The sequence below is a fragment of the Pristis pectinata genome, chromosome 5 (assembly GCF_009764475.1).
Source record: "Pristis pectinata isolate sPriPec2 chromosome 5, sPriPec2.1.pri, whole genome shotgun sequence".
In the NCBI taxonomy this organism is placed as follows: Eukaryota; Metazoa; Chordata; class Chondrichthyes; order Rhinopristiformes; family Pristidae; genus Pristis; species Pristis pectinata.
In genome coordinates, this window is record NC_067409.1 from 9,066,008 (window position 1) to 9,354,365 (window position 288,358).

Sequence of the window (288,358 nt, forward strand, 5' to 3'; positions counted from 1 at the left end):
CAAATTAACCTACCCGTACGTCTTTGGAATGTGGGAGGAAACTGGAGCACCCGGAGGAAACCCACGCAGACACGGGAGAATGTACAAACTCCTTACAGACAGCGATGGGAATCAAACCCCGATCGCTGGCGCTGTAATAGCGTCGCGCTAAACATTGTTGTTGCTGTTGAGTGGAAGTTGCCTCTGCATAGTTTCCTTTAACGTGGGATAGCCAGCGCCCATGCAAACCATATACCAAGGTAGGGGGGTAAATTGCAGTTTAAAGGGCCACTTACAACTTCTGCAGTCTGCTGCTGAAAAACTCACAAGGCCACAGCTTGAGCTTAGGAATCCATGCAATCGTTTCTGCCACTATACAACATCTCCATGTCTTCACGTCACTCACGTACGGCAGTTTGGATGTCTTTGCCCTTTATTCAAGCCAATCCCATTTCTTTTCAATTGCCTCTAACAGGATTGCCATGTCTCTTTTTAAGAAGCTGAAGCACACTCCTAAATCTTGATACCCTCTGTGTTTTCTTGTAAAATACACGCAATGTTCAGATGTTTGCTGATGTTGGAGCATCTGCTATAAGGACCATAACACAAGCTTCTTTGGCTGCTCAGAAAATAGATGTCATGTCTTTAATATTGAAATGGTCTTGCTGTTTCATTGCACTTTTTGCCATACAAGGCAGTATTTGCCATTTCAAACAGATCAACATGACTTTTAAATGCTCGCAATTAAATATAATATTGGAAATGGGACCTCCATTATTGACACATGCTGAATACACTGATATTTTAACATTGTTTTCTCAGCTATATCCAATACCAAGGCACAGAATCCTACACATGCAACTGCAACCAAACAGGTCTATGCCACTGACTGCTTTTCACTTCAGACATTAAAACAAGGCAAAGATTGCATGCCACCACTCATGGCAATCCTGCCAAATATTTATTCTTTAACCAACTTCTCTAAAAGATAGCTGATTTGATAATTTTACCCCTCTGTTTGTTTCTGTCCCTCCATCTATGCATTTGTGGATTTGTCATTATGAAGATCTTATTTCCTTAGTACCCTCAGTGGCAGGTGCTTTGAAAACAGCTGGCTGTTGCTTTCTGTCGGCACCATTTGTGGTTCTCACTGCGGTCCAGTGGAAGTTCCTCTGGGATCTGCCAAAGAGTATAGAACAGTTCATTCTAATAACACCAAATTGCAGTGTGAAGATTTCCTCCTTGCCACTCCTGTGGCTAATTTCCTTCAATCTGTTCTTTTGATGACTAACTATCTGCCAAAGGAAAGAATTTCTCCTTAGCTGCTCAATGAGAGCCCATCATAGATAGGTGCTCAAGAGGATTTGCTAAAATGTTAGAAATGAATGATTTTACCTGCCTGGAACAGTGAAATAACTGAGGTCCTTTTCTCTCAAAAAGAAATGGTTGTTGGAAGACCTGATAGACAAAATGATGAAAGGGTGGGCAAAATGTAGGCAAAGAGAAGTATTTTCACTTCTTAGAAATCCAAAACCTGGAGTCATAATTCTAAGATAGTCATTAATAAATCCAACAAGAAAGTCAGAAAAAAAACCTTATGCATGGTTACGAAGTGAAAGTTTCTGCTTCTCGGAATGGCTGAGGCTAAAAGTATTCGTACATTTAACGAGAAGCGAATATTGGAGAATGGAATAGAAGGATGGTTGATGAGGCAAGATGATATAAATGTTGTGGACCATAAACATTGGCATCGACCTGATGAGCCGTATGGTCTGTTTCTGTGCTGTAAATTTAAGGTTCTATAACATGTAGGGAAATCTTATTTTGGCAAGGCCACTATCTTTATCTTTGCACTGGAGCATGGTCCAAGAAATGATAATGAGTGCATGCATTCATGTGTTGTGATGCCTCATGGCATGCCATTGGTCAGTATTCCTTGGTGCTCACTGATACCAAATGAAGGATCCTGCTCTCTGCTTTATCATTTTTACACCGGAATTACCACAGCTGTCTGCGCAAAACCCAAGTTATTACCTGCTGACATCCTTCCACTGTTCCTCAAAAATGAACACCTCCCCTTTAAGCCACTGTGAGCCTGCTTCCCCCATCCTAATTGATGAGCTCTCCATGAAAGAAATGTGCCAACATAAGCCACTGGCCTCACTCGTGCAGGCTGGGGATCATACATAAAACTGGATCTATTTTCCCCAACTGATTATCCCAAGGCAATTGTCAAATTAAAATCTTGCAGTGCATGCAGTGGCAGTAGAGCACCATTGGGTGGCAGATAATCACCATCTTATCCTCAAAGCCATGATCATCTTTTATCTTTCAAAATTAAATGACTACCTGTCATAACTGAAAACCTGAAAACACATTGAGACATGTTCTTCTTTAACAATATCACTTACTCATGTCACAGTCTCAACTATGCTGTCAAGCAAAACCAAGCAGTAGAATTCTCGCTTTTGGGTCAGAAGATTGCAGGTCCAAGTCCCACTCCAGTGATTTGAATAAATAATTGAAGGTGTCACTCCAAGTACAATACAAATGAGGTGCTGCACAGTCAGAGATTATCCTGTGCATGAGATGGCAAACTGCAACCCTGTATGCCCATTCAAACCAAATATCCCTTGGCACCATTTGGATGTAAAACAAGCAGTTCTGATAAAAAAGGTAATTGACCTGAAATGGCTAGAGAATATTAGCAGCTCCATGCTGAATAAGTTGCATTGAACCCCATAAGGGTCAGGAAGTTCATGGCTCCTATGTGGTTCAAAATGGTTCAAAAGATCTCACCATTTTCTATAAGAGTAGAAATGTCTTGGTTCAATCATATAAGGCCCTGGCAAGACCACATCTGGAATATTATGTACAAGTTTAGTCTCCATACCTAAGAAAGGACATATATGCCATCGAAACAGTGCAGCAAAGGTTCACCAGATTCATTATTGAGATGGTAGGTCTGTTGTATGAGGGGAGATTAAACAAACTAAGTCTATACTTTCTTGTATTTAGAAAAATGAAAGCAGATCTTATTTCATTCCAGTGGCACAGCTAGTAAAGATGCTGCCTCACATCTCCAATGACCTGATTTCAATCCTGACTTCTTGTGCTGTCTGTGTTGAGTTTGCATGTTCTGCCTGTGACCATGAGGGTTTCCTCCAGATGCTCCACTTTTCTCTCATGTTTCAATGGGTTGGTAGGTTAATTGGCTCCTGTAAATTTTCCCTGCTGTAGGTGTGTGGAAAAATTGATTGGAATGACAGGAAAAGAGGCTGCAGGAAAAAAATTTATGGGGGAAATGGGATTGCTCTCTGAATCAGTATAGACTCAATGGACTGAATGGCCTCTTTCATACTGTAAGCAAATATGGAAATGGGACTTGACAGGATAGCTAGCAAGTTAATGTCTTCTCTGGATAGATTGTCTAGAACCAGAGAACACAGTCTTCAATTAAGGTGTTGTCCATTCAGGAATGAGATGAGAAGTAACTTCTGCACCCAGAGGATGGCGAATCTTTGGAATTCTTCACCAAGAGGGCAGGGGCTAAGACTATTCAAGACAGAGATCAATTGATTTTTGGATATTAAAGCATCAAAGGATATTGATTAATGTAGGAAAGCAGCGCTGAGGTAAAATATCAGCCACACATTCAATGGCGGAATGGGCACAAGGGATGAATGGCTCACTCCTGCTTCTATCTATTACATTATTATGGAAATAAAATTATTATGGCAAAGAAGAAGACAATTCAATTCATACCAGCTAACTGTAAGGCAATTCATTCAGGTCCATTCTCCTGGTCTTCCCTGAGAGCCTTGTTAGTTACTTTCTTTCAGCTTACCTCTCCAATTCCTTTTGAAAGCCCCATTTGACTCTTGATGAATCATGTCCATTCTCTGTAAAAAAAATTTCCTCTCACATTCCTTACCTTTCGTCTATCACTTTGAATTTGTGTCCCTTTGTCCTTGAACCATCCACTAATGGGAACAGTTTTTTCCCCATTTCAAGTCGAGTCTTAGAGTCATAGAGTCGTACAGCATGGAAACAGGCGCTTCGGCCCAACTTGTCCATGCCGACTGTGTTGCCCAGCAAGCTTGTCCCATCTGCCTGCATTTGGCCTATAGCACTCTAAACCTCTCCTATCCATGTACTTATCTGGATAGCTTTAAACATTGCTAATGTGCCCACCTTAAAACTATTTCAGGCAGCTCATTCCAAATACACACCACACTTTGCGTGAAGAAGTTGCCCCGATGTCTCTTTTAAATCTTTCGCCTCTGATCTTAAACCTATGCCCACTTGTTTTTAGCACGCCTTCCCTGGGAAAAAGACTATGTGCTTTCACCCTGTCTACACCCCTCATGATTTTATATACCTCTATCAGGTCACCTCTCAATCTCCTACATTGCAGGGAATAAAGTCCTAGACTACACAACCTCTCCTTCCAACTCAGGCCCCCAAGTCCAGGCAAATTCCTGGTAAATCTTTTCTGCACTTTTTTGTTTAATAACATCTTTCCTATAACGGGGTGACCAAAACTGTACACAATGCTCCAAGTATGGTCTCACAAACGTCTCATATAACTGCAATGTAACTTCCCAACTCCTATACTCAATGCCCTGACTGATGAAGGGCAGCATGCCAAATGCCTTCTTGACTACTCTATCTACCTGTGACGCCAATTTCAGCAAATTATGCACTTGCACTCCTAGGTCCCTCTGTTCTACAACACTCCCCAAGTCAAGTTGAGCATATTGTCATGTGAGGTACAGGTACAATGAAAAACTTGCTTGCAGCAGCATCACAGACACATAGGTTCAGGCAACACAGAACACATAAATTATACACCCAGGGGACGATTTATCCGCCCAGACAGCATCCAATGCACCTTTACCCACAGTCACCATTGCAGACATCAGATCAGTCTTCCAGAGAGTGAACCCAAGGAAAGCATCTGGCCCAGATGGAGTCCCTGCTGTGTCCTTAGATCCTGCACAGATCAGCTAGCAGGGATATTTGCAGACATTTTTAACCCATCCCCAAATGGGTTCGCACCTGCTTTAAGAAGACCACTATCATCCCAGCAACAAAGAAAAATAAGGTAACATGCCTTAATGACCATCGCCCGGTGGCTCTGACATCCACCATCATGAAGTTCTTTACGAGGCTGGTCATGGCACACATCAATTCCAGCCTCCCAGGCAACCTTGACCCGCTGCAATTCACCTAATGACAAAACAGGTCTATGGCAGATGCCATCTCCCTGGCTCTAGACTCATCTCTGAAGCATCTAGATAATAAAGACACCCACGTCAGACTACTATATATTGACTACACAACTCCACCTTTAATAACATAATTCCAAACAAACTCATTTGCAAACTCCTAGACCTGGGACTCAACACACCTCCCTTTGCAACTGGATCCTTGACTTCCTAACCAACAGACCTCAATCAGTAAGGAGAGGCAGCAATATCTCTGCCACGATTATATTCAACACTGGTGCCCCACAAGGTTGCGTCCACCCCCTATTTTACTCCCTATACTGTGGCTAGATTCTGCTCTAACTCCATCTACAAGTTTGCGTCCACCCCCTATTTTACTCCCTATACTGTGGCTAGATTCTGCTCTAACTCCATCTACAAGTTTGCTGATGACACCACTGTAGTGGGCTGAATCTCAAATAACAATGAGTCAGAGTACAGGAAGGAGACAGAGAACCTAGTGGTGTGGTGTCATGACAACAACCTTTCCCTCAATGTTAGGAAAACAAAAGAGCTGGTCATCAATGGTGCTAAGGTAGAGTTGGTTGAGAACTTCAACTTCCTAGGTGCATCAATAACCTGTCCTGGTCCAAACACGTAAATGCCATGACCAAGAAAGCACACCAGTGGCTCTACTTCCTCAGGAGGTTAAAGAAATTTGGCATGTCCCCTTTGACCCTCACTAATTTTTTTATAGATGTACCATAGAAAATATCTGGTTGAATCATGGCTTGGTATGGCAACTGCTCAGCCCAAGACCACAAGAAACCTCAGAGTTATGGATGTAGTTCAGCACATCATGAAAAATAGCTCCCCACCCCCCTCCCCCCGCCACCCCATGGACTCCGTCTACACCTTGATGCCTCAGTAAAGCAGCCAACATAATCAAAGACCCTTCCTGCTCCAGACATTCTCTCTTTTCATCCCTCCCATCGGGCAGAAGATACAAAAGCCTGAAAGCACGTACCACCAGGCTCAAGGACAGCTTCTATCCCGCTGTTATAAGACTGTTGAACAATCCCCTAGTACAATAAGATGGACTCTTGACCTCACAATCTTCCTCATCATGGCCTTGCACCTTATTGTCTGCCTGCACTGCATTTTTTCTGTAACTGTAATTGCATTCTGATATTGCTTTTCCCTTTACTAGCTCAATGCACTGATGTAATGTAATGATCTGTGTGGATGGTATTGGTATTGGTTTATTATTGTCACTTGTACCGAGGTACAGTGAAAAACTTGTCTTGCATAATGATCGTACACGTCAATTCATTACACAGTGCAGATACATCGAGTTGGTACAGAGTGCATTGAGGTAGTACAGGTAAAAACAATAACAGTACAGAATAAAGTCTCACAGCTACGCAGAAAGTGCAGTACAATAAGGTGCAAGGTCACAACAAGGTAGATCATCAGGTTAGAGTCCATTTCATCATATAAGGGAACCATTCAATAGTCTTGTCACAGCGGGATAGAAGCTGTCTTTAAGCCTGGTGGTATGTGCCCTCAGGCTCCTGGATCTTCTACCTGATGGAAGAGGAGAGAAGAGAGAATGACTCAGGTGGGTGGAGTCTTTGATTATGCTGGCCGCTTCACCAAAGCAGCGAGAGGTATAGACAGAGTCCAAGGAGGGGAGGCTGGTTTCCGTGATGCGCTGGGCTGTGTCCACAACTCCCTACAGTTTCTTGCGGTCCTAGTCAGAGCAGTTGCCATACCAAGCTGTGATGCATCCAGATAGGATGCTTTCTATGGTGCATCGATAAAAGTTGGTGAGTGTCAAAGGGGACATACTGAATTTCTTTAGCCTCCTGAGGAAGTAGAGGCGCTGGTGAGCTTTCTTGGCCGTGGCATCCACATGATTTGACCAGGACAGGCTATTGGTGATGTTGACTCCTAGGAACTTGAAGCTCTCAACCCTATTGACCTCAGCACCATTGATGTAGACAGTGTGAAAATTTTCACTGTACCTCAGTACATGTGACAATAAAACATAGAACAATTACAGCATAATTCAGGCCCTTCGGCCCACAAAGCTGTGCTGAACATGTCCCTACCCTAGAAATTACTAGGCTTACCCATAGCCTTCTATTTTACTCAGCTCCATATACCAATCTAACAGTCTCTTGAAAGACCCTATCGTATCAGCCTCCACCACCATTTCCGGCAGCCCATTCCATGCACTCACCACTCTCTGAGTAAAAAACTTACCCCTGACATCTCCTTTATACCTGCTCCCCAGCACCTTAAACCTATGTCCTCTTGTGGCTGCCAATTCAGCCCTGGGGAAAAGCCTCTGACTATCTACCCTATCAGTATCTCTCATCATCTTATACACCTCTATCAGGTCCCCCCTCATCCTCCATCTCTCCAAGGAGAAAAGGCCGAGCTCCCTCAACCTGCTTTCATAAGGCATGCTCCGCATCCCAGGCAGCATCCTTGTAAATCTCCTCTGCACCCTCTCTATGGCTTCCACACCTTTCCTGTAGTGAGGCGACCAGAACTGAGCACAGTACTCCAAGCGGGGTCTGACCAGGGAAAATAATATACCAATTTACAAATTTATCCTACTTAAGCCAGTCATGATCTTGTACATCTCTATCTAATCTTCCCCTAACCTTCTTTGACCTAGGGTGAAATCCCTAGATACTCTGGTCTAACGTTGTAACCGAAATCCCTTATCCATGAGACTATTCCAGCAAATCTTGCTCTCTGACCCATCCACTGGATGCAGTGCTCCACTTATGTTCTAACCAGTGTTCAGCATAACCTCCCTACTTTTTTACTTTATGCCACTGTTCATGTAGCACAGAATCCCATACACTTTACCAGCCATTCTCTCATCATTTTCTGCCATTTTCTAAGACTTAGGTAGCTTGCTTTCTCTGTCTGTGTCAGAACTGATTTTTTTTAATATAAGTCACCCATCTGAGATATTGGCTCAGATTTTTTTCTCTCCATCAGTATAGCCTGATCTCTTGTACATGTCCTGCATCTCTGTATTTTGCAACGTTTATGTCCATCTTTTTTTATTCTCACTCTGTAACTGCCCAATTAATCTAATGACTGGATGATCTCTACAACTTATCCACAGCAACTCTGACCTCACAGATATTCCCTTTGCCCAAGCCATTACTTCTTTACCTTCTTTGCAAATTAAAAATACAGGCAATCCCTCATTACGAGGGGGCAGGTTGATTGCATTCCCATAAAATAGCCTATATTGCAATTTTCCACAATGTGAAGCTGCATCATCTGTGCATGTGTCATTACACAAGTTGAAAAAATTAACTTTGTTTTGATTTATTTACTTTTTTACCCACATAAATTCTGAGAGAGTGAATTTTATTCTCTATCTCAACTTATTGGTTAGTGATTTGTGAATTCTGTAAAGGTGAATTTCTGTGACCTGCACAGCCACAACGGTGGTTGGGGGGGGGGGGGGGTCATTTGTAAATTGTTTTCTCTCATTCCCAATTCCGATAGTCTTTGACCTGGAATGTTAATTCTGTTTCTCTTTCTTAGTGATTTGCCAATTGTGCTCTGATATTGAATTCTATACAGAATCCAGCAGCAGAACATAAATGTACAATAATTTCACTGCAGTTTCACTGAGGAATCTGCCCTCTGTACCTTACGCAGGAACAGTGAGCCATTTATCTGCTCATTATCAGTCCAATTGCAGACTTTATCAGCAAGTGTGTAGAGGACTGCGTACCAAAGAGGTCAATCCAGGTGTTCCCAAACCGGAAACCATGGATGAACCAGGAGATCCACTCCCTACTGAAGTCCAGGAGTGCTGCATTCAAATCAGGTAACCCTGTCCTGTACAAGAAATTGAGATATGACCTATGTAAAGCTATCAGGGAGGCCAAGAGGCAATACCAGTCCAAAATCAAGTACCAGACCAGCCAACAGTTGTGGCAGGGCTTACATGCTATAACTGGCTACAAAATGAAGACAGGCAGCATTGCTGACAACAGCGCATCCATTCCTGATGAGTTCAATGCATTCTATGCACATTTTGAACAGAAGGGAAATGGAATGTCACCACCTACCTCTACAGCATACAATGCACCTGAACCCATATCACCATTGCAGACGTCAGATCAGTCTTCTGGAGAGTGAACCAGCAGAAAGCATCTAGCCTGGATGGAGTCCCAGGTCATGTCCTCAGAGCCTGTGCAGACATTTTTAAGCTCTCCCTACTTCATTCTGGGGCTCCCAATTGCTTTAAGAAAACCATAACAAGCTGGTCTGGGGGACTGGATCACATGGCATCCAGGGAGGGTTAGCTAATTGGATTCATAATTAACCCTAAAGCTGAGAGTGATGATTGAAGGTTGTTTCTCAGACTGGAAGTCTGTGACTAGTGGTGTGCCATGGGGGTCGGTGCTGGGACCTTTGTTTGTTATTTATATGAACGATTTGGATGTGAATGTAAAAGGGGAACTAAAACTAGAGAGCATAGGTTTAAGGTGATAGGTGAATGATTTAAAAGGGACCTGAGAGGCAACTTCTTAATGCAGAGGGTGATGCGTAAATGGAACAAGCTGCTAGAGAAAGTGGTTGAGGCAGGTACAATAACAACATTTAAAAGACATTTAGATAAGTACATGGATAGGAGGAGTTTAGAGGGCTATGGGCTAAATGCAGGCAAATGAGACTAGTTTGGTGGGCACCATGGTCGTCATGGATGAGTTAGGCCTAAGGGCCTGTTTCCATTACTTTGCTCCTCATACACTCATAAATGCATAGCCAGATTCTTCTCTAACTTCATCTACAAGTTTGCAGGTGACACCACCGTAGTGGGCTGAATCACAAATAATGATGAGTTGGAGTGCAAGCAGGAGACGAAGAGCCTAGTGGCATGGTGTCATGACAACAACCTTTGCCTCAACGTCAGCAAAACAAAAGAGTTGGTTCATTGACTTCAGGAAGGAGGGTGGTGCACATGCTCCTGTTCACATCAATGGTGATGAGGTTGAGAAGGTTGAAAGCTTCAAGTTCCTAGGAGTGAACATCACTAATAGCCTGTCCTAGTTTGACCACATAGACACCATGGCCAAGGAGGCACACCAACATCTCTACTTCCTCAGGAGGCTAAAGAAATTTGGCATGTCCCCATCAACCCTCACCAATTTTTGTGGAAGCACCATAGAAAGCATCCTATCTGCATGCATCACAGTTCGGTATGGCATCTGCCCTGGCCAAGACCACAAGAAACTGCAGAGAGTTGTGGATACAGCTCAGCACATCATGGAAACCAGCCTCCCCTCCATGGACTCTGCCTACACTTCTCGCTGCCTTGGGAAAGCAGCCTACATAATCAAAGATCCCACCCATCCCCGGACATACTCTCTTCTGCCCCCTCCCATCGGGCAGAAGATACAAAAGCCTGAAAGCACGTACCACCAGGCTCAAGGTCAGCTTCTATCCTGCTTTTATAAGACTACTGAACAATCCCCTAGTACAATAAGATGGACTCTTGACCTCACAATTTACCTCGTTATGGTGTTGCACCTTATTATCCGCCTGTACTGCACTTTTTCTGTAACTGTAATATGTTATTCTGCATTCTGTTATTTTTTTTCCATTGTACTATCTCAATGCACTGTTGTAATGAAATAATTTGTATGGATGACATGCAAAACAAAGTTTTCACTGTACCTCAATACATGTGACAATAATAATCCAATTTATCAATTTCCCTTTGACAAGGGGACAAGATAAATATAGGGTAATGAATATTATTTTCCCTTAACTATATTTGGTTCAATTCTGTCAATTGCTTAAAAGTGATTTTAAGTTACTTAATTTTTCTAGCTTAATACATTTCTAACAATTAAAAAAATGTTTAATTTATTAATAATTGGTTCGGAATGTCAGTAATGTCCTGAGACTTTAGAGGTGCTTGACACCTTTGATCACTGGCTAATCCTAAACATGTGTTTCACGGTGTTGCCTATTCTATTCAGCTCCCCCCGCCCTTCACCCCTAATCTCTGTATTGTGCACTTATTTTGAAACTGTGACCGAGACCATCCTATTCCCCTTCTCCCCTCAGTTTCAGGTACCCCAGCAAGAAAGCATCACTCCCCATCGAGACTGTTAAGTCCCATAAGAATTCCACACACGTATCAGTGAGTGTTTCTTGGCATCCCCATTTCCTTTCCCCATCGGTGAGTTGGGGTTATTGCAATGAAGCAGACACACATTGTGCCCGCTCCACCTCATTTGATACTGGATAATTAGTGTCAGTGTTATGAAAGTACTCCTAATGAACATTTTGCTCACTGCCAATCATTAGTACCATATATGATAATTCAGAAAACATCTTCAGACTTGCCTCAACCAGTCCTCTCCCTAGAAGTGAACTTCATGTCTGTGGGTGGAGAAAGGTGAAAATTACTAAGTATCCCATTTTAGGAGATTCAATAGATAATGTAACAAAGAAGCATTAGTATTAAGCGGTAATACTAACACTGGAAGTGTGATTACACCAAAATTATGGGCATTACAACTGGTAGATATTGGTAGCTGACAAGAACAGTTGAGATAGCTATTTTCAGTGGACTGAATTAAAATGGCTGATGGAAAAACAATTTATTATTACGGCTTTCTATATTATAAATGGCCAAATTAAATAAACCTGTACATCTGAGAAACAGGGAAAGGAATAAAGAAAAGATGACGAATTCTCTAAACATTTATGTGCTACAAAGAAATGTTTGTATAAAATGTAAACATGTCCCTTAGATTAAATGATGCCGATCTGATAATCAATTAAGTAAAACAATATGGAACTGGAAGCAGAACAGAACAAAGAAGCAACCTACCAAATGTTTATGGCCTAATGAACTAAGAATTAATGCAGTGAAAGAAAGCATTTAAGACATTTAAATCATGTGCCAAATACCTTCTAATGCAGGGCAAAAATATATAAACCAAAAACGAAAGAAACAGCTGGAAGTTTTAAATAAAGCATTTTTTAAGAACAATGAAATGGGAAGGAGGGTTAATGTTACAAATTCCTCAAAATTAAAAAGGAAAAGGTGAGCCCTACAAGACTATCAAAAATCATGTCCAATATATCAAATACCAGAGAAGAAAAACTATTTATCATTTTAAGGAACAGAGAATATAATTATTTGCTTTATAAGTGTGCATCACAGAATGAAATCTGGTTGAAGTTAAAAGACTCTCAGTGCAAGACCTCACTGTCATAAATATGTTTATGAACCTCAACCTTTGTGTATATTATATTAGTGGGATTGGTTAATAAAATACACAATAGAGATGGGTCCCAAGGGTTGTTATAAAGTGGGCAGAATACATATAGATTTGCTGACCTCAGGAAGAGTGTGAGAAAACCTCTCTTCTACCATATCCCTTTGAAATCACATCTGTCATAAAATCCAATTCAGCACTGTCGCCAAGTGTATCATAAATCACATGGACAGCGTCAGCCAATATACTTGAAGTCTGGAATAAAATCTGGATCTTTCACATCAAATGTGTTAATGTTTGAATAATTGAATATCTCTATATTGTAATTGCTTTTCACTTGTGTCAAATAACAAAGAAAGGAAGCCATTGTTCAGTTGTTACATTCAGGAGGCAGTACTGTTCCCTCCAAGCCTAAGTGGGGTGAAGCTAGGCATTGCTGTATGATGGTGGGTTGTGAGACAGAGAGGGAAATTTGTAGGACATTCAATAGCTAAAACAGAAAAATGATGAAAAATTTTATCAAAGGGATCCCTTGTGAATTCTGGGTAAATCACACAAGAAATCACAGTTTCTACACAACTCGTGCACCCACAATTTTAATCATTGGCCGTCCCTTCAATGGCTAAGATTCAGACCTGAAATTCCCCTTTGACACTCACTAATTTTTATCAATGCGCCATAGAAAGCATCCTATCTGGATGATTCACGGCTTGGTATGGCAACTGTTCTGCCCAGGACCGCAAGAAACTGCAGAGAGTTCTGGACACAGCCCAGCGCATCACGGAAACCAGCCTCCCCTCCATGGACTCTGTCCATACCTCTCACTGCTTTGGTGAAGTGGCCAGCATAATCAAAGACCACACCCACCTGGGTCATTCTCTCTTCTCTCCTCTCCCATCAGGCAGAAGAGACAGGAGCCTGAGGGCACATACCACCAGGCTCAAGGACAGCTTCCATCCCACGGTGATAAGACTATTGAACAGTTCCCTTATACAATGAGATGGACTCTTGACCTCGCAATCTACCTTGTTTGACCTTGCACCTTATTGTCTACCTGCGATGCACTTCCCTGTAGCTGTGACACTTTACTCTGTATTCTGTTACTGTTTTTACCCTGTACTACCTCAATGTACTCTGTACTACCTCAATGCACTGGGTAATGAATTGATCTGTACGAATGGTATGCAAGACAAGTTTTTTACTGTACCTCAGTAGAAGTGACAATAATAAACCAATACCTAAACCTCTCTAAGTGTCGACTTTTAAGATGCTATTTTGAAATCTTCTTCTTGACCATATTTTTGACCTTATTTTAATAACCCACCAGTCTTGGTGTCAAATTTTATTGCCTGTGCTCCTGTGAAACACCTTGAGACGTTTTAGAACACTAAAGGTACTATATAAATGCAAACAGCGTTTGTTGTGGATCAGAAACAGAATCATAATATTTTACAGTCCAGATGAGAGAAGTTGGTTCATTTCTATACACAGACCTTTTGGCCTTTAAGATTTCTCCACATCCTGCTGTTGATTCTGGATGAACTGAAATTATCCTAATACTAATCATTTTTATATGGCAGGTTGTCATATGGTGGTTGTCAGGGAAAAAGTGCTAGGCAGGTAAATGGTGTTGAGTTAGAGGTCAGCCATGAATGTTAGAAAAGATGAATGGCCTCTTCCCGTTCCTATATCCCTTAGGATCAAAGACCAAACACTTAAATTATAAATGAAATTAATTGTGTGCATGTGGTATCCCTGATTGTGTGCTGTGGGATTGGCCTTGGTGTGATGGGTGTTGTAAGTTACATCCTCTGTTCCATTCCTAAATTTCATCTTTGTTTTGGTTGGATTGAGGCCTATTAGCAGGATAATGCTGGGAAAGCTATAAGTTCCACTAGCCCTGGAACTCCATCCTATCATTGATAACTTTATTCCCCTCTCACCCCTCATATCTCATCTCACTTTCTCCTCCACCTACACCTTCATGGAAATTTCTTCCCTCATTTACTTAAAGTGCTGAAATCTTTTGGCAATATTTATGACTGCTTTGGACAAGTAGTCTAATGACATGAAGCAGAGAAGTACATAAGCATTGAGGATAATAATACCAGACTTTTTGTTAGACTGCTGAAAAGGAAAGATGCATTACAGATGAAATTTCACTGAGAGAAATGTGAAGTGTGAATTTGAACAGTGTGAAGTGTGAGAATGAGAAGAAGCAAACATAAACTGTATGGTATAATTTTAAAAGGATGCCGGAAAAGAGTGATATGAGAATAAACATACATGTAGCATATGTAGAATCATAGATTCATGAATAGAATTATAGAATTGTACGGCACAGAAACAGGTCTTTTTGGCCCAGCTTGTCCATAGAGTCATACAGTCATAGTGTTATACAGCATGGAAACAGGCCCTTGGGCTAAACTTGTTCATGCCGACCAAGTGTGGTCCCACCAACAACCCATACGGCTGCATGCATGCATGCATGCATCAATCCACGCTTTATCCTCTCTGAAGGTACTAAACCACTTCGTTCATCTGTAGCTCAAAATCAAATTTATCCCCTCTGAAATCCTTAATTAGGTTAACTACACTACCAACATTGTACAAATGTAAGTTTATATTGCCGTGATTTGGAACTACGATTTGTTTACTGACATGTTAAATATTAAATATTAACAAAAAATCAATTCATTTACATTTGCAAGACATTATTTGTGGACCCAATGTCACAATTCTTGTTAAACATATCGAGTCATACAGTCATAGAATTATACAGCATGGAAACAGTTCCTTATAACTATGCTGATCACGATGCCTATCTATGCTAATTGCATTTGGCTAGTCTCCCTCCATGCCTTTCTAAATACCTTTCAAACATTGTTATTTTATCCCCCTCTACCATCTCCTCTAGCAGCTTGTTCCAGATAACACCCACCCTCTACGTGTGAAAAATTTACCCCTCAGATCTCCTTTAAATTTCTTTCCTCTTACCTTATACACATCTGGTTCTAGATTCCCCCGCCCTGCAGAAAAAGACTGATTATCTGTCCTATCGATGCCCCTCATAATTTTACGAACTTCTGTATTCTAGTGAGAATAAACCCAGTCTATCCAATCACTCCTTATAACTACAGCCCTCCATTCCAGGCAACATCCTGTGAATCTCTTCTGCACTTTCTCTATTACTACCACATCCTTCCTGTAGTGTGGAGATCAGAAATGTACACAATAGTCTCTGTGTATCTAACCAATGTTGTGTACAGCTGTAAGATGATGTCCCAACTCTTATATTCAATGCCTTGGTCAATGAAGGCAAGCATAACCAACACCTTCTTCACTACCCCATCTACCTGTGTCACTACTTTATATGCACTTGCACACTAAAGTCCCTCTCTACATCAATGCTCCTAAGGTCCCTGCCATGTGTTTCTGCAATATTGGTATCTCTAAAAGATTGTAACATGTGACCAAGTGCTCTCTGTATGTTGCTTCAAATGTTTCAGTGTAGAACTGGGGAGAACAAGTCTGCCTGCTTGGTGCTAAGCAGGCAGTAGATATATGCTTATCTCCCTATTAGCACTTTTGTTTAATAAAGCATTTTTATTAATTTTTAAGATATCTTTATTAGTCACATGTATATCGAAACATAGTGAAATGTATCTTTTGTGTAGTGTTCTGCGGGCAGCCCACAAGTGTTGTCACAACTTCCTAACCCGTACGTCTTTGGAATGTGGGAGGAATCCGGAGCACCCAGAGGAAACCCATGCAGACACGGTGAGAATGTACAAACTCCTTACAGACAGTGGCAGGAATTGAACCCGGGTTGCTGGAGCTGTAAAGTTGGTTATTCTCCACTGGCTTCTGAATGAATGAAGTAAAGGTACAGAGAAGTGCATAATACTTTGAGGGAGATAGAACAAGTTTTGAAGATTTGAAGAAGAGACATAGGTTCCTTGGCTTTGAAAACAGAGGCACAAATATAAATGCAAAGATACAAAACTTTATGCAAAAAAGCAAACTCCCAGAAGAACTCAGAGGGTCAAGCAGCATCAGTGGAGGCAAAGGGATAGTCAGCATTTCAGGTGGAGACCCTGCATTAGGATTGATTCTGCTTGATCCTCTGAGTTCTTTCAGCAATTTGTTTTTTGCTCCAGATTCAAGCACCTGCAGTTTCTTGTATCTCTATATAGAATGTAATAAATTCTGGATAAATTTGGCTGAAGTGTTGTAACCAATATAGAAGAATAACATGACCATGTAGATGATTGCTGAGGGGATTTACTATAATTTTACCTTTCTATGAGGAAATTCAACACATTGAGAAGCTGGCGTTGTTCTTCAGAGCAATAGATGGAAACCGATGCACTGGCCATCAGCGGGCAAGCAGCAGCCACAACCTAAGAACAAATTAAAAACAAGTTTATTGTGTGAAGCATCCCAAGTGGAAAACCATGGGATCTCACAGCAGAGTGGGAATCCATTTAACCTATTTGCATTTGTGCAGGTATTTGGAATAGCTATATAATTAGGTCTTTATCTATATAGTTTCATTTTCTTCTTTTTCAAATATATAATCTGATTCTGCTTAGTAATTTGTGACTGAATCTACTTTTAGGCATTGTATACCAGGTCAGATCAGCTCTGTGCATTAAATAGTCTCTCCTCATCTCTCTCTGAATTCTTTTCCCAATTTAGTATGAGCTTCACTCCTTTCCTTTTCATAAGAGTCACAGGACAACTCTAACATTAAAATCAAGTGAGACGGCACAGATCAGGCATTCAACCTTGGACCCTCCCAGTTTCAATGACTCATCTCCATACTGGTAACATGCTTCCCCTCAGAGTCATCAGTTAAATTGAGACCTTCTTATCCAAAATGCACGTACTGGAAGTGATTTTTAAAGATTAATGCAAGAGAGTTCAGAGACAATCCAAGTCTTTTGTTTACTCAGCATTGTGCATCCAACCATTCACAAAAGTAGTTCAGTATTAGGCTTGGAGCAAACATACAATCGTGGTCATATTTAACAAGTACAATGGACACCACTGACTTCTGACTGCACAACATAAAAAATTGTATTAGTGGCAAATGTTTGCATACAAAGAAATCAAACAAAGCTGGATTGAACCCAACTATACAGCTGAACGGAATGAATAGTTTATAGTGGGAGCATGTTGACAGTCTCCAGTCAGTCAGTTTGATGTCTTCTGACCTTCATTGTGCTAGAATGAAATCACATTTGTGCCTCCAAGTAACTGGAACCACCAAAGCTCCCTCTTTCCATCCTCATAACATACCTGACTTGCCACTGCCTCGGCTCATCAGCTACTGAAACTCTCATCCATACCTTTGTTCATTTTACACAAATATTCCAATGAACTTTAGCTGGCTTCCAATCTTCTGTAACTTAAGGTCTTTCACCCAAGTCCTAACTGCACTACCCCATTCTCCCATCACCCCTTTTGCTTGCTATCCTACATAGGATCCTGGATATTCAATGCCACAATATGTTCTTCCTATGGGGAGGGGAGTTTAGTTAGGGTTCACCAGATTGATTCCTCGGATAGCAAGACTGATATGAGAAGGAAGTTTGGGTCAATTAGGCTTGTGCATTATTCACCACAGAACATAGAATATGGAACAGTACAGCACAGGACAGGCTCTTCAGCCCACAATGTTGTGCCAAACTAATTAAACCAATAACTCCTAATCTAATCCTCCAGCCCCACACATTGACCATATCTCTCCCTACGCTGCATATTCATGTGCCCATCTAAGAGCATCTTAAATTCTCCTGTGCTATCTGTCTCTATTATCACTCCTGTCAGTGCATTCCAGACCCACCACTCTCTGTGTAAAATACTTACCTTGTACATCTCCTTTTGTACTTTCCCCCTCTCACCTTAAATACATGCCCTCTAGTACCAGACATTTCAACCCTGGGAAAAAGATACTGTCTGTCTATCTATGGCTCGCATAATTTTATAAACCATCAACTCTCCCCTCAGCCTCCACTGGTCCAGAGAAAGCCCCAGCTTCTCCAACCTCTCCTCATAACACACGTCCTCCAAACCAGGCAGCATCTTCTGCATCCTCTCTAAAGCCTTCCTGCAATAAGGCGACCAGAATTGAACACAATACTCTAAATGTGGCCTAACCAGAGTTTTATAAAGCTGTGACATAACTTCCTGGCTGTTGAACTTAACGCCTCAACTAATGAAGGCAAGTTTGCCATATGCCATCTTTACCATCCTATCAGAATCAGAATCAGAAGCAGGTTTATTATCACTGACATATGTCGTGAAATTTGTTGTTTTGCAGCAGCAGTATGGTACAAGGCAAAGACACAAAAATTACTATAAGTTACAAAAATAAATAAGTAGTGCAAAAGAGGAATAACGAGGTAGTATTTATGGGTTCATGGACCATTCAGAAATCTGATGGCAGAGGGGAAGAAGCTGTTCCTGAAACACTGAATGTGGGTCTTCAGGCTCCTGTACCTCCTCCCTGATGGTAGTAACATGAAGAGGGCACGTCCTGGATGGTGAGGGTCCTTAATGATGGATGCCACCTTCTTGAGGCACTGCCTCTTTTAGGGAGCCATGTACTTCGACCAAGCTCCCTCTGTTCATCAGCACTGTTAAGGATCCTGCTATTAACTGTGTACTCTCCCTTTATTTGGATCTCACACTTGCCCAGATTAAACTCTATCTGCCACTTCTCCGCCTATATCTGCAATTGATCTATATCCCAATGTACCCTTTGGCAGTCTTCTATGCAATCCACAATGCCACCATTCTTTGTATTGTCTGCAAACTTACTCCTCACCCTACTACATTTTCATCCAAATCATCTATCTATCTATATAAAGAGGTCCCAGTACAGATCCCTGCAGAACACCACTAGTCACAGACCTCCATCCAGAATAAGACCCATCTACCACCACCTTCTGTCTTCTATGGGCGTCAAATTTGGATCAAATCAGCCAACACATAGTGGAACCCATACATCCTAATTTTCTGGATGAGCCTACCATGCAAGACCTTGTTGAATGCCTTACTAAAATCCATGTATACAACATCCACTGTTCTACCTTCATCAACCACCTACATCACCTCCTTGAAAAACTCAATCAAATTAGTCAAACATGACCTGCCCCGCAGAAAGCCATGCTGACGGTCCTTAATTAGACCACGCTTCACCAAATGCTCTTAAATCCTATCTCTAAGATTCCTCTCCATTGGTTTCCCTACCACTGACGTGAGACTCACCAGTCTATAATTTCCAGGATTATCCCTTGGACAAAGGAACATTATAGGAGTCAATAAGTTATGATGCATCTCTATAGAACTATGGTCAGGCTGCATGTAGAGTATTGCATGCAATTCTGGTCACCTCACTATAGGAAGGATGTCGAGTCTTTAGAGAGGGTGCAAAGGATGTTTAGTAGGATGCTGCCTGGATTAGAGGGCATGTGCTATCAGGAGAGGCTGGACAAACTTGGGGTATTTTCTCTGGAGCAGCGGAGGCTGAGGGGTGATCTGTTGGAAGTGTATAAAATTATGACGAGCATAGATAGGGTGGACAAGTAATATCTTTTTCCTATTACTGAGTGATCCAATACCAGAGGGCATGCACTTAAGGTGCAAGGGGGTAGGTTCAGAACAGACATGAGGGATACGTTTTTTTACTGAGAGAGTGGTGGATGCCTGGAATGCGTTGCCTGATAGGGTGGTGGAGGCAAATTCACTGGGGGCTTTTAAGAGGGGCTTGGATGCGCATATGAATGACAGGAAAATAGAGGGATATGGGCATTCTGTAGGTAGAAGGGAATAGCTATGTCAACACAACATTGTGGGCCAAAGGGGCTGTTCTGTGCTGTACTGTTCTATTAGTTACCAGAGAAACAAAGGACTGCAAATGCTGGAATCTACATGAAAAACACAATAATGCTGGAGGAACTCAGCAGGCCAGGCAGCATCCATAGTGAAAAGCAGGCAGTCAACGTTTTGGGTCAGGACCCTTCTTCAGGACTGAAGATAGGAAAAGGGGAAGCCCAATATATAGGAGGGAAAAGCAGAGCAGTGTGTGGAACTAAGTCTGAGTGAGCACATGGTAAAGAAGCCAGAGAGCAGAGGAGATCACAGAGGTGGAGCAGTGAGAGAGGGACTCATGAAACTCCCAGTCCTCCAGCACCACTCCTGTGGCTAGTGAAGATACAAAGACCTTGGTCAAGGCCCCGGCAATCTCATATCTTGCCTCTCTTGTTAACCTGGGGTATATCCCATCAGGCCCTGAGGACTATCCACCAGAGTTTAGAAGAATGATAGGGGAATCACATAGAAATCTACAAAATTCAAAAAGGGCAAGTCATTTAAGACTGAGAGGAATTAATTGTTTTCTTCTAGAGTTGCAAACCTGTGCAATTTTCTACCACAGAAAGCCACTGAAGCCAAATTATATTCAAGAAGGAGTTAGATATACAGTGAATGGTTGGGCCCTGGGGAGAGTTGTGGAAGAGGGAGACCTAGGAGTTTGCTGAAAGTGGTGTCACAGGTAGACAGGGTGGTGAAGAAGGCATTTGGTATGCTGGCCTTCATCAGTCAAGACACTGAGTATAGGAGTTGGGATGTGATGTTCCAGTTATACAAGATATTGGTGAGACTAGGAGTATTGTGTACAGTTTCGGTCGCCTTGTTATAGGAAAGATATCATTAAAATGGAAATAGTGCGGAGAAGATTTACAAGGATGCTGCCAAGACTCAAAGGTCTGAGTTATACAGAGGGGTTGGGCAGACTGGAACTTTATTCTTTTTAGTGTAGGAGACTGAGGGGTGATCTTATGTATAAAATTATGAGGGGCATAGATAGGGTGAGTGCGCATTGTCTTTTTCCCAGGGAAGAGGAACTAAAAACTAAAGGGCATTGGTTTAAGGTAAGATGTGAATTATTTAAAAGGGACCTGAGGGGCAACTTCTTCATGCAGAGTGTGGTGCATATATGGAATGAGCTACCAGAGAAAGTGGTTAAGGCAGGTACAATAACAACATTCAAAAGACATTTGGATGAGTATATAGATAGGAAAGGTTTAGAGCGATATGGGCCAAACGTGGGCAAATGGGACTAGTTTGGTGGGCACCATGCTCAACATGGATGAATTAGGCCAAAGGACCTGTTTCCATACTGTATTACGTTATGACTCTATGACTCTTTATCTTGTTCTTGGGGCTGGAGGGATCAGAGTACTGAATTTGGATGATCAGCTATAATCACATTGAATAGCAAAGTGGCTCTATGTTTTCCACGTACCTATGTTTTTATTACAATTCTCAAACTTGTTTTCAAACCTCTCTATGACCTCACCCCTCCCCTATCTCTACAAGTTCCTCCTGTCCTATAAGCCTCCAAGATATAAATAGTTCTATAATTCTGGCTCTTTTGATCATTCCCAAAGTTAATCATTTACACTTTGGCATCCAAGCCATCAAGTCCCTAAACTCTGGAATTCCAACACTTGATCTCTCTTCCTCTATCCCATAACACCCACCTCTTTCACTAAACTTTGGACCACTACAATAATTTTTCCTTATATGGCTTAGCTTCAATACTTTGCTTGACAATACTCCTGCAAAATTCTTTGGGACTTTTTTGCAGTGTTAAGGTGGCTATCAAAGTGGAGGTTGTTAAAACTCTAATCTAGTAAGGAAAAACAGTCTAACTTTCTCATGGAATTATTTCCAGGACACAGGATGTCATTTGTCAGGTTGTCTGATTTTCCCTGAGCTCTCTTCAGCTAGTTAGGTGCAATTTGTATTAAACATTGAAATGCCATCTTGATTCATCTTTTGTCACATTTTGATGTCACAAGTGTCATTTTTTTTCTAACTATGGTTCAGTTGGTAGCTGTTGTATCTTTGATTTCAAAAGCTGTTGTTTCAGTCCAATACTAGAGACTTGGGTCCAAAAATGTTAAGTGACGCTCCAGGATTGCACTATTGCAGATGCTGCCATTGAGGTGAGATGTTAGCTGAAGCCCTGTCTGGCCTGTCACGTCGACATAAAAGATACCATGGCAACACGTTGAAGAAGAAGCAGAGAAGCTATCCCTGGTGTCCTAGTCAATATGTATTCATGAATCAACACCGCAAACATACCTGTATATAGAATTTCCTTCTTGGTTTGTAACTTTAACCATGATCTACAATCACATCACTCTGGCTGCAAAATTCATTCTTTTGATGTCAAGGAACTGAATTTTGTAAGCAGATCATAAGGTGCACAGCATTGCCAATTGCCAGGTCATTATGACACTTCTGGATGCTTGCCGTGCACAGATTGGATACTACATTTCTTAGATTAGAAAAGTGACCATTGGTGATGGCACAGTGGTGCAAATAGTTAGAGCTGCTGTTTCACAACTCCAGTGACCTGGGTTCAGTCTTGACCTCTAGTGCTGTCTGTGTGGAGTCTGTACATTTTCACTGTGAACGTACATGTTTTCTCTGGGTGCTCCAGTTTCCTCTCACATCTCGAAGATGGTAGGTTGGTAGGTTAATTGGCCACTGTAAATTACCTGTAGTGTGAAGGCCAGTGATAGAATCTGAAGGGAGTCGATGGGAATGTGTGGAGAATAAAATGAAATTAGTACAGAACTAGTAAGTGTGTAATTGATGGTTGGCACGGACATGTTGGGCTGAAGGCCTGTTTCTGTACTTTCTGTTTCTGTATAACCCTATGACCCAAGATGGAGACTTCAAATTTTTAATTGACATAAAGAACTTTGGGACAACGCATTTCTCCCTTCTGAACTGTCCACAAATCCTTTTGGGTAGTGTGATGCAAGGCATTTGGACTAGGTAACCGATTCACCTTACCTCTACTGTGATAGAGGTAAGGTGAATTGGTAAGGAGAAGGTGGCATTTGGCACGCTGGCCTTCATCAGTCAGGGCAATGAGTAGAGGAGCTGGGAAGTTATGTTGCAGTTCTATAAGACATTGGTGAGGCCACACTTGGAGTACTGTGTACAGTTTTGGTCACCCTGTTATAGCAAAGATGTTATTAAACTAGAAAGAGTGCAGAAAAGACTTACCAGGATGTTGCCTGGACTTGGGGGCCTGAGTTACAAGGAGAAGTTGCGTAGACTAGGATTTATTCCCTGGAACATTGGAGATTGGGGGGTGACCTGATGGAGGTATATAAAATCATGAGGGGCATAGACAGGGTGAAAGCACATAGTCTTTTTCCCCACGAGGGGTGCTAAAAATAAGAGGGCGTAAGTTTAAAATCAGAGGTGAAAGATTTAAAAGGGACATCAGAGGCAGCTTCTTCATGTAAAGGGTGGTGCGTATTTGGAATGAACTGCTGGAAATAGTGGTTAAGGTGGGCACATTAAAAGCCACCTAAATGAATACATGGATAAGAGAGGTTTGAGGGCTATGGACCAAATGTGGGCAGATGGGACTAACTCACTGGGCAACACAGTCGCATGGACAAGTTGGGGCAAAGGGCCTGTTTCCATGCTGTATGACTTTCTAACTCTACTGTGACTGTCATTAGCCTGTCATATTTGTTCTCCTAAAGAACTGTCCAGAATCTCATGCCACATCCAAGTTCCTCAATCTATCGACAAAGTTGGAAATAATTGAGCTATCTGATGTTCTGAGTAAATGATCCAGGTATTGTGTGCATACTGTAAGGCTTGCAAGTAACCAGTGATTCCCTTTCATAGAGATTATTATTATGGTGTTTATTACTCTGGTACATAGAAGGGTGCTGCCCTATGATTACACTGAATTTATAAATGAATTCATTATTGGTGATCACTAATGTGATTTTTGGCAGGATCCAACCTATTATTATAATGATTGAGTTTATATTAATGTTCAGTGATGCAATATTTTGAGGTACCATTATTAATAATAGTAATAATTAATCTTTGTCTGTGGTCTGACCTACTATTATAATAATTATAATTCTTAATGTGATTTTTTTAAAGGATTTAACCTGGTACAGAGCTTATAATTGATGTGATTTTTGTAAGGATCAAGACCTGTTGTCTTACATATTAAAATGATTAAAATGACTGTCCATGTGTTGCTTGAGAGGATCTGCCTCTGGTGCAGTGGTTGTTATTAATGTGATATATTTTTGGCAGGATGCCTGTGTACGCTGAAGAGTGTGAGTGCATACGTGTCTTGGGGGGTGGCATATGGAGGGAGGGAGGGATTGAGGATGTGGGAAGAGGATATAAATATTGGGGAGAGTGAGGCAGAATGGGGAAGCATTAATTGTAAAGGTGTGTGGTGTGTGAGGCAGAATTGGTGTTCTCTGGGGACAAGGTTGAAAGGGCCATGAATGAGGGATCAGTGTACAATGTGAGGAGAAGCAGAAACAAGAAAGCCAGCAGCAATATTCGGGAGGGGCAAGAGGAGGGTCGGACAGGGAGATTGCAAGGGTGGGGCAGGAAATGGCAGAGGTAGATGAGAGGCAGATATGGGGGGATGTCAGAGGCAAGTGGTCATAAAGTCATTGAGTTATACAGCACAGGAACAGGTCCTCTGGCCCAGCTTGTCCATGCTGACCACGTTGCCTACCTAAGCTATTCTCATTTACCTCATTACCTGCCTCTACCACTTCCTCTGATAGCTCCTTCCATATACCCACTGCTCTGTTTGAAAAACTTGCCCCTCAGGTCCCCTTTAATTTTTTTTCCCTCTCTCCTTAAATCTATGCCCTCTAGTTTTGGACTCCCCTACTCTGGGAAAAATGATTGTGACCATTCACCTTATTGATGCCCCTTATGATTTCATATACCTTGAAAAGGTTATCCCTCAACCTCTCTGCTCCAGGGAAAATAGTCCCAGCCTATCCAGTCTCTCCTTATAACTCAAGCCCTGCAGTCCCAGTAACATCCTCATGAACTTTTCCTGCACCCTTTCCAGCTTAATGACATCCTTCCTATAGCTAGGTGAACAGAACTGCTCACAAAACTCCAAATGCAGTCTCACCAACATCTTGTACAATTGTAACACAACATCCCAACTCTTGTACTCAATGTCCTTAGCGACAAAGGTATTTTATTCACCACCCTGTCTGCCTGTGTCACCACTTTCAGGGAACTATGTACCTGTACCCCTATGTCTCTCTGCTCTACAACACTCCAAGAGCCCTCCCGTTTACTGTGTATATCCTGCCCTGGTTTAACTTACCAAAATGCAACACTTCTTACTTGTCCGAGTTAAATTCCATCTGCCATTCCTTGGTCCAATTTTCCAGTTGGTCAAGCTCCTGTTGTAATCTTAGATAACTTCCTTCACTGACCACTAGTGAGGAGGGATAATGGAGGAGGGCAGCTAAAGATGGGGAGTAGAAGTAGAACAGAAGATACGTAATAAGATTCAGGAGGTGGGGAATGGACTGGCAGGTATTCGTGGTGAGTGGGGGTGGGGCAGGAGATCTGGAACTGGCAGGAGGTGGAGAAGGATGGCAGGTTTAAGCAAAGGAGGGGTAGGAATGGTTAGGTGGTAGAGGAGGGACAGGAAGTCCTATTAGAGGAGGTAGGAAGTGGGGGAGGAGCAGGACGATTTAATGAGGTATACCAAACCTATAGAAAATCTGGAATGAGGAAGATGGGGGGGGGGGTTCTGATTGGTGAGCTGTTGGGACAGGATTAGGTGGTGGGGGAATGTGGGAAGGCGAGGCAGGGCTGGCAAAGGTCACGGTAAAGGCATCAAGTGAGGAGGTTTAGGATGACAGGAGAGGGGTGGGTGGGCTCCAGGGTGGAAGGATAGGGCTGGGGCAGGACTGTTGCTGGAAGGCAGGAGATAGGACCGGAGTAAGTGAGTTGGAGGGAAGAGCAGCGGACGGGGCGGTTTAAACGGGCGGGGCAGCAGTGCGCGTGGCAGGCAGGCGGCAACGGACGGGGCACGTGCAGCGGCGGTTTTTGTCGCGAGGGAGGCAGCGCGGGCAGGCGGGATGGAACGGGCGGTGGCTTGGCGGGGCAGCAGTGGGCGGGGCCGATGGAGGGGGCGGGTCCTCGTCACGCTGTCGTCCCTGGCGCGAAAGCCGGGGCGCGAAGCGGGCGCCCACTCAACAACAAAATGGCAGAGGAAGCGCAGCGGCTGAGCGCTCGGCTGGCCGAGTCTGGTACCTCAACATTCTGGCGGCATTTCTGTCATAAATCCGCTGGGAACTAACTTATAGCTTTAGCTTTATTTTTTTTGTGTGTTTACATCGGAAACTAAGTGCAAAAGTATTTGTTTTCAGATCTCTGATTGTAGAGGTTTGAGTATGTTTATTTTTTGTTGAGCGAATGAAATCGGCGACCGTGGGCAGATTAATGGATGTGGAGCCGGTGGACGAAGACGGTGCAGGTGTCGGAAAAGAACAATAACTAAAGAACCAGAGGGAAGAAAGAAAGTGAGTGAAGTGCACACGGGAAAGAGGATGACAGCGAATTTATTTAAACATTAGATCTCTGCTGAGGTGGTCAGCGAGCCGTAGTTCCAACGCGTTGAAGCAATGAATTGGATGCTGGCACATTTTTAGAAGGGCGCCTTTGTGGTTACCTTTAAAGTAACTTAGAATAGACAGGGAGTTAGTTCTTTAAAGACGTTGATCTTCATGGCAAAATTAATCCTAAAACGTAAACGCTGAGTGGTTTGCTGGGCCATTTCAGAGGCCAATCAAGAGTCAGCCATGTGGGTGAGTCTAGAGTCACATATTAGCCTGACTAGGGGAAAATGGGTGGTTTCTTTCCCTGTAGGGCATCTGTGTTGTTTTCTAATACATTCTTTTGGGGGGGGGGGGGGTTGAGGTCATCATTACAGATATATTTTTATTTCCAAATTTATTTAATTACATTTCTCAAGCTGCAGTGCAGGAATTTGAACTTGTCTTCCAATCAAAAGATCAAGCCTCGATATATACCAGTCCAGTAATTTTACCATTCTACTACTGTAAGACTTATTTATAAAGTTGTGATGCATTTTCTTGATAACATGGAACAATTTCCTTTCATCAATAACAGATGATGCAAATATTGAACAACCTCTCCAGCTCCATGTTTTTGTAGAACATCGAACAGTACAGCACAGGTGCAGACCTTTAGGCTCATGGTGTCTGTGCTGACCATGATAAAACAATGGTAACTGCCCCCCATCCCATAAAGGCAGAACATTTTAAACTTGTAAGAGATTGAGAAATAGTGGTATTATATTTGAATATTATGGCTTAATCCACTTCAGCACCAGGTCCGAATCGAGTTTGCACAGAAGGTCACCGAGTGGAGAAGCAACTTTGGAGTAAGGAGGGAGAACACTCACTCCTGGCACACTTCTCATGAATAATGCTCCTTATAGCAAGTTCAGAAGAACCTCAATTTGTCGTAAAACTCTGTTCTAAACAGATACAACACTTTCAAGAAAGAAATCAGAAAACTGGATAAAATCAGCTAGGATTGTGACAGTGATAAGACTGTTGCAGATGTCAGTACAAGCACAACAATTAAACTGCACTGTAGGGCTTCAAGTAAGGACAGCGAAAGATGGGGATGTTGCAGATGAAGCTGAGACCTCTGAGGACTGATTGTTTGGGATCAAAGGGGGGGAAGATCAGAAGAGATGGTGAAATCATGGCAGGGACTGGAATGAGGGGGAGAGATGGAGAGCATGAAAGGTTAGGAGGGGTAATGGAATCCAAGAGCTGTTGAAGTTTGTGATCTCTGACATAAAAAAGGAAGAAAAAAGTTGTCTGTTGCAACACCAAATGCAGCAGAAAATAAAATGGAACTATGGACCACAACAGCTCTGAAACTCAGTTCTGATAAAGAGTCCTGGAACTGATGCCTTAACTGTTTCCCTTTCCACAAATGCTGTCTGACCTACTGAGTTTTCTGGCATTTTCTGTTTTTATTTTAGGGCTTTAAGTAGCTTTGGGTATTTAAACACGTATGATTTAATAATAGGAGCTCCCAAATTCAAACCTCAGTTTGGATGAACGGACACTGCCTTGAAACTTTGAAAGATAAGCTGGATAATAAGGCTAGGTATTCAGCTGCCAGCCACGCACCAGCAATCTTCTTATCATCTGATAACCACATACACATTTCCTCACAAAAGTTACTGTACAATGAGGTGTGGAATCAACTGATTTTCCACTATCCCAGGGACACTGAGGCTTATAACAATATCTTGGCTGGTAATAACTAGAACTAGTCAACTCAGTATGGATTAGGGATCAAATTATGGTCCATTCTTGTTACATAAACCTACTGGCTGATCTGTTTATCTCTTGAATTACTTTTAGCTATTAATTATTGTATTAATATCATTTCCTTCAGATCAACATCCAAACTGATGATAGTTTGTTCAGAATTGTAATTCTGCAATTAGGATATGTACAATATTCCCTGTTTTCCAGAATAATATGGTCTGTTGCATAGCTAGGACAAGCACCAGCTGAATAGGTGCATATTAAAATGATATGTTGGATAACTTTGGTGACATCTGGACTGGCTGGGCGTATTACTACATGATATCCAAGCACATGACATAAATTTGCAATGTGTTCATTGATTGCATCTGGCCACCTACTTAGTTCGACAATTATTTTCATTTGTTCAATATGCGATACACCTTCAGTGACCCATAAAAATTTGATCAAGCTCTGTCTAATGCACACATTGCAGACAGAAATCCAAAAGCTTGATAGTGAAATCTTTGACCAATTTTTTCTTGGACATTGATGTTGCAGACCATATCTTGCCCACTCTGCTCACAGCATCCTAAATGTTTGATGGAAGTTTGAGCATCACCTGATTTTCTTCCTTGATTTCTTAGTGAGTGGGCAGTATCTTCTGATTGGCTACTGTGATGGTGTAGTGGGTAAGCTACAGGACTAGTAATCAAATGGCCTGAAATAACAATCCAAAGATGTGAGTTCAAATCATTGCAGTATGGAATTTAAATGAGATTAATAATCTAGAATTAAGAAAAAGTCAACTAGTTTTATTAATGATGACAATGAAATTACCCAGTGGTCCTAAATATCCATTTGATTCACTAGTGTACTCCTTCAGGGAAGGTAATTAGATAAGATAAGATAGATAATATATCTTTAAGTCACACGCATGTCAAAACACACAGTGAAATGCATCTTTACGTAGAGTGTTCTGGGGTCTGCCTGCGAATGTTGCCACGCTTCCAGCGCCAACATAGCATGCCCACAACTTCCTAACCCATACGTCTTTGGAATGTGAGAGGAAACCCACGCAGACACGGAGAACGTACAAACTTCTTACAGATAGTGGCTCTACCCTTACTTAGTCATAAAACATGAAAACAGGCTATTTGGCCCACTATGTCCATGCCAACCAGTGGGCACACATTCGTATTAGTCCCATTTTCCAGCACTGGGCCCATTGCCTTCTATGGCTTGGAAATCCAAGTGCTCATCGTGACAAATGTTGTCAGCGATTCTGCTTCCATCACTCTCTGACAGTGCATTCCAGCTACTTGCCCTCAGATCCCCTCTAAATCTCTTATCCCTCATCCTAGGCTGGCGACTATGTAATTCCAGATCTACAGCAATGTGGTTGACTCTGAAGTGACCCACCAGACTATTCACAATGGCAAAGTTGTAACAGAAGAAGAATAAACCAGATGGGCCACCTGGTACTGACTTAGGGACAGAACTTGAACATGACAAAGTAACTTCCAGGCCTAAAAATGAGGAAGGGTCTTGACCTGAAACATCAACCACCTGCTTTACTCCACGGATGCTGCCTGGCCCCACTGAGTTCCTCCAGCATCATAGTGTTTTTCATCTAGATTCCAGCATCTGTAGTCCTTTGTTTCTCTAAAAATTCTGGGGACTGGTGTCTAAATTGGAAGCACAGTCACACAGTCTGATGTCATATTCGTAGAATTTCACCTTATGGACAACATGCCAGACTCCTCCTTCAGGGTAAGTCCTGACACCACCCCTGTCTCCACATCCCCCCAAGCAGAATAGATTCCCAGAGGTAGTAATATATAAGAAGAAAGGAGTGGCTCTGGGAATGCTCAGCATTGAGCCCAGGACCTATGAATACACATTGCATCATATCAAACATAGGTAACGAAGCCGCTTTCTGCCCTTCTTAATGTGGAACTGAAACCAGGATCAGATCAACCGTGGTCTTAAACAATGGAAAGTCAAGGGGCTACATTGCTGGCTCCAGCTCCTATTTCTTATGTTCATATGAATTAGGGTCATACAGCATGGAAACAGGCCCTTCAGCCTAACTGGTCCATGCCAACCAAGATTCCCAACTAAGCTGATCCCATTTGCCCACGTTTGGCCCATGTCCATCTAAACCTTTCCTATTCACATACCTGTACCTTTGAAATATTGTTAATGTACCTGCCTCAACCACTTCCTCTGGCAGCTCATTCCATATACTGACCACCCTCTGGGTGAAAAAGCTGCCCCTCAGGTTCCTATCAAATCTTTCCCCACTCACCTTAAACCTGCGTCCTCTAGTTCTTGATTCCTGAATCTTGGGAAAAAGACTGTGCACATTCACCCTATCTATGCTCCTCATAATTTTATACACCTCCATAAGATTACCCCTCATTTTCCTACACGCCAATCAAAAATGTCCCAACCTGCTCAACCTCTCTCCATAACTCAGTCCTTCAAGTCCTGGCAACATCCTCATAAATCTCTGCATTCTTTCCAGCTTAGTGGTATCTTTCCTATAGCAGAATTAGTGCTTCAACAATGGTTGGAAGAAACACTAAATATAGAAGGGAACAGAATAAAATATGGATGGGGATTTCAGTGTCCAAAAATGGTTTGGTATCTTTACTACTGATCAAGCTAGCTGACATAGCTGTCAGTCTGGGTCCACAATAGATAATAAGGAAGTTAATATGAGAGATAAACTACTTGCGTTTCTTCATCTGTTGCAGGTATATCTGTCCATAACAGCGTTGGTAGAAGTAACCACCAGAAAATTCTCAAGGAGACAAAGTCTCTTATTCACATCAAGGTATCTTCCATTGTATTGTGTGGCACTCGGTTTATTCTAAGTCGGATAGATGTAGAAATACATATGGCTTAAAACTGGGCATCCACTAGTTGCTGTGAACAATCCACTGTAGCAAAAGTAAATGCCATCACAATTCGTGACTTCATGGCTTGGTAAATCCCTCAGTTTGTTGTTTCAGTTAAGTCCTGGGTCAATATGGAAGACCATGTTGGGAGCAGCATCAGGTATATCTAAAAATATAGAACCAGACTTTTGGCCCACAATGTTTGCCAAAAGGCCTGGTGCAGCTGTAACTTAGAACTACATGCATGCTAAACAGCATAGATTAGATGAATCAGATGAAAACTGTGGTTTTGTTTCTAGCTGTGAATGATTGTAGTTAATTATGCAAAGAAGGCTCTAAAAACATCCTCGACGATGGCAAGGTGCAGCACACGTGTGCTAAAGGTCAAGCCGAAGCATTCAAAACCACATTTGTTGAGAAGTTCCTCCTGAAGTCTCTCAACATCGAGAAACCATTATAACCAATTCAATTTACCCCACAGAATTCTGAAAAATGACTGACAGCCCTGGGTATAGCAATGGTTATGGGAACAGCTTGCATCCGTGTTTTACAGAAGGCTTTCCTCCAGAACTACACATGGCTCTGGGCAAGCTGTTCCTGTACATGCACCTTGATGGCATCTACCCAATAATGTGGAAAATTGCCCATAGAAACCAGGGTAAATCGAAAGCTAATTACTACTCATCAGTCCACAGCAAAGTGATGTAAGACACACACAGGCTATCAAGAAACACTCACCAATAATCCCCCTTCTGATGCCCAGTTTAGGTTTTGCTACCACCCTCTGGCTCTTGACCTCATGGTAGTCTTATTCTAAACATAAACTAAAGAGCTGGATTTCAGAAATGAAGTGACACAATTTCAGAAGTGACCACCCATTTGCTGTGTATGGCATCAAGGAGTCCTAGCAAAACTAAATTGATGGGTGTACCTACTTATTATGACACTGAAGGAGGCTATTCAGTCCGTCATGTCATGCCAGTCCCCAGCAGAGCAACCCCATCATTCCATCCCCCTTCTTATCTCCCTTACCCCTGCAACCTATTCTCTTTCACATACCCATGAACTCCCCTTGATTTCTCTTACCACCCACCAAGACAAGGGGGTAATTTATAGTAGCTGATTAACATAGTGGCATGTCATTGGGATGTGGGACAAAACTATTTGTACCCAGGGAAAACACAGGGAGAACATGTAAATTCCACATACAGTGCCCACGGTCAGGATCAAACCCAGGTCCTTGGACCTGTGACACAGCAGTGCTAACTACTGTGCCACCATGCTGCAAATGGAAAATCAAGTGGAAATAACTTAAATGGTTGGAGTAATATGTTGCACAAAGGAACATGATGTGGTTGTTGGTCAATGAATCCAGCCTGAGAACATCACTGCAGGAGTTTCTCAGGGCTGGGTCCTGCAATCAACCATGTTCATCTGCTTCATCAGTGAGCTTCCTTCCAACATAAGGTCAAAAATGAGAAATTTACTGATGATTAAACTATATTTAATTCTATTCACAACTCCTCAACAAATAACGACGTCCATGCATGCATAGAGCAAGACCTAGACATTAAAGTGTTGGATGATTTGTGGCAAATAACATACATGCCACTAAAGTGCCAGGCAATGATGATCTGCAAAAATGAAGACTCTAACCACCTACCTTTAATATTAAGTGGCATTATCATCACTGAGTTCCCCACCTTCAGCATCAGGAGAGTCACAATTGATCAGATATTCAGCTGGACCAGCCAGTATGATAACTACAAAAGCAGGTCAGACGCTGGGAATTCTGCAGTGAGTGACTTACCTCAGCATTTTAATTGTCAGCAATACAGAAGTCAGGAGCATGATGGAATACCTAACCCAATTCCAACAACACTTAAGAGGCTGAACAGTACATAGAGCAAAGCAGCATGCTCGATTGACATTTAAATATTCATTCCAGAGGTTTCTGGCTTTAAGGTGATTCAGACAAGTTGAATAGTGGGCAAGTATATAGAAAGGTGGAAAATGTGATGTTATACATTTTGGGAGGAAAAACAGGCAGAATATTTAAAGGGTGAGAGATTAGAAGATGTTGATGCACATCATGGAAATGATTTGGATGAAAATGTAAGTGGGCTGATTAGTAAGTTTGCCGCTGACACAAAAATTGGCAGAGTTGTCGCTAGGAAGTTTGTAACAGGATATAAATCAGATCGAAATATGGGCAGAGAAATGGCTGATGGAATTTACTCTGGACAAGTGTGAGATGTGGAACTTTGGGAGGTCAAATGTAAGAGGAAAGTAAATGGCAGGGCCCTTAAGAGCATTGATGTACAGAGGGATCTTGAGGTGTAAGTCCACAGCACCCTGAAAGTGGCAACACAAATGGACAGGGTGGTAAAGAAGGCATATGGCATACTTTCTTTCATTGGTTGGGCATTGAGTATAAAAGTCAGGAAGTAATGTTGCAGCTATATGATACTTTGATTTGGCCACATTTGGAATGTGTGGTTCTGGCTGTTGCATTACAAGAAGGATGTGGAAGGGGTTTGGAGAGGGTGCAGAAGAGGTTCACCAGGATGTTGCCTGGACTAGAGTATTAGGTATAAGGATAGGTTGGATCCTATTTGAATTGTTTTCTCTGGAGAATCAGAGGCTGAGGGGATACCTGATAGAAGTATGTCAAATTATGAGAGACATAGATGGGATATATAGTCAGAGTCTTTTTTCCATTTTGGAAATGTCAAATACTAGAGGGTATAGCTTTAAGGTGAGAAAGGGAAAATTTAAAGGAGATTTTCAAGGCAAGATTTTTACACAGAATGTGGTAAGTGTCTCGAATGTGCTGACAGGGAAGGTGGTGGAAACAGATATGATAGCAACGTTTAAGTGGCACTTAAACAGACCACGGATAGGGAGGTAACAGAGGGATTTAGACTATGTGCAGGCTGATGGGGTTAGTTTAAACTGGCAACATGGCCAGCACCAAAGATCCTTTTCCTTTGCTGTACTGTTCTATGTTCAGGAGGACCTGGCACGAGGACCTGGCACAGCAGTCACTGAAAGCAAACCTGCAGCTGCTGCAAGCAGTTAAGAAGGCAAATGGTATGTTGGGCGCAATTACAATAGGTTTTAAACATAGGAGCAAGAAAGTCTTGCTACAATTGTACAGAGCCTTGGCCAGACCCTACTTGGAGTTCTGTGTGTAGATTTGATCCTACTTACCACAGAGAGTGCAGCGAAGGTTCACCTGACTTAATTCCTGGGATGGCAGGACTGCTGTGTGAGGAGAATTGGGTAAAGTAGGCCCGTATGCACTAGAGTTTAAAAGAATGAGAGGAGATCTCACTTGAATGTACAATATTCTGCCAGGGCAAGACTGGATGTGGGGAGGATGTTTCCCTTAGCTCAGGTATCGAGAAAGAAGGTCACAATCTCAGGATATGTAGTAAGGCATTTAGAACTGAGATGCAGAAGTAGGTGAACCTGTGGAATTTACTACAGAAAGTCCATGGAGACCAAATTAATTGAATATATTTAAGAAGGAGACAGGTAGTGTTCTACCATTTACAAAGTGCACCGTAGTTTCTTTCTGGGTTATTCTGACGGCACCCCCCAAACCCACAACCATGAAAGACAAAGCAGCAGGTGCACAGGAAGTTCAGCACTTGCAGATTCCTCTACAAGTCGCACACAGTCTCGACTTGGAAGTATACTGCTGTTCCTTCAACATTACTGTGTCTATTTCCAGGAACTCTCTACCCAACACATTGGAGGACCAGTCTGATTAAACCTGCAGTAGAGTTTGTTTTATATAAGCTTCACAAAATATATTTGGAACTATCGACCTCAAAAGCATTGGAAGCAGAGTCTCTGAATATTTTAAAGGCAGAAGTAGATAGATTCTTGACAAGCAAGCAGGTGCAAAGTTATCATGGGTAGGTGGGAATGTGGAGTTGAGGTTACTTCAGCTATGATCTAATTAAGTGGTGGAGCAGGCTCGAGGGGCTGAGTGAACTGTTCTTGCTCCTAAGTTGTATGTTACACAAGACTGAATAGATCTGGATTTGGTCCCTGACTGTCCCCACTCATCTGGGCTACAATGTGGACGTCCAATGAAATTGATGCTCTGCAGCTGGAAGGTGTTAAGTGAGGTGTAACAATTCCACTGTGGTGACTAGGCCTTGATGACATATTGTTGAGGACGTGCACGATAATGGCCTGGCAATTTTTGACAAGCAGCAATAACTGGGGGTGGAGCTTTGCCTCCTGCCAATTTTGGAGGCTTTTATTTTTACCATTTGATATTCAGAGACATTCAACAATGATTTTATTTGTAAAACAAAATAATAAGTTAAAACTATTTTTTTTTTACCTTGTAATTTTTGGCTAAGACATTCTCATTATAATGAATGGGATTTCTGCTCGTGCTCTAGGTCCAAGCAAAGCTTGGAATTTATGTCAAGTGGAATAACCGATATCAAATTACCTGCTGAGCATACAGAAAGCATAGTAGTACCTTTGCATTTCAGTAGGCTCTTGGATGTATCAAAACTGATGCTGATTTTAAAAATGAAAATCAATAATGTTGGACGATTATCTCAGATAATCTCAGAAGATCAGACAGCATCTATGGACGAAGAACCAGAGTTAACATATCAGATTGATGACCTTTCATCATCTAATTTTACAAAAACTTTATTTGAGAAGAATAATGAAGTTGAGCATGTCTATAGCATTGCTGTGAGGGAGAATTTCTGAGTTTTTTCTTCACCTGATGCCATCTTGATTTTAATTTTAAAACCTGCTCAAGTAAATAATTTATTGAAATAAATTCAAATTATATGCAATTTTAAAACAACTGTAGGTTTATTTTCTGGCTTCTTGTCCTGAACATATTTCATGTGCTGTTCTGACATTGTCAGCACTTATTTTACTCTTCTCCAGCCTCTCCTGTCCAATATGCTGTAGCTTTCTTTTATAGTTTTCCGTATTTCCTCTGACTTCCAGTATTTGTTGAAATTTTTGCTTCCACTGTTCCTGTTCTGTAATGATTTAGTTGTTCAAAGAATATTTGTTTAAAATTATTCCCATGAGAGGAATGATTGAGAATTGTATTCATGTGTAAAATAAATTTGTTTTAATGAAACAAAAGTCTACTAATTACTGTGGAAGTGTATTTAAAATGTGTTTTCTCTGACAGTATATTAAATTTTTTATGCATTAAAGGTAATTTTTCTCAGACTGGCCTTGGCCAAACTGTTGGAAAATTTACTGCTCACCCTTGTTAAGTTTTGGAAATTTCAAATTAACCCTTATTATGATTAATCCTTATTGTGGATGAGCACTTTAATTGCCAGAACACTGTTGGCTCTCAGACCAAGTGCTGGTAAATGGGATTAATATACTGTACATAGCTATTTGATTGTCAGCATGGACATGGTGGACCGAAGGGCCTGTTTCTGTGCTCTATGCTTTGAACTTCTTGTCATGGGGAACTGGCAAAGAAGAGGAGGTGAGGCATGATCATATCGAACACACACCAGGGTTCATTGAGGGGTCAGCAGTGGAAAGGGTGTTCCTGGGTGTCAACATCTCAGAGGATCTAGGGCCCAACACATTGATGCAATCATGATAAAGGCACGCCAGCAGCTCTACTTCATTAGGAGTTTGAGGAGATTTGGTGTGTCACTGAAGACTCTTGCAAATTTCTATAGATGTACAATGGAAAGCATTCTGAGTGGTTGCATCACCGCCTGGTATGGAGGCTCCAATGTGCAGGATTGAAAGAGGCTGCAGAGGGTTGTAGACTCAGCCAGCTTCATCACGGGCACAACCCTCCCCACCATTAAGGACATCTTCAAGAGGCGATGCCTCAAGAAGGTGGCATCTGTCATTAAGGACTCTCACCATTGGGCAGGAAGTACAGGAGCTTGAAGACCCACACTCAGTGTTTCAGAATAGCTTCCCATCCACCATCTGATTTCTGAACAGTCCATGAACACAATCTCATTATTCCTCTTTTACACTATTTATTTATTTTAGTAACTTATAGTAATTTTTATGTTTGCACTGTACTGCTGCCACAAAGCAACAAATTTCACAACATAGGTCAGTGATAATAAACTTGATTCTGATTCTGAATGGTGGAGCAGGTAGTAGGGGCTAAGTGGCCTAATCCTGCTCCTATTTTCTTATGCTCTTATGTATGTTCGTGTACACAAAACAGATAACTAGCTCCTAAAAAAACGTCTGTAATCATAAGTAACAACATAGCGAGAAAATCCATTTTCTTCTGGAGAAAAATGTGACCACCTTAATTTGTAATTTTGGGTGGAAAAATTCAATGTACCCACCAAACTTGGACAATGCTTGGTATATCAAATCTATTTTGAGATTGGCAAAATAAAAAAAAGGATTGGAGCTGGATTCAGAACCATAACTTGAGTTCTGAAGATTGCTATGCTGCTACAGAAACAAAAAGAAAACCTAAATAGTTCAATCTCCATGTCAAAAGATTCAGGTAAGTGGGGAAAATGCTTTACTGAACAGTTTTGATTTAAAATATCATTTGATTTATGAAATATCAGAAGTGTCCACCCATTAAACCACACCATAGTGGGGTTAAAAAGATATTCTGTGTTAATTTTTGGGAGAAGGTACTCACCAAAGTAAGTAACTCAGAGTCTGAAACTGGAGAAATTAACTCCTAAACTTGAAAACTTTTTTAAATTCCATGTTAACACATTAGCCAGCTTGCTACATCCCCACAAGGGAGTGAGAATCAACATTTTTGTTCCTGTTTTCACATTAAGGTCACATATATTCAGGATTTTTTTCTCTGTGGGTGAGTCTCAGTAGCTGTAGCCCACAGCTGCTGAGCTGTTGAACAAAGTGCTGATCAAATTGACCTTTATAAAAATGTTTTTCAGTACCTCATGGAAGTACTGTGATCTTAACAAAGAAATATTGTTAATTTATATTCTTCCCTACACGTCCTTAATAATTGCAAAACACTTCAAAGCCAATTAGTCACTCTTTTAATGGTAGTCACTGCTTTATTATTCTTTGTAATAGCCAGTTTATGTACAGCAAAGTCCCATTTATGGCCATAAAACTAATCAACAGTTGATCAGTTAAGTAGTTTTGATTGAAGGAGAGGCATTGGCAATGATACCAGGGAATTTTTTTGTGAATAGCCTCAGGAACTTTTATGAACAATCAGACTTGGTTAAATGGGTCTCTTTGGAAAGATGGGAGAAATTGGAGTGAAAACTAGGTAAAAGCCCATAGCCTGTTCATAATGTTAACTTTTATGCAAGCCACATGTCCATTATCCTATTAATATCATACAACAGCCTGTTGTATATAGTGTCTAAAGACTTAACTTTGAAGTTATCCTAAATGCAGTATATAGTAACCCATGCATTAGTCTACATGTCACACTGTACATGAAACCATGTTTGTGTTTTTCTGAGTTATTGTTTAAAGCTTTCATAACATGGCAGTTTCAATTCAACATTGTCTTTAATTTGTGAAGAGTTTTCTTTGCTTTGAATTCTAATTTTTTCATTAATGTAAACCACTCCTTGGAAAAAAAAATTGTTTCACATTTGAATTTTAATGTGGCTTACACCCAGTTCTGTGCTGTACTCATGTGCGATTGGACAATCTGACTTTTTTTTCAATGGATTCGAACAGAACCTTCAATTCAGAAAAGTGGTCAGTTACAGATTCCTCAGTAGAACAATGCAACCATTACAAAGATGCAGATTTCTAATATATTGCGCCTGGTGGTGAGTGGATGTCTTGGCAGTGTTCAATAATGTAGAATTGTTTCTATTTGTTTAAGGTCCAGTGCATTCTAGAAAGTTCAATAGCTAGTGAAGTGGTTCGAAAGAAAGATCTGCAACTCAGCAGTATTATTTCTTCACTTTTAATGTGTGGTGGTAAGTTATACATTTTTCTGTCTGTTAACATCTGGATAAGGTGTAAAATATACTATAATGCAATGTTGTGAATAAATGAGATTTGTAAGTGTGGCATTTGGTAGGAATGTTATGTTTAAAAGTACTCAGTTAATTTTTAATGGTAATGTGAGTAAGTAAGCTTGAAATACTGTCAATTATTAGCATCCTTAATAATTTATTTGATCTTTCTATCTAAATGGAATGTTATTAAATCCTATCTTCTGCATGTCCATTCCAAGCTCACTCTATTATTTGATGCATCTTCTGCTTCCTCAGCACTATTTCCACTACACTGCAAACTAGCCAGTTCCTTTCCTGACTCCAGTATTAGCTTATACTGTTAAAGGTTCTCTCTTTTTGCCTCTTGTCTTTCTCTATATCCAATCTATCACTCTTATTCTCCCTTTCTTTAAAGAAAAAACTTTTGACCCACTCCATCACCTTGTCCCCCAAATCAATGTCTCTCTAACTGCATTTCACAGTTGCTACTATGTCAAAACTGCTCATGCAAAGTCACAAATGATATACTTTATGACTGTCCATCAGTCCCAGTCTGTCTGCTACCTTTGACACAACCAACCATATCATCCTCCATTGCTGTCCAGCTCACCTGGTATTTATCAAGTCTTAAGTCAAAGAATCACCAGCAATGATTTCCTGCTCCAGCACAGCTGCCCCTGATATCTCTCAAAGAACTATCCTTACCAGGAAGATATTTAATTGGGGAAGGGCAAATTATGAGGCTATAAGGCTAGAACTTGCGAGTGTGAATTGGGATGACATTTTTTTTAAGGGAAATGTACTATCGAGATGTGGTCGTTGTTCAGGGATCTCTTGCAAGATGTTAGGGATAAACTTGTCCCGGTGAGGCAGAGAAGGAATGGCAGGTTGAAGGAACCATGGGTGACAAGAGGTGGAATAACTAGTTAGGAAGAAGAAGGCAGCATACATAAGGTTTAGGAAGCAAGGATCAGATAGGTCTCTTGAGGAATATAGGGTAGCAAGGAAGGAACTTAAGAAGGGGCTGAGGAGAGCAAGAAGGGGAAATGAAAAGGCCTTGGCGAGTAGGGTTAAGGAAAATCCCAAGGTTTTTTTCACTTATGTGAAGAGCAGAAGGATGACGAGAGTGAAGGTAGGACTGATTAGAGACAAAGGTGGGGAGGTGTGCCTGGAAGCTGTGGAAGTGGGTGAGGTCCTCAATGAATACTTCTCTTCATTATTCACCAAGGAGAGTGGCCTTGATGATGCTGAGGACACTGTTGGTAAGGTTAATGTTCTGGAGCATGTAGGCATCAAAAGGGAGGATGTGTTGGAGCTGTTAGGAAATATTATGAGAGATAAGTCCCCGGAGCCTGACGGAATATTCCCCAGGCTGCTCTGCGAGGTGAGAGAGGAGGTTGCTGAACTGTTGGCTAGGATCTTTGAGTCCTCGTTATCCCCGGGAATGGTACCGGAGGATTGGAGGGTGGCAAATGTTGTTCCCTTATTCAAAAAAGGTAGTAGGGATAGTCCAGGGAATAATAGACCAGTGAGACTTATGTCTGTCATTGGCAAGCTGTTGGAAAAGATTCTTAGAGATAGGATCTATGGGCATTTATAGAATCATGGTCTAATCAGGGACAGCCAGCATGGCTTTGTGAAGGGCAGATCATGTCTCACAAGCCTGATAGGGTTCTTTGAGGAGGTGACCAGGCAGATTGATGAGGGTAATGCAGTAGGTGTGGTCTACATGGATTTTAGTAAGGTATTTGACAAGGTTCCACATGGTAGGCTTCTTCAGAAGGTCAGAGGGCATGGAATCCAGGGAGGCTTGGCCGTGTGGATTCAGAATTGGCTTGCCTATGGAAAGCAGAGGGTTGTGGTGGAGGGAGTGCATTCAGATTGGAGGGCTGTGACTAGCGGTGTCCCACAAGGATCAGTTCTGGGACCTCTACTTTTCATGATTTTTATTAATGACTTGGATGAGGGGGTAGAAGGTGGGTTAGCAAGTTTGCAGTTGACACAAAGGTTGGTGGTGTTGTGAATAGTGTGGAGGACTGTTGAAGATTGCAGAGGGACATTGATAGGATGCAGAGCTGGGCTGAGAGGTGGCAGATGGAGTTCAATCCGGAGAAGTGTGAGGTGGTACACTTTGGAAGGATAAACTCCAAGGCAGAGTACAAAGTTAATGGCAGGATTCTGGGTAGCGTGGAGGAGCAGAAGGAGCTAGGGGTTCATATCCACAGATCCCTGAAAGTTGTCTCACAGGTGGATAGGGTGGTTAATAAAGCTTATGAGATGTTAGCATTCATAAGTCGTGGGATCGAGTTTAAGAGCCGTGAGGTAATGATGCAGCTCTACAAAACTCTGGTTAGACCACACTTAGAGTACTGTGTCCAGTTCTGGTTACCTCATTATAGGAAGGATGTGGAAGCGTTGGAAAGGGGGAAGAGGAGATTTACCAGGATCTGCCTGGTTCAGACAGTATGCATTATGAGGAGAGACTAAGGGAGCTAGGGCTTTACTCTTTGGAGAGAGGGGGGATGAGAGGAGACATGATAGAGTTATACAAAATATTAAGAGGAATAGATGGAGTAGACAGCCAGCGCCTCTTTACCAGGGCAACAATGCTCAATACAAGAGGGCATGGCTTTAAAGTAATGGGTGGGAAGTTCAAGAGAGATATCAGAGGGAGGTTTTTTACCCAGAGAGTGGTTGGTGCATGGAGTGCGCTGCCTGGGGCAGTGGTGGAGGCAAGTACATTGGTTAAATTCAAGTGATTGCTAGATAAACATATGGAGGAATTTAAAATTGAGGCATATATGGGGGGAAGGAGTTAGATAGTCTTAGGCGAGGTTTAAAGGTCGGCACAACATTGTGGGCCAAAAGGCCTGTATTTTGCGGTACTGTTCTATGATTCTATGATTTCTCATCCACATACTGCTCATCAGTAAGATTATCTGAAAGTGGTATGAATTTCAACATGTAAACAGATGTCACCCAGCTCTCTTGACCTTTTGCTGTCTCTAAATTGCCTTTCTTCTTGCTTGAGATCTAGTAATGGATGAACAAAAATGACTTCAATTGTCATTGTTCTTTGTACCTGCTGTTGTAAAAACTCTAATTTAATCTACGATTAACTCCGAGTTTTGTTCCAAGGCTTTATTTTACATGGTACCATGGAGAGTAGGCAGTAATCTCCACTGTCACCCAGACTAACATACAGAAGGTTACAAGCTTATTTTATATGTAAAAACAACAGCTATATCACGTGACTATTCCAGTTACGGTTGTTACACACTTAAGAACTTAATCAATGTATCACATAGATCAAGATAAGACAAAGAACAACACCAATCAGTTCCCCTTATCAGTGCACTCAAGGCTGACCTCTCAAGGCTGACCTTGCACCCTGTTTATTTCAAAGTCTGGTTTCAGCAGTCTTCTGCAGACCTTCTGGCTCCAAGCCAAGATTTACTGTTGACTGCAAACATAGTTCTCTTATACAAAGTCAAATATCGCATCAGCCTCAGTACAGTCAAAAGACACCATTTATCCTTCTACACCTGCCAAAGGTTACCCAGCCAATGACTTCCTAGAAACTATCTGAAATAGTTGAGTCACTGCTCATGTGTCACTTCGATTTGACATGAGTTTCAAACTGAATATTTGCACCACTTAGATAATCTGCTCCTATCTCAGTAACATTTGAGTTCCTTTTACTTAATCTTGTGGTTTCATTATTCCAGTGTACTCTTGACTGGGCAGCACAGTGGCGTGAGAAATAGAGCTGCTGTTATCCTAAGGGCACTGGTATCGATATTGGTTTATTATTGTCACTTGTACTGAGGTATGGTGAAAAACTTGTAAACTATTCCTACAGATCAATTCATTACACAGTGCAATGAGGTAGTACAGGGTAAAAACAATAACAGAATGCAGAGTAAAGTGTCACAGCTACAGAGGAAGTGCAGTGCAGGTAGCCAATAAGGTGCAAGGTCATAACAAGTTAGATTTGAGGTCAAGAGTCCAACTCATAAGGGAACCATTCAATAGTCTTATACCAGCGGGATAGAAGTTGTCCTTGAGCCTGGTGGTATGTGTCCTCAGGTTCCTGTATCTTCTGCCTGGTGGGAGAGAGAATGACCCAGGTGGGCGGGGTCTTTGATTATGTTGGCTGCTTCACCAAGGCAGCGAGAGGTATAGGTACAGAGTCCATGGAGCGGAGGCTGGTTTCCATGATGTGCACGGCTGTGTCTACAGCCCTCCGCAGTTTCTTGTGGTCCTGGGCAGAGCAGTTGCTATACCAAGTCGTGATGCTGTCAAAGTCGACCTGCGCTTCTTGAAAGAATCAGACAACAGCAGAACCAAAGAACTTACGATAAATGCTTTATTAGCTTTCGCTAGTGGGAGTGGGAAAATACAGAGACAGAGTAAACTATGTAACATTAACTCTATACCGAAACCCACTCAAAAGCTCGGCTACAGCATATTTTTATACCCTTTTTCGTGGGAAAGCTAGGTGAGAAACTACTCTTACACAGGCAATTGTTTACATAAAGTTTCGAACATAACAAGATATAGGTAAAAAAAACACTTCTTCCCACTTGCACCTGCTATTAAAACTAGACATAACTAAATCAAACCATAATGGATCGTTCTTTACCTTGAGAACCCTTTCACAGTGAGAACCATACTAACAAGCATACTATTAACCCTTACACTGCCAGTCGTTAACCCTTGCGTTCCCAGCTATCTTTCACAATATATCCAGATAGGATGCTTTCTATGGTGCATCAATAAAAGTTGGTGAGTGTCAAAGGGGACATGCCAAATTTCTTTAGCCTCCTGAGGAAGTAGAGGCGCTGGTGAGCTTTCTTGGCCATGGCATCTACGTGGTTGGACCAGGATAGGCTATTGATGATGTTCACTCCTAGGAACTTGAAGCTCTCAACCCTGTCAACCTCAGCACCATTGAAGTACACTGCCCCCTTTCCTGAAGTCAATGACCAGCTCTTTGTTTTGCTGACATTGAGGGAAAGATTGTTGTCATGGCCCCATGTCATGTCACTAAGGTCTCTATGTCCTTCCTGTACTCCGACTCATTGTTATTTGAGATGCGGCCAACTATGGTGGTATCATCTGCAAACTTGTAGATAGATTTAGAGCAGAATCTGGCCACACAGTCATGAGTATATAGGGAGTAGAGTAGAGGGCTGAGGACGCAGCCTATGGGGCACCAGTGCTGAGAATAATCATGCTGGAGGTGTTGCTGCCTGTCTTCACTGATTGCAGTCTGTTGGTCAGAAAGTTAAGGATCCATTTGTAGAGGGAGGTGTACTGATAAGTAGGTTAATTGTCTACTGTAAGTTATCCAACGTGTAGATTGGTGGTAGGAGAATCAGGCTAGGGTTAATGAGATTATGAGACAGGTTACAATAAAATAAATGGGGAAATGGGATTGATGAGTTTTCTGAAAGAGTCAGAATAGACTCACTGGACCAAACGTTCTTATTCTATGTCATCAGAAAGTACATACATATTCCTGGCCTCCCCTTTTTAACCTCCTAGAAATGAGTTATCCAAAGTTTTGCTGCTATCCCATTCCCCACCTCCCCTCTGTTCCCCAAACTACTTTGGCTCCCAGTTAAGTGATGCCTTGATTTAAAAAAAAATCATCCTTGGTTTCAAATTCCTTCATGATCTTGGCAATTCGTACATTAATGCTGTCCTCCAGTTTTGCAACATGCCAAAATATCTGCACCTCTCCAACTTTGGCCACTTGAGCATCCCCTGACCATGTGTCCTCGGACATTGTGGGAACCTAGGGATGAAATTGCTTAGGCCCTAGCAGAGATATTTGTATCATTGTTTTCTACGGATGAGGTACCAGAAGACTGGAGGGTGGCTAGTGTTGAGCCTTTAGTTAAGAAGGGCTTCAAAGTGAGGCAGGTGAGCCAAACATCAGTGGTGGGAAAGTTACTTTAGGAGATTCTGAGAGATAGGATCTGCCTGCATTTGGAAAAGCAAGAACAGATTAGGGATAGTCAACATGTCTTTATGTGTGGGAAATAGTGTCTCACGAATTTGATTGAGTTTTATGAGGAAGTGACTGAGAGATTGACAAGGGCAGATCAGTAGACATTGTCCACATGGACTTCATCAAGGTCTTTGACAAAGTAGGCTGGTCTGGGAGGTTAGATCACATGGGGTCCAGGATGAGTTAGCCAATTGGATACAAAATTGGCTTGGTGGTAGGAGTCAGGGGGGTGGTAGTGGAGGATTGTTTCACAGATTAGAGGCCTGTGACCACAGGGACTGGTGCTGAGTCCACTGTTGTTTGTCCTTAGTCATTTTAATATTTTGCAGTAATAATTTAAATACATGATAATATTGACGGTGGTTATCAATTTTAGTCATTAGCACATGGAAGCAATAGTTTGCAAGCAGTCTGTCAGTACCAAGTGAGCATCTTGTGTCTCTGCCTACCTTTGTACAGTACTAACAGGTTTGTGTTAAGAATTTGCACCAAAGAGAAAATTCCAGTATTGCAAAATGAGTTACAGCTATCAAATGTGGATGAAGTTTGCTCTTGGGAACTAGGATGTGCTGATAAGACAGTATTTATTTGGTTTACTCCTAGCATGGAGTTTGAATTGGATGAGATGCAACTGGCAGGCCATGCATCCCTGAAAAATAGCAGTGAATTGGTAGGTTTTTATAACATTCTGGTAGCATTCATAATCCTGCTTCTGATTCTAATTACAAGATGTATTGAAGTAACTTTTATAAATCGCTGTTGTGTGATTTCAACAAAACCTCTGGGTTGCTAGTTCAGTTCCATAATGATAAAGCAACTGTACTTTATTATTCAGTAGAGAAACTGATGCACATCAAAGCAGGTTTTCAAAGTGTTACTTAGTACAATCTTTTCACAGATTAATGAGAACAGTAAGCGACTCTAAGCCCTTCAATCCCAGCAACATCTTTGTTTATCTTTTCTGCACACTCTCTAGCTCAATCAAGTCCTTCCTGTAGTATGGCAACCAGAACTGCACACAGTACTTCGTGTGTGATCTTACCAACATCTTGTACAGTTGTTACATGACTTCCTAATTCTTGTACTCAGGGCCCCAACCAATGAAGGCAAGCCATACTAGGTTTCTCTGATCTACAACACTCTCCAGGGCCCTGCTATTCACTATGTGTGTCCTGCCCTGGTTGAACTCCCCAAAAGGCATCACTTTGCACTTGTCTGCCCATATCTGCGACTGATCTATATCCCGCTGTATCCTTTGGTAATCTTCTACACTACAATGCCACCAACCTTTGTATCATCTGTGAACTTACTAGTCCACCCATCCACATCTTCATCCAGGTATTACAAACAGCAGAGGTCCCAGTATAGATCCCTGCAGAACACAACTTCTCACAGACCTCCACCCTGATTAAGTCTCATTGACCACTACTCTCTTGTCTTCTATGGGCAAGCCAATTCTGAATCCAAATGGCCAAGTCACCGTAGATCCCATACATCTTAATCTTCTGGATGAGCCTACCCAGAGGGACCTTGTCAAACACCTCACTAAAATCTATGTAGACAACATCCATAGCTCTACCTTCATCATCTCCTCGAAAAAATCAAGTTGGTAAGACATGACTTGCCCCACACAAAACCATATTGATTGTCCCTAATTAGGCCATGTTTTTCCAAATGCTCATAAATCCTATCCCTAACAATTCTCTCCAATAGCTTCCCTATCACTAATGTGAGACTCACTGGTCTATAGTTTCCAGGATTATCCATATTTCCATTCTTGAATAATGGAACAACATTAGCTACTTGCCAGCCCTCTGGGACCTCGCCTGTGGCTAGAGAGGTCAAGGCCCCAGCAATCTCATCTCTTGCCTATCTCACAACCTGGGGTATATCCTATCTGGCCCTAGAGACTTATCCACCATAATGTTCTTTAAGGGACCTAATAATGCCTCTTTCTTTATTTCAAAAATGACCGAGCATATTAGCGCACTCCACACAGATCTCACGATCCTCCATGTCCTTCTCCTTGGTAAATATCGATGCAAAGTATTCATTTAGGACTTCGACCACATCCTCCACCTCCAAGCACATGTTCCCTCTTTTATCCTTGAGTGGTTTTACCCTCTCCCTAGTTATCATCTTGCTATTGATATATGTGTAGAATGCTTTGGGATTCTCTTTAATCCTACTTGCCAAGGACTTTTCATGACCTCTCTTGGCTCTCCTAATTCCCTTCTTGAGCTCTTTTCTGGTTTCTTAATAATCCTCAAGGGCTCAGTTTGATTTTAGCTTCCTAAACCTTACATACACTTCCTTTTTCTTCTTGACTAAATTTGCCCCTCTCTCGACATCCAAAGTTTCCTTACCTTGCCATCCTTGTCCTTCCTTCTTGCTGGAACATACCTGTCCTGTATTCTGTGCAGTTGGTCTTTAAGCACCCTAATTTAAAGATCATTTCACAAAAGTGGTTAAAGTTTTGAACGGATGGGACAGAGTAAACAGGAACTGTTTCCAGCTGTCTTGAAACCTTTTAGAATTTACAAACCTGAGCTTCCTTGAGGTAGAAACTGCAGATCTGGGTATGAATCAAATATTTGTACTATCAAAGAAATTCTGATATTTAGAACTTAGAACATAGAACAGAACAGCACAGGAACAGGCTCTTTGGCCCACAATGTTTGTGACAACCATGATGCCAAATTAAGCTAAAACTATCTGCCTCTACATGATCCTTATCCCTCCTTACCCTGAATGTTTTTGTGCCTGTGTAACTGCCTCTCAAATGCGACTATCGCACCTGATTCCACTACCATTCCTGGCAGCGCATTGAAGGCACTTAACACTTTCTGTAATAAGAAACATTCCGCACATCTCCTTTAAACATTCCCCCTCTCACCTTCAAGCTCTGTCCTCTTCTATTTGACATTTCTACCATGGGAAAAAAGACTCTGACTATCTACCCTATCTATGCCTCTCATAATTTTATAAACCTCTATCAGGTCTAGCCTCCCTGCGGTACTCCAGAGAAAACAGTCCAAGTTTGTCCAACCTCTTCTAATAGTAATTACTCTCAGGCAGCATCCTGGTGAACCTCTTCTGCACCTTTTCCAAAGCCTCCACATTCTTCCTATAATGCAGTGACTAGAACTGTACAAAATGCTGTAAATATGGTCTAACCAACGTTTTATACAGCTGCACCATGACTTCCTGACTCTTATACTCAATGCCCCAGCTGATGAAGGCAAACATTCCATATGCCTTCTTTACCACTGTATCTACTTGTGTTATCGCTTCGGAGAGCCATAGACTTGGATCTCAAGATCTCTCTGTTTATCAGTTGATATTGCATTCCTATCCCCTTCCCTTTAAAGCTGAAAACAATATGAGGTAAATTGTTCCACAGGCACTATATACTCTCACCTGAAGTGCCCATTATTTTTGTGTAAGTACATACAGTGAGATTCCAGTTATGTCTCTATGGGATCGTCACAGCCGTACCTAATTTAATTATCACCTGAAATATACAAATGGTTGTAGACTATGGATTGTAACCAGAAAGACAAAGAAAGACTTGCTTTATAAATTTTACCATGTCTTTTCAAACACTCAAAAGTAATCTGTATGGATGGATTACTGTGAATATCTACTATAGACAGTTTATACTGGTTTCATAAACAACATCCTAGCTGACTAGTGAAAGAGGGCACTAGTAGGTCTACTGTAAATGGCAGTCTGACCATTTATGGTAGGTGTACTGCTGGCACTGCTAAGAGCAGCTAGTTTAGTACTGCAGCCTTCAATAACGTTTGAATTATTTTCTTCACAACAAACATGTTTATCATTCTACTGGTACTAATTGTCACGTAAAAGAGATAATTTATAATGAGCAATTAAAATTTTGAAAAAAAGAGTTAAATATTTCTATTTTTCATGTCATTGATTCAGTAAACATTATCTCTTTTAAAAATCAAAAATCTCATCACTGTGTTTATCTAGCAGACTAAGAATCCAAAAAAACAGCTGAGGGACTTTGCTCCCCATAACTTTAGTGGCTGACTATAAATGATAATTATATAAAATTATTCCAACCTTCAGTGAATGAGTTCAATACATCAGTTCAGTTTTGGAACTGGGAATACACTTAGAAATTGTGCAAGGTTTTTCTTTAAATGGGCATCTTGTCTGTCTCATTAGCTTAATTTCTGGTATCTGTTATTTTCAAACAATGGTAACATTGCAAAAAAAAGTTACTTTCTCTTGGGTATAATTCACATAGCTCTATTGCCTTAATCTGCCCTCTGAGCATTTGAACAGGGAGTCAAATGGTTGAAAATATGTTTGCTATTTTAAAATTATGATATCCCAAATGCAATGCTCCCATAGTATAAAAGAGTTTTTAATTCTTGTCTTAACAACAGCTATCTGTAAGCTAGGCAGCTATTGATGCGTGTCATTTCATTTTCTTGGGCAAATTATTTGTGAAACAAATGCCTATTATTAGAATATTATCCCATGGTTCAGCAGTGATCATTCTCATGTATGCTTTACACAAAGGTGGAATACTTACAGCAGTGAGATTCCATTTCCATTGTATCTGTTTCCTTAAAAGTATATAAAACATGTTTGCTATAATGATAATTATTACAATTTATATCTCATTTGTTCAACTTTATTAGCATAAACAGTTTGTAGTAAACTATTCAGTGTGTGATGTAACTACGTAAGTTGGAAATTTTTATGAAGTTGTGAAATTTTTTATCCTTTTGGCCTGAAATATTGTGATTTTTTTCAAAAGCAATTGTGATTTTAAAAAAATATAAAACATTGAATGATCCTTTGTATGCTTTGTATGCCATTAAGGGGCCATACGGCTTCTATGACAAGGTTCCACATTGTAGGCTTCTTCAGAAGGTCAGAGGCCAAGGGATCCAGGGAGGCTTGGCCATGTGGATTCAGAATTTACTTGCCTGTAGAAAGCAGAGGGTTGTGGTGGAGGGAGTGCATTCGGATTGGAGGGCTGTGACTAGTTGTGTCCCACAAGGATCGGTTCTGGGACCTCTACTTTTTGTGCTATTTATTAATGACTTAGATGAGGGGGTGGAAGGGTGGGTTAGCAAGTTTGCAGATGACACAAAGATCGGTGGTGTTGTGGATAGTGTGGAGGGCTGTCGAAGCTTACAGAAGGATATTGATAGGATGCAGAGCTGGGCTGAGGTGTGGCAGATGGAGTTCAATCCAGAGCAGTGTGAAGTGGTACACTTTGGAAGGACAAACTCCAAGGCGGAATACAAGGTAAATGGCAGGATTCTGGCCAGTGTAGAGGAACAGAGGGATCTGGGGGTTCATATCCACAGATCCCTGAAAGTTGCCACACAGGTGGATAGGGTAGTTAAGAAAGCTTATGGGATGTTAGCTCTCATAAATCGTGGGATCGAGTTTAAGAGCCGCGAAGTAATGATTCAGCTTTACAAAATTCTGGTTAGACCACACTTAGAGTACTGTGTCCAGTTCTGGTCGCCTCATTATAGGAAGGATGTAGAGGTGTTGGAGAGGGTGCAGAGGAGATTTACCAGGATACTGCCTGGATTAGAGAGTATGGATTATGAGGAGAGACTAAAGGAGCTAGGGCTTTACTCATTGGAGAGAAGGAGGATGAGGGGAGACATGATAGAGGGATACAAAATATTAAGAGGAATAGATAGAATGGACAGCCAGTGCCTCTTCCCAGGGTACCAATGCTCAATACAAGAGGGCATGGCTATAAGGTAATGGGGGGGACGTTCAAGGGAGACGTCAGAGGGAGGTTTTTCACCCAGAGAGTGGTTGGTGCATGGAATGCGCTGCCTGGGGTAGTGGTGGAGGCTGATACGTGGTGGAGGCAAATTCAAGAGATTGTTAGATAAGCATATGGAGGAATTTAAGATAGAGGGATATGTGGGAGGAAGGGGTTAGATAGTCTTAGGAGTGGTTTGAAGGTCGGCACAACATGTTGGGCTGAAGGGCCTGCATTGTGCTGTATTGTTCTATGGTTCTATGATTATTCAGGACAGATGTGAAAGACTGATTTATTCCTGTCCTGCTGTGCTAGCAAGCAGGATAATTTGTTTCATGTTTTCATCCATGAGATTTTGGGGGAAATGAGATTAGGTTAAAAAATTAATTCCTTTATTGGATGAAAAGGCTGCTTGATGTACTGAACACACAAGCCAAGCAATTTTCAAATTTGATTGTCTGTGGTAATCTAAGTGATATCAAATAAAGGAGTAACTGAGGCACCATTGTATTGGTGTCTTCCCCTAATCATATGTCATGTAGTTTTCCTAGAAAATACAGATGTGAAAGTAATATAGCATGGAAACAGGCCCTTCAGCCCAACTCGTCCAAGCCAACCATGATGCCCATGAAGCTAGTCCCATTTGCCCACGTTTGGCCCATATCCCTCAAAACCCCTCCTATCCATGTACATATCCAAATGTCTTTTCAAGTTAGATGAAGCTCCAGTTCAGAATGATGGCCTCCTCCCATATTTTAACAAGCTGCTAGCCCTTGGTGTCAAGGTTCATGCAAGAAGGAATGCCCCTGGGGATTGTTTAAGCCATCTGAAGATCTGTGACCCTGCTATGGTTGCTGTCAAGCAGGGAGTAAGTTGAAGATGTATGCACAATTTTTTGTACAAAAACAAATTACACTTAGATTTACCAGAGTCTCTCATATTATTCATAATGTACTTATGGCCTCCTAATCACAAGTCATAGAGTTATACAGCACAGAAACAGGCCCTTCGGTCCAACTCGTCAAATACTAGAGGACATGCATTTAAGGTGACAGGGGGAAAGCTTTAGGGAGATGTGCGGGACAAGTTTTTTTACACAGAGAGTGGTCCATGCCTGTAATGGGCTGCCATGGAGTTAGCGGAAGCAAATACTACAGTGGCTTTTCAAAGGCTTTTAGGTAGACACGTGAATATGCAGGGAATGGGGGGATATGGACCATGTGCAGGCAGTAGAGATTTAGTTTAATTTGGCATTGTGTTTGACACAGACTTCGTGGGCCGAAGGGTCTGTTCCTGTGCTGGACTGTTCTATGTTCATCTGTGATGACCAAATTGTCTACCTGACTTCATCTCATTTGCCTGTGTTTGGCTCATATGCCTCTAGATAAACCTTTCCTGTCCATGTATCTGTCTAAATCTATTTTAAAAGTTGTAATTGTACCCGACTGTACCACTTTTATAACTTTCCTCTCTTACCTTAAATCTCTACCCTCTAGTTTTAGGCTCCCCTACTCTGGGAAAAGTGGATAAAAGTTCCCAATTTCATAATGGGTTTTATGCACCTTCTAAAAAATGTTGTTTGTTCCTGGATCATAGAGTCATACAGCACAGATAGAGGTTCTTTGTTGCACTGAGCCTATGCCAATAAATGAAGTACCTATCTACCTTAATCTTATACTAATCCTATTTTATTCTTCCCATATTCTTATCAACTCTCCAAGATTCTACAATTCAGCTACTCACTAGGGACAATTTATTGTGGTCAATTAACCTATCAACCTCCTTGGAGTATGGGAGGTAACTGGAGGAAATCCACATGGTCACAGGGTAAATGTGTAAATTCCACATTAAATTGGTAAATTTAAATTGGTTTATTATTGTCACATGTACCAAACTTTTATATAGAATCAGAACAGTACAGCACAATACAGGCCCTTCGGCCCACAATGTTGTGCCAACCTTTAAAACTCACCTAAGACTATCTAACTCCTTCCTCCCACATATCCCTCTATTTTAAATTCCTCCATATGCTTATCTAGCAATCTCTTGAATTTGACCAATGTACCTGCCTCCACCACCACCCCAGGCAGCGCATTCCGTGCCCCAACCACTCTCTGGGTTAAAAACCTTCCTCTGATATCTCCCTTGAACTTCCTACCCATCACTTTAAAGCCATGCCCTCTTGTATTGAGCATTGTTGCCCTGGTAAAGAGGCACTGGCTGTCTACTCCATCTATTCCTCTTAATATTTTGTATACCTCTATCATGTCTCCTCTCATCCCCCTTCTCTCCAATGAGTAAAGCCCTAGCTCCCTTAGTCTCTCCTCATAATGCATACTCTCTAAACCAGGCAGCATCCTGGTAAATTTCCTCTGCACCATTTCCAATGCTTCCACATCCTTCCTATAATGAGGCGACCAGAACTGGACACAGTACTCTAAGTGTGGTCTAACCAGAGTTTTGTAGAGCTGCATCATTACCTCGCGGCTCTTAAACTCGATCCCACAACTTTTGAATGCTAACATTCCCATAAGCTTTATTAACTACCCTATCCACCTGTGAGGTAACTTTCAGTGATCTGTGGATATGAACCCCCAGAACCCTCTGCTCCTCCACGCTACCCAGAATCCTGCCATTAACTTTGTACTCTGCCCAGGAGTTTGTCTTTCAAAGTGTACCACCTCACACTTCTCCAGATTGAACTCCATCTGCCACTTCTTAGCCCAGCTCTGCATCCTATCAATGTCCCTCTGCAATCTTCAACAGTCCTCCACACTATCCACAACACCACCAACCTTTGTGCACACTTGCTAACCCACCCTTCTACCTCCTCATCCAAGTCATTAATAAAAATCACGAAAAGCAAAGGTTCCAGAACCGATCCTTGTGGGACACTGCTAGTCATAGCCCTCCAATCTGAATGCACTCCCTCCACCACAACCCTCTGCTTTCTACAGGCAAGCCAATCCAATTCTGAATCCACACAGCCAAGCCTCCCTGGATCCCATGCCCTCTGACATTCTGAAGAAGCCTACCATGTGGAACCTTGTCAAATATTGGTATTGGTATTGGTTTATTATTGTACTGAGGTACAGTGAAAAGCTTGTCTTACAAACTGATCGTCCGGGTCAATTCATTACACAGTGCAGATACATTGAGTTAGTACAGAGTGCATTGATGTAGTACAGGTAAAAACAATAACAGCAGAGTAAAGTGTCACAGCTACAGAGAAAGTGCAGTGCAATAAGGTGCAAGGTCACAACAAGATAGGTCGTGAGGTCATAGTCCATTTCATTGTATAAGGGCCTTACTAAAATCCATGTAGATCACATCTACTGCACTACCCTCATTAATCTGCCTGGTCACCTCCTCAAAGAACTCTATCAGGCTTGCGAGACGTGATCTGCCCTTCACAAAGCCATGCTGGCTGTCCCTGATCAGACCATGATTCTATAAATGCCCACAGATCCTACTCTAAGAATCTTTTCCAACAGCTTGCCCACCACAGACGTAAGTCTCACTGGTCTATAATTCCCTGGACTATCCCTACTACCTTTTTTGAATAAGGGGACAACATTTGTCACCCTCCATTCCTCCAGTACCATTCCCATGGACAACGAGGACTCAAAGATCCTAGCAAATGGTCCAGCAATCTCCTCCCTCACCTCGCGGAGCAGCCTGGGGAATATTCCGTCAGGCTCCGGGGACTTATCTGTCCTAATATTTTCTAACAGCTCCAACACATACTCCCTCTTGATATCTACATGCTTCAGAACATTAACCTTACCAACAGTGTCCTCAGCGTCATCAAGGCCCCCTCCTTGGTGAATACTGAAGAGAAGTATTCATTGAGGACCTCATCCACTTCCACAGCTTCCAGGCACATCTTCCCACCTTTGTCTCTAATTGGTCCTACCTTCACTCTCATCATCCTTCTGCTCTTCACATTAGTGAAAAAAGCCTTGGGATTTTCCTTAACCCTACTCGCCAAGGCCTTTTCATGTCCCCTTCTTGTTCTCCTCAGCCCCTTCTTAAGTTCCTTTCTTGCTACCCTATATTCCTCAAGAGACCTATCTGATCCTTGCTTCCTAAACCTTATGTATGCTGCCTTCTTCCTCCTAACTAGTTGTTCCACCTCTCTTGTCACCCATGGTTCCTTCACCCTGCCATTCCTTCTCTGTCTCACCGGGACAAATTTATCCCTAACATCCTGCAAGAGATCCCTGAACAATGACCACACCTCCATAGTACATTTCCCTTCAAAAATGTCATCCCAATTTACTCTCGCAGGTTCTAGCCTTATAGCCTCATAATTTGCCCTTCCCCAATTAAATACCTTCCTGTCCTCTTTGCTCCTGTCCTTGTCCATGACAATGAGAAAGGTTAGGGAGCGGTAGTCACTGTCCCCCAAATGCTCACCCACTGAGAGATCTGTCACCTGACCCGGTTCATTACCTAATACTTGATCTAGTGGCATTCCCTCTAGTCAGTTTGTCAACATACTGTGACAGGAATCCGTTCTGGACACACTTAACAAACTCTGCCCCTTCTAAACCTTTGATACTAAGCAGGTGCCAATTAATATTTGGGAAGTTGAAGTCTCCCATGATAACAACCCTGTTATTCTTGCACCTTTCCAAAATGTGCCTCCCAATCTGCTCCTCAGTATCCTTGCTGCTAGCGGGGGGGGGGGGGGGGGGGGGGGGGGGGGGGGGGGGGGGGGGGGGGGGGGGGGGGGGGGGGGGGGGGGGGGGGGGGGGGGGGCTATAGAGTACTCCCAGTAGAGTAACTGCTCCTTTCTTGTTCCTAACTTCCACCCATACTGACTCTAGAGAGGATCCTTCTACATTATCCACTCTTTCTGCAGCTGTAATAGTATCCCTTACCAGTAACACCACCCCTCCTCCTCTTCTCCCGCCCCCCCCCCCCCAATCCCTTTTAAAACACTGAAATCCAGAAATATTCAGTTTCCATTCCTGCCCTGGTGACAGCCAAGTCTCTGCAAGAACCACAATATCATAGTTCCACATATTTATCCAAGCTCCCAGTTCATCATCCTTATTCCTGATACTTCTTGCGTTTAAGTAAATGCACTTTAGCCCATCCACCTTTCTACCTTTAAACCCGATACTCTGCTTCTCCTTCCTCAAAACCTCTCTCTATGTTAGAACTGATTTTACTCCATGCATTTCTTCCACTGACCTACCCCTCCAGTTCCCATCCCCCTCGCAAACTAGTTTAAACCCTTCCGCACCACACTAGTAAACTTGCCTGCAAGGATATTGGTCCCCCTCGAGTTCAGGTGTAACCCGTCCATTCTGTACAGGTCCCACCTTCCCCAGAAGAGATCCCAATGATCTTCTGCCCACTGAGAAGGTGGGAGAAGATAGAATGTCCAGGGTGGGTGGGGTCTTTGATTACGTTGGCTGCTTTACTGAGGGCAGTGAGAAGTGTAGACAGAGTCTGTGGAGGGGAGGCTGGTTTCCATGATGTACTGAGCTATGTCCACAGCTCTCTGCAGTTTCTTGTGCTCTTGGGCAGGGCTGTTGCCACATCAAGCTGTGATGCATCCGGATAGGATGGTGCATCTATAAAAATTGGTGAGGGTCAAAGGGTACGTGCCAAATTTCTTAAGCCTCTTGAGGAAGTAAAGGTGCTGGTGTGCTTCCTTGGCCATGGCGCCTGCATGGTTGGAACAGGACAGGCTATTGGTGATGTTCACTCCAAGGAACTTGAAGCTGTCAACCTTCTCGACCTCAGTGCCATTGATGTAAACAGGAGCATGTGCACAGGCCCCCCTTCCTGAAGTCAATAACTAACTCTTTTGTTTCGCTGACATTGAGGGAAAGGTGGGTGTCATGGCACTATGCCACTAAGCTCTTTATCTCCTTCCTAAACTCCACCTCATTGTTAATTGAGATTTGGCCCACTATCGTGGTGTCATCTGCAAACTTGTAGATAGAGCAGAATCTGGCCTCGTTGTTGTGAGTCATAGACAACACCTGAGGTCAGAATTGAATCCAGGTCATTTGTTGCACCACTGTGTTACCCTGTGGGAAACAGCAACAACAATTTGTACAAATAAAGTAATTCCCATCTAAAAGGAAATATCCGAGTCTTCAGCAAAGGGGTAAGATAGTTTGGTCACAATGGCCCAAAATCAAAATATTGTAGATGCTAGAAATCTGAAGTAAAATGCTGAAGTACTCAGCTGGTCAGGCAACATTTGTGGGGAGAGAAATAGAGTTAATGGCTTTTCATCAGAACTGCAAAGAATTAGAAATAAACTAAGTTGTAGAGAATGAGGTAGTGGAAGAATGAAGGGAACAAAAGGAAAGCTCTGTGATACTGGGAGACTAGGAAAGATTAATTAATATAAAGAATGGTGCTTATGACTTTCATCAATTATGATAATTTCATCAATAGTGACCATAAACTACCAAATGTTTGTTAAAATCCACCAGGTTCACTGAATCCTTTTGGGGAGGGAAATCTGCCATATTTCTTCGGTCTGGCCAATATCATAGAATCCTGTAAAATTTAAGACACAGAAGGATAGCATTATATTTGTGCCAGTTGATAAAAAAAGATCCCCAGCCTAATTCCTCTCAAGCATTTAAAGTAATGTGCCTTAATGTCTACTGCCCGGTGACTCTGACATCCATCATCATGAAGTGATTCAAGAGGCTGGGTCATGGCACACATAAACTCCAGCCTCCCAGAAACCTCGACGCACTGCAATTCACCTACCGCCAAAACAGGTCCTCAGTGGATGCTATCTCCCTGGCCCTACAGTCATCTCTGGAACACCTGGATAACAAAGACACCTATGTCAGACTCCTATTTATTGACTCTAGCTCTGCCTTCAATGCCATAATTCCAAATAAACTCATTTCCAAACTCCTAGACCGATAACGCAACAAGTCCCTCTGCAACTGGATCCTTGACTTCCTGACCAACAGACCACAATCTGTAAGGAAAGGTAGCAACACTTCTGCCATGATTATCCTCAACACTGATGCACCGCAAGGTTGTTTACTTAGCCCCTTAATTTACTCCCTATACACTCACGACTGTGTGGCCACATTCTGCTCTAACTTCATCCATGTTCGCAGATGACACCACCATAGTATGCCGGATCTCAAGCAATGACGAGCCGGAGTACAGGAAGGAGACAGAGGGCCTAGTGGCATGGTGTCAAGACAACAACATTTCCCTCAATTTCAGCAAAACAAAAGAGCTGGTCATAGACTTCAGGAAACAGGTGGAGCACATGCCCCTGTACGTATAGTGGCATGCAAAAGTTTGAGCACCCCTGGTCAAAATTTCTGTTACTGTGAATAGTTAAGTGAGTAGAAGATGAACTGATCTCCAAAAGTCAAAAAGTTAAAGATGAAACATTCTTTTCAACATTTTAAGCAAGATGAGTGTATTATTTTTGTTTTGTACAATTTTAGAGTGAAAAAAGGAAAGGAGCACCATGCAAAAGTTTGGGCACCCCAAGAGATTTGAGTTCTCAGATAACTTTTACCAAGGTCTCAGACCTTCATTAGCTTGTTCACAGTCATCGTTAGGAAAGGCCAGGTGATGCAAATTTCAAAGCTTTATAGATACCCTGACTCCTCAAACCTTGTCCCAACAATCAGCAGCCATGGGCTCCTCTAAGCAACTGCCTAGCACTCTGAAAATTAAAATAAGTGATGCCCACCAAGCAGGAGAAGGCTATAAGAAGATAACAAAGCGTTTTCAGGTAGCCCTTTCCTCAGTTCGTAATGTAACTAAGAACTGGCAGTTAACAGGATCAGTGGAGGTCAAGTTGAGGTCTGGAAGACCAAGAAAACCTTCCGAGAGAATTGCTCGTAGGATTGCTAGAAGGCAAATCAAAACCCCCATTTGACTGCAGAAGACCTTCAGGAAGATTTAGCAGACTCTGGAGTGATGGTGCACTGTTCTACTGTGCAGCGACACCTGCACAAATATGACCTTCATGGAAGAGTCTTCAGAAGAAAACCTTTCCTGTGTGCTCACCACAAAATTCAGCGTCAGAAGTTTGCAAAGGAACATCTTTCTTTTTCAATCTTTTTATTAGTTTAGTTTTCAAATTAATACAGATTAATATCTAACATCAATGTTTGTACATGTAATACAAACAGATCGGGAGAACAATCATGGCATGGATAATCATAAAAAACAATAAAGTATATAAAAATATCTGTAGACCCAATGATCTCTTAGTGAATGAATATAGTATAAAAGAAAGGAAAGAAAAAGATTTATTATAAAATATAAAAGAAAGAAAAAAAATCCCCAAAACAATAAGAAATTTCTAACAGTATATCAAACCAAACTAAGCTAAGGAAAAAAAATTTAAAAAAAAACAAACAGAAAAAAAAACTGGACTAAAATTTCTCAGTAGAAACAGAGCAATATTATGTCATCAACTCCATTCCTCTAAGTTGAAAGGTTATTACAAGGGGATCTATATCATGTGAAAATATTAAATAAATGGACTCCAAACTTCCTCAAATTTAAGCGAAGGATCAAGGCAAAGTACCACTCCTAATTTTTTCCAAGTTTAAACATGATTCAGTTTGAGAGAACCATTGAAAAGTAGTAGGGGGTATTGGATCCTTCCATTTAAGCAGCAAAGGAACATCTAAACAAGCCTGATGCATTTTGGAAACAAGTCCTGTGGACTGATGAAGTTAAAATAGAAGTTTTTGGTCGCAATGAGCAAAGGTACGTTGGGAGAAAAAAGGGTGCAGAATTTCATGAAAAGAACACCTCTCCAACTGTTAAGCACGGGGGTGGATCAATCATGCTTTGGGCTTGTGTTGCAGCCAGTGGCACGGAGAACATTTCACTGGTAGAGGGAAGAATGAATTAAATACCAGCAAATTCTGGAAGCAAACAACACACCATCTGTAAAAAAGCTGAAGATGAAAAGAGGATGGCTTCTACAACAGGATAATGATCCTAAACACACCTCAAAATCCACAATGGACTACCTCAAGAGGCACAAGCTGAAGGTTTTGCCATGGCCCTCACAGTGCCCCGACATAAACATCATCGAAAATCTGTGGATAGACTGCAAAAGAGCAGTGCATGCAAGACAGCCCAAGAACCTCACAGAACTAGAAGCCTTTTGCAAGGAAGAATGGGCGAAAATCCCCCAAACAAGAATTGAAAGACCCTTAGCTGGCTACAGAGAGCATTTACAAGCTGTGCTACTTGCCAAAGGGGATGTTACTAAGTACTGACCATGAAGGGTGCTCAAATTTTTGCTTCAGGCCCTTTTCCTTTTTTGTTATTTTGAAACTGTAACAGATGAAAATAAAAAAGTAATCTTGCTTAAAATATTAAAGAAATGTGTCATCTTTAACTTTATGCCTTTTGGAAATCAGGTAATCTTTTACTCGCTTAGCTTTTCACAGTAACAGAAATTTTGACCAGGGTGCCCAAACTTTTGCATGCCACTGTATGTATCACTGGTGCTGAGGTGGAGATGGTTGAGAGTTTCAAGTTCCTAGGTATAAATATCACCAATAGCTTGTCCACATAGACGCTATGGCCAAGAAAGCACACCAGGGCCTCTACTTCCTCAGAAGGCTAAGGAAATTTGGCATGTCCCCAATGAACCCCCCACCAATTTTCATAGATGCATCATAGAGAGCATTCTAGCCAGATGCATCACAGCTGGGTATGGCAACTGCTCTGCCCTAGACCGGAAAATATTGCAGAGAATTGTGAACACAGCCCAGTCTATAACAAAAACCAGCCTCCCCTCTATTCACTCTTACGCTGTGTAGGGAAAGCAGCCAACATAATCAAAGGCTGCTCTCACACTGGTCATTCTCTCTTTCCCCCCCTTCCATTGAGCAGAAGATATAAATGCTTGAAAATACACACCACCAGGATCAAGGACAGCTTCTATTGCACTGTTATAAGACTCTTGAATGGAGCTCTTGTACAATAAAGATGGACTCTTAATCTCTTAATCTATATCATCATGGCCCTTGTACCTTATTTGTCTACCCGCACTGCACTTCCTCTATAACTGTAACACTATATTCTGCATTCTGTTATTGCTTTTCCCTTTGTACTACCTCGATGTACTTATGTTTGGAATGATCTGTCTGGATGGTATGCAAAACATAGTTTTTCACTGTATCTCAGTATATGTGACAATAATAAAGCAATTACCTATTACCAATCACTTGGTGCATTGTCTTACAGGTCAGGGCTCTTCAAGTACAATCCAAGTACTGTTTAAGTGTAATGAGAGTTCTAAGGAAAACAACCCCAGCCCATCTAATCTGTCTTCATAGCTAAAATGTTCCAGTCCTGGCAATATCCTCGTAAATCTCTGGACCTCTCCAGTGCAATCACGTCTTGAGAATATTTCTCTGATGGCAGAATTGAGGCATAGTGCAGTTGGTCTCAGGGCTTGGATATCATCAGGTACCATGATTCAACCATTTAGGAGCATCAAGTTTTAGACCAAAGATCTGATGTCACAATTATTCTAGCAGCAGCATCAGGTTATAAAGAGTTAATGAAGTGATAAGGTAATTGATTCTCTAGTCAAAAGCAATGATACTGAAGGTGAAGTCTGTTGAACTATGGTGCCAATATTATCCGGATCACCACTAGATTTAAGTTCTCTGATTTGTTGGAAGAGTACTTTGAGTGTTTTCCATGGGGAAGCCTGGAAGAGGTGATATCTGTCTTGCTGAAAATATATTCACCTGTGTTGAACATATATTAGAATTCTCACACTCGTGTTGTGAAACATGAATGAGCCAAATTCCAGGAAGAGTTTGGTCATGAAGACAAGGGGATCTACATTTTTTGATGGTGTTGGACTGTATATTACAAATGAGCACTTGCTTTTATGTAGCAAGCTTTTATATATGGGAATGAATAACTGTTCTGCATTTAGTGTGGTGGCAGGGTGAAATGGAAAGCAGAGATGAAGAGGCCAAGTCTGTGTATTTAAATATGCTTCTGTTGATTTTTTGAGGGAGGGAAACTCTTTTCTGCTTTGTCAAAAATAGCTGTGAACTTTCTTTCACTTGTTGGTTCAGTTGTGTTATTGCTCAATCTGCATAATGGAGATCTTCAGGATAAATGACAACTGCTCTATTTAATATATATTAATGACTTGGACTAGGGTGTACAGGGCACAGCTTCCAAATCTGATTACTTGAAGAGTTAATGATCTGTGAGGAGCTTAGTGATAAACTTCACTCGTAGGATAGGCAGATAGGTGACGGATGAAGTTTCATAATGAAAAATGTGAAGTTGTATTTTGGTCAGAAGAATGAGAGGGGGCAGTATAAAGGAGAAGGCCTAATTCTAAAAGGGTAAAAGATTAGAGAGATTTGAGTTCATCGAAAACTGCAGATAGGTTGAGAAAGTGGTCAACAAAGTATATCTAACCTTGGGTTTTATTAATAGAGGCAAGAGCAAGGAAGCCACCGTGAGCTTTCATAAAAGAATAGACTATTGTTCCAGTTCTGGGCACCACACTTTAGAAAAGACTTAGAGGCTTTAGAGAGGGGACAAAAGAGATATACTAAAGTGATTCTGGGCTGAAGGATCTTAGTACATGAATAGACTGAAAAAGCTGGGAGCTAAATAAGTACTTGAAACAATTTTCAGGACAATTGGGAGAAGGCAGGGGAGTGAAATTAGATGTATTCCTCTTTATGTAGCTGGTGCCACTCATAGGGTCATAAAGCTGTACAGCACAGAAATGGGCCCTTGGGCCCAACTTGTCCATGCTGACCTTGATGTCTATCTATGCTAATCCCAGGCTGAAAATCTTCCTTCCTTGCTGTAACCATTTTGTGACTCAGATTCTATTCCTCTGATTAACGATGGGGATACTTGAGGTCATCTCATCATTTACTCTGAGTGACATATTTTGAGGAGTTTAAGGGAATCTGCATTGTGCTAACAGCTATAGTAAGGGAGGAATAATTAACATCAGATGATATTTCCTGCCTGGTCACTGATGAACAACTGTTTCACGGCTAATAATTAGTTATAGCACAGCTTCCTGATGGGAACAATACAAAAGTAAAAGTTCTTACGAAGGGTCTTTGACCTGATATGTTAACTCTGTTTCTCTTCCCACAGATGTGGCCTGATCTGTTGAGTATTTCCAGTATTTTCTGTTTTTATTTTAGATTGACAGGAAATCTCACTGATGTGATTTACTTATATACTCAGGATAACCTTGCCTTATCATTCTCGTCGTCTGCCTTCTTTGCAGCTTCCTGAGGTGCTGCACTTGCACTGCAGGAAATTGCTACTTTACATCTTGTCAGAGTTTCAGGTACCACTTATGAGCAGCTTCAAAGAACTAACAAATGTTGGTCATTTGTGCATGAACCAATGTCACCTGTGTGCAAGTTTATAAAAAATTTGAATTCTGAAAATAACATTAAGTAGAATAATTGTGAGATATCTTAAGTGAATTAACTCTCAGTTTGTAGGAAAGGAAAAGAAGATTGAAGACTGTTTCCTGGAACAAATTCCAATTGGAAATTGCACAGAGACAGAATGGTCCATGGGGACCATGTACAAAGAAAAAAACAATTTCAGGAAAATATTCATTAAATTCAAATATTCCTTAAAAGCAATACATATAATACTTACAAGAGGGAATTTTTTGAATGAAAGTAAGCAAAGATTAAAATTTTTTGCACTACTTCTCTGTAAGCATCTTATAGGCTAAATAATTTCAGTTACCTCTCTCAGGTCCTTACAAAGATGTTTGTAAAATTAATAATGTTTGGAGACTTTTAAATAGTATAGTCCAGCATTGTTTAACTTTCCTGTGTCAGGACCCAGCAAACCCTCTCTCTTCTCAAGATCTGTCTTACATTTGTCTATGACAAGTTTTCATTATTCTGTTCCTGGCAGTTTCAGTGACTGAATTTGGTTCGATGGTGACACAATTAATTATAAGGCTAGTAATTCGGCAGCTTGGACTAAAGATCTAAAAACCCACATTCAAATCCCATCACAGTAACTGTGGAATTTAAATGTAGTTAAGTATCTGGATTTTTAAAATAAAATAGTGGTTAATGATAATGACCACAGTATTACTGGCTTGTGAAAACATATCCTTTAGGGAAGGGAATCTCCCATCCCTACCTTGCCTGGCCCTGCATTTGACTCCAGCCATGGTTGACTTGTTACTGCTCTGTGCAATTACTATTTTAACCTTAAAGTAACATAAAAAGATAAGAAATATGTTTTTCAATTTTCAATAGTTGCCATGTTCTTGGGGATCATCATTGCAGAAATTTACAAAATCTGCATTTACAGTGTTGTCCCATGGTTGGTTGTTTCACCGCCTCCAAGTGAGTGGAGTGAGTGGGTGGTTTGGTAAGCTATGGGGTTCAAGGGCAGTAAGGAATGGTTCTTAACAAATATAAAGGAAGCAAGAAAGACCTTAAACAAGAAATTAGAATGGGGCTAAATGGGGCTATGTTATGTCCAGGGCAATTAGGATTTAGGAGAATTCCAAGGCATTTTATATGTATATTAGTAGCAAAAGGGTAGCTAGGGAAAGGGTAGGTCCACTCAAGTTCAAAGGAGGGAATTTATGCATGGAGCCAGAGAAAGTGGGTGAGGTCCTTAATGATACTTCGCGTCAAAAAAAGGAATGGATGATGATGTGGTTAAGGAGGGATATGTTGATCTTCTAGGGCAAATATTAAGGTTGATATATAATATCTAGGTCGATATTAAGAAGGGTCTTTCTCCATAACTATTTTAAAACTAATAGAATTGTTGTCACTGGTCACAAAGTGTTCCCGCACTGACACTTCAGTCACATACCCTACTTCATTCCCAAAGAGGTATGGCAAGCGGGAGGCTTTTAAGACTTTGATATCAAGAGTTCAGGGACAGCATATTCCTGCTAGGGTGATGGGCAAGGCTGACAAGTTAAGGGAACCTTGGTTGCTTGACCTTTGTTGGTAAATTGGATCCAAAATTGGCTTGGTCATAGAAGACAGAGGATAGTGGTAGCGGGGTGCTTTTGTGATGGAGGTTTGTGATCAGTGGTGTTTCAGAAGTATCAGTGCTGGGGCCTTTGTACTTTGTACTATATATTAATAATTTGGATGAAAATGTAGGTGGGTTGATTACTAAGTTTGCAGTTGACACGCAAACTGGAGTTGTGGATAGCAAGGAAGGTTGTATAAGGCTATAGCAGGATATAAATTAGTTGGAAATTTAGGTGGAGAAATGGCAGAAGGAGTTTAATCTGGGCAATAGTGAGGGCTTGCACTTTAAAATGAAAGTATACAGTAAATGGCAATATCTTTAGGAGCATTGACATACAGAGAGATCTTGAGGTGCAAGTCTGTGGTACCTGAAAGTGACAACACAAGTACATCGAGTGGTAAAGAAGGCATCTGGAATGCTTGCCTTTGTCAGCCGGGGCATTGAGTATAAAAGTTGGGAAGTCGTCTTGCAGTCGTGAGTCCTGATGCAGGGTCTCAAACCAAAATGATGACTATTCCTCTTCCTCCACATATGCTGCTTGACCTGCTGAGTTCTTCAAACAGTTTTTTTTGCTCCAGATTCCAGCATCTGCATTCTCTTGCGTCTCCATTGCAGCTGTATACAAGTTTGCTTAGGCCACATTTGGAGTATTGTGTGCGTTTTGGTCGCCACATTGTAGGAGGTATGTGGAGGCTGTGGTGAGGGTACGGAAGAGGTTCACCAGGATGTTGTCTGGATTGGAGTGTACTAACTTTAAGAAGTGGTTGAACAAACTTTGATTGTTTTCTCTGGAGCATCAGAGGCTAGGTGTGACCTGAGAGAAGTATATAAAATTATGGAAGGCATAGATAGGGTGTTTTTCCTGGGGCAGAAAATGTCAAATACAATTTGACATAGGTTTAAGGTGAAAGGAGGAAAGTTTAAAGGAAATTTGCAAGGCAAGTTTTTTTACACAGAGAGTGGTAGGTGCCTGGAATGCACTGCCAGGGGAGGTGGTGGAATCAGATACAATGGCAATGTCTAAGAGGAATTTAGATAGACACATGAACAGGCAGTGAATAGAGGAATATGGACCACATGCATGCAGATAGGATTAGTTTAGAATGGCATCAAGGTCAGCACAGAATTGGTGAGCCAAAAGGCCTGTTCCTGTGCCTTACTGCTGTTTGTTCTAATAAATGTTAGCCTTGCCAGCAATTCCCAGATTCTGGTAAACGAACAAAAAAACATTAATTGCCCTAATAATGTAATTAATTATTGAACGTTTTAGCTGCTTTGAGTACTCTTGTCTATAGTTCAGTTTAGTATATGAAAACACAATCAAATTGAAAGGTACAGATGTAGTGGGTCAATGATGTTGGTTTATAAAAGTAAAAATACAGAAAAATTGTAGATCATGAAATCTTTCCTATCAAGGCAGCTGTGTGTGTGTTCCTGCGCACAGATGTATGCTGATCCCACACTAATGGGTGTGCATGTGCCAGTGCATAAACACACACACACACACACACACACACACAGATAGACACACAAGCACGCAAACATACTGTTACCCTCATTCCCAACCTTCTCACCCCCTTCTTCCCTCCCTCAGTTCCCCCCCCCCCCCCCAACTCATCCATCCCTCTACCACTGGCTGCCCATTCTGTCCTGGGATGTGGCAACCCACTCCCTCCAACATTTAACATTGAGGGCAAGCATTACTCACAGGATGACTCCACTCCCATTCTCCAGCAAAGCCCATGACCCATCATAAAGGTGTTCGCAGCAAACATTGGAGTGCAGTTTTAAAATTGCTGATATTGGCAAAAAAATTGAAAACATTTTATCAAATATGGCACTGTTCAGCTACTTCACCCGTAGTGTTTGAATTGGAGTGTAGCGGTTAGCGTAATGCTATAACAGTGCCTGCGAGACCCGGGTTTAATTCCGGCCACTGTCTGTAAGGAGTTTCTACGTTTTCCCTGTGTCTGCGTGGGTTTCCTCTGGGTGCTCCAGTTTCCTCCCACATTCCAAAGATATATGGGTTAGGAAGTTGTGGGCATGCTGTGTGGGCATGTGGGAAGTTGGCGCCAGAAGCGTGGTGACCCTTGTGTGGTGCCCCCAGAACACTCTACGCAAAGATGTATTTCATTGTGTGTTTTGATGTACATGCTACTAATAAAGATATCTTATATATCTTATCATTTGGAATGTTACAACAAAGTATATAAAAGTATAAGTGGCATAGATAGGGATGATCAGAGTCTTTTTCCCAGGATGGAAATGTCAAGTACTAGAGGGCATAGGTTTAAGGGTGAGAGGGTAAAGCCCAAAGGAGATTTCTGAGGCAAGTTTTTTTACACAGAGGGTGGTCGGTGCCTAAGCACACTGCCAGGGGAAGTGGTAGAAGCAGATATGATAGTAATGTTTAAGAATCTGTTGGACATATACATGAATATGGACCTTGTACACACAGATAAGATTAGTCTAGAGTGGCACAATGGATAGCGCTGACATCATGGACTGAAGGGCCTGTTCCTGTCCTGTACTGCTCTGTGTTCTGTTCTATGTTTTAACTGTGGTGAAGTCAAGAACAAGGGGTCATAGAATAAAATCGTTTGGCAAAAGAACCAAAAGTGAAATGAGGAAAATGTTTTACACACAGCAAATATCTTGGTGTGAAATGCACTGCTGGGGACAGTTGATGAAGACGGATTTAATTGAAAGATGCAAAGAGGAACTAGATAAGCAGCTGAAAAGAAAGAATTTTCAGGGCTCTGGGGAGAAAGCAGGGGAGTGGGACTAGCTAGATTGCTTTGATATGGACTCAGTGGGCCAAATGGCCTCCTTGGTATACAACCATTCTGTGAAGACAAAACATGCAAAACTCGTGTACAGGTTTACAGTACATAAAGTGCCCTATTAAGTACATCAAATGTCTTCCTTTAAATGGTAAGAAATTGTACTATTTTCTTCAATGATCAAACAATCATCCACATTCTTTCCCCAATTTTTGTCAAGCTCTAAACAGAAAGCATAAGAGACATAAAGCATATTTTAACATAGGAACTTATGGAATTCCTGAGTTTTGAACTTGTAGAAGTTGGACTACTTTGACTTGCTTAAGGAGCTGGAGTGCTGATGTTTTTATTGCCTGTCTCGAACCAGTAGACAGATGATTAAAAGTTTGGCATTTACAATGGAATGCAGATTTTGGAAAAACACTTCAGGGAACTTTCATTATCAGAACAAACTAAGGAGGAATAGCCTCTTATACAAACAAATACCGGTAAATTTTGGCCTTTGGAAAAAAGTAGAAAAATCAGCCAGCCTTCCTGTGTCTGATTGCTGCTAGTAATCCCCAGCTGGAAACTGGATATGTTGGCTTGATCAGGCTTGGTTGCGCTAATTCTGATAGTTGATTGAGTTGGGAACATTCACAGTCCATGCTCATGTGATGTGCTCACTCGGGTGCAGGACCGGATGACTGCCATCACCAGTGGAGACCCACCCCAGCAAGAATGGCTTTAGGATAGGAAGAGGAGAAACTGGGAAAGGCTGCTGTAGTTTACTTTTAGGGGCGGAAGGAACCGTTAAATATTTTATCTAATTTAGTTTTACTGGTTAATTACTCCTTACAACAATGAACAACTCCTTGCACTATTTTGTGTGTGTGTATGTGTTTGTAATACAGCACATTTCAAGTTTTCAGCAAAATAAGTCATTTCTGTGCTGTATGAAATACATGCTTTCCTGCTTGAGGACATCATAAGAACGAATCAGTTTGAATAATCTGCTGATGTGACAGGTTTATTTCTTCTGAAGTCAAGTTGCATGCAGTGTTTTAGTTTTGTTTCATAGCTGGAAACATTTTTCAGTAGTTGCGTGAGATTCCAGGAGTGTCCAGACATTGCACATGAGCAGATGTTTCTGAACTATTCAGATCTGTGAGTCAGCTTCCCACAAGTTGAGCTCATTGTAGAGCATGCCCTGAGATGGTGATTCTGTATTTTTTTTCAAATCATTTCAAATTTGGAGCAATTCAGTGCTTGAAAGGGGAAGTTAAAGGAGAATGCTGCTGTTTTCAAAATAAGTTGGACTGAAAAAGCACTCCTTTTTGGAAAGAATACTTATTTGCTTGAAAGTACAGTTGATATTAATCCAAAGAAGAAAAAGAGGAAGTTCTGATGGAATCTGTGGGCTGTTTCTCATCTATAGATGGAAAGATTTCAGCCAGTATAGAACTGGAAGAATGTGGAAAGCATGACTCCATAAAACCTTAAGTATAGTTAAGACAAAAAATGTTGTAGCAACTTTTTAAATGCTAGAGTGCATATACTTGAGTTTGTATGTACATATTTCAATTTTATTTTTCTAATTTTAGCAGATGTGGAATATATAATTTTTTAAAGACTTTATAGTTTGGGCCATGGTACTTGTAATGACCTTGATAAATTTCACATGCAAAGTTTTTTAGCCAAAGTCATAAAACTCCAGAAAATATTAAAATGTACAATATTGCCATCATACTTAAACCTTTGATTGCAATGCTGACAGCATTTTGGCTCAGTGTAAATAGGAAGCAGTACTTGAACTGACTGCTCACATCAATGGAGCAGCTGAGCTTTGGTTCTGTGCACCCACAGACAACTACAGAGTATTGCTTGTTGGCATTTCTGGTATGGGGGCTGGTTGGTAATGTTGTATTGGGGAAATGGCTCCATTTTAAAGCAGGAAAGCCAAGATAAAACAATTGCAGCAAACCTTTTCCTAATATGAGGTTAAATTAATTGAAACAATTTATTGCAGGTGATACAGATGTGCCTGTGTCAGTCTACACTAGTGACTTCACACTTGGTCTTTGCCAGTGATGGACTAATAAACATCAGTGACGAAAGTGCAAAATAAAGGCAGTGAAATAGCTGAAGGGTAAAATGGGAACTAATCAAGAACCTTCATGTCATTGTTATGTACATATGGTGTGATAATGCTTGGGGCACAAGACTAAAGAAAAGCAAAATGAAATAAACAAAAATGTTACATAGAATTTTGCACAATGAAAATGTAATACAAATAATAAAATAACTATATGAAGATATGTATTAAGAATATTCAGTTAGACAACCAGGATGCTATATAAAGAGGATTCCTGAAAATGAATGTTATTACTATATGTGTCATCTTACTGGTATTTTTTGTTCAGCTTTTCAATTTTTACTGTATATTTATTTAATTGGAATACTAACACGAGAGTTTGATTTCTGTTAAAATAAATTAGAAAATGTATGCACAAAAATATGAATAATTACAAGTATAATTGTCTTATAGTGTCACGAACCAGCAACAAAAGAAACACACTGAGCATGATTCAGTGTTAAAAATTATTTTATTAATCACTACTTATGATAATACGTAAAATAAAAGTAAAAATGTTAGTATGTTAGAATTCAAAAATGTTAAACCTCGAACGTTAACCCCAAAACTAAACTTGTCGTGTGTGTGTGTGACAAAGTCCAAAACTCCCAGTTCCGGAATGGTTCTTAAAGTTCAGTTCCGCAAGCCATAAGGTGAAACATGAGCAAGGGCTTCTTCAACAACCACCGTTGTCTGAAGATAAGATGTAGATGTAGAAAAACATAGAGAGAGTACATACGAAATCCAAATGTTCCACGATGGAACCCAAACGACACTTCAGTGTTTACTTGGTAGTGACTTCCTCACCCCGAAAGCATCCGAATCGTGGTCGTCCACACACAAGTACCTGTTTCCTTCTACAGGTCAGCAACAAAGTGAACTCCACCGGATTACTTCCAACTTCCATACATGGATTTCAGTGGCAAACACAGTTATTGTTTCTCATCCATCGATAGAGAAAACAAGCAGGCTGGTGTCTCTCTCCCTTCTCTCTCTCTCTCCTTCTTCTTCTTCTAACTTCTTCAACCACGTCATTACGTCCTTTATCTTCTATTGACGTAAGCACGCCCCACACACACATACACACACACTCTCTATCTTAAAGGGACTTTCACTGAGTCCGTAACACCTCCCACCTAAAAAAAAATTTTCCCAAGAAAATTTTAACCGCGCATACAGTTAGTAATGTTAATAATTATCATGCTACACAACTACAGACTATCAGATTAGTACAGATACATGTTTCCCATTTAACATCGGGAAAGACAATCAGCAATCACATTATCTTTGCCTTTAATGTGAGTTATCCTGAGATCAAACTCTTGCAAAATTAAACTCCAGTTTAACAGCCTTCTGTTCTTGTTTTGACTCGGCTCAGAAACACCAGTGGGTTATGATCTGTATATACAGTCAATGGTTTCTGAGCGGTGCAAACATATACACTGAAATGTTGCAAGGCTAAAACAAGCAACAGTAATTCTTTCTCTATGGTGGAATAATTCTTTTGATGCTCATTAAATTCCTTTGAAAAGTAAGCTACAGGATGGTCAATATCATCAAGGTCACCCTTCTGCAACAACACAGCTCCTGCAGCTTCATCACTGGCATCTTCTGCTAATGAAAATGGCTTTTCAAAGTCAGGTGTTTTGAGCACAGGATGGTAGCATAAAATGGCTTTCAGCTTCTCAAATGCTTCTTGACAAGAATCTGTCCAAACAAACTTTACTCCCTTCTTCAGAAGATTAGTTAGGGGAAGAGCAATATCAGCAAAATTTTTACAAAATTTTTGATAATATCCAACCATTCCCAAAAATCTTCTAACAGTCCTCGTACCTGTGGTAATAGGGAACTCAGATATTGCTTGAACTTTTGCCTGAACAGGAGCTTGCTTGCCTTGACCTACAACATAACCAAGATACGTCACAGTGGCATGGCCAAATTCACTTTTAGCCAAGTTAACTGTAAGGTTAGCCTTGGAAAGTCTTTCAAACAACCTTTCTATCGCAGAGATGTGATCCTCCCATGTATCATTCCCAGTCACTAAGTCGTCAATGTAGGCATCTGTATGTTTTAACCCATGAATCACTGAATTAATCATTCTTTGAAATGTTGCCGGAGCATTTTTTATTCCAAATGGTAAAACATTGTATTCATACAATCCAGAAGGGGTTACAAAGGCTGAAATCTCCCTTCCTCTATCTGTTAATGGAACACACCAGTACCCTTTTAATAGGTCAATCTTTGTAAGAAATTTTGCCTTTCCCACTCTGTCTATGCAATCATTCACCCTAGGAATAGGGTAAGCATCTGACTTTGTTACAGCATTCATTTTCCTGTAATCTGTGCAAAATCTAACAGTTCCATCAGGTTTAGGTACAATAACACAGGGCGAACTCCAATTTGAAGTAGAATGTCTAATAATATCATTTTCCAACATGTATTTTATCTCCTGATCAACAAGTTTACTTTTTTCTACATTCATTCGATATGGGTGTTGTTTGATTGGTTTTGCATCAACATCATGGGTAATTATCGATGTTCTGTTTGGAACATCTGGGAACAGATTTTTAAATTTAAAATTAATTCTCTCATCTGTTGTTTTTGTGAAACTTGTAAATGGTCCAACTTCGTTTCAAGGTTCTCCAGGATATTTTGGTTTTTTAGTTTCGATGGAACAATATTTGGTCTAAATTGGCCTTCCTCAACATCAACATCAGGCATTCTAGAAACAACCTTTACATCATCCACCAAGGCCACAACTGAATCCCTCTCATAATAAGGTTTTAGCATGTTTACATGACAGAGTTGTGTTTTCTTGCGTCTATCTGGTGTTTTGATTATATATGTTAAATCAGTCACTCGAGATTCAATAACATAGGGTGCAGAAAAACGAGATTGCAAGGGATTATTTTGGCTAGGGAAAAATACCAACACCTTTTGCCCCACTGCGAATGTCCTAGGCCGAGCACGTCTATCAAAATATGTCTTCATTCTTATCTGGCTTGTTTTCAAATTCTCTCTCGCTAGCTGGCAGACTATCTCCAACCGAGTTTTAAATTTTTGGACATAGTCCAACAGACTCAAGTGAACTTCCTCATTAACCCATTGCTCTCTTAACAACTCCAAAGGTCCTCTCACCCTATGTCCAAATACAAGCTCAAACGGACTAAATCCTATTGACTCCTGGATTGATTCTCTAACGGCAAACAAAAGTAAATGGATACCTTCATCCCAATCCTTGGTGTTTTCAAAGCAATAAGTCTTCTGCATATTTTTGAGAGTAGAATGAAATCTCTCCAGAGCTCCTTGAGATTCTGGGTGATATGCAGATGATACAATCTGCTTTGCTCCCAGCTCATAGACTATTTGTTGAAAAATTTTTGACATAAAATTACTACCTTGATCAGATTGGATTTCTTTTGGCAAACCAAACAAGGTAAAAAATTTTACAAGAGCCTTTGACACCGTCTTGACCTTAATATTTCTAAGGGGTATTGCCTCTGGAAATCTAGAAGTGGCACACATGATGGTTAACAAATACTGATTTCCAGTCTTAGACTTTGGTAATGGGCCAACACAGTCCACAATCACCTTCGAAAAGGGTTCACCAAAAGCAGGAATTGGCTTCAACGGAGCCACAGGGGGTTTTTGATTTGGTTTACCTACCATCTGACATGTGTGGCAGGTTCGACAAAACATCACCACATCTTTTCTCAAACCAGGCCAATAGAATTGTTTCAAGATCTTCCCTACAGTTTTATTCACACCAAAATGACCACCCAAAGGCATACTGTGGGCCAGGTTTAAAATCTCATCCCTATAAACTTTTGGAACAACAACCTGATGAATAACTTCCCATTCCTCAGTAACAGGAACATGAGGAGGTCTCCATTTCCTCATTAACACTCCATTTTTGACATAGTATCCAATTGGCACTTTTTCAATCTCCTCACATGAGAGTGCTTTTTTCTTTCAATTCTGTCAACTCAGGGTCCTTTGTCTGTTCCACCATAAAATCCTTCCTCGACAAAGACAAATCTTTAAATTCAGGCTCCCTACAAGGATGTTGATCCTCCAGTGAAGACAGAAAAGTCTCAGATAAGGCATCATAATTTTCTTCCTATTTAGGACTGTCAGAAGGAACCACATCAGACTGCACCGGACTGTCTGTCTTGGCTAATTCTCTAGCTCTAGCTCGAGTCACCGCACATGATGGGTAAACATCTGGATCATTCTCAGACTCATCAATCCTTGGTTTGGTCGTTAACCGTACTACAGGAACAATTTCTCCATCTGCAAGGTCATTTCCCAATAACAAAGAAACTCCTTCCACTGGCAAACTAGGTCTTATCCCTATCTCGACTGGTCCTTCTACGAACTTTGACTTTAAAATCACCCTGTGAAAAGGGACAGACATGGTCTCACCTGTAACGCCTCGTACTAGATTTACTTCAACAGTGTCACTTTCTTCACCAAAATTTAAAACACTGTCCAGCAAGAGAGATTGACTAGCCCCAGTATCTCTAAGAATTTTCACTGGCACCTGGGGTGACTCATCATTCAGTGAAACAAAACCCTCTGATACATACGAACGGAATTCTTTTCTCACCTCCTCCAACTTTTCCGCTTTTCCCTCTTGCAAGGACTGATCTTTAACAGCATCTCCTAAACCTTTTTGATTTTTAATTGCCTGAAAGCAAGCATTGGGCCCAGCTTCCTTCTTTTTCTTCAAAAGGGCACAATTAGATATCACATGGCCAGGTTTCCTACAGTAATAACAAGTACGCTCAACAGGTTTCTCCAGCCCTGGCTTCTTTTCATCTTTTCCTTTTTGATTACCTCCCAATTTAATCTCCGGTTTACCTGGATTGTCTTTGTAACTCTTTTGAAAGGTTTTAGGTTGTCCCCATTTGGATTTATGGGTTAAAGCATAATCATCTGCCAACCTAGCAGTTTCTTGTAAAGTTTTCACTGCCTTTTCATTTAAATATGTTGTTAATTCAGCTGGAACACATCTTTTAAAGTCTTCCACTAGTATCAATTCTTTCAATTTATCAAAATCCCCATCTACATTTTTAGCCATGTACCATCGTTCAAAACATATTCTCTTTCCATTGGCAAATTCCATATAAGTCTGATCTGCAGATTTCCTCAAGTCTCTAAATTTTTGTCTATAAGCCTCAGGGACCAATTCATAGGCCTTCAATATAGCTTGTTTTACCTTGGTATAATCAGCTGCATCCTCAGCAGACAAAGCAGAATAAGCTTTTTGAGCTTTACCTTTAATCACACTCTGTACCATAAGAGCCCATCCTTTCCTTGGCCAGTTTGAACTCACAGCAACCTTTTCAAAATGTTGGAAATACTGATCAACCTGATCTTCTTCAAAAGGAGGGACTAATCGAACCTCCCTGCTGGCTGAAAAACCATCATCAGAATCAGATTCCAAACTCCTACGCTTCAGTTGTAACTCATGCTGCCTCTGTTTTTCCTTCTCCTCACTATCCAGCTCCATCCTCTTCAATTCCATCTGCTTCATTGCTAGATCAGCCTCTATCTTCATCTGAGTTATCTTTTGTTCAGTCTCTAATTTCTTTTGTTCGGCCTCTAATCTCTTTTCCTCTCGTTCAGCCTCTATCTTTAACTGGGTTTGCTCTCATTCAGCCTCTATCTTTGCCAGCTGCACCTGTGCCTCAGAAATTGCTATTTCACTGCCAGGAAACTGTTTTAACACTTCCTTCTCAAACACCTTCTTTTCCACATAATGGCCAGCTATCAGTCTCTGAATATCTGCCTTTCTCATAGACTGCTTTACTTCTGTAAGGTTTAACCTTGTAGCAATCTTTATCAGATCATCCTTTTTCGCCACCTCCAATCCCTTTTGTGTTGGTGACTCCAAGAATGCCTTAATATCCATAGCTGCTGGTTTCCACACACACAAGCCAATTAAAAAGAATTTATCAGACCTCCCTCAAAAATCTTTGGATTGGATCCCGGACGAATCTCGTTAACCTTGGGAACTATCCCGGACGAACCCCCAATTTTGTCACGAACCAGCAACAAAAGAAACAAAATGATTCAGTGTTAAAAACTATTTTATTAATCACTACTTATGATAATACGTAAAATAAAAGTAAAAATGTTAGTATGTTAGAATTCAAAAATGTTAAACCTCGAACGTTAACCCCAAAACTAAACTCGTCGTGTGTGTGTGTGACAAAGTCCAAAACTCCCAGTTCCGGAATGGTTCTTAAAGTTCAGTTCCGCAAGCCATAAGGTGAAACATGAGCAAGGGCTTCTTCAACAACCACCATTGTCTGAAGATAAGATGTAGATGTAGAAAAACATAGAGAGAGTACATACGAAATCCAAATGTTCCACGGTGGAACCCAAACGACACTTCAGTGTTTACTCGGTAGTGACTTCCTCACCCCGAAAGCATCCGAACCGTGGTCGTCCACACACAAGTACCTGTTTCCTTCTACAGGTCAGCAACAAAGTGAACTCCACCGGATTACTTCCAACTTCCATACATGGATTTCAGTGGCAAACACAGTTATTGTTTCTCAACCATCGATAGAGAAAACAAGCAGGCTGGTGTCTCTCTCCCTTCTCTCTCTCTCTCCTTCTTCTTCTAACTTCTTCAACCACGTCATTACGTCCTTTATCTTCTATTGACGTAAGCACGCCCCACACACACATACACACACACTCTCTATCTTAAAGGGACTTTCACTGAGTCCGTAACAATAGACAATAGGAGCAGAAGTAGACCATTCGGCCCTTCGAGTCTGCACCGCCATTTTGAGATCATGGCTGATCCTTAAGAATCAATATCCTGTTCCTGCCTTGTTCCCATATCCCTTGATTCCCCTATCTATAAGAAACCTATCTAGCTCCTTCTTGAAAGTGCCCAGAGAACTGGCCTCCACTGCCCTCTGAGGCAGTGCATTCCACAAATTCACAACCCTCTGGGAGAAGAAGTTTTTCCTCACCTCTGTCCTAAATGGCCCAGCCCTTATTCTTAAATCATGCCCCCTGGTCCTGGACTTCCCCAACATCTGGAACATATTTCCTGTCTCTATCTTGTCCAATCCCTTAATAATCCTGTATGTTTCAATCAGAACCCCTCTCAATCTTCTCAATTCCAGCGTGTACAATCCCAGTCTCTCCGACCTCTCAGCATAAGTCAGTCCCGACATCCCTGGAATTAACCTCGTAAACCTACGCTGCACGCCCTCTATAGCCAGGATATCCTTCCTTAACCCTGGAGACCAAAACTGTACACAGTACTCCAGGAGTGGTCTCACCAGGGCCCTGTACAAATGCAAAAGAATCTCTTTGCTTTTGTACTCAATTCCCCTTGTAATACAGGCCAACATTCCATTAGCCTTCATCGCTGCCTGCTGCACTTGCTCATTCACTTTCAGTGACTGATGAACAAGGACTCCTAGATCCCTTTGTATTTCCCTCTTACCTAACTCCACACCATTCAGGTAATAATCCGCCTACCTGTTCCTGCTCCCAAAGTGGATAACCTCACACTTATCCACATTAAACTTCATCTGCCAAGTATCTGCCCACTTACCCAACCTATCCAAATCACCTTGAATTCTCCTAACTTCCTCTACACATGTCGCACTGCCACCCAACTTTGTATCATCAGCAAACTTGCTAATGTTATTCACAATGCCTTCATCTAAATCATCAACATAGATCGTAAACAGCTGCGGTCCCAGCACCGAGCCCTGTGGCACCCCACTAGTCATGGCCTACCATTCTGAGAAACATCCATTCACCCCTACCCTTTGTTTCCTATCCGCCAACCAGTTTTCTATCTATGTTAATACCCGCCCCCCAATTCCATGAGCCCTAATTTTACCCACCAATCTCCTGTGCGGCACTTTATGAAATGCCTTCTGAAAGTCGAGGTATACAACATCCACTGAATCTCCCTCGTCTATTTTCCTGGTTACATCCTCAAAAAACTCCAGTAGATTAGTCAAGCATGATTTGCCCTTGGTAAATCCATGTTGACTCGACCCAATCCTATCATTGCTATCCAAATATGCCGCTATTTCATCCTTAATATTGGACTCTAGCATCTTCCCCACCACAGATGTTAGGCTAACTGGACGATAGTTCCCCATTTTCTCCCTCCCTCCTTTCTTAAAAAGTGGGATAACATTAGCCATTCTCCAATCCTCAGGAACTGACCCCGAATCTAAGGAACATCGGAAAATGATCACCAATGCATGCACAATTTCTAGAGCCACCTCCTTTAGTACCCTGGGATGCAGACCATCTGGAACTGGGGATTTGTCAGTCTTCAGCCCCATTAGTCTACCCATCACCATTTCTTTCCTAATGTCAATCCACTTCAGTTCCTCCGTCACCCTCTGCCTTTTGTCCATCCTTACTTCTGGGAGATTTCTTATGTCTTCCCCCGTGAAGACAGATCCAAAGTACTTATTAAATTTGACTGCCATCTCCCTGTTTCCCGTAATAATTTCACCCGATTCGGTCTTCAAGGGCCCAACATTGTTCCTAACTAACTTCTTTCTCTTCACATACCTAAAGAAGCTTTTGCTATCCTCCTTAATATTCCTGGCTAGCTTGCCTTCGTACCTCATTTTTTCTTCCCGAATTACCTTTTTAGTTAAATTCTGCTGCACCTTAAAAATTTCCCAATCTTCTAGCTTCCCACTCAGCTTGGCTCTGCCATACTTCTTCCTTTTTAACACAATGCTATCTCTGTCTTCCTTTGTCAGCCACGGTGGCCCCTTTCCCCTTTTTGAGTCTTTCCTTCTCTGGGGAATAAACTGATCCTGCACCTTGTGCATTATTCCGAAGAATACCTGCCATTGCTGTTCCACTGACAATTGTGCTAGGATGCCCGCCCAGTCAACTTTAGCCAGCTCCTCCCTCATGGCTCCATAGTCTCCTTTGTTCAACTGCAAAAATGAACCCTTTTGATTTGCCCTTTTCCCTCTCCAATTGCAGATAAAAACTTATCATGTTATGGTCACTACCTCCCAATGGCTCCTTTACTTTGAGTTCTCTTATCAAATCCTGCTCATTACACAGCACTAAATCCAGAATAGCCCTCTCCCTGGTCGGCTCTCGTACCAGCTGCTCCAAGAATGCATCCCGGAGGCACTCTATAAACTCCCTTTCCTGGGGTCCAGTACCAGCCTGATTTTCCCAGTCCACTTGCATATTGAAATCCCCCATAACTACTGTGACATTACCCTTGCCACATGCCAACATTAACTCACTATTCAGCTTGCACCCAATATCCATGCCACTGTTCGGAGGCCTGTAGATAACACCCATTAGGGTCTTTTTGCCCTTACAGTTCCTCAGTTCTATCCACACTGACTCTACTTCTCCTGATTCAATGTCCCCTCTTGCAAGCCCAATGTCCCCTCCTCACCAAACAGGGCCACCCCACCCCCTCTGCCCACCTTCCTGTTCTTACGATAGCATGTATACCCTTGAAAACTCATTTCCCAGGTCTGATCTCCCTGCAGCCATGTGTCCGTTATCCCAACAACATCATACTTACCCACTCGTATCTGAGCTTCAAGCTCGCCTATCTTATTCCTGACACTCCGTGCATTCAGATATAGGATTTTTAACCCATTTCTCCTCTCTCCATTCGTATTAATGTTCCGAAATTGTGTAGTTCCTACCTGTCCTCTACCCTCCATCTCGATATCCTCTCTCTCATTCTGGATCCCCTCCCCCTGCAAATTTAGTTTAAACCCCCCCGAGCAGCATTAGCAAACCTTCCTGCAAGGATGTCAGTACCCCTCCAGTTCAGGTGTAAACCGTCCCGTTGGAACAGATCCCATCTTCCCTGGAACAAATCCCAATTATCCATAAACCTGAAGCCCTCCCTCTCGTACCATCCCCTCAGCCACGTATTAATCTGCCTAATCTTCCTATTCCTCTCCCCACTCGCATGTGGCACAGGTAGCAATCCTGAGATTGTTACCCTGGATGTCCTGCCCCTGAACTTAGCACCTAACTCCCTGAACTCCTTATGTAGGACCTCCTCTCTTTTCCTGCCCACATCGTTAGTCCCTACATGGATCACAACATCTGGGTTCACGCCCTCCCTCCTGAGAATAACCTGAACCCGATCTGAGATATCCCGGACCCTGGCACCAGGGAGGCAACAGACCATCCGGAATTCCTGATCATCCCCACAGAATATCCCATCTATCCCCCTGACTATAGAATCCCCTATCACTACCGCTCTCCTCTCTTCCTTCTTCCCCTTCTGAGTTGAGGGTCCACTCTCAGTGCCAGAGACCAGACCTCCGCAACTAGTTCCTGGTAGGTCATCCCCACCAACAGTATCCAAAGCGGTATACCTATTATTGATGGGGACAGCCACCGGGGTGCTCTGCTCTCTCTGCCTGCTCCCCTTCCCTCTCCTGTCTTAATAGCTGTCACCCCCTCCATCTTTGCAATATTGGTGTTGCATTTGATTTTGAGACAAAATTCTGTGTAAATATGTGCCATCATTAAGATAGTACTTCTATCTCCATTAAATTGCCTATTTGCCTCAACTTATTCTCAAGAGGTCCCTTGGATTAAAGATGACTTGTTTCCACTCTAGCTTTGTGGGTTCTAAAGTAGCTCATGAGGCCAATATGGAACTGCAGACTTTTCCATAGATGGGGCAAAAGGTACCTGAGGGGGTGGGTGGTTGTGTGGTTTGTGAAGTGGTGCACGTCTTTTGTGGCTTACGCAGGACTTTGGTGTGCTTGCAATGTATGTACTTGAGGTTCTCAATACCATCCCAAATGCTCATTCTCCACTTTGAGTTGTCATGGGCCAGAGATTTCCAGGAGTCATTAGGGATGTTGCATTTCTTTAAGGAGGCTTTGAGAACATCCTTGAATCTTTTCCTCTGTCCCTTCCCATGACAGAGCTTGGAATAGAATGACGTTTTTTTGCAAGTCTCGTGTTGGGCATGCAAATGATGTGACCTGCCCAAATATAGCCAATAGAGTGTAACTTAGGCAATGCTGGAAATGGTTACCTGGAAAAGGATCGCACCATTTGTTTGCTTATTCTCCCAGTGAATTCGGAGGATTTTGCAGAGTTAGCATTAGTGATATTTTTCCAGTGCCTTAAGGTGCCTGCTTTAGGGAAGCTTACAGGAGGGAAGGGATTGCTACTGATTGGTAGACCATGAGTTTCGTGCTGGGTCTGATTTTTAAATATGTTTTTCCTCAATTGACCAAAAGCTGGCTGGTACTGGTTTTGAAGGCTCTGGTGAATTTCCCTCATCCATGTTTTTTTACCTCTGGATTTAACTATTTGCTCACTCTTTCAACCTTTTTGCCTTTTTATCTCTTTCTTACTTTATGGTGCTACTTAAAATCTAATTCTTGTTGTCAGCTATGTGTTCTTGGTATAAAAATATGTAAGATAGTGTTCATATAAATAAGGACCTTCTGATAATTCACTACATTAAAGGGAATATAAAAAGGAATTTGTTGCTGTGTGGTTTCACAGAGACAAGTTTAATGGGATACACTTTAAGAACTGTATCTGCATTCCAAAATGTAGTATCTATTTAATGTTGCTTGATTTCTAAACTGTTATTGATTGATAAGTTGGCATTTGTTGTCCATCCAAAATTTCGCAGAGGAGGTAGTAGTGCACTTTTTTTACTTGTAGTGGCCCACATAGCAATAGCCCACAGGGGCGGCACGGTAGCGTAGCGGTTAGCATGATGCTATTACAGCGCCAGCGATCGGGGTTCAATTCCCATTGCTGTCTGTAAGGAGTTTGTACGTTCTCCCGTGTCTGCGTGGGTTTCCTCCAGGTGCTCCGGTTTTCTCCCACATTGCAAAGACATACGGGAGGTTAATTTGGGTTTAAAATGGGTGGCGCGGACTCGTTGGGCCGGAAGGGCCTGTTACCACGCTGTAAATAAAATTTAAAAATTTAAAAATTTTTTAAAAATGCTCCCAAGCGGCGGTTCACTCTTTAGGTTAAGTACTTTAATTTAGACAGCATTCAAGGACAGGCAGATGTTATTATGTGAAGCAAAAGGTTGTTTGGAGGAACTCAGGCCCCTACGCTTGTCTGACAAGTACAAGCAGCCTGAGAGCAATGGCTGCAAGAGAGCATGAGAGGCAAGGGGCCAATCAAGGGGGATGAATTAAAAGCAATAAGTTAGTGATAGGAGGTAATATAATCAGGAGGATTCTTATTGCTGACTGCAGCAACAAGCCCTGAAGGCTACGATTCCTGCCCAGTGCTGGTTCAAGGACATCTTCTTGTGGTAGGAGTAAAACATGGTGTTGTGGGGAAGGAAGATCCAGTTGTTGTCTACATAGAAGCCAGCAATATCGGAGAACTTTTTTTGGTCCTAGTTAAAGAATGAAGTGCTCAGTTGCAGCAGCCAGAGCAGCAGAGGGGAGGGGCTAGCAATGCTTAAAAAGTTGTTTTTTCAGTTGAGCGCTTGTTTTCTCCAGTTGCAGCAGCCAGAGCAACAGAGGGGAGGAGCTAGCAGCTTGTTTTTTAACAAAGTTGTCTGATTGGTTGAGTCTGTGGCAACTCAGCCTATAAAAGGAAGGTAGGGTAAAGTGGAGTTGCCATTGTGTGCGTGTACCAGTGGAAATCTGAGGCTTTGGCTCAAGAGGCTGTGGTGAGGAGGCACAGGTGAGTAGCAGGTAAGGTTTTTATAGTAGTCAAATTAAAGGACACCAAATTACAACTAATTAAATAAAGTAGGGATGCAGGATCAGGTGATGTGTTGTAGTTGGTGGACCTCATTGTGGTTTCTGATGACCACATCTGCAGTAAGTGTTGGTTGCTTGAGGAACTCCGGCTCAAAGTTGATGACCTAGAATCTGAGCTTCAAACACTGTGATGAATGAGGGAGAGTTATCCGGATTCTGTGTTTCAAGAGGCAGTCGTACCTATTAGATTAACTACTTCAAATTTGGTCTGTGGTCAGGGACAAGAGGGTGTGACTGCGAGTGAGCCAGGCAGGGGGATTCAAGATGTAGTGCTGGAGGAGCCTCAGCCCTTGAACTTATCCAACAGGTCTGAAATTCTTTCTCCCTGTGTGGATAAGAGTGGGCCAGTAGGAAGGATCAGCAACCAGACTGTGGCACTGTGGTTCAGGGAGCCATTCAAGAGAGGGGAGAGAAGAGAAATGTAGTGGTAATTGGGGATAGTATAGTCAGGGGAATACACACAATTCTCTGTCACAAGGATTGAGAGTACTGAAGGCAGAGTTGTCTGCCTGTGTTTGTGACATCTCATTGGACCTGCAGAGGAATTTGGAATGGGAGGGGAAAGATCCAGTTGTGGTAGTCCATGTGGGTACCAATGATGTAGGTAGAACAAGGAAAGAGGTTCTGCTGAGGGAATTTAAGCAGCTAGGGACTAAATTATAAAGCAGAACCAAAAAGATAATCATCTCTGGATTGCTACCTGAGTCATGTGCAAATTGGCACAGGGTCAATGAGATCAGAGTTAAATGTGTAGCTCAAAAATTGGTGTGGGAGAAGTGGGTTTGAATTTGTGGGACATCAGCACCGGTATTGGGGAAGGAGGGAGCTGTTCTGATGGGATGGGCTCCACCTACGCCAAGCTGGGATCAGGATCCTGGCGAATTGCATAACTAGGGCTGTGGATAGGGCTTTAAACTAAATAGTAGGGGGGTGGGTTCAACAGATTGGAAAAGTATGGATAAAGTAAAAGGGAAGGAGAGTGCAGGAGAGGTTTTTGAAGTCTCCAGAATAAAACATAAGACAAAGTTTAGAAAGGGATAAGAATTTAACTTCAGGCAACATGGAGACAAATTTGAGAAGGGTGGTGAATACAGGACTGAAGTATTATATTTAAATGCATGCAGTATACAAAATAAGGTAGATGAGCTTGTGCAGTTAGAAATTGGTAGGTATGATGTTGTGCGCATCAGAGTCGTGGCTGAAAGAAGATCACAGCTGGGAGATAAACATCCTCTTGAAAAGACAGGCAGGTGGGCAGAGGGGGTGGGTTGGCTCTGTTGGTTTAAAAAAAATGAAATCAAATCCTAAGCAAGAAGTGACATAGAATCAGAAGATGTAGAATCCTTGTGGGTAGAGTTAAGAAACTGTAAGGGTAAAAAGACCCTGATGGGAGTTATATACAGGCCTTTGAATAGTAGCCAGGATGTGGGGTGCAAATCACAACAGGAGATAGAAAAGGTGTGTAAGAAGGGCAATGTTATGGTGGACATGGGGCATTTCGATATGCGGCTAGACTGAGAAGATCAGGTTGGTACTGGATCCCAAGAGAGAATTTGTAGAATGCCTACTAGATGGCTTTTTAGAGTAGCTTGTAGTCAAGCCTACTAGGGAAAAGGCAATTCTGGATTTGTTGTGCAATGAACCAGATTTGATTAGGGAGCTTAAGGTAAAGAAACCCTTAGGAGGTAGTGATCATAATATGATGGAATTTACCCTGCAGTTTGAGGGAGAAGCTAAAATTGGATGCATCATTATTACAGTTGAGTAAAGCTAACTACAGAGGCATGAGAGAGGAGTTGGCCAAAATTGATTGGAAGGGGACCCAAACAGGGATGACGACAGACCAGCAATGGCAGGAGTTTCTGGGAATAATTCAGAAGATGCAGGATCATTTCATCCCAAAGAAGAAGCATTCTAAAGGAAGAATGAGGCAACTGTGGCTGAAAAGGGAAGTCAAAGACAGCATAAAAGCAAAAGAGGGCATACAATATTGTAAAAATTAGCAGGATGCTAGAGGATTGGGAAGCTTTTAAAAACCAACAGAATGCAATTAAAAAAGCAATAAGGGGAGAAAAGATGAAACACGAAGGTAAGCTAGCCAAAAATACAAAAGAGGATACCAAAGGTTTTTTCAGATCTATGAAGAGTAAGAGGCAAGAGTTGACATCGGACTGCCTGAAAATGAAGCTGGAGAAGGAGTAATGGGGAACAAAGAAATGGTGGACGAACTGAATAAATATTTTGCATCATTCTTCACTGTGGAAGACACCAGCAACGTGCTAGAAATTCATGAGAGTCGGGGCAGAAGTGAGTGTAGTCACTATTACTAAGGATAAGGTGCTTGGGAAGCTGAGAGGTCTGAAGGTAGATAAGTCACCTAGACCGGATGGACTACACCCCAGGGTCTGAAAGAGTTAGCCGAAGAGATTGTAGAGGCATTAGTAGCGATCTTTCAAGAATCACTAGATTCAGGAATGGTTCTGGAAGACTGGAAAATTGCAAAAGTCACTCCACTCTTTAAGGAGGGAGGCAGAATACAGGAAATCATAGGCCAGTTGGCCTGACTTCAGAGGTTGGTAAGATGTTAAGAGTCCATTATTAGGGATGAGGTTTTGGGGTACTTGGAAGCTCATGATGAAATGAGCTGAAGTCAGCATGGTTTCCTTGAGGAAATCTTGCATGACAAATCTGTTAGAATTCTTTGAGGAAGTAACAGGCAGGACAGATAAAGAACAGTCAGTGGCTGTTGTTTACTTGATTTTCAGAAGGCCTTTGACAAGGTGTCACACATGAGGCTGCTAAACAAGATAGGAGCTCATGGTATTACAGGAAAGGTACCAGCATGGATGGAAGATTGGTTGACTGGCAGAAGGCAAAGTGTGAGAATAAAGGGGGCCTTTTCTGTTTGGCTGCCAGTGACTACTGGTGTTCCACAAGGGCCAGTGTTGGGTCCACCACTTTTCACATTGTATGTTAGTGATCTGGATGATGGAATTGAAGGAATAAAGGCATAGACTATTTCCTAAATGGGGAGGAAATTCAGAAATTGAAGCTGCAAAGGGACTTGGGAGTCCTAGTGCAGGATTCCCTAAAGGTTAACTTGCAGGTTGAGCCGGTAGTGAGGAAGGCAAATGCAGTGTTAGCATTCACTTTGAGAGGACTAGAATATAAAAGCAAGGATGTAACGCTGAGGCCTTATAGGCTGTTGGTCAGATCATGTTTGGAGTATTGTGAACAGGTTTGGGCCCCATATCTAAGGAAGGATTAGCTGGTGTTGGAGAGGATCCAGAGGAGGTTTATGAGAATGATCCCAGGAATAAAAGGGTTAACATGAGGAGCTTTTGATGGCTCTGGGCCTGTACTTGCTGGAGTTCAGAAGGATAAGGGGGGATCTCATTGAAACCTACCAAATATCGAAAGGGCTGGATAGAGTGAACATGGAAGAGCTGTTTCCAGTAGTGGGAGAGTCTAGAACAAGAGGGCACAGTCTCAGAGTAGAAGGAAATTCCTTTAGAACAGATGAGGAATTTCTTTAGCCAGAGGGTGGTGAATCTGTGGAATTCATCGCCAAGTCGGGTATATTTAAAGTGTAGGTTGATAGGTTCTTGATAAGTAAGGATGTTGAAGGTTACGGGGAGAAGGCAGGAGAGTGGGTTTGAGAGGGAGAAATGGATCAGCCCTGGTCAAATGGCAGAGCAGTCTCCAATGGCCAAATGGCTTAATTCTGTTCCTGCACCTTATGGGTTACGATTAGCAATCAATCACAAGGCTAGATACCCAAGCCATGTGTAAATTGCAATATCATCAAACAGGATGAGAATTGAATATGTGACTGACAGATAGAGGAAAAAGGGGTATCAATTCATTGAGCATTGGCATAGGGGAAAAAGGTACAGTTCTGCTGGGATGGGCTTCACCTGAGTTGAATTGGGACCAGTGTAGAATAACTTGTGCTCTAAAAGTACCACTAAGCAATACAGTTTGAGGGGGAGGAGAAGGGGTCAGGGAGGGAAAATTTAGGAAGTTTGAAGAGAAAAGGCAATAATAAGCAGAGTATGACAGGAGGGAATGGAACACATAATGGTAAGAGTGCAGCAACAAATATACTCAAGGTAGAGAAAAATAGTAAATACTGTGTGACCAAATTTTGCTCTAACTTCATCTACAAGTTTGCAAATGACACCACCATAGTGGGCCAAATCTCAAATAACAATGAGTCAGAGTACGAGAAAGAAATAGAGAGCCTAGTGGCAAGGTGTTGTGACAACCTTTCCCTCAATGTCAGCAAAACAAAAGAGCTGGTCATTGACTTTAGGAAGTGGGGCGGTGCACATGCTCGTGTTTACATCAATGGTGCTGAGGTGGAGATGGTTGAGAGCTTCAAGTTCCTAGAAGTAAACATCACCAATAGCCTGTCCTGGTTCAACCACATGGGTGCCATGGCCAAGAAAGCTTACCAGTGCTTTACTTCCTCAGGAGGCTAAAGAAATTTGGCATGTCCCCATTGACCTTCACTAATTTTTACAGATGCAACATGGAAAGCATCCTATCCAGATGCATCACGGCTTGTTATGGCAACTGCTCAGCACATCATGAGAACCAGCCTCTTCTCCATGGACTCTTGTCTATATTTCTCCCTGTCTTGGTAAAGCAGCTAACATAATCAAAGATCTCTCCCACCCAGACATCCTCTCTTCTCCCCCCTCTCATTGGGCAGAAGATACAAACGCCTGAAAGCATATTCCACCAGGCTCAAGGATAGCTTTTATACTGCTGTTATAAGACTATTGAACTGATCTCTTGTACAATAAGATGGACTCTTGACCTTGCAATCTACCTCATCCAGGCCTTGTACCTTATTGTCTGCCTGCACTGCACTTTCTCTAACTGTAACACTGTATTCTACATTCTGTTATTGTTTTTCCCTTGTACTACATTGATGTACTGATGTGATAAAATGATCTGAATGGATGGTGTGCAAAGCAAAAGATTTTCACTCTACCTTGGTACATATGACAATAATAAACCAATTTACCAAATGAAAAAATAAGATGCTGGAGGAACTTGGGTCAGGCAGCATCTGTGGAGAAAAGCAGACAGTCAATGTTTCAGGTCAGGACCCTTCTTCAAGATGATAGGAAAAGTGGAAGCCCAATATACAGGGAGAAAAACAGCAGTGATAGGTGGACAAAAAGGGGAAGTAGGGTGGGCAAAAGCTGGTGATGGGTAGATGCAGGTAAGAGATAGTGATAGGCAGATGTGGGGGAAGAGTGGAGAGCAGATCCATCAGGGGATGGGGCAAAGGTATGGAGGCAGGCAGCATGGGGGGAGGAGAAGAAAAGGAGAGAGAAAAAATGGTGAGGAGAAAAGGGAGAGAGGCTAGGAAAGGGAAGAAAAGAAGTGGGGTGGTGGTGTGGGGCGGGGATGTGCTTGGTGGGAGAATTGAATGTTCATGCCATTAGGCTCTGAGGTCCCAAGATGGAAAATGAGGTGTTGTTCCTCCAGTTTGCATTTGGACTTCTCCCAGCAGTGGAAGTACTTGGATGGGTACATGGAGGGGCAGGGCTTAGAGGGAATATAGGCTGAATATAGGAAATTGGGACTAGCTGGGTGGGCACTGTGATGGCATGGACTTGTTGGGCCAAAGGGCCTGTATCCATGCTGTATAGCTCTATGACTCTACAACAGGGATAACCTGAAGCATATCAACATTATGAAGAAGGAGATGCTGGAGGTCTTGAAATGTAAATGAAAGTCAGAGTCCTGACCTTGTGTATCCTAGGATGTTATGGGAAGAAAGTGAAGAGATTTCTGGAGCCCTGGCAGAGATTTTTGTATCTTTGTTAGGCACAGATGAGGTACTAGAAAACCGTAGGATAGCAAATATTGTGTTCTTAAATAAGAAGGGAAGCAGCAATAAGTCAGGGTACTGTAGGCTGGCGAGCCCTACATTAGTGGTGGGAAAGTTATTGGAAGGGATCCTGAAAGAGAGGATTTATTTCTATTTGGGAAGACAAGCACTGATTGGGGACAATCAGTATAGCTTTGTGCTTGTGAAATCATGTCTCATGAACTTGATTGGGTTTTTTTGAAGAGGTGACCAGGAGGATTGAGGAGGGAAGGGTGGTAGACGTTGTCCACATGGAAAATATTTAGTAAGGTCTTTGAAAAGGTCCTGCATTGTAGGCTGGTCCAGAAGGTTAGAACACATGAGGTTCAGGGTGAGCTAGTCAGTTTTATACAAAATAAGCTCGGTAGTAGGAGGTAGTGGAAGGTTGTTTTAGATTGGAGGCTAGTGATAGGGGTGTGCTGCAGGGATTGGCACTGAGTTCTTTGTTGTTTGTCATATATATTAGTGATTTGGATGAGAATGCAGGTGGCATGATTAGTAAGTCTGTGGATGATACCAAAATTGGTGTTGTCTAATTATCTAGGTCATCTAAGGTTACGACAGGATCCAGATCAACTGGGAAAGTAGGCAAGGGAATGGTATATGGAATTTAACTCAGACATATGCAAAGTGATGCATTTTGGGAAGTTAAACCAGGGCAAGATTTGCACAACAGTGTAACTTCCCTGGAGCTGTTATAGAACAGAGACCTAGGAGTACAAATACAATAGTTACCTGAAAGTGGTGACGCAGGTAGACATGGTGGTGAAGGCATGTGGCACACTTGCCTCTCTCGGCCAAAACATTGAGTACATGTGTTGGGATGTCACGTTATAGTTTGTACAAAATGTTGGTCAGGGTGCACTTGGAGTATTATACAGGTCCTCCCCAGGCAACAGCAGGGCATTCCAGTGAACTGTTCAAAACCCAGGCAATTTGCAAGTCGGAAATGTGTCCGTGAACCGAATTCCCACACACTGAAGATGCCTGCAGTCCCACAGCAGTTAACAAATTCATCTTGCCAGTCTCCCAAACGCTTGTTCCTATGCACTGGCTGTACATAAGTCTAGTGTTCGTAAGATGGGGAGGACCTACATGCATTCTGAAAGATGTGATTAAGCCAGAGAGGGTGCAGGAAAGATTCACAAGGATTGGAGGGCTTGAGTTATCAGGAAAGATTAGATAGGCTGGGTTTGTTTTTCCCGGAGCAAAGCTGACTGGGAGGTGGCATGACAGAGATATTCAAAATTATCTGAGAAATAGGTAGAGTAGATGGGCAGAGTTGTTTCCTGTGGTAGGGGTATCTAAAACTAGGGGTCATAAGTTTAAGGTAAAAGGAGAAAGACTTAAAGGGGATCTGAGGGGTACATTTTTCACACAAGGAGTAGTTGGTCTCTGGAATGAGCTGTTAGAAGAGGTGGTGGAGGCAGGAACAGTAACAACATTTAAGAGGTACCTGGACAGGTACTTGAATGAGCAAGGCAGAGGGAGATGGAATTAATGCAGGCGTGGAATTAGTACAGGTAGACATGATGGTCAGCATAGACCAAAGGGCCTGTTTCTATGCTGTACAACTCTATGACTCCAATCTAACTCTAAATATTTGCAGCATTGATAAAAAATAAATGAATTGATGTGAATAAATATCATCCAATTGTCATTTCAGATAAGATGTCCAAGTCTGGGAACTGAATCTCTATGAATGGAAAAGGGGTATGAATCTTACACTGATTATAATGGATGGCATAAGGACAGTAAAGGAGATTAAAGATCAGCTTTAATGACATGAGGGACCAAATTATCTAGTCCTATTCTATTTCATAGAATATAGAACATTATAGCACAGTACAGGCCCTTCGGCCCATGATGTTGTGCCGACATTTTATCTTGCTCTGATATCTATCTAACCCCTCTCACATAGAAAAATGGAGGGCTATCTAAGAGCCTCTTAAATGTCCCTAATGTATCTGCCCCCACAACCTCTGCTGGTAGTGCGTTCCACGCACCCACCACTCTGTGTAAAGAAAAAAAACTTACCTCTGACATCCCCCTTAACTTCCTCCAATCACCTTAAAATTATACCCCCTCATGTTAGCCACATTTCTTACTTTTGCTTTAGAGTTGAGGTGATTCATTGAAACATAATTTTGACAGGGGCTTTATATGGAAGATGCCATGAGGATGTTTTATTTTTCTGGCTGGGTAGTCTGAAACATGGGTACATAGTTTTAGGATAAGAGGTCAACTACTAAAAATTGAGAAGAGAAAGAAATTCTACGCCAAGGGTTGTGAAGCTCAATGATGCTAAGTCATTAAATCTATTTCAAAGCTCAAGTAGATTCTTAAACAACAGGAAAATCAATGGTGAGGTGAATTGCACAGGAAAACAAAGGCCAAAGATCAGATATTTTGAACAGTGGATTAGGGTTTGAAACCCCTATGACTTTTTTCTTATGCTCTTATTTGTTCTTCATATTCCATGTTTTGCTCTCCTGGAACTGTGGCTTCCCTTCTACCATTGCCAACAGAGCCCTTGACCACATCTCATCCTGTGCCTCTGCTGTCATCTCTCCTCCAGACAGAACAAAGATAGTGGAGATACAAGAGACTGCAGATGCTGGAATCTGGAGCAACAAGCAATCTGCTGGAGGAACTCAGCAGGTTAAGCAGCATCTGTGTGTGGGGCAGGAAGGAATTGTCAACATTTCTGGTTGAGACCCTGCATCAGGCCTAAGGGAGATGGAATCATACAGCAGGGAAACAGGCGCTTCAGCCCATCTGGCCCATACAGACCATTATTATAAGATATCTTTATTAGTCACATGTACATCAAAACACACAGTGAAATATATCTTTTGCGTAGAGACTTCTGAGTGCAGCCCGCAAGTGTCGCTAATCTTCCGGCACCAACATAGCATGCCCATAACTTCCTAACCCGTACGTTTGGAATGTGGGAGGAAACTGGAGCACCCAGAGGAAATCCACGCAGACATGGGGAGAACATACAAATTCCTTATGGACAGTGGCTGGAATTGAACCCAGGTTGCAGGCGCTGTAATAGCGTTATGCTAACCACTACAGATTCCCATCTAAGCTGGTCCTATTTGCCCATGTTTGGCCCATGTCCCTCTAAACCTTTCCTATCTATGTAACTGACTAAGAACCTTTTAGATGTTGTTAATGTACCTGCCTCAACTACTTCCTCTGGTGCTCATTCCATACATTGACCACTCTCTGGGTGAAAAAGTTGCCCCTCAGGTTCCTATTAAATCTCTCCCCCCTCACCTTAAACATGTGCCTTCTAGTTCTTGATTCCCCAGTCCTGGGAAATAGACTCGCACATTCACCCTATCTATGCCCCTCATAATTTTATATCTCTTTAAGATCACCCCTCATTCTCTTATGCTCCAATGAAAAAAGTCCCAACCTGCTCAACCTCTCTCCATAAGTCAGTCACTCAGTCCCGGCAACATTCTTGTAAATCTCCTCTGCATTCTTCCAGCTGAATGGCATCTTTCCTATAGCAGGGTGACCAAAATTGAATACAATATTCCAGATATGGCCTCACCAATGTCTTGTACAAATGCAACATAACATCCCAACTTCTATACTCAATGCCCTGACTGATAAAGGCTGGTGTGCCAAAAAGCTTTCTTCACCATGCTGTCTGCATGCAACACCACTTTCAGGGATCCATATAGTTTTACTCCTCAGTCCCTCTGTTCTACAACATTTCCCAGAGCCATACCATTCGCTGTGAAGGTCCTACCCTCATTTTTCTTCCCAAAATGTAACACCTCACACTTATCCAAATTAAACTCTATTTGCCATTCCTTGGCCCACTTAACCAGCTAATCAAGATCCCTCTGTAAATCCAGACAACCATCTTCACTGTCAATAACAGCACTTATTTTAGTGTCATATGCATACTTACTAACCATGCCTTGTACTTTTAAATCCAAATCATTGATATAGACAAAAATTGTAATGGGCCTAGCACCAAGCCCTGGGGAGCACCACTAGTCACAGGCCTCTAGTCCAAGAAAAAACCTTCCATTATCAGTCTCTGCTTCCTTCCATCAAGCCAATTGTGTATCCAATCAGCTAGCTCTCCATGGATCCCATGCGATCTAACTTTCCATAGCAGCCTACTATGTGGAAACTTATCAAAGGCTTTACTGAAGTCCATATAGACTATGTCCGCTACCCCGCCCTCATCGACATTCTTGGTTACTTCTCAAATAAACTCAATCAAATTTGTGAGATGTGATCTCACACGCACAAAGTCGTGCTGGCTATCCTCAGTCAACCCCCTATCTTTCCAAATGCTTGTATATCTTATCACTCAGAATCCCCTCTACTTAACTTACCTACCACAGATATTAGGCTTACTGGTCTATATTTCCTAGGTTTTTCTTTGCAGCCTTTCTTAAATAAAGATTAGCCACCCTCCAGTCTTCAGGTACTTCACCTGTCGTTAACAAAGATGCATATATCTCAACCACAGCTCCCTCAATTTCTTCTCTAGATACCCGTTTAGGCCCTGGAGATTTATCTACATACATATGTTTTACCATATCTACCTTAAATACCTCTTCTGCTGTAGTGTGGACTATCTCTGACATGCCCATTAACTATCAAGTTCCAAGGTCTTCATGTCCTTCTCCACGGTAAAAACAGAAGAGAAATATTCATTGAGGACCTTGCCCATCTCCTGTGGCTCCACAAAGTGCTGTACACTTTGGTCTTTGAGGGGCCATATTCTCACTCTAGTTACTCTTTTTCCCTTAATATGCTTATAAAATATCTTTGGATTCTCTTTGATTTTCTCTGCCAAAGCTATCACATGCCCCCTTTTTGCCCTTCAGATTTCTTTGTGTATACTCTTGCATCCTTTATACTCCTCTTGGGATTCACTTGATCCCTGCTGCCTGTACCTGACCCATGCCTCTTTCTTTTTCCTTACCAGAGCCTCAATATCCCTCGTCATTCAGGTTTCCCTACACCTGCCAGCCTCACCCTTCATGTTCCAATAGGAACATGCAGATCTTGAACTCTCGATATCTCACTTTTTAAAGCCTCCCACTAGCCAGACGGCCCTTTGCCCGTAAACAACCTACCCTAATCAACTTTTGCATGTTACTATCTAATACCATCAAAATTTCCCTTGCCCCAATATAGAACTTTAACTTGTGGACCAGATCTGTCCCTTTCCATAACTAATTTAAAACCAATAGAACTATGGTCATTGGTCCCAATGTGCTCCCCCACTGACAGGTTGGAGAAGGTGCATGTGAATCTCTGCCTCACTTGGAAGGGCTCTTTAGGTCCCTGGATGGAGGTGAGGAAGGAGGTGTAGGAACAGGTATTACACCTCCAATGATTGCAGGGGTAGGTGCCCGGGGAGGGACTGGGTGAGTGGGAAGGGATGAGTGAACCAGGGAATCACAAAGAGAGTGGTCCCTGTGGAATTCTGAAAGGTAGGGGGGGAAGGAATGTGTCTGGTGGTGGGATCAAGAAGTAGATGGCAGAAATGGCAGAGAATGATCTGCCAGATGTGGAGGCTGATGGGGTGGAAAGTAAGGACTAGGGGGACCCTATCACTGTTTTGTCTGGGGGGAGTTGGGGTGAGAGCAGAAGTGCGGGAAATAGAAGAAGCATGGTTAAGGGCTCGTTTAACCATGGTTCCTAAAGAAAGAGGACATGAGGACATCTCAGATGCTCTGGAGTGAAAGGTCTCATGAGAGCAGATGCAACAAAGACAGAGAAACTGGGAGAATGGAATGGAATCTTTGCAAGAGAGGGAATGGGAGGAGGTGTAATCCAGATAACTGCGGTAGATGTCAGTGGAAATTGAGATAGAGAGGTTGGGGGCCATGGAGGGGAGTTCTCCTGAGGTGATGAGGTCTGTGATGGTGCGAGAGATGGTGGTTTGATGATCATTGGTGTCGTGGTCCAGGGTAGATAAGAGGATGCCATCTGGCCTCTGCATAGTAGAGGTCAGTTTGCCAGATAACAATGGCACCACCCTTGTCTGCTAGTTTATTGATCAGGTTGGGGTTGGTCCAAGTGAATGGAGTCTTTCGTCTATGTTCTTTTGTTTATATTCTCACTCTCTACTTGCTTCAATTCACTCATTGATCCAATAACCTTGTTTATAGATTATCCCCATGGTCACCCCTGTTTTACCCCCGTCCCCACCTTCCTTGCAGCTTAATAAGCTTCTTTTGCCTTCTTCCCAGTTCTGATGATGGGTCTTCGACCTAAAACGTCACGTGTTTTTCTACCCACAGATGTGGCATGACCTACTGTGTATTTCCAGCATTTTCTGTTTTTATATTATTTTTGTTCCACTATTTTGAACTGGCAACAATGAAGTAGTGGCCAAATCACAGACATTTGATTTGGGATAGCATTCTGGTGTGTTGCTGCTAGAGCATCCTATAGGTAATACACGTTTTGCACTGGAGGTAGAGCAGTGGTGATTGCAAAGTTGATTATAGCAATTCAGGAAAACTAGATTTTTTTTTCAACAAAAGATAGGGATAGCCAATATCCTCCATTGCTGACAATGCCCAGAGTGATTTTTATTTAAGCTTGAAGCTTCCAATCTCAATCATATTATATAGTTAATCCTGGATAAGGCTGAAAAATGAGAATCATAAATGTCAAAGTTGTACTGAAAAACTTAAGGGAGAAAATGGAAAGCCTTTGTTAATTTGAAAGTTTATAAAAGAAATTAGATATTTAGACTACACACAAATCTCAAAAATATCATGGATCTGGTCATTTGAAAATCAAACATTTGTGTAGCCATTCATAAGAATTCTGATAAGTCATCGACCTTTGTTTTCATTCACAGACGCTGCCTGATATTTTGAGTACTTCCAGCATTTTGTGTTATTTCTGTTTTCCAGCATTTCCAGTATTTTGCTTTGGTTTTACTTTGTGTCTGTCAACTTTCAGCTTGCTTATTAATCTGTATTGCCTGCAAACTTATCCTTGAATGGTAGTCCTAAGTAGGCTATATGTAGTAGGTCTGCACGTTGTACTTTGTTTTTGAAATTCATTCTATTTACTTTCAGAGTGAATTTCAGAGGCAGAATACAGTAAATGCACAGATACTACAATATATTGTGTGTTCAGCAAAACCGACGCAATTAATTTCTAGGTATGCCTCTGAACATTTGTAGTTTGTTTCAGGTCCTCCTTTACCTCATGAACAAACTACTGCATTGTACGAGAGAACATCATATTGATGAGAAAGAATTTGGTAATTTTTTTCTTATCTGTTTACAAATGTTCAATGTGATAATCTATGTCAGGTCTAGATTGTTGTAACATTACTGGAGCGAGAGTAAATTTAGAAGGATAGTTATCTCAAACGCTTGCATAACTATCTTCCTGTGGAGAAAGGAGCTCATCAAGTTCATGGACTGTCAGAATTATAGTTACAACACAGAACAAAGCCATTTGGCGTAGCAAGTCAAATCCAGCTGGTTCCGTTCCCCCAACTGCTTCACAGTGCATTACAATTTTCTTTCCCCTTTTGAGTACTTTTCAATCCTCTTTTGAACATCATGATTCAGTCTATCCCCATTATGCACCAGCAGTGCATTCTAGATCATCATCACTTTCAGTGGGCACTATCACAAGGGCAGGAATGGCTGCTGGATATTCTAGGGTTTAGATGTTTTAAAGGGGACAGGGACAGAGGTAAAAACGGTGGGGGAATGGCTTTGCTGATCAGGGACAGTATCACAGCTGTAGAAAGGGAGGACGTCTTGGAGGGATCTTCTACTGATCAGTGTGGGTGGAAGTCAGAAACAGGAAGGGAGCAATGACTCTGTTGGGAGTATTCTACAGACCCCCCCCCCCCCCCAATTGCAGCAGAGTCCTTAATGAATACTTTGCTTCAGTATTCACCAGTGAGAGAGACCTTGATATTTGTGAGGATGGCATACAACAGGCTGATACGTGCCAGATGATTGGAGTGTGGCAAATGTTGCTCCTTTAAGAAAGGGAGTGGGCATACCCCTGGGAATTACAGACCAGTGAGCCTTACTTCAGTGGTGGGCAAATTACTAGAGAAGAATCTTAGTAACAGGATTTATGGGCATTTGGAGAAGCATAGGCTGATTAGGGACTGTCAGCATGGCTTTGTGAGGGGCAGGTCGTGCCTCATGAGCCTGATTGAATTCTTTGAGGATGTGACAAAACACATTGATGAAGATAGAGCAGTGGATGTGGTGTACATGAATTTTAGTAAGGAGTTTGATAAGGTTCCTCATGGAAGGTCCATTCAGAAAGTCAGGAGGCATGGGATCCATGGAAACTTGGCTGTGTGGATTCAGAATTGGCTCGCCCGTAGAAGAGGGTGGTGGTAGATGGAGTGTTTTCTGCCTGGAGGTTGGTGACCAGTGGTGTTCTGCAGGGATCTGTTCTGGGACCCCTGGTCTTTGTGTTTTTTTTTATAAATGACTTGGATGAAGATGTGGAAGGGTGGGTTAGTAAGTTTGCTGAAGACACAAAGGTAGGTGGTGTTGTGGATAGTGTAGAAGGTTGCTGTAGATTACAACAGGATATTGATAGGATGCAGATCAGGGCTGAGAAGTGGCAGATGGAGTTCAACCCCAGAAAAGTGTGAAGTGATACACTTTGGAAGATTGAATTTGAAGGCAGGATACAAGGTTAATGGCAGGACTCTTAGCAGTGTGGAGAAACAAAAGGTCCACGTCCATAGATCCCTCAAGGTTGCCATGCAGGTTGATAGGGTTGTTAGGAAGGTGTATGGTGTGTTGGCCTTCATTAGTCGAGGTATTGAGTGCAAGAACCGCGAGGTAATGTTGCAGCTCTGTAGAACTCTGGTTTGACCACACTTGGAGTATTGTGTTCAGTTCTGGTCACCTCATTATAGAAGGATGTGGAAGCTTAAGAGAGGCTGCAGAGGAGATTTACCAGGATGCCGCCTGGATTGGAGAGGATGTGTTATGAGGATAGGTTGAGTGAGCTAGGGCTTTTCTCTTTGGAGCAAAGGAGGATGAGAGGTGACTTGATAGAGGTGTACAAGATGATAAGAGGCATAGATCGAGTGGACAGTCAGAGACTTTTTCCCAGGGTGAAAATGGCTAACACGAGGGGGCATAATTTTAAAGTGATTGGAGGAAGGTATAAGGGGATGTCAGAGGTAAGTTTTTTTTACACAGAGAGTGGTGGGTGCGTGGAACGCACTGCCGACAGAGGTTGTGGGGACAGATACATTCAGGACATTTAAGAGAGTCTCGGATAGGCACATGAATGACAGAAAAATGGACGGCTATGTGGGAGGGAAGGGTTAGATAGATCTTGGAGCAGGATTAAAATGTCAGCACAACATCATGGGCGAAGGGCCTGTACTGTGCTATAATGTTCTATATTCTATGTACTACCCTTGAGGTCCTGCTTTTCAGCTTCCTACCTCGCTCCCTATATTCCCTCTTCAGGACCTCATCTCTCCTCCTACCTATGTCTTGGTACCAATATGTACCATGACTTCTGGCTGTTCGCATTCTCTCTTCAGAATGCTGTGGATCCGATCCGAGACGTCCCAGACCCCGGCACCCAGGATGCAACATACCATCCAGGAGTCTCTTTCACGTCCACAGAATCTCGTGTCTGTCCCCCCTACTGTTGAATCCCTTAATACTACCACTCTCCTCTTCTCCCCCCTTCCCTTCTGCGTCACACAAACAGGCTCAATGCCAGAGACCTGGTCACTGCAGTTTTCCCCTGGTAGGTCATTTCCCCCAACAGTATCCAAAGCGGGTATACCTGTTATTGAGGGGAATGGCCACAGGGGTACTCTGCACTACCTGCCTATCCTCCTTCCTTCTCCTGACAGTCACCCAGCTACCTGCCTCCTGCAGCTTTGGAGTGACTGCCTCTTATCCATGAGCTCTTTCTCCCGTAGAAGCTGAAGGTCGTCCAGCTGCAGCTCCAGTTCCTTAACACGGTCTGTAAGGAGCTGCAGCTGGATTTACGTCCTGAAGATGTAGCTATCAGGGAGACTTAAGTAAAAAAGTTACAACAAGCTATATACCTCATCATCCTTATTAGTAACTGGGTTGATCTATAAAGTAAGGTTTTCCATTGATTCAATATTACAATAATGACTATACTTCAAAAATATTTTGAATGTAATGTGCTTTAAGGTATCCTAAACTTGTGAAAGATACTATAAACTTGTGAAAGGTACTATAAAAATGTTTATAATAAATGTAGCACCCTGGTCACCAAACCACTGTTGTTTGAAGAAGTTCTCTTTTCCCCTTACTTCCCACTTCCATCCACTATTCTTCTGTCCACGTTATGTATAAATTGATTATTTTTGTTATGCCTCCTATGTAGTCCCATTACAGAAAAAATATAAACTATTTCACTATATTTCATTATTTACCCTCTTGGAATTATAAAGAATTATGGAATGAGCTGCTAGAGTAAGTGGTAGAGGTGGGTACAGTTAAGACATCTAAAAGACATTTGTTCGGATACATGCATAATTGTCATTGGGTTATTATTGTCAAATGTGCAGAGACACAGCGAAAAGTTTTTGTTTGCACGTCATCCAGACAGATCATTCCATACGTAAGTACAATGAGGCACAAAAAGGGAAAAAAACAGAATACGAGTATACTGTTATAGTTACAGAGAAGACTGAGGAAATCAGAAAGGCTAAAAAGGATATGGGCCAAATGCAGGCAAATCGGTCGAGCTCACTTAGGCAACTTAGTCGGCATGGAAGAGTTGGGCTGAAGGCTGACTATGTTTTCTTTGGCTCCACTGTAAAACTTAGAAATTATAACAGTTGACTTTTAAATGCTGCCTTTACTGAAAGTGTGTAAGACTGTCAGGCTGAGATAAGGTGAATAGGGGGAAACTGTGTCTATTGGGGTTGCATGTTGATGCAGCAGTTTGGTGTTGCTGCCTCATAGGGATCTTGGGTGCTGTCTGTGTGGAGTTTGCACATTTCCTTCTGTAATCTTTCAGCGCCCTCTATTGTTCTCATGAGAGCCAACAGATATGTATTGTGCAATGGCCTGTATTGCACTCCCTTTCAACTGGTGTTTTATAGAGAACAGTTGGATAACGGTATTGTGCGAGCCTGCATGTTCCTGACTCTGGCAGCTGCACATTGTAATGCAGAAGTCGGAAAGGTGGTGAAGGTCAGATGCTGGGCAATTGGCCTTTTCCACTGCTAATGGACTCAGAACTGAATCTAGGGCAGAACTCAGTGGTGCTGAGCTAAAGAGCTAGACATACTTCATATTTGACCTCTCAGCTTGTTGTGTGACCCAAACTATTTAAATGAGTTTCCAGCTGAATTGAAAGGTAAGTGGTTCTTTACTTAATTCAAATTAATGTTGTTAATTAATTCATATCAATTACATGTATCTTTAAATTTTATTGTCTTTTACCTCTTATAATTTTTAAATGTCACTGATCATTAAAGGGATTTAAATATAGTTAAAAAGGCTTTTGGCAGCAGTGAGCTGTAAAAACACCAATAGGGCTGCGTCCTCAGAATCCACCATCCGTGGCCTGCTCATGAGCTGTTCCACTTTACAGGACAGCCACAGCAATGATGTGTGGAGTTCAATTTGTCCTTGAGTCACAAAGGGACAAATTGCATGAGATGCTAGAGCACAATATGACCTAGTCTGTTCAATCACTATTGGTACTGGTTTCAAATCGACAGCTGGATATTAATTTATCAAGTTGAAACAGAAAATGTTGGAAATATTCAGCAGGTTAGACAGCATTCATGGAGAGAGAAACTTGGTTAATGTTTCAGTTGATGACTTTTCTAGAGAACAGAATAGTTAGAAAATAGATTTTAAGTCTTGGGAATGGAAGAATGGAAGGAGAGAACAACAGGGAAAGTCTATGTTAGAATGGAGGGCAGGAGAGATTAAGTGACGAAAGGAGTGATCATGCTTGGTTAAAAACAGTGGTATCAGGAAGCAAGTAAGAGTCAGGTGGAGGTGTAAGTGCAGAATAATTATCTAAAATTACTAGAGGAGCGTAGAGTGACTGCTGGAAATCTGAAATAATAAATGTAGAAATTTTATTATTTCATATTTCCTGAAACTGTTGGATTCTGTGTTGAGTCCCTTGGCTGTAATGTGCCTAATTGAAAGCCAAACTGCTTTTCTTAAGCTTATGTTCAGCTTCATGAGAATAGTATCAAAGACCAGGGATAGAGGTTAGAAGGATAGTGAGACAGAAAATTAAATTGACATGTGACTGAAAGGTCAGTCACACTCTTGTGTTTAGTCTCTCAATGTACAGGAGAACACATTGTAAACAACAAATAGAATACGCTTAGCTGAAAACATACAATTGCAGTTACACATGAAAGAGTGTTTGGAGCCCAGGACAATAGGGAGGTAGAAAGTGAAAGGATGGGTATTGCATCTTCTGCAGTTGCATGGAAATGTCCTATGAGAGGGAGGGATTGGTACTGGAGGATGGAAGAGTGAATCAGAGCATCATATAGGGTCTGTTATTTTTTAGATTGCTGAAAGGGAAGGGAAGAGAAAGTTACCCAGGCATTACATTCAAGGTGTTGACCAGTTAAATGTGAAGGCTATTGGACTGGAAGGTGAGACAAGAAAAATCCTGATCTAATATGGGAATGGGGAGATGGCATGAGAGCAATGGGTCACAAGCGGGGGTCCATATCTGCAAAAGAATGTCACCACATCTGGTATATATTATATATTAGTGTGACTAGTAGGTTCTTTAAGATTGATGAGGTTTTGTGTTTCCTTAAGACACTGTATCACATGGTTCACTTTTGGGTCCATCGAGGGCATTGCAGGGATACATTCTTGCCAGTGTTCATGTCCAATACATGGAGAAGTTTTATATAAAGGCTATGGTTCAGGATTTCATGTTTTGACTGAAGCTCTAATGACTAAGCTGAATGCTCTGGTCAATATATGCTTAGTGTGTCAGCACTGCAAGGCACAGCCACCTACACAAAAGTGGAGATAGCTGGCTTAGCCATTCTAAAGGGTATACACTGATATTTTTCAGCAAGATGAATTAATTATTTTCTCACCTTTAATGGATACCCACTGGAAATGGTTTGAGGTGTTGTCAAAAGGACCCTTCACCATTAGGTTTGTAGTACAAGAAGAGCTGGTTCTGATAAAATTCACTGTTCTGCTTAGCACTGCTTATAGCTTTTATGTGCACAAGTGGAATTCGGCACAGTTTGATCTCTCCCAATTACCTGGGTTCAGTGGTCAAGTTGAATGATCAGTCCAAACAGTGAAGTACATATTGAAACAATTGTTGGACCAATCACCTATTGAGCAGGATTGCATTTTTCCTTGTTATCTTGGTATTGGTATTGGTTTATTATTATCACTTGTACCGAGGTACAGTGAAAAGCTTGTCTTACAAACTGATCATACAGGTCAATTCATTACACAATGTAGTTACATTGAGTTAGTACAAAGTGCATTGATGTAATACAGGTAAAAAGAGTAACAGTACAGAGTAAAGTGTCACAGCTACAGAGAAAGTGCAGTGCACTAAGGTGCAAGGTCACAACAAGGTCATAGTCCATCTCATTGTATAAAGGAACCATTCAATAATCTTATCACGTTGGGTAGAAGCTGTCCTTATGTCTGGTGGTACATGCCCTCAGGCACCTGTATCTTCTACCCGATGGAAGAGGAGAGAAGAGAGGATGTCCCGGGTGGGTGGGGTCTTTGATTATGCTGGCTGCTTCACCAAGACAACAAAAGGTAAAGACCAAGGAAAGAGGCTGTTGTCCGTGATGCGCTGGGCTGTGCTTTTCCACTCAATTTAGTGTCATCAGCAAACTTAGATACGCTACACACAGTCCCCTCTTCCAAATCATTAATATATATTGTGAACAGTTGTGGGCCCAGCACCAACCCTGCAGCACCCGCTCACCACTGATGGCCAATCAGAGCAACACCCACTTATCCCAACTCTCTGCCTTCCATTGGTTAACCAATCCTCTATCCATGCTAACACATTACCCCCAACTCTATACATCCTTATCTTATGGATAAGTCTTTTATGCGGCACCTTATCGAACGCCTTCTGGAAATCCAAGTATACAACCTGTTCCCTTCTATCCACTGCGCTCATTATATCCTCAAAGAATTCTAGTAAGTTTGTCAAACAGGACCTGCCCTTCCTGAATCCATGCTGTGTCTGCCTATGTCGCTATTTCTTCCCTATGATAGCTTCAAGCATTTTCCCAACTGCAGGCGTTAAGCTAACTGGCCTACAGTTACCTGCCAACCCAAAACATTGATTGGCCATTTCCCTCCATAAATCCTGCCTGACCTGCTGAGTTCCTCCAGATTTCAGCATCTGCAGTCTCTTGTGTCTCCAAGACAAGGGAAGGATGGGGTCAGCAAAAGGAAAATTACAGGCCTGTTAGTCTGACATCAGTGGTTGGAAAGTTATTGGGGTCGATCCTCAAGGATGAGGTTATGGAATACCTAGAGGTGCATGACAGGATAGGTCCAAGCCAGCATGGTTTCATTGAAGGGAAGATCCTGCCTGACCAACCTATTGGAATTTTTTGAGGTAATCTCAAATAGGATGGACAAAGGAGAAGCTGTGGATGTTGTGTATTTAGATTTTCAAAAGGCCTTCAACAAGGTGCCGCATAAGAGGCTGCGTAATAAGATGAGAGACCATGGAATTACAGGAAAGATAGAATGGGTGGAGCATTGGCTGGTAGGCAGAAAGCAAAGGGATCCTGTTCTGGTTGGTTGCTGGTTACTAGTGGTGTTCCGCAGGGGTTGGTGTTGGGAGCCACTTCTTTTTACATTACATATTGATGATTTAGATTATGGATTAAATGGTCTTGTGGCTAAGTTTGCAGATGACACCAAGATAGGGAGGAGCAGGAAGTGTTGAAGAAGCAGGAAGGTTGTAGAGAGACTTGAACAGTGTAGGAGAATGGGCAAAGAAATGGCAGATGAAATACAATGTTGAGAAATGTGCGGTTGTATGTTTTGGAAGAAGAAGTAAAAGGGCAGATTATTATCTACACGGAGAGAAAATTCAAAATTCAGAATTGCAAAGGGACTTGGGGGTCCTCGTGCAGGATACCCGAAAGGTTAACCACCAGGTTGGATCGGCAGTAAGGAAAGTGAATGCTATGTTGGCATTCATTTCAAAAGGAATAGCCTATAAAAGTAAGGAGGTATTGATGAGGATCTATGGGGCACTGGTGAGACCTCATTTGGAATGCTGTGTGCAGTTTTGGGCCCCTTAGAAAGGATGTACTGATGTTGGAGAGGGTTCAGAGAAGATTTACGAGGATGATTCCCGGAATGCAAGGGCTTACATATGAGGAGCGTTTGTCAGCTCTTGGACTGTATTCATTGGAGTATAGAAGAATGAGAGGGGATCTCATAGAAATATTTCGAATGTTGAAAGGATTGGACAGAGTAGATGTGGCTAAGTTGTATCCCTTGGTGGGTGAGTACGGGACAATAGGGCACAGTCTTAGAATTAGAGAGTACCCATTTAAAACAGAGATGAGGAGAAATTTCTTTAGCCAGAGGGTCGTCAATTTATGGAATTTGTTGCCACACATACAGCTGTGGAGGCTCGAGCATTGGGGGTGTTTAAGGAGGAGATTGATAGGTATCTAATTAGTCAGGGTATCAAGGGATATGGGGAAAAGTCCAGGAATTGGGGCTAGATAGGAGAATAATTTAGCTCATGGTGAAGTGGCGGAGCAGACTCGAAGGGCCGAATGGCCTACTTCTGCTCCTTTGTCTTGTGATCTTGTGAGATTGTCAGCATGGCTTTGTGAGGGGAAGATCATATCTTAAAAACTTGATTCTTTGGAATTCGCTATCCCAGAGAGCTATGGAAGTGGAGACCCTGAATTTTATAAGGGTGAAGTGGAGATTGACAGACATTTGAACTACAAGGAAGTCAAGGGGTATGGGGAGAGAGGGGGAAAGTGGTGGAAAGCTCAGGTTTGGATCAACCCTGTTCTTATGGTGGAGCAGGGCTGAGGGCCAATGGTTTATTCCTGTTCCTTTTCCTTATGTTTCTATGTTCTTATATTTAATTGTCCACCATCAACACTCAAAATGTCTGGATTTGAGATGGGAAAAACTGAAGTATATTACCAATGATGGGGCAAGGAACCTAATGAGGAAAAGTGCCAGGTTGATGGATGGAATTAATGCCATGTAGAATCAATGTGCATATCAAAGTCATTGGAATACACTATATTATCCATCAGTAACTAGCTAATTGGATACACAGTTGGCTTCATGATAGGAAGCAGAGATTGTGAAAGGTTGTTTCTCGGACTGGAAGCCTATGACTAGTGGTGTGCCCTGGGGGTCATTGCTTGGCCTATTGCTAATTGTCAACTATATAAATGATTTGGATGAAAATGTACAAGGCATGGTTAGTAAGTTTGCAGATGACACTAAAATAGGTGGTGATGTAGACAGTGAAGATGGTTATCAGGAATTACAGAGGGATTTTGATCAGCTGGGAAAATGGGTTGAGGAATGGCAAATGGTGTGAGGTATTGCATTTTGGGAAGACAAATCAGAATAGGATTTGGTAGGGCCTTGGGGAGTGTTGTAGAACATAGGGACCTAGGAGTACAAGTACATGGATCCCTGAAAGAAGCATCACAGGTAGACAGGGTAATGAAGGAGGCGTTTGGCTGACCTTCATCAGTTAGGGCATTGAGTATATAAGTTGGGACATTATGTTGCAGTTGTACAAGACTTTGGTGAGTCCTCATTTGGAATAATGTGTTCAGTTTAGGCCACTCTGCTATTGGAAAGATGCCATTAAGCTGGAAAGAGTGCAGATTTACGACGATTTTGCTAGTACTTGAGGGTCTAAGTTTTGGAGAAGAGGTTGAGCAGGCTGGGACTTTATTCATTGGAACATAGGAGAATGAGGGATAATCTTATAGGTGTATAAACTCATGAGGGGCATAGATAGGGTGAATGGTAACAATACTTTTCCCAGGTTTGGGGAATCAAGAACTAGAGGGCATAGGTTTAAGGTGAGAGGGGAGGTATTTAATAGGAACCTGAGGGCCATCTTTTTCACCCAGAGAGTGGTCAGAATATGGAATGACCTTCCAGAGGAAGTGGTTGAGGCTGGTACATTAACAACATTTAAAAGACACTTAGACAGGTACATGAATAGGAAAAGTTTAGAGGATATGGGCCAATCATGGGCAAATCTAGCTTAGATGGGAATCTTAGTTAGCATAGACCAGTTGGGCCAAAAAGCCTGTTTCTGTGCTGTATGACTCTATGGACAAAATTGATATAAGATTTATAAACAGGGAACTACAGGCCAGTCAGCCTGACATCAGTGGTGGGGAAGTTACTGGAGGGACTTCTGAGGGACAGGATCTATCAGCATTTGGCTAGACAACAATAGGTTAGGAGGAGTCAGCATGGCTTTGTGCGTAGAAAGTCACGCTTGACGAATCTTTTAGAGCTTTTTGAAGAGGTGACCAAAAGGATAGATGACAGTTCGGCAGTGGTTGTTGTCTATTTGGGCTTTAGCGAGGCCTTCAACAAGGTCCTACATGGTTGGTTGGTCTGGAAGATAAAGATGCATGGGATCCAGGGTGAATTGCAACTTTGAATTCAGAACTGGCTTGCCCATAGAAGACAGAGAATAGAGGTGGAAGGCCATTATTCTAGCTGGAGGTCCATGACCAGTGGTGTTCCGCAAGGATCGGTGCTGGGACCTCTGTTGTTTATGATATTTATCAATGATTTGGATGAAAATGTAGGTGGGTGGATGAGCAAGTTCATCAACATTCAAGAAGCTTGACACCATACAGGACATAGCAGCCTGCTTAATAGGCATCCCATCCACAACCATTCACTCACTCCACCACCTATGCATAGTAGCAGCAGTTTGTGCCATCTACAGGATTGCTCTGCAGCAACTCCCCTTAGACAGCACCTTCCAAACCCATAACCTCTACCAGCAGGATGGACAAGGTAGCAAAAACATGGGAATACACACACCTGGAACTTGCTCCCAAGCCGCATACCATTCTGACTTGGAAATATATCACCATTCTTTCACCATTGCTGGGTTAGAATCCTGGAACTCTCTCCCTGACAGAGTTATACCTACACCTGAGGACTGTAGTGGTTCAAGAAGGCAGCTCACCACCTCTTCTTAAGGCAACTGGGTTTAGGCAATTAAATGCTGGCTCAGCCCACAAAGCCCACATCCCTTGAATGAATATATAAAAATAGTCGTGTGAACTGGTATACATCTGAGGAACTCACCTGAGGTTCAGTTAAATTGCCTTTTACAATTCCCCTGCATCTTAACGGTTCCTAAGAAGAATAAGATTGGCTATTATCAACATTCTTTGTCTTTCAAACAATTTGCAAGCTCTCTCAAATATTACAATGTTAAAAACAAAATAACTCAAATAAAAGAGGAATAACTTATCCTATCAATAAAACAAATTGGGAGAAAAACTGACAAAAATGCAATTATCCACATCACAAAACTGAACCAGCAAAGCTCAGCCTTGAGAGAAGTGAAATTACAGTAAGACCTTTTGACTGTTTTGGTGTCGATAATTCTGCCTGTATAATTTGAGAATCAAAAGAAGTCATAGGCTCAGTAAATTGCCTGTTTAGCTGAACAATTGTTTTCAGTGCATAAATGAGCATTTGATGCAGTATCTCCAAAAAAAGCATAGCCAGCCATAAAAAGAACCTGCATATTTCCAGTAAGTACTAATATGCAGCCTATAACTTCAGCACTAGGTAAGGTTTACATACACCCATTGCAAAATTACCCTTAATATTTATAGAACTAGTTAAAAACATGCTGATAAAGCTGAAAATAATATACCAGCAAATATTCTCCAGTCTGCAACAACTTAGGTCAGCTGTTCTTTCTTTCTGTGAGAACTGTTCACCCTACTCCAAGTTGCATGATTCAGCTTGTTCTTTCAACTACATGTTGGAATTTTAAAACAAAATTGCACCTTCAGCTCTACGTAATTGGCAACTTCTCATTAGTTGCACTGAATGTGCTTTTTAGAGGAAACATGGTATTAAACTTATTTGACTGTAGTAGTAACTCTGGAAGAAAATCACAATAAGATTATAATTTCTCCCAGGTGCTATTATTTAGCATTGCTGAAATTGAAAATTTGGATAGCTTAAAGGTAAGAAAATTGGCACCTGGATGTGATTACTGTGCAGTAAGGTCAGGTAATGTCAAAAACTGGGAGAAGAAATTTACAACTTTTTTCTTAATTCCTGCAGTGAATAAAGAAATGCTATATTCTTGACAAATAAAACATTGGTCTGCCTTTCTGGAGACATAGAGTCATACAACAAAGAAACAAGCCTTTGTCCCACTATGTCCATGCTGACCATCTAGTATATGTCTAAACTGATTCCATTTTGCAGCACCTGACTCATATGCATAGCTTTTTAAGAGCTCAACTAAATACTTTTTTCAAATGTTGTGAGATTACCTGCCTCCACCATCATCTCAGGCAGTGCATTCCAGATTTCAACCACCCCTCTGGTTGAAAAAATTCTTTTTCTTGCCCTTCAAATCTCCTGCCCTGTGTCTTAAACTTATGTCCTCTGGTTATAGATACTTCTGCCACTCATAATTTAGTATACCTCATCAGCTTCTTGCTCAGGCTTCTCTGCTCCAAGGAAAACAAATCCAGCCTATCAAGTCTCTTTTCATAGCTGAGACACTTTATTCCAGGCAACATGCTGGTGAAACACTTTGGCACCCTTTGCAGTGCAATCACATCCTTCCGATAGAGAGGCACCCAGAACTGCACTCAGTACTTCAGTTGTGTAAAAACAGAAAATGCTGAAAATACTCAGCAGATCAGGCCTCAAATCTGTGGAAAGAGACAGGAAGCATTTCAGGTTGAAGACCCTGCATCAGAACTGGGAGACAAAAGTAGCTTGTTAAGTCTCAGGGAGAGTGGGGAGGCGGGGATGGGTACCATAACCTTCTTGTCTTTATATTCTATGCCCTGGCTAATGAAGGCAAGTTCCCTTATGACTTTTTAACCACCTTATCTACCTATGCTGCTGCCTTCAGGGATCCTTGAACATGTACACCAAGGTCCCTCTGCTTCCTTAAACCATGACAGTTTTGGATCCAATTAGCCAAATTGACCAGGATCCAATGACACCTTACTTCCGAGGCTCCTTCCATTCATTGTATATAAGTTTAACCAAAATCCATCACCTCACATTTTTCAGGATTAAATACCATCTGCTATTTTTTGCCCATCTTACCAACTTATCTATATCATTCTGTAACCAAAGATTATGATCCTCATTATCAACAATACCACAGAATTTTTGTATCATCTACGGGCTTATTAATTATACCTCCAGTATTTACATCCAGATCATAAATGCACATTACAAAGAGCTGGGATCCCAGTACCAAGTTCTGCAGTACACTACTGGTCACATGCTTCAATCACAAAAACAACCCTTGACCATCACCCTCTGCTTCCCATCAGTAAACCAATTTCAAATGCAATTAGCCCAATTGCCCAGGATCTCATGGGCTCTTACCTTTTGGACTAGTCTTCCATGTGGGGCCTTGTGAAAGCCCTTGCTGAAGTTTATGTCAACTACATAAAGCTCATTACCCTCCTCAATACATTTACTTATCTCAAAAAATTCAATCAAATTGGTCAGACAGATCTGCCTTTAACTAAGCAATACTCATTATTTTTTCCTCCCCAAGTGTAGATTAATCATGTCCCTAAGAACTTTTTCCAGTAATTTCACTACCATTGATGTTAGACTCACCAGCCTGTAAATACCTGGCTAATTCCTACTTGAATTAAAAGTACCACATTTGCCATCCTCTTGTCATTTAGCACCTCTTTAGTGGCCAGAAAAGGTTTCTATTAGAGCCCCAGAAATCTCTTCCCTCGATTCCAGAGTAGTCTGGGATACATTTCATCAGTGTCCAGGGATTTATCCATCTCTAAGCTCACAAAGACATCTAATACATCTTTTCTCAATGGTAATGTGTTCTAGAATTCCACTAATCCCCTCCTTTCTACCTACAATTCCCTTTTCCATACTGAATACAGATGAGAAGTATTTATTTAAAACCTCACCTACATTCTCTGGCTCCACTCTCAGACTGCAACTTTGCTTGCTCATGGACCCTGCTCTTTCTCTGGCTTATCCTCTTGCTTTTAATATACTTAGAAACTGCTTTGGGATTTTCCTTAACATTGCCTGCCTGTGCTATTTTGTACTCCCTCTTCACCTCCTAATTCCTTTTTAAGTACCTCCCTACACTTTTTGTTCTTCTAAGGCTGCCATAAGCTACCTACTTTTCTCCTTATCCAACTGTCAATGTTCCTTAACATCCAGGGTTCCTCCGATTTGGTAAATTGGTTTATTATTGTCACATGTACCAAGGTACAGTGAAAAACATGCCATCCATATTGATCATTCATTACAACAGTGCATTGAGGTTAGTACAAGGGACAACAATAACAGAATGCAGAATAAAGTGTTACAGTTACAGAGAAAGTGCAGGTTCAGGCAGACAATAAGGTACAAGGCCATAACAAGGGTAGATTGTGAGGTCAGGAGTCCATCTTATCGTACTAGGGAACCGTTCAATAGTCTTATAACTGCAGGATAGACCTTGAGCTTGGTGGTACGTGCTTTGAGGCCTTTTGTATCTTGCCTGATGGAAGAGGGGAGAAGAGAGAATGTCCAGGATGGGTGGTGTCTTTGATTATGTTGGCTGTTTTACTGAGCAGTGAGAAGTGTAGATGGAGTCCATAGAGGGGAGACTGGTTTCCGTGATGTGCTGAGCTATTTCCAGAACTCTCTGCTGTTTCTTCTTGCGGTCATGGGCAGAGCAGTTGCCATACCAAGCCGTGACACATCAGGATAGGATGCTTTCTATAGTGCATCAACAAAAATTGGTGAGGGTCAAGGGGGAGATGCCAAATTTCTTTAGCCTCCTGAGGAAGTATAGGTGCTGGTGAACTTTCTTAGTCATGGCATCTCCGTGGTTGGACTAGGACAGGCTATTGATGATTTTCACTCCTAGGAACTTGAAGCGTTCAACCCTCTCAACCTCAGCACCGTTGATGTAAACAGGAGTGTGTGCACTGCCTCCCTTCCTGAAGTCAATGACCAGCTCTTTTGCTGACATTGAGGAAAGGTTGTTGTCCTGACACCATGCCACTAGGCTCCCTATCTCGTTCCTGGACTCTGACTCATCATTATTTGAGATTCGGCCCACTACAATGATGTCATCTGCAAATTTTTAGATGGAGTCAGAGCAGAATCTGACCATACAGTCGTGAGTATCTAGGGAGTAGAGTAGGAGGCTGGGAGTAGAGTAGGTGGCTGGCCTTACTTTTCACCATTACAGGAACATGTTGGCCCAAACTCTTATTATTTCGATTTTGAATGATTTGCACTGGCCACCTTACCTGCAAGTAGCTACTCTCAGCCGTATCATTGTGATATTAACATAGCCCTAATTCAGGACCTTAATTTCTGGTCTGTTCATGTTCTTGCTCCGAACAACTTTAAAAGTTAAGAGTTATTTTGAGATCAAGAAAGAGGTGGTGTTTGGTATCTTGAAAAACATTAGAGTCCCCCAGGGCCTAATGCAATATACCTGAGGTGATTGAGAGAGGCAAGTGATGAGTTGGCTGGGGCCTTGGCCAAGATTTTTGTGTCCTCTCTAGCACAGGTGAAGTCTGGAGGACTGGCAAGTAGCTAATGTTGTTCCTTTGTTCAAGAAGGGAAATAGGGTCCTGGAAATTGTGGTCCAGTGAGTGTCACATCAGTGGTAGGGAAGCTATTGGAGAGGATTCTTAGGGTTAGATTTATGAACATTTGGAAAAGCATGGCCTAATTAGGACAATCAGCATGGCTTTGTACAGGACAGGTCATGTCTTATTAACTTGATTGAGTTTTTTGAGTAGGTGACCAAGGTGATCAACAAAGGTAGAACAGTGGATATTGTCTACAATGGACTTTAGTAAGACATTGACATACATTAAGGTGCGTCGGATCCACAGTGAGTTGGGCCGTTTGGATTCAGAATTGTCTTGCCTATAGAAGACAGAGGGTGGTGGTCGATGGGTCTTATCCTAGCTGGAGGTCCTTGACTGGTGGTGTTGCACAGGGATCTGTACTGGGACCTCTGCTGTTGTGATACATATAAATGACTCAATGAAAACGTAGATGGATGGGTGAGCAAGTTGCAGATGTCACAAAGGTTTGGTGGCATTGTAGATAATGTAGAAGTTTACCAAAGGACACACCAGGAGATAGATCAGTTGCAGATATGAACAGATGGAGTTTAATCTGGGCGAGTGTGAAGTGTTGCACTTTGAAAGATCAAATGTAAAGGGAAGGTACACAGTTAATGGCAGGACCCTTAACAGCGTTGATGTACAGAGGGATTTTGGGATGCAAGTTAATAGTTCCCTGTAAATGGCCGCACAAGTTGGTCGGATGGTAAAGAAGGTATATGGCATGCTTGACTTTATTAGTCGAGACATTGAGTTCAAGAGTTAGGAAGTTATGTTGCAGCTTTATAAAGCTCTTGTTGGGCCACATCTGGAATATTGCATGGTTTACTAGGATGCTGCCTGGATTAGAGGGTATGTGCTATGAGGAGAGGTTGGACAGACTAGGGTTGTTTTCCCTGGAGCGGCGGAGGCTGAGGAGAGACATGATTGAAGTTTATAAAATTATGAGAGGCATAGATAGGGTAGACTGTCAGAGTCTTTTTCCCAGGGTCGAGATGTCTTATACTAGAGGGCATGCATTTAAGGTGAGAGGGGGAAAGTTCAAAGGAGATATGCGGGGGAAGTTTTTTTACACAGAGAGTAGTGGGTGCCTGGAATATGCACCCAGGGGTGATGGTGGAGGCAGATACAATAGAGGTGTTTAAGAGGTTCTTAGACAGGCACATGAAAATGCAGAGAATGGAGGGCTATGGACCATGTGCAGGCAAAAGGAATTAGGTATCATTAGCTTAATTAGTTCAGCACAACATCATGGACCAAAGGGCCTTTTCCTATGCTGTACTGTTCTTGTTCTAGTTACGATCACCAGCTCAGAAAGGCTGTACCATTGACACTCCTTCCACTTGCTGGGCTACATTCCCAAATATTAAATCCAGTATTACCCCTCCTCTGGTAGGACTATCAATGTACTGGATCAAAAAGCTGTCCTGGATGCACCTCAGAAATTCTGCTTCCTCTAAGTTTTTCCACACTGACAGTCTCAGTTAATATTGTGGTTATTGAAATCTCCTGCTACTATTGCCCTATTATTTTTGCACTTACATAGAACATAGAACAGTACAGCACAGGAACAGGTCCTTCAGCCCACAATGTCTGTGCCAAATACAATGCCAAATTAAACTAAATCTCTTCTGCCCATACATGGTCTATATTCCTCCATTCCTGCATATTCATGTACCTAACTAACAGCCTATTAAATGGCACTATTGTCACTTCTCTGTGCTTTGTCTGCATTCCTCTACCTCCTGCTGGCTATGTAGAAGTCAGTAGGACATCTCACCCGCTGCTCCCCCACCCACATCCCAGCAAAGTGTTTGGCCACTTTTTATTTCTAAGCTTTAGCCGTACGGCCACATTGAAGAATTTTTCTGATGATTGGGTGGTAATTAGCCAGATTGGATTTAGTTTGCCTTTTTATGAAAGGATATACATGGTAATTTTTCCATGTTGTCGGGTATCTGTGCCGAATAGCTGGGCTAAGAAGCAGTTGGTTCTGGATCACAGGTCTTCAGTACTTCAGCTAGAATATTGTCTGGTTTCATGGCCTTTGCTGTTCTGCAGCACTTAGCTGCTTCTGGATATCTTGTGGAGTGAATCAAACTGGGTGAATATTGGCTTCTGTTATGGAGGAAACTTAAGGGGAAGCTGAGATGGATCATCTATTCCCTCCCCACTTTTGGCTGAATGAGGTTGTGAAAGCTTCAGTCTTGTCACTATAGCACTCACATGCTGAGCTCAGCTCTCTTTGAGGACAGAAATGTTTTTGGAGATCCTCCATCTGTTAGCTGTTAAATTGTTTATCACAAATCACAATTAAATGCAGTAGGATTGCAAAATTTTGATCTGATTTGACAGTTTGTGAAATTGCTCAGTTCTATTGTGTCCTGGGTTGCAACATTTTTAGATACAGTATGCCGGTGCTGCTCCTGGCAAAAATTTATGCTCACCTCATTGTACTGGAGTTGATCTCATGGCTAGATTGTAATGTTAGAGTAAGGGATATGATGGTCCATTAGGTTATAAATTGTGGTGTACATTTCAGCTGTTACTGATGGTCCACAGTGCTTCGTGGATACCCAGTTATAAGCTCTCAGATGTGTTCTGAGTCTATCCCATTTAGCACAATTTCGTGCCCACCCAATATGGATTGCATCCTCTGCGTGAAGATTGTCTCCACAAGGACTGTGCAGTGGTTACTTCAATCAATGCTATCATGGACAGATGCATCTACCACAGGCAGATGGGTGAGGATGAGGTCATGTAAGAGTACTTTCACACTTTATGCACCAAGTGTTTTACATGATATCTTATTGGAATGGAACCAGAGGACAGAGCTGTTCTGCAACAGTTTTACTCTTGAACATGCAAAAATAATACTATGGTGGGGGTGGGGGGGGAGTGGAAGTTGAGGAGGAGGAGAAGGATGATGTGATGATGAACACAGTGCATGATTGTACATGACATCCTAGGCACCATCTCAGAGACTGGTACTGCAAGGGATAAGCAAAATTGTTTATGACCTGTGTCACAGAGATAACTTCTAGGCACTCACAGGCTGCTGGTTGGCACATGGCTTAGGTGTGGAGGCTCACCAGAGGGTGGGCCCATACATCTGTGCGCCCCAGAAGACCATGATGGGATGTTTTCATTACCATAATGATACAAATCCTTTATAAGATGGTTTGTATATTGTCAGATCTGAATGACGAAACACCAGAGATGACAAGGAACGTGGAGGAATCCTCAACCTGTCCATGCTTCCACAGGTGGCAATGCAAGTCATGACCATTTTGAAGGTGATGTTTACTACGTTGCAAGAGCTCAGCAACAGTTCAGTCACTTAGTGCTTATCAGTTCAGATGACAGCTGTTGTGAAGGCACAGACAGAGGCAACAGTACCTTTCTGCTTCCATGCATTCTCATTTGATTCAGACTAAGGTTTGACCTCTGCAACATAGGAACAGCTTAAAGCTCCTAGGAATAGTGATAACATCATCAGGGCATAGCTTGATCTCTTCATTGAGCGGAGAAATGCCACTTAAGTAGGTCATTGAACTCACTGACAAGCGAGAGTGCATTCCTGAGCAGTATGCTGCTTTCACTGGACCACAGAAATGTCATTCAAGAACTCTTCATAGCTCTCCAGGATTAAAGGAATGCTGCACATTAGATGTTAGTTTTTCTAAATTGGTAAATTTAAATTGGTTTATTAATGTCACATGTACTGAGGTACAGTGAAAATCTTTGTTTTGCATGCCATCATACAGATCATTTCATCACATCAGTGATGAATTATACTACAGTGAGGAGGTATAAGAGAAAAGCAACAACAGAATGCAGAATAAATTGTTGCAGTTACAGAGAAAGTGCAGTGCAGGTAGACAATAAGGTGCAAGGCCACAGCGAGATAGATTATGAATTCAAGAATCCATCTTATCGTACAAAAGGTCTGTTAAGTATAACAACAGGATAGAAGTTGTCCTTGAGCTTGGTGGTACATGCTTTCAGGCTTTTGCTCTACCAAGCTATGATGCATCGGGATAGGATGCTTTCTATGGTTCATCTATAAAAATTGGTGAGGGTGATTGGTTATGGACAAGTAGCGCTTCTCCATAAACAGAGAAGTGCTACTTGTGAGCAGAATGCTATCCTACGTCAGCAGCATGATACCCTGCATCAGCAGATCACCATCCTACTCAAGCAGAGATTTGACACTCATGAACTCTTCTCTCTTCTGCAGTGGCAGAGATGTGGGTTGCTCACGCAGATAGTTCCTCATTGTGAGTAGAAAGCTGACCCATGAGAGGAGAGAGAACAGTAGGGTCCAGACAGCTGTGATTTGGGTTAGTCAACTGGCTCAGCCTTGGATCTAACAATTGAAACAATAGTGGTCTGACTGGGTGTCAGCACATCATTTCACTGTTTTCTACTCCATTCCCTGAGAGATTATCTGAATTTCCTCCTCATGGGGTCAGCAATTCACTTTCCAGAGTGGTTTTCAAGCAAGATGCTCTTTAGGCCCCAGGGACAGCCTTCCCAGATTATTCCATCAATTGACCAGGGCCTGCTGTCTGAAACTGGCTCAATCAGGACAAGGGCTTCTTGTAGGTCTGCAACAACAATGTAGCAATGACATCATTTCCCCTCTGACCATTATTGTTATTATTTTCTTTTTATGTATGATTTGATTTAATTTTGTTATGAATAACTTTCAAGACACCAGCAGTATAAAAATGTGTTCTCATTTAGGATACATCTTTTCAGTATAAATTACCTTAATGAAGGTATACAGTAACAATGTACATTGACCAGCAGAGAAGCAAATGACATCTTGGGCACCGGGATTTGCTAGTGTTGCTGGCTTTTTACAAGTGCAGGCAACAATCTAGTGCACTCACTTTTCCACTTGAAAGAATCCAATCTCTTCATTGCAGAAAGGCTTAATGCTCACTAAATGTTGTGGACCATTTTATGATTGTCTTCACCATGTTTCCTGGCAGCGTCCATGACTATGCTGCATAAAGACCTGTAATTTGTGGTCACCAGTAAGAGCAAGGTGCTTTGCAGTCAAGCAGTTGGCAACTTCACACAGGCTTTTCATGGACTTTTGAGCAGGAACTTCTGGTCCCTGGAAAATATTTTCAACTGGTTACTCTGATGAGCAGGTTGAATGAAAGTGAATTCACCTGACAAACTTTAAACTTTATTTATACTGCACAGTAACAGGCCCTTCCGGTCCAACAAGCCCACACCGCCCAATTACACCCATGTTAACTTACTAACCCGTACACCTTTGGAGTGTGGGAGGAAACCAGAGCACCTGGAGGAAACCCACGCAGATACGGGGAGAATGTACAGACTCCTTACAGACAGTGGCGGGAATTGAACCCCAATTGCTGGTGCTGTAATAGAGTTACGCTAACTGCTATGCTACCGTGCCACCCAAGAAGTAAGTATTTGACTAGTTGTGGCACCTAGGTGCCTGGCAAATCTGAAGTGAGTAGGATCAAGCATAAAACTCTACACTAGCTGGATTCATATCATGAACAAAGGGAGGTAAGTGTGGTTGTTAGAGTTTGGTCAACTTAGCTCTAGGACATTGCTGTGGGAGTTCCACAGGGTGGTATTCTAGACTAAATTATTTTCAACTCCTTTGTCATTGACCTTTGTTTCATCATATAGTCAGAAATAGGAACGCTATGGACTTGGACCCCAAGATCCCTCTGTACGTCAATGCTGTCAAGGGTCTCGCCATTAACTGTATACTTTCCCCTTACGTTTGACCTCCCAAAGTGCAACACCTCAGTTTTGCCCAGATTAAATCCCATGTGCCATTTCTCCACCCACATCTGTAACTAATCTATATCTTGCTATATCCTTTGACGGCCTTCTTCACATTATTTGATTCCATTCACTTTCTCCAAATTAAAGGTGTAGCTATGGGAACTCACATTGGCCCTAGTTATGCCTGTTTTTTGTTTGGAACATTCCTTGTACCAGGCTTATTTGGGACTACACCTCCAACTCTTTCTTTGATACATTGATGATTCCATTTGTGCCACATCCTGTACCCATAGAGAACTGAAACATTTTATCACTTTTGCTGCAAATTTCTACTCTACTCTCACATTTATGCTGTCCATCTCTGACACTTCCTTTCCCTTTCTGGATTTCTGTCCACAGAGGTCCATCTCAGGAGGTAGATCAGACATTAAGCATCTTTTACAAGCCCACAGACTCATAGCTGCCTTGAATTGGTAAATTGGATCCAAACTTGGCTTGCTCATAGAAGACAGAGGATAGTGGTTCTGTGACCAGTGGTGTTTTAGAACTGGGACCTCTTTTGTTTGTAATATATATTAACAATTTGGATAAAAATGTTGGTGGTGTGATTAGTAAGTTTGCAGATGAAATGAAAATTGGTGGAGTTGTGGATAATGAGGAAGGGATATAGATCAGTTTGAAGGTTGAGCGGAGAAATGGCAGATGGAGTTTAATCCAGAGTTGTTGCATTTTGGGAGGGTCAAATGCAAGCGGAAAGTGTACAGTAAATGACAAGACCCTTAGGAGCATTGATATACAGAGGGATCTTGGTGTGCAAGTCCATTGCTCCCTGAAAGAGACAACGTAAAGTAGTAAAGAAGATATACAGCATGCTTGCTTTCATCGTTTGAGACATTGAGTATAAAAGTCAGGAAGTCATGCAGCTGTATAAAACTTTGGTTAGGCCATATTTGGAGTGTTGTGTACCATTCTGGTAATTGGATTATTATTGTCACATGTACCAAGATACAGTGAAAAGCTTTTGTTTGCATGCCCTGCCAACAGATCGTTCCATACATAAGTACTTCAAGGTAGTACAAAAGGAAAACAATAACAGAATGCAGAATATGGTGTTAGATAACAGAATTCAGAATCTAGTATTAGTTCTGGTTATAGTATAGTACTGTACAGTATATAGTTCTGGTCGCCATACATTAGGAAGGATGTGGAGGCTTTGGAAAGGATGCAGAAGAACAGCATAAAAACAGACCCTGTGGTCCACCTTATTAATGCCAATCATCATAACCTATCCTTACTAATACCATTACCAGCACTTGGTCCTTACTCTTCTATGCCTTGATGGTACAAGTGCTTGACTAGATACTTCCTAAATGTTGTGAGACTACAAGCCTCAACCACCCAATCAGGGCAATGTTTTCCAGATCCCAATCACCCTCTGGGTGAAAAAGATCTTCCTCAGATTCCCTCTAAATTTTGTACTCCTTACCCTAAACCTATGCCCTCTGGTTTTAGACACCAATGCTATGGGGAAAACTTTCCTAATACCTAATGAATCCATGCCCCAAATTATATTTTAAAAAATTAAGAAAAAACAAAATTTTTGCTTCAGTACAACGTACTGTAGACTTTGTGTTGACATGTAACATCTCATCAGTTCACAGAATTTGTAAATGTCTGGGAAAGTACAAAGATCTCCAATTAAATCAGCTGTTGCAGGATTTGTGGAATTGTCTGCCACTATGTTTATGGCTGTGAGATTGTAGCTTAACAGATGATCATGGGCATTGTACTGAGAGGAATTGCTGAACAGTTTGAATTTCAGTTCTTTGTTTTTATGGCTCCATGTTGGTGGGTTATAATTAAATCAGATCATACTATAAAATTAAATATTTTCATTAGGAATACACATTTTAAGAATACATGTTAGCACCTGCTGGAGTGGAATAAGAAAGCACACTTTTATTACTAATGTCTCATAAATTCAATGCCCATTCAATAATACCTGAGGTAGATCCAGGACTATCTAGTAGTTCTAGGCCGATGTGCCTCAGCAATAATTCTTAAACATTATTGCATTAAGAGGCATGTTATTCACAGGATTAAAGAGCTAAGTTAAGTTATGAGTTTGAAGTATGGAAGAGCCATTCCATTCAACGTCCGTGCTAGCTCTCTACAAGAACAATCCATCCAGTAAGTTTGCAGATGACACCAAAATTGGAGAGTGAAGAAGGTTATCTAAGATTACGACGCAATCTTGATCAGCTGGGAAAATGGGCCAAAGAATGGCGGATGAAATTTAACTCGGACCAGTGTGTGGTGTTGCACGTTGGTAAGTTAAACCAGGGCAGGACTTACAGTAAATGGTTGGGCCCTGACGAGTGTTGTAGAACAGAGAGACTTAGTGGTACAAGTACATAGTTCCCTGAAAATAGAGACACAAGAGTGGGGAAGAAGGCACTTGACATGCTTGCCGTCATCATTCACGGCACTGAGAACAGGAGTTGGAATGTCATGTTACTACTGTATAAGTCATTGTTGAGACCACACTTGGAATACCTGTGTAGCTCTGATTGCCCAGCTACAGGAAGCATGTAATTAAGATAGAAAAGGTGCAGAAAAGATCCGTGAGGATGTTACCAGGACTGGAGGTTATAAGTAGAGGCTTAATAGATTGGGACTTTTTCCCTTTGAGAGTAGGAGGCTGACGGGTGAACATAGAGGTATATAAAATCTTGAGGGGCATAGATAGGTTAATAGTCACAGTCTTTTTCCCAGGGTAGGGGAGTCTAAACCTAGAGGGCCTAGTTTTAAGGTAAGAGGGGAAAGATTTAAAAGGGGCCAGAGGAAGTTGTAGAGGTGGGTACCATTACAACATTTAAAAGACATTTTGATAGTTACATGGATAGGAAAGGTTTAGAAGGATATCAACCAAACACAGGCAAATGGTCGGCATGGATGAATTGGGACAAAGGGCCTGTTTCCATGCTGTATGACTTTGAGTTACAGTATGGAAGGAGGCCATTCCATTCAATGTCTGTGCTAACCCTCTACAAGGACAATCCATCTAGTCCTATTCTTCTACCTTCTTCCCAGACACCAGAAAATTATTTCTGTTATAGAACATAATCAGTGCAGCACAGGAACAGGCCCTTCGGCCTACAATATCTGTGCCGAACATGATGTCAATTTAAACTAACCACATCTGCCTGCATATGGTCCATATTCCTCCATGTACTGCTTGTTCATGTGCTTGAATAAATACCTCTTAAATAAGATAAGATCTTTATTAGTCACATGTACATCGAAACACAGAGCGAAATACATCTTTTGCGTAGTGATTTTGGGGGGCAGCCTGCAAGTGTCACCACACTTCTGGTGCCAACATAGCATGCCCATAACTTCCTAACCTGTATGTCTTCGGAATGTGGGAAGAAACCGGAGCACCCGGAGGAAACCCAGACAGACACGGGGAGGACGTACAAACTCCTTACAGACAGTGGCCGGATTTGAACCCGGGTCACTGGCGCTGTAAAGCATTGTGCTAACCACTGGTGGAGAATAGATGGGCAGATCATGAGGGCAGGGGAGTGGAAAGAGAAGGAGTGAGTGGGTCATAGGAATAAGGGAAAACAAAGGGGGGGGGAAGGGGAGGGGTTACCGGAAGTTAGAAAAATCGATATTGAGGCCATTAGGTTGGAGACTACAATAGCGGGATATGAGGTATTTTTCCTCCAACCTGCGTCTGGCCTCAGCTTGGCAATAGAGGAGACCATGGATAGACATGTCAGTACGGGAGTGGTATGTGGAATTGAAGTGGCTGGCCACTGGGAGATCCTTGCTTTTGTGGCGAACGTAGAGGTGGAAGGGTGTTTTTCTGGCTGGAGCTTCATGACCAGTGGTGTTCCGCAGCGACTGGTGCTGGGGCCTCTTTTGTTTGTGATATATATATAAATGACTTGAATGAAAATGTAGATGGTTGGGTTAGTACATTTGCAGATAACAGAGAGGTTAGTGGATTTGTGGACAGTGTAGAGGCCTGTCAAAGGGTACAGCAGAATATAGCTCAGTTACAGATATTGGCGGAGAAATAGCAGATGGAATTTAATCTGAGCAAGTCTGAGGTGTTGCACTTTGGGAGGTCAAATGTAAAGGGGAAAGTATACAGTTAATGGCAGGACCCTTAACAGTATTGATGTACAGAGGAATCTTGGGGTCCAAGCTGCCTGAAAGTGGCCCTGCAAGTAGAAGGCGTGTGGTATGTTTGCCTTCATTGGTTGGGGCATTGAGTATAAGAGTAAGGAAGTCAGGTTGAGCTATATAAAACTTTAGTCAGGCTGCACTTGGAGATTGTATGCAATTCTGGTCACCCCATTATGGGAAGGATGTGGAGGCTTTGGAGAGGGTGCAGAAGAGATTTTCCAGGATGCTGCCTGGATTATAAGGTATGAGCTATAAGGAGAGGTTGGACAAACTTGGGCTGTTTTCTCTGGAGCATTAAAGACTGAGGGGAGACCTGATAGGAGTTTATACGATTATGAGAGGCATAGATAGGATAAACAGTCAGAACTTTTTTCCCAGGGTAGAAGTGTCAAATACTAGAGGACATATATTTAAGGTGACAGAGAGAAAGTTTAAGGGAGATGTGCAGAGCAAGTTTTTTACACAGAGAGTGGTAGGGTGCTGAAACAGGCTGCCAGAGGTAGTGGTGGAAGCAGATATGATAGTGGTGTTTAAGAGGCTGTTAGATAGTACATTAATATGGAGAGTATTGGATCATGTACAGGCAGAAGAGATTTAGTTTAATTCGGCATTATGTTTGGCACAGACATCATGGGCTGAAGGGCCTGTTTCAATGCTGTACTGTTCTATGTTCCATTACAACACCTTAGACTTGTCCTGATTAACCTCCATCTGCCATTTCTATGCACCTATTTTTAACTGATCTATATCCTGCTGTATCTTTTGACAACCTCCTCACTATCCACACAACTCCACCAATTTTTGTCTCATCTACAAACTTACTTATTGCCCATCTATATATTTTCTGTCCAACTAGAACAGAGGTCCTATCACTGATCCCTGTAGAACACCACTGGTTACAAACCTCCAGTCAGAATAACACCCCTCCACCAGTACCCTCTGTTTTCAGTGTGGCCAAGGCAATTTTGAATCCAATCTACCAAGTCTCTGTGAATCCCATGTGCCTTAATATTCTGGATCAGCCCATTATGGACCTTGTTGAATGCTTTACTAAAGTCCATAAAGGCAACATTCACTACCCTACCCTCATTAGTCAGCTTTGTCACCTCAAAAAACTCACATGATCTCCCCCGTACTAAGCATGCTGACAATCCCTAATAAATCCATGCTTTTCCAGATGTGTGTAAATCCTATGCCTAAGAATCTTCTCCAGTAATTTCCCTACCAATGATGTAAAGCTCACTGGCCTATAATTTCCTGGTTGTCCCTATTCCCGTCTTAAACAAAAGAACAACGTTGGCTGTTCTCCAGTCCTCTGGGACCTTGCCTGTGGCTAAAGAGGATACAAAAATCTCTGTCAAGGCTCCAACAATCTCCTGTTTTGATTCTTTCAATAACATTTTCAAATACTTAACTGTTCTAATTTGAATGCCACCAGTTAAGTTTGTCTCCATTGCTTCTTTGATAGTGTGTTCCAGATTCGAAGCACACATTGTATAATGAAGACTTAAGAGACTGCAGATGCTGGAATCTGGAGCAACAAAAAATCTGCTGGAGGAACTCAGCAGGGTTTTGACCCAACACATTGACAATTCCTTTCCCCCCAAAAATGCTGCTTGACTCACTGAGTTCTTCCAGAAGATTGTTTGTTGTGTTGTACAATTAAGTTATTTTTCTCATCATGGATTCTTTTGCCAGTCACTATTATTTTCTGTCTTCTGTTTCTTGACCCTTTTGCCAGTGGGAACAGTTTCTATCTGCCGGGGTTGGGGAATCAAGAACTAGAGGGCATAGGTTTAAAGTAAGAGGGGAGAGATTTAATAGGAACCTGAGGGGTAACTTTTTCCACCCACAAAGTGGTCAGTATATGGAATAACCTTTCTGGGGAAGTGGTTGAGGCAGGTACATTAACAACACTTAAAAGGTACTTGGAGCGATACATGGGAAATGAGACTAGCTTAGATGGGAATCTTAGTCAGCATGGACCAGTTGGGCCAAAGGACCTATTTCCATGCCGTATAACTCAATGAATCTATGCTCTGTCTAGGCTACTCATGATTTTTAATACCTCTACCAGATCTCTTTTCAATCTCTCTGTTCTAAGAAGAACTACCTCAGCTTTTCCAGTGTATCCATGTAATTAAGTTTATTATTCTGGAATCATTCTAATAAATCTCTCCTGCACCCCCAATGAGACTTTCACATTTTTCCTAAAGAATTGTACCCCAAAACTGACCATAGTACTCCAGTTGCAGCCATGCAATGATTTATGTTCATCATGACTTCCTTGCTCTTGTTCTCTTTTACTCTTTTTAAAAAGCTCCTGATCTAGTGAGCTGCTTGACTGCATCTTTTAGTCTGCCACGTAACTTCCAATGATTTATCCACATATACTCCCAGTTCACTCTTTCCTGTACTCCTTTTGTTTGTTGTGCTCTCTATATTGTTTCTACTCATTTTCACTATTAAAATGTAACACCACATTGTTCATGTTAATTTTTGTCTGTCACATCTTTCCACTCCACCAGTCTGGTTATGTCCCCCCTATAATCTACTAATATCCTCTATGTTTTTACACTTTATATCATCTGATGATTTGGAAATATGCCTTGTTCACTCAAGTCCAAGTCACTATTATATATTAAGTCCTACTTCTGATTCTTGGGAAACATCACTTTACATTTTCCTCTGGTCTGGAAACAACTAACTCTCGATATTCATTAAAAAAAAATCAACTTAGTTAAACCCAATTTTCCTTTACCATATCCATTCTGGCTTTCCCTGATCAATCACACTTATTCAAGTGACTGCTAGATCTGTCTCTCTAAAAATGTCTTCACTACTAAGGTTGAACTGGCCTGAAATTGCTGGCTTTATCCTTATACTCTTTTTTGAACAACAGTGTAATATTTGCATTTGTCCCACCCTTGGGTATGCCCCCCCCCCCAAAATCTATTGATGTTTGGAAGATTGTGGCCAATACCTCCACAATTTCCACTGATACTTACCTCAGTAACCTAAGATACACCCCATCTGGACTGGGTGATTTACTACTTTCAGCACAGCTAACCTTTCTCATGCTTTTGTTTTGTCAACTTTTAATCACTATCTCAATTACGTCTTTAATTGCTGAAACTCCTGCAGCATCTTCTTTCTTGATATAGACCAGTGTGAAGAATTCATTTAATACCTCAGCTGTGCCCTTTGCCTCCAGAAGTAGATCTTTCCGGTCCCTGATCAACTCTACCTTCTCTCTTACGACTCGCTTACTGTTTGCATGCCTATGGATGATTTTTTGATTCCCCTTTATGTTTGTCACTAATTTTTCTCTTTCTCTCTTTCTTTCTCTCTGCTTCTCTTATTTCATTTAATTCCCCAATGATCTTTCTACAATCAGCCTGATTCTTACTTGTGTTATCAATCTGATTGATGTTATATGTTCTTTTCTTTTGTTTTATTTTACTGTCTATTTCTTTGGTCATGTGATGAGCTCTTTCTTTAATTATTCTACCTTTATCCCTTGTGGCACTGTACCTAAACTGTACCTGAACCCTTCTCCTTAAAGGCCATGTTGTTCAATTTTGCCTGCCAAGCTTTGATTCCAGTTTACCTGGACCAAACTTGTTCTCATCCTGTTCTAATTGGCTTTTCTTCAGTTCACTGTTTTTACTTAAGAATGGTCCATGTCCTTTTCCTTGTGATTCTATGATTGGTTTTCTCTAAATGAAATGCCGTGAACATTTGCTCCAAATAGCCCCCCACACTCTTCTTCATTCTATGGTGAATGGCCTACTCCTGCTTCTATTTCTTACGTTTTTATTTCCTTATATATACCAAAAGAGGGAAATAATTAATGACATATCCAGATACATCAGTCCATTTCTCACACTAATTGTTTTTTTCTGCTTTTTGTTTTAACTTCCAGTTCTCATTGAAAAGGAAAGTACTGGGGATTCTAAAAATCTAAATAAAAAAACAAAATTGCATCTGTGGAATAGATATGGTACTTTTAAGATTATGAACTTCCATTAGGACTGGAACATATTAGAGGACTCTTATCCTACTAACAAGTTCCTTAGATTTAACAAAACCAATAGCGGAAACAATTAACCTGGAAGTAACCACTGGTGAGCTAAGCAGGTGAAGTCATACAGCAACAGAGACAGGTCTTTCAGCCCACCATGTCCATGCCAGACTTTGTCCTATCTATAGTGATAGCATTTACCAGCACTTGGTCCATAGCCAACTATGTCCTGGCAATTCAAGTGTTTGTCCAGATGCTTCTTAGGTGTTGTGGGAGTATCCGCTTTCACAACCTTCCAGATTGAAACGGCCTACTAGATGAAAAAATTCTGCCTCTGATCCCCTGAAAACCTCTGATTCTTCACCTTAAATCAATGCCCTTTGGTCTTCGACATCACTGCCATGGGGAAAAGCTTCTTACTATCTACTCTATGTATGCCATAACAACCGCGTACTGTAATTTATTGGAAAGTTATCTGTCAAAATAATGAGGGAAAACTTAATTCTCCAATATTGCCAAAAATAATTATCATGTCATTTTATTCTGAACTAAAAATGCAAAGAAGCTACAATCACCTAACTATAGGAAGGATATCAGTAAGATTGAAAGAGTGCAGAAGAGATTTACTAGAATGTTGCCGGGTCTTCAGGAGTTGAGTTACAGGGAAAGATTGAACAGGTTAGGACTTTATTCCTTGAACTGTAGAAGGATGAGGGGAAATTTGATAGAGGTTTACAAAATTATGAGGGGCATAGACAGAGTTAATGCGAGTAGGCTCTTTCCACCTAGATTAGGAGAGATAAGTACAAGAGGACATGGCTTTAGGGTGAAAGGGGAAAGGTTTAGGGGGAACTTCTTCACTCAAAGAGTGGTGAAACGGGCTGTCATCTGATGTAGTAAATGCAGGCTCACTCTTAAGTCTGAAGAGTAAATTGGATTGATACATGGACAGAAGAGGTCTGGAGAGTTATGGACTGGGTGCAGGTAAATGGGACTAGCGGAATAACGTTTCGGCACAGACTAGAAGGGCCGAATGGCCTGTTTTCTGTGCTGTAGTGTTCTATGGTTGTAAGCTGTTCCAAAACACATATAATCATGTACAGTATCGATATATCTACTTCTCATCTAAATCTAACAATACCATATGATTAGTCCATTTTCACTGTAAATAATCCCACTAACTTTATGCACACAGGATGATAATTTGGAATCATCACACTTCCCAATTTTCCTAACTTATTTTTTAAAGGAATTTAAAACACTTCCCTCAGTCTCAAAGCCTCCTACAGTCTTTAACAAAGTTAAATTTAACATCATATCACTACTTCTTCATTATCTCATTTTCAGCCTTGGGCTTTGGGCCTTGTCCCCTCATCAAGGTAATTTAATCAGTATCATTCAACAAGGCCAGATGAAAGCATTGACTCTTACACAGCCAGACTGCTCTAAACAGTATGATTGATTTCAATCATAGTAATCATTCATATTATGAAACAGTTTGTGAGTGGACAGTTTTATTGAAATCCATTCGTAAGGAAGGTATTGGAGAGGATCCTTAGGGACAGGATTTACTCACATTTGGAAAAGCATAGACATTAGGGAAAGTCAGCAAGGCTTTGGTGAAGGAGGACCTGCCTCATAAACTTGATCGAGGTTTTTTGAGGAATAATAGATGAATAGAGGGAGTTAGGCAGAAGGTTAAAAAGCAGGACCTCAAGGGTTGTAATCTCTGGATTACTCCCAGTGCCACGTGCTAGTCAGGGTAAGAATAGGAAGATAAGGCAGATGAGTGTGTGGCTGAGGAGCAGATGCAAGAGGGAGGGATTCAAGTTCTTGGACCATTGGGATCTCCTCTGAGGCAGAAGTGACCTGCATAAGAGGGAAGGGTTGCACCTGAACTGGAGGGGGACCAACATCCTGGTGGGCAGATTTGCTAGAGCTATTTAAGAGGGCTTAAACTAGTTTGGCAGGGGGATTTGACCCAAAGTAGTGGATGAGAAAGTTGAGACAAATATAGAACTTAAAGCAAGCAGGTCCAGTAGCAGGATAAGCGGGGCAGGACAGGAAGTGTGGAAGGTTAAACTATAGGCTAAACTATATTTATTTTAATGCAAGAAGCCTGACAAGTAAGGCATTGGTAGGCACATGGGGTTGCAATATTATAGCTATTGCAGAAACATAGTTGAGGGATGGGCTGGACTGGCAGCTCAGTGTTCCAGGGTATGGTTACTTACAGGCATGATAGAGTTGGAGGTAACAAAGGAGTGGGCATTGCAATTTTGATTAGGCAAAACATCACAGCAGTATTTAGAGAGGATATTCTTTGGAGGAATGTCTAGTGAGGCTATATGGGTAGAACTTAGAAACAAGAAGGGGGTGATAACTTTGATGGGATTGTATTATCAGTCCCCCAATAAGCAGTGGAGGAAATATGTAGGGAGACTGCAGATGGCTGTAGGCATAATAGTAGATGATATTAACTTCTCTACTATTGATGGAACTGCCAAAGTGTGAAGGGATTAAATGGGGCAGAATTTGTTAAGTATGTCCAGGGAAGTTTTCTCAAACAGTATGTAGATGGCTCTATTAGAGGGGGAAACTCACGATCTCCTCTTGGAAAATCAGGCTGGGCAAGTGGCTGATGTGTCAGTGAGGAGTACTTTGAGACCAGTGACCATAATTCTTGTAGTTTTAAGATCGTTATGGAAAAAGGTAGGAGTGGTCCAAAGTCCTAAATTGGGGTAAGGTTAATTTTGATGTCTTTAGACAGGAACTTGCAAAGGTTGATTTGGAGAGGCTGTTAGCAGGTAAAGGCATGTCTGGCAAGTGGGAAGCTTTTAAAAGTGAGATAGGGAGAGTTCAGGGTTAATATGCTCCTGTTAGAGCAAAGGTTGGCAGGATTAGAGAAGCCTTATTGAATAGGGAAATTAAGGCTCTGATCAGGAAAAAGAAGGAGGCCTATGTCAGGTATAAACAGCTGGGATTAAGCAAATCTCTTGAGTATAAGAAGGAAATCAGGAGGGCAATAAGAGGGCATGACAAATCCTTGGCAGATAAGATTCCATAAGTACATTAAGAGCAAAAAGGTAAATAGGGAGAAAATAGGTGCCCTTAACAATCAGTGTGGTCATCTATGTGTGGAGCCTCGGGAGATGAGCGAGGTCTTAAATGAATAATTCTCATCTGTATTTACTGTGGAGAAGGTTATGGAAACTAGGGAAGAGAACTATAATGTCCTGAAACACATTGACATTAAAAGAGATGAAGTGTTGATGGTATTGAGGCACGTAAAGGTGGATCAATCCTTGGGGACTAACCAAGTATACCCAAGGACATTGTGTAAACCAAATGAAGAAATTACTCTGGCAGAGATTCTTGTACCTTTGTTAGTCACAGATGAATATTGGAAGATTGAAAGAGGCTAATGTTTCTTTATTTAAGAATGGCTGCATGGACAAGCCAAGGAACTACAGGCTGGTGAGTCTAACATCAGTGGTGGGAAAGTTACTGGAGGAGATTCTGAGATTCAGGATCTATCTGCAGTTGGAAAAGCAAGGACTAATTAGGGATAGTCAGCATGGCTTTGTGCATGGGAAATTGTGCCTCACAGATTTGACTTATGTAGGTGGTCTGATTAGTAAGTTTGCAGTCGATGCAAAAGTTGGTGGAGCTGTGGATAGTGAGGAAGTTACACAGGGGGATATAGATCAATTGGAAATATGGACGGAGAAATGGCAGATTGAGCTTAATCTGGACAAGTATGAAGTGTTGCACCTAGGGAGGTCAAAGGCAAGAGGAAAGTATACAATAAATGGCAGGACCCCCTTGTAACATGATGTATGGAGGAATATTGGCGTGCAAGTACATAGCTCCCTGGAAGTGGTAAACCATATGGATATATGGTGGTAATAAAGGCATATGGTTTGCTTGCCTTCATTGGTTGGAGCATCGAGTATAAAAGTCAGGAAGTCTTGTTGCAGCTGTGTAGAACTTTGAAGTATTGTATGCAGTTCTGATCGCCACACTAGGAAGGATGTGGGGGGTTTGAAGAGGATGTTGCCTGGATTGAAGTGAATTAGCTATAAGCAAAGGTTGGACAAACTTGAGTTGTTTTCTCTGGAGCAACAGAGGCTGAGGGGTAATATGATAGAAGTATATAAAATTATAAGAGGCATAGATAAGGTAGATGGCCAGAGATTTTTCCCCCAGGTTGGAAAGGTCAAGTACTAGAATGCAAAGGTTTAAGCTAAGGTAGGGGATGGGGGATGTGCAAAGGCAAGTTTTTTTACCCAGAGAATGGTAGGTACTTGGAATGCACTATCAGGAGAGGTGGTTGAAGCAGATATGACAGCAACGTTTAAGAGGCATTTGGACAGGCACATGAACAGGTGGGGAATAGAAGGTTACAGAACATGTGCATGCAAATGGAATTAGTTTAGATTGGTATCATGGTCAGTGCAGACATAGTGGATTGAAAGACCAGTTCCTGCATTGTACTGTTTTATATTCCATATCAACTTAGATGAAAAAGATTCAGTCATGGGATGTGGATGTTTCTGGCAGAGCCAACATTTATTGTTCATCCATAATGTGGCTTTCTAGGCCACTTCAGAAGAAAGCAATGAGTTAACCGCACTGGTGGTCTGCTGTCACGCAAAAGCCCGACCAACTAAGGATGGCAGATTTTGTTCTATGGAGAACATTGGTGAATCATGTAGGCTTTTACAACAATCTGCTGGTTTCCTGGTCACCGTCACTGAAACTAGATCTTCATTCCAGATTTATTTAATTACTTGAATTTAAATTCCCCAGATTCAATCTCCTGCCTCTGAATAAATAGTTCAGTATCTTAACCACTAGGCGCACCAAACCACAATATAATTATTATTAAAAGATGTAAAAGTTAAGAAGGATCAAATCTTGTCTTTTTGATAAAGAAGGCTTTGTTTTCTCTATCAGCTTGTTATCTGCAATCAGATCATGAAGTGGAGTGGGGATATTGTGCCAAATAATAAAATTTGACAGCCTTTTGTTGTGAAAAAAGATCAATATTTTTATATTCATTTATAATCATGAGCATTATTGGCCAGGACAACTGGCAAACTAGTGATGAAATTTATAGTGGTTATGTAGTGACACATATTGAAAGGAAGGATGTAGAAAGGCAATATTTAATTAAGTGAAATGAAGGAGAGTGCAGTTATAGATTTACATAAATCTTTGAAAGCTTTCTAAAGCCCCCAGAACACTCTACCCAAAAGATGCATTTCACTGTGTGTTTCGATGTACATGTGACTAATAAAGATATAAATAGAAACTTGTAGGAGGGCAAGAAATTTATACTGAAACTTAGAAATCACAACTTTAATGGGAATATTCTGTCCAGTTTCTGGAACTGCCATTTAGAGCTTTGCTGTAGTAAAACCATTTATATCTCCAACAACCCCACTATTCTATTCCTTGTGTCCAGTGAACTAAACTTTATATATTTAAAGCAGTCAAATGGTTTAAGCAATTATGCCTCACTCACTCACTCACAGATTTTCAGCATCTGTAGTTTTTTTGATTATACATGTCCTCTCAATTTTATGAACTCACTTATCAAAGTAAATAAACACAAGTGAAACTTCAAAAAAGATAAAGTTCCCATTTTTTCTTTTGCAAACCTACAGTATCTGGATATTACATAAAGTATTAAACTTTAGAAATGTTAATATTTTTTCCACTTACAGTGGAACTTAAAACGTCACCCAGGATTCTTTTTACACCGTTAGCTTTGGTCCTGTTCCTAATCAGATAATTTTTCAACTCTTCTTGATAGGTATTGGATTCAGTATGCACTTAATATGTCATCAAGTGGTTATGCCCATTATAAATCTTACATTTTCTGATTAGAATACGTTCTTTGTTCTCTCAGCCAGATGCTTTATTCCTTTTACTCTCGCTGAATTCCCTTCTAACTTCACTGATGCTCAATATATAGTGAGAAATAATACAAAAAGTGCAAGCTGCAACTGTCAACTCTACAAGACCAAACAATATATGTAAAATGAGATGGAAAGTCAAATAACTTTTGATTCTTTCTTGAAGCTGTGTAGAGCAGAAACCAAGTCTAGAATCATAAATCTCAAGTAGTTGTTAATAGATGTCAAGAGTTTCTAAAAATGTCATCAAATAATGGGAAGAAAATGAGGTACAAATCTGCAAGCAAGTTTTAAGAAGATACAAAAACTGACTTCTTTTCCTTCAGTGTTTATACAATTGAATATCTTTTTTCTGGCTTGAAATATGATAATGACCATTCTGTGTTATTTCATATTATTCCAGAAATTCAACCAGACACTTCCAAGCATGGTTATCCTTGTATCTATGATACAATTTCCACAATACAATGACATCATTCTGCTTCCAATGTTCCAATAAAGGTTTCTTGCAGCACACCTCTCTTATCATTGGTCACTACTGGGACAACTAGGTCCTCCTTCAACACATCATCCAGTTCAAGGGCCTCTAAAATTAGACTTTGGCCTTATTAACATGCTGCGCATAATATCAGGCATACATTATACCTCCAAAACAAATGCTTGCCTGGTTGAAGTGGCTGTGAAGCAAAATTCTTTACATTGACCAAAACCAATACCTTTTGACTCCCAGTGTTTAACTGGAGAATGTTTCTGCTCATAAGGACTAAACTAAAACATAAGAAATAAGAGAATTAGGTCTGCCATCCAATTAGACAACAGTCAATCATGTAGCAGAGAATTTTGTACAACCATCCTGAGAACACAATAGACTTTTTTGGGGAGGTTGTAATCAAGATTGATGGTTTATGGTAAAGGGATAGAAATCTTTCTCCAGCAGAATTTTTTTTCCCCTGCTGCTGCACTGCTAGCTCTGAAGTTCCTTAATGATCAGTCTTTGCCTGCCACATGTAAACCTGTGGATCTGCATGTCCACAGTGTTCACGAACAAGATGAGCTCCAAGAAGCAATAAAATTAGGGAGATATGCAAGTACAATAAAAGGGTAGGGTAAGTTTGGTTTGGTAGCTAAAGAAAAGGGAGGAAGGTAGAAGAAGCAGCTGGGCAATGGTCCCAAGAATAAAAATTAATGCATTCCTTTAAAAGGATTGCACAGGACAAGATGGACATTTAGGGGCTTAAGGAGATAGTTGGTAGTTGACAAAAGAAAATGAGGATTATCATATCATTCCAAGATAATTTTGGAGTTTTGATCAGTTTTAGCTGTTACGGACTCAGTGAAAGTCCCTTTAAGATAGAGAGTGTGTGTGTATGTGTGTGTGGGGCGTGCTTACGTCAATAGAAGATAAAGGACGTAATGACGTTGTTGAAGAAGTAAAAAGAAGAAGAAGGAGAGAGAGAGAAGGGAGAGAGACACCAGCCTGCTTGTTTTCTCTATCGATGGATGAGAAACAATAACTGTGTTTGCCACTGAAATCCATGTATGGAAGTTGGAAGTAATCCGGTGGAGTTCACTTTGTTGCTGACCTGTAGAAGGAAACAGGTATTTGTGTGTGGACGACCACGGTTCGGATGCTTTTCGGGGTGAGGAAGTCACTACCGAGTAAACACTGAAGTGTCGTTTGGGTTCCATCGTGGAACATTTGGATTTCGTATGTACTCTCTCTATGTTTTTCTACATCTACATCTTATCTTCAGACAACGGTGGTTGTTGAAGAAGCCCTTGCTCATATTTCACCTTATGGCTTGCGGAACTGAACTTTAAGAACCATTCAGGAACTGGGAGTTTTGGACTTTGTCACACACACACACGAAGAGTTTAGTTTTGGGGTTAACGTTCGAGGTTTAACATTCTTGAATTCTAACATACTAACATTTTTTTTAACTTTTATTTTACGTATTATCATAAGTAGTAATTAATAAAATAGTTTTTAACACTGAATCATGCTCAGTGTGTTTCTTTTGTTGCTGGTTTGTGACAAAATTGGGGTGCGAGAGGTCCGGGATAGTTCCCAAGGTTAACGAGATTCGTCCGGGATCCAATCCAAAGGTTAACGAGTGTCGTCTGGGATTGTTCCCCAGATTGACAAGATTTGTTCGGGATTCAATCCAAATTCTTTTTAATTGGCTTGTGTGTGTGGAAACCAGCAGCAATGGATATTAAGGCATTTTTGGAGTCACCAACCCAAAAAGGATTGGAGGTGGCGAAAAAGGATGATTTGATAAAGATTGCTACAAGGTTAAACCTTACAGAAGTAAAGCAGTCTATGAGAAAGGCAGATATTCAGAGACTGATAGCTGGCCATTATGTGGAAAAGAAGGTGTTTGAGAAGGAAGTGTTAAAACAGTTTCCTGGCAGTGAAATAGCAATTTCTGAGGCACAGGTGCAGCTGGCAAAGATAGAGGCTGAACGAGAACAAACCCAGTTAAAGATAGAGGCTGAACAAGAACAAAAGAAATTAGAAGCTGAACGAGAACAAAAGCTAACTCAGATGAAGATAGAGGCTGATCTAGCAATGAAGCAGATGGAATTGAAGAGGATGGAGCTGGATAGTGAGGAGAAGGAGAAACAGAGGCAGCATGAATTACAAATGAAGCGTAGGAGTTCGGAATCTGATTCTGATGATGGTTTTTCAGCCAGCAGGGAGGTTCGATTAGTCCCTCCTTTTGAGGAAGATCAGGTTGATCAGTATTTCCAACATTTTGAAAAGGTTGCTGTGAGTTCAAACTGGCCAAGGAAAGGATGGGCTCTTATGGTACAGAGTGTGATTAAAGGTAAAGCTCAAAAAGCTTATTCTGCTTTGTCTGCTGAGGATGCAGCTGGTTATACCAAGGTAAAACAAGCTATATTGAATGCCTATGAATTGGTACCTGAAGCTTATAGACAAAAATTCAGAGACTTGAGGAAATCTGCAGATCAGACTTATATGGAATTTGCCAATGGAAAGAGAATATGTTTTGAACGATGGTGCCTGGCTAAAAATGTAGATGGGGATTACGATAAATTGACAGAATTGATACTGGTGGAAGACTTTAAAAGATGTGTTCCAGCTGAATTAACAACATATTTAAATGAAAAGGCAGTGGAAACTTTACAAGAAACTGCTAGGTTGGCAGATGATTATGCTTTAACCCATAAATCCAAATGGGGACAACCTAAAACCTTTCAAAAGAGTTACAAGGACAATCCAGGTAAACCGGAGATTAAATTGGGAGGTAATCAAAAAGGAAAAGATGAAAAGAAGCCAGGGCTGGAGAAACCTGTTGAGCGTACTTGTTATTACTGTAGGAAACCTGGCCACGTGATATCTAATTGTGCCCTTTTGAAGAAAAAGAAGGAAGCTGGGCCCAATGCTTGCTTTCAGGCAATTAAAAATCAAAAAGGTTTAGGAGATGCTGTTAAAGATCAGTCCTTGCAAGAGGGAAAAGCGGAAACGTTGGAGGAGGTGAGAAAAGAATTCCGTTCGTATGTATCAGAGGGTTTTGTTTCACTGAATGATGAGTCACCCCAGGTGCCAGTGAAAATTCTTAGAGATACTGGGGCTAGTCAATCTCTCTTGCTGGACAGTGTTTTAAATTTTGGTGAAGAAAGTGACACTGGTGAAGTAAATCTAGTACGAGGCGTTACAGGTGAGACCATGTCTGTCCCTTTTCACAGGGTGATTTTAAAGTCAAAGTTCGTAGAAGGACCAGTCGAGATAGGGATAAGACCTAGTTTGCCAGTGGAAGGAGTTTCTTTGTTATTGGGAAATGACCTTGCAAATGGAGAAAGTGATCCTGTGGTACGGTTAACAACCAAACCAAGGATTGATGAGTCTGAGGATGATTCAGATGTTTACCCATCATGTGCGGTGACTCGAGCTAGAGCTAGAGAATTAGCCAAGACAGACAGTCCGGTGCAGTCTGATGTGGTTCCTTGTGACAGTCCTAAACAGGAAGAAAATTATGATGCCTTATCTGAGACTTTTCTGTCTTCACTGGAGGATCAACATCCTTGTAGTGAGCCTGAATTTAAAGAATTGTCTTTGTCGAGGAAGGATTTTATGGTGGAACAGACAAAGGACCCTGAGTTGACAGAATTGAAAGAAAAAGCTCTCTCATGTGAGGAGATTGAGAAAGTGCCAAGTGGATACTATGTCAAAAATGGAGTGTTAATGAGGAAATGGAGACCTCCCCATGTCCAAAAATTTAAAACTCGGTTGGAGAGAGTCTGCCAGCTAGTGAGAGAGAATTTGAAAACAAGCCAGATAAGAATGAAGACATATTTTGATAGACGTGCTCGGCCTAGGACATTCGCAGTGGGGCAAAAGGTATTGGTATTTTTCCCTAGCCAAAATAATCCCTTGCAAGCTCGTTTTTCTGGACCCTATGTTATTGAATCTCGAGTGACTGATCTAACATATATAATCAAAACACCAGATAGACGCAAGAAAACACAACTCTGTCATGTAAACATGCTAAAACCTTATTATGAGAGGGATTCAGTTGTGGCCTTGGTGGATGGTGTAAAGGTTGTTTCTAGAATGCCTGATGTTGATGTTGAGGAAGGCCAATTTAGACCAAATATTGTTCCATCGAAACTAAAAAACCAAAATATCCTGGAGAACCTTGAAACGAAGTTGGACCATTTACAAGTTTCACAAAAACATCAGATGAGAGAATTAATTTTAAAATTTAAAAATCTGTTCCCAGATGTTCCAAACAGAACATCGATAATTACCCATGATGTTGATGTTGGGGATGCAAAACCAATCAAACAACACCCATATCGAATGAATGTAGAAAAAAGTAAACTTGTTGATCAGGAAATAAAATACATGTTGGAAAATGATATTATTAGACATTCTACTTCAAATTGGAGTTCGCCCTGTGTTATTGTACCTAAACCTGATGGAACTGTTAGATTTTGCACAGATTACAGGAAAGTGAATGCTGTAACAAAGTCAGATGCTTACCCTATTCCTAGGGTGGATGATTGCATAGATAAGAGTGGGAAAGGCAAAATTTCTTACAAAGATTGACCTATTAAAAGGGTACTGGTGTGTTCCATTAACAGATAGAGGAAGGGAAATTTCAGCCTTTGTAACCCCTTCTGGATTGTATGAATACAATGTTTTGCCATTTGGAATGAAAAATGCTCCGGCAACATTTCAAAGAATGATTAATTCAGTGATTCATGGGTTAAAACATACAGATGCCTACATTGACGACTTAGTGACTGGGAATGATACATGGGAGGATCACATCTCTGCGTTAGAAAGGTTGTTTGAAAGACTTTCCAAGGCTAACCTTACAGTTAACTTGGCTAAAAGTGAATTTGGCCATGCCACTGTGACGTATCTTGGTTATGTTGTAGGTCAAGGCAAGCAAGCTCCTGTTCAGGCAAAAGCTCAAGCAATATATGAGTTCCCTATTCCCACAGGTACGAGGACTGTTAGAAGATTTTTGGGAATGGTTGGATATTATCGAAAATTTTGTAAAAAGTTTTGCTGATATTGCTCTTCCCCTAACTAATCTTCTGAAGAAGGGAGTAAAGTTTGTTTGGACAGATTCTTGTCAAGAAGCATTTGAGAAGCTGAAAGCCATTTTATGCTACCATCCTGTGCTCAGAACACCTGACTTTGAAAAGCCATTTTCATTAGCAGTAGATGCCAGTGATGAAGCTGCAGGAGCTGTGTTGTTGCAGAAGGGTGACCTTGATGATATTGACCATCCTGTAGCTTACTTTTCAAAGAAATTTAATGAGCATCAAAAGAATTATTCCACCATAGAGAAAGAATTACTGTCGCCTGTTTTAGCCTTGCAACATTTCAGTGTATATGTTTGCACTGCTCAGAAACCATTGACTGTGTATACAGATCATAACCCATTGGTGTTTCTGAGCCAAGTCAAAAACAAGAACAGAAGGCTGTTAAACTGGAGTTTAATTTTGCAAGAGTTTGATCTCATGATAACTCACATTAAAGGCAAAGATAATGTGATTGCTGATTGTCTTTCCCGATGTTAAATGGGAAACATGTATCTGTACTAATCTGATAGTCTGTAGTTGAGTAGCATGATAATTATTAACATTACTAACTGTATGCGCGGTTAAAATTTTTTTGGGAAAATTTTTTTTTAGGTGGGAGGTGTTACGGACTCAGTGAAAGTCCCTTTAAGATAGAGAGTGTGTGTGTATGTGTGTGTGGGGCGTGCTTACGTCAATAGAAGATAAAGGACGTAATGACGTTGTTGAAGAAGTAAAAAGAAGAAGAAGGAGAGAGAGAGAAGGGAGAGAGACACCAGCCTGCTTGTTTTCTCTATCGATGGATGAGAAACAATAACTGTGTTTGCCACTGAAATCCATGTATGGAAGTTGGAAGTAATCCGGTGGAGTTCACTTTGTTGCTGACCTGTAGAAGGAAACAGGTATTTGTGTGTGGACGACCACGGTTCGGATGCTTTTCGGGGTGAGGAAGTCACTACCGAGTAAACACTGAAGTGTCGTTTGGGTTCCATCGTGGAACATTTGGATTTCGTATGTACTCTCTCTATGTTTTTCTACATCTACATCTTATCTTCAGACAACGGTGGTTGTTGAAGAAGCCCTTGCTCATATTTCACCTTATGGCTTGCGGAACTGAACTTTAAGAACCATTCAGGAACTGGGAGTTTTGGACTTTGTCACACACACACACGAAGAGTTTAGTTTTGGGGTTAACGTTCGAGGTTTAACATTCTTGAATTCTAACATACTAACATTTTTTTTTAACTTTTATTTTACGTATTATCATAAGTAGTAATTAATAAAATAGTTTTTAACACTGAATCATGCTCAGTGTGTTTCTTTTGTTGCTGGTTTGTGACATAGCAGAGAAAGAAAACTTCTCCAGTGCCTTATGTGATCCTATGATCACATATCGAGGATGCAGTCCTGCGAGGCAATGAAAATTTTAAAAATATCTGCAGACACTGGAAATCTGAAATAAAAACAGAAAATCTTGGAAACACTCAGCAGGTGAGGCAGCATTTGTAAAAGAGAAACAGAGTTAACTCTTCAGCAGAACTAGGTAAGAGAGAAAATATATTAGTTTTTAGTTGCAGAGAGGTTCGAGAAAGATAGCAAGGACAAAGGGAATATCTCTGATAGCATGAGGCCAGGATTACAGTCATAATATTCTACAGCACAAAACCAGGTCCCGCTGCCCACGAAGTATCCATTTATGTTAATAGGTTTGTGAAGAAAATGAGAACCTTATCGTTTTTGAAGTTTCACTTGTGTTTATTTACTTCGATAAGGGAGTTCATAAAATTGGGAAGACATGTATAATCAAATAAAACTACAGATGCTGAAAATCTGAACGAAAAACAGAAAATGCGCGAAACAGTAGCTCAAGCAGCATCGATGGAAAGAGAAACGTTAATGTTTGAGGTTTGGGACCCTTTCTTACAACTAGGAAAGAGAAAAACAAGTTAGTTTTCAGTAGGAGCAAAGGGGATGGGGGGGAGGGGTGGGATGGTTAGAACATAATGAATATTTCTGAGAGGGAGGCCAAAGAGGTTAATTGAGACCAGTTGCTAGCGCATTAAGATTCTTTGTCTGTGTAAAAATTGGTATTGATAAATTGGTTTATTATTACCAAGGTACAGTGAAAAATTTTGTTTTGCATGTCATCCAGACAGATCATTTCATCATGACAGAACTATAGGACTAGAAAGGAGACTGCTGATGCTGTAATCTGGAGGTGCTGGTCAGACAGCACCTGTGGAGGCAAAGGAATGGTCAGCATTTTGGGTTGGGATCCTGCATCAAGACTGAGATTGTAGAAGGAAGATAGATAGTATAAAGAAATGAGGGGGAAGGGTGGGGCAGGAGCTGGCAATTGATAGGTGGAAACCAGTTAAAAATTGCAAACTTGTAAAATTTACCTCTAAAATTTTTGGCTGGATTCCTCCTTCTAGTTCACCAAAATGTGAGCTGACCAATTTCCAATGGCAACTACTTGCCCACATCTCAGTTGCAGATGCCTAAAAAGTGAGGTAAAGGAGGGTGTTGGGGGAAACATGTATTCAAAAAGAGCGCCCACAATGCTTCCTCCCTTCCCTGTGATTATCATCACTGACCTTCTCCTGTATACTGAAAGTATCCCCATACTACTGCAAGTTATGGGCTCCTAAGCTTGTAAGGTTCACAGTATGCTTGTATGTTGTAACTCTGACCATTCATTATACAGAGATGCAGCAATGATTTTTTTCAACGTGAGGAGCAGTCGCAGATCAGTTGAGCATAGACAAAGTCAGTGGTATCTGCTTGTTGGCTTTCTGTGTAGTTTGCTTCTTCTTATATTAGGACCTAAAAGCAGAGGTATTAAATTACTTAATCTGGCTCCAACTACAAATGTTATTTGAGAAATGAGCTTCATGCACATTGTTGATGTTATCATGTGTATGACTTACCCCCAGGAAATAATTCCTGTTCAAGGGTGAGTTACACCTGAAGGTGTCCAGTCCTGTTTCCTGATGGGCAGAACTTCCCCTGAAAATGGTCATAAAAATGACCATGATTTAAAACATGGCAAAATTATTTTCTAATGTTTGAATAATAGGTACAAATGGGTCTAATTTCTAGACAAATGCAAATTACTTATGTATGTCTTTGCAAACTCTTACTTGCAATCTGTCACACAGTGAAGATATAAAAATCTCAGCCAGAGCCCCAGCAATCTCTTATAACATCATCCCGGTACTGAAGAAAAGCAAGGTAACATGCCTCAATGACTACCGACCAGTGGCTCTGACATCCACCATCGTGAAGTGCTTTGAGAGGTTGGTCGTGGCATGCATCAACTCCAGCCTCCCAGACAATCTCGACCCACTGCAATTCACCTATTGCCGAAACAGGTCTGCAGCGGATGCCATATCCCTGGCCCTACATTCAGCTTTGGAACATCTGGACAATAAAGACATCTATGTTAGACGATTGTTTATTGACTACAGCTCTGCTTTCAATACTATATTGAAGGGGTGGGTTAGTAAGTTTGTGGATGACACGAAGGTTGGGGGTGTTGTGGATAGTTTGGAGGGCTGTCAGAGGTTACAGAGGGACATAGATAGGATGCAGAGTTGGGCTGAGAAGTGGCAGATGTTCAACCCAGATAAGTGTGAAGTGGTTCATTTTAGTAGGTCAAATATGTTGGCAGAATATAGTATTAATGGTAGGACTCTTGGCAGTGTGGAGGATCAGAGGGATCTTGGGGTCCGAGTCTATAGGACGCTCAAAGCAGCTGCGCAGGTTGACTCTGTGGTTAAGAAGGCATATGGTGTATTGTCCTTCATCAATCGGGGAATTGAATTTAGGAGCCGAGAGGTATTGTTGCAGCTATATAGGTCCCTGGTCAGACCCCACTTGGAGTATTGTGCTCAGTTCTGGTCACCTCACTCAGGAAAGATGTGGAAGCCATAGAGAGGGTGCAGAGGAGATTTACATGGATGCTGCCTGGAATGCAGAGCATGCCTTATGAAAGCAGGCTGAGGGAACTCGACCTTTTCTCCTTGGAGAGATGGAGGAAAAGAGGACATAGGTTTAAGGTGCTGGGGAGTAGATATAGAGGAGATGTCAGGGGTAAGTTTTTTTACTCAGAGAGTGGTGAATGCATGGAATGGGCTGCCGGAAACGGTGGTGGAGGCGGATACGATAGGGTCTTTCAAGAGACTGTTAGATAAGTACATTGAGCTGAGTAAAATAGAGGGCTATGGGTAAGCATAGTAATTTCTAGGGTAGGGAGATGTTTGGCACAGCTTTGTGGGCCGAAGGGCCTGAATTGTGCTGTAGTTTTTCTAATATGTTTCTATAACTCCAAGCAAACATCACCAAACTCTGAGACCTAGGACTCAACACCTCCCTCTGTAACTGGATCCTTGACTTTCTATCCAACAGACTGCAATCAGTGAGGATAGGCAACAATACCTCCGGCACGATTATTCTCAACACTGGTGCCCCACAAGGCTGCATCCTCAGCCCTCTACTCTACTCCCTATACACTCATGACTGTGTGGCCAGATTCTGATCTAACTATCTACAAGTTTGCAGATCATACCACCGTTGTAGGCCGTATCTCAAACAGCGATGAGTTGGAGTACTGGAAGGAGATAGAGAGCTTAGTGGCATGGTGTCATGACAACAATCTTTCCCTCAATGTCAACAAGACAAAAGAGCTGGTCATTGACTTCAGGAAAGGGGGCGGTGTACATGCACCTGTCTACATCAACAGTGCTGAGGTCGAGAGGGTTGAGAGCTTCAAGTTCCTGGGAGTGAACATCACCATCAGCCTGTCCTGGCTAAATCACATAGATGCCATGGCCAAGAAAGCTCACCAGCGCCTCTCCTTCCTCAGGAGGCTAAAGAAATTCGGTTTGTCCCCTTTGACAGTCACCAGCTTTTATCGATGCACCATAGAAAGCATCCTATCTGGATGTATCACGGCTTGGTATGGCAACTGCTCTGCCCAGGACCGCAAGAAACTGCTGAGAATTGTGGACACAGCTCAGCACATCACAGAAACTAGCCTCCCCTCCATGGACTCTGTCCGTACTTCTCGCTGCCTCGGTAAATCAGCCAGCATAGTCAAAGACCCCACCCATCCGGGATATTCTCTCTTCTCCCCTCTCCCATCGGGCAGAAGATAAAAAGCCTGAAAGTACGTACCACCAGGCTCAAGGACAGCTTCGACCCTGCTGTTATAAGACTACTGAACAGTTAGTACAATAAGATGGACTCTTGACCTCACAATCTACCTCATTATGACCTTGCACCTTATTGTCAACTTGCACTGCACTTTCTCTTTAGCTATGACACTCTACTCTGTGCTCTGTATTGTTTTCCCTTATACTACCTCAATGCACTGTGTAATGAATCGATCTGTATGAACAGTATGCAAGGCAAGTTTTTCACTGTACCTCGGTACAAGTGACAATAATAAACCAATTCCAATTCCAAATATTGTGCCAAACTAATTAAACTAGTAATTAAACATCTAACTAAACTAATCCCTTCTGCCCATACACTGTTCATATTCATGTGCCTATCTAGGAGCTTCTTAAATGTCTCTATCATATTTCCCTCCACTACTACCCCTGGCAGCACATTACAGGCACTCATTACTCCCTGTGTAAAAAAAAAAATTGGGTGGTGCATATTTGGAATGAACTGCCAGTAATAGTGGTTGAGGTGGGCAAATTAGCGACTTTTAAAAGCCATCTAGATAGGAGAGATTCAGAGGGCTATGGCCAAATGCAGGCCTATGGGACTAGCTCACTGGGCAACATGGTTGGCATGGACGAGTTAGACTGAAGGGGCTGTTTCCATGCTGTATGACTCTATGAACAAAGTTATTAGAGATGACTTCCTGAGGAAGTTCACCTGTTCTAATTTTAGATGAGCCATAGAAACCTTGAAAATAGAATATCGTTTTCCCAGTGATATCACAAACGTTCCTCAGAAGTTAGGGTGGACAATGAAGGGAATTCTGGGGAAAAACTAACTTAACAAGGTGGAGGGTAATATTCAAATATTCAAACAGGAAACAAAACGGAAGGAAAAATATGAGAATTTAGTAAATGGACAATGCTTTGGTTGTAGCTCGATTCCAAAGTGTAAACATCATTTCTAAAGTTGCCTCAATGACTGCTTTCACAAATTTGAAAATAAGTTTGATTTATCTGGGTGTAAGAGAAGGTATCCACAAAAGATTTCAGATAAGAACCATACATGACTGTACTATGCAGTGCAGTTCATAGCTCAAATTATGAAATGGGACTTCTGTTCAGAGACTTCTCATGAAGTTTATGAGCTGCTTCAACTCTAATAAGGCTATTATGAACATCTGAGGTTAACAAATAAAGATTATGCTTTAGAGGCAACCAGGCAGCTTCTTTTGGCTGCATTGAATTCATTTGGAGCCAAATGATGAACTGTTTGATGCAAGGTATTATTTTGTGGTAACACCACTACTTCACCATGATATTCGTCTGAAAACTTGTTGAATGTCTCAGTAATACATGTGTTTATGCACGCCGGTAGTAGATTGCAGCCTTAAGGAGAAGGTTAGAAATGCTTTGAGGATTCTAACATCATGTATGGGCTGAGCCAGCCTGAAAATTGTAGTAGTATCACCCAACCTATTTTCAAAGGATGGAAAGGCAGGATTGGGGAATTAGTATGATTTGAAAATATGTTTCCACAACTTTTTGTCAAAATCTAGGTACCCATGCAGGCCACCGCACACCCACCCCCCCAGCATACCGCGCACCCCCCCCCCCCCCCCCCCAGCACCAGCAAAGTTTCTGCAGTTTGATTCTACCTTCGTGCGTTTGGTGTCATGGTTCCAAATCCCTCTTTGACTTTTCATTATTACTAGTGTAATATTGTGGATGCAGTGAAGTTGGAGCTATTCGCTAAAACTGAAGTGTATTCTAAGTATACAATTTTACGGGAGAACATTCAACCCACCTTTGGAAGTGTTACTGAATTCGTCCAACAATTCTGCTCTTAAAATTACTTTAAATTTTTCATATTTTAGTACATACCAGATTATATTTTAAAAGCTTCTGTTTCCTCATATTGTTTTTCCCTTGTACTTCCTCAATGCACAGTTGTAATGAAATGATCTGTATGGACGGCATGCAAACAAGTTTTTCACTGTACGTCAGTACATGTGACAATAATAAACCAATTTATTTTACCAATTTACCAGATAGAGTGATCCAGATCGTAATAACTGATTTACTGAAAAGTTTGTAATCTCTCATTTGGTTCTCTAGCCAGTTATCTTGGGTGGCACAGCAGCTAGTGCTGTTGATTCACAACTCCAGAGACCCAAGTTTGATCCTGACTTTGGAGGCTGTCTTCGTAGATTTTGCGCATTCTCCTTGTGACCTCTGGTTTCCTCTTGAATCTCAAAAATATGCTAGTAGGTTAATTGGCTATTGTAAATTATAATTTACAATCAACGAATCAAAGAGAAGTTGATGGTCATATGGGAGAGACAAAACCATATGCAAGCGTACTTTGCATATTCTTACCTGTAAAATCCAAATAAAAGTTTCCAAACAAATATAGTTTCTTCTGTTTTCATCAGTAGGCAAACCCCTGATAGATGAAATGCACACTATACAATTTCACAGTGTTCCAAGAATAGCCTTTTGCTTCTTTTGTAGATATCAGGATATAATGACTGAAAAGGATCAGTGATTGGAATTGGTTTATTATTGTACCAAGTAATAAACTTGTCTTGCATACTGGTTCTACAGATCAATTCATTACACAGGTAGTACAAGGAAAAACAATATAGAATGCAGAGTGAAGTGTCACAGCTGCAGAGAAAGTGCAGCGCAGGTAGACAATAAGGTGCAAGGTCATAATGAGATAGATTGTGAGGTCAAGAGTCCATCTTATCGTACTAGGGAACTATTCAGTAGTCTTATAACAGCGGGGTATAAGCTGTCTTTGAGCCTGGTGGTATGTACTTTCAGGCTTTTGTATCTTCTGCCCGATGGGAGAGGGGTGAAGAGGGAATATCCCGAATGGGTGGGTCTTTGATTATGCTGGCTGATTTACCGAGGCAGCGAGAAGTATAGACAAGTCCATGGAGGGGAGGCTGGTTTCCGTGATGTGCTGAGCTGTGTCCACAACCCTCTACAGTTTCTTGTAATCCCAGGCGGAGCAGTTGCCATACCAAGCCGTGAGGCATCCAAATAGAATGTTTTCTATGGTGCATTGATAAAAGTTGGTAAGTGTCAAAGGGAACATGCCAAATTTCTTTAGCCTTCTGAGGAGGTAGAGGCACTGGTGAGCTTTCTTGGCAGTGGCATCTATGTGGTTGGACCAGGACAGGCTGTTGGTGATGTTCACTCCTAGGAACATGAAGCTCTCAACCCTCTCCACCTCAGCACCATCAATGTAAACAGGAGCGTGTGCAACGCCCCACTTCCTGAAGTCAATGACCAGCTTTTTTGTTGATATTGAGGGAAAGGTTGTTGTCATTGCCACCATGCCACTAGGTTCTCTATCTTCTTCCTATACTCTGACTCATGGTTATTTGAGATTCGGCCCACTACAGTGATGTCATCTGTAAACTTGTAGATGGAGTTAGAGCAGAATCTGGCCACACACTCGTGAGTGTATAGGGAGTAAAGTAGGGTGCTGAGGACACAGCCTTGTGGGGCACCAGTGTTGAGGGTAGTGGTAGCAGTGGTGTTGTTGCCTATCCTTACTGTTGGCCAGGAAGTCAAGGAACCAGTTACAAAGGGAGATGTTGAATCCCAGGTCTGGGAGTTTGTACATGAGTTTTCTTGAAATTATGGTATTGAAAGTGGAATTATAGTCAATCAATAGTAGGTGTCTTTATTATCCAGATGCTCCCAAGATGAGTGTGGGGCCAGGGAGATGGCATCTGCTGTGGACCTGTTTTGGTGGTAGGCTAATTGCAGTGGGTTGAGGTTGCCTGGGAAACTGGAGTTGATATATGCCATGACCAGCTTCTCAAAGACCTTCATAATGGTGGATGTCAGAGCCAATATACCTGAATGGTATTTTGGTCTTGCTGCATGCAGGCATGAACTGCTTCATTTGCTGAGGAGTTGCAAATAGGATTGAATATTAGCAATCATTAGTGAACTTCTGACCTTATAATGGAAGGATCTTCTGACCTTATGATAAAGTAGCTGAAGATGATTGGACCTATGGCACTGCTGCAAGGAACTCCTGGGGCTGGGATGACCATTTTCTTTTGTGAAAGATATGACTCACTATTGGAGTGTTTTCCCTAAATCCCATTGACCAGTTTTACCAGGACTCCTGGAGGCCACATTTCATCAAATGCTGCTTTGATGTCAAAGGCAGTCACTGTCACCTCACCTCTGGAATTCAGCACTTTGATCTACATTTTGAGTGAGTGCTATTTTATTAGTATGGTTGACAACACTTTCCATCGCTTTCTTAAGATTGATTATAGAGTGATTGACTGGTAATCAGCTAGATTGGAGTTTCACTGCTTGTATGAACAGGACATAACAGATCAAATTTTTAGAAAAATACAGTGATGTTAGTATCAGAACAGCTTGGCTAGAGGCGCAGCTAGTTCTGGAGCACAGGTCTTCAGTACTACAGCTGGGATATCGTCTGGTTCTATTATCTTTATGTTATTCACTGCTCATTGTTAAATAGTATGACCCCATCTACTGTCCTGGTTGTGGTTGGTGAATGCAATACAATTCAATGTGGTTTAAAGCAATATAAAGTAGGTTTTAGCTGCCAAGGAAATTCCACTGTTCTAACACAATTTTAAATTCAAAGAGAAATGCATAAAAGTGATTGAAATCTGCCTGAAATTTCTCAAGTATATATAATTTATAATTGTACATTAATTTGGCTTTTAGTTTAAATTATTAATTCCATGAATTCCCATTGTTGCTATTTTAAAGCAGTGTTTTAACCCATTTTATGTAAGTAGATGAACAACTAGGCTAATATAGTGAAAGCAGGAATTTAATATGTTAACCAGTGTGCTTAAAATAGTGCAGTCTGTTTATAATAAATGCATTTGAAACAATTTATGTTCATCCCTGTTAAAATAACACAGATGGACCTTCACCAGAATGGTGGTGCCTCTTTAGTAAAACTGCATTTTTTTCTGAAATAGTATTTGCCTGGGTAATCTTGTGCTGAACCACTGACCATGAGATAATACAACAATTTTTATCCAAAAAAAGGACAGTTATAAATTTTATGGTTGCTCAAGAGGTTGTATCTGTTGTTGAGACTGAGGAATGTTAGCTGCAGATTTGTCCTTTAATCAAGCGATGTATTCCACAAGTAGAGCTCCTAGTGCATTGATCAGTGTCTGTTTTTGTTTAATTATCACTGATGGTGGGTAATACAGCACAAGTTCAGTATTATTGGCCAATGAAATGAAGGTTGTACTCACTTTAATTTGGTCACTATGACCAATTTTGGGTAAAGAACATAATGCAGTTTCTCTTTTTGAAGAGAAATTGCAGTAGCCACATTTTAAACCAAAGTTGGTTGAAGGAAAATGTTAACAACGATACCATGCACACACCAATAAGTTAAAATGATCCCTGTCTAGACATGATGAAGCATAAAGGTGGAGCCCGTTGAAGTTGCTTAAAGCCTGTCAGTGTGAAGAAGCAGGTTATTTTCTTGGACAGAGCTGTGCAGAGTTAAAACTCCGTTAAAACCAACTTTATCAAGTAACCTTTGCAATTCTCCTTTCTTAAAAAGGGAAGAAACATGTTTACGTAAGTACTCAATTGTATTTATTCTATATTGCTGCATGTGGCTATTTGTGTAATTTTTCTAAAGGAATCCTGTTGAATGGATAATTTTCACTTTGTGAGTGGAAGCAGTTACTTTGCAACAGATGTCATAGTTCAAGGATTTGAATATTTTTGAACAAAAGTTGTGGATTTATGCTCTGCAATGGATCCAAGCAAATAACCTAGAACTTGTACCTCATAGTGAAGGAGTGATGTCTTTTGGATGAATTGAGGCCTGTATTCCTGATAGAGTGAATGGGAAAGATCCTATTTGAAGAGAACCAGACTGCTTTTTATCAGTATCACGGACAACATTCCCACTTCAGCTAAAGTCACCAGAAACATTATTTGGCTGTTCATTTCATTTGCTATTTACATAACATCACTATTCAAGATCTCTGTCCTGTCTACCTACATGATGAAACACTACATGAATCTATGTTCCTTTTTCTCACTTAATTGTTTAGAGCAGAGCCATTTTGCATCTATAGATGATATCTTCTCATAAATCAGTATGTAAGACAAGGGATCTAGATTGAGTAAATAGAAAGGGCTTATTTTCCTTAAGAGAGTGGTTAAAAACCATTGGGCATGGATCTAAAGCAGTTTGTGGAAGGATTCATCCATATTGTGGTAGGGGTCTGGAACTCATGCTCAAAAGCTGGTAGAGACAGAAACTCTCATTTCAATTTAGAAATATTTAATGTTTACTTGAAAACTGTGACTTGCAGGGCTACAGACTATACTGAAAGGTGGGATTGGGCTGGGCAGCACTTTTTTAATCAGTAGGCAGATGAGGGCCAGAATGGCTTCTGTGTCATAAATTTTCTATGAATCTATATTTTCAACAAACCTGTTATATAGCCTCCAAGGATTCATATGTGGAACAAATAGTACATCATCACAACAAACATTTGTGGTGGATTTGGGATTTTTCTCACTAGCTCAAAACAAAATCATAGTGCTTTACTGAGTAATTTAAATTATGTTTTAATGTCATTGTATGGCAATAATGTCATAGTAACAGGTTAATTCCATCATCAGGTTCTGCCCTAACTCCAGAGGTGAACAATATAAACCTAAAAGAACACAATCTCACATAAACGCATCTGTTAAGTTTTAAATAACTCTATACATATATAAAAGCATATGTATTCATATCTCTTCTGGTCAAACAAAATTAAATTGAAGTATGTAGGAGTAGGACAATACTTAGATGTGTGGTAAGCAATTTCATTAGCTGTTTCCAAATTGGTGTGAGAATAATACACCTCTTATATTAATGCTCCGCACTATTTCTCAATATCTGAACAACTTATCTTCTAACTATATAACAGCTCTGAAAATCAGGTGAGGCTAAATATATTATGCTTATCTTTAGACCAACTAATTTCCATTGTGATGTTACTAGTACAAAAATAAAAAATGCTGGAAATACTCAGCATGTCAGGCTGCTTCTGTGGGTGAAGGAACAGAATCAATGTTTCAGATTGGAGATTCTTTGTTAGATGTTACTGAATTTTGTTTTTCCAGTTTCAGTTAGTGTGGCAGCAACTTTTTGAAGTCATTTTTTTGTAAGTGGATAGAAAGTAATGTTTTATGTCTATACTCTAAGAACTTTGCTAGAAAGATATAAGATAAAGCATTTTTATAATTACTGATATTTTAGTAGTTATAACTCTGCAATATGTGAGTTTGGGATCTAACATGATTGTGAAGTGAGAATACGGACATTACATAGATTGAATCAGTTCTTCAAAAAGTTGATTCATTGTGGAATGGTGAATATCTGGGCTGATATTTTTATGTCCAATGTCAAATCAGACCTACATTCCCTCAGAAGAAACAAACTGCAGGAGGAACTCAGTTTGACCCATTGAGTTCCTCCAACAGTTTGTTTTTGTTGTTTCAGATTCCAGCATTTGCCATCTCTTGTGCTACTATATTTATGAACGGTAATGTAGCGGTTAGTGTAACACTATTATAGCGCCAGCGACCTGGGTTCAATTCCAACCACTGTCTGTAAGGAGTTTGTACGTTCTCCCCGTGTCTGCGTGGGTTTCCTCCAGGTGCTCCGGTTTCCTCCCACATTCCAAAGACGTACGGGTTAGGAAGTTGTGGGCATGCTGTGTTGGCACCGGAAGCGTGGCGGCACTTGCGGGCTGCCCGCAGAACACTCTACGCAAAAGATGCATTTCACTGTGTTTTGATGTACATGTGACTAATAAAGATCTTATCTTATGTTTCCTCAGTGATGTACTTCATCAAACAGTACATGGAGTCTTAAATATTGTGCTGCCCTCAGTGTCATGAAGACAAGAGGCCACCATCATCCAAAGGCAGTTCAATGTCTATTGTAGAAATCTCAAGGGGCTGATATTTCCAATGCTATATTTGGTAATTAGCAAATTATAATAGTCGAGCACTGCAGTTCATTGAGAGGACTCAGGAGATAATATATGATTTTGTCATATCTATCATAAACAAGATATTGTGAAATCTGCCTAAACAGTATTTACTTTTCAAAAATCTACAGTTTATCATAAATTGATAATGCTTGAGCAGGTGATATATTTTCAGTGAATTTTATACATCATACTAGTAAGGAAAACATATAGGCATCCACTTTCACAAGGAATATAAATATAACCAGACAGGTACCAGGATTTTTTTGCTGGTTCTGAATTGAAGACGGTCCATTTGACCACAGTGTTTTTAGGCTTGAGAGAAACATTTAATCAGATTTGATGATCATTAATCGTGTCATTTCTTCAACATCTCTTGAATTCTGAGTGCTTGAATGCCAAGTGAGGATATGATCATTTTGGATTTATTGATCCCAGCATTAATACAGTTTTGCAGTCTTCACTGAAGAATCAAGTTAGCCAAGGTACATTCCAGCATTAAGTGCCATTGGAACTGTTGCCCAGCATAATTTACTGCCTTGAGTCAGAGAGAAATGGAAGGAGAAAATTAATTTTAATGTTTTTTTTAAAAAACTTGAAAACTGAGTGTAAACAAATATTCATAAATGGAATCATAATTTGCTTTGAGTGTCTGCTTTGTGCTTTGAAAGCCACAAAGGAATTTTAAAAAAAATTAAATGACTACAAATATTAAGAGTCCTTCATGCTGTGGATAACCATTGCATGAAATTATGCAAATTACAATATCAATAAGGTTTCTCTTAAATTGGAAAACCTAAGTATTTTTAAAAACTCAATTTTGTAAAACTTTATATTACTGTAACTCTAACTTTTTAACAGGGAGGCTGATTCCCACAAATGAGTGAATTCTTTGACCCTGACAGTTATTTCACAGCATATTCTGTTTCCATTGGGTAATCTAAGAATTTCCATTTTTTTAACTCTCCCACCATTTTTTTCTTTGTTTCTTGAGAACATTGATGCTTAATGGTGAATTATTTGGTGCTTGATATTTTTGATACATCCCCAAGTCCTTTTTTCCTTGTGTAATCCAAGGCAATGGGTCATCACAGCTTTTTAGCTATATTAGCTTTACCCATCTTATTGAGAAATCCACATATGTATATGTTACGGATGATGTTAAGAGCCCTATCTAATTATACTGCTTATCAGTTGTCCATGAATCAATGCTGACATTGAGGTATTACTGCAAAAGAGGGCATCATGTCACAATAGCACCAGTGAAACAAGAAACTCTGAAAAATCAGGATACATGTTTTTTATGCTACTCACCTATCCTCTCCAAGCAAAAAGGCACAAGCATAATATAGAACATAGAACGTAGAACAGTACAGGAACAGGCACTTTGGCCCACGATGTTTGTGCTGACCATGATGACAATTTAAACTCATCCCATATGCTTGCTCATGTTCTATATCTCTCCATTCCCTGCCAATCCATGTGGCTGCCTAAATACCTCTAAAACAATGCTATCATATCTGCTTCCTCCACTTTCCCTGGCAGCATGTTCCAGGCACTTTCCACTCTCTGTGTAAAAAAAAATTCCCTCATAAACCTATTTTAAACTTTCTCCCTCTCACGTTAAAACTATGCCCTCTAATATTTTTCACCCAGTGAAAAAGACTTTGACCATCTGCCTTATCTATACTTCTCAATAATTGTACATATGCTGTTTCTGGATGGTTGAATGTGGGTCTTCAGGCTCCTGTACCTCCTCCCCAATGGTAGTAATGAGAAGAGAGCGTGCCCCGGATAGTGAGGGTCCTTGGTAATAGATGCCACCTTCCTGAGGCACCACCCTTGAATATGTCCTCGATGGTGGGGAGGGTTGTGCCTGTGATGGAGCTGGCTGAGTCTATAACCCTCTGCAGTCTCTTGCGATCCTGTGCATTGGAGGTCATACCAAGCTCTGATGCAACCAGTCAGAATGCTCTCCAATGTACATCTATAGAAATTTGTAAGTTTTTGGTGACATACTGAATCTCCTCAAACTCCTAACAATGTAGAGCTGCTGGTGTGCCTTCTTTGTGATTGCCTCAGTGTGTTGGGCCCAGGATAGATCCTCCGAGATGTCGACGCCCAGGAACTTGAAGCTGCTCACCCTTTCCACCCTGACTCCTCAATGAGGACTGGTGTTTGTTCTCCTGACTTCCCCTTCCTGAAGTCCACAGTCAATTCCTTGGTCTTGCTGATATTGAGTGTGAGGTTGTTGTTGCAACACCACTCAACCAGCTGATCTTCCTCACTTCTGTATGCCTTCTTGTCACCATCTGAGATTCTACCAACAACAGCAGTGTCATCGGCTAATTTGTAGATGGCATTTGAGTTGAGCTTAGCCACACAGTCATGAGTACAGAGAGAGTAGAGCAGTGGTCTAAGCACACATGCTTGAGGTACACCTGTGTTGATTGCAAGCGAGGAGGAGATGTTGTTGTCAATCTGCACTGTCTGGTCTCCAGTTAAGGAAGTCGAGGATCCAGTTGCAGAGGGAGGTACAGAGCCCCAGGTTTTGAAGGTTGGTGATTAGTACTAAGGGGATGATGGTGTTGAATTCTGAGCTGTAATCGATAAACAGCAGCCTTGCATATGTTCTGCAGTTGTCTAGGTGCTCCAAAGCAGAGTGTATTTGGATTTTCAGAAGGCCTTTGAAAAGGTGCCACACAATAGATTATTTAACAAAATTAGAGTACATGGAATTAGGGGTAATAAACTGGCATAGATTAAGGATTCATCAGAAAATAGGAATAAACTGGTCATATTTTGGGTGGGGTGCTGCAGGATGATGAAGCATAATATCCAGGTTTGCTGAGAATACAACCCACACTGTAACTGCTTGGGTGAGAAGGACACAGGAAGGCTCCAGGAAGATATGGACAACTAGTTTAAGTGGCAAGGAAACGGCAGATGGAATAAGATCTGGAAAAATGAGTGGTGATCCACATTGATAGAAAAAAATGAAAGGCCAGAGTATTTTTTAAATAGAGAGAGGCTGAAAGGTTTTATGGTTCAGAGGGACCTGGAGGTCTTTAGACATGGATCAATAACATGCAGGTTCAGCAAGCAATTAGAAAGGCAAACAGTATGCTGGCCTTTTTGCAAGAGAATTTGAATGCAAGAAGAAGAGATTTATTGCTCCAATTATAGAGTCCTGGTGGAATATTGTGTATAGTTCTAGTCTCCCTGCCACCTAAGGGAGAGATAAAGGGAGTACAATGATTCCTGGGATGGGAGGTTTGTTTTATGAGGAGATATTTAGCGGAATATACTTTCTTGAGTTTAGAAGAATGAGAGGTGATCTTACTGAATTGTATACAACTTTTAAAGGACTTGACAGGTAGGTGTGGAATTGATTGAATGTTTCCTCCAGCTGGAGTATCCAGAACCAGAATTCATTGATTCAAAATAAAGGAGAATGTTGTGAAGAAATCTTTTCACCTGGAAGGTAGTGAATCTTTGGAATTTTGTACCAAAGAGGCTGTGGAGACTCAATCACTGAGCATATTCCAGATAGAGATGATTAGAATTTAGATATCAAGGAAACCAAAGGATATGTACTAATTCAGGAAAGTGGATTTGAAGTAGAAGATCAACTGTGATTTTATTGAATGGCAAAGCAGGCATGAGGCACCAAATGGCCTACCCCCAGTTTAATTTCTTATGTTCTTATGGCAATACTTAAAGAGAATTAACTACATCCTGGCTAATGTTTTCTCACCTTCCATCACCATCCTGAACAGCCTAGGTGATTGATTATTTCATTTCTGGTATAATGGGGAATATTGCCAGCTATATTTTCCTATTTAACAATGGTATCTTCACCTCAAAAGCAACCTATTGGCTGTGAAATTTGTCTTGTGGCATCCCAAAGATATGAAAGATGATTCTTTCTTTTGTAGTCAATCTATGGAAATGTATTGCATCCTTGCATTTTGGGCTTTAATTTTACAAATCTAATGTTTTCAATTATCTGTCATTTCCAACTATGCAGTTGTGATCAATATATTAAATCCATTTTATTTTTTTCTGTTACAGCTATTAGATGAGGAGCCCTTATGACAAATATGAGCTGGGCCTTTTTAACACGTCTTCTTGAAGAAATCCACAATCATTCCACCTTTGTTGGCAAAGTATGGCTGACGGTGCTGATAATATTCCGCATTGTGCTGACTGCAGTTGGAGGGGAGTCCATTTATTCTGACGAACAGAGCAAATTTGTCTGTAATACCAAACAGCCTGGGTGCGAAAATGTCTGCTATGATGCATTTGCACCTCTTTCCCATGTAAGGTTCTGGGTTTTTCAGATCATCATGATATCAACTCCATCTGTGATGTACCTTGGCTATGCCATCCATAGAATTGCCAGATCAACTGAAGAAGAAAAAAGGAACAAGTTCTTCAAGAAGAAGAAAATACCAACCATACGATGGCAAGTCCACCGAAATTCAGAACAAACAGAAGATGAAGATGAGGAAGAGCCAATGATCTACGAGGAAACAGAAAGTGAGAAGAAAGAGGGTGGCAATGATCAAAAACATGACGGTAGACGACGCATCTTGCAAGAAGGCCTGATGAAAATGTATGTTTTCCAGTTAATTTTCAGGGCATTGTTTGAGGTGGGTTTTTTAATGGGACAATACTTACTATATGGATTTGAAGTTAATCCATCCTATGTCTGCACTAGAAATCCTTGTCCTCATACAGTGGACTGTTTTGTCTCCAGACCTACAGAGAAGACAGTCTTTCTCATTGTAATGTATGTCGTAAGTTGTCTTTGTTTGATTCTTAATATTTGTGAGATGTTTCATCTGGGCTTTGGAACCATTAGAGATGTCATTCGTAGCAAGCGGCGGAACCAGAACAACAACCGACCTTTTCCTTACCATTGCCCTCGGAACATTCCATCATCACCACCAGGGTACAATCTGGTAGTCAAATCAGACAAGTCCACCAAGGTCCCTAATGGTCTTGTTGCTCAGGAGCAGCGCTTAACTAATGTAGCCCAAGATCATCAGTCCACTAGTCCAGATGACAACATCCCACCTGACTTGGCCAGGCTCCACAAACACCTGAAAGTTGCCCAGGAACAGTTGGACATTGCCTTTCAAGGTTATAACATGCAAGAAAATGCACAGAAATCCAGGACCAGCAGTCCAGCATCAGGAGGTACTGTAGCAGAGCAGAATCGTGTCAACACTGCCCATGAGAAACAAGGAGCTAAGCCCAAACCTGGTTCAGAGAAAGGCAGCTCCAGCAGCAAATCTGGAGATGGAAAAACATCTGTGTGGATTTAATTTGTTTTATATTCAATTAAGTTTACAAATGGTCCATTTATAACAAAATGGTGATAGTCACTTCCTGCGTATTTTACTACAATCTGCTAATCTATTAGATAACCATTATACCAGTTTGGTTCTCTGGGTTACAGGAGTATAGTTTGCATTCAGTGCTTCCAGCATGAAATTTTTCACAATAGGATTAATCAAAGAATTAGTCATGTGTGCCTGATTTCCTAATCATCTAAATCAACAAAGAGTCCCAATAATCAGGCACAGTTATCTGTGTACCAGTTCTCTGAACTGTAAAACAAGATGTGGTATTAGATTCATAGGGTGTTTTCCTTCCTAAATATTAGGTATCTGCTTGTGCTCAACATCAAACTATAGTAGCAGATGTAGTTTATTGTACTGATTGGTTTCTGTACTGACAGATAACAGTTGTCTTCATTTAAATAGCTGTTGGGCCAATATTCTCCATCTTTATCTGACTTGCCTTGTGCCTACTTTGCATAAAAACAGACTATTATTCATTTTAGTTTCATTTTATAGTAGTTATTTCACATAATGGTCATTGGGGGTTCAAAACATGATTTCACTAAGTTATAAACTTAAAAATGGAAATATACACACTGATATAATTTTTAGAAGCTGTGGTTCTTTCTCATCCATATTTTGTTGTAATTTCCTTCCATGCGACTGAGGCGGTCTCCCCATTCCCACACTCTTTTGCCCTCTTCCAGATCCAAAAGCTGAAATTTTCTTGATATATTGTACTTGACTCAAATACCTTCTGTTTGTATGTTTATTTGTTGTTGTCCAAATTATCTCAGTTTTAATTCGGTTTTGGTGATTTTGTCCAAAAAGAATTAAACTAATATTACAAAAATTGTACATTTTTATCTTAAGAGAGATGTTGACCTGTGGAAAGGAAAGAAATTTGTCATGTTGGCCAAGGAATATCAGGAATTATTTGTTGAGATATCTCACTTTAACAATTAAGAAGGGCATTGTGAAGAAAATATGTTGGTACGAGGTGAAGAATAGGTGATGCCTTTTCAAAAAAAAAGGTAGATTCTGATTAAAATTGCTGGGAACATTGCCATTACATTAAAATGCTAATCTACAATTTTTCATAAAATGGTGTTGGTTAGTAAAGTGCCTTGTGCCTCATACCAGTGCATCTATTGAAGACTGATATGTATGACTGCATTTGAAAATTAAAACATGTGCTGCACTGCACTTCAGCTAAAAGGCACAGTATAAACTTTGCTGAGAGCATGTCATTGATTATTCTACCAACTTCCAGCAAAGAGAAATAATCCTGAAACATTTATAATTTAACCTGGAAGTTTTGATAATCTGTTTGGCAAAATTCATTAAATAAAAGAGAGAAAATGTTTGAACTGGCCAACAGGTTGATCATAGAATTTTTTAGCACAGAGAAATGCACGTACAAGCTCAATGAAAGAGCCATCTACTTAAGTCTATCCCCAATACTGTTTTGTTTACTCATTCTCAGAATGGGGTTGATAAGGCCAACATTTATTGCCCTTCCCTAATAGTCCTCAAGAAAGTGGTGGTGAAAAGCCTTCTTGAACTGCTGCAGAAATTCCAGAGAAAGTACTGTTAACTAGGGATCTCCAGAATTTTGACCCAGCAAGAGTTATGATACACTTCCAAGTCAGTAAGGTGTGTGAACTTGGAGGGAAACTTGTAGGTGGTGGCATTGCCATTTGCTTGCTGCCATTGTCCATTTTGATATGCAGGTTTGGTAGCTGAGTTGAAGAAGTCTTAGCAAGATAATGCATTTTGTATTTGTTGCATACTGTAGCCACAGAGTGCCAACAGTGAAGGAAATACTTGGGGACCACTTATCATAGGATACTCAACCTCTAATTAGCTCTTGTTCGCACAATATGTATGTGGCTGCTTAAGTTTCTGGCCCAGGATGTTTATGAGGGATTGAATAATGGTAATGCCATTGAATTTTGGGGGTGGGGGGGCAGGTGATTAGATTATCTTATTATTTATCAAAACCTACAATATTTGCAATTTTTTCTGTAATAAAACTTTATAATCTGTAACCCAATGTTACAATTTATACCCCAATCCTCTGCAGACTGGGGACCTGAGCTGGATTGCGAAAGTAGATTAGAAGTGAAATGGATAAATGGAGGCAAAAGAAAGATGTATATTTAAGTTATGGCAATAGTAATTTTAACCAATTGTAAGATTTAGGTTCAAAGCTTGTATTAAATGCTATGGGGTTTATTGATAAAATTGGTAGTCAGCTTCTGAAAGTTACTTACAGACTTGTTTTGCTTAAATTACACCTCTGTTTCATAACAACATCATGTATGCTTCATACATTTTTTTTAAATTGAAGGTTCATCCAAAATGACATTAACTACAAACAGATGGTGTGGGTTATTTATTTTGCCAGTTTTGCATTAGCCATTTTAATATAATCCCCTTCAAATTTATGGCAGTCAACAAGAGAAACAATTGTTCAATGTCAGAAAGAACATGTACAATCATGTAATATACATATAATGATATTTTGTTAGCAGTGAACCAGAATGGATGCCACTGTGTGCCTGTAAATAAAATACCAGGTCATAATTTCTCTTTCCTGCTTTCCTTAAACTGCCCGTCAACTACAGCAGAGAAGATGTCTAAGTTTCAGTTGATTTGCTCCTAAATCTCCTTTTCCTGGACCTTCATGAGCCAATAAGTAGAGGAACAGCTTAGGGATTGCCCTATTTCATAGGGAATGTAGTCCTTCCCATTCTTCTTTACTTCCTTCTGTGGAAGTAACTGATTTTCATTTATGATCTTCCCCACAACCTTACTCTTGAGATTAGAAACTCCTAAAGAATCCTAGAGACTGCAGGACTGAGCCAGCAACTGCTAATTTTCAATGGACAGATGAACAACTTATCCTGAAAAAAAAGTTACTCAATCAATTTATAGCTGCTTTGATGGATTATTTCAGTGTTAAAAAAGTCAGTTGCTGCCCCAGTCTGTTTTTGTTTACCATACAATTATTGCTTTTCAATTCCAGTTCAAAAGAATTTTATGTTCTGTTTGTTAATGCTTAATGATTAAATGCTGCATTTTCCCCACTGCTTTCTATGGCTGATAACAAAATAGCATCATGACATTGAAGTATTCCCAATCATACGGACATGCCACTAAAACATTGCTAACATGCCCTTAATTGTGAATTAACCTGCTGTGCTTTTCTATTTTTATTCCTGATCTCAAGCATTTTTTTAAAATCTGCACCAACATTTTTCAGAGTGCAGTCAGCTCAAGATAATGGAAATGATTGGGCAGAATAAAATACATGCTCAGGACAACTTGTTTCAGCACAGACTAGAAGGGCTAAATGGCCTGTTTTCTGTGCTGTAGTGTTCTATCGTTTATGGTTAACACATGACAAATGTACATTAGCAATAAATCACCCATTTGATATTATCTGCTACTGTGAACTTTATTTTCCTATGCATTAAAAATCAGGATCAATCCGTTTGCTTGTTCAGCAATGGTAATATTTAGCTTGGGTGACTTTTTTTAAAGAATTTTTTTTCTACTAAGTGCCTTGGCTGATGAAAATAGAACTAAATTCCTTAGATGTAAATTTATATGACGAGAAATGAGAGTATACAATAATAACTGCATTCTTAGATCCAATGTAATTGCAGTGATACCATGAATGTTAGTGAAGATACTTTTGAAAGCAATCAGACTTCAGTAGCTTTGTAAACAGTTTTTCATTCAGTTTGTGAATCCAGTTATTACTTTCTAATATGATGCTCCTAAAATGCTGAACATACACAGGAGGTTGATCAGGGTCTTGAAAGGAAAGTTTAGTAATTCATTAAGACCTTCAGAGCATTTATAGCATTTCATGTTTCAGATTTTCAGCACTTGTATCTTCTCTTTAAATATGTGTTATCTTTGAGATGTGTATTTGTACAGTATGTTTATGTTGAAATGTAGGTTACATGAGAGTAGATATGAACAATCTATGCTGGTTCAAAAGAAGCTGAACAACTCTGGGGTAAAATGAGAAAAATCCAGGAACTACTTCACATATAACTTTATCATTCCTCTAGCCACCATCTGTTGCTACCTCTGCTTACAGAGCAGATAGGGGAATTTCATGCAGATTCTATATGCTGACATCAGAAGAATAATTTCTAAGCTTCAGAAGATAGATAATTATAATATGGTCCCTATCTCATGGACAAAACTAGATAAATGAAGAACAATATAAACTATAAATTGTATAAGATAGCTCCTTTTTCTGTGCATGCACATTCATAGCAACCAAAGTTTGTAGCAATCACTAGACAGTATACTTTAATAATTGGACAAAAATATTGTAGGCTGTTTATTATTGAATGATTCCTATTAAATATTTGTTGGACACTAACAGGATTGAGTTGAACTCTAATCCTCTCATAATTGACATACACAGGTTAGGTTTATATATCAGTAATGACCTGGACAAAATGGTGGAAGACAACCAACATCCATGATACTTTAAGTTTCACCAATTCTCATCCTCAATTTTCTCCTAATTGTAGTCCTGTAATGTCACTGCAGCTCTAAGATAGGGAGCATTAAAGTTGGATATTAGCGCAACCTCACAGCTCCAGTGACCCAGGTTCAATCCTGACCTCTAGTACTGTCTGAGTGGGGTTTGCACATTCCCCTGTGACCACATGGGTTTCCCTTAGGTGCTCCAGTTTCCTCCCACAACCCATAGATGTGGGGGTTGGGAGGTTAATTGACTGCTGAAAATTTCCCCTAATGTGTAGGCAACTGCTAGGATCTGGGGAGGAGTTGACGGAAATGTGGGGAGAATAGAGAACAGAGAAAGTTACTGAGGAATGAAATTGCTCTTTGAACCAGCATAGTCTTGATAGTCAAAATGGCCCCCTTCTATCTCATTAGGAAATACAAATATAAACTTAAGTAAATATTATCTATACACCAAAATGCAGGTTAACTCCACAAAGTCAACATTTGGTCTACCCAGTCTGCTCAAGAATCAAGATGCTGCACTTATATACAATGATGACAAGCCACATACACCAGACTGCTCCCTTTTGTTTCAGAAAAAAAGTAGTTATGTTCCCAGCTAGATATACATTCAAACTTAATGTATATCCACAATCACCTTCTGGTTCCTTGTACTTTTCATTATTAAGGCTGCAGTCTCTCATATACCATTCTTATTGTTTGAGGTGTTCCAAGTGGGACTTCTATTGGAAGAGCTTTAGTGGTCTTGTGGCTCTTGTTAGCTATGTTCACTGTCAACACTCTTCTCAGGTTTGTCATTTGATCCTGTTGTTGGGATAAAGGATGATTTAGGATTACTCAGAGCTGAAATCATGTTGCTTGTGTATGATCTGCTGTCTATCCTGGATCTCAACTATGTTGCTCTTTCTGACACAATTTTTCCCACTTTCCAATACTGGTCAAATTGTTTATGTTGTGGCCTAAGGAACTGAAATCTCAGCTTAACTTCCCTTTACTTTTAGACCCAATACCTTTGGCAAAACTTCACATATCTGCTTAAATTTGCCTCCACTGGAGAGTGTTGTCAAGATATGGAATGAATCAAACTCAAAGTTGTCTGACGCTTGTTATGCATCAACATTTCAAGTTAGTATCAGTCCAGTTCTTGAAAACAGTTCTATACTTAACTAGAAACACGCAACCTGTGACTTAAAGTTGACCCTGTAAGCTTCCATTGCTTCCTTCTGTAAGCGAAAAGCTTGCCCTGCTAATCTATTAAAGTAGGGTAGAATTAGAACATAGAACATTACAGTACAGGAGCAGGCCCTTTGGCCCATAATGTTGTGCTGAACTAATTAAATGCCTAATTAAACTTATCTCTTCGCCTACACAATGTCCATATCCTTCCATTCTCTGCACATTCATGTGCCGATCTAAAGGCCTCTGAGACACCTCTGTCGTATTTACCTCTACCACCACTCCTAGCAGCACATTCCAGGCACCCACCACTCTCTGTGTAAAAAAACTTGCCCCGCACATCTCCTTTGAGCTTACCCGCTTTCATCTTAAATGCATGCCCTTGAGTATTACACATTTCGACTCTGAGAAAAAGATGCTGGCTGTCTATCTATACCTCTCATCACCTTATAAGTTTCTATCCGGTCTCCTCTCAGTTTCTGCCACTGCAGAGAAAACAACCCAAGTTTGTCCAACCTTTCCTTATAGCACATTCCTCTAATCCAGGCAGCATCCTGGTAAACCTCTTCTACACCCTCTCCAAAGCCTTCACATCTTCCTATAATGGCGCAACCAGAATTGAATGCAATACTGCAGACGCAACCAGAGTTTTATAAAGCTGCAACCTAACTCCCTGACTCGAACTCAGTGCCTCAACTAATAAAGGCAAGCATGCCATATACCTTCTTTACCACCCTATCAACCTGTGCAGCTGCCTTCAGGGAGCTGTGGACTTCGATCCCGAGATACCTCTGTACATCAACACTGTTAAGGGTCTTGCTATATCTGCAACTGATCTATCTCCAGCTGTATCCTTTGGCAGTCTTCTCACTATCCGCAGTGCCACCAATCTTTGCCCACCCATCCACATTTTCATCCAAGTCATTCATGTCCCAGTTCAGATCCCTGTGTAACACCGCTAGTCACAGACCTCCAGCTAGAATAAGTCCCATCAAACATCTTGATGAGCCTACCATGACAGAGCTACCATTAGTGTGTGTTTAATTGCGCCAAAGAAATTGGTCAAAAACAGGCAACGTAAATTGCTGGCCATTATCAGATACCAGATGTTCAGAAATTTTGTGGGCAGGAAAAATGTTCCTGAGTACTGTGAACTGCAGTGCAGCATCCCACTAACTTCACATCAAGCTATTTTGAATAGGCCTCAATATGCATTAGGTGGTTTTCAGAACCTTTCTAGCAGAAATCATCATGAGCTCTTTGAAAGGGGCGCATCAGCTATATTCAATGGTTCCGTCCAATATGGTTGATAAACTGTGCAATCATCTTTTAATTCCTCAAGATGTTTACATTGGGCCAAGAAACAAATCACCTCACTATGGCTTTATTACTGACCATGTAGATATAACCTGAATGCATCTCATCCCTTATCTGTTGTTTTCATGATGACATCACAAGGCATTCTGGTACACAGATAAACTAAATTGTCTGTTGAAGTAGGGTTGTAACTCTTGATTCAGGTTGTTTTCATTAGTGGTGCACAACCTTTATATGTTTGTATATTTACCTGAGAATCTTGTCTTTCTTGGTAGCCTTGGCAATATCTTATGCTATCACTGGAAATTTGTCATCTATTCATCGAACTTTGAAGACCAAGGCTCCAAGCCTATCAAAATGTATAAAAGACAAGTGTAACAAGGTTCTTGCAGTATTATTTGGTTTTGATGATCTATATTCAATTGTGCAACCATTATGGGATAGAAATATAGTTCAGTATTGTCTTCTTTTTGTGGCCACGAATGGTGTGGCCAGCTTAACCCCAAGGATGGCTTATAATGGTTTATGTTCAGTGACCAGAACTAAAAGGCCATCAAAAAAAGAATTGATGAATTTTTTTCTCTCAATAATGCCAAGAGCCACTATTGCACTTACTCTGATTTGATGTTCTTTAAGCAAATGCAACTGGTTTTTCTGAACCATTATGCACTATGTTGCATTACAGCCCGAGCACCACAATTCAATACATAAGATTATGTTTAGAATCTTATGTAGAATCTGGGTGTAGAAGTAATGAGTCACCATTCAGATTCTTTACATCGGTCAAATGGCTTTTCAGCAGATTTGTTATCTTTTTAAAAAAAAGTAGACTGGCTACAATCTGACCAAAATCATGCATACGGTATTGAAGTAGTCCAAAAATAGAATGCAACTCAAACACATTTCTGGGCTTCTTTGCTTTAGCACTGCCTCATTTCTCTCACAAGCTGTAGGCCTTGCTCATCAACTCTGAAGCCTAAACGTATCTTCAGCCTTTGAAGGAAGGCACATTTATTCAGTTTTACTTTATATTGATGAAACTTCCATGCGTCTTCCTTTATGATTTTTAATTTTCCTGCTCTGTTGTTGTGGCTAATGCGACATACTATTTATTACATAGAAATTTATCCAATTGTTGCAGGATTCGGTCCAGTGTTATTGAATACCTTTGGCACAGATTTTGCCTCATAGTTCATGTATAGCAGCCTTTGAGTCTAAGAAATGCAGACACTGATTGATTCCACATATGCTTGGGCAATATCTAATTTTTGAAGAATTTTGCACCAGTAACTCAACATACAAGTCTTTTACTGTGGGATTAATTATGGTCTTATTATTGCCACATAAGTGAACACCACCATTAGTCCTCACAGCTACCATTACTGGTATGGAACATCATTCACAGACCTGGCATGCTCTAACGTAGGAAGAAATTAACAGGTGGACAGATGAAAAGATTCAATGATATTTCCAAATTCTCTTTGAACTAATCCTCCAAATCCTGGGAATCCCCAGCCCATGACCAGTGAAGGTGGAAAAGTAGTTACTTGAGATGGCACTGAGAATCTTGAGTCCATGCATTGGGCATGCGAAAGGAGCACACCACGCAATCTGCCCCAACTTTAGCAAAACTTGTGGATCCCACATTGACCTTAGTCATCTCAGAACCCACTGAACTGGAGTGGAAGTGAGGGGCTGCCTCAAAATAAAATAAATTGCCTGCATGAATCTTAGAAAATGCTGTCAAATTTAGATAACAGGTTATCCAAACTTGAAATTGCTTGTATACTGAGGTGAAAAGTGTGAAGTGATACACCTTGGAAGATCGAATTTGAAGGCAGAATACAAGGTTAATGGCAGGACTCTTAGCAGTGTGGAGGGACAGAGGGATCTTGGGGTCCATGTCCATAGATCCCTCAAGATTGCTGCACAGGTCTTTAGGGTCGTTAAGAAGGCATATGGTGTATTGGCCTTCATTCGTCAGGGTATTGAGTTCAAGAGCCACAAGGTAATTTTGCAGCTCTATAGAACTCTGGTTAGACCACACTTGGAGTATTGTGTTCAGTTCTGGTCGCCTCATTATGGGAAGAATGTGGAAGGTTTAGAGAGGGTGCAGAGGAGATTTACCAGGATGCTGCCTGGATTGGAGATCATATCTTATGAGGGTAGGTTGAGTGAGCTAGGGCTTTTCTCTTTGGAGAAAAGGAGGATGAGAGGTGACTTGATAGAGGTGTACAAGGTGATAAGAGGCATAGATTGAGTGGACAGAAACTTTATCCCAGGATGAAAATGACTAACGCGAGGGGACATAATTTTAAGGTGATTGGAGGAAGGTTTAAGAGGGATGTCAGAGGTAAGTTTTTTACACAGAGAGTGGTGGGTGCGTGGAACGCACTGCCGGCATGGGGGCAGATACATTGGAGCCATTTAAGAGAGTTTCAGATAGCCACATGAATTATAGAAAAATGGACGGCTATGTGGGAGGGAAGGGTTAGGTAGATCTTAGAGCAGGATAAAATGTCGGCACAACATTGTGGGCCGAAGGGCCTGTACTGTGCTGTAATGTTCTATGAAAGATGCCCTGCCAACACAACTTCAATGCTTTCAACTGAGCCTTGCCCAGTATGATTGATCTGGTTGTATACTTGGCAATAGCCAGTGGCATCCTCATCCTAATATTCCACATTATGTTTGATTTCATCTGTCACTTCCAATACTGCCCTAAGATATGTTTTGTTTCAGACCCACACTGCAAGTGTCATGCATCTCTTCCAGCTTTTGAGTAGTCTGCTGCAGAGTCCAGTTGCCGCAATGCTGCATTAGGAGCTTTCCACAAGTTTAAACTCATGAGAATCCTGTTTCTGGGTGTGTATGCTGAACAGACCCAAATTACTATATGTATATCTCTCAACTACACAATCAACTTAGATGTTTCTTGTGGTTCGGGAAGATCTCCTGCCCTCAGTTGTTGATGGGATGTATGACCTTACAGTCAGTCTCTTAATTCCCTATTTGCCTTGAGTTTCAAAATGCTCTTTTTCTTGAAACAGAATGGAGTGATGTACTTCACTGCAAAAATAACATGGTCCCAAGGGCACAAATTTCATTGTTACAAATCATTCTCTTTTGAAGGGTAACTAGGGAAAGAATATGTCCCCTTAAGGATCAGTGTGGTCATGGGAGATGTGCGGGGTCTTAAATGAATGCGTCTTATCTGTATTAACCATGGAGAAGCTCATGGAAGCTAAGGAATTCAGGGAAGAATATAATGTTCTGAGATATACTGATATTACAAAAGAGCAGGTGTTGGCAGTCTTAATGTGCATAAAGGACCTGACCAAGTGTATCCTGGACTTTGCAGGAAGCAAGGGAAGAAATTGCTGGGCCCTGGCAGTGATTTTTGTATCTTCCTTAGCCACAGGTGAGGTACTGGAAGGTGGTTAATGTTGTGCCTTTATTTAAGAAGGGCTTCAAGCACAAGCCAGGGAGCTACAGGTGTGTGAGCCTAACATCAGTAGTGGGGAAGTTACTTGTGGAGATTCTGAGAGACAGGATCTACCTGCATTTGGAAAGGCAAGGACTGATGAGGGATAGTCAATATGGTTTTGTGCATGGGAAATCATGGCTCATGAATTTAATTGTGCTTTTGAAGAAGTGACCAAAAGGATTGATGAGGGCAGGGTGATAGACATTGTCTACATGGACATAAGCAAGGATTTTGACAAGGTGCTGCATGGTAGATTGGTCTGGAAGGTGAAATCACATGGGATCCAGGGTGAGCTAGCCAGCTGGAAAGAAAATTGGCTTGGTGGAAAGAGTGGGAAAGCAGTAGTGGAGGAGTGTTGTTTTTCAAATGTGACCATCAGTGCTGGGACACTGATCTTGTCATTTATATTAACAATTTGGATGAGGATGTAGGTGGCATGATTCGTAAGTTGAAAGTGGGCAAGGGAATGGCAGATGTAATTTAACTCAGACAAGGGCAAAGTGATGAATTTTGGGAAGTTAAACGGGGGCAGGATTTACACAGTAAGTGGCAGGGCCTTGGAGATGTTGTAGAACAGAGAGACCTTGGAGTACAAATACAACAGTTGCCTGAAAATGACAACACAGCTAGACAAAGTGGTGAAAAGGTGTGTGGCATGCTTGCCTTCATCGGATGGGTCATTGAGTACAAGAGTTTGGATGTCATATTACAGCTGTATAGGATGTTGGTAAGACCACATCTGGAATATTGTGCACGGTTCTGGTCAGCATACTGTGGGAAGGATGTGATTAAGCTAGAGTGAGTGCAGAAAAGATTCACAAGGATGTTGCTGGGACTGGAGAGTTGAGTTATGAGGAGAGACTAGATAGGCTGGGACTGTCTTGCCTGGAGCAAAGGAAGCTGAAAGGTGATCTTATCAAGGTTTATAAAATCATGAGGGGCATAGATAAGGTGAATGGTCACAATCTTTTTCCGGGGGTAGGAGAGAGAAACACTAGAGGGAATAGGTTTAAGGTGAGAGGGGACCTGAGGGGCAGGTTTTTCACACAAAGGAGGATGGATATACGAAATGAGATGCTAGAGAAAGTGGTAGAGGCAGGTACAATTGCAACCTTCAAAAGACATTTAGACAGGTTCATGGATAGCAAAGGTTTAGAGGGATATGGGCCAAATGCAGGCAATTAGGACTAGTTTAGGAAGGCATCTTGGTCGGCAAGGACGAGTTGGGCTGAAGGGCCTGTTTCTGTGCTGTATAACTTTATGAAGCACTAAACAAAACTCTCTGGCCTTGCTCAGCTCTAGTTTCTTGTATATTGCTACTCAACACATTGTGTCAAATATAAGGTGAACGATTGATTATGATGTAATTGATTGTATGCTGAACAATGTAATCAAATCTTATGAATGGTTCAGAAACATTGTTGTAGAAACTGCAGTGGGATTTTGGTGTCATTGCCATCATCTTGGCTTCTCATATCAAAATGGAACTCATTTCATAAGCTGTCTCTTAAACTACCCTTGCTGACTCACTTGCTAATACCCTCCCTGCAAAAGAGGCCTCTCCACACTGCTCTCTTATTCTCTGCGCTCCATGCCTGTGCCTTAAATGCCAACCAATGCCCCTGGATGCCAGTCTGTTCTGTGTTGCTTTGATTCACCGTGATGAACTACTGACCCAGATCACTCTGTGATTATGATTCCAAAGCCAATGCAGGTTACCATATGGGTTGCTATTGAGTTGTCAACTAGTATGATGTTCATGTAATTTAGTGAGGCTCCAGGACCAGGCATGTTAAGTTATTTGAGGTTATTTTATTGTACATATTAATGATACACAGAAATGAAAATTAACTCCATCAAGTCTACTTGTAGTTTACCCAGTCTACTTATGAGCCAAGATGGCTGCATTTCATGGATACAAGATGACATCATTATCACATGATTAGTCCTCTTAAAGAAACACCCACATAAAGCACTTCATATTTGACCATAATTAGAAGTGGAAGAAAATTGAGGCTGTGAATAAAATGTTGGAGCTTAATCTGTCTGACAGATTGCAGAGAGGTTGCAGCTACATCATTGTAAAATTTGAGTTATCTGCTTCACTGAAAACATTCTAAGAAATATGTAAAATATTTAATACCGTTGATAATATCATGTTCAAGTAATTTTCTTAGTTTCATAAAACATTTTTAAAAAGTGAAGGAATGCAAGTTTCTTGAAAAATGCATTTTAACAATCTATTTATTTATGAGTTGGTATCATTTTTCCTCTGAAAAACAAGAAGAATATCAGAGTACCCATCCTGTTGTCCATTCACAGGCATTTATTATTGAAACAGAAAGAATCATTATTATTTTGGGCTTGTCATGGTTAAGTAGCAGGCTATTTACATCAGTGGCAGTGTTAACGAAATTGTATTGATAATTAAGTGGCTGACACAATGTTTTTCAATTCAACTAGAACAGAAAGTCTTTTATGTTATACAGTTATATAAAGCAGTTGAGATCTAAAAGAGTTATTTAGTACTTAAGCTAATAATATTAATATGAGGTGCTTTCTGTAATAACAATTTAATATTACTGTTTTTTTTGACAAACTTTGAATGAGGACATCTGTCAAGCCATTTTTATCCAGCGCTCAGGTTGTGACCCAAGATACTCAGCTGTTGTTGTCACAGTAATAGATAGCCAGGCATTCAACTTGGGCCATATTGTTTTGCACGTGCACAGACACGAGAGCCACCATTGCTTGGTATTTGTGCCAATGTGTTTGGCAAGCTCTGTGGTGAGAAACAAAATCCCAGCTGCTGCAAACATTCAATGTCTGTGCTAAGACGACTGTAACTAAGCCTGGACCTGTCTTGTGAAGAATTGACTGATGTCAGTCATAAATAGTTATTTTAAAGTTAGGCAATTCAAAGCATTTCTCATAACTTTTAATTCCATAATACTGGCAGCATTTCCATTTTAATTAACTTTGACAAGTTTTGACAGAGAAAACACATGGAAAATATAAATACAATTAAAGAAAAGATAAAATGAAATGCAACCTTAGGGAAATAAAATAAATAATCATTGTAACTTTATCATGGGATTTGTGGTGCGTTTTTGATCTCAAGTTAAAAGTATGGTTACAAACAAAAATAAAAGGTATTGAAGTGATATTACTGCTTAAACTTATGACTGAAGGTCACCTTGTGGAAAGTTTAAATTATGCAGATATAAGGTGTTAGCAAGAAACATAAGACATAGGAGCAGAATTAGGCCATTCAGCTCATCGAGTCTGCTCCGCCATTTGATCATGGCTGATTTATTTTTCCCTCTCAACTCCATTTTCCTGCCTTCACCCCATAACCTTTGACACCCTCACTAATAAAAAAATTTACCAACCTCCAATTTAAATATACCCAATGACTTCATCCTTAATAATGTCTCTAAAATCTTACCAACCACTGAAGTCAGGCTAACCAGCCAATGATTTCCTGTCTTTTGCCTCCCTCCTTTCTTGAAGAGTGGAGGGACATTAGTGATTTTTTCAGAACCCTGGGGCGTAGTCCCTTTGGTCCAGGTGACCTATCCACCTTCAGACCTTCAGTTTCCCAAGCACCTTCTCCTTAGTAATAGTGACTACACTCACTCCTGCCCCCTGACTCTCACGAATTTCTGGCATGTTATTGGTCTCTTCTACGGCGAAGACTGACGCAAAATGCTTGTTCAGTTCGTCCACCATTTCTTTGTTCCCCATTACTCCTTCTCTGGCATCATTTTCCACCAGTCCAATGTTCATTCTTGCTTTGCTTTTATTCATTATATATCTGAAAAAACTTTTGGTATTCTCTTTTATATTATTGGCTAGCTTACCTTCATATTTCATCTTTTTTCCCCTTATTGCTTTTTTTAGTTGCCTTCTGTTGGTTTTTAAAAGCTTCCCAATCCTCTAGCTTCCCGCTAATTTTTGCAGTATTGTATGCAGGATTCCCTCTCTTTTGCTTTTATGCTGTCTTTGACTTCCCTTATCAGCCACGGTTGCCTCATCCTCCCTTTAGAATGCTTCTTCTCCTTCAGGATGAACTGATCCTGCATCTTCCGAATTACTCCCAGAAACTCCTGCCATTGCTGCACCACCACCATCCTTGCTGGGGTCTGCTTCCAGTCAACTTTAGTCAGCTTCTCTCTCTTGCCTCTGTAGTTACCTTTACTCAATTGTAATACCGATACATCCAATTTTAGCTTTTCCCTCTCAAATGGCGGGGTCAATTCTTTCATATTATGATCACTGCCTCCTAGGGGTTCCATTATCTTAAGCTCCCTCATCAAATCTGGTTCATTGTACCACACCAAATCCAGAATTGCCTTTTCCCTTGTCAGCTCAACCACAAGCTGCTCTAAAAAGCCATCTCGTAGGCATTCTACAAATTCGTTCTCTTGGGATCCAAGCCAACCTGATTTTCCCAGTCTACCTGCATATTGAAGTCCCCCATGACCACCGTAACATTACTTTTCTTACATGCCTTTCCTATCTCCTTTTGTAATTTGTAAAACCCTTAAAGCTTCCCTCTGATAGGTGGGTAAAGCATTGAAATGTGTACTTAACACTGTCATCAGAGTCATGGTACAAAGTTTTGAGGAGCTATCCAGACCAAGGTCCACTTTTGGTAGACAGTGGATAGTTAGTGTTTTGGAATTGTATCTATTATGATGGATCAAATTCTTGGACAGATTCCTACTGTTCTAATTTACAGATTACAAGGAACAACTTTATTTTGTAGCCTATAATTTGTGCATTATTGTATTGTTAATATTTAACAGATTCTTCTCAGTGTTCTGTGTTATTGCTTTGAAATATCAGATCAACATTGACATTGAAACAGCTGACAGAGGAATTTTATTATGCGCCCATACAGTTACAGCTACAGCATGTGCACTTGGAGTTACTTGAAGAACATTTTCTCTTCACTGCTTGGAAGATAGATAGAATGATGTGAGTGAAATTGGTCTTTGGTGATGGACAGCACTGGTGATAATGAAAAGACATCCTGCTTAACACTTTACCCAACCCAACCTTCTACCCAAAATACTGCAGTGCTGAAAATCTGAATTAAAGCAGAAAATGCTGGAAATACTCAGCAGGTCAGGCACATCAATGGGGAGAGGAACGGAGTTAATGTTTTGAGTTTAATGACTTTTAATCAGAACTGGGAAAAGTTGGAAATGAAACAATTGTCAAGAAAGCAGGAGAGGAGAGAAATAAACAAAAGGGAAGGTCTGTGATAAGGTGGAGACCAGGAGATATTGGAGGACACATGGTATTATGGTCTCTGGCATTTTCCTTTCTGAATCAAAACAAACATCAGGCAGGATTTAAAACAGACCAACATTATCAAAATTGAAGTGTACTGCTCATCCATTATAGAACCCAATTAATGTTCTTAACTATTGACATCAATTGTTTATCAGCAAGTAGGCAATCTTCCCCAACAGCCTCTAGTTGGTCAAAATTACCCTTTGTAATATTTTTAAATTTCTTGCAATATTGAGAATTACAGCTTAAATGAATGTCTTAAGATTTCATTATAGCATCTTATTTTATGTTGTGTGAATTTTGCTAAGTTGTTTCATTATGGCATTTGAATTGAAATATATGTAGATTTGAAATAAAATTCTTTTGTTTTGTGCAATTTTAGCAGAAGATGGTTAGAAAACCTGAGAAGTAGTTGTTTTTAGGAATGTGTTGCCACTTCTCCAAATATAGCCATCCTCAAGTTATTACAGTCGATTTGCCTTGGAATTTCCAGCTATATTTATTGCGTATGGATTCAATAACTGAAGGGAAAATAGTCACAAAATTCCTCTTCTACTGAGGTCATGCCCAACTGTACCACCTCCAGAGAGGGTGAAGGATCAGAAGGAGATCCATTATCTAAATATCTATGTTTAATATCCACTAATTCCACTGTCTATGCCCTACACCCATTTTGGCCAGAATGTTGAATGCTTGCTTCAGAAGGAGAGTTGTGCGTTTAACAGGTTAGTCATCACACCCTGCAATAAAAAATTACTTGCCTCCAAGCCTCTTTCTAAGGGGAACATGAAAAACAAATTAAAAAAACAAAATATAACCTTTCTTCAGGCATTTAACCTGAATCCTTAGGCCCCAGACTGATCTCCACTTCCACCAATCCTGAGACCAACTGAGATCATCATATTTGCCTCCTAATTGATATCAAACCCACAAATGACTGCTGCATGATGATCTCCACACAGAACACCCCTTCCCAGCCCCCCAAATTACTGGCCTCATTTGGAAAATGGGGATGGCCCACTCCAAAGCAAGAGATTTGGGATATTCCGATGCAACTGTATTCAAGAATGGCCATTTTAAAGCCAATCCCTTTCTGTGTAACCATGCAATAATGATCACATTTTGATTGATAGTAGGGCAAACAGACAGATTTTATTGATATAAAAATATACTTCATGAAAACTAAAATATGAAGCACTGCCAAATAATAAATAAAATTCATTGCTTACATTTATTGTGATCTTAGTACTGGATTCAATTATTATAGCAATGTTGTTAACACTAAATATCCTCAACATAAACTCTGTCACATAGGTGGAAAAAAGGTCAAGATGAGGATATTTGTAACCTTTTCTGAAATGTCTGATGCAACTTATTTTTTATATATTTCAGTTATCTGTGGATAGCATCTGTATTCTGTTCTCTTTTACATATAGATTAGGGTAAAATTATCTTAATTGACTGATGACCCTCTTGGCGACCACTCAGTTAAGCTTCAGAAGCTAGAACAGCTCCATATCTAATACCTCCCAGAAACTAACAAGTGCTCTCACAATGTACTTTCACACAATACTTTTACACAACACAGCCATTGTGTTAATATGATTTATTTCATTTGATTTGGTTCTTGGGTATTAGTTCATAGACTATAACAAACTTGTCCCCATGTGCAAGTGATGGGCTACAATTGTGAAATTGTTGATCTTCATTAGCTACAGTTTGCAGAGAACATGGACAGGAGTTAACAAATGGAAAAGGCATATCACTTCCTTAATTCCATGTAAGATAGGTCATTAAATATAAATTCCACATTCCACGACTACTAACATATTTCAAATAAAAGAGGTGCCTTTCTGTGCCAGCCGACTAAATGTGTTGTTTTGCTTTTGAAACTGCCTACATTCCTCCAAACCTGGAAGATACTTGAATTCACAAAACAAAATAACACACATCTTTTAGTCTCTGATTTTCTTCGGAGAGCTATTAATAAAGTAACCCTATGCATAATCACATTTTAAAAAGGTTACTAACATCGGCTTCAACTGTTGATAGAAGAATAGTATACAAAAAGCAATAACAAAATATTCAGGTGTAAATTTTGAAATTTGTTTTTTTAAGTTAAACCTTCATGTGGTCATTGAAAGTAATAAGTGCTAAAGCCTCTAATGAACAGTTATTTAAAAGTAGTGTCAGTCATTGTCAAGGTATAAAACTTAGCATAACACTTTCATTTTTGACTAATTAGTATTTATATGGAAAGAAAATCCTCTAACTTTTAATAGTCTTCATTTTTCTGTACTTGCCTGTTTTGGATGTCTTAATAAACTCACTATTAAACAGCATTTGTATTATTGAGTGTTCTTTTTTGCAGTGTGTTGGTTGGAAGGAGAATATTTCTATGTCTTATTCTTATAACTCTCATTGACTTTACTAATTACAGTGAGCAAAATCAGTATTAGATATGTTAAACATAATTTCCATTCCATTAAACTATTTTAACTCCGCCTAATCATACTTGAAATGATTTTTAAAAATTTTACTCAAAAGAGATCTCAAACTGGCCTTGGTCACTCCCTACTATTGACATTCTACCAGCATGATGATAGTTTCTGGATTGTTTAACCTAATGTGGGCAGTCCAACATGTAACATTGGTCAAGGCACTGCAAAGGAAAAAATAATAAAAGATTGTAAGTTTATTGTCTGGGATGAATGTACAATGAATGGCTCACTAGGCAGCCATTGAGCACTAGATCAAATGTGACTGGATAGAACGGTCCTTTTTTCCTTGGAGCATAGGAGGCTGAGGGGTGATCTTTCAGAGGGATATTAGATCATGAGGGGCATAGACAGAGTGGATGGACACAGTCTTTTTTCCCAGGGTAGAGGAATCTAAGATTTAAAAGGGAACTGAAGAGCAACTTTTCATACAGAGGGTGGTGGGTATGTGGAGCGAGCTACCAGAGGAAGTGTTAGAGGTGGGTATAAATTTAAAATGTAAAAGAAATTTAGACAGGTACATGAATAGGAAAGGTTTATAGGGATATGGGCCAAATGCAACTAGTTCAGGAAGGCAAAGAGTCAGCATGGACAAGTTGGGCTGAAGGGCCTGTTTCCATGCTGTATAACTCTTATGATTCTAATATGTATCCATTGTAAAATATTTCCATTCAATCCTTTTGCAATTTCAGTACTAGCCTTTCCAGAGGAATTTTGTTAAAAGCCTTAGTGTAATCCACTATCTTTTGCCATACTTCCAAATAAAACTTAGATGAGATTGATAAGATCTATCTTTCATACACTTATATTGGCCATCTTATATGATATTATTTCTGTCCATGATTTTATCATTAAGTATTTCTGTAACTTTACCCACAATGTGTCCAACTTGCTGGTCAGTAGTTTCCCAGATCAACTCTTGTCTAATGAGAAGGGTAGAAGAGCATGACGGGAGCAGCATCTAGCTGTATTCAAAAATTAAATGCCCACCAATAAAACATTGAAGCATGCTTATATGCAAACCAAGCAGTGGAACCAGCATGTTGTAGAGGATTGATGCCATCACACAACTAAACTTTGAGCGGATGATCTGTCTCAGTCTCCTGAAGTCCCCAGCATCACATTTTCAGACAATTCAATTCCCTCCAAGCAGTATCAAGAGAAGGATGACAGGAATGGATACCACACAGGCTAACGGCACCATTAGCATCCCGGCAACTATCCAGAAAATTTGCACTCTTGAACCACCCACACTTTTGAAAGATCAAGGAATTAAGAGCTAAGGGGAACTGGCACAGAGGAGGCCAGCTCAGCTGCGATCGTAGTGAATGGCAGGGCAGGCTTGAGGGGCCAGGTAGCCTGTTCCTGCGCATGTTTTCTTCTGTTCAAGTAAAGACATTTAAAGTTCAAAATAGGGATAACCTTGATCCATACATAGGAAAATACATGAAATAAAAATCAGGAGCAAGCTATACAACTCTCAGATATACTCCATCATTTAATAAGATCATACCCGATTTGATCTTTGGCCTCAATTCAGTTTTTCTGCACAATCACAATAAACTTCAATTCTCTTAAGAAATGTAAAGAGCTGAATTCCAGAGGTGAGGTGGGAGTGACTAACCTTGACATCATGGCATCACTTGACTGACTGTGGTAGTAACGAACCTATTAAATCTATAGATAACAAGGGAAGTCTCTCCATCAACTATATACAATTAATGGCAGGACCCTTAACAGCATTGATGCACAGAGGAATCTTGGGGTCCAAGTCCATACTTCCCTGAAAGTGGCAACGAAAGTAGAAAGAGTGATAAAGAAGGCATATGGCATGCTTACCTTTATCACCAGGGGCATGGCATGGAAGAGTTGGGAAGTCATGATGCAACTGTATAAAACTTTGTTTAGGCCACACTTGGGGTATTACATGCAGTTTTGGTTGCTCCATTACAGGGAAGGATGTAGAGGCTTTGGAGAGGGTGCAGAAGAGGTTCACCAGGATGTTGCCTGGATTAAAGGGTATTCGCTATAAGGAAAGGCTGGACAAACTCAGATTGTTTTCTCTGGAGCACTGAAGGCTGAAAGGAGACCTGATAGAAGTTTATAAAATTATGAGAGGTGTGGATAGGCAGCTAGTATCATTTTCCCAGGGTAGAAATGTCAAATACTAGAGGGCATTGTTTTAAGGTGAGGGGGGAAGCTTAAAGGGGATGTATGGGCAAGTTTTAATATACAGAGAGTGGTACATGCCTGGAACATGCTGCCAGGGATGGTAGTGGAAGCTGTTATGATAGTGGCATTCAAGAGGCTTTTAGATAGGCCAATGAATAAGCAGAGAATAGAGAGATATGAATCATGTACAGGCAGAAGGAATTAGTTTAATATGGCTTCATGCTTGGTACAGACATTGTGCGTGGAAGGGCCTGTTTCTGTGGTGTACTGTTCTATGATCTATGTAACTGGACTCATTCCTTAAAAATAAAAAGATGGCTGTGGCTGGTAAACATTTAAGACCAGGAATTGCTGCAGAAGTTCCTCAAAGCAGTGTCCTGTGTCCAACCATCTTCAGCTACTTCATCAATGACCCTTCCTCAAACACAAGGAATAAGGGTGTTTACTAAAGATTACACGGTATTAATTTCTATTTGCAACTTAATACTGAAAATGGAGCACCCAATGCCTGGTGATGATGTGTCATTCTCGCCAAAAAGTACCTGGAAATGAGTCTCACCAACAAGAAAGAGAATCTAACTGTGATCACTTGACAGTCTGTGGTATCACCCTTATTGAGCTCCAAACCAGAAACGTGACCAGCCACATTAATACAAAGGCTAAAGCAGGCAGCCAGACTGAATGTTCTTTAGCTAGTGATTTACCTCTGATTCCCAATTTCCAACAAGGTAAACTGGGAGATTGATACAATATTTACTGATACAATACAATATGGGGCAGGCATGGTAGTGTAGCAGTTAGCATAATGCCATTACAGCGCTGGCGAAATGGGTTCAATTCCGGCAGCTGACTATAAGGAGTTTGTACCTTCTCCCCGTGACTATGTGGGTTTCCTCCGGGTGCTCCGGTTTCCTCTCGCATTCCAAAGACGTATGGGTTACGAAGCTGTGGGCATGTTATGTTGGCGCCGGAAGCATGACGACACTTGCAGGCTGCCCCCAGAACACTCTATGCAAAGATGCATTTCACTATGTGTTTCGATGTACGTGTGACTAATAAAGAAATCTTATCTTATTTACAATTTTCCCAGAGGAATGAAACTACAATAATACTCAAGAACTGCAACAGCATTTAGTATAAAGCAGGCTATTTGATCAGCACTTTCCTCCAGTGTGCCATGTTTGCAGTGTGTACCATAAACAAAACACAGCAAGGTTTCTTTGAACAGGTGTACTGTTAAATAATTTTACACCATCATGATACAAACTAGTAGATGGAAGATAGTTGCATGGTTTCCCAGTTGGAAAAGTGAAATTAACTCCATGGATCCTTTTACACTGACAAGACCTACCACCTACAAGGACAAGGTCAATAGATCACAACATCATCATGTGAAATTATCACTGCAAAACAATTGGCTTTGCCAGTAACATCAACATCAGAGTGAGTCACTCACCACAGGATGCCCAGCCTGTGATCTATTCTTGTCGTCACAGATGTTGATAGTTGGGGTGGGGGTGGGGGGAATTTGGGTGGAGCTTGGTCTCAATAATATTAAATGTCAAGAGTACATTGTTAATCTCTTTTGTTTTCCTTATGACTATTGCCCAGCACTTCTGTACTTTGAACGTCACTTACCACTTATCCGCCCAAGTCTTAATGTTGTCTTGGTCATGGGGTGAGTTACTTTCTGAGGAGTTGCAGATGGAAATGAAAACTGTGCAATCAGTCACTTGATAATAGGTGTGCTGGGTGTGAAGATAGGATGTTAGCTCCACAAGGACTATGTGATGGTCACTTCTACTAATTGTCGGATAGGTATATTGGTGAGGATGAGGTCTACTAAAGTTATTACTTGTGATAGCTCACTCACTGCCTGCAAAAGACCTAGTCTGGCAGCTACTTCCTTGAAGACTTGGCCAGTTTGGTCAGTGGTGATCCTATCAAGCCATTCTTAGTGATGGACACTGTAGACCCCCCAATCAGATTACATTCTGCATCCTTTTTACTTTCAATGTTTCTTCTAATTATTGTTCAATATGGAAGTGCACTGATTCATCAGCTAAGTGAGAAGAGCAGGTGGTAATCAGGAGGGGGTTTCCTTACCCATGTAGATCTGATGCCCTGAGACTTCATAGAGTCTAGAATGAATGTTAAGGCTTCCAGGCCCAACTGTATACCCCTCTGTACCACCAGCTCTGGTAGATCTGTTCTGCTGGTGGAACAAGATGTACCTGGATGGAGGAGTTGGGCACACTGTCTTTTATTATTGCCACTTGACTAGTCTGGGGGACAGTTCTCCTCACTTAGACAAAAATCTCCAGATGTTCATGCGGACAACTTTGTGAGGTCAATTAATCTGTGTGTAACTTTACTGTGACCAAATTTGATGCCAAGGTCAACGTGTGTGGTCCATCCAATTTTCTCTTTTTTCTGCTTTAACGTAGCAATTATGATACAACTGAATAGCTTGATATGCAATTTCAGAGACCAGTTAAAGGTCAACTGCATTGCTTGCAACCTGGAGTCATAGAGACCAGACCAGGTAAGATTTCCTATCCTGAAAGGACAATTAGCTGCATGTTTTTTTTGCTTGTAAGCTCACATGCAATCTTGTGTTGCAGGCACAAACCTGATATCACAACAGAGACCTTATGCGTAGACCTCAAACTGCATATCTTATCAGGATCAGCAATATTTGTAAGCCTCATCTGTTTGATTACATCTTTTTAGTAAATATTCATTATTCATCTTAATTATATCTTCCAGATGACAAACAAAATCTTAGTGATTATGTGTTTGCTGTCATACCACCTTTGAATATACATTTAGATTACCAAACAGCGCCAAACAAGTGTATGATTAACTAATTTCATGCCATAATAATATGAACTAGTAGGTGGAAGATAGTTACATAGTGCCTCGGTTAGAAAAGTGAAATTAATTCCATGTAACTGCACATCCAACAAACTGATAGAGGATTTCAACCGGAAAAAAAAAGGTGACAGAAGGATAGAGTTCCTTGCAGATCTTATAAAATTAAAATTCTGCAAATGCTAGGAATTTTTTTTCCATGACACAACCCATAATCTCAACTCTTTATCCAACAGGATTAATTTTCCATTTTAGGGGGGAAAGCTCTTCAGTGAGTTTCTTGCAATGTGATCAGGAACTCATTTATAGTGAATTGGTTTATAATCTTGTTACGTTGCAGAGCAAGGAACCTTTCTCCATTATATGTTCATAGTTGAAATAATTCAAAGCTTTTGCTCAAAGTTGAGAGTGACTGTTGTGACTCCATTGACTCTGTCTACACTTTTTTATTTCTTTTTACTACATCGACGTACTAATGTATGGCATGATCTGACCGGTAAGCACACAGAGAAGAATTTTTCTCTGTATGTTAGTACATGTGACAATAATAACCCTAATAATAATAATGACTGACTTCGTTTGATGTACATGAAAGAACTAGCATTGTAGAAATCATCTTCGGAATACTTCGGGAACAGCACGACTGGGAGGACATCAAATAGACAGACGTTAATCAGTCAAAATCAATAATGAAGCTGTTGCTTCATTAGTGGAAGTGAAATTATTACCTTAAAATGTTTTGAGTTCTGCTCTGTGTCAATCATTCTTCAATATTCTCTAAAGCAATCAGTTATGAAAATAGCTGCTAACATTATTATACATCTTTGCAAGGCAACTGGAAATAGGCCATAAACAAATTTAAACAAATCGAGGAAAAAATGAATAGTTTTTTTATTGATGTAGTCCCCACTTTATTATTGTGTAATCCCCCAGTAGTTCACAGGGCAACTAATGAGGCTTGGACATACACCATGAATGGTAAGAGTCCTGCGGAGTATTGTGGAACAAAGGGACCTCAGGGTGCAAGTCCAAAGATTCTTGAAGGTGGCAGCACAGATAGATAACGTGGTTAAGAAGGCATATGGGATACTAGCCTTCATTAGCTGAGGCATTGAACACAAGAGCATGGAGGTTATGCTCCAACTTTATAAAACGTTGGTCAGATCTCAGCTGGAGTACTGTGTGCATTTCTGGTCATCACACTATAGGAAGGATGTGATAGCACTGGAGAGGGTGCAGAGGAGATCCACTGGGATGTTGCCTGGGGTGGAGTATTTCAGTTATGATTAGAATGAAGCCTGGAACAAAGGAGATTAATGGGGGACATGACTGAGGTATATCAAATTATGAGGAAAATAGTTAAGGTAGACTGCGGGAATCTTTTCCTTATATCAGAGGCAAATAAAACTAAAGGACATAGATTCAGGATAAAAGGCAAGAGATTTAGAAGCGATCTGAAGGGGGCCTTTTTCACCCAGAGAGTGATGAGTACCTGGAATGTACTGCCAGAGAGAATGGTGGAAGCAGAGTTGCTGACAGCATTTAAGGAATGTCTAGATGAGCACTTAAATCATCTAGGCATAGAAGACCAAGGGCCAAGTGCTGGAAGATGGGATTTATACAGGTGGGTGCCCACTTGTTGGTGTGGATGGGTGGGCCAAAAGGCCTGCTTACGTGGTCTGTGACACAATGATATATCCAGTAGAACTGCTGCCTCACAGCTCCAGCGATCTGGGTTCAATCGGACCTCTGGTGCTGTCTGTCTGGAATTTGCTCATTCTCCTAGTGACAGCATGTGTTTCCTCCAGGTGCTCCAGTTTCCTCCCACATCCCAAAGACGTGCAGATTGGTAGATTAATTGGCTACTGTAAATTGTCCCAGTGTGTAGGTGAGTGCTAGAATCTTGGGGGGGGGGGGGGGGGGGGTGGGGTTGATGCGAATGTGGGGAGAATAAAATGAGATTAGTGTTAATGGGTGGTTGATGCCACCAACTCTGTTGGACAAAAGATCGTTCCTGTGCTGTAAGATTCAGTAACCCTTACACACTCTGTAAACCTGATTACTGTAGAGCTGAGTCTTACAGAACAGGAAAGTAAGGGGCTTGTTCCCGGTCATTTGTCAACCTCAGACTCTATGATGGCTGTAAAGCAGCAGATGGCCTTGGTGTTCAAGATTAGGGGAAAAGAAAGTCAATTAAACAACCCTCTCCAAATGCATGTGTGATATCTGGTTTGTTTGTGACAACTTTCACAATCCAAACATCTGTTGGACGTACACATGTAGAGAGACCACAAGAAAGACTGTAATGGCAACTGGTGGCTGGAGTTGATGGACCCAGATTTCAACAGGAATCAACACTTTCACTATCTGTTTGCAGTGTACTCCCTGTCATTTTGAGATAGATCTGAGTGTTGCAACTAGACTATAGACTCCATGCAAGTACACATCATTCAAGGTGATCTTCCATTCTGTAGAGAGAGGAACAATGTCTCAATTCCATGCCCATTCATTGGAACTTATGTGCTGATGAATGGCTATATATCTGAAAGATTAATTGTTTCTCACTCCACAGATGCTGACTGAGCTGCTGACTATTTCTGGGATTTTCTATTGGTTCAGAATTTCAACATCTGCAATATTTTACCTTTGGACCTGTTGGGTCATGCCACCTCAGCTCCCATTTTGAAGCCTCCTTTCATTTTCATCTTTTTTCTCTATATCCTCCTTCATCTCTGCCATTTTACACTTTAATTCCACACATGCTCTATTTCTTTATTAACTCCTGTGTTTTCACCTTTTTATGTGGTTTGCCTCTGGACCTGCAGTTGGTTGAAGGAAAATTAACAAGAAATAAACTTGCATGAATACAGTGCCTTTATTCTTGGGATATAACTTGGGATTGACCAAAGCTTTCCGGCTAATGAAGTATTTTCTCAGTGCAGTTACTGTTGAAATGTAGAGCGACCACTATTCAGGTTTGGAGTATTGTGCACAGTTTTGGTCACTCTGTTATAGGAAAGATGTTATTAAATGAGAAAGAGTACAGAAAAGATTTACCAGGATGTTTCCTGGACTTGGGGGCCTGGGTTACAAGGAGAGGCTGCGTAGACTAGGACTTCATTTCCTGGAACGTAGGAGATTGAGGGGTGACCTGATAGAGGTATATAAAATCATGAGGAGCATAGACAGGGTGAAAGCACACAGTCTTTTTCCCAGGGAGGGGGTGCTAAAGACAAGAGGGCATTGGTTTAAGATCAGGGCCGAGAGATTTAAAAGGGATATCAGGGGGCAGTTTCTTCATGCAAAGGGTGATGTGTATTTGGAATGAGCTGCCAGAAATAGTGGTTGAGGTGGGAATGTTAGGTATATTTAAATGCCATCTAGATAAGTACATGGATAGGAGAGGTTTAGAGGGCTCTGGGCCAAACATGGGCAGATGGGACTAGCTCACTGGGCGATACAGTCAGCATAGACAAGTTGGGCCGAAGGGCCTGTTTGCACACTGTATGTGTGTCTCTATGACTATTTTGGTGGGAAGGGGAGCTGCAAATGGTACGAGCACAATCTTTCACGTTGCTGATATTCTGAACAATTTTATTGAATCTCTTGGATAGCAATGCTAGTGTGATGAAATGCAAGTGCTTCCAATAACAGCTTGGCTGCTGGCAAATCTATCCCAGTCTTGAGTCTAATACAAAGTAAACTCAACAGAATAAATTTGCAGCCCAATTATTTTTTATTATAGTGTTCAAATATCAGTGGCAGGAGTATTTATTGTCCAGAAGAACACAAGGAAATAGGAACAAGAGTAGGCCACAAAGTCCCTCAAGCCTGCTCCGCCATTCAACATGATCATGCCTGATCTATGCCAGTCTCAACATCCATCATCAGAGATCCCCACCATCTGGGCCATGCCATCTTCTTGCAGCCATCATCAGGCAGAAGCCTGAAGTCCCACACCATCAGGTTCAATAACAGCTATTTCCCTCAACCATTTGGTTCTTGAACCAACCGGCACAACCCTAATCGCTACAGTTTAGCAACACTATGACCACTTTCATCACTTTGCACTAAAATGGACTTTGTCTTTTTTTGTTCTAATCGTATTCTTTCTTGTAAAAAAATGTTTAATTTTGTTTTTTCTTGTGAATCCTGCTTATATGATGCTATGTGCCTGTGATGCTGTTGAAAGCACATTTTTCATTGCACCTGTTAATACATATACTTGTGCATATGATAATAAACTTGACTTTTCTGTGCCATTTCTCCATAACCCTCTATTCCTCAAACTATCCAATATTTATCCATCTCCATTTTAAATACTTCTGAAGATGCAGCTTCCACCATCTGCTGGGGCAGAGGATTCCAGAGATTCACAAACCTTCTGCGAGAAGAAATTTATATGTACTTCAGTTTTAAATGATTGGTGCCTTATCTTGTAGCTTTGTCCCCTTGTTCATCCCTAATTGCTCCTGAGTTTAGGACACAGTTGAGATTCAACCGTATTACTGGGTTTGGGGCCACATATAGCCTGTCCTGGCAAGGACGGCAGATTTCCTTCCACTGAAAGACAGTAGGACGGGTTGTTGGAACAATGGTAGGAGTTGAACTCGTGTCACTGGTTCAAAGGTCCAAGCCTCAAGATGATAACCACTGCACCACCATTCCCACATGCACCAACCTCATCTTGAGAGGTTTTATTTTCAAGTAAGTTTGCTGGGGAAATGTTAGCAGATATGGGTGAAGTTGGTTTATTTCATGTCACCAGCTTTCTTACTGGGACCAGAGCTGGCTGAAACATACTTTGAATAATGTGTTTCCTCCACTTGATGTGCCCCAAGAGATAAAATCCACTACAGTGGCAAAGAATGGCTGTTAGGTAAGTGGTGGGGCTTCAATAGGAAGGTGAGTTAGAAGGTTGTGGGTTTCATTCATGTTCCCGAGACTTAAAGCACAAAAATCAAGTATGCTACTCCCAGTGCAGCACTAAAGGACTGCTGCAGTTTTGGAGGTATCACCTTTCGGATGAGGCTTTGAACCGCAGAATCAGAATTAGAATCAGATTTATTGTCACTGACTTATATGATGTGAAATTCGTTCTTTTGCAGCAGCAGCACAGTCCAAAGACATAATAATTACTATAAATTACAAAAATAAATAAATAGTGCAAAAAAAAGAATAACAAGGTAGTGTTCATAGGCCATTAGAAATCTGATGGAGGAGGGGAAGAAGCTGTTTCTGAATTATTGAGTGTGCGTTCTGTAAGCACTATTTTAAAGAGGAGATTTAGTTCCTCATATTTCCTTACCAAATAGGAGGCCATAGAGTCATAGAGAGATACAGTGCAGAACCGACCACTCATTCACACTAAAACCATTTTTATTCTTCTTATCCAACCACCCCCGCCACCCCCCCCCCCCCCAATCTCCAGATTCTACCAGTTACTTACAAACTAGAATCAATTCACAGTGGCCAATTAACCTGCCAACCTGGATGTTTTTGAGATGTGGGAGAAAACTGCAGGACCTGGAGGAAACCCACATGATTACAGGAAGAATGTGCAAGCCCCACACAGACCCACACAGACCCACACAGACAGCACCCATGGTTAGAATTGAACCCAAGTCTCTAGTGCTGTGAGGTAGTGCCTCTACTAAATTTGGATCACCAAATCCATACCAGCTCCAGAGCAACCCAATCACTTATTTCCCTGTAACCCATTGTCTCTCTCACGGGCCCATCGGAATCACTTCTTAGATTCTTTCACCACCCACCTGCACCTTTTTTGTTCTAAATAATTGGATGGATCCTCCTCCATCACATGTACATTTTATGACATACAGACTGTGATTTATGACTACAGGTACATCTTTATTGGATAGATCCTGTGTTCTATCACATACTTCAGACCCAGAGCTTCAGCATACTCTGTTTTTACGAAGTTGTTTCTGTCGCACCTTTCCTCTGTCAGACCTTTTCTATCTATTTTCTGTAAGGGCATGTTTGCCCTCTCGTGGCAGCTCAAAATATAACATGAAACAGATTCATGTGAAAGGGAAACTCAGGCAAACTCAATAAAAAGTGGATTGCTGAATATTGATTAATTATGAAGGAATCTTACAGGTCAGAAGGTCATTCAGCCCATTATGCCTTGCTTTTGAATGGACTCACTTTATTATTCTTTTACTGGAGCAAGCAATTTTTTTTGCTTTGACTTCATGGATCTTGATAATAATAAATTCTGTCCTCTTAAGATCCAGCTCATGGGCACTATGCTCAATGAAAATAGAGCCTTAGGCTGCATTACCCAAGCCCTATTGGTTTATGAGATAGGCCCTGGTCTCTGAAGCAATGCTGAAGTTTATGATATACCAAGCTCCAGACAACAAACTGTAATTTTATGACACAGAACATGAACCAGTCCTCATCGAGGGGTCAATGGTGGAAAGGGTGAGCAGCTTCAAGTTTCTGGGTGTCAACCTCTCCAAGGATCTGTTCTGGGCCAAACACATTGATGCAATCACGAAGAAGGCACGCCAGTGGCTCTATTTCGTTAGGAGTTTGAGGAGATTTGGTATGTCACCGAAGACTCTTGCAAATTTCTAGATATGTGCAGTGGAGAGCATTCTGACTGGTTGGATCACAACCTGGTATGGAGGCTCCAATGCACAAGATTGCAAGAGGCTGCAGAGGGTTGTAGATTCAGCCAACTCCATTACAGGCATGACCCTCCCTGACATCGAGGCTATCTTCAAGAGGCGGTGCCTCAAGAAGGCAGTGTCCGTCATTAAGGACCCTCATCACCTGGGACATGCCCTCTTCATGTTACTGTCATTGGGGAGGAGGTACAGGAGCCTGAAGATCCACACTCAACGTTTCATGAGCAGCTTCTTCCCCTCCACCATCAGATTTCTGAATGGTCCATGAACCCAAGAACACTACCACATTATTCCTTTTCTTTGCACTATTTATTTATTTTATAATTTATAGTAATGTTATGTCTTTGCTGTACTGCTGCTGCAAAACAACAAATTTTGCATCATATAAGACAGTGATTATAAACCTTATTCTGACTTTTATGACACAAATATGTAGATATTGGATGGTCCAGAAACAGAATCAGATTCAGAAGCTGTTCCTGAATCATTGAGTGTGGGTCTTCAGGCTCCTGTACCTCCTCCCTGATGGTAGTAACAAGAAGAGGGCATGTCACGGATTAATGATGGATGAAGCCTTCTTGAGGCACTGCGTCTTGAAGATGTCCTTGATAGTGGGGGGGGGGGGGGGGTTGTGCCCGTGATGGAGCTGCCTGAGTCTACAACCCTCTGCAGCCTCTTGCAATCCTCTGTATTGGAGCCTCCACACCAGGCAGTGATGCAACCAGTCAGAATGCTCTCCACTGAACATCTGTAGAAATTTGTAAGAGTTTTTGGTGACAAACAAAATCTCCTCAAACTCCTAACAAAGTAGAGCTGCTGGCGTGCCTTCTTCATGATTGCATCAACGTGTTGAGCCCAGGACAGATCCGTGGAGATGTTAACATCCAGGAACTTAAAGCTGCTCACCCTTTCCACCATTGACTCCTCAATGAGGACTGGTGTGTGCTCTCCCAACTTTCAGTTCTTGAAGTCCACAATCAATTCCTTGGTCTTGCTGATGCTCAGTGCAAGGTTATTGTTGCGACACCACTCAACCAGCCGATCTATCTCACTCCTGTACACCTCCTCATTGCCATCTGAGATTTTACCAACAACAGTGGTAAGATAAGATTTCTTTAGTAGTCACATATACATCAAAATACACAGTGAAATGTATCTTTTTGTATAGTGTTCTGGGGGCAGCCTGCAAGTTTTGCCATGCTTCTGACACCAACATAGCATCCTCACAACTTCCTAACCTGTAGGTCTTTTGGAATGTGGGAGGAAACCGGAGCACCCAGAGGAAACCCACGCAGACATGGGGAGAACGTACAAACTCCTTACAGACAGTGGCCGGATTGGAGCCCGGGTCGCTGGTGCTGTAAAGCATTACGCTAACCGCTACACTACCATGTTGCCAGTGCCAGTGATTAGGCACAGTGGCCTCTGTGTTTTATGATATACAGACTGCTCTTTATGACACAGGTACGTGCTATTAGATGGATCTGCGTCCCCTCACATGCTTCAGATCCTGAGCTCCAGCACACTGTTTCCAAGAAGCTCTTGCCTCCCTCCATCAGACCTTTCTTCCATCACATCCTGTTTCGATGACGGACCCTAGGGTCCATCATATTCCTGACGTTGTCTCTACCAGGCTCTGTCCCCAGGGCACTTTCAGACTTTGTCTCTTGTCAGTTCAAACCTGGTCCGCATCAAACCTCGTCTCTCTCCTGTCAGACCCTGCTCGCTGTCACCGCGCTGGTTGCCCGGCAGTCGGCGGTGTCGCGGGAGTTGTCGGGCGCGGCGATGCGGCGGCGGTTGAAATGGTAACGGACGGAGCTGGTTGCGAGGGAGCGGTGGAGGGTCGCTGTCCTGGTCATGTTGCCGTTCTGCTTTCATGCCGGCTGTAGCCGGACGTTGGGCGTTTTACTGCGGGTGCAAGCGGCCACTCGCCAGCTCCCTTGCGCGGGGACGTCGCATCGTGGGGCAGGCAGCGAGGCAGGCGGTGAGGCAGGCGGTGGCCACCGCTGCTACCGCCTCACCCACCGGCAGCTGCTGCGGCTGCGGGGCCGGGACACCGGCGCCTTCCTCCAGGGCCTGGTCACCAACGACGTGGAGGATGTGGTGAGCAGGTCGCGGGAGGCCCTTTACTGTCACCTGCTTAATCTGCAGGGTAGAACCATGTTCGATGTGATCCTCTACAGGTAGGTGCAGATGGAGGGAGGAGTGTGAAGGATTTGGGGGAAGAGTTGAAGTTATTGTCATGTGCACGAGTAGGGTGAGGTACAGGTACAATGGAAAACTTGCTCTGCAGCAGCATCACAGGCACGTAGATTAAGACAATTTACATAAATTCTACAAGACAGTGAAGAAAAAGACTGTGCAAAACATTTAAATTATTTTCTCACGACCAGTTGTTCATAGAGTTGTACAGCACCCTTTGGCCCAACTTGTGGGGTTTTGCACTATGGGAAATCAATGTAAAGGGAAAGTACACAGTTAATTACAGGACCCTTGACAGTGTTGATGTACAGAGGGATTGTGTCCAAGTCCATAGCTCCCTGAAAGTGGCCGCACAAGTCGATAGGGTGGTAAAGAAGGCGTATGGCATGCTTGCCTTTATTAGTTGAGGCACTGGGTTGGAGTTATGTTGTAGCTTTATAAAACTCTGTGTCTACAGTATTGAATTCAATTCTGGTTGCTCCATTATAGGAAGGATGTGAAGGCTTTAGAGAGGTTTACCAGGATGCTCCTTGGATTAGAAGGCATGTGCTATAAGGAGAGGTTGGCCAAACCAGTGTTGTTTTCTTTGGAGTGGCAGAGGCTGTGGGCCGACCTGACAGAAGTTTATAAAATTATGAGGGGCGTAGATAGAGCCAGTATCTTTTTCCCAGGGTTGAAATGCCTAATGCTAGAGGGCATGCATTTAAGATGAGAGGGGGGAAGTTCAAAGGAGATATGCTGGGCAAGTTTTTTTTACACAGAGTGGTGATGCCTGGAATGTACTGCCGGTGGTGGTCTTGGTGGCTGATACAATAGATGTGTTTAAGAGGCACATGAATATGCAGAGAATGGAGGGATATGGTCCATGTGCAGACAGAAGCTGTTCGGTGTCACTGGCTTAATTAGATTGGCATAACATCATAGGCCAAAGGGCCAGTTCCTATGCCGTGTTCTGTGTTTGCCCTTGCTGACCAAGCTGGTGACACAAGAGACTTTAGATTCCAGCATTTGCAACAAAAAACAAACCACTGGGTCAGGTGGGTTGAGCTCTGATGCAGGGTCTCATTCTGAAATGACAACTATTCCTCTGCCTCCACAGATGCCAGTGACATAGAGTTACAGAGCATGGAAATGGGCCTTTTGGTCCATGCTGACCAAGATTCCCATCCAAGCTAGTCCCATTTACCCACTTTTGGCCCATTTTTTTCGGGGCCTTTTCTATCTGTGTACCTGTCCAACTATCTTTTAAAAGTTCTTACTGTCCCTTTCTGAACCACTTTCTCTGGCGGCTCATTCCATATACGTACCACCCTCTGTGGAAAAGGTTGCCTCTCAAGTTCTTATTAAATCTTTCCCCTCTCACCTTAAATCTGTGCCCTTTGGTTCTCGATTCCCCAACCCTGGGGAAAAAGGCAATACATTCAGCCTATCTATGCCCCAGCAGATTATTGGATTGACAGAGTAAATGGGACTGAAAGCTTGATAAACTGCCAGAACCCGATGAGTTGCATCCTAGGGTTTTGAGGGGTGTTGATGGAAATGGTGAATGCACTGATTGTCATCTTCCAACATTCCATACTTTCCAGAACAGTGGCAACAGATCAGAAGATAGCAATTGTATTGTAAACTCACTACTTGAGAGAAAACGGACTAGTTAGCCTGACATCAGTAGTTGGGAAAACGTTACAATTGTTATCTATTAGTTTTGAGGTTGTGACCAGCAGGACACAGAAGAAGCAGTGCATATTTGGACTTTCAAAGAGCATTCATACAGTGCTGCATGAGGTTATTAGATATAATTGGAGCATGTGGGATTGGGTTAATATACTGGCATGGATTGGTGAATAGACAACATAAGAATGAATGCACACCAGGATGTGAGACAGTCCTGATGCAGGGTTTTGACCTGAAAAGCCAACTGTTCCTTTCCCCTGTGCAGATGCTGCTCAACCCGCTGAGATCCTCCAGCAAATTGTTTGTTGCTCCAGATTCCAGCATCTGCAGTCTCTTGTGTGACTGGTGCAGGGGGCAGGGCTTCAGATTTTTGGATAATTGGGACCTTTTTTGGGGGAGGTATGACCTATTTGCTAAAGATGGGTTGCACCTAAACTCCAAAGGGTCCAATATCCTGGTGGGAATGTTTAATTTAACTGTTGGGGAGGGTTTAAACTAATCTGGCTAGGGGATGGAAACCAGGATGTTAGGATACAAGATGCTAGGGTAAGGGAGGAAGTTTACAGAAACAAGTCCAAGACAGTGTGCAGTGAGGACGGCAAGAAGGACAGGCAGGTGAGAAGTCAGGATAATTTGCTGAATAATAGAAGTACAACAAATCAGGATGTTAGCTTAGAGGATGAAGTATATAGAAACATATCTAAGATAGTGTGTAGTGAGGATGGTAAGAAGGATAGCCAGGTGAAAAGTCAGGATAATCTGCTGAACAATAGAAGAACAACAAAATCAATAGCAGATACTGGACTAAACGTACTATATTTAAATGCACGTAGCATTAGGAATAAAGTAGATGACCTAGTGGCACAACTACAGGTTAATAAATACGACATTGTGGCAATCACTGAGTCATGGCTTTATGATGGACGTGATTGGGAACTGAATGTCCAGGGGTACACAGTGTATAGGAAGGATAGGCGGGTATGCAGAGGGGGAGGTGTGGCCATGATGGTTAGTAGTGATATAAAATCAATAGAAAGGAAGGACATTGGGTCAGAGGAGGTGGAATCCTTATGGGTGGAGCTAAGAAATAGCAAGGGTAAAAGGACAATAGTAGCAGTCATATATAGGCCCCCAAATAGCAGTCAGGAAGTGGACGATAAGTTGCAGTTTGAGGTAGAAAATGTGTGCCAGAGTGACAATGTGAAGATAATTATGGGGGATTTTTAACATGAAGGTGGACTGGGAAATCCAGCAAGGCAGTAGAACGCAGGAGAGTGAGTTTGTGGAATGTCTACGGGACAGTTTTTTGGAACAACTTGATGAGCCCACCAGGGGATCGGCTGTTTTGGATTGGGTGCTGTGTAATGAACCGGAGGTGATTAGGGAACTAAAGGTAAAGGAACCATTGGGAACCAGTGATCACAATATGATTGAGTTCAGTTTCAAGTTTGAGAAGGAGAAGCTGATAACTGGTGTATCGATATTTCAGTGGAACAAAGGAAATTACAAGGGTATGAGAGAGGAGTTGGCCCAAATTGGTTGGAAGAGTAAGCTGGCTGGAGGGATGGCAGAGGAGAAATGGAAGGAATTTCTACAAGAAATAAGGAAAATGCAGGATAGACATATTCCAAGAAAAAAGATTTTGAATGGAAATGTGGATAACGAGAGAGGTGAAGGCTAAAATAAAAGCAAAAGGGAGGGTGTAAAAGGAAGCAAAAATTAGTGGGAAAACAGAAGACTGGGAAACTTTTAAAAACCTGCAGAAAGAAACTAAGAAGGTCATTAGGAAAGAAAAGATGAAATATGAAAGGAAGTTGGCGGATAAGATTCGAAAGGATACCAAGAGTTTTTTTAAATATATAAGGAGTAAAAGACAGACACGGGTTGATATAGGACCAATTGATAATGGTGCAGGAGATATTATAATGGATGATAAAGAGATGGCAGAGGAACTGAATGAGTATTTTGCATCGGTCTTCACTGTGGAGGACATCAGCAATGTGCCGGTTAGTCAGGAGTCTCATGAAATGGAACTGAGTTCAGTTAAGATTACTAGAGAGAAGGTGCTAGGAAAAATAAATGGGCTAAAGACTGATAAGTCTCCCGGGCCGGATGAGGTGCATCCCTGGGTTCTGAAGGAGGTGGCTTTAGAGATAGTGGAGGCATTGGTGATAATTTTCTAGGAATCGATAGGCTCCGGCATGGTTCCGGAGGACTGGAGGGTCGCAAATGTAGTTCCGCTGTATAAGAAAGGAGGGAGGCAGCATAAAGGAAATTACAGACCTATTAGTCTGACGTCAGTGGTGGGAAAGTTATTGGAATCTATCCTCAAGGATGTGGTTACGGAATACCTAGAGGTGCAAGGCAAGATAGGTCCTAGCCAACATGGTTTTGTGAAGGGAAGATCCTGCCTGACCAACCTATTGGAGTTTTTTGAAGAAATCACAGGTAGGGTGGATAAGGGAGAGGTGGTAGATGTTGTGTATTTAGACTTTCAAAAGGCCTTCGACAAGGTGCTGCACAAGAGACTGATTAATAAGATGAGAGCCCATAGAATTACGGGTAGGATAACAGAATGGGTGGAGCATTGGCTGGTTGGCAGGAAGCAAAGGGTGGGAATAAAAGGATCTTGTTCTGGTTGGCTACTGGTTACTAGTGGTGTTCCACAGGAGTCGGTGTTGAGGCCGCTTCTTTTTACCTTGTACATTAACGATTTGGATGATGGAGTAAATGGTTTTGTGGCTAAATTTGCGGATGACACCAAGATAGGTGGAGGAGTAGGGAGTATTGAGGAGACAGGAAGTTTGCAGAGAGACCTAGACAGTTTAGGAGCATGGGCAAGGAAATGGTAGATGAGATTCAATGTTGAGAATGTGCAGTTGTGCACTTTGGAAACAAATAAATGGGCAGATTATTATCTAGAAGGAGAGAAAATTCAAAGTACAGAAGTACAAAGGGACTTGGGGGTACTCGTGCAGGATACCTTAAAGGTTAACCACCAGGTTGGATCGGTGGTAAAGAAAGCGAATGCTATGTTGGCGTTCATTTCGAGAGGTATAATGTATAAAAGTAAGGAAGTGTTGATGAGGCTCTACGGGGCACTAGTGAGGCCTCATTTGGAATACTGTGCACAGTTTTGGGCCCCATATCTTAGGAAGGATGTGCTGATGTTGGAGAGGGTTCAGAGGAGATTTATGAGGATCATTCCCGGAATGAAAGGGCTTACATATGATGAGCGTTTGTCAGCTCTTGTACTGTACTCACTGGAGTACAGAAGAATGAGAGGGGACCTCATAGAGACATTTACAATGTTGAAAGGACTGGACAGAGTAGATGTGGCCAGGCTGTTTCCCTTGGTGGGTGAGTTCAGGACCAGAGGACACAATCTTAGAATTAGAGGGTACAGTTTCAAAACAGAGATGAGGAGAAATTTCTTTCGCCAGACCAGAGGGTGGTTAATTTGTGGAATTCCTTGCCAGGTACAGTAGTGGAGGCCAGATCATTGGGGGCGTTTAAGGAAGAGATAGATAGATATCTAAATAGTTGGGGTATCAAGGGATATGGGGATAAGGCCGGAAATTGGGATTAGAATAGTTTTTTTTCTCCCCCCTCCCCCCCTTCTCATTTCTTTTTCTTTTTTCCCTTTTCCTTGGAGCAGTCTCAGTGGGCCAAATGGCCTACTTCTGCTGTCTTGTGATCTTGTGTCTCCATAAGAATGGACGTGTCATTTTTGGGTTGGTGGACTATGAATAGAGGGGTGCTGCAGGGATCGGTGTTGGGCCTCAGCTCTTCACTATCTGTATCAATGATTTGGATGAGGAAACCAAGTGCAATAAATCCAAGTTTGCTGTTGATGCAAAGCTAGGCAGCATGGAGTGATGTGAAGAGGCTTCAGGGTGACAAGGCAGGTAGAATATAATGTGGAAATGTGAGATCATCAATTTTGATAAACAGAATAGAAAAACTTTTTTAAGTAGTGCAAGGTTGAAAAGTATTGCTTTTCATTGGGACCTAGGTGTCCTTGCAGATGAATTTCAAAAAATTGACATGCAGGTATAGCAACCAATTGGGGAGGCAAATAGTACATAGGCCTATGTTGCAAGAGGATTTGAATACAAGAATGGACTTGCATAATTCCAGTATCACTGGTACTTGGTGAGATTTCACCTGGAATTTTTGTACAGGTCTAGTATTCTGCCTAAGGAAGGAATACGCTTGTGATAGCTTGTAGCAAAGCTGTTTACCAGATTAATTCGTGGTATGGGAGGGATTGTCCTATGAGGAGCAGTTAAGCAAACTGGGCCTGCACTCTAAAGAAGAATGAGAGGTGATCTCACTGGAATATGCAAAGTTCTTATGGGTTGACACAGGGTTGATGTTTCCCCAAACTGTGTTGTCTAGGACCAGGGGCTTCAAAATCAGATCGGCTATTCAGGACTGACATGAGAAGATTCCTCCTTTTGGGTTTCCATCATCTGCAGTTTTTCTGATTTTCACTGACATGAGAAGAATTGTCTTTACCCTGTATCCATGAAGGCTGTGAAATTTCATTTGCTGAGTAAATATAGGACAGTAATTGATAGATTTTTGGATATTAGGGAATTGAGAGAGATTGAGTTAGTATGTGAAAGTGATGCTGAGGTGAAAGAGCAGCCATAATATTGAATGGAAGAGCAAGTGTGAGGGACCAAATGGTTTATGACTATTGATGTTCTGACATGTTCTGCAGCCTGTTCCTACCCATTTTATCTTGCCCTGTTAGCATCTTTCTAATCAAAATGATGTGTTTTACACCTATAAATTTAAATTGCTTTAAATTTTTAGAAAATATGGTGCTTCATGCCTTGTGGAATATGGAATGCAAGATCTATGTTGCAAAATGGTTGTGCTTGTGGGGACAAAATAGATTATCCTCTTCCTTTTAAATTCTAGGTTGCATGCAAGCCAAGAAGAGCCAACCATGCTCATAGAATGTGATGCCACATTGCTTGACGATATTCAGAAGCACTTGAAAATATACAAGATTAGAAGGAAAGTGGACATATCCCTTTGCCCAGATCTTTTTGTGTGGGCAGTACTCCCATCTGAACAGTCAATAGATGCCAGCAGTGATTTAGAAGCAAGTGGAAAGAAGGTGCTGGTGTGTACGCGGGATCCTAGAACTGATGCCATGGGATGGCGGTTGGTATTGAGCAAGATTGACAGTCCATTAGACGTTATCCCAGAAAGTCGTCTAGGTGACATCCAGGACTATCATAGACATCGGTATAAGATAGGTAAGGAATAATCTTGCGTCTCAAACTGAAATTGATCTGTAGTCTGAAAAAGGAGACCTTGAGAGAATTTGTTTTGTATTTGGCAATGGTGCCTTGCTTGTTTAGAGGTGTAATTCAGAATGAATGGATTATTTACTAAGAGGGTCGTAACTGTGCAGATGGGATGATTCCCTACTGCTGGTGAGTAAACTGCAGGCCATCAATAGAAAGGGAATTTTGGTGGGGGAAACTTCTTACTCATGACTAAAATGTTTAAAACAAGATGCCATTAGAGGAGTGTTGAGTGGAACAACAAAGTTCATTTAATTGGATTTCAGATAAATTTTTAAGAAAGAAAGCATGGAAGAATGAAATGAAGGAAGACTAATGAGCATACATGGAAGAATGGACCACTTGTGCTGAATGGCCTTTAAAACATGTAACATTCTGATGTTCTATCTGATTAGCAAAATTTTTGAAGCCCCAAATATCCTGATTTTCTCCTTTATGGAAATCCAAAAAAATTCTGTATGCTGGAAATCCTGAAATAAAAACAGAAAATGCTGGGAACACACAGCAGATTAGGCAGCATGTGTGGAAAGAATATAAAAACAAAAAGAGCTGGAAATACTCAGCATTTTTGTTTCTACAGTATTTTAGGTTTCCAGCATCTGCAGGTGTATTTTGACTTTCTGCGGAAAGGGAAACAAAGTTGATGGTCAGGACCTGAAAATGTTAACACTGTTTCACTTTCCACAGATGCTGTCTTCCTGCTGAATATTTCCAGTACTTTATGAATTTTCTCCCATTTGTAACTATAGTTTTGTGTATGGTGTGGTTTACTTTAGTAGCACGTGAACAATCCATCTATTGGTTTGCTTCTGAATTTGGCTCTGCAGCTAGCTAAACTAACACACAATAGAATACTTATCTGGGAATGCAAATATGGAGTTTTGAAAGGAGGCAAATGACTGGAAATGAATTGCATTCCTGCTATGATATTGTCGAAGATCGCAACCCACAAGTGAGATGCTTTTTACTGGCCTTCTCACTGAATGACTTGGAAGAGTGTGTGTCGAAGAAACATTTCTGTTATTCATCAGTCTTGATTGAAAATTCATTGGTCAACATGGTAGTAAAAGTGGCATTAGATATCTGCAAAATGTGGTTATGGTGTAGATCCTTCTGCTTTACAGAAGAGATTTATTAGTCTTCTGCTGATTAGTAGTGTTAAGCTGTATGACAAGGCTGTGCTTTATTTAGCTGCTCACCATGTATGATGAATTCCATGCATCTTAAGAAAGTGATCAATGAAGAAGCCAGTTGTATTGGTTTATTATTGTCACCAAGGTACAGTGAAAAGCTTGTCTTACAAACCGATCGTACAGGTCAATTCATTACACGGTGCAGTTACATTGAGTTAGTACAGAGTGCAGTGATGTAGTACAGGTAAAAACAATAACAGTACAGAGTAAAGTGTCACAGCTACAGAGAAAGTGCAGAGCAATAAGGTGCAAGGTCACAACGAGGTAGATAGTGAGGTCAGAGTCCATCTCATCGTATAAGGGAACTGTTCAATAGTCTTATCACAGTGGGGTAGAAGCTGTCCTTAAGTCTGGTGGTATGTGCCTTTCATTTGTTAACATAATCTAGCCTAAGGGGTCCATGAATTAGTGTTCCTTCAGGTGAGAACATCTGGTAGCTGATACTAATCTATCAAAGATGGTTAAGAATAAGTGTTGACGTTATTTGAATATAAACTTGAACTGCATATATTATTAGGATAGATGGTGGTAATATATGCTGTCTTGTTTTATCTAAGGAATTGCTGAAGGTGTGAAAGACCTTCCATCTGGAGAAGCAATACCTTTGGAATCAAACTTGGTGTACATGAATGGGATCAGCTTCACCAAGGGCTGTTACATCGGGCAAGAGTTGACAGCTCGGACTCACTATACAGGCGTGATAAGGAAAAGATTGATGCCAATCCAACTGGACAACTCTTTGCCGCCTGGCAATGTTCCTGAAAAGGCGCAGATTATTACTGAATCTGGAAAATTGGCTGGAAGGTTCAGGAATTATGAGGGTGATGTTGGTTTAGCCTTGATTCGATTGGCCTATGCCAATGAACCTCTTCATGTGCTCACAACAGGTGATGTTCGTGTGTGGTTGAGAGCATCAATGCCAAATTGGTGGCCAAAGGATGAAAAGAATAAATAAAAGAAATGTTGATACTCAATACAAAATGTATACATTTTGTAGAAAGATATTTTCCTAAATAGATTTATTGGAAGTGTTTTGTCAGTTTTCATTTTCTAGTGTTTTATAGGCTAATTTTAACTTAATTTGAAGTAAAAGGCATGTTGACCTGGTTGGCTTGATTGCCTGAGTTGAGAAACTGGTTTCAAAGCAACAAGTATGAGATAAGAACTTGCAGATCAGGTAAACACTTCAAACAAACTTTATACACATTGGTCAGAATATAGAAAGCACAGCAGCCCAGAGTGCACAAGGCAGGTATTGTAATCGAATCATAGAATTGTACAACACAGAAATGGGCCCTTTGGATCACATTGTCCATGCCGACCATGATGCCTATCTATGCTAATCCCATTTGCCCACATTAGGCATTAGTAGCCCTTGTGTCTTTCCTATCCAAGTGCCTTTTAAACAGTGTAATTGTATCTGCCTCCATCACTTCCTCTGGCAGCACATTCCAGATATTCACCACCCTCTGTGTGGAAAAATTTGCCCTTCAGATTTCCTTTAAGTTTCTCTCCTCTCACCTTTAAACCTGTGCCTTCTAGTTCTAGACTCCTCTGCCTTAGGAAAAAAAGATTCTGATTATCTATCGTATCTATGCCTTTCATAATTTTATAAACCTCTATTAAATCACCCCTCCGCCTTCTATGTTCCAGTGAGAATAAACCCAGCCTATCCATCTCTCATAACTACAGCCTTCCTTTCCAGGCAACATGGTGAATCTCTTCTGCACGCTTTCTCTATTGCTACCACATCCTGCAGTATGGTCACCAGAACTGTACACAATACTCAGTGTGGTGTAACCAATGTGTTGTACAACTGCAACATGATGTCCAAACTCTTACACTCAGTGTCTCGGCCAATGAACACAAGCACAGCCAGGATCTCCCGGTGGCCAGCCATTTTAATTTCACTTCCGATTCCCACACTAATATGTTCATCCACGGCCTCTTCTACTGCCAAGTTGAGGCTAAATGCAGATTAGAGGAACACTTCATTTTCCTTCTTGGTAGTCTCCAACCTGACGGCATCAACATTGATTTCTCCAACTTACGGTAACCACTCCCCGCTGTCTTTCTCTCCCCCGCCCCCCCCCCCCCACTTTTGTTTTCCCTTATCCCTCTGGCCCCCTTGCCCCTTCTCTTTCCCTTCCCCCGCCCTCATGACCTGACCGTTACCCACACCTTCCTCCCTCTGGTTCCCCATCTCCTTCCCTTTATTTCATGGTCTACTGTTCTCTCCTATCAGATTCCATCTTGTTCATCCCTTTGCCTCTTCCACCCATCACCTTCCAGCTTCTCACATCATTCTCACTTCTTCCCCTCACCTGATCACCCATCAGCTCGTGCTCCTCCCCCCACCCTTTTATTTTGGCTTCTGCCCTCCTTCTTTCCAATCCTGATGAAGGGTCTTGGCACGAAATGTCGACTGTTTATTTCTCTTCGCAGATGCTGCCTGATCTGCTAAGTTACTCCAGCATTTTGTGTGTGTTGTAAGCATAGCAAATGCCTTTTTCAGCACCCTATCCACCCATTGTCACTTTCAGGGAGCTATGGACACCAACACTAAGATCTTTGCCATTTACTCTATATGTCCAACCAGAATTTGACCTCCCAAAGTGCATTGTCTCATGCTTGTGTAGATGAGATTCCAGTAGCCACTGCTCTGCCTGGCTTTCCAGCTGACCTATGTCCAACTTTCTTCACTATCTATGACTCCACCAATTTTCATGTTGTCTGCAAACTTATTACTTGTGCCACCTACATTCTCACCCAAGTCACATATGCATTACTTGTATAATATATTTATTAGTCACATGTATATCGAAACACATAGTGAAATGCCTCTTTTTGCGTTATTGAGAATGTGCTGGGGGCAGCCCGCAAGTGTCACCACTCTTCCGGTGCCAACATAGCATGCCCACAACTTCCTAACCTGTACATCTTTGGAATGTGGAAGGAAGCTGTGGCACCCGGAGGAAACCCACGCAGACCTGGGGAGAATGTACAAACTTCTTACAGGTAATGGCGGAATTGAACCTGGGACGCTGGTGCTGTAATAGCGTTACACTAACCACTACACTACCGTACTGCCATATATATAAAACAAGTGGTGTTACAGATTTCTAGTAAGAAAAACACCCATCACCACAACCCTCTACCTCCTATCACCAAGCTTTAAGGTGAGGCTTTGTTGATGTGAAGGATCCAAAAGCTAATTCAAGAATGGAGCATAAACATTAGCTTCATACAGTTTTACCTAATTGCCTGTTTTACTGTCGATTTCAATGAAGGTAATACGTGACAGAGTGTGATCACTTCATTTTCTCGTTGAGGCCACTGGATTTCTTCACAAATGAAACTGGAATGTAAAACAGAACATATCCTAGCATCTGCAGTCTCTTGTCGTAAAACAAATGTGATTTCCAAGATTAAAATTCTGAAGCAAAATATTAATCCCTCTTCAAGCCAACTAAGGGTACACCTTTGTGCGTTGTGTTTTCCTTATGGCTGTTTGATAGTTGTAGTGTGCCTTATCAGTCTTTGTGAAAGTAGCTTTTCTACAGTACAAAAGCAACATTTTCTGATGCTTTATATCTTAAGTAAAGGAATTAATGCTGGAAATGCTCAGTCACGAGCTTGGAGGGCCAGCTGTGTTCTGATTAGAGTGGTTTACAGAGTTGCCTGGTTAATAAACTGATGACACTGCTCTCAAGAGAAGGAATTTTTCTTGTATCCTGGGCACTATTCATCCTTCAATGTCTAAATATAGATATTTTGGTCACTGTTGTACACAGCAAGTTCTGTACAAGTTGACTGCTGTGGTCTACATTGCAACAGTGACTATACAATGTTAGAGAAGGAAAGAGCAGGCTATCTGTCATACAATCATACAATATAGAAACGAGCTCTTAGCCCCACTTTGTCCATGCTGACTATTAAGTACCCATCTGTATTAATCCTATTTACCAGCACTTGACCTGTAGCCTATGCCTTGGTGATTCAAGTGTTTTTCCAGATACTCTTTAAGTGTGGTGAGAATACCTGCCTCCACCACTTTCTTAGGTCATGCATTCCAGATTGCAACCACCCTCTGGGTGAAAACCTTTTTCCTCAGATCCCCTCTCACCTTCTTACTCCTTACCTTAATGGTGACATCTGCAACATAGATTTATGAGAAAAGATTTCTCACTTTGCATCCTATCTATGCCTCTCATAATTTTGTCAGGTCCCTCCTCTGCTACAAGGAAAATAAACCCAGCCAATCCAGTCATCTTGATAAATCAAATGTGTGCCATTCTGGGCAACATGTTGAAGAATCTGCTCTGCACCCTCTGCAATGCCATCATATCCTTCCCATGGTGTGGCAGCCAGAACGACACTGTGGTCTAACCAAAGTTTTGTAAAGTTGTACCATAATCCCCATGGTCTTGTATTCTGTGCCCCAGCTAATGAAGGCCAACATCTTGTATGCCTTCTTCACACCTTATCCACCGTCAAAGTTTCTGTGTTTCCCAGTACTCCCTGGGACCCTATCATTTTGGTGTATTATCCTTATTTTATCTCCCAAAGTGTATCACCTTAGACTTGGATAAAATTTCATCTTCCATTGTTCCTCAACTTACCGGCTGATGAATATCTGCTGTCACTGGCTGCTGAGGGGCTGGGTCCTATGTAATAGCCTCTCAAATATTTCATTGAGCATGAAACTGTGATTTTCACACTAGAAGAGAAAAAATATTGAATTGCTTGCTACAGTGAATTGAGCATAATGTCCTGATTGTTGCTGCATATTTATGAGTAAATTATAGGTTTGGAAAATATATATTTTCCTGTTCTGGAAATATTGCTGTTCCTAGTTTTACACACCAAGCTCCCTGCTCAACAACTCTATAGGAGCTCCTTCATCACATGAACTGTAGTTGTTGAGTACCTACATCCTGTAAATGAATTATAAACATGGCATTGAGACTCTGGCTGTGCATGAAAGATCAACGGGAGGGCCCTTCTCACTTTCAGACAATCTCGTGCTTGTTTGAGAGTTCTGGTGATATTCATCAACTGAATCGACTGATTCTGCTCGGGGAAACCACCCCATAGGTTCCACTGTCTCTTTCTTCCACAGGCCTTCAGGACTTCCTGCACAGACCACTGCCTGATTGACTGTGGTCAAAAGTCTTTTTCTGGAGAAACACCTCTATCTGATGAGGCATGGTCCAACCAAACGAACATTCCATGGCATTGATGCCAGGCCTGTATTTTGCAACACTCAGGTCAGGTAGAACCTCATCGGGTCGTGACAGTTGGTGTTTGCATACCCGGACTCCATGCACAGCTTGAAGCAACATGCACAAAAGGCGGCCATCAGGAGAGCTACCTTCTCCTTATCTGGAGACCTCTGTCCATCGTGCCCCGACAGACACAATCCATTTTGGACCTCTAGATGAAATAGAAAGTGGTTTGGGTGATTGCTGAGGCGCAGGAGGTGAGACATTAGACGGGGAGGGTCCTTCTCACTAGTGCTTGTTTCAGAGTTCTGGCCATGAGACATTTATCCAAATGACTGATCCTGATCAGGTAGTGTTGTGGTGGTCGGGGTGTGTTGGGGTGGTGGGTGGGGTGTGTGGGGGTATGGGGTGTGTGGTGGTGGGGGTGTGTGTTGGGGTGGTGGGGGGTGTGTGTGGTGGGGGTGTGAGGTGGGTGGGGTGTGTGGTGGCTGGTGGGGGGTAGTGGGGGTGTGCGTTGGGGTGGGGGGTGTGGTGGGTGCGTTGGGGTGGGGGGTATGGTGGTTGGTGGGGGGTGGGTGGGGGGTGTGTGGTGGAGAGTGTGTTGGGATGGGGGTGGGTGGGGGGTGGGGGGTAGTGGGGGTGTGCGTTGGGGTGGGGGGGTGTGGTGGGGTGCGTTGGGGTGGGGGGTATGGTGGTTGGTGGGGGGTGTGGTGGAGAGTGTGTTGGGATGGGGGTGGGTGGGGGGTGTGTGGTGGAGAGTGTGTGTTGGGGTGGGGTGTGGGTGGGGGGTGTGTGTTGGGGTGGGGGGTGTGTGTTGGGGTGTGTGTGTTGGGGTGGGGGGGTGTGGTGGTGGGGGGGTATGGTGGGTGGTGGGGGTGTGTGTGTTGGGGTGGGGGGTGTGTGGTGGGGGGTGTGTTTTTGTTGGGGGGTGTGTGGGGGTGGGGGGTTTTGGGTGGGGGGTGTGTGTTGGGGTGGGATGTGTTGGGGTGGGGGTGTGTGTGGTGGGGGGTGTTTTTTAGGTGGGTGTGTGTTGGGGGTGTGTGTGTTGGGGTGGTGGGGTGTGTGTGGTGGGGGGTGTGTGTTGGGGTGGGGGGTGTGTGGTGGGGGTGTGTGTCTTGGGTGGGGGGTGTGTGTTGGGGTGGGGGGCGTGTGGTGGGGTGGGTATGACGGGGGCGGGAGCGCGAGGAGGGGGTGGCGGAATAGAGAGCGAACGCACAGGTGGGCGCGGCGCGGCGGAGGCGGCGACAACGGCGGGTTCCAGGGTGGCGCGGGCCGAGGGCGGGAAGGCGCGCGGTTTTGTCGGTTGGTGACAGTTGGGTGGACGAGGTGTACCTGAGCCGCTGAGGACAGACCGGGTGTGGCGAGGGGAGCAAGATGGTGCCCGGGCCGCGGAGTTACAATGCGATGACGGTGAGTGCTTGCTGGGGTGGAATGGGGTACGATTTTCTGTCACAAGTGCATGCAGTGGGCTGGGGCACTGGTTCACTGCAGGTTAAAGAACTTTTTTCTCCTGCTAATCTAACTCCGTTTTGAAGTGATCTTCACTGGCCGAGAAAGGGCAGATTGCATAGTCTGGGCACATTTTCCCTATTAATTATCCACTCCCTCTCTTCCCCGGCGTTTGGAATAGGGGGAAAAAAGTTAAAATCGGTCTGTTTTAGGGTTGTTGTCAGGATGCATTTCTGAGAAATGGTTTACATGACCAACAGGTGCGAGTTTCTTGCAGCCTTTGTGGGCAAGAGCTAAGGTGGCAAGGTGGGTGAGTTTAACAGGCGGACCTTTCAGGCTGAGGCAGTGAAAAGGAATACAGTGGTATAGAGAAGAAAACAGATACTGTTCTCTGCAGCTGCAATCTTCAATCCCTAAGGTGGGCTGCTTGCCCCCTGCCCGAGTTAAGGACATCGCCACACGGTAGGAGAGGAACTTGAAGTGGGATAGGGAAGACCCAGTTGTTATGGTTCATGTGGGAGCTGATGATATAAGACCAGGAGGTCCTGCTGAAGGGATGTAAGCAAATTAAAAAGCGGAATCACAAAGTTAATAATCTCTGGATCACTAACTGAGTCATGTGCAAAATTTCTTCTGAAATTAATTCTAAATGTTATACCCTGTACCCTGAAACTGTGACCCCTCGTTCTGGACTTTCCAGCCATTTGGGAACGTCCTTCCTACATTTAGTCTGTCTAGAGTTTATAGGTTTCTATGATATCCTGTCTCTACATACTTCCTGTAATATGGTGGCCTGAACTACACACAATACTCCACAATACTCTAATTGTGGCCTAACCCAAGTCTTATACAGCTGCAACGTGACTTCCTGACTTTTATACTCAATACCTCGATCGATGAAGGCACATATGCCGTATTCCTTCTTTATAACCCTATCAGTGAGTTACACCCCAAGGTCCCTCTGTACATCAATGCTCCTAAGGGTCCTGCTATTTACTGTATACATTCCTCATTCGTTTGCCCTGCCAAAGTGCAAGACCTCACATTTGTCTGGATTAAACTCCATCTGCCATTTCTCTGCCCACATTGCAAACTGGTCTATATCCTACTGCATCCTTTCAGAAGTTTCCTCACTATCCAGAGGGTGAAGAGGAGATTTACCAGGATGCTGCCTGGATTGGAGAGCATGTGTTATGAGGATAGGTTGAATGAGCTAGGGCTTTCCTCTGGAGAGAAGGAGGATGAGAGGTGACTTGATAGAGGTGTACAAGGTGATAAGAGGCATAGATTGAGTGGACAGTCAGAGACATTTTCCCAGGGCGAAAATGGCTAACACGAGGGGACATAATTTTAAGGTGATTGGAGGAAGATGTAAGGGAGATGTCAGAGGTAAGTTTTTTACACAGTGGTGGGTGCGTGGAACGCACTGCCGGCAGAGGTTGTGGGGGCAGATACATTAGGGACATTTAAGAGACTCTTAGATAGACACAGGAAGGATAGAAAAATGGGAGGGCTATGTGGGAGGGAAGGGTTAGATAGAGCAGGATAAAATGTCAGCATAATGTCATGGGCCGAAGGGCCTGTACTGTGCTGTAATGTTCTATGTTCTATGACGGTAATAAATCTTTGGGGCCTGATCAGGTATATCCAAGAATGCCGTGGGAAGCTAGAGAAGAAATTGTGCAATATCTGACTGAGAAGTATCCACTGTCGTTGGTGATAAGTGAGTCAGAGAATCAGAGTAATACAGCATGGAAATGGTCCCTTTGGCCCAACTCATCCATGCTGCCTAAACTAGTCCCATTTGGATAAGTACATGGATAGAACCCCTCCTATCCATGTACTTATCCAAATGTCTTTTAAATGTTGTTATTGTACCTGCCTCAACCACTTCCTCTAAAAGCTCATTCCATATACACACTACTCTCTGCATGAAGAAATTGCCCCTCAAGTTCCTTTTATATCTTTCACCATAAACCTATGCCCCCTAGTTTTTAGTTCCCCTTTCCTGGGAAAGACTATGCATATTCACTGTATCTATACCCCTCCTGATTTTATGCACCTCCATAAGATCAATCAGGTGAGGTGCTGGAAGACTGGAGGGTGAAGTGTCAGATGATATGTCTTGACCCGAAACTGTCCATTTCACTCCATAGATGCTGCCTTACCCGCTGAGTTCCTCTAGCTTTTCGTGTGTTGAGCCAAACATCTGTGCATTACTTAAAGTTATTGGAGGGGATTCTGAGAGATAAGATATGCACTCATTTGGAAAGATTGGATGATTAGGTATAGTCAGCATGGCTTTGTTGAATGGGAGATCATGCCTTACAAATTTGACTGAGTTGAGTTTTTTGAAGAAGTAACCAAGAAAGTAAATGATGGCAAGGCGATAGATGTAGACTATTGGTACAAGTGACAATAATAAACCAATTCCAATATATGGACTTCAAGGCCTTTGATAAGGTTCTGCATGGTAGGCTGCTCTGGAAGGTTAGATCACGTGGGATCCAAGGAGAGCTAACCTACTGGATACAGAATTGGCTTGATGGTAGGAAGCAAAGGGTGATGGTGGAAGGTTGTTTTTCAGACTGGAGGCCTGTAACTAGGGACAGGCGTAGCACTTAAGTGTAGTTGCAGGGATAAGTGCCGGGAGGTTCATCAGTGGGGGGACAATGAGTGGACAAGGGAATTGTGGAGAGAGTGATCCCCACAGAAAGCGGGGATGGGATGGGGTGGGGTAGGGGAAGATGCGCCTAGTGGTGGGATTCTGTTGGAGGTGGCGGAAGTTGCGGAGAATGATGTGTTGGATGCAGAGGCTCATGAGGTGGTAGGTGAGGACAAGGGGAACCCTGTCCCTGTTATGTCGGAGCGGGGGTGGAGAATGGAGTAGACGTGCGGGAAATGGAGGAGATGTGGGTGAGGGCGGCATTAATGGTGGTGAAAAGGAAACCCTGTTCACTGAAAAAGGAACATATTTCAGATGTCCTAGAATGGAAAGCCTCATCATGGGAACAGATGTGGTGGAGGAGTAGGAACCAGGAGAAGGGACTGGCATCCTTGCAAGTGATGGTGGGAAGAGGTGTAGCCAAGGTAACTGTGGGAGTCAGTGGGTTTGTAAAAGATGACTGTGGTTAATCTGTCTCTGGAGACAGAGATCCAGAAAGGAGGGAGAGCTGTCAGAGATGGATCAAGTAAGTTTCAGGGCAAGGTGGAAGTTGGAGGCAAATTTGATGAAATTGACGAGCTCAGCATGGGTGCAGGAAGTAGCACCAATGTAGTGGAGAAAGAGTTGGGGAGCATTACTGGTGAAGGCTTGGAACATGGACTGTTCCACGTAGCTGACGAAAAGGCAGGCATAGCTTGGGCTCGTGCAAATGTCCATGGGCGTACCCATGACTACACCTTTGGTTTGGAGAAAGTGGGAGGAGCCAAAAGAGAAGTAGCTGAGGGTTGTTGAACTCTTTCGGCTCCTCCCTCACCACTGTTCAGGGCCCTAGACAGTCCTTCCAGGTGAGGCAGTGAATCCAAGGGTGTCATTTATTGCTCCCGGTGTGGCCTCGTCTACATCGGTGAGACCTGACACAGATTGGGTGACAGCTTCGTTGAGCACCTTCGCTCCATCCGCCGCAAAAGCAATGATCTCCCTGTGGCCAGCCACTTCAATTCTACATCCCACTCCCTTACTGACATGCTTATCCATGGCCTCCTCTATTGCCATGTAGAGGCCAGATGCAGGTTGGAGGAACAACACCTCATATTCTGCCTTGGTTGTCTCCAACCTGACGTCCTCAACATTGATTTCTCTAACTTTTGGTAACCACTCCTCTCCTCCCCCCCTTTGTCTTTTCTCATCCCTGCCCTCATGACCTACCTGTTCCCCACCTCCTTCCCTTTATTCCATGGTCCACTGCCCTCTCCAACCAGATTCCTTTTACTTCAGCCCTTTGCCTCTTCTACCTATCACCTCTCAGCTTCTTATGTCTCCCCCCACCAACCTACCTTCACCCCACCCCCCCTCACCTGGGTTCACCTATCACCTGCCAGTGTGTGCTCCTGTTCCTCTCCTGACATTCTTATTCTGGCTTCTGCCCTCTTCCTTTCCAGTCCTGATGAAGGGTCTTGACCCGAAACATCTACTGTTTATTTCCCTCCATAGATACTGCCTGACCTGCTGAGGTCCTGCAGCATTTTGTGTGTGTCATCTGTATCAATGATTTGGATGACAATGTACAAGGCATGGTTACTAAGATTGCAGATAATACTAAAACAGGTGGTATTGTAGAGAGTGAAGAAGGTTATCAAGAACAACAGTGGGATCTTGATCAGCTGAGTAAGTAGGCCGAGGAATGGCAACTGGAGTTTAATCCAGATAAGCGCAAGGTGTTGTATTTTGGGAAGTCAGACAAGGTAGGAGTTTCATAGTGAACAGTAGGGCCCTGGGGAGTGTTGTAGAACAGAGGGAACAAGGAGTACAAGTACATGGTTCCCTGAAACTGTCATCATAGGTAGACAGGATGGTGAAGAAGGCTTTTGGCATGCTGGCCTTCATTAGTCAGGGGATTAAGTATAGAAGTTGATATGTAACGTTGTAGTTGTACAAGACGTTGATGAGGCTGCACTTGGAGCACTGGTCACCCCACTATTAGGAAAGATGCCAATAAGCTGGAAAGGAGTGCATGAAAGATTAATGAGGATGTTGCCAGGACTCAAGGGACTGGCTTACAGCAAGAGGTTGGGCAGGCTAGAATTTTTTTCCTTGGAGTATAGGAGACTGAGGGGTACTTATAGAGGTTCATAAAATCATGAAGGGCATAGATAGGGTGAATGCACACAGTCCTTTCACAGGGTTGGGGAATCAAGACTAGAGGGCATAGGTGTAAGGTGAGAGAGGAAAGATTTAGTGGGAACCTGAGGGGCAACTTTTTCACACAGAGGGTGGCACGTATATGGAATGAGCTGCCAGAGGAAGTGGTTGAGGAAGGTACAATAACAACATTTAAAAGATATTTGGACAAGTCTCTGGATAGGAAAAGTTTAGAGGGATATGGGTCAAAAATGGGCAAATGTGACTAGTTTGGATGAGTATCTTGAATAGCATGGACCAGTTGGGCTGAAAGGCTTGTTTCCATGCTGTATGACTCTGACTCCACCACTACCCTCTGCCTTCTATGGCCGAGGCAATTTTGAATCCAATCTATTAAATCTCCATGGATCCCATGTGCCTTAATCTTCTGGATCAGCCTACTATGAAGAACCTTGCTAAAAGCATTACTAAAATCCTTGTATACAATATCCACTGCCTTACTCCTTCCTGTACTGTCACACTGAGGCCAAAATGCAAGCTTGAAGAGTACCTCATTTTCTGTCTGGGCATGTTGCAGCCTTCTGGACTCGATATTGAATTCTACAACTTCAGGTAACTTGATTTCTTGCTCTGTACCAGTCATCCATCTGTAATATTAACTCAGCTTGTTTTTGTTTTCTCACTGGGAGTGGAGGATATGTCCAGCTTGACCTGCTGGGCTTGTCTTCCTGCTCTGCATTTTGCATCTTCCACAGTATTTTGGCTAGGTTCTTTTGTCTATGTTCTCGCTCTCTAATTGCTCCCTTTTACTCATTGACCCGATAGACTTGTTTACAGTTTATCCCCTTGGTCACCTCAGTTTTACCCTGTCAGAGACATCCCCCTCTCTCCCACATCCCCCCACCCACACTGCTTTATAAGCTGCTTTTGTCTCCTTTGTTCTGACGAAGGTCTCCAATTTGAAAAGTTGACTCTGTTCCTCTTCCCGCATATGCGGCCTGACCTGCTGAGTATTTCCAGCATTTTCTTTGTATAAAAACACACTAATTTTACGAACAGGAATAAGATACTTGGCCCTTTGAGACTGATCTGATTGTAATATCAACTCGACATTCCTGCTTATCAGGAACTACTCTTTGAGAAAGAGAGTTCCAAAGACCCATGGCCTTCTGAGAGAGAAAAAAATTGCCTCATTGTTGTTGGTTGTCTTAAATGTGTGGCTCCTTGTTTTTAAATAGTGACTCTAATTCTAGGTTCTCTCAATGGAGGAAATGCCCTCTCCACATCCACTCTATTGAGACTTCCCAGGATCATATGTTTCAATAAATTTGCCTTTTACGCTTCTGTTCTCCAGCAGATACAAGCCTAGGCTGAACAAGCTGCCCTCATAAGACAACTTGTTCATTCCAGAAACTGAAAATAAAAAAAAGGATAAAATGCTTAACATATCAGATGGTATCCATGGAAAGAGAATCAGAGTTAATGTTTTGCGTCGAAGATCTTTCATCAGAACTGCAAAAGTAAGACAACAAGTTTGTTTTAAGTTACAGAGAGTGGGAAGGGGGGTAGGGCATTAGGAATGAAAAGGACAAAATCTCTGATAAGGTGAGGCCAATATTGCCATGGTAATGAGCTGTTTAAAAAGCCCTCTATTGATCAATAAAAGAGTTAAACTTGCTATACTCCAATCTATTAGAATCTTTCCTGAATGTAGGAAAGTTTGGAAAATTAAAACCAAAGCATTAACTATCTCACTAGTCACTTCAAAGACCTTGTGATAAAATGAATCCGGACCCAAGGACTTGTCAGTCTGCATTCCAAAAGTTTGCTTAGTGATGCTGTACTGCTAATTGTAATTTTCCTGAGTTATTCTCTCTCCCTTTCAATTCCTTATTTATAGCTTTTTTGGGGATGCTATTTGTATCCTCTGTAGTGAAGACTGATTACCTGTTTAATTTACCTGGGATGGCAGGTTTGTCAAAAGAGATTAAGCAGACTGGGCCTATAGTCTCTTGAGTTTAAAAGAATGCGGTGATTTTACTGGAATATACAAAATTTTTTGCAGAGCCTGACTAGATAGAAGCAGAGGTGATATTTCTTTGGATGGGTGTCTGGAACCAGCAGTTACAGTGATGGAGCAGGTGCAATATTGCTTGGATTGTTGCACATTCCATCTATGCATTTGGGCTCCACGTCCTCCTGTTGGAGTGTTTCAAAGTGCTTGATGTCTTTGTGGATGCTTCTTCACCAATTTGAGTAGTCACAGGCCAGGAATTCCCATGAATTCCTGAAGATGTTTTTTTTCCCCCCAAAAAGACTGGAGGATGTCCTTAAAATGTTTTCTCAGTGCTCTTGGAAATCACGGTGTGCTACAGATTGGAGTACTTGTTTTGAATGTCAGATATACTAACAATTTGACCCATTCAACAGAGTTAAGAGTGAGAACTGAGCCTCAATGCCAGAGATGTTGGCTGGGGAGATAGACACTGATATTGGTTTGCTTATCCTGCCAGTTGACGATTTCGTGTAATTACTGTTGGTAATACTTCTCTAGTACTACTGAGTTTCTAAATCATGTAGGAGTGTGTGGTTTCTCAGTGGCTCTGCAGATTGTGAGTTTTCTGCTAGGTTTGTCTAGGTATACAAGAGCACTTCTTTGGTGGCTGAAAGGTATGCTAACACAGGAGTTGGTAGTGGCTTTTGTCATTTGTATCTGAGAGGTGGCTTCTGAGATATTAAAAATGATCTTAATCCTCCTCTTGACATTTCTTAGGAAGTTAGGAAGACAATGCAGAGGATAAGAAGTATGAAAGGTTTGATACAACTTTACAGGTGCTGGTGCAACCACATCTGGAGTACTGTTATGGTTTCAGAACATAGAACAGAACAGCACATGAAAAGGCCTTTCCGTCCACAATGTCTGTGCTGACCATGATGCCGATTTAAACTAATCATAGATTCATTTAAACTAATCATTTAAACTGCCTGCACATGGTCCATATCCCTTCATTCCCTACCTATTCATGTGCCTGTCTAAATGCCTCTTAAACTTGACCTTCTCCATAGCCTTGGAGAAGGATAGGAACAGATGATATGGGAAAGTATTTAATTGGGGGAGAGGGAATTATGATGCTATTAGGCAGGAACTTGGGAGCATAAATTGGGAACAGATGTTCTTGAGGAAGTGCACAATGGAAATGTGGAGGTTGTTTAGGGAGTACTTGCATGGGATTCTGGATAGGTTTGTCCCATTGAGGCAGGGTAAGGATGGTAGGGTGAATGAACCATGGTTGACAAGAGGAAGAAAGAAGCTTACTTAAGGTTTAGAAAGTAAGGATCAGATAGGGCTCTGGAGAGTTACAAGGTAGCCAGGAAGGAGCTTAAGAATGGGCTAAGGAGAGCTAGAATGGGGCATGAGAAGGCCCTGGCGAATAGGATTGGGGGAAAACCCCAAGACATTCTACACATATGTGAAAAATAGGAGGATGACTAGAGTGAGGGTAGGGCCAATTAGGGAGTAAAGAGGAAATGCGTGCCAGGGAGTAAAGAGGAAATGTGTGCCTGGAGTTGGAAGAGGTAGGGGAGGTCCTCAATGAATATTTTGCTTCAGTATTCACCAGTGAGAGAGACCTTGATATTTGTGAGGATGGCGTCCAACAGGCTGATATTGCTAGGGCATGTCAGCGTAAAGAAGGAGGATATGCTGGAACTTTTGAAAAACATTAGGATAGATAAGTCACTGGGGTCAGACAGGATATATCCAAGATTATTACAGGAAGCTAGGGAAGAGATTGCACCTTTGGCATTGATCTTTGCGTCCTCTCTAACCAGAGGAGTAGTGCCAGATGATTGGAGGGTGGCAAATGTTCCTTTGTTTAAGAAAAGGAGTAGGGATAACCCTGGGAATTATAGACCAGTGAGTCTTACTTCAGTGGTGGACAAATTACTGGAGAAGATTCTTAGAGACAGGATTTATGGGCATTTAGAGAAGCATAGGCTGATTAGGGACAGCATGGCTTTGTGAGGAGCAGGTCATACCTCATGAGCCTGATTGAATTCTTTGAGGATATGACAAAGCACATTAATGAAGATAGAGCAGTGGATGTGGTGTACATGGGATCCAGGGAAACTTGGCTGTGTGGATTCAGAACTGGCTCGCCCATAGAAGACAGGTGGTAGATGGAGCATATTCTGCCAGGAGGTCGGTGACCAGTGGTGTTCCACAGGGATCTGTTCTGGGACACAAGCTCTTCATGATTTTAGTAAATGACTTGGATGTGGAAGGGTGGGTTAGTAAAGTTTGCTGATGATACAAAGGTTGGTGGTGTTGTGGATAGTGTAGCAGGTTGCTGTAGGTTACAATGGGACATTGATATGATGCAGAGCTGGGCTGAGAAGTGGCAGATGGAGTTCAACCCAGAGAAGTGTGAAGTGATACACTTTGAAAGATCAAATTTGAAGGCAGAATACAAAGTTAATGGCAGGACGCTTAGCAGTGTGGAGGAACAGAGGGATGTTGGGGTACAAGTCCATAGATCCCTCAAGGTTGCAGGTTAATAGGGTTGTTAAGAAATGTTACGTACCAGCAACAATAGAAACACAATGATCCAGGTTTAAATGTTAGAATCTATTTATTAATAACTACTTGTAATAATAAGAGAAATAAAAATGTTAGATGTCAGACATTAACCCCAAAATAAACCGAAGTGTGTGTGTGGCAAGTTCCCAAACCCCAAGTCTAGGAACAGTTCTCAAAGTTCATTTCAACAAGCAATGCAGTAGAATGATGAGCAAAGGCTTCTGAAAAGCACAGTAGAATGTGGAGAAAATATAGAGAGCAGGAGTTTACGAATTCCACAGGTTCCACGATGGAACAATACGACACGTCAATCGCCGAAGAACTCCGGTGCTTTTAGTAAAAAAATATCTGCCACTCTGAGGGCACTCGATATGTGGCCGCCCACAGATATACCTGATTCCTGGTACAGGTTTAACGACAAAGTGGACTCCACAGATTGCTCCAAAAGTCCATGTATGGTTTGTAAAGTGACAGTCACAATGATTGTGCTTCACTCGTAGATACAGAGACTGGCAGTCAGTGCTACCAACTCTCATGTCTCTTTTCTCCCCCTCTCCCCCCTCTCTGTGTGTCTGCAGTTGCCAGCACTTCAGTGAATCCTCCTTCAGATACTGATATCATTCCAGTTATAGACGCTTTTTCGCTCCCACTAAGGAACACTCACCAAGTAGCAACCTGGGCTTGTAACAGAAGGCGTATGGTGTGTTGGCCTTCATTAGTCAGGGTATTGAGTTCAAGAGCTGCAAGGTAATGTTGCATCTCGAAAGAACTCTGGTTAGACCACACTTGGAGTATTGTGTTCAGTTCTGGTTGCCTCATTATAGAAAGGACGTGGAGGCTTTAGAGAGGGTGCAGAGGAGATTTACCAGGACGTTGTCTGCATTGGAGAGCATGTCTGACCAGGATAGGTTGAGTGAGCTAGGGCTTCTCTCTTTGGCGAGAAGGAGAATGAGAGGTGACTTGATAGAGGTGTACAAGATAATCAGAGGCATAGATCGAGTGGACAGTCAGAGACTTTTTCCCAGGGTGACAATGGCTAACACGAGGTGGCATAATTTTAAGGTGATTGGAGGAAGGTATCGGGGGATTTCAGAGTTAAGTTTTTTACACAGAGAGTGGTGGGAGTGTGGAACGCACTGCCAGCAGAGGTTGTGGAGACAGATACATTAGGGACATTAAGAGACTCAGATAGGCACATGAATGATAGAAAAATGGAGGGCTATGTGGGAGTGAAGGGTTAGATAGATCTTAGAGCAGGATAAAATGTCGGCACAACATTGTGCTGTAATATTCTATGTTAAATGTTGCTGTTGTATCTGCCTCAATCCCTGGGAAAATGACTCTGCCTAGCCACGCCTGTCATAATTTTATATATTTCCATCAAGTCACCCCTCAGCCTTCAACGTTCCAGAGATAACAATCCGAGTTTGTCAATTTCCATCAAGTCACCCTCAGCCTTCAACGTTCCAGAGATAACAATCCGAGTTTGTCCAACCTCTCCTTCTAGCTAATACACTCTAATCCAAGGCGACCTCCTGGTGAACCTCTTCTGCACCCTCTCCAAAGCCTCCACATCCTTCCTATAATGTGGCAAGTTACATTGCTATGTAATTTATCTGTAATGAGTTGGAAATTGGAATTTAAAAACGTTGTAGTTTTAATTAAAATAGTTCAATCTAGGTATTTTATTCATTTTAAGTTGGGCAACACCAGAACGTCAGTTTATTTTGCCCATTTGTGATCTCTGAAAATGTAAATGGTCATTATGTAGAAATGAACTGGATTGCAACCAATTGAGACTAGTTACAGGAAATAGACATGACGCAGTCATAGACTAATACAGCATGGAAACAGGCCCTTCAGCTCAACTCATCCATAGTGCCCATCTAAGTTAGTCCCGTTTGCTCACGATTGGCCCATGTCTCTGTAAACCTATTCCTATCAGAGTTTCTTTTAAATGTTGTATTGTACCTGCTTCACCCACTTCCTTTGGCAGCTCGTTCCACATACGCACCACCCTCTGTGTGAAAAAGTTTTCCTTTAGGTCACTATCAACCTTTTCCCCTCTCCCCTTAACCCTATGCCCTTTAGTTTTTGATTCCCTTGTGCTGGGAAAAAGACTGTGCATTCACCCTATCTATGCCCCTCATGATTTTATACAGCTCCAGTCAGTCTCCTATGCTTCAAGGAATAAAGTCCTAGTCTTAGCCTCTCCCTATAACTCGGGCCTTTGAATCCTGGCAACATTCTCGTAAATCTTCTTTACACTCTTTCCAGCTTAATGATGTCTTCTTCTAACAGGGTAACCAGACACTGTACACAGTACTCCAGGTGTGGCCTCACCAATGGCATGTACAACTGCAACGTAACATCCCAACTCCTATGCTCAGTGCCTTAACAGTATGCCAAATGCCTTCTTCACCACCCTGTCTAACTGTGATGCTACTTACAGGGAACTGTGTCCTTGTACTCCTGGGTCCCTCTGTTCAACAACTCTCCTCAGGGTCCTACTATTCACTGTGGAAGTCCTACTCTGGTTTGACATCCCATAAATGCATTATCTTGCACTGATGTGAGTTTTTCCAGCATTTTCCTTTTGTTTTATTTCAGATTATCTGCAGTTTTTTTAATTTTCATTTATCATTAGATAATTTTTACTTGGCTATTTAATCTAAGTTGTGTTTGTATGTAACCAGCTGTAGCATTGACCCTTGTAACACCCCATAAGTAACAGCCAGGCAATCCCACAATAATCTATTTATTCCTACTCTCTTTTGACCTTTTTAACAAATTACAGATGAGAAAGGAAAAAAAAACTTCTTAATAATTAAAAAAACCATGAAATTATTATAAACCACAAATGTAAAGTTTATTTAGATGTTAAAGGGTTGTTGAGCAATGATTTATTATTGCCATTTTAAAAGCTCAATTTCACTTAAAGGGATTTTTACAATTTAATTCATAAGAAGCAACACACAAAATGCTGGAGGAACTCAGCAGGTCAAGCAGCATCTATGAATGGAAATGAACAGTCGACGTTTCGGGCCGAGACCCTTCATCAGGACTTGTTCATTTCCCTCCATTGATGCTACCTGACTCACTGAGTTCCTCCAGCATTTTGTGTGTTGCTCCAGATTTCAAGCATCTGCAGTATCTCTTGCGTCTAAATTCATAAGAACTTCGGATTCTTCTCACTTCAGGAGTTAGCAAAATAGTAATTGGATTCCTGCACTTTCTTCCAATGTGCTTCTAAAATTTGCTCAGCCAGCCTTCTTGAGCAGGCCACATTGTTTTTATTGCCTGGTACCAAACACATGAAGTTGGCACTGTTCCAGCCTCTGTCATAGGATACGACAACAGGTGGACAGAAAGGATATTCTGAATATGAATATTCTGATTCAGTGATATGCTGAAAGCTTGGAATGCAAAATACCCATTGTCTCTCTGAATCTCTGGCCCATGACTGCTCGAAGTGGAGAAAGAGCATTTGAGATGGTATTGAAAACCTCAAGACAATGCATTGGGAGCACAAAGAGGCCCTATGTAAATGGCAGAAGGAGCCGATCACTTCACAAATTGCCTATTTGCCACCACTTCCCCATCAATGGAAGAACTGGCATTACCAAGAACTGGCATAAGAAATGGAAGAACCATGTTAGCTTAATTAGTTACCTTGGAACCCACAAAACCAAAGTGGAAGTAACCATCCTAAATCCTGAAGGACTGCCTAAGTGTACTCAAAAGTTACTGTTCCATTTCCTCCATTGTAACTATGAGTACCAACAGCCTCGTTTGTTTCTCACTTTAATTTCAAGGCCATTGTTCCATATGAAACCTAACTGCACCAGAAACTGAACTGGAATAGCCATGTACACATTGTAGCTACAGGAACAGATCAGAGGCTAGGAATCCTGAGGTGAATAACTTGCCTAATTCATCAAAGTCTGTCTTGCATCTGCAAAGTTCATGTCAGAAGTGTGATGGAACACTGTCCACTTGCCTGGATGAGTGCAGCTTTAAAAACACTCAAGAAACACACCATACACAACATAGCAGCCCACTTGATAGACACTCCATCCACAACCATTCACTCACTCCACCATTAATGCACAGTAGCAGTAGTTTGTGCAATCTATGGGCTGCACTGGAACAACTCACCAAGACTTCTGAGACAGTGTCTTCCAAACCCATGACCACTACCAGCTAGAACGACAAGGACAACAAAAGCATGGTAACACCACTACCTGGAAGTTGGTCTCCAAACCACTCACCATTGACCTGAAAATATATCATTCCTTCACTGTTGCTGGCTCAAAATCTTGGACCTCTCTCCCTAACAGCGTTGTGGGTATACTCACGCCTCAAGGACTGCAGCGGTTCAAAAAGGCAGCTCACCACTCCCTTCTCAAGGACAATTAAATGCTGTCTCAGCCTGTGAAGCACACATCCCTTGACTGAATAAAAATAATCTTTGCTTGGTTGTATTTGCTAGAGTCAGACCATAAGATGTAGGAGCAGAATTAGGCCATTTGGCCCATCGAGTCTGCTCTGCCATTCAATCATGGCTGATTTTTTTTTTCCCCAACTCCTACCTTCTCCCCTTAATCCCCTTACCAATCAGGAATCTATCAATATCTGCCTTAAATGCACCCAATTTAGAAGAATGAGAGGATATATATTTGAAATTTACAAATATTATAAGATATCCTTACGAGTCACATGTACATCAAAACACACAGTGAAATGCATCTTTTGTGTAGTGTGTTCTGGGGGCAGCCCGCACGTGTTACAATATTACAGGTGAGATGCAGGGAGAATGTTTCCCTGGATTAAGTTTAGGACAGGGGGCATAGTTTAAGAATTAGGGGTAGACTATTTAGGGCTGAGGTGAGGAAAGATTTCCTCATTCAGTGTGTAGTGAACTTGTGGAATTCTTTATCTTGAAGCATCGTGGAGGTTCAGTTGTTCTTTCAAAATGAAGATCAACAGATTTCTGGAGGATTTGAGCGGCGTAGTGCTGGAAAATAGTGCTGAGCCATGATCTTGTTGAATGAAGGAACAAACTTGGTGGGCTGAATGGCTTTCTCTTACACCAATTTCTTATGTTGTGCATTCATTGCTCTAGTGCATAAACAACTTTGTTAAAGGGAGATCAAGATTTCTATATAGCCTCCATAGCTTTTAACAGTTGCCACATTTTGGGTATGGTGCATCAATTTTCATGCAAATAATAAGAACTGTAGCACACAATTCGCACTTAAATTGTGGCTCTTCCAAATTATAAATATTCGTGCACATTAAGTAGACATTTCAAATAAAGTTCACTTCACTCGAACTTGGCCACTATAATTTAAAAGTCAATATTATGAGATTTAGTACAAAGGTAGTTAGGGTTCTGCAATATCAACACTGCACTTTTTTTCAAAGATGAGGTTACGTGACATAGCGGATCATTTATAACATTCTACTTCCCAAAGGCGTTAGATATCTTAATTCGAAAAACGAAAATAGTAAATTATGAATTAGTAAGACCGGCAAAAACTAAGATATTTCTGAAATTAAATCAGATATTGTTTGAAATACTCAACACATTAGTTTGATTCCGTGAATTGTCGTCGGCCTGAAGTGGTAATCCTTTCTCTTTCCACATGTACTGCCCAATAATTAGACTGTGTGTTTCCATGATTTCAAATTCCGCACCCAGTGTATTTTAGTGCTAGCAGTCTTGGATATCATTCCACACTTGAGCTGTATTTGTTTTTATTTTAACGCAATACCATGATCGATCCTCTTATGCGTCTTGTAAATCACAATCGCACTGGATTGTGAACTAAGACGTCGTGCACAGGAAGGAAAATATTAAGAATTTCCTGTTTGTAAGGTTGAAAGTGTGTTTCCTGTTAGCAACCCAGAAGGTGTAGAACTAATGGCGACTCTTTTCCTTGGCAGTGTACGCAAATGGAGATCGCGATTGTGACAGAAATGAGACAACTTAGATACTATTGATTGCAACTCAAGTGAGTAAAAATATAATTTAGAAGACGACATTTAGGTTTTCTCTTGTTCCTCAGCTCGAAAAAGATTAACCTGCATAGTAACAATTACGTAAACGACGATCAAGAAACCATCATCACAACCGTAAATGTCTGATTTTTTTTCCCAGTGCGCTTGAGCTCTGTGTGAATATCGGACTTTTTTTTGAATGATACCTGCGCAGGATTTGTGGATTCGGTTTGCAAGGCATTTTCAATTGGGTAAATAACAACATAGGGTAACTTGAATATGAAAGATTTTTTTCTATCTGATTAAATGCACTTAAGAATTTGTTTTTATTTAAAAAGAACTGCCTTTCAAAACCCATATTCGGAGGTAACGAATATGCAAATTTAAATTGATTATCATCCACACACAAATGTCATTTCATTGAATAAATGTTGAAATTAGTAGGGGAGGGGTAGTATTGCACCTGCTAACGTTCAACTTTGTGAGAAGGAAGTAGATTGGTGGAAATCGGCTTGCACACAAGCTTTTTCAGGATGGATGGAATGGTGGTGTGATCAGAACAAATGCAAGTATGCCCTTTTATAAGCAATGAATGGCTGCTTTAAAGTGAAAGCGTGCAGGTGATAAATAATGACTGACATCAATGAGGCAGTCAACTGCCTGGTCTTTGTGGAATGCTTCAAGCAAACTGGAGGATTAAATGTAATTGCTCTTCACAGTCATTGAGATACATAGAGGGATTTAGAAAAGTACAGTTACAAATAGCCTCCACTGCAATCTTGTAGCTCCTGGATCTGTGCAAGGTTCATTTTAGCAGGTTGAAATGAAGTGTATGTGCTTGGATTATAAATTGTTATTTGGTTTAATTGTATTTGAGTTTTTAGTACCTTTAGAAGCTACATTTTCCATAAATCAATACCAGGAGAATTTTTAGCCCTTTCAGATTAGATTAGATTTTAATTCTGTTTATCTATTTTTAACCAAAATCTGAGGGTTATGGGTATTAGGTAGAAAAATAGAGGTCAGATAAAGGCTCCAGAACTTAATACACCTCATCTCTTACTATTAAGAAGGTAATTTGTCTTTCATAGAACCATAGTGAGTGGCTAACCCAACCGTTCTCCACATTGAACTCTGTTATACTTAGATATTCTGTCTCTCTTTTTTACTTCCATCAATACATCTTACCATTCCACTCAACCTTTCAATTTGCAAACACTTGCATCATTCTATAATTCTTTATGACACAGAAGGAGGCCACTCAGCCCATTAAGTCCATGTCACCTCACAGAGCAATCCTATTCCCCCCACTAATTTTTCCCCATAACTTATTCTTCCCACAAAGAACAGCACAGGAACTGGCCCTTCATCCCACAATGTTGTGCCGAACCAATAAAATTAGTAATCAAATGCCCAACTAAACTAATCCTTCCTGCCTACACAAAGTCCATATCCTTGCATTTCCTGCACATTCATGTGCCTATCTAAGAGCTTCTTGAACACCTCTATCATATCTATCGTTAGTGATTGGTAGTGCATTCCAGGCACCCACCACTCTCCGTGTAAAACAAAAAGAAAACTTGCCCCATGCATCTCCTCTGAACTTACCCCCTCTCACCTTAAATGCATGCCCTCTGGTATTAGATATTTCAGCTCTGGGGAAAAAGATACCAGCTGTCTGTCTATGTCTCACATAACCTTATCAACTTCCATCAGATCCCCCCCCTCAGCCTCTTGCTGCTCCAGAGAAGACAACCCAAGTTTGTCCAACCTCTCCTTATAGCACATGCCCTCTAATCCAGTCAGCATACTGGTAAACCTCTTCTGCACCCTCTCCAAAGCCTCCACATCCTTCTTGTAATGGGGTGACCAGAATTGAATGCAATACTCCAGATGCGGCCTAACTAGAGCTTCAAGTTCCTGGGAGTGAACATCACCAACAGCCTGTCCTGGTCAAATCACGTAGATGCCACGGCCAAGAAAGCTCACCAGCGCCTCTACTTCCTCAGGAGGCTAAAGAAATTTGGTTTGCCCCCTTTGACTCTCACCAACTTTTACTGATGCACCATAGAAAGCATCCTATCTGGATGTATCACAGCTTGGTTCGGCAACTGCTCTGCCCAGGACCTAAAGAAGCTGCAGAGAGTTGTGGACACAGCGCAGCACATCACGGATACCAGCCTCCCCTCCTTGGACTCTGGCTTTACCTCTCGTTATCTTGGTGTAGCAGCCAACATAATCAAAGACCCCACCCACCCGAGACATTCTCTCTTCTCTCCTCTTCCATCGGGTAGAAGATACAGGAGCCTGAGGGCATGTACCACCAGACTTAAGGACAGCTTCTACCCCACAGTGATAAGACTATTGAACGGTTCCCTCGTACAATGAGATGGACTATGACCTCACGATCTACCTTGTTGTGACCTTGCACCTTATTGCACTACACTTTCTCTAGCTATGACACTTTACTCTGTACTGTTATTGTTTCTACCTATACTACATCAATGCACTCTGTACTAACTCAATGTAACTGCACTGTGTAATGAATTGACCTGTACGATCAGTTTGTAAGACAAGTTTTTCACTGTACCTCGGTACAAGTGACAATAATAAACCAACACCAATAAAGCTGCAACATAACTTCCTGACTCTTGAACTCGATTCCTCAACTAGTAAAGGCAAGCATGTCATAAGCCTTCTTTACCACCCTATCAACCTGCGTAGCCACTTTCAGGGAGCTATGGACTTGGACCCCGAGATCCCTCTGCACATCAACACTGTTAAGGGTCTTGCCACTAACAGTATACAGTCCCTTTACATTTAATATCCCAAAGTACAGCACTTCACATTTGGCTAGGTTAAACTCCATCTGCCATTTCTCCACCCATATCTGCAACTGATCTATATCATGCTGTGTCCTTTGGTAGTCTTCTACATGATCCACAACACCACTGTATCTTCATATCATCTGCAAACTTACTAACCCACCTATCTACGTTTTCATCCAGTTCATAGATCACAAACAGCAGAGGTCCCAGTACAGATCCCTGTAGAACACCATTAGTCATGGACCTCCAGCCAGAATAAGACCCATTGAGCCCTACCTCTTGTCTTTATGGGCAAGCCAATTCTGAATCCAAACGACCAATTCACCATAGGTCCCATGCATCTTAATCTTCTGGATGAGCCTCCCTTGAGGGACCTTGTCAAATGTCTTACTAAAATCCATGTAGACAACTTCTGCAGCTATACCTTCATCAATCACCTTCGTCACCTCCTCAAAAAAACTCAATCAATTTAGCAAGACACAACTTGCCCTGCACAAAACCATACCCATCAATTCCCCACAGATTCTCGTATTTACCTACACACGAGGGCAATTTAGAGCAGCTAACTTCCCTGCCAACTTGCATGTCTTTAGGTTGTGCAGGGAAACTGGAGTACAGAGGAAACCCATGTAGTCTACTAGCTGCACCATTGTGCCTTCATCCAAATCATTAAATTGTAGTTAAATCTTGTTCATGGGCAGGAAACGGAATGGACTTCAGTTTGTACATGAATGTAAGACCTTTCAATCGCTGCATCTCATCAGTGGCAAAAATTTATCTTTATTTACATTTATGGTAATATGCTATGTCCAAGCATCTTTAACTGTTTTATCAATGATCTCCCCTTCTTTCCTGAAGAAGGCACCCATGCCAGCATGCAGTAAGACCTGGATGACATTTAGCCACATCCTGAGATTTGGCAACAAGTGCTTCAGCAACAAAAGATATTCTAACTTTCACATGGATTTATTTGTCATATGTTCTGTTTGAAATTGGACCGGGAAGCAGTATTTCCTCCTTAATTCTTGTTGGTTGCAATTCTATGGCTGACTTTCCAGTTTTGCCTAATAATTCTGTTAATTTCCAAAGATGGACTGATTTTTGCCTGTGCCTGTCACTGCTGGGAAAGTCATTAGGCATACAGACTTTCCAATCCTCAATGCCTTGCTCTATTACGACAATAACTACACTTCAATTACCTAATTGGCTGCAAATGAGCCTAATTGTTTGTTGTTCTTAATTACTTTCAAAGTGCAAAGTCCTTTGAATTTCCTGAAGTCATACATTCTTCTTCCTCCACTCCTGTGCCTCCCCCCGGCATATTTGTTATGAATATAAACTGCTTAGAAATTTGATGTATTGTGGTTCTTAGTCTCGTGAGGTGTATCATCCCTGGAGATTTTCTTATGTTTTGAGATCTTCTGGTTTATTGGAATTTGTTTAGAACAAACAACCAACATAGTTACCATGTGGATTATCTCCAACTGAAAAAGTTTAATGGACCACTCCTGGCATTGCTGAGGGAAAATCAAAGGATAATCTGACATTTATATCAGAAAGCATGATGGTTTGTGTAAGAAGAGGACTAAGTTTTAAAAGATCACCTGACAGATAACGGCTACTTTGTTAAGTCCATGTTTCAATTGCTTAAGTACTTGAAGTAAGAATTTGGTAGTGCAAAATTTGTTTTCTGAAATGTTTGTTGTAAAGTTGCTTTTAAAATCTTTCTTTCTCTGACATCAGTTCCTCTCTAAATTGAAAAATAATGAAGGTTTCATGTGAAACTTCCACATAAAAAAGTTCCTTTATTCTGGTTTATTTTCAACTTGTTTGGGGAAATAACTTGTACTCTTGTCGTCAAGACTGAAACATGTTTAGACAATTGTAATTTCTCACCTTCATAGTTATTGAATAATACAGCACAAAAAACATTTGGAGACATGAGAATGCAGATGCTGGAATCTGGAGCAATGCGGAAGCTGCTGAAGCTGCGGGAGCAACAGATTCCAGCATCTGCAGGCTCTTATCTTTCCATCTATGGAGGGAAATGGATAGTCAACGTTTCAGGTCGAGACCCTTCATCTGGATTAACATTATGGGTTGAGATCCTTGATATGGACCAGATGAAGGGTCTTGACCCAAAACATCGAATGTCCATTTCCCTCCCTAGATGCTGCCTGACCCGCTGAGTTCCTCCTGCATGTGTGCTGCTACAAAAACCATTTAACTTGTCTTTTTCTCCATGCTCATTCCATTGTATCCTGTTTCTCTTTCATACAGGTTACTAAGTCCTTTTTAAAAGAACTTAATTTACTTCAAGATTTTGTTGTGAAGAATTATTTTCTAACTTAAATGGTATGACAAAGAAACTCAATGTCTTCTAATTACTGACCAATGGAATATAGTACTGTGTGCCGTGTAATCTTGATCCCTCTCATTTCACTCTAATGCTCAGCTTAATGAACAATTCTCCAATTTACTACTTTTGCCTTAAAAACATTTGAAAACTCTGCTTACATGACCCTTTGCAGTAGAATTCCAAATACTCAAAGCTCTGAGAGAAAAGATGTATTTTAAATCTGTCTTGAATGGGTTTCTGCTTATTTTTTAAATAGATTATCTCAAAAGAGGAACATCTTCCATCATGACAAGATTCCTCAGATTTTGTATGTTTCTTGTATTTATAACAACATAGAAGGAGACCATTTGGCCCATCAGGTACATGTCAGTTCCCAATAAAGCAATCCCATGAGTCTTGTTGTTCCCCTTTCCTTATTTTTTGTACCCCTGTAACTTAATCTCTCTTTCACATTCTCATCAACTTTCCTTTGGTTCTTTCTGTCATTAATCTACATTAAACTGTAATTAATGTTCCTAATGTCTTTGGGATGTGGTAGGAAAGTGGTCATGCAGAGAACATGCAAACTCTGCATTGACATAACTAGATCAGGATTTTTTGTTTATCATTCCACCCATTTTGGGTATCTGTCTAGTAACAAGATCTACTATTCAATCCCTATCTGCTACATTACATAAGTACTACTTCATTTTATAGTCAGATGTATTAGGAGGTTTTGGTATCATCTCCATTTTAATTCTAGGTTATTTGTATATACTTGATGATTAAGAATAGTCAGAGCACCACTTTCTCTACTCCATTCCAGTGTCAGGACCTTCCTTTGTTATACCATCTTTTTTCTCTACTGATCATTTTTTATTCATACAACCAGTTTCCCATCAATGGAATTAAAAAAAAGCATAAAAACCACACCTATTGCAATTTATCAACTGCCGTGATCAACATTGATTTCTAACCATTCAGCTGCAGGTCCATCATGGCTGATCTCAATCCTATTCTCAGCGTTGTAACAGGAAGCCTGGACATTGAGACAATTCATACTAGCACTGGTTTAATTAATTTACAGCATTGTCCAGTAATTTTCTTTTGGATCTTTTCTACATTCCATGAATTATTTGTTAGGTAAATTCCAGGGTTGTTTGGATTTGGTTTCGTCTTTTCAAATGGGTGGAGCAGATGATAGCTATTTGCTGGTTGGTGCAAGCATTGCATTGCTCAGTGTTGATACTCAGTTGGTAACCTAGGACATTGGGTTGCTATCTGTAGTGAAACAAGACACAGACTTCTCATTTTATGTTCATTTACTTTTGGGTATGTAATTTATAACCACAAAGCAGGTAAAATTTCAATTTTGGAGCAAATAAGAGTTGAACACAATTTTTGCTAAAACAATTTAGTTTGTGACAATCTAGCTTATATTAATACTGAGAATTTTTTAACTTGAGTGATTTTTTTTACTTGAGGATGAGCACCATATTAAAATTTAAAAACTCCTTAAAGTAGGCAGAATTAAAGTTGTAAGTGTTTATCTATACATTTGTTAAAAATGTGAAAAAGTAAACATTACTATGCCTGAAGTACAGTATTTAAGGGAGTGTCATATTATAGAAGATGCTGTTCTTTTGGATACTATGCTAAATATATGTACCCTAAGTGAAAGTAATACAACCCATGGTACAATCTGAAGAAGAGTGAAGTATTGCCACTGTCCTGGCCAATATAAATATATATCAGGCCAATAAAAAAGTACTACAGCAAAGAAACAGACCCTTCAGCCCATCTAGTCCATGCTGCCTGATCTTCTGCCTTATCCCATCTACCTGCACACATACCATATCCCTCCAAACCCCTCCCATCCATATACCTATCCAAACTTCTCTTAAATGTTACAGTTGAACCCACCTCTACCACTTCTGCTGGCAGCTCGTTCCAGACTCGCACCACCCTCTGAATGAAGAGGTTTCCCCTCAGATTCCCCTTAAGTATTTCACCTTTCACCCTAAACCTATGTCCTCTAGTTCTAATCTCACCCAACCTTAGGGGAAAAAGCCTGCGTGCATTCACCCTATCTATACCCCTCATAATTTTGTATACCTCCATGAGATCTCTCCTCATTCTCCTGTGCTCCAGGGAATAAAGACCTAACCTATTAAAGCTTATTGATAGGTTGTTGGTAGGTCACCTGAACTGCATACAATACTCTAAATTCAGCCTCAGCAACATCTTGTACAACTTAAACATAACATCCCAATTCCTGTACTCAGTGCCCTGATTTATGAAGGCCAAAGTGCCAAAAGCTCTCTCTACGACCCTATCTATCTGTGACACTGCTTTCAAGGAATTATGGATCTGTATTCCCAGGTCCCTTCGTTCTACCGCACACCTCAGAGCTGTACCATTTACTGTGTAAGTCTTGTCCTGGTTTGTCTTCCCAAAGTTCAACACCTCACACTTGTCTACATTAAATTCCATCTGCCATTTTTCAGCCCATTTACTTCACTGGTCAAGATCACGCTGCAAACTTTGATAGCCTTCCTCGTTGTCCACTATGCCCTCAATCTTGATGTCACTTGCAAGTTTGCCGATCCAGTTTACCACGATATCATCTAAATCATTAATATAGACAAACAACAATGGACCCAGAACCAATCCCTGTGGCACACCACTAGACACAGATCTCCAGTCAGAGAGACAGCCATCTACTACCCCTCTCTGGCTTCTCCCACTAAGCCAATGTTGGATCCAATTAACTACTTTATCCTGAATTCCAAGCGACTTAACCTACTGGACCAGCCTCCCATGTGGGACTGTCAAGCGCCTTGCTAAAGTCCATGTAGACAACGTCCTCTGCCTTTCCCTCATCGACATTCTTGGTAACCTTCCTGAAAAACTCCATAAGATTGGTTAGACATGACCTACCACGCACAAAGCCATGTTGACTATCCCTAATCAGGCCCTGTCTATCCAACTACTTATGTATCTTGTCCCTTAGTACACCTTATACCACAATAAATTTCATTAAACAAGTTTAAAGTCCAAAGAAAAAAATAGAAAATACTAAGTAGGTTAGGCAGGATCTATTGAAAGAAAAACAGCTAATAAGTCAGTTTATACAAAACTTTAACAGAGTGCAAAATTAACACAGCTGAAGTCAAACATTTGGTTAGTGTGCAAATTTGGTGCATGGGGAAAAGGAGGTATTGCATTGTGTCTCCCAAACTCCAGGCTGTGCATATCTAAATTTTTTCTGTAATGTAAGGCAAGTCGATGTGTTTTTTGCACGATAACAAGACTGCAATGTAGATGGAAGTAATATAAGCTTATTAACATTTGACTAGATAAAACTAGTTAAAAACAGGCATTTCTTATTTCTTGCTCTAGGTTTAATTACTTCAGATCCTGTTTTTTGTTTTGTTTACTAATAATAAAACACAATTTCAAGCTATTGGCCTACTCTTCCCTGCCCTTGTATGTTAAAATGTCTTCATGTTCTGTACTACAGCTCAATAATGTAGCATTGGAGCTTCAGGACAAAGGAACTTATTAGCGATGTGTTCAACTGGGATAATTTTGCTTTCCATAAACTTCCGCAATTGAGTTTTTGCAATCCAGAGGCATAACTCACACTGCCATAACTTAAACTGTATTGTTTATAGCTTTCTATAGAGTAGTTTATGAAAATAATTTTAAAGTAAATAAACTAATCTGCACTAAGCAGTAGTTTAAATTCTATTTAGTTTTTAAGTTTAAAATACCATGGGTGAGAATTCTTCTCACGTGGTGCATTACTGCAGGCAGGAGGTAGTGGATGCAAAATTTTGTACACATTCTTAAGATTCACAACTACATATATAAATCTTTTCAGAAAACAAAGGTGGGGGAAGATTTTAATGAAATGGATAAGAAAAGCAATGTGAATAATTCAGAAGGCATTGGACAATTAGAAAGATGCAGCAATTAATTTATTTCATATTGTTTATCCCATTCCAGAGATGAACACAATTTAAGTTGATGTTTCCGTTCCAAATACTGCCTTCTGTAAAGGAGGGTCATCTTTTAGTTCATATATTATACTGATCTGTATGCCGTCCATACAGATCAATTCATTACAAAAGTGCATTGTGGTAGTACAAGGTAACACAATAGGAGTGTAAAATAAAGTGTTACAGTGCAGAGAAAGTGCATTGAGGGAGACAGTAAGGTGCAAGGTCACAACAAGGTGGATTGTGAGGTCAAGAGTCCATCTTATTGTACTAGGGAACCATTGAATATTTTATAACATCAGCATAGAACTGTTCTTCAGCCTGTTAGTATGTACTTCCAGGCTTTTGTATCTACTGCCTGATAGGAGAGGGGAGAAGAAAGTCTGTCTGGGGTGGGCGGGATCCTTAATTTTGCTGACTGCTTTACAGAGGCAACGAGAAGTGCAGACAGAATTCATGGAGGGGAGGCTGGTTTCCGTGATGTGCTGAGCTGTGTCCATAGCTCTCTGCAGTTTCTTGCAGTCATGGGCAGCGCTGTTGCCATACCAAGCTGTGATGTGTCCAAATAGGGTGCCTTCTATGGTGCATCGATAAAAATTGGTGAGGGTCAAAGGGGTTATGCTAAATTTCTTCAGCCTCCTGAGGAAGTAGAGGCATTGGTGAGCTTTCTTGGCCGTGGTGTTGATGTGGTTGGACCAGGACAGGCTATTGGTGATGTTCACTGCAAGGAACTTGAAACTGTCAACCCTCCCGACCTCAGCACCGTTGATGTAAACAGGAGCGTGTGCACCACCCCATGTCCTGAAGTCAATTACCAGCTCTTTTGTTGTTGTCATGACACCATGTCTCTAAGCTCTCTATCTCCTTTCTGTACTCCAACATCATTATTTGAGATTCAGCCCACTACAGTGGCACCATCTGCAAACTTGCAGATGGAATTAGAGCAGAATCTGGCCACTGAGTTGTGAGCGTATAGGGAGTAGAGTAGTGGGCTGAGGACACAACCTTGTAGGGCGCCAGTGTTGAGAATAATCATGGCAGAGGTGTTGTTGCCTATCCTTGCTGATTGCGGTTTGTTGGTCAGGAAGTCAAGGATCCAGTTGCAAAGGGAGGTGTTGAGTCCAAGGTTTAGGAGTTTGGAGATGAGTTTGTTTGGAATTATAGTATTGAAGGCCAAGCTGTAGTCAATAAACAATAATCTAACATAGGTGTCTTTACTGTCCAGGATGGCGTCTGCTGTAGACCTGTTTCGGCGATAGGCGAACTGCAGTGGGTCAAGGTTGTCCGGGAGGCTGGAGTTAATGCGTGCTGTAACCAGCCTCTCGAAGCACTTCATGATGGTGGATGTCAGATCAGAGCCATCGGGTGGTAGTCATTAAGGCACGTTACTTTGTTTTTCTTAGGTACTGGGATGATAGTGGTCTTCTTAAAGCAGGTGAGAACCTCACATTGAAGCAGGGAGAGGTTAAAAATGTCTGCAAATATCCCCGCCAGCTGATCGGCACAGGATCTAAGGACACGGCCAGGGAAACCATCCGGGCCAGTTGCTTTCTGCAGGTCCACACTCCGGAAGACTGATCATGTGTCTGCAACGGTGACTGGGTTCAGGTGCATTGCAGGCTGTCAGGGTGGGTGGTGACATTTCAATCCCCCTCTGTTCAAAATATGCATAGAATGTGTTAAGCTCATTAATTGATCATCAACAGAAATTGGATCAAAAGGTCATGACTTAAGAACTATTAATTTATCGTTCAATAAGGAGCAAATCTCACTGAAAATAGTGAATTTTGTGCAATTTTAAAGTCTCCCTGCATGCAGCAGCCCAGTTGGGCCTGGTGACATAATGGAGTCTAACTAGTGTTTGTGTAACTGAGCCCAGTGGAGCTACTCAGTTGCACGGGAAGCCTACGAAAAGTGAGCAGTTTAAATCCTCTCCTGTTCCATGTCTTTCCTCTTTAACAGTGCTGTGTGGCTTCTCAGTGGGTGTTGCCGGATGAGAAAACAGATTGTAGCAGCATTTTTTTGGGATTATGGCATTGCTAGCAATCCTAGCCCTTGAGAAGGTAGTGATAAACTACTTCCTTCAACTGCAGCAGTCTTTCTAATAAAGGTACCCCCATATTGCTGTTGGGTAGAGTATTCAAGTATTTGGATCCTGAGACAATGAAGAAACGAATCTATATGGATGTCAAGTGAATGAAACTTTATTTTCAATGGTGTAATTTGGAGGGAACTGCAGATGGTTATGTTCCCATACACACCTTATCGCTCCTGATGGTAGAGGTTGAGAGCTTTGGAGGTGCTGTCAGAATAGCCTAGGCAAGCAACTGAAATAAATTTGTTGTTGATGGTACACAGCAGTCACTTCACTGATAGAAGGAATTGCTGTTTAGGACGATGGCTGGGGTACCAGTTATATAGGCTGCTTTCCTTGGATGATTTTGAATTTCTAAGAGTGATACTGGTTCTCCACTTATCCAGGCAAGTGGAGAGCATTCTGTCATGCTCCTCAATTGTATTGTCTTGTAGAGTTTAGAAAGACTTTCAGGTGTCAGGGTTGAGTAAGTCTCCACAAGATACCCAGCCTCTGACCTGGTTTTATAGCCACAGACATTTATCAAAAAAGCTGCAGAAGGCAGGTCCAGATAAGTGGTTGGTCCAGTTCATTTTCTAGTTGATGGTGACCTCCTTGATATAGATTGTGGCAAATTCCGCAATGATGTTGCCACTGAATGTCAGAGTAAGGTGACTAGACTTTTGTTGGAGATAGTCATTGCTGGGCACTTCTGTGATGCAAATGTTATTTGCCGCTTATCAACCTGTGCCTTAATGTGTCTAGGCCTTGCTGTGTGCAGGCATGGACTGCTTCATTTGATGAGGCGTTGCAGTGGAAATGAACATTTATTCAATCATCAGCAACCATCCTGTATGTGAAGATGATTGGGCCTAGGATAATTTGGCTGCATGTTGTCAAGTGCTGCCTTTATGTCAACGACAGCCACTTTCACTTTGCCTTGAGAATTGTACCATGGCTATGATGAGGTTTGGAGATGCATTATCTTGGCAAAACCCAAACTAGACATCATTGAATAGGTTACTGGTAAGTGAATTTTAATTGGTAGCACTTTTCTTCATATTGCTGATGATTATGATTCAGCTGATTGACTGGTAAGTAGCTGGATTGGATTTGTCCTGGTTTTTATGACCATGACATACATGGACAATGTTTGACATTATTGGGTAAATACTGGACAGTTTGTCTAGAAGTTGCTGGTTTTGAATTGCAGGTCTTTGATACTGCAGCTAGGATGTTGACTGGTTTGCTTAGTCCTGTCTTTTGCATACTGCCTTTGCTGTTTAGCATGTAGTCCTGTGTTGCAGTTTCACTATATTCTTTGGCACACCTGCTGCTGGTCCTAGCACATCATCTTGCACTTTTGGAAGTAAGGTTGATCTCTGGCTTCATTTTAATGGTAGAATAGATATATGCCCAGCTATGAGTTTGCAGATCATGGTGATGTACATTTCTCTGCCCATGATTTGAGCTGCCAGATATTTTGAACCAATCCCATTCAGCACAAATTGTACCACACGATATGATGGAGAACATCCTGTGATGGTCCCTTCTACCAATGTATCGTGGACAGATGCATATGCCGGAGATAGATGGTTGAGGTCAAAGAGATTTATCCCTTGCATTCATTCACTAATTACCACTTCTCTACAGACCAAATCTTGCAGCTATGTCTTTTAGGACTTGGCCAGCTCAATCAGTGGTGTTGCTACCAAGCTACTGGTGGTGATGGATGTTGAAGTCTCCTATCTCAAGAACACTCCGCGCCTTTACTATTTTTGGTACTTCTTCATGTCAGAGATAGATGGTTGCTCAAAATGGAAGAGCAATAATTTGTCAGCTGAGGGAGTATGCTATGGGGGCATCAGGAGGAGGTTTCCTTGTCCATGTTTGACCTGATGTCATGAGACTTCATGGGTCTGGCATCAATGTTGAGGACTCCCACAGCTGCTCCCTCCCACTTGTGCAGCTCCGTCTTGCCATTAGGACAAGATGTGCCCAGGAATTATGATGCAGGAGTCTGGAATATTGTCTACAAGGCATGATTCTGTGAGGACGATTATGAGAAGCCATTGCTTGTCTGGTGTTTGAGAGAACTTTCCCCACCTTTGAAACCAGTCCCTAGATGTTCAACAAAATATCATAACAACATGAGAAATAGGAGAAGGAGGAGTCCATTTGGCCCTTCAAGCCTGCTCTGCCATCTATTAAGATCATGATCTTGGTGACATTTTTCAGCACTATTTCTATTTTACTTGATTTCTTTAAAGTGAAGAAATTTAATGATCTCTGTTTTAAATTACTAAGCCGCCATAACTCTTTGGGATCGAGAATTCCAAAGGTTCACCCTCTCAGTGAAAAAAAAAATTCTCCTCATCTCACTCCTTAAAGAGCTACCCCTTTTTCTGCAACTGTTTCCAGTCCTAGACTCCACATCCAGGGGAAACATCCTCCCCCCATCAAGCCCACTAAGCCTGTTACATAATTTATTAAAGTCTTGATAATGTCTATCATTCTTCTAAGAAATTGTCCCAGTCTGGGTCCAGTCCAGAAAATCTCCACCCCATAGGCAAGTATATCCTTTCTTGTGTAAGGCATCTAATACTCCAGGTGTAGTCTCACCGATGTCCTATACAATTGCAGTAAGATTTTCTTCTTCCTTTATTCAACTCCTCCCGAAATAAAGGCTAATGCACCATTTTGCATCCTAATCATGTGCTGTACCTGCATGTTTCCTTCAGTGACTTGTGCACAAGGTCACCTTGGTCCCTTTGGACATCACCTTTACCTAATCTCTCACAACTGGAGAAAATATTTTGCTTTTCCCTTGTGAATAACTTCACATTTTTTTCTACTTTGCATTGTATCTGCTATGTTTTTACCCACTCACTTAGTTTGTCCATGTCCCCTCTTTACATTCTCCTTCCTGCTCACAATCCCATCTGGTTTTGTTATATCAGTAAAATTGGAAATGTGATATTCAGTCCCCTCGGCCAAATTGTCAGCAAAGGTTGTGAAAAGCTGGGGCCAAGTACCAATCCCTATGGTCCTCCACTAGTCCAATGGGAAAGTGATCTGTTGATTTGCACTCTTTGCTTTCTGTCCTGTAATCAATTCTCAGTCTATGTCAGTACATACCCTCAATTCTGTGTGCTTTAATCTTGTTGACTAGCTTCCGGTGTGGGACCTTACTGAATGCCTCCCAATAATCTAAGCACATCATATCCCCTGATTTCCTCTTATCTATTCCAATAGTCATATCCTCAGAGTTCCAACAGATTAGTTAATCAGGATTTTCCCTTCTCAAGTCTATGCTAACTCTGCTTAATCCCATTATTCTTTTCAAGGTGTTCTGCTGTTACATCCTTTGTTATAAGTTCCAGCATTTTCCCTATTACATTATGTTAGACTAACTGGTTGGAAATTTGCTGCTTGAAAAGTTCTGTTTTCTTTCTCTGTTTCAGTGTAGCAGTTGTGCTGCAATGGTTCCCGAACTAGTAATCCAGAGGTAAAAACAAACAAATGCTGGAAATATTCAGCAGGACATCTCTGGAGAGAGAAACCAGTATTAATGTTTCAGGTTCATGACCTTTCCTCAGAACTAGAAAATAACCATCCTCCATGCTTCAGGAAAACCTAGAGGCTTGAAGTGAACAAAGAGAATATTTGTGATGGGGTGACAACAGAGAGAGACTGAATGAAACAAATTGCAGTATTGACTGAGAGAGGGTGACAAACAGTTAGCTGCAGCTGATCTATCTGGAGATGCAAATAGTGAGAGAGGAATTAAAATAGGAGAGAGAAAAAAAGTTTTGGAACTGTGAGGTACTAAACATCACAACAAACAATCAGCTGGAGGAATTCAGCGGGTTGAGCAGCATCTGTGGGAGGAAAGAAATTGTTAATGTTTCAGGCCGGAAACCCTGCATCAAGACTGATTTCTTTCCTCCCACAGGTGCTGTTCGACTTGCTGAGTTCCTCCAGCAGATTTGTTTATTGCTCCAGATTGCAGCATCTGCCGTTTCTTGTGTCTCCACTAAACATTGCAGTTACTGTAAATCTAAAATAGCAGAATGCTGGAAATGCACAGCATTCTTTTGTTTCAGAATCTGTGAAAGGAGACAAATGGGGGAGGAGGGGGGCTCTTATAGGTTGATATCTTTCCTTAAAACAGGTCAGTTTTAATACAAACTATAGAGACTTCTGGAATTGAAAAGTTGTTGAGTGTTGTAACGGGCCAAGTTGGAGGATGAAATGTTGCTGCTAAAGTTTACATTGGGCTTCCTTGGATTAGTGCAAGAGGTCAAAGACAGAGGTTAGAGTGAAGTGGAGAAATAATGTGGCAGGCAGCTGGAAGCTTGGGTCTGGAATTTAAATTTAGCTAATTATATGGAATTTGAAAAAGTCTAGGGGATGACATTGAAACAGATTTTTTTGATGACTCCTAATTTGGTATTAAGGCAAAATGTAACATCCTTGTAGTTTACACAGGTGTGGGTTACAACAATTTCTAGTCAGTTAAGTCTTACGAATTTCTTGAATTAACATTAGTGTTAGTAACACTTTTAGAGTATGTCATAGTTAATAAATTATAAGTTTTAACTTGTTTTTTATCTTCAGCCCAAGTCCAATTAAAAAATCTGTAACTCCTTGGGTCTACTGAAATGGTACTGATGTGGAAAAGGGTTCTGCATTTCTCAGTAAGAAGTTCGTCAACTCAGCTCTCCCCTTCAGTTATTATCAACTGCAGGTCAGTAAATTACCATTTTGTATCATCATTTTAAAAAATAGTTTTAAATTGAAGAGAATGATGCATAATTATGAGCAAGCAAACAGGTTTTCTCTTTGTCTCTGAGATCTGCAGTCTCTTGTGTCTCCAAAGAGGTTTTCTGGAGGTCAAATGGAAAATTATTTGTACCAATCAAACATTGCTAATAAATAATTGGTTATTGCATTGGATTGTTTTCTCTGATAACTAGAAATTATGTTGGTGTAATGCTCATTAGATACAGCAATCTTAGCAGAACTTCAAAAAAGTGGATGGTAATTGCTGATTACCATTCACAATACTCCTTCGTTCTTCATGTAGAACACCATTTGGGTGAAGCACCAAGGTTATGAAAAACACAGATATTCTTGGATGGCTCTAGGCCACCAATTTATCTGATTTAAACAGAATTTAGCAAAATGTAATGCCTGACTATAAAAAAAATTATGCCTCCACAAATATTCTTAAACTGGAAAAAATACAAAGGGGCTGAAAGACTGAAATGCTGTTGGGACAAAGCAGTGAGCATCTGGACAGCACTACATGGCCACAGTAGAGTCAATTTATGCTATCAGCTTCAAGAGGGTGGCAAATACATTTTTGACAGAACTGGTACAAATGAGAGGGAAAGTGTGCATGTTGTTTATTATATTTGGAATGAGCTTAATGGATAGTAAGGATTTATTGCAGTCGAGTTAAGGTCTTTCAGTTGTTTAGAAGCATCAGGACAGGTGTTATCTAATGATCTATCATGGTTACCTAGAACTTAACTGTCTAATGGAATTGTGGAAGGATTTAGTTTTTCCTGAAACGTAGTAATACTGCCTCAGCATGGCACTAATTTTATTAATATTGGGGAAGGATTATTGGCAGTACCCAATGGTAAGTGTGAACTTAGAATATTGTGATCTTTTTTTTCATTACTTTCATAGATATAGTTTGAATATTGACTCCAACCAAACTTAATTTTGCATTGATTTGTTCATGTCAGTTTAATTGGTTGCTAGACAAGATACAGGAAAATCTATGTGGGATCTTGGTTGCTTGAGCTCAGAAAACAAATTTGTAAATGTATATTGCCACTTGCCACTCTGATGTTTTGTTTTTTCATCCTAACTGTGCCTCTTTAAAAGAAAATCTTATCTGATTTTTCAGAATGTTTATGAATTTTAAGCTATTAAAAATTCTAAAATGGTGCGAAGAATTGCATCTCATCTAATATCATATGATGTTAGTAACAAGAAAATCTGCTTCATTGTTTCAAAATTTTTACTAAGGTTGTTGGAAGATTATTTCTTTAATCAAGACTTTTATGGAATTATATTCTGGTATTATTTAATAGATCACAAGATCACACGACAAGGGAGCAGAAGCAGGCCATTCGGCTCATCGAGTCTGCTCCAAGGAAAGGGAAATAGAAATGGGGAATGGGGGAAAAAAAACCTATTCTAATCCCAATTTCCGGCCTTATCCCCATATCCCTTGATATCCTGACTATTTAGATATCTATCTATCTCCTCCTTGAACGCCTCCACTGCTGTACGTGGCAAGGAGTTCCACAAATTCACCACCCTCTGGCTAAAGAAATTTTTCCTCATCTCTGTTTTTAAACTGTAATTCTAAGATTGTGCCCTCTGGTCCTGGACTCACCCACCAAGGGAAACAGCCTAGCTACATTTATTCTGTCCTTTCCTATCAATATTTTAAATGTCGCTATGAGGTCCCCTCTCATTCTTCTGTACTCCAGTGAGTACAGTCCAAGAGCTGACAAACACTCCTCATACGTAAGCCCTTTCATTCCTGGAATCATCCTCGTAAATCTCCTCTGAACCCTCTCCAACGTCAGCACATCCTTCCTAAGATGTGGGGCCCAAAACTGCGCACAATATTCCAAATGAGGCCTCACTAGTGCCCCGTAGAGCCTCATCAACACTTTCTTACTTTTATACACTATACCTCTCGAAATGAATGCCAACATAGCATTCGCTTTCTTTACCACCGATCCGACCTGGTGGTTAACCTTTAAGGTATCCTGCACGAGTACCCCCAAATCCCTTTGTACTTCTGTGCTTTGGATTTTCTCTTCTCCTAGATAATAATCTGCCCGCTTATTTCTGCTTCCAAAGTGTACAACTGCACATTTCTCAACATTGAATCTCATCTGCCATTTCCTTGCCCATTCTCCTAAACTGTCTAGGTCCCTCTGCAACCTTCCTATCTCTTCAATACTCCCTACTCCTCCCCCTATCTTGGCGTCATCCGCAAACTTAGCCACGAAACCATTTATTCCATCATCCAAATCGTTAATGTACAAAGTAAAAAGGAGCGGTCCCAACACCGACCCCTGCGGCACACCACTAGTAACCGGTAACCAACCAGAACGAGATCCTTTTATTTCCACTCTTTGCTTCCTGTCAACCAGCCAATGCTCCACCCATTCTGTTATCCTACCCGTAATTCCATGGGCTCTCATCTTATTAATCAGTCTCTTGTGAGGCACCTTATCGAAGGCCTTTTGAAAGTCTAAATACACAACATCTACCGCCTCTCCCTTATCCACCCTACCTGTGATTTCTTCAAAAAACTCCAATAGGTTGGTCAGGCAGGATCTTCCCTTCACAAAACCATGTTGGCTAGGACCTATCTTGCCTTGCACCTCTAGGTATTCTGTAACCCCATCCTTGAGGATAGATTCCAATAATTTTCCCACCACTGACATCAGACTAATAGGTCTGTAATTTCCTTTATGCTGCCTCCCACCTTTCTTATACAACGGAACTACATTTGGGACCCTCCAGTCCTCTGGAACCACGCCGGAATCTATCGATTTCTGGAAAATTATCGCCAATGCCTCCGCTATCTCTAAAGCCACCTCCTTCAGAACCCAGGGATGCACCTCATCCAGTCCAGGAGACTTATCAGTCTTTAGCCCATTTAGTTTTCCTAGCACCTTCTCCCTAGTAATCTTAACTGAACTCAGTTCCATTTCGTGATACTCCTGACTAACTGGCACATTGCTGATGTCCTCCACGGTGAAGACCGATGCAAAGTATTCATTCAATTCCTCTGCCATCTCTCTATCGTCCATTATAATAGCTCCTGCACCATTATCAATTGGTCCTATATCAACCCGTGTCTCTCTTTTACACCTTATGTATTTAAAAAAACTCTTAGTATCCTTTCGAATGTTATCCGCCAACTTCCTTTCATAATTCATCTTTTCTTTCCTAATGACCTTCTTAGTTTCTCTCTGCAGGTTTTTAAAAGCTTCCCAGTCTTCTGTTTTCCCACTAATTTTTGCTTTTTTGTACGCCGCCCCTTTTGCTTTTATTTTAGCCTTCACCTCTCTCGTTATCCACATTTGTGCTTTTTTTCCATTCAAAACCTTTTTTCTTGGAATATATCTATCCTGCAATTTCCTTATTTCCTGTAGAAATTCCTTCCATTTCTCCTCTGCCGTCCCTCCAGCCAGCTTACTCTTCCAATCAATTAGGGCCAACTCCTCTCTCATACCATTGTAATTTCCTTTGTTCCACTGAAATGTCAATACACCAGTTATCAGCTTCTCCTTCTCAAACTTTTTGAAACTGAACTCAATCGTATTGTGATCACTGGTTCCCAGTGGTTCCTTTACCTTTAGTTCCCTAATCACCTCCGGTTCATTACACAGCACCCAATCCAAAACAGCCGATCCCCTGGTGGGCTCTTCAACAAGTTGCTCTAGAAAAAACGTCCCTTAGACAATTCCACAAACTCCCTCCTCCTGAGTACTACCGCCATTCTGGATTTCCCAGTCCCACCTTCATGTTAAAATCCCCCATAATTATCTTCACATTGTCACTCTGGCATGCTTTTTCTATCTCAAACTGCAACTTATTGTCCACTTGCTGACTGCTATTAGGGGGCCTATATATGACTGCTACTATTGTTCTTTTACCCTTGCTATTTCTTAGACTTCCACCCACAAGGATTCCACCTCCTCTGAACCCAATATCCTTCCTTTCTATTGATTTTATATCACTACTAACCATCATGGCCACACCTCTCCCTCTGCCTACCCGCCTATCCTTCCTATACACTGTGTATCCCTGGACATTCAGTTCCCAATCACATCCATCATAAAGCCATGACTCGGTGATTGCCATAATGTTGTATTTATTAACCTGTAGTTGTGCCACTAGGTCATCTATTTTATTCCTAATGCTACGTGCATTTAAATATAGTACGTTTAGTCCGGTATCTGCTATTAATTTTGTTGTACTTCTATTGTTCAGCAGATTATCCTGGCTTTCCACCTGTCTATCCTTCTTACCATCTTCACTACATACTACCTTAGACATGTTCCTATATACCTCATCCCCTATCCTAACATTCTGTATCCTAACATCCTGACTTGTTGTACTTCTATTATTCAGCAAATTATCCTGACTTCTCACCTGCCTGTCCTTCTTGCCATCCTCATTGGACTTGTTTCTATAAACTTCCTCCCTTACCTTAGCATCTTGTAACCTAACATCCTGGTTTCCATCCCCCTGCCAGATCAGTAGATACAATGCAAAGTACCATAAAATACAATGGAAATGGTAATATTCTAGGATATTTTGTTTTGAAGAAGTCAAAATAGGGAAAGTGGAAGGGGTTGGTTTGTCAATGCATTACTATGTGTATGTTGGTAATGCTTTTCAAATTGAGGGTCTCAGCCTCAGCTGGGCATTGTTCTGCCTGGCACATTGTTTTCAATGTCGTTTTTCAACCCCGCCCACCTATTATCAGGTTGGCTTCTTCTGTCTGTATCAGGAAGGAGGAGCTGATAGAAATATTGGAGCACATTAAGGTGGATAAATCCCCAAGGTTTGATGACATCTATCCCAGGATGCTAATGGAAGCAAGGGAGGAAATTGCTGGGGCTCCGATGGAGATTTTTATATGTTTGTCAGCCACAGGTGAGGTATCAGAAGGCTGAAGGATAGGTAATGTTGTTCCATTGTTCAAAAAGGGCAGTAGGGATAAGCCTGTCCATTACAGGCTGCTGAACCTTTCATTAGTGGTGGTGAAGTTGTTGGAGAAGATTCTGAGGGACAGGATTTATGTTCACTTGAAAAGGCAGGGACTGAATAGGAGGAGTCGGCATGGTTTTGTGCAGGGGAGATCATTCCTCACAAATCTAAGTTTTTTGAGGGTATGACTAGGAAAATTGACAAAGGTAGAGTGGTAGACGTAACTTACATGAACTTCAGTAACGCTTTTGACAAGGTCTAGCACAATATGCTGGTCCAGAAGGTTAAGGCACAAGGATCAGAATTATGTTGACAAATTGGATCCAAAATTGGCTGGGTGGTAGGAGGCAGAGGGTAGTTGTGGCTAGGTGTTTTTCTGACTGGAATTCTGTAACAATGGTATACCACAGGGATGGTGCTGGGACCTTTGTTGGTTTGTAATTTATATAAATGACTTGGATGAGAATGTAGCTGAAATGACTACTAAGTTTGTAGATGACATGAAAATTGATGGAGATGTTTAAAGATATGGTGGGACATAGATCAACCAGAAAGTGGGGTTGAACGGTGACAGATGCAATTTAATCTAGACAAGTGTGTGATAATGCACTTTGGGAGGTAAAGATCGGATAGGACACAGAGTAAATGGCAGGGACCTTTAGTATTGATATTGTTGATGTACAGTGAGATATTGGGGTGTAAGTTCATAGCCCCCTGAAAATGGCAACACAGGTAGATAGGGTAATAAAAAAGGCAATTGTTATGCTTGCCCTCTTAGGTTGAGGCACTGAGTGTAAGAATGGGGATATCAAGTTCAGTTGTACTAAATGTTTGTTAGACTGCACATAGAGTATTGTGATACAGTTCTCGTCACCACACTACAGGACCGATGTGGTAGCAATAGAGAGAGAGAGTGTGCAGAAGATATCCACCAGGAATGGAGGCTATAGTTATAAGAAGATATTGGATGGACTGGGTTTAGTCTCACTGGAATATATGATGCTGACTGACCTTAGAGGTTTTTAAAATTTATGAGGGCCAAAGATAGGATATATAGTTAGAATCTTTTTCCCAGGGTAGGGGAGTCTAGAGGAAACAGGGTTCAGGTGAGAGGGGATAAATCTGAAGGAGATCTGAGGGAGAAGTTTTTCATTCAGAAGGTGGTGAATACCTGGAATGAACTGCTAGTGGTAGTGGAGGCAGATACAATTACAACATTTAGAAGGCATTTGAACAGGTACTTGGATAAGAAAGGTGCAGAGGGATATGGGTTTAACACAGGCAAATGGACTAGCTTAAGTAGGCATCACAATCAACATGGATGAGGTGGGCCAAAAGGGCCTATTTCTGTGCTACAAGATTCTATGATTCCATTCCCACTATCTGACTGGGCTGCCCTGCTGTCAGAACTGTATTTCCATTCTCACAGCCTGTGATACTATCTACTTTGCTGCTCTCCATGGACTCTAAGCAAAGGCACATGTTATAAGATTTGCAGTACACACAGCAAACTTCCCCATTTTGTGTATTGCTTGCAAAGTGAGCACCGCTAAGTCATTTGGACAGGGAAATTCTTGTGAAAAGATGTTGCGGATTTTTCAAGAAAGTTGTTTTCCTAAAATTGAAGTCACCAAAGTGGAGGAATGTGTGGTGGGGCTCACTGGGGGTGTTGAGAGAAATGATGGAAGAATTAGTTTACAAGTTCAGCTTGCAATGGATTTCATGTTAAGCAAGTTTGCATTATAATTTCAAGATTTCAACTGTATTAAATGTATTTTCTCAGAATCTTGAAAATTACACTGAATCTTTTTAGTTGTATAGTACAATTAAGAAAATAGAATCTTTCAGTTTAAACTTATGTTTTTTAATAAAAAGGCTTGGAACATCTTTGGATTCTGTAAAAACGTATTGAATATCTAGACTAACTGTCTTTGAAGTGTTTATGGTCAAGAGTTTGCAAGTTAGAGAAACTTTACTTCTAATGGCTGACAGCTGGCTTTCATGCAGTAATTCATGCAGTTTGCAATCATTTTCAAATTTCAGAATTAATTTTAGCCCTTTGCTGAAAGGTGCTGTTTGAAAATTGTGAGGTTATGTGTGCTTTTTGTATTTTTAAATGTACATGTCAGTGTACAAATTACACAAGATATATTTAACATTGGTTGTTTATATTGAAAGAATGTGCATTGATGTATTGATTTATTACCACAACTGGAGAATAAATGAACAGATACTTCAATATCCATTATCGTTATGATTGTTCAACAGGTAAATTATTAGGAGTGTAATATGGAACAGCAGCTGTTCTCAACATCTCTGTTGAGTGGCATCAGCAATTCTACACCTTCTATGGATCCAGCTATCTTGTACAGCCATGGTCAGTTTTTGCTGATGACTGCATACCTCCAGCTGCTTTTCATGATGGTCCGAAACAGAGGTAAGATACGTGCACTAAACAAAACCATGTAAGTAAAGTCTTCAGGGACTGCTGTGTATTGGAAGCAATTAATAAAGCTTAAAAGCAAAAAGTACTACAAAGTATTACCGTTACATACTCTTGTACTGACAAGTGAATTTTAGTCGGAATTGGAGTAGTTCAACGTCCAGTGTTCTAATTTCTCATCTTTTTTTAGGTGGAATGTACCATTGTACAATTCAACTCATGCAACATAATAAGGACTATATATTGTCTTACGCTGCTGTGCAAGGAGTGAGTTGGGATCTGAGGCATACTTTTTCTTGTGAAGTAGAAGGTGTACCTTAAGATGTGTGATATTTTGGACCTGGGAATACTAATTATTGAGAATATTTTTTAATATTTATCAGTGCAAATGTTTAGCCCAGCAAAAAAGTAGGTTAACTACTAATTCACCTTAAAGTACATAAAATTCAGAGCAGGACCAGGGCATACAGGCTGTTGAGCCAATTGTCTCTTTCAAAATGATCGCGGTTTATCTGATCTTTTTCCTGTTTGATCCCCATAACCTTTTCATTGCTCTGTAGTCCAAAGGTTTATCTGTGAGGGCCTGGAATATACTTAATGATTAGCATCCACAGCTCTTTGTGGTGGAGATTTACAACTATTCAAGAAAAGGAATTCCTTCTCATCTCTGTCTTGTATGTCTGACATTACCTCATTAAGCCCCCTCAACCTTTGTGGTTTCAATTAGGTCACTTCAGCACTCTACTAAATCTGCTTCCTTACATAATTAAACCGATGTTGTATGGTATCAAAAAGCCCTTTAAACATGCTGTTTCATTCTGTTGCTATTGCAGTAAATGACAAAGTTTCATGCCACCTTAATATTTGCTGTTTCCAAATGCTTGCTTGCTTTGTGTGTGACCCCTCATGAGAACATCTGGATTTCTCTGAGCATCTGCATTCAATCATCTCACACTTTTTCAATCATGCTTTGCTTTTCTAAATGCCTTCTTAATGGATTCCAGCAGTTTTCTGACAAATGTTTTGATCTAATTTATCTGCAGATTAGCTGACCTCATTACTGAGCACCTGCACTCAGTCTATTGTGCCACTTTGAGCTCCTGGTTGCATGCCATTTCAACTCCCCTTCCCGCACCAACCCATCTGTCCTCTGCCTTCTCTCCACTGCCAGGGTGAGGCAAAACACAAACTGGAAGAGTAGTACCTCATATTCTGCCTGGGGATTCTACATCCCAGTGGTGAGAGGATTGAATTTTCCATTTTCAGATAACCTGTGTTCCTTTTGCTCTCCTTCTGACTTATCAGGTTCTCTCACCCACCTCCCCCCCCCCCCCCCACCCCCGGCCCCTCCCTCCACCGAAGTTCTTTACAAACCCACTCCAGTTAACCAGTTTCTTTCCTCTCCCTTATCTGGTTCCACTTATCATCTTCCTTCATCTGATTCCATAATATGCAGCCCTTTGTTGTCTCCACTTATCTTCTAGCCTCTGTCTTTACCTCTCTCCCCTCTGCCCCTTTCCCACCTGGCTCCATCTGCCCATCATCCAGCTCCTCTCAATCCTCCCTCTCACCTCTTTATACGGGCTGTCTCCCATCTACACTCTGTCCTAATGCAGGTCCTCAACCTGAAACATCGACTATTCCTGTGCCTTCACAGATGTTGTCTGACCTGCTGAGTAGTTCCAGCAGTTCGGTAATTGGTCTTATTATTATCATATATACGAAGATACAGTAAAAAATCTTTTGTTTGCACTGCATCCAGACAGATTATTCCATACACAAGTATATCAAAGTGGTTCAAAAGGAAACATCAAAAAAATGTAGAACAGAGTGCTTGCAGTTATAGAGAGAGTGCAGTGCAGATAGACAATGAAGTGCAAGGGCCATGACGAGATAAATTGAGAGATCAAGAGTTCATCTTAATCATATAAGACTCTTGAATGAACCTCATAACCATAGAACCATACAGCACAAAACAGGCCCTTCGGCCCACCATGTTGTGCCGTCCATCAAACCACCCTCACACTACCTAACCCCTTCCTCCCGCATATCCCTCCATCTCACATTCCTCCATAAGCCTATCCAACAAGCTCTTGAACCTGTCCAATGTATCTGCCTCCACCACCACCCCAGGCAGTGCATTCCATGCACCAACCACTCTCTGGGTGAAAAACCTCCCCTGAACCTCCCACCCATAACCTTAAAGCTATGCCCTCTCGCCTTGAACATTGGTACCCTGGGAAGGAGGCGCTGACTGTCTATTCCTCTCAATATTTTATATACCTCTATCAAATCAGTGAGATAGAAGCTGTTCTTCAGCCTGGTGTAATATATTCTCAAGCTTTAGTATCTTATGGCAGGGGACCTTGATTATATTGGCTGATTTTGAGGGCAGTAGGAAGTAGAGACAGAGTCAGTGGAGAGGAAGGTGGTTTTTGTGATGGACTGGGCTGTGTTCACAACTCTGCAGTTTCTTGCAGGTCTTGGGCAGAGCAGTTGCCATATCAAGCTGTGATGCATCTGGATAGGATGCTTTTTATGATTGATCTGTAAACAAAAAATTGATGAGGGTTGTTAGGGACATGCCACATTTCCTTAGACTTCTGAGCAAATAGTGGCACTGCATCCTTGGCCAGAGCGTCCATCTGGCTGGGCCAGGACAAATCATCAGTGATATTTACACCCAGCAACTTGAAGCTCCCAACCATCTCCACCTCAGCACAATTGATACAGTCAAGGGCGTGTACTCTGCCCCTTTCCTGAAGTCAATGACCAGATCTTTTGTTTTGCTGACATTAAGGGTGAGGTGGTTGTCTTGACACAATGCCCTCTATCTCCTTGCTGTACGCTGTCTCATCGTTATTTGAGGTGTCATCTGCATACTTGAAAATGGAATTAAGGCAGAATCTGGCCACACAGTTGTGAGTGTATAAGGAGGGAGCTGAGGATGCAGCTTTGCAGGGCACTGGTGTTGAGAATAATCATGGAGGTGGTGTTGCTGCCTACCCTCACTGATTGCAGTCTGTTGGTCAGGAAATCAAGGATCCAGTTGTAGAGGGGTATGTAGAGAGTCCTAGGTCTAGGAATTTGAATATGTTTGTTTGGAATTATGGTAGTGGGTGAAGCTGTAGTTAATAAATAGGAGCCTGACATGGGTGTCCTTGTTATCCAGATGTCGTAGAAAAGAGTGGAGGGCCAGGGAGATGGTGTCCACTGTGGATGTGTTTTGGCAGTCGTTAAATTTCAGTGGGTTGAGGTTGTCTGGGAAGCTGGGGTTGATCAGTGCCATGACCAGCCTTGAAGCAGTTCATGATGATGGATGTCAGAGACGCTGGTTGATAATCATTAAGGCATGTTACTTTATTTTTCTTTGGCGCCGGGATGATAACTGTCTCCTTAAAGCGGGTGATAACCTGAGATTGAGGTAGGAAGAGGTTAAAGATGTCTGCAAATACTCCTGCCAGCTGATCCATGCAGGACATGAGGACACAGTATGGTCTTCATCTGGGCCAGTTGCTTTCAGTGGGTTCACTCAGAAAAGCTGATCTGATGTTTGTCTGTTATGGTGACTGTGGGTACTGGTGCATCAGGTTGGTTGCTGTCTTTTCGTTGACCTTCCGTTCAAAAAAATGTATAGAATGCATTGAGCTCATTGGGGACTGATGCATTGTTGCTGGTGATGCTGCCCAACTTCGTTTTGTAGCCCATTATAGCAGGCAAGCCTTGCCATTACTGACGGCTGGCAGTTTGTTTTTGCTGTGGTTTCCCATTTTCTGTTTCGCTCCTTTATAGAATAATAGATGGAAAGATAAAAATGAGATAAAAAAATTGATGAATCTGATATCTACAATTACAATTTTTTGGAACCCTAGGGTACTGGGCATTACATTTGGGGTGGAGGAGAAATGAATGGCAGTTGTCAGACTGTAATCCCATTGATAATAAATAAAAACAGGAAATATTGAAAACACAGGTTTGGCAGCATCTGTGAAATGAGGAACAGAGCTAATGTTTCAGGTTAGAGAAATGAAGGACTGCAGATGCTGGAATCTAGCTGAAAAATGTGATGAGGCTGGAGGAACTCAGCAGGGCAGGCAGCATCCATGGAGAAAAACAGGCGGTCAACGTTTTGGGTCAGGAACTTTCTTCAGGACTGAAGATAGGAAAAGGGAAGCCCAATTATAGGAGGGAAAAGCAGAGCAGTGATAGGTGGACAAAAGAGGGGAGGTGGGGTGGGCACAAGGTGGTGATAGGTAGATGCAGGTAAGAGATGGTGATGGGCAGGTGCAGGGGAGGTGGGGAGAGCAGATCTGCCAGGGGATGGGTCAAAGGTAAGGAGAGAGAGGAGAAAAAAAGGTAGAAAAAAGAGAGAGAGGCTAGGAAAGGGAAGCAGGGGTGGGGGGGGTTTATGTAAAGTGGGAGAATTCAATGTTCATGCCATTAGGCTACAAGGTTCCAAGACGGAAAATAAGGTGCATTTCCTCCAGTTTGTGCTTGGAATTCTCCTGGCAGTGGAGGAGGCCGAGGACTGACATCAGTGATAGAGGGGGAGTCGAAATGACTGGCACTGGAGAGATGTAGATTATGGTTACGGACAGAGTGCAGGTGTTCTGCAAAACGGTCACCCAGTCTGCGTTTGGTCTCACCAATGTAGAGGATGTCACTGATAGAAGTGGCCAGTCCCAGGTTACGGGACTATCATGTTGGGGGGGGTGGGGTCATTAGAAGAGGGAGAGGACTCCATACCGTAGCAGGCGGCACAGAGGCAGAAGAAAAAGAGTTCGGCATCACGCTGGTATGTTCCCTCCCGGTTGCCAGGGTCAAGGACATTTCGCATCAGGTCAACAGCATTCTGAAGGGGTAGTACATATTGGTACCAATGACATAGGTAGGATAGAGATGAGGTCCTGAAGAGGGAATATAGGGAGCTAGGTAGGAAGCTGAAAAGCCGGACCTCAAGGATAGCAATCTCTGGATTGCTGCCTATGCCACGTGCCAGTGAGGGTAAGAATAGGTTGATTTGGCAGATGAATGCATGGCTGAGGAGTTGGTGCAGGGGGCAGGGTTTCAGATTTGTTGATCATTGGGATCTCTTCTGGGGACCGTACGACCTGTACAAAAGGGGCGGGTTACACCTGAACTGGAGGGGGGCCAATATTCTTGAGAGCAGCTTTGCGAGAACTATTGGGGAGAGTTTAAACTAGTTTGGCAGGGGGATGGGAACCAGAGTGATAGGCCAGAGGTTGGTGCATTTAGTGTACAAGTTAATGCATTGTGTAGAAAGACTCAGGAAGGATAGGCATTTGAAAGGGCAAAATTGCAGTCAATTGGTATTGGTTTATTATTGTCACTTGTACGGAGGTACAGTGAAAAACTTGTCTTGCGTACCGATCGTGCAGGTCAATTCATTACACAGTGCAGTTACGTGACGTGTGTCTAATGCAAGAAGTATCAGGAACAAGGGTGATGAACTTAGAGCATGGGTAAGTACATGGAAGATAAGAGATCTTTATTAGTCACATGTATATCAAAACACACAGTGAAATGCATCTTTTGTGTAGAGCGTTCTGGGGGCAGCCCGCAAGTGTCGCTATGCTTCTGGTGCCAGCATAGCATGCCCACAACTTCCTAACCTGGACGTCTTTGGAATGTGGGAGGAAACCCACACAGACACACGAGGAGAACGTACAAACTCCTTACAGACAGTGGCTGGAGTTGAACACGGGTCGCTGGTGCTGTAAAGCGTTATGCTAACCGCTACACGATGTTGTGGCCATTACGAAAACTTGGCTGTATATTCCGGTGTTTAGATGTTTCAAAAGGGACAGTGATAGAGGTAAAAGAGATTGTCCCTGATCAGCAAAGCTATTCCCCAATGTCACAGCTGTAGAAAGGGAGGATGTCCTGGAGGGATTGTCTCCTGAGTCAGAAACAGGAAGGGAGTGATCACTCTATTGGGAGTATTCTACAGTCACCCACCAACTCCACCCCCACAGCAGCAGAGACACTGAGGAGCAGATCGGGAAGCAGATTTTGGAGAGGTGCAAAAATAACAGGGTTGTTGCCATGGGTGATTTCAACTTCCCTAATATTGATTGGCACCTCCTTAGTGTGAAGGGGATAGATGGGGCAGAGTTTGTTAGGTGTGTCCAGGAAGGATTCCTGACACAGTATGTGAACAAGCTGATGAGAGGAGGCACCATACTGGACCTGGTACTAGGCAATAAGCCTGATCAGTTTTCAGATCCCTCAGTGGGAGAGCATTTTGGGGACAGTGACCATTACTCCTTGACTTTTACCATAGCTTTGGAGAGGGATAGGAGAAGACGATATGGGAAAGTAATTAACTGGAGGAGGGGGAATTATGATGCTATTAGGCAGGAACTATTATGCGTAAATTGGGATCAGATGTTCTTGGGGAAGTCACAATGGAAATGTGGAGGTTGTTTAGGGAGTACTTTCATGGGGTTCCGGATAGGTTTGTCCCATTGAGGCAGGGTAAGGATGGTGAAGTGAAGAAACCATGGTTGTGAAAAGGAAGAAAGAAGCTTACCTAATGTTTAGAAAGCAAGGATCAGACCGGGCCCTGGAGAGTTGCAAGGTAGCCAGGAGGGAGCTTAAGAATGGAATTGGGAGAGCTAGAAGGGGGGCATGAGAAGTCCTTGCTGAGTAGGATCAGGGAAAACCCCAAGGCGTTCTACACATATGTGAAGAATAAGAGGATGACTTGAGCGAGGGTAGGACCAATCAGGGATAAAAGAGGAAACATGCCTGAAGTCGGAAGAGGTAGGGGAGGTCCTTAATGAATACTGCGCTTCAGTATTCACCAGTGAGAGACCTTGACGTTTGTGAGGATGGCTTACAAACAGGCTGATACACTATGACATGTTGACGTGAGGAAAGAGGATGTGCTGGAACATTAATCTCAAGATAAGTCACCGGGGCCAGACGGGCTATATCCAAGGTTGTTACGGGAAGCGAGGGAAGAGATTGCTGCGCCTTTAGTGACGATCTTTGTGTCGTCACTGGCCACAGGAGTAGTGCCAGATGATTGGAGGGTGGCAAATGTTGTTCCTTTGTTCAAGAAAGGGAGTACGGACAACCCTGGGAATTACAGGCCAGTGAGTCTTACTTCAGTGCTAGGCAAATTACTGGAGAAGATTCTTAGAGACAGGATTTATGGGCATTTGAAGCAGCATAGGCTGATTAGGGACAGTCAGCATGGCTTTGTGAGGGGCAGGTCATACCTCATGAGCCTGATTGAATTCTTTGAGGATATGACAAAGCACATTGATGAAGATCGAGCAGTGAATGAGGTGTACAGAGATTTTAGTAAGGCATTTGATAAGGTTCCTCATGGAAGGCTTATTCAGAAAGTCAGGAGGCATGGGATCCATGGAACCTTGGCTGTGTGGATTCAGGATTGTCTCACCCATAGAAGACGGAGGGTGGTTGTAGGCGGAGTGTATTCTGACTGAGGGTCAGTGACCACTGGTGTCTGCAGGGATCTGTTCTGGGACCCCTGCTCTTTGTGATTTTTATAAATGACTTGGATGAGGATGTGGAAGGGTGGGTTAGTAAGTTTACAGATGACATGAAGGTTGGTGGTGTTGTGGATAGTGTAGAAGGTTGCTGTAGGTTACAGCAGGACATTGAGAGGATGCAGAGCTGGGTTGAGAAGTGGTAGATGGAGTCCAACCTGCAAAAGTGTGAAGTGATACACTTTGGGAGATCGAATTTGAAGGCAGAATACAAGGTTAATGGCAGGACTCTTAGCAGTGTGGAGGAACAGAGGGATCCTGGGGTCCACATCCATGGATCCCTCAAGGTTGCCATGCAGGTTGACAGGGTTGTTAAGAAGGCGTATGGTGTGTTGGCCTTCATTAGTCGGGGTATTGAGTTTAAGAGCTGTCAGGTAATGTTGCAGCTTTATAAAACTCTGGTTAGACCAGACTTGGAGTATTGTGTTCAGTTCTGGTTGCCTCATTATGGGAAGGATGTGGAAGCTTTGGAGAGGGTGCAGAGGAGATTTACCAGGATAATGCCTGGATTGGAGAGCATGTCTTATGAGGATAGGTTGAGCGAGCTAGGGCTTTTTTCTTTGGAGAGGAGGAGGATGAGAGGTGACTTGATATAGGTGTACAAGATAAAAGGCATAGATTGAGTGGACAGTCAAAGACTTTTCCCCCAGGGTGAAAATGGCTCACATTAGAGGGTATAATTTTAAGGTAATTGGAGGAAGGTATAGGGGGGATGTCAGAGGCAAGTTTTTTTTTAAATATGCAGAGTGGTGGGTGTGTGGAATACACTGCCAGCAGAGGTGGTGGAGGCAGATACATTAGGGACATTTAAGACACATTGCCCTTCATTTTTCTACCATTCACATGGCTATGTGGGCAAGAAGGGTTAGATAGATCTAAGAGCAGGATAAAACGTCAGCACAACATCGTGGGCCAAAGGGCCTGTATTGTGCTGTAAGGTTCTATGTTCTATCGCAACTGCACTCAGAGGGGACATAATGGCTTGTCCACTGAGTCTATATGGGTAGACAGGTGCATTCACTTTTATGGGATTACACCATAGACCACCCCCCCCCCCTCCAAATAGCCACCAGGACATTGAGGAACAGATATGCAGGCAGATTAGGGAAGGGTGTAAAACTAATAGAGTTGTTGTTGTGGGGGACTTCAACTTCCCTAATACAAACTGTAACCTCCTTAGTGCAAGAAGTTTAGATGGGGCAGAATTTGTTCGGTGCATCCAGGAGGATTTCTAAAATCAATATGTCGATAGTCCAACAAGAGGAGGGGCTGAACTGGACCTGATCTTGGGTAACGAGCCTGACCAGGTGACTGACCTTTCAGTGGGAGGACAGTTAGGGAACAGTGACAATTCCTTAAGTTTTAAGATAGCTATAGACAAGGATGAGTATGAACCTTGCAGGAGAGTAAATTGGAGCAGGGCAAATTACGGGAGCATTAGGCAGGAACTAGGGAGAATTAATTGGGAACAGCTGTTTTTGGACAAGTCCACATCTGACCAACTGCATAGACTGCAGGTCAGGTGTGTTTCAATAAGAAGGACAGACAAAGATGGCAAGATAAGGGAACCTTGGATGTCGACAGAAGTGGTGAATTTAGTCAAGAAAAAGGAAAAGTATGTAAAGCTTAGGAGGCTAGGATCAAACAGAGCACTTGATGACTATAAAGAAACCAGAAAGGAACTCAAGAAGGGAATTAGGAAAGCCAGAGGGGCCATGAAAAGTCCTTAGCAAGTAGGATTAAAAAGAATCCCAAGACATTCAATATATACATCAAGAGCAAGAGGATAACTCGGGAGAGGGTAGGACTACTCAAGGATAAAGGAGGGAACATGTGCTTGGAAGTGGAGGATGTGGGCGATGTCCTTAATGAGTACTTTGCATCAGTATTTACCAAGGAGAAGGACATGGAGGATAGGGAGAGCAGTGTGGAGCATGCTAATATGCTTGGGCATTTCGAGATAAACTAAGAGAGAGTGTTGGGTCTCTTAAAGAGCATTAAGATGGATAAGTCCCCAGGGCTGATGGGATGTACCCCAGGTTATTGAGAGAGGCAAGAGATGAGATTGCTGGGGCCTTGACTGATATCTTTGTGTCCTCTCTAGCCATAGGCGAGGTCCTGGAGGACTGGTGAGTAGCTAATGTTGTTCCATTATTCAAGAAGGGAAACGGGGATAATCCTGGTAACTATAGACTGGTGAGTCTGGCGTGAGTGGTAGGAAGTTACTGGAGAGGATTCATAGGGATAGGATTTGAGCATTTGGTAAACCATAGCCTAATTAGGGACAGTCAACATGGCTTTGTGCAGGGCAAGCCATGCCTTACTAACTTGATTGAGCTTTTTGACGAGGTGATGAGGCTGATTGATGATGGTAGAGCTGTGGATGTTGTCTACATAGATTTTAGTAAGACACTTGACAAGGTCCCTCATGGGAGGCTTATCCAGAAGACAAGATGTATGGGATCCCCGTTGAATTGGCCATTTGTATTCAGAACTGTGCCCGTAGAAGACAGAGGGTTGTGGTCGCAGGCACTCATTCTAGCTGGAGGTCTGTGACTAATGGTGTTCCTCAGGGATCTGTACTGGGATCCCTGCTGTTTGTGATGTATATAAATGACCTGGATGAAAATGTAGATGGGTGTGTTAGTAAATTTGCAGATGTTATGAAGCTTATTGGTGTTGTGGATAGCGTAGAAGACTGGCAAAGGATACAGTAGGATATAGATCAGTTGCAGATGTGGGTGGAGAAATAGCAGATGGAGTTCACCCCAGCCAAATGTGAAGTTTAGCACCTTAGGAGACCCTTAAGTGTTGATGAGCAGAGGGATCTTAGGGTCCAAGTTCATAGCTTCCTGGAAGTGGCTACACCAGTTGATAGGGTGGTAAAGGCAAAATATAGCATGCTTGTCTTCGTTAGTCAAGACATTGAGTTCAAGAGTAGGAAGTTATGCTGCAGCTTTATAAAACTTTAGTTAGGCTGCATCTGGAGTATTGCATTCAGTTCTGGTCACCCCATTATAGGAAGGATGTCGAGGCTTTGGAGAGGGTGCAGAAGAGGTTTACCAAGATGCTGCCTGGATTAAAGGGCATGTACTGAGGATAGGTTGGATGAACTTGGGTTGTTCTCTCTGGAGTGGCTGAGGGGAGATCTGATAGTGGTTTAAGATTATGAGAGGCATAGACAGAGTTCACAGCCAGTATCTCCCCCCGAGTTGAAATGTCTAATACCAGAGGGCATGCATTTAAGGTGACGGGGCGAGTTCAAAGGGGGTGTGTGGGGCGAGTTTTTTTTAGAAAAGTAGAGTGGTGGGTGATTGCAATGCACTGACTGGGGTGGTGGTGGAGTAGGCAAATATGATGGGGCATTCAAGAAGCTCTTGAATAGGCACGTGAATGTGAGGGAAATGGTAGTATATGGACATTGTGTAGGCAGAAGGGATTAGTTTAGTTGGGTATTATTAATGTAATTGGTTCGGCACAACTTTGTGGTCTGAAGGGCCTATTCCTGTGCTCTGTTGTATGTTGAAGATTCAGACAGTCTGGTTCTATTATTTTGTTCTGAATTACTTCAAGAACTGATTTAAGTTCTTGAATCTTATTTAATCTATGCATCTCGTAATTTCATATTTCTATCATGTTGCCCCTCAGTCTCCAGTGTGACAGAAGAGAATCCAAATTTGTCCAACCTCTCCTTATAGCTATTACTCTCTCACCCTTACCTCCTGTATTCCCCTCTTTCTAATCAAGCTGTGGTCTGCCGGCTTTTGTTCCTTTCCCTCCTGGTTCCATCCACCAATTTACATTTAATCCACTGGCTCCCCTCCCCCATCTGGTTCCATCTGTCCCTCCCCTTATGGTTCCCATCATCACCTTCCTTACCAAATTCCAGCACTTTGTCTTCCTGCTTATCACACCCCAGTTGCTGTATCCACCTTCATACACCCCTCCCCCACCTGGCTTCGTCTGCCTGTCATCCTTCACCCCCCTTTAGTCTACCCATTACTCTATTGGCCCGTCTCTCTCCTCCCTGTCCTCTTCCTACATACTAGTTTCCCACTCCACGTTCTGAAACTAAAATATTGAAAAATATTTCCCACCCCTCACAGGTGCTACTTTACCTGCCGAGTTCCTCCAGCAGTTTGTTGTTTGCTCCTGATTCCAGCATCTGCAGTCTTTTGTGTCTCCTTACCATTCATGGTGTAGCTGCTAGTTAGTACTCCCAAAATACACCACGTCACATTTATCACTATTAAAAATTCTATTTGCCATTTCTCAGCCTATACAATGAGATGGACTCTGACCTCACAATCTACCTTGTTGTGACCTTGCACCTTATTGCACTGCACTTTCTCTGTAGCTGTGACACTTTACTCTGTACTGTCCTGTTATTGTTTTTACCTGTAGTACCCCAATGCACTCTGTACTGACTCAATGCAACTGCACTGTGTAATGAATTGACCTGTACAATCGGTATGCAAGACAAGTTTTTCACTGTACTTTGGTACAAGTGACAATGATAAACCAGTAACAAAAACATCCCGATAGAAGTGCAAAGGAAATGTGCAGGGCAAGTTTTTTTTAAAAGAACTAGAAGTGTTGGGTGCCTGGAATGCACTGCCAAGTGTGGTGATGGAGGTAGATACATTAGAGGTGTTGAAGATGTTTGTGGATAGGGACATGAATGTGCAGAGAGTAGACAGATATGTACAAGCAGAAGTGATTAGTTTAATCAGGTGTCCTTAGCTTAATTAGTTTGGCACATCATGGCTGAAGGGCCTGTTCTGTGTTGTAGTGTTATACATTCTACATCAAAAGCACCCTGAAGTTCAAGACTACCCTCTACATTGTCAGCAACTTCCCCAGTTTGTGTCATCTGCAAATTACTGTTCATTCCTCCTACATTCACATCCAAATCATTCATGCCTGTTATAAATAGCAAGGATCTCAGCATTGTTCCCTAAGAAACACCACTAGTCACATCCATCCAGTCATAAATAACCATCTACCATCACCCTCCGCCTTCTGTTGCTAAGCCAGTTTTGGATCCAATTTGCCAACTTGCCATGGATCCCATGTGGGACCTTTTGAGCCAGTCTCCCATGTGGGACCTTGAAGGCCTTGCAGAAGTCCATGTAAACAGTATCTTCTGCACAACCCTTGTAGATACACAAAAAAATTAATCAGATTGGTTAGACAAGGTTTGTTCTTGACACACAATGCACACAAAATGCTGGAGGAACTCAGCAGGTCAGGCAGCATCTAAGGAAAGAAATGAACAGTTGACATTTCAGGCTGAGACCCTTCATCTGGACTGAAAGGAAGAGGGCAGAAGCCAGAATAAAAGCGTAGGGGGAGGGGAGGAGCACGAGTTGGCAGGTGATTGGAGAGTCCAGGTGAGAGGGGAAGGTAGGCAAGTGGAGGAGGAGGAGTAAAAGGGAATGATGCAAGAAGCTGGGACATGACAAATGGAAGAGGCAGATGTCTGAAGAAGGAACGTCTGTCAGTAGACCATGGAATAAAGGGAAGGTGGTGGGCAGGGGAGGGGAAAGAAGGGGTGAAGGGGCCACAGGAATGAGAGAGACTGGGGGTGGGTGTGGAGGGGGAATGAAAACAGAGGGGGGTGATTACTGGAAGTTAGAGAAATAAAGGTTGATGCCGTTGGGTTGGAGACTACCAATCCTGAATACGAGGTTTTGTTTTTCCAACCTGTGTCTGACCTCACTGTGGTAGTAGAGGAGGCCATGGACAGACATGTCAGTGTGGGAATGGGAAGTGGAATTAAAATGGCTGGCCACCGGGAAATTCTGGCTGTTGCGGCAGATGGAGGGAAGGTGCTTGTTGAAGCAGTCCCCCAATCTGCATCAAGTCTCGCCGATATAGAAGAAGCTGCACTGGATGTGATAAATGACACTGATTAGATTCTCCCCCTCCCACCTTCCCCTTCTCACCTGGACTCGCCGATCACCTGCCAGCTTGTGTTCGTCCCTCTACCCTTTTATTCTGGCTTCTGCCCTCTTCCTTTCTAGTCCTGATGAAGGGTCTCAGCCCAAAACGTCGACTGTTCATTTCTTTCCATCGATGCCGCCTGACCTGCTGAGTTCCTCCAGTATTTTATGTGCATTGCAGATGCCAGAAATCTGAAGCAGTCTTGCGTCTTGACAAAACCATGTTGGTTATCTTGGAATAGTCCCTGCCTTTCCAAGTGATCGTTAATCCTGTCTCAGAATTTTTTTTCCAATAACCTCCCTTGTACTGATGTTAGGTCTGTAATTGCCAGGCTTTTCCCTGCTGCTTTTCTTGAAAAGGGGGACCACATTTGCCATTCTCCAGTCATCAGTTACCTCACTGGTGGTCAGCAAAGATTTAACAATGTAAACCAGAGCCATAGCAATCTCTTCCCTTGCCTTCCATAATAGCGTGGGATAAATCTCATCTGGCACTACAGATTTATCTATCTTTAAGCCCACTAAGGAATAGAGTACCTTCTCTTTGCACTAGAATTTTACCTTTCCCTCACTGAGTTCTCCAACAACAAAGTCAGTTTCCTTTGCAAATACAGATGAAAAGTATTCATATAGGGCCTTGCCAATGTCTTCTGGCTCCGTGCACAGTTGCCCCTGTTGTCCCCAGTTGGCCCCCACTCTTTCCCTGGCTATTCTTTTTTCCTTAATATAGTTAAACATCTTTGGATTTACCTTAATCCCATCTGTCTATTCAAGCAAGATGGCACCAAAGTGTGCTACCTGCAGATCTACTCATTACTTTTACTATAATCATTCTACTCTTAAACCTAAAGAATTACTACACTTTACTCTGCATTCTGTATTGCTTTACCTTGTCCTACCTCAATGCACTGTGTCCTGCACACCTCCTGGCTCCCTCTAACTGTCTTACTCACAGTCACACCCTCCTGCCCCTGACCACTGACCAGATTTAATGTAGTTAATCTAAAGTGTGTGGCTGCCTTCTGAAACACACCATCCAGGTAATTCTCTCCCATCTGTGATGTGTCACAGTGTCTGAAGCTCAGATTCCAGGTTATTGATTTCCTCAAGTAACTAACACTTGCTACAATGTGGTCACCAGGAGCTACAATGGGGACCACATGTTTCCACATCATGCAGCTACAACACTTGATCTTGCACCTCTATTTTAATTAGTTATAATCTATATCTAAATACCTTATCATTATTTAATTAATCTTGCTTAAATTACAATTAGGACTACTAAGCAATTTGGAAAAGGGAAGTTAAAGGACCTTACCCACTCTTACTTGGACCACATACTCAGAAGCCTTCCCACTCCAACAATGGCTGTTATGCTATAACCTGCCTCTCTTTTATTGGCTGCTTGGTCTCCCAATTAGCCAATCCAGCTACTACAATGCTCTGCTCTGCCCCCTGCCTTGGAAATCTCACTGGTCAGCTCGACATTCAAGGTTCCCAGTACTTGTTACCCTTACAGGAACATGATGGTCCTGAACTCTTGCAATTTCTCCTTTGAATGCTTCCTACTCTACAAGTATAGGCTTTCTTGCAAGTAGATGCTCCCAATGTACCTTTGCCAGGTCCTGTCTGATTTCCCCAATTGAAGACCTTTATTCCTGGTCCATCCCTATCATTATTCCCATAGCCACTTTGGAATATACAGAGTTATGGAAAACTCTCCCACTGACACTCCCTCCACCAGACTAGCTCCATTCCCCTAGACAAAGGCCAGTAATGCTCCTTGCTATCTATAACCTGTGTCAAAAAGCTCTCTTGGACACACCTCAAATATTTTGATCCTCTGACCCTTTTATGCTGTGGCAATCTCAGTTAATATGTGGGAAATTGAAATTGCCTAGCACTATAACCCTATTTTTTTTTATCACATTTCTCTGCTATTTGCATATCTGTTCCTCTATCTCATGTTGACTCTTAGGTGGTCTGTAATACACCCCCAACAAAGTGATAAAATCCTTTTTTGTTCCTAATGTCTACCCTATGGCCTCATTTGAGGAGCCTTCTGGAATGTTCTCCCTTAATACTGAATTAATGCATTCCTTGACTAACAGTGTAATGTCACCTCCTCTTTTATCTGTGTATTGCCTTCAACCTATATCGTCACATCAGGCTTTTACCTTGAACGTTCTCTTAAATGTTGAAATCTCCCTTCAATGTAACCGTCCCCTCCCCACTATATAGTTTAAAGACTAATGTAATAAACATTGAATTTCTTAGTGATCACATGGGATTCAGGGTGAGCTAGCCAATTGGATACAAAATTGGCTTGGTTAGGGTGGTAGTGAAGGGTGGTTTTTCAGATTGGAGGCCTGTGTAGGTGGCATGGTTAATAAACTTGTGGATAACATCAAAATTACTGCATAGTAGGCAGTGAAGAAGCTTATCTAAGATTATAACCAAATCTAAGTCAACTGGGAAAGTGGGCCAAGGAATGACAGATGGAATTTAACTTGGAAGTGTTGCATTTTGGGTAGCTAAACCAGGGCAGGACTTGTGCAGTAAATGGCAGGGCCCTATTGTAGAACAGAGACCCGGTACGTCGTTCCCTGAAAGTGGCAACACAGGTAGGCAGTTTGGTGAAGAAGGCTTTTGGCACGCTTACCTTCATCAGGACAAGGAGCACAAGAGTTGGGACATCATTTTACAACTGTACAAGTTGTTGGTGAAACTACATTTGCAGTTCTAGTCACCAACCATAGGAAGGATGAAATGAAGTTGGAAAAGGTACAGAAAAGATTTACAAGTATGTTGCCTGGACTGCTTGGCTTGAGTTATAAGGAGATACTATATAAGCTGGGCCTGTTTTCTCTGGATCGTAGAGAGCTGAGGGGTGATCTCATAGAGGTATATACAATCATGAGGGGCAGAGATAAGGTGAATGGTCACAGTCTTTTTTCCAGGGTATGAGTGTTTAAAACTAGTGGGCACAGGTTTAAGGTGAGAGGGGAAAGATTTAAAGGGGACCAAACGAGCAAGTTTTTGCACATAGAAGGTGGTGGGTATACAGAACAAACTGCCAGAGGAAGCAGAAAAGGTGGGTACAATTACAATGTTTTAAAGCTATTTTAACAGGTACATGGATGGGAAAGGTTTAAAGAGATATAGGCCAAGTGCAGGCAAATGAATTTAGCTCCGGTAGGCACCTTGGTTCGCTGGGCCAAAGGACCTGTTTTCATATTGTATGAATCCATGACTCTCGGTTACCTTGATTAATTTTTGAAATGTGTCTTTAAATGAAAGACTTAGTTGTTATTTTTCAATAAAGAGAAAATCACTATACTCACATAGTTAATGCACTTAAAATTGTACTGATAATGAAGTTTCACCAAATTACTCAAATATCTATATTTTTCCTCTGGTTTCCATTTTTAAATATTTTATTCCTGATGTCTGTTGTTGTACAACTCAGATAATTTTTACATTTATTTTTTGGATGTTTAGAGCATTCTGATTAAAAAAAATATACAAACATGGGAAGCATGGGAAAGTGTACAATTAAAATTTACCATTACATTACTACATTTGGGAATAATGGATGTGATATTAGCATAGAGGAGGCCAACTGGATTGATATTTCAATGTACTGGAGACTGTGTTAAAAGCTGAAGCAAATATAATTTGGACATTTGCATGACATAGTTAAAATTAATAATTGAAAACATCAACAGTGTAAAGCTTAACAAATGATCTGGACAAAAAACATTAAGTAATATAAGAAACTGATGTTTTAGTTTTCTTCTGAATGGCAATGTTCTTTTCTGACCCTGTACATTTCTCCAAAGCAAAAATTGTCTGGATATTGTTTTGGAAAATATTGAAAATTTGAAGTTCTAATATTTAAAGTTGTTTGTTTATAAGTCATATAAACTATTAATTTATATGTCATGGTCTGGAAATATATTTTTTTAATATTCAGATGGTTCTATGGCGAAATAAGTGTTTTCATTTCAGAGCCCAGATTAATTTATCGGATTCTGGAAATACTCCTGATTTACTTGGACTGGTCTCCAGCATACTGGATGAGCCTGATAAACCAGAATCATTTTCTGACTGGTAAGCTAGATTTTATTACATTAAATGAAGGCTACTTTTGCTGTATTTAAGTTTTGATATTTTATGTTTGCTGTTTTATGTTCATATTTAGGATTTGTGGACTGGAGTAGTATTTAGTGTGACTTCAAAACTCAAAATTGTTGCAACAGAATTCTAGAGGATTTTACTAGATTTTTAGATTTTTAAGGGTGTACAACCACTTCTATTGATGTGTACCAAAATTTTATCACTTATGTGCTGTAGTACATCTGTGTCCTTAATGATGTGTTCCTTAAAAGTGTTCTGCATTGCTGTAGATCGTGCCTTTTGATGCTGGTTAGAGTGGCAATGATGGTAAGATTATCAAAATTTGCTGTTATTTTTCTAGAAGACTTGCAGAAACTAGTGGTGGTGGCCTGGTGATGGTGGAAGGTTGTTTTTTGGACTGGATGCCCCTGACTAGTGGTGTGCCCTGGAGATCGGTGCTAGGCCCATGCTAATTGTCATCTATATCAATGATTTCGATGATAATGTATAAAGCATGGTTAGTAAGTTTGCAGATGACACTAAAATGGGTGGTATTGTACACAGTGAAGATGGTTATCAGGAATTACAGAGCAATCTTGATCAGCTAGGAAAGTGCGCTGAGGAATGGCAGGTGGAGTTTAATTTGGATAAGTGCGAGGTGCTGGATTTTGGGAAGACAAGTCAGGGTAGGACTGTTACAGTGAATGGTTGAGCTTTGGGTAGTGTTTTAGAACACAGGAACCTGGGAGTACAAGTACATGGTTCTCTGAAAGTGGAGTCACAGGTAGACAGGGTGGTGAAGAAGGCTTTTGATACATTGGCCTTTATCACTCAGGGTACTGAGTGTAGAAGTTGAGATAATATATTGCTGTTGTAAAAGATATCTGTGAGGCCGCATTTGGGATATTGTTTTCAGTTTTGGTCACTCTGCCGTAGGAAAGATACCATTAAACTGGAAGGAGCATAGAGGAGATCTACGAAGATGTCGCCAGGACTCAAGGGACTGAATTATGGAGAGAAGTTGAGCAGGCTAGGACTTTATTGACTGGTGTGTAGGAGAATGAGGGTGATCTTATAGAGGTGTATTAAATCATGAGGGGGGAAATAGGGTGAATGCGCAGTCTTCTTCCCAGGGTTGTGGAATCAAGAACTAGAGGGCATAGGTTTATGCTGAGAGGGGGGAGATTTAATAGGCACCTGAGGGGCAACTTTTACACCCAGAGTGTGGTCCGTAAATGGAATGAGCTTCCAGAGGAAGTGGTTGAGGCAGGTACATTAACAACATTTAAAAGACGCTGGGACAGATATATGGATAGGAAAGGTTTAGAGGGATAAGGGCCAAACGTAAACAAATGGGGTTTAGATGGGTGTCTTGGTCGGCATGGACAAGTTGGGCCGAAGGCCTGAATCCTTGCTGTATGACTCTGCAGTTAATCACTGAATTGCTGTCAGTGATGCCCACAAGCTCTGGAGTCATTACTGATGTGCTCAAGACTGTATCAGTGGTTGCAATTTGCATAGTGCTTTTTCTTTTGAAAGTTCTAGGTTCTGAATTGGTTCCATTGTATACATATGTGCATTTGTGAGAAGAGTTATGCTGACAGCCTTGTTGGGAAGAACATTAGCTGATGTTTCATTAATGCTAACTTGAAATATGCAGAGTAGGTGGAAATTAACATTAATTTTTATATTTTTATTATTTCTGCTGGTACTGATCCCAAATTGCTTCAGAAATAGGGAGGTGCAATCCACAATCATATCCTTGTGGACAAGTTCTTTTGACATCATTGGCAAGCACCATACCTTAAAAGCTGACTAGAAGATCCAGACTATGTGGAGTTGTTTTCATTGTAGTCTGAATCATTTAAAAATATTAAATCTCTAAGGTACTATTGAAATACTTAGACATATATTGGTATTTATATATTTAGCAGCAGCTGTCATGAGAAACAGAACAGTTTGTTCTTTTTGATTCTTAAGCAATAACATGGCTTCATTTTATTTCTGACTTCCAGAAAAGTAACAACAGGCATGCTTTGTATCAAAATTACTTGCACTAAATGTTTCAAATAAATTGACGTATGTAATATTAGTGATGATGCATCATATAATTAATGTCTTTCAGTTGTAATTATTTTGCATCTTGCAGGGGTTCATCCTCTAGATTATTTCAATCAATTTGGTCCACTGCAAATGGAGACAGTGCTGGATCAGCTTTGAAAAACAAAATGGAAAATGGTAGAATTTCAAATAGCATGGGCATTTCCGACTACTATGAAGAAAACTCTGAGACATTGGCAGAGAAAGGAAAAGCTGATGAACTTTATCAAGGATTTCAAAGTTTTAATCTTTTGGAACCATGGATTTCCATGCTCAATAAGGATACCAACCAGAGCAATTCTCAAGCCAGTGATGTCACATCTGTTGTGAGAAATGATACTGTGCCTCAAAAAGAAGGGTTTTCCTTACAGTCCAAGGAATTTGATTGCTGTATACAAAATTATGAGGAAGCAGAGAGGGGAGTTTCCAATTTTAATATACATAGCTTCCGTAATAATTGCAGAAGTAATAACACAAACACACGCAAAGAACACTACAAAACTGACCGATTTAGAGAGAATAAAGTTGGAACATTTGGGATCAAAGATTGTAACCGGAATTCAGAAAATAGATACAGCTTGCATGGTGGTGAAATGTGGGGCAAAGTGTTGCAGGAGAAACAATTAATTCAAAAAGGATATGAAGATTTCAGTGCTAGTTCTCTGAAAAAAAATTCTTCTATTTCACAAATGGATTTCCATAGCCTGCAGTTTTCCAAGGAGAATGGCTTTGTTGCTGATGTGAACAGAAAAGCTGCCTCTGACTTTCCAAAACGTGGAAACCGTGCTCGTAATTTTCGAGACAGTTTTGAAAATCATTGTGAAAAGCTGCATCAGAATTGTTTAGATGGTCTTCCTAGGTCATCTGAATATAATAATTTGACAAAGGTTATGTCACATAGGAGTGAATATAGCCCTCATTCTTCCCAAAGCAACCTATTATGGTCTGACAGCCTCACTGGTGAACCTAGTCCTGTGCTTAGGAAAGATGGCAACATGATTCCAACAACCTCACAAACATCAACAATATCTGCTGTAAGTAGCAGGTCTCCAACACAGCTGCCAATTTCTGGTGTTCTTCAACCTAACTATTATCATCCAGCAGCTCCAATGGAATCCTTAAGGCAAGATGAGTGTCCCAGGTTTTCTAGTAGTAACATTAGTGATTGGAGTTCGTCCAATGCTGTTGGTAAAATACAAGAGCAGAGTAAGACTGGCACAATACTTAATATTGATTCTTCAGCTGCCAGAGATGATCAACATCAAAAACATTCTGTTGGATTTGGTACCAATTGGACATCACATCACAATGTTAGTAATGACGAGACAGCAAAATATTTTAGATATTCTAATAAACATGGACACAGTAACAACAGGGATGATAAGAGAGGACGGAAAAATGTCTATCCACATACTTTGAATTCTGGACCTTTTGGACAAAACCACCAACCAATATAATGGTTACCGTAGACAACAAGAGCAAGATGGTAGCAATATATTCTGATTTCATTATCATTCTTTCTTACCCACATTCCCATTCATGATGCCTGATTTTAAGCAAAATCAGAACTTCTCCCAATTTGGCCCCCATGGATTTTCTTCAGCCAGTTTTCCTTTTTCTCCAGCAACATTTCCATTCCCTGAGCTAATTGACTTCTTTCATTATGATGACTTTAATCAGTTACATCCTTTCATGAATGATCTTTTTGGTGGAGATATAACTACACCCTACTTTGGATTTCCACCACCATTTTCCAAATACAGACCTATGAAGAATCGTAGTGGCCCAGCAAATGAACTTCACATTCGATTGGAAGAATGTTATGAACAGTGGCGGGCTTTGGAAAAAGAGAGAAAAAAGGTAAAGCAGGGGTTTACTTCAGTCTGTGTTATTTAAATTTATTTCCTTGCACCTGCTAGAATGACCAGTGAATGATTTTCAGGAAACGCATTGCAATGAAGTCAAAAAGGCTGTATTGGTATGGTTTGAGCCTATTTAAATAAAATTATTTCTTGCATCTTGCCAAGTTATATACAACATTTTAAACTAAAATACTAATTATCTGTGATGGTTTTTAATGAGATTTTCTAGTATTGTATATTTTGTGATTTACCTTAATAGCTGGCAAATATTAATTGAAATAACTTTCATACAGTGGCATGCAAAAGTTTGGGCACCCCTGGTCAAAATTTCTGTTACTGTGAATAGCTAAGCAAGTAAAAGATGACCTGATTTCCAAAAGGCATAAAGTTAAAGATGACACATTTCTTTAATATTTTAAGCAAGATTACTTTTTTATTTCCACCTTTTATAGTTTCAAAATGACAAAAAGGGAAAAGGGCCCGAAGTAAAAGTTTGGGCACCCTGCATGGTCAGTACTTAGTAACACCCCCTTTGGCAAGTATCACAGCTTATAAACACTTTCTGTAGCCAGCTAAGAGTCTTTCAATTCTTATTTGGGGGATTTTCGCCCATTCTTCCTTGCAAAAGGCTTCTACTTCTGTGAGACTCTTAGGCCGTCTTGCATGCACTGCTTTTTTGAGGTCTGTCCACAGATTTTCGATGATGTTTAGGTCCGGGGACTGTGAGGGCCTTGGAAAAACCTTTAGCTTATGCTTCTTGAGGTAGTCCATTGTGGATTTTGAGGTGTGTTTAGGATCGTTAACCTGTTGTAGAAGCCATCCTCTTCATCTTCAGCTTTTTTTTTTTTACAGACAGTGTGATGTTTCCTTCCAGAATTTGCTAGTATTTAATTGAATTCATTCTTCCCTCTACCAGTGAAATGTTCCCCGTGCCACTGGCTGCAACACAAGCCCAAAGCATGATCGATCCACCCCCGTGCTTAACATTTGGAGAAGTGTTCTTTTCATGAAATTCTGCACCCTTTTTCCTCCAAACTTACCTTTGCTCATTGAGGCCAAAAAGTTCTGTTTTAACTTCATCAGTCTAGAGGACTTGTTTCCAAAATGAATCAGGCTTGTTTAGATGTTCCTTTGCAAACTTCTGACGCTGAATTTTGTGGTGAGGATGCAGGAAAGTTTGGAGAAAAAAGGGTGCAGAATTTCATGAAAAGGACACCTCTCTAACCGTTAAGCACGGGGGTGGATCGATCATGCTTTGGGCTTGTGTTGCAGCCAGTGGCACGGGGAACATTTCACTGGTGGAGGGAAGAATGAATTCAATTAAATACCAGCAAATTCTGGAAGCAAACCTCACACCGTCTGTAAAAAAAAAAGCCGAAGATGAAAAGAGGATGGCTTCTACAGCAGGATAACGATCCTAAACACACCTCAAAATCCACAATGGACTACCTCAAGAGGCACAAGCTGAGAGTTTTGCTAGGGCCCTCACAGTCCCCTGACCTAAACATCATCGAAAATCTGTGGATAGACCTCAAAAGAGCAGTGCATGCAAGACCGCTCCAGAGTCTCACAGAACTAGGAGTCTTTTGCAAGGAAGAATGGGCAAAAATCCCCCCAAACAAGAATTGAAAGACTCTTAGCTGGCTACAGAAAGTGTTTACAAGCTGTGATATTTGCCAAAGGGGTGTTACTAAGTACTGACCATGCAGGGTGCCCAAACTTTTGCTTCGGGCCCTTTTCCTTTTTTGTTATTTTGAAACTGTAAAAGATGGAAATAAAAAAGTAATCTTGCTTAAAATATTAAAGAAATGTCATATCTTTAACCTTACGCCTTTTGGAAATCAGGTCATCTTTTACTTGCTTAGCTATTCACAGTAACAGAAATTTTGACCAGGGGTGCCCAAACTTTTGCATGCACTGTCTATCAGCTTCAAGAACATTCTATTTCTGCTTAAAGCATTTTAAGAGAGGAGGTTAGGCGCTCTTTAGATATTTTGGTTTTGCAGTGAGAACTAATAAAAACACAGAATGCTGGAAAGCAGATCAGGCAGCATCTTGGAAAGAGAAATAGTGTTAACACCTCCCCTTCATATGATCCATCTCTGACTCTGTTCTTCCCTTTCTGGATTACTTTGTCTACGTCTTAGGGGATAGGTGAGCAGTAAACATCCATTACAGATTCCCACAGCTATCTTGTCAATACATAGACAATATCTTGTCTATGTCCTCTAGGATTCCATTCCATTTCCTTAGTTCCTCTGTCTCTGTTATATTTGCCTCAGCAAAAAGATTTTCCACACAGGGGCCTTTGAGATGTCTTCCTGAACCACAGCATCCCCTCTACATTGTTGACAGAGCCCTTGACTACAGCTCATGCATTTCTGTACCACAGCTTTGCTCCCTCTCCTGCTGGACAGAGCAAGGATAGAGTTCCCCTGGTTCTCACTTTCCACTCACCTGATCAGCATGTAACGGATAATTTTTTGCAATTTCCACTGGTTTCAACAAGATTCCACCACCAGGCATATCTTCCCATCTTTCACTCCCAGCATTTGAAGGGACCGTTCCCTTTGCAACTCCTGTCCACTCTTCCATCCCCACTTTCCATACAACTGCAGAAGATACAACACCTGTCCATTTACCTCTCCCCTTCCTGCCATCCAGGGACTTGAACAGTTCTTCCAAGTGAAATTGCAGTTTACTTACACATTTTTCAATCATGCACACTACACTCAATGTTCACAATGTGGTCTCCCTTACATTAGAGAAGCCAAATGCAGATTGAGTGACAGCTTTACAGAGCACCTAGGTTCAGTTCACAGGTTGACTCAGAGCTCCCTCTTGTTCTCTGTTCCATTCTGACTTACCTGTGGCCTCCTGTAATGCTATAACTAGGCCCAATGTAAGCTTGAGGAGCAGGATTTTGTCTTCTGTCTAGGCACGCTGAAGCCTGAGGTCATTATCAAATTCTGCAACTTCAGGTAACTCGCCTTCTCTGCCAGTATCGGAATTGACCATTTCTACTGTAAGTCATTCATCTCTGATTTTTGGCTGTTTTATTTTTTGCTATTAGCAGCTTCTGACCTGCTGGGTATGTCATACAGCTTTGCATTTTACAATTTTTATACTCCTTTATTGTTTTTATTTTGTATACTGCCTTACAGCTCTTGTTCATTTTCTCTCTAACTGCCCCAATTAACCTATTGACTGGATGACATCTATAAGTTATCCCCTTGGCCTTGCCTAATCAGAGAGAGATTCCGTTTGTCCAAGCCAATCCTCTCTGCAACTTGTTAGCTTGTTTTCTCTTTTGCAGCTTAACTCTGTTACCTAACCTGAGTGTTCACAGCATTTCTGTTTTTATTTGTTCAAGTTGTTTCTAATTCTGTGTTAATATATAGATTGCGATGTATGTGAAATATACTGTTGTACAGACCTTGGATGACATTGAAATGAGTTGCGTATTTTGTTGCCAATATGTATACTTCATGTATTCATAGTTTTACTAATACAATCTTAACTTATGTATAATATTGTGGAAAAGTTAACAAACTGTATTTAGTGAATTGCATTGTTTTAGTCAAAGACAATGAAATAATATTCTAACTGAAGGCAAACAGTGTTTTGTAAAAAGTGAACTCCTTACGTTTTTAGTACCCATATATATCAAGACTCAGCTTACCTTTCTTCGGTTATTTCTATTTTGAAGTCTCAGAGACCTGCAACTGGAGTTCAATATCTTTTTTCTTCATCTATGTATTGAAAAAGTTTATATTAGGAAGTTATATTTCTATTCTCTGTACCCACCCCATCCCCATTCCAAAATGGTACTAATTAAATTTTCCATTCATCTAAATTTCATAGAGTCATAGATTTATACAGCATGGAAATGGGCCCTTTGGCCAACTCGTCCATGCTGACCAAGTTGCCCACTTGAGCCAGTTCTATTTGCCTGCATTTAGCCCACATCCCTCTAAACCTTTTCTGTCACTGTAGCTGTCCAGATGTCTTTTAAATGTTGCAATTGTACTCGCCTCCACCACTTCCTTTGGCAGCTTGTTCCACATACCCAGCACCCTCTGTATGGAAAAAGTCACCCCTCAGGTACCCTTTAAATTTTTCCCCTTACCTTAAATCTGTGCTCCCTGGTTTTAGACTCCCCTATCCTGGGAAAAAGGCTGTGACCATTCATTTTACCTATGCCCCTCATGATTTTGTATGCCTCTCTAAGGTCACCCCTAAGCATCCCACGCTTCAAGGGAAAAAAGCCACAGGCTACCCAGTCTCTCCTTATAATTTAAGCCCCCAGTTCCGGTAACATTCTTGTGAATCTTTTCTGCATCCATCTGCCATTCCTTGGCCCACTTTCCCAGTTGATCTAAATCTTGTTGTAATCTTAGGTGACATTCTTCAGTGTTCACTATATAACCAATCTTGGTGTCATCTGCAAACTTCCTAACCAGGCCAACCACATTCTCATTCAAATTGTTAATATAGATGATGAACAACAATGGACCTAATACTAATCCCTGTGGAACAACACTGGTGACAAGTCCCCAGTCTGAAAAATAACCCTCCATTACCACCCTCTGAGTCTTTCCACCAAGTGAATTTTGTATCCATTTGGCTAACTCACCCTGGATCCCATGTGATCTACCCTTTCAGATCAGCCTGCCATGTGGGACCTTGTCAAAGGGTTTGCTAAAGTCTATGTAGACATTGCCCTTGTCAATCCTCTTGGTCACCTCTTCAAAGAAAATCTCAAATTCATGAGACAAGATTTCCCACGCACAAAGCCATGCTGACTATTCCTAACAGTCTTTCCAAATGCAGGTAGATCCATCTCTCAGAATACCCTCTGGTAACTTTCCCACCACTTCTGTTAGGCTCACTGATCTGTATTTTCCTGGCTTCTCCTTGCAGCCCTTCTTAAGTAAAGGCACATCATTAGACACTCCAGTCTTTTGGTATCTTACTCTTGGCTAACAATGATACAAATATCTTTGTCAGGGCCCCTGCTTTGACACTGCCAGAACCTCTTTTATAAAGTGTTCCAGGGCATCATTATTCTCTTCCCTGAATTAAGATATCTTTATTAGTCACATGTACATCAAAACACACAGTGAAGTACATCTTTTTGCGTAGAGTGTTCTGGGGGCAGCCCGCAAGTGTCGCCACTCTTCCGGTGCCAACATAGCATGCCCACAACTCCTAACCTGTACGTCTTTGGAATGTAGGAGGAAACTGGAGCACCCGGAGGAAACCCACGCAGACACGGGGAGAACGTACAAACTCCTTACAGACAGTGGCGGAAATTGAACCCGGGTCGCTGGTGCTGTAATAGTGTTATGCTAACCACTACACTACCATGCCTGCCTTCCCTAGCTTCCATGACCTTCTCCGTGTAAATACAGAGGAGAAGCTATCTCCTGTGGCTTCACACAGACAACCACATTGATCCTTAAGCGGCTCTATTCTCTCTGTAGTTACCCTTTTGCTCTTAATATACTTATAGAATTTCTTAGGATTCTCCTTTACCCTATTGCCAAAGCTACCTCACATCCTCTTTTTGCCCTCTTATATGTACCCCTACATTCCTTATACTCTTCAAGGGATTCTCTTGATCCCAGCTTCTGTGGCTTCACTACAGTATTATTTGTAGTTTGCCATTTGTAATTCTCTAATTCATTATCATTAGCAAATTTTATTTTTGTACCTTTTATTACAAAATTTTAATGGATACATCAGGAAAACAAAGTAATGATTTCATTTTTCTCTTTTATTTTATTCTTTTTTAACAGACTGAAGCTGAGCTTGCAAGAAATTTTCCTGGAAAGCGAGTGTCCAGTTCAAACAATACTCCTATACCTCGTCTGCCTTCCAACCCCTCAAGAGTAGATCGTTTAATTGTTGATCAGTTACGTGAACAAGCAAGGGTAGGTTTGATTTTAGGGTTTTTTGAGTTTGGTTTTCATCCACAATTTGTGTTGTTTTATTCATTTTCTTCAACCTTAATTGACTACTTAGTAGAATTTTAACATCTAATTCACATTTTTTGTCTATACTTAAGTGTATAAAATGTATTTTAAACTGCTCAGTTAAAATAAAGGTAGTAGATGTGTAGTAGATCCCACACTGTAATTCAGTAGAAAAAAAAATGAAAAAGAAACCATTTGTCATACCAGAAGTATTTTATTCTTTCAGATTTTCTTTTCTCTTGTGTCATAATTGCATATTGTTGGCTCAAATCCATTAACTATTCCAGCAGTGCATTAGTTTGTGAGTAATAAGTACTACTTTTCTTGGTTTTCAACAGTTTTGGAGTTTGTTTCTGCTTTTTTTCTGATTTCCTTTGACTATGCAACAGGCTGTTCTGAGTTTCCTGACAAAATGATTGTCTGGAGGTCTGAGAGGTCTTAATGATAAATCACATGCTAATTTTCTTCCCTACTTTTGTGGCATATTCATCTTTTTGTTGTGAAAGCTGTACCTCTATGATACTGTGGCTTTTACGATTTATTCTCAAAGAATCCCATATTAATTTGTTCAATTTGTATCAATGATATTTTCTCCTATACTATGTATCCTTTTTATTTTTATTGAAAAGTTACACTAAAATAAGTGAAGCATAGAAAGAGCAGATATACTTTATTAATGAAAAGATGCAATTCAAGATTTTGTTTTCTTTTGAATATTTTATCTTCAGGGAAGATTGGAAAATGTATAAACATTGGGATTTTTAAGTCTGTGGTTGAAATGCTAATAAGACCCTCATTGAGATTTGTATAGTGAAGCCCAAATTAAATTGCATCAGATATCCTTTATTTACAGTCTCATAATTTTAGAAATGATCATTATATGCAAAGTAAACTGGATGAGCTAAATTGATTGGCATTAAGGAGCAGCTTTGGAGAAAGGATCTTCAAGTCTGAGCTAAAATGAGATTTCAGTCCATTTTCTGTTTTCTGTATTTCCTAATTTATTGTTATCTTGGGGTTCTCCTTATTAATAAATATCTGCACAGTAAGACACAACATGTAAATAATAATTTGCAATTATACTAAAATTAATATTTGAATGGGCACCATAAGACCAACTTGTAAAACACATCATAAGACCAAACAAAATACTGGTCACACAAGAGACTGCAGATGCTGCAACCGGAAGCGAAAAACAAACAACTGGAGGAACTCGGGTTAAGCAGAATCTGTAGAGGCAAAGGGATAGTTGATGCATCAGGTCGTGACCGTGCATCGGGACTGAGTGTTGAGGGAAGATAGCCAGTGTAAAGAGGTAAGAGGGAGGGGTAAGCCAGGGGCTGGTAGGTGATACGCGGTAACAAGTGAGATGGGGGATGTTGGGCAGATGAAGCCAGAGAGGGGAAACGATAGGGAGCATTGGCTAGGGGAGAAGAAACACCCTAGAAGGATGTGTAGGGTGATGGAAAGATGAACAAAAGGACAGAGAAACTAGGGGTAGCAGACATCAGAGAAATGGAGGAAATGTGTGTAAAGGCTCCATCAACTATGATAGAGGGGAAGCCACGTTTTCTGAAAAAGGACGACATTTTAGAGGTCCTGAAACAGGAAGCCATTTTGAGAACAGAAGTGGCAGAAATGGAGAAACAGAGGAAGGGATGCAGTCCTTACAAGAGACAGGGTGGGAAGAGGTATAGTCTAGGTAGCTGTTGGGATCGGTGGGCTTATAGTGTGGATAGTTTGTCTCCTAAAATGGAGACAGATGTGGAAAGGGGAGAGAAGTGCTAGAAATGGTCCAAGTGAATTTGAAGACAAAGTGGAAGTTAGTAGCAAAGGTTATAAAATTGACAAGTCAGTGCTAATGCATTCACCGATGTAGCAGAGAAAGAGTTGGGATGGAGTGCCGACTAGGTTTGGAACAAGAATTGTTCCACATAGCAAACGAAAAGATAGGCATGGGTGTGGCCCATGCAATTCCCCAGGGCTACACCTTTGATTTGTAGAAAGTGGGAGGAATCTAAAGAGAAATTGTTGAGGGCGAGAACAAGTTTGGCCAGGTGGATGAGAGTGTTCGCAGTTTTCAGTCTAGTGAGATTATGGATGACTGAAGTATAGATGAGTAGAAGCCCTCTATCTTGGTGATAATGATCACATTTTAGATGAAAGGGGGCGGAGGTGGGGAGGTATAGATTGTAGGAAGTTATCAATGAAATTCAGCTTGGCATTGTACTGACAAATGGCATTCATTCACGAGTCAACCAAAGGAAGATAATACACAATAAATGGTAGGATGTTGATAAGTTTAGAGCAACTTTGGAGTCTACAGATGCCTAAATGTAGATAAGAAAACATATGTATACTTTACTAGCTGTGGCATAGAATCCAGACAAAGGAGGGTATACTAGAACTGGAGCAACAAACAATCTGCTGTTTGTTGCTCCAGATTCTAGCATCTGCAGCCTCTTGTGTCTCCAGTATACTAGGACTGCTTAGTGGTACTCACTGTTACGTGACTCTAGACCTGTATTCACAATCCCCATTAACCAAAAGAGCACATGACAAAAAAAATAATTTGAATGATCTGGCTTCCACCACCCGTCAAGGCAGGGAATGACAGAGATTCACCACCTTCCACGAGAAGAAATTTTTATGTTCCTTAGTTTTAAATGACCAGCCCCTTGTAGGTTCTTCCCTGTCAAGCCCACTTAAGATCTTGGGCTTTAATAAGGTCGCCCTTCATTCTTTTAGACTCCAAGGTTTACAGACCCAAACTATTTAGTCTCTCTCGGTAGGACAGCCCTTTCATCCCAGGAATGAACCTGGTGAATATCTGTTGTATTGCCTCCAATGTTACTGAATATTTCTTTAGGTAAGGGGACCAAAACTGTTCGTATTACTCCAGGTGAGGTCTCACCAAAACCCTATACAATTACAACAAAATCTCCCTATTTTTAAACTGTTTGTAGATTCTCCCTATGTCTGTGTGGGTTTCCTCCGGGTGCTCTGGTTTCCTCCCACATTCCAAAGACGTATGGGTTAGAAAGTTGTGGGCATGCTATGTTGGCGCCGGAAGCGTGGTGACACTTGCGGGCTGCCCCCATAACACTCTACACAAAAGATGCATTTCACTGTGTTTTGATGTACATGTGACTAATAAAGATATCCACCCCTTTTAAGTGAAGGCTAAAATGCTATTTGCCTTCTTAATTGCTTGTTGGATTTGCCTGCTAGTTTTTTGTGATTCATGCAGTGGAACACCTAGATTCCTCTGTATTTCACTCACTTTCAGTCTCTCTCCATTTTGATAATAATCTGCCTTTTGATTTCTCTTACTGAAGTGCACAACCTCACATTTCTCCACATTAAATTCCCTTTGCCAATCTTTTGCTCACTCACTCAATCTATCTATATACTGTTGCAGAATCACAGTATCCTTAGCACAACACACCCTTCCACCTAGTTTTGTATCAACGGTAAATTTTGAAACATGGCATACTGTTCCTTCCTCCAGATCATTAATGTAAATAGTGAACAGTTACAGACCAAGAACTGATTCCTGCGATGCTCCACTAGTTACTTCCTAATCTGATAAGGTCCCATTTATTCCAACTATTTTCTATGAGACAGGCAGTTCCCAATCTGTTCTAACACACTTCCTCTAATACCATGGATTTTTAACTACATGGAACAGTACAGTACTGGACAGGCCATTCAGCCCACGATGTTGTACTGATCTTGATGCCAGTTTATACTAAATACCCTCCTCCTGTGTATCATCCATATCCCTCCATTTCCTTCATATTCATGCGTCTATCTAAAAGCCTCTTAAACTCCACTAAACTGCCTGCTTCCATAATACCCCTGGTAACATATTCCAGGCACCTACCACTCTGTGTAAAAAAAAAACTTGCACCTCATGTCACCTTTAAACATCCCCCCATAACCTTAAAAGCATGTCCTCTGGTGGTTGATATTTTTACCCTGGGGAAAAGATTCTGACTGTCTACTCTATCTATGCCTCTCATAATTTTAAAAATCTCTATCGGGTCTCCCCTCAGCCTTCGACGCACTAGGGAGAACAACCCAAGTCTGTTCAACCTTTCCTTATAGCGTAAAGTGCCAGTCTCCTATCTGGCACCTTATCAAATGCCTTCAGGAGACCTATCTGCACTACATCTGTCGGGTCCCCCCTATCAACTCTCTGTTACATCCACAAAGAATTCAAGCATATTTGTCAAACATGATTTACCTTTCATGAAACCAAGTTGACTAGTTTATATTTAGCTTTCCTAAGTTATTAGCTATTTCCTCTTTGATTATTGACTCTTTGATTATTTTGCCAATAATAACTGACTGCTGTGTGCACCACCACACCAAACACACACACACATGATAATATTAAATATATAACTGGAGATGAATTTTCACTAAATAAGTCTTCAGTGGAATAAATAATTTAGTCAGCTTACTTATTGCATGTATTTAATTACCAGGCTGTCAGTTTGAGGTATGGCTATCCCTCTGTGATAACGCTCCATGTTGTGTTCTTTGTTTGAAATGGTAATTCAAAAGGGTTCTTCCATTTTTTGAAATGAGCAATCAAATTGTCATACATTAAGCTGACACATTGGCCTCCACTATTGGTCACAAAGTTGTTCCCACTTCCTCTTAAAAGATCTGTACTTGTCTTCGTTCTTTTGAATTTTCGTTACTTTCACCATGTTTACTTTCATGCCCACAGCTAGGGTACTAACGTCCACAAAAAGAATGCATGTGATTGTTCAAAGAATTCTAATTGGTGGTTAATTTGAGTCCTATTGTTAACAGTACATTGCAGGAAACAGTATAATTGCTATACTGCAGTATAAAAGAAAGCTCAAATTCTAATTAGAAGTCTTGAGGAAGCACAAGCAGCATGTCAAAGACCCATGCCTAAGGGATAAATTTGGATCAAAAGAACATTCACAACTCCAGTCTTTAACATTTCATAATGTATCCCTCAGTCTACCATAACTATGAAATCAGGGGACCAGTCTTGGCTCAGTGAGAAGCATAGAATAGTAAGGAAGTCTCCTGATGCAGGGTTTCAACCCAAGATGTCCACAATTCCATATATATGTACGCACACATGCATATTGTTTGTTGCATAGAATAGTTTGTCAGGAGCAGCACCGGTTTACCCAAATTTGAGTTGCCAATCTGTTGATGTCAAAAAGATCTATCAGATAAAGAGGTCCTTGTTCTTGCCTGAGGTGCCAAATCGTTAAACAGCTGATGGGAAGAGTAATTCCTTGAATATCTCCATTCTTGATTATGTTGTAGCATGTCATAATTATAAAGGTAACCTGAAGCATTTTCATCCAGAAATATCAAATCATTGTTGTGACTTGGCCTTCAGCAGTGTTTCCACTGTTACAGAAACCAGTCTTCAACCAACTCAATCCATTTCCTTAATATCAAGAAATACTGTAAGAGTTGTGGAGATGGAATCATTTGAATATATTCAAGGATGAAATAGACAGATTTTTACACTGTAGGGAAATCATAGGTTATGGGAAACAGGCAGGAATATGCTGAGGCCGAGACCAGCCATGATCATATTGAATAGCTGCTCTCCTTTGATGATCAAATTAAGCAGTGCACAAGAGACCACTATGGAGAAAACTACCCTGACTGTGGAGTGTCACCAAAATTGTGCAGACAACATAACTATCTTTTCAGCTGCCCAACTATAGTGTCCACCAAGCTCCTGGTGTGGCAGTCATTGTATCATCAACCACTTTTCTCCAAGCAAAACTGACTTCCTTTGATGATAGGTCTTGATGTATTTCTCTCAATGGATGATGAGGCTCAGAGGCACCACAGGAACTGTAGTTGTAGAAGGCCTTGATGGCCTCTGATGTAAAAGGGGTGGGGAGTTGCTTTGCTGATTAGGGAGGATGTCATTGGCTGCACTAAGAGAGGACATCTTGGAGGGCTCATTCCGTGAGCCCATATGGGTGGAACTCAGGAATAAGAAAGATGCAGCCACTATAATTGGCTTATACCATAGGTCTCCCAAAAGCCAGTGTGAGCTAGAGGTACAGGTATGCAGGCAGACCAAGGAAAAATGTAAAAACAACTGGGTTATTGTCGTGGGTGATTTTTAACTTCCCCAATATCGACCGGGACTCCCTTAGTGCCAGGGGCATAGAAGGGGCAGAATTTATTGTGCATCCTGGAGGGTTCCTGAAACAATATGTAGTTAGTCCAGCTAGCGATCGGACCATACTAGACCTTATATTGGGGAATGAGCCTGGCCAAGTGATCAAAGTTTCAGTGGGGGACCATTTTGGGAACTCTGACCATAATTCCGTAAGTTTTAAGATAATTATGGATAAGGATAAAACTGGACCTTGAGTGAAAGTGCTAAACTGGGGGAAGACTAATTACAACAGTATTAGGCAGTAACTGGAGAAAGTAGATTGGCAAGTGGCTGTTTGAATATACTGTAAATCCACATCTGACATGTGCGAATCTTTTCAAGGTTAATTGATCAGGGTTCAGGACCAGCATGTTCTTATGGCAAGGTTTGGGAACCTTGGATGACAAGCGATACTGTAAGTTTAGTCTAAAAGAAAAAGGAAGCATACGCAAGGTTTAGGAACCAAAATCACACAAGGCCTTTGAGGAATATAAAGGAAATGGGAAAGAACTTAAAAAAGAAGTTAGGAGAGCTAAAAGGGGCCATGAAGTGACCTTGGCAAGTAGGATTAAGAAGAATGCCAAGGCACTTTACACGAATATTGGGAGTAAGAGGGTATCTAGGGAAAGGGTAGGCCCATTCAAGAACAACGGAAGGGATTTATGCATAGAGCCAGAGGAAGTGGATGAGGTCCTTGATGAGTACTTTGCAACAGTATTCACTAGGTAGAAAGGCATAGTTGATGGTGAGATGAGGGAGGTGTACGTTAATCTTCTCGGGTGTGTTGATATCGAGGAGGGAAGTGTTGGGTGTCTTGAAGAACATTAATGTGGATGTTCCCAGGGCCTGATGGGACCTACCCCAGAATACTGAGGGAGGAAAGGGAGGACATTGGTGGGACCTTGCCAGAGATCTTTTTATCCTCTTCAGCCATGGGCTAGGTGCCAGAAGACTGGAGAACAGCCAAGCAGTCACAGCTGTCTCTCACCTTTCAGGACCCATACTGTCCTGAAGGAAGTATTTTAAAAGGAAGCACAGTGCCCTGCTTAAAAGGCTGGTCAGTCTGCTTAGAGTTCATCACACATCATGTGAGCCATGGTACAATGACATTCATTGCCAACTACTTAGTGAAAACTACATTTGGCCTCTGAAAATATGATTCCCTCTGTCTGTACCACTCTGGTGGCATTCTGCAATATTCAACAACCTGGATACAGTCTCTATAATGGTTTATTATGCAGTACTTAATTTCATATGAGCTCAGCCATTGTCTGCAGAGATGGATGGTTACTCAGACCAAAAGACATTCTTTAATGAATCGATATTGTTTACATAGAAGAGCCTTGAACAGTTCTGATTTTTTTTTATTATCCATATCTGCCTTCACTTTACACACATAATGGCTGCTCCATTTTAGACAAGTCTCATTAGAGGCTGAATCGCAAGCAGGTCTTCCCATTTACAAACATTAAGGTGCTCATCAAATAATCCATGTAAGTACAGTCTTAGGCAGGTTCATTTTTTTGGGAGTCACGAATAGAACTGAACATTACACACTCGTCAGTGCATATCACACTTCTGACACAATGGGGATAAAACATGAAGCGACTGATGGTATCCCATGACATTGCTTTGAGGAATTCGTGCAATTATGTATTTGGGCTGAGGTGATCAATCTCCAATAGCCACAACTACCTTTTGGTTCCTTGACACCACATATGTTAAGTGCTGCCTTGGTGTTAAGGACAACTATTCTCGGCTCTTCCAACCAAAGCTGTCATTAGGTTTGGAGCTGAAAACCAAACTTAACATCAGTGAGCTGTACATTGTTATGCAGCATGAAATCAGTGTAACCAGAAATGTTGAACTGCCACTGTTGCCCATATTTAAGCCATATTTCAAAATGGGATCATCATGAAATATCCTTAGTTTTATTCTTAAATTCCTTGTATTGTAATATAAAGAATTTAGCTTTGCCAAAATAAAACTGTTTCTTATTTGTCAGTCTCTGTTTTTTTCCTCCTGTTTTTTGTTTCCTGTACCTTCTAATGTCATTCCTCTGTCCTCCAGGCTCGCTTACCAAACCCCTATCTTTCATATTCAGTTTTGCATGCCTCCTTCCCTCCCTGCCAAGCAAGTTTAAACACTTCCCAACAAATCTCCACAGTGATAATGGTTGTAGCCCTACTGATGCAGCCCTTCAGGCTTTAAAGATCCCATCATGCCCAGAATTTGTTCCAATGCCCCAAGGGCCTAACCAACTCCCCAAGCCCCACACTTGCTTGCATTATCCTTCTGGTGACTGGCATAAACCACTGGTAATAATCTGGAAACTGCTACTTTTGAGGTCTTTTTTTTAGTTTCCTCCCTCACTTCTGTGGTTTATCTGTCAGTTCTCTTCCCTCTTCCGCTGGTGTAATAGGAGCCATGACTTCTTTAGCTCGTACCTCAGAATGAAGATCAAAACACTGCAGAACAAATCTGAAATAAAATCAGAAAATGTTGAAAACTCTTGGCAGGTCAGGCAGCATCCCTTTCTCAGTTCTGATGAAGGGACCGCTCCCTGAAAATTTAATTCTGCTTCTCTTTCCACAGTTGTTGCGTGACGTGTGTGTTTACAGCATTTTCTGATTTTTATTTCGCCCCTCAATATTTTTGTAATTACTCCTTGATCCTGGCACCTGGGAGGCAGTGTACTATTATGCAGCTCAGTCCATCACTACAGTAGACTTGATTTGGATAGTACTCCCTGAGGAACTATGACTCTCTCCATTATCCAGTGGTGTACAAGGGTTGGAGAATAACTTGCACTTGAGGATGCCTCCATAACCTGCCTGATTATTTTGGTTTGTTTAACAGTTATCCATTCCATCTATGCTTGAAAACACTTAAGCTGTAGGGTGACCACTCCTGAAACATGCATCCCACATGATATTTTGCCTCATAAATGCACTGTAGTGACAACTCAAGGTCCACAATTGAATCACAAACTCTTTCAGTTGCTACTTTCTGCACATATGGTATCTGGAACACAAGAAGCATCCTGGATTTCCCACATGGCATAGGACATGCATGCATCAGGACAGAGGAACATTGTCATTCCTTTATTTACAAGAATAAGAATTGAAATCTAGTTGTTCTCTTGCTGGTTTAATTGATTAATTGTTTTTTCTATTAATTTAGCTATGTTTTTCAAATATTTTTATATACTTGGCGTAAAGTAGGATTTTATCTTAATCAGGATTATGTGGCGATTACGCCTACTGAAAATGTCACTTATGCATCCCATACTTGTATCAGTTGTTAATTGACTTGAGGCATTATTGGTATTAGTTTACTATGGTCACATGTACTGAGACACAGTTAAAAGCTTTGTTTTGCATGCCATCCAGACAGATTATGCCATACATAAGTTACATCGAGGTAATACCGTTGTTCAGAATTTGTTAGGATATATTGATTTAAAGTGCAGTTTTTATCTATTGGCATAGTTTATTTGTAGTAAGTGCTGTTCTGTTATACAAGTTCGCAGATTGCAGTGTAATCTGTCTGTTAGCAAACCACAAACATGATACAACCATTGTGTTGGAAAGTGAGAAGTGGAATACTGTGTTTGGAGGGAAGGGGGGCACTCATTACTAAGCAGACTGCATTACTGAAAATGTTACCCTACTTAATGTATAAAATCTCCAAAATCCACTTAAATTAAAAAGTTGACTGATGTGAGGAAGGGACCCTATTAATTATTTTGTATAATAAATGAAGAAAAGATGTACAGATTGAGCTAAGTGAATCTGATTATCATTGCCACTCTGGAGACAAGAGATTCTACAGATGCTGGAATCTGGAGCAACACATACAAAATGCTGGAGGAGCTCAGCAGGTCAGGCAGCATCTATGGAGGGAAATAAACAGTCGATGTTGTGGGTTGAGGCCCTTCATCAGGACTGGAAAGGAAGAGGGCAGAAGCCAGAATGAGAAGGTTGGGGGAGGGGGAGGAGCACACGCAGGCAGGTGATAGGTGAGTCCAGGTGAGGGAGGAAGGTAGGTAGGTGGGTGGGGGAGGGGTGATGAAAGGGAGGGATGTAAGAAGCTGAGAGGTGATAGGTAGAAGAGACAAAGGGTTGAAGAAGAAGGAATCCAATAGGAAAGTAGAGTAGACCATGAAATAAAGGGAAAGAGGTGGAGAATAGATAGGCAGGTCATGAGGGTGGGGAAGGGAAGGGGTGAGAGGGCCACAGGAATGAGGGAAAACAAAGGGTGGGAAGAGGAGATGGAGGAGGGGGGGTTACTGAGGCTGTCAGGTTGGAGACTACCAAGGCGGAATATGAGGTGTTGTTCCTCCAACCTTTGTCTGCCTATATTGGTTTATGTATGGCATTGTTACATCCTGGGTTATATAGTTTGGGGCAAAATACTTAAGATGCTTAAAATCCTTAAGCTTGTTATGCTTATGGTAGTGATTTGCAAAACATAATATTCAAAGCAAGCTCCAAAATATTTAAAATGGGAGAGTGCTGCAGTGAAGGAGATCATTTGGCCTATAGTGATGTATCAGCTCCTTAAAGATATCCAAATACTTCCACTCTTCTCTTGAGCCTGTATTTTTCCCTTCAAGAATTTGTACAATTTTATTTTGAAGTTACTATTGATTCACCTGTTATCACTGTTTCAAGCCTTGCATTCCAGATAACAATAACTTGTGTTTTAAAAAAAAAATTCTCATAACTCTGGTTCCAGTCACCTTTATTTCAAGTAGTAGTTCAATAACCAGTCTACACATATCTACCTTTTCAAAACTAGTCATAAATTTATGCAACTCTTACATTGTTTCAATCTCTGTGGTCTGAAAACAACTCCAATTTCCACAGCCTCTCTTCCATGGGACTGGTCTGATCATTCTCCTTTGCAACTTCTCCAAGGTCTTGATGCAATTCCAAAAGTATGAATTGAACAGAAAACTCTGTCTGAAGCATAATCAGGATTTTATAAAACTTTATCTTGCTTTTCCACTCTTATAATAATTTTGTTTTTTATGAGCCTTTTCATTTTGTCTTGCAATCTTTATAGATTTTTATTCATTCATCTCGTAGGTCTTTTAACCATTCCTGCACAGAACTAAATGACACTAATGATGTTTTCCCATCATTATCTTTGAACCTTTTGCAGTCCCCAACAACAGTTCCATATTCAAGATTCTGGGCTTTTTCTGCGATTTCTATTCAATTTTGTCTCTAACGTAGCAAATTAGCCAGATTATTATCTCACCTTTTCCACTTCCCATACATGGTAATCTTTGGATGTGGTTCTGCAAACATCTGGTAAAAATAGATTTTGATGTGACGAAGATATTTTCCAAGTTGCCTTTTGAGTAATTGGAGGCCAAAGACAAACTTTATGGATAAGTAATTATCATTGTTGTACTTATCAGAGTTATATTCACTAAGAATTGTCTGTGATTTTTTTTATTTGATGTTTGAATTGCATGGCAGGTCTTGACTCTGTTTGGCAAAATGGAACGTCTCCAAAGTTCTCCAGTTCATGCTAATATATCTACAACTCTTGATTGCCATTTGGAAGCTATTCATGTTACGCAAGCACGTCGTAAAGATGAAATAATTAATGCTGCAAATCGTCAGAGACAAGGAGCACCTCGCTATAATGATGACAAGGGTAAGTAGTTCACAGTATGTTAATTTCAGGTGTACATAAGGATGACTACAGTGTAAATAGAATAGAAGTGAATGATCCAAAGCATAAGCTTTCTTTCTTGTTCAATTTCCAATACCAAAAGGGCATCACCATAAACCTACATGGCAAAATATCTGGGCAACCTGACAGGAATGATTGGTCATATGCACCTCACTCATGACATTTGGGCATATCAACTGAATAATTCATAGTCACTGACTTCCTATCTATCCATGAGAACTACCTGAAAATGAACCAGTTATTTGTAACTTTAGTGAAATATTTTAACCTGAGCTGATGAATGTTTGATGTATCTGTGCTGTTGCCAAAACTGTCTTGTTGAACACAGCCCCTGCTCAACTCATCTGCTGTCTAAACCTCAAATAGACTTGAACTAGGTAAGAAGCAGCATTAGTCTGGTTGTCCCATCAGACCTGCTCTGCCACTAAATAAGATCATGGCTGAACCAATGCCTCATCAACTTCCCTGCCTGAAAAGCATGCAACCTGAGTGTTCACAAGTCTTATCAGTATTAGTCTTGAATATATTTAGGATCCACTTGTATCTAGATAGAGGATTTGCTTAAAGAAATTTCTCCTCATCTTAGTCCTTAACAACTGACACCTTGTCCTGAGACTATGCTGTCTAGTTCTGGACTGCCCACTCATCACACTGCTTGCTGACTTGTATTATCTTGGCTTAAACATACCTTGATGTTAAAATTATCACCTTTATATTAAAATCCCTTGATCCCACCCTTCTCCATCTCCAGTCTCCTCAAGTCATTTAACCCCTGTTATCTGTGTCTATCTAATTCTGGCCAATTGATTTCCTGTATGAAAGTAATCATTTCACCATTGGCACCCCAGTTATAGAGTCATAGAGAGCTACTGCATATAAACAGGCCATTTGGCCCATCTAGTCCATGTCAGCTGATCTTCTGCTGAGTCCCATCTATCTGCACCCGGACCATATCCCTCCAAGCCCCTCCCATCCATGTACCTATCCAAACTTCTTTTAAATGTTACAATTGAACACTCATCTACCACTTCCACTGGCAGCTCGTTCCACACTCGCACCACCCTCTGAGTGAAGAAGTTTCCCCTCAAGATTCCCCTTAAGTATTTCACCCTAAACCTATGTCCTCTAGTTCTAGTCTCACCCAACCTTAGGGGAAAAAGCCTGCATGCATTCACCCTATCTATACCCCTCATAATTTTGTATACCTCTATAAGATCTCCCCTCATTCTCCTGCGCTCCAGGAAATAAAGTCCTATCCTGTTCTACCTTTTCCTATAACTCAGGTCCTCAAGTCCCGACAACATCCTTGTAAATTTTCTCAGCACTCTTTCAAGCTTATTGATATCTTTCCTGCAGGTAGCTGACCAGAACTGCACACAATACTCTAAATTCGGCCTCACCAATGTCTTGTACAACTTCAACATAACATCCCAAGTCCTGTAGTCAGTGCCCTGATTTATTAAGGCCAAAGTGCCAAAAGCTCTCTTTACGACCCTATCTGCTTGTGACACCATTTTCAAGGTATTGTAGATCTGTATTCCCAGGTCCCTTTGTTCTACCGCACACCTCAGAGCCCTACTATTCACTGTGTAAGTCTTACCCTGGTTTGTCCTCCCAGAATGCAACACCTCACACTTGTCTGCATTAAATTCCATCTGCCATTTTTCAGCCCATTTACTTAGCTGGTCAAGATCACGCTGCAAACTTTGATAGCCTTCCTCGCTGTCCATTTCACCCCCAATCTTGGTGTCATCTGCAAATTTGCTGATCCAGTTTACCATGTTATCATCTAAATCATTGCTATATTTGATAAACAAAAACGGACCCAGCACCAATCCCTGCGGCGCACCACTAGTCACAGGCCTCCAGTCAGAGAGACAACCATCTATACCACTCTCTGGCTTCTCCCGCTAAGCCTAATGTTGAATCCAGTTGACTACTTCAACCTGAATGCCAAGTGACTTAACCTTCTGAAGCAGCCTCCCATGTGGGACTTTGTCAAAGGCCTTGCTAAAGTCCATGTAGACAACGTCCACTGCCTTTCCCTCATCGATCTTCTTGGTAACCTCCTCAAAAAAACTCTGTAAGATTAGTTAGATGTACAAAGCCATGTTGACTATCCCTAATTAGGCCATGTCTATCCAAATACTTATATATCCTGTCCCTTAGAATACCTTCCAATAATTTACCCACGACTGATGTCAGGCTCACTGACCTATAATTTTCCGGCTTATTCTTAGAGCCGTTCTTGAACAACAGAACAACATTAGCTATCCTCCAGTCCTCCCGCAGTTCACCCATAGCTAAGGATATTTTAAATATCTCTGCCAGGGCCCCTGCAATTTCTGAACTAGCCTCCCACAAGGTCCAAGGTCAGGCCCTGGGGATTTATCCACCTTAATTCGCCTTAAGACAGCCAGCACCACCTCTTCTGTAATCCAGATATGGTCCATGACCTCACTGCTCTTTTTCCTCAGTTCTATAGTCTCTTTGTCTCTAGAGTAAATACAGATGCAAAAAATTCATTTTTTGATCTCCCCCCATCTCTTTCGGCTCCATGCATAGATGATCATGCTGATCTTCAAGAGGACCAATTTTGTCCCCTGCTATCCTTTTGCTCTAATATAGCTATAGAAACCCTTGAGATTCTCTTTCATCATCTGCCAAAGCAGCCTCATGTCCTCTTTTTGCCCTTCTGATTTCTCTCTTAAGTGTTTTCTTGCATTTCTTGTATTCCTCAAGCACCTCATTTGATCCCAACTGCCTATACCTGATATGTGCCGGCTGCTTTTTCTTTCCAGGGCCTCAATATCCTTTGATAACCAAGGTTCCCTAAACATGCTGGCCTTGCCTTTTATTCTAACAGGAAAATACAGATCCTGTACTCTCAATATTTCACTTTTGAAAGCCTCCCACTTACCAAGCATCTCTTTGCTGGAAAACAGCCTATGCCAATTCATGTCTGCCAGATCCCTTCTGATGCAATCAAAATTGGCTTTACTCCAATTTAGAAGCTCAACCGAGGACTAGTCCTATCCTTCTCCATAATTATCTTGAAACTAATGGAATTATGATCACCAGATCCAAAGTGTTCCTCTACACACACTTCTGTCACCTGCCCTGTCTCATTCCCTAAGAGGAGATCCCTCTAGTTGGGACCTCAACATATTGATTAAGGAAACTTTCCTGAACACATTTGACAAACTCTATCCCATCCAATCCCTTAACAGTATGGGAGTCCCAATCAGTATGAGGAAAGTTAAATCACCTACTATCACAACCTTACTTTTCTTGCAACTGTCTGCAATCTCTCTACAAATTTGTTCCTCTAAATCCCGCTGACTATTGGGAGGCCTATAGTATAGTCCCATTAACGTGGTCATCCCTTTTTAATTCCTCAGTTCCACCCATATTGAGCCCTCCAGTATGTCCTCTCTGAGCACTGCTGTGACATTCTCCCTGATGAGTAATGTCACCCCTCCCCCTTTAATACCTCCCTCTCTATCATGTCTAAAACATCGGAACCCCAGAACAATGAGCTGCCAGTCCTGCCCCTCCTGCAACCAAGTCTCACTAATGGCTACAACATTATAATTCCATGGGCCGATCCATGCTCCAAGTTCATCTGCCTTATCTACAATACTTGCATAGAAATAGACACATCTCAGAACATTAGTCCCACCATACTCATCAGCATATCGACTTCTGTCTTTGCTTGTAGTCTTAACATCTACTTTCCCCACAGTCATTCTACTTGCTGCCCTGCCACTCTGGTTCCCAGTTGTTCACAATTGTATCTTTAGCTCTTGAGGTCCTTGGCTCTGGAAATCCCACCCTAGGCTTTTCCCTTCTTAGTTTTCCTTCCTTTAAGATGCTTCTTATAATCTATCTCTTCAATCAAATGTCTTGCCAAATCCCCTAATGTGCCCTTGCACCTCAGCATCAACTCTTATGTGATGCGTACCTTCTGAGGCACTTGAATACAATTGTTGTTATCTTTACGCCACTTTCTGAATTAAAGCAGTTGAATCAGAAGCTCATCTCATAAAGCCCTGAGATAGAAAACAATAGTGGCCAAGCAGCTTCTATCTAGAACATAGAACAGTACAGCACAGGAACAGGCCCTTCAGCCCACCATGTTATGCCGAACTAAAGTAGTAATCAATTAGCCTAACTAAATTAATCCCTTCTGGTAAATTGGTTTATTATTGTCAAACGTACTGAGGTACAGTGAAAAACTTTGTTTTGTATGCCATCCATACATTACATTACAATAGTGCATTGAGGTAGTACGAGTGAGAACATTCTACCTACATAATGTCCATATCCCTCCCATTCTCTACACATTCATGTGCCTATTAAAGAGCCCCTTAAAAGCCTCTATCATATCTGCCTCCACTGCCACCCCTGGTAGCGCATTTCAGGCACCCACCACTCTTTGTGTAAAAAAAAAACTTGCCCCGCACATCTGCTTTGAATTTACCCCCTCTCACCTTAAATGCATGCCCTCTAGTATTAGACATTTGAACCCTGGGAAAAAAGATACTGGCTGTCTACTGTATCTATGCCTCTCATAATCTTAAACTTCTATCAGGTCTCCCCTCAGCCTCCGAAGCTCCAGAGAAAACAACCCAAATTTGTCCAACCTCTCTTTGTAGCACATGCCCTCTAATCCAGGCAGCATCCTGGTAAACCTCTTCTGCACCCTCTCCAAAGCCTACACATCTTTCCTGTTAATGGGGTGACCAGAATTGAATGCAGTATTCCAGATGTGGCCTAACCAGAGTTTTATTAAGCTGCAACGTAACTCACTGAATCTTGAACTCAGTGTCTCGACTAATAAAAGCAAGCATGCTATATGCCTTCTTTACCACCCTATCAACCTGTGCAGGAGGTTAACCTGTGGAAATAAAGTTTGTTCACAATGCACACAGTGATATGCTGAATAAACTCTGATCCATGCCATGTGCTTCTGCATATTATCTATAATCATAAGACAATCTATCTCCTTTTACTCATACATAGGGTGCCAATGGAGCAGTGTAAATTTTGGTCAAAGTGTGGTAAAAGTCACTCTATACTATATATGTGTTAATATTTGAATATATTGACTCCTAAGGCAATCTTGCTTCATTGTTTCACCATGATGCATACAGATGTATAGATAACTTTTGTTATGGACTCAGTGAAAGTCCCTTTAAGATAGAGAGTGTGTGTGTATGTGTGTGTGGGGCGTGCTTACGTCAATAGAAGATAAAGGACGTAATGACGTTGTTGAAGAAGAAGTAGGAGAGAGAGAGAGAGAAGGGAGAGAGACACCAGCCTGCTTGTTTTCTCTATCGATGGATGAGAAACAATAACTGTGTTTGCCATAGAAATCCATGTATGGAAGTTGGAAGTAATCCAGTGGAGTTCACTTTGTTGCTGACCTGTAGAAGGTAACAGGTATTTGTATGTGGACGACCACGGTTCGGATGCTTTTCGGGGTGAGGAAGTCACTACCGAGTAAACACTGAAGTGTCGTTTGGGTTCCATCGTGGAACATCTGGATTTCGTATGTACTCTCTCTATGTTTTTCTACATCTACATCTTATCTTCAGACAACGGTGGTTGTTGAAGAAGCCCTTGCTCATGTTTCACCTTATGGCTTGCGGAACTGAACTTTGAGAACCATTCCGGAACTGGGAGTTTTGGACTTTGTCACACACACACACGAAGAGTTTAGTTTGGGGTTAACGTTCGAGGTTTAACATTCTTGAATTCTAACATACTAACATTTTTTTTTACTTTTATTTTACGTATTACCATAAGTAGTGATTAATAAAATAGTTTTTAACACTGAATCATGCTCAGTGTGTTTCTTTTGTTGCTGGTTTGTGACAAAATTGGGGGCTCGTCCGGGATCGTTCCCAAGGTTGACGAGTGTCGTCTGGGATTGTACCCCAGATTGACGAGATTTGTTCGAGATTCAATCCAAAGATTTTTGAGGGAGGTCTGATAAATTCTTTTTAATTGGCTTGTGTGTGTGGAAACCAGCAGCAATGGATATTAAGGCATTTTTGGAGTCACCAACCCAAAAGGGATTGGAGGTGGCGAAAAAGGATGAAAAGAAGCCAGGGCTGGAGAAACCTGTTGAGCGTACTTGTTATTACTGTAGGAAAATTCTTAGAGATACTGGGGCTAGTCAATCTCTCTTGCTGGACAGTGTTTTAAATTTTGGTGAAGAAAGTGACACTGGTGAAGTAAATCTAGTACGAGGCGTTACAGGTGAGACCATGTCTGTCCCTTTTCACAGGGTGATTTTAAAGTCAAAGTTCGTAGAAGGACCAGTCGAGATAGGGATAAGACCTAGTTTGCCAGTGGAAGGAGTTTCTTTGTTATTGGGAAATGACCTTGCAAATGGAGAAAGTGATCCTGTGGTACGGTTAACAACCAAACCAAGGATTGATGAGTCTGAGGATGATTCAGATGTTTACCCATCATGTGCGGTGACTCGAGCTAGAGCTAGAGAATTAGCCAAGAAAGACAGTCCGGTGCAGTCTGATGTAGTTCCTTGTGACAGTCCTAAACAGGAAGAAAATTTTGATGCCTTATCTGAGACTTTTCTGTCTTCACTGGAGGATCAACATCCTTACAGTGAGCCTGAATTTAAAGATTTGTCTTTGTCAAGGAAGGATTTTATGGTGGAACAGACAAAGGACCCTGAGTTGACAGAATTGAAAGAAAAAGCTCTCTCATGTGAGGAGATTGAAAAGGTGCCAACTGGATACTATGTCAAAAATGGAGTGTTAATGAGGAAATGGAGATCTCCCCATGTCCAAAAATTTAAAACTCGGTTGGAGAGAGTCTGCCAGCTAGCGAGAGAGAATCTGAAAACAAGCCAGATAAGAATGAAGACATATTTTGATAGACGTGCTCGGCCTAGGACATTCGCAGTGGGGCAAAAGGTATTGGTATTTTTCCCTAGCCAAAATAATCCCTTGCAAGCTCGTTTTTCTGGACCCTATGTTATTGAATCTCGAGTGACTGATCTAACATATATAATCAAAACACCAGATAGATGCAAGAAAACACAACTCTGTCATGTAAACATGCTAAAACCTTATTATGAGAGGGATTCAGTTGTGGCCTTGGTGGATGGTGAAAAGGTTGT

The 288,358-nt window shown here is 41.4% G+C and overlaps 4 protein-coding genes and 1 long non-coding RNA gene across 9 annotated transcripts in view; 4 read left to right on the top strand and 1 right to left on the bottom strand.

Moving 5' to 3' along the window:
• The first annotated feature begins 31,461 nt into the window (after window positions 1-31,461).
• Window positions 31,462-156,733, top strand: gjc2 (gap junction protein gamma 2). Of its 3 annotated transcripts, XM_052015458.1 has the most exons (3): window positions 31,462-31,516; window positions 39,421-39,517; window positions 154,572-156,733. In XM_052015458.1, the coding sequence occupies exon 3, from the start codon at window positions 154,592-154,594 to the stop codon at window positions 155,828-155,830; it is 1,239 nt and encodes a 412-aa protein (XP_051871418.1). In that variant the 5' UTR covers window positions 31,462-31,516; window positions 39,421-39,517; window positions 154,572-154,591; the 3' UTR covers window positions 155,831-156,733. The 3 variants fall into 3 exon arrangements, with proteins under 3 accessions (XP_051871418.1, XP_051871417.1, XP_051871419.1); XM_052015457.1 differs by lacking the exon at window positions 31,462-31,516 and having other exon boundaries at window positions 39,414-39,517; XM_052015459.1 differs by lacking the exons at window positions 31,462-31,516; window positions 39,421-39,517 and adding an exon at window positions 147,992-148,074.
• A 30,907-nt stretch (window positions 156,734-187,640) lies between these two features.
• Window positions 187,641-197,237, top strand: iba57 (iron-sulfur cluster assembly factor IBA57). Of its 2 annotated transcripts, none has more exons than XM_052015462.1 (3): window positions 187,641-188,039; window positions 194,665-195,008; window positions 196,810-197,237. In XM_052015462.1, the coding sequence occupies exons 1-3, from the start codon at window positions 187,714-187,716 to the stop codon at window positions 197,205-197,207; spliced, it is 1,068 nt and encodes a 355-aa protein (XP_051871422.1). In that variant the 5' UTR covers window positions 187,641-187,713; the 3' UTR covers window positions 197,208-197,237. The 2 variants fall into 2 exon arrangements, with proteins under 2 accessions (XP_051871422.1, XP_051871423.1); XM_052015463.1 differs by having other exon boundaries at window positions 187,641-187,959.
• Window positions 197,238-197,253: 16 nt separating this feature from the next.
• On the bottom strand, window positions 197,254-218,114 carry LOC127570198 (uncharacterized). Its single transcript, XR_007956316.1, has 3 exons — window positions 217,898-218,114; window positions 200,875-200,972; window positions 197,254-199,610 (listed from the first exon to the last, which is right to left on the bottom strand). It is a non-coding gene; the product is annotated as an uncharacterized LOC127570198 (long non-coding RNA).
• Window positions 218,115-218,225: 111 nt separating this feature from the next.
• Window positions 218,226-262,932, top strand: LOC127570189 (uncharacterized). The gene is made up of 5 exons (XM_052015456.1): window positions 218,226-218,326; window positions 234,177-234,306; window positions 241,590-241,758; window positions 259,262-259,363; window positions 261,519-262,932. The coding sequence occupies exon 5, from the start codon at window positions 261,598-261,600 to the stop codon at window positions 262,924-262,926; it is 1,329 nt and encodes a 442-aa protein (XP_051871416.1). The 5' UTR covers window positions 218,226-218,326; window positions 234,177-234,306; window positions 241,590-241,758; window positions 259,262-259,363; window positions 261,519-261,597; the 3' UTR covers window positions 262,927-262,932.
• Window positions 262,933-262,985: 53 nt separating this feature from the next.
• The window catches only part of LOC127570195 (meiosis-specific coiled-coil domain-containing protein MEIOC-like), a 34,910-nt gene continuing 9,537 nt past the window's right edge, over window positions 262,986-288,358 (top strand). For both annotated transcript variants that reach the window (XR_007956315.1, XM_052015466.1), the window contains exons 1-3: window positions 262,986-263,329; window positions 269,133-269,267; window positions 280,986-281,166. Coding sequence is in view for 1 of the 2 variants with exons in the window: in XM_052015466.1 (XP_051871426.1) it covers window positions 263,009-263,329; window positions 269,133-269,267; window positions 280,986-281,166 (637 nt within the window). In the remaining variant the exon portion in view is untranslated. The remainder of the gene's footprint in view (window positions 263,330-269,132; window positions 269,268-280,985; window positions 281,167-288,358) is intronic.

What these genes read in the sequence shown, in the direction of transcription:
- gjc2 (XM_052015458.1), top strand. Translation starts at nt 154,592, where the DNA reads ATGACAAATATGAGCTGGGCCTTTTTAACACGTCTTCTTGAAGAAATC.
- iba57 (XM_052015462.1), top strand. Translation starts at nt 187,714, where the DNA reads ATGTTGCCGTTCTGCTTTCATGCCGGCTGTAGCCGGACGTTGGGCGTT. An exon ending in TTCGATGTGATCCTCTACAG is followed by an intron (nt 188,040 to 194,664) that starts GTAGGTGCAGAT and finishes TTTAAATTCTAG; the next exon opens with GTTGCATGCAAGCCAAGAAG. An exon ending in TAGACATCGGTATAAGATAG is followed by an intron (nt 195,009 to 196,809) that starts GTAAGGAATAAT and finishes GTTTTATCTAAG; the next exon opens with GAATTGCTGAAGGTGTGAAA.
- LOC127570189 (XM_052015456.1), top strand. Translation starts at nt 261,598, where the DNA reads ATGGAAAATGGTAGAATTTCAAATAGCATGGGCATTTCCGACTACTAT.